The 214,135-nt window shown below is 39.3% G+C and overlaps 1 protein-coding gene and 1 pseudogene across 11 annotated transcripts; one reads left to right on the forward strand and one right to left on the reverse strand.

The window, feature by feature from the left end:
• Nucleotides 1-72,842: 72,842 nt before the first annotated feature.
• Nucleotides 72,843-213,767, reverse strand: Fbxw11 (F-box and WD repeat domain containing 11). Of its 11 annotated transcripts, XM_063230779.1 has the most exons (15): nt 213,544-213,766; nt 203,394-203,555; nt 165,971-166,072; nt 132,598-132,660; nt 128,563-128,788; nt 113,727-113,913; nt 112,532-112,622; nt 105,479-105,616; nt 102,867-102,985; nt 100,782-101,031; nt 97,156-97,274; nt 94,760-94,870; nt 93,633-93,711; nt 91,569-91,755; nt 85,593-88,076 (listed from the first exon to the last, which is right to left on the reverse strand). In XM_063230779.1, exons 3-14 carry the CDS (start codon nt 166,019-166,021, stop codon nt 91,594-91,596), a joined length of 1,596 nt encoding a protein of 531 aa, XP_063086849.1. In that variant the 5' UTR covers nt 166,022-166,072; nt 203,394-203,555; nt 213,544-213,766; the 3' UTR covers nt 85,593-88,076; nt 91,569-91,593. The 11 variants fall into 11 exon arrangements, with proteins under 11 accessions (XP_063086847.1, XP_063086849.1, XP_063086853.1 ...); XM_063230777.1 differs by lacking the exons at nt 85,593-88,076; nt 203,394-203,555 and adding an exon at nt 72,843-73,456 and having other exon boundaries at nt 213,544-213,767; XM_063230783.1 differs by lacking the exons at nt 165,971-166,072; nt 203,394-203,555 and adding an exon at nt 157,011-157,098.
• On the forward strand, nt 125,129-126,491 carry LOC106028387 (serine/threonine-protein kinase 3-like; annotated as a pseudogene).
• Nucleotides 213,768-214,135: the final 368 nt, after the last annotated feature.

A 214,135-nucleotide genomic window follows, 5' to 3' on the forward strand; every position in this document is an offset into this window, starting at 1 on the left:
GGATCTTGATTATTATATGTCCGGATGTGGATTTATTTTGGTTACAATCATGCTCTTGGGTAAAATGGTTTGGACTCATATAGGTGAACATCATATTGTCTCCCTACGATAAAAAACTGGAGGATTCAGTGGATCCAAAATGTGCAACTATCTCTTAGGATGCTGCTTCTCAATCACAGTTTCTTGATTATCTATCTGCTGACCCCTGAAATCACCCATAGGACTCCTTCAAGGCTCACAATCTTAGGTCTCATCTACAGCTCCAACTAGCTAGATTTTAAGAAAGGCTCTGGATTGTCCTTTCCTTTTAAAATAAAAAAAAAAACTGTCTGATTTATGGTTCTCAAAATGCATTCCTCAACACTTCAGTCCCTCAAGATTCTCTATGAGAAAATGTTATCCCATGGTCAAATCCACTGCAGCAACTTTACACAATCAATCTCCCTCATGTGATTGACATTGTAGTTGACCCTCTGAAAAACTTAGCAGTAGGAATCTGACTGGTATGGTTTGTGTCTGGATGTCCTCCCAAAGCTTCATGGGGTCATGGAGGGCAGGCTCTTCAGAGGCAGCTGAATCTAGAGTTTGTGATTGGTTCATTGTGTAGTGCTGGGATTGGCAGTGTGAGTGCTGCACCCACCCAGGGGAAAGTAGCCTTCACATAATGTAAGAGTGAGAAAAAGGCTTCCTCCTACTTTCTTCCTCTTTTGCACTCACTGCTTTGGCTGTCTTTCCCCACCATAAACTGTTGCCTCTGTGCCATACCACACTGCCATAGAGCCAACTAATTTTGGACTGAAACTTCTACAAACCAATAGATTAATAAGCCTTTCTTTCCTTCATTTTGGGCATCAGGTATTTTGTCTCAGCAAAGAAAAAAAGTGTAACCAAGACACTGACCTCACATAGTCTGCCAGCTTCCATACCTATTTGACTGTGGAATCACTTTGGTGTGCAGTTCCTAAGATCATCCCAGGAAACACACGTTTCAAGGCATATACTTTGAGAAGCACTAGACCTGAGCAATCAATTCCTGACTGCTACCTTCCATATACCACACTGAGCTTGAGAAAAAAAGTTTACATGGTCAAGATAAAGGGATCTTGCTCTCAAAGATTGCTACCCAGAATAGTGTCACTTTTGGTGTGGGACAAGTGGCAAGATCTTGTTGGATGAGGAAGGGCTCAAATGAAGTAGATCTCTGAAATGACCTAGTAGAAGAAGCAGTACCTCTTGTATAGATGGAAAGATATGAGGGGCCGGAGAAAATCAGACAGAAGACATTATGTGGGGAGTTAAAGGAAAAACCAAAAAGAGGAGTGGAAAAAGATGATGAAAACTTTGAAAGAAAGAAGATGATTTAGCCAAGGCAAAGAAATGGTGAATAATTTCACAAAGCTGAATGGGAACCCAGGAAAGGAGAGATAGGAATCCCATGCTAAAAGGACATCCTTCCCTAAAAGTTTATGAGTTTATAACACATGTGCCCTTGCCACCATTTCTTTTTTTCTTGTCTGTGACACACCTCGACTTCCTGATGCAGGCTTTCTGATCACACTAATATCAATGCAGGATCACTGAACCAAGCTATAACCTAGAATAGAGACACTATGGAAAGAAAATCCAGCTCAGAATTTACTCCTCAGGTTTTTTTTCATTTTGTTTTGTTTTTACTGACTTTCCAAAGGTCATGTGGCACTCTGCTTTTTGATTAGAAATACCTTAGGCAGCACATAATGAAAAAAATTCCATTATAGGAATCAACACAAATGGCATAGAGACTCTTTACAGAAGTAATAGCAGAAAACTTCCCAAGCATGAGAAAAGGACCTGAGGTACAGATAAGTGAGGCATATAGAACATCAACTAGCCATACCAAAATAAATCTACATCCAGACATATAATCAATATCCTAGAAATTTAACACAAGAACAGAATATTAAAGGATGTTAGAGAAAAGAAAAAAATCACCCATAAAGGAAAACCCATCAGAATCATGACAGATTTCTCAATGCAAACCATCAAGTTCAGAAGAGCTTGGAATAAAATATTTCAAGTCCTTCAGAAAAAAACTTCCAACCACATTGATGTAGGTTGCAAAACTGTCTTTCCAAATTAATAAACAAATAAGATACTTCCTTGACAAAGAACAGAGGGAATTCACCCTCTGAATCCACCCTCTTTGGGAGGACACCAAATCAACCTTACAAAAAATATAAAAGAATATGCTAGAGAGAGATAAAAATTACCATGGTCCCAGGAACAACAGCAGAGTGGGATCACCAAGTGGGGCAGAAATTTGAATGGAGGGGAAAAGTAGGTTGCCAAAAGCAGGAAAAAAGCATGGCAGAGATGAGCCAGTGCATGTTGGTCATAACTATTAATGTAGATGGCCTCAGTTCACCAATGAAAAGAAACACAGGGAGAGTAGGATCAAGAAACAAGATCCATCAGTATGTGGTACACAAGAAACACATTAACTTAAAAGGAAATTCATAGATTGAAAGTCAAAAGATAGAAAGAATTCTCGATTCTCCATGCAATAGGGAGCCAGAAAAAAATCAGAGATAGCTTGTCCATCAATGGCAGAACAGATAAGAAAGATATGGCATTTTCATACAATGAAAAGCTACTCGGCTGTAAAGAAGGCTAATCACATTTGTAGGTAAATGGATACAACTTGTGATCATGATCTTGGGTGAAATGGTTTGGACTTACATAGGTGAATATCATGTCTCCCTAGTATAAAAACTGAAGGGATAGTGGGATCCAGAATGTACAATAGCGAGGTCTCTGGAAGATGGTGGACCAGTAAGCAGCAAAATAGGAAGCCACTCTGAGAGAAACAGTTCAGATGTTGGAATAAAACATCATGGAGAAGACCAGATGAAGGGAGATGGATCCCCTTGACCAGGAAGAAGAAACTAAAAGGAAAGGAAAAAAAGAAGAAACAAAAATCATAGACAGAAGGCTGTAGCCAGACTCATTCTCACCAGAGTGGGTCCCATCCTATGTGAAATGCCACTGGGATCCAGAGAGGCACAGTTGTGGTGAGGTCAGAGGTTGGTAAGCCTGAGTGCCTTGCGGGAGGAAGTGGTTACAGAGGGGAGCAGTGAAATGGAGAGCAGCACTGCATGGAGATCTGCCTCCCAGATCCATACCAGGTTGCAGTGAGTGCATGGAAATCAGTTCTCCCATGGGTGTGGGCAAGGGACCAGGCAGCATTTTGAAGTCGGGCAGGGTAAAACTGGAACCAGAACCACAGTGGCTTGAGTCAGCTACTCCTAGTGCAGAGCAGATTGGTGAGAATTGCTTGAACTGAGTCCCATCCCTGTGCACAATAGCCAAGGATGAGGCCTCCCTGAGACTGTACCTGACAGCCCATCAGCATGGCACACCCTAACATGGTGAAGACTCCCAGAGTTTGACCAGCTTAGAAGGGAGGGGTCAGCCTACCTTGCCCCTGCTTGTACTTAAGTGGCCATCAGCAGACTGGGGAGGGCAGAAATCCCTAGCCAGCACACTTCAGAGTAATCACAGCCAATACAGGAAGTGCCAGGGACCACCATTGTCCACTCATCTGGAGGAAACTAGAAACATGACAAGAGGAGGAAACAAAAGGAAATCTCCAGCTCCCAACACAAAGACTACTGGCCTGGGAGAGGTAATCACAGAAGAGAGCAGGGCTTGTACACCTGTAATGTCTGAAAAAGCAGCATCTAACATAAAGAATTATCTTCATGACATTATACAAAAACTAAAAACAATTCTAATACAAGTAAAGGAAGATATAAGAAAAATAATTAAAGAAATACTAAGTACCTCTCAAGAAGACATAGATAGAAGAATGGAGGGACACAGAAAAAAGGAGAGAAACTTTCAATAAAGAATATTTTTAAAATCTAGAATATATGAAATAGATTCAAAGAGACTACCAGGATATTAAAAACTCCATTGAAAGCTGGCAAAACTGCTTGAAAGAAACTAAAGACAGACAATCAAATGTTGAATGCAGGTTTGCAACATATGATCATGAAAGGAAAGATCTCATAAAAATAACAAGGAACCAGAAAGTAACAATACAAAGGCTAGAAGATGACAAGAGGATCTATAACTTAAGAATAAAAAATGTGAGTGAAGAAGCAGGGGTAAACACAAATGAAATACAAAGCGTATTTATAGAAATAATTAAGCACAGGAAACTTCTGAAGCATAGGAAAAGGAAATAATATTCAGATAAATGAGGTATATAGAACCCCAGCCAGCTATAACCAAAATAGGTCTATACCCAGACATATAATAATCAAGATCCCAGAAATTCAAACAAGAACAAAATATTAAAAGCTGTCAGAGAAAAGAAACAGGACACCTATAAAGGAAAACCCATCAGAATCACAACAGACTTCTTGACACAAACCATCAAATCAAGAAGAGCTGGGGTCCAGTCTCACTGTTTGAAAGTCCACTTTATATGCTTTAATTTTGTAACTTGAACAACTATTTCTAAGATAACAATATGTAATGTATTAACTAGTGATTTCCTACTGTTTATTTTTTCTGTATAACTTGTACCCTTTTTCTGTTTTTTTTTTTTTTTCTTTTTCTCCTTAAATAAAAAGAAGAAGAGCTTGGAGTGAAGTATTCCAAGCCTTGAAAGAAAATAACCTCCAACCCAGATTGATGTACTCTGAAAAACTATCTCCCAAAATTAATGGAGAAACAAGATGCTTCCATGACAAAGAGGAACTGGAGGAGTTCATGACCACCAATCCAATCCTACAAAAAATACTGAACATTCTAGAGAGAGAAAAAAGACCATGGTTTCAAGAACAGTGAGAGAGGAGGCTCACTGAATGGAGCAGACAGTGGAATGAAGGGGAAAAGTAGACAACCAATGGCAGAAAAAGAGCATGGCAGAGATGAGGCAGAGAAGATTGGCCATAATCACTAACATGGATAGCCTCAATACACTAATAAAAAGAAACACAGAGTGGATCAGGAGATAGGGTCCATCAAGATGCTCTATATAAGAAAAACATTTAACCTGAAAGAAGGTTCATGGACTGAAAGTCAAATATGAGAAAACAATGCTCTATGTGACAGGGAACCAGAAAAAAAGCCCATCAGCTACAGATTACTTGGAAAGACATGACACTTTTATACAATGGAGAACTACTCAGCTATAAGGAAGAAAAACCTTGTGGCTCTGGTAGGTAAATGGACATAACTTGAGACCAACTTCAGGGGTAAAAAGGTTCAGAACCACTTAGGTAAATAGTGGGCTGCCTCCCTAATCTAAAAACTAAGGAATTGGTGGGATACAAAATGTACAATGCACCCTGGGAAAGAGAAAGGGAAGGAATTGTCTAAATAGGGAAGGCAGAGGACATTGTGAATCTTGTATCTTAATTTGAAGCTCATATTGCTTTCATCACTCTGTTTAGTTTGGTTTTATTCTGTTCCAGCTTGTCTACTTGTACTAGATTTGAGGGCATAGACAGTTATTCCAAAGACAGCAGCATATACTACAGTAACCATTTTTAATTTCCTACTAACTTAATGTGAAACCCGGTATTGCTCTCACTGCCTTGTTTTTACTGATTTTATTTGAATCTGTCTTGTTTGATTGTTGTCATGTCTTGACTGATTTTATTCCAATCTGTTATATTTGATAGTATCAAATCTGATGTATAGGCAACTACTCTGAAGACAATAAGATTCACTATGATAGTCATTCTGGCTTGACTATTACTCTCTTTTGGGCTGGGGATTTAGCTCAGCAGCATAAGCACCTCCCTTGCAAGCGTGTGGTCGTGAGTTTGATCCCTGGTACCGGTAAAAAAAAAAAAAAAAGATAAAATGGACTATTACTCTCTTCTGAAGTCCTATAATGTCTACAATGTTTTGTTTTTATTGATTTTGTTCTGTACTGCTATGTTCAATTTTATTGTATCTGATGATATGGGCAATTCTATTGAAGATAACAAGAGACATCATGGTAACCATTATAGATTACCTTGTATAGTGGTTTTAAATTAAGTACTATGTCCATTCTTTTGTTTTGAATGACTCCATTTTTTTGTTATTGTTTTGTTTGTTTTGCTTTATTTTCTCATTTGGTTTTATTCTTTCCAAAAAAATTTTTTTAAATGTACAACAGATATTGTGAATGTGAAATGGGAGGAGACATCTGAAAAAGTAAAGTGGTAGTCATCGTTAATTCCCTATTAGTTTGTTTTAAAGTCCTGTATCATTTCCATTGTTTTGTTTTGATTTACCTTATTCTGTTTTGTTTGGTTTGATTTTATTATATCTGATGGAATGGGCAGATATTTTGAAGATAACAAAATAAATTATGGTAGCCATTGTTGATTGCCTATTATCTTGTTGTCAAGTCCTGGATCATTTTCACTGTCTTGATTGGTTTTCTTCTATTTTCTTTGGTTTAATCTTAATATGTCTGATGGTATAGACTGTCGTCTGGAAGATAACAAGAGGCATTATGGCAGCCATTGTTGATTTTCTACAATCTTGTTTTGAAGTCTTTTTTAAAATTGTATTTAAAGAAAGACTAAATAAAACAGAAAATGGGTAGACATAATACATACATTCAAAGAAAAAAATGAACAGTGAGAAATCACTAGTTGATGTTTACATACTGTCCCACAAATAGTTGTTCAAGATACAAAAAGTGGAACATATAAAGTGGGAATTCAAACAGCGACACTGCAGAGTTCTGTTCAACTATCCAACAAAAACTTAGTAATATGTTTATCAATCCTATACACTTAAACACACATGCAGTTATCCATATCTTCATTTATGTTGAGATTAAACAAACTAAAGCAGGCTAAAATCATTCTGAACAAAGAATAATAGTATTGCTGGATTTCATATCATGACACTCCAGAATCAGCACTGGGTACTGTAGTGTCTTTTTTTAAATTTTATTTAAAGAAAGACTAAACAATACATAAAATGGGTAGAAATAATACATACTTTCAAAGAAAAAACTAAACAGTAAGAAATCACTAGTTGATAATTACAGATTGTCCTCTTACAAATAGTTATTCAAGATATTAAAGTGAGTATATAAAGTGGGGATTCAAACAGTGAGACTGCAACCAGTTCTGTTCAACTATCCAACAAAAACTTAGAAATAATGGTTATCAATCCTATACACTTAAACATACATGCAGGTATGCATATATTCAATTATGTTGAGATTTAACAAACCCAAGCAGGCTAATATCATTCTGAACAAAGAATAATACTATTGCTGGGTTTCACATTATGACACTCCAGGATCAGCACTGGGTACTTTAGTGTCTCTTTCTTCAAAGTATTTGTTCATTTCATCATGTATCATAAGATCAGTTCTCATAAACTGTTTATAGGTTCTACACATGCATGAGTCTTAACATGTATTTCTATCCTTTTTATATTAAACATAAAAACAAAACAAAGCAAGACAAAACAAAACATATTCCTATAAACACATGAAATGAAATAAACATATAAGACCATTGTACAAAGAGTTTTACCATGATTCCTGTGTTGTGTCTTGTTATCTTCAGTAGGATTGGCTATATCATCAGACATAGTATAACTGAATATATCGGCACATAATAGTATTAATAAAAGCACAACTTTGCATATAGTAAAAAACTTCAAAAACAGGCAGCAATCAAACCAGAATGTGTATCGTCATGAGTCTTACCATCTTCACTGTAGTTGCCTATATATACTCTCAGACTTGATACTATCAATCATATCAGTTTTGAATAAAATCTGTAGGTACCAAACAGCAATCAAACAAACCAGATTTAACTAAGATCAGTCATGATAAAACAGTATAAGACAAACAGGACTCCAGATTAAGTTAATAGGAAATTAAAGATGATTACTGTGTTATATCCTGATGTTTTGGGGATAGATGTCTGTGCCCTCAAATCTAATGCAAGTAGACAAACTGGAACAGAATAAAATCTATCTAAGCAGAGTGGTGCGATAATGTGGGTTTTAAATCCTGATACACTATTGACAATATCTTCTGCCATCTTTTTTAAGATTCTCCCTCCCCTTTCACTTCCCCAGGGTACACTGTGCATTTTTGGGTCTGACCAAAACCCTTGGTTTTAAACTGGGGGAGAGGGGCAACCTGCTATTTACCTAAGTGGTTCCAAACCTTCTCTCTCCTGGACTTGATCTCTAATTGTATTCCTTTACCTATTAAAGCCTGTCTTTCCAACCTATCCACAAATAATAGTCTAGTTGCCCCTATTACTCTCTGGTTCTCTGTCACATAGAACATTGTTTTCTCATATTTGATTTTCAGTTCATGTACTCTTTTTCATGTTAATTATATTTCCTATAAATAGCATCTTGGTGGACCCTACCTCCTGATCTACTCTACGTGTGGTTCTTTATGTATCAAGGCCATCTATCTTAGAGATTATAACCAACCTTCTCTGCCTCATTTCTGTTATGCTCTTTTTTGCCATCAGTTGTCTGCTTGTCTTCTTCATTCTGTTTTCTGCACCATTCATTGAGGCCTCTCTACCACTATTCCTAGAACCCTAGTACTTTTCTCTCTCTACAGAGTGCCCTGCAGTAGAGTAGAATTGGATTGGTGGTCACAAATTTCCCAAGTTCCTCTTTGTCTTAGAAGCATCTTGTTTCTCCATTAATTTCTAGAGACAGTTTTTCAGGGTATATCAATCTGGGCTGGAAGTTATTTTCTTTCAGGGCTTGGAATATTTTGCTTCAAGCCTTTCGTGACTTCATGGTTTGTGTCGAGAAGTCTGCCATTATTCTGCTGGGCCTTCCTTTATAGGTTATCTGTTTCTTGTCTCTAAAAGGTTTTAATATTCTGTTCTTATATTGAATTTCTGGGATCTTGATTATTATATGCTTGGGTGTAGCTCTGTTTTTGGTTGTAGGTGACTGGAGTTCTGTATGCCTCATACATCTGCATATCATTTCCTTTTCCTATGTTTGGGAAGTTTTCCTTAATTATTTCTGTGAATAGCCTTTGCAGTTCCTTTGTTTGTAACCCTGCTTCTTCATTAATATGGTTTTTTCTCAAGTTATAAATCCTCTTGTCATCTTCTAGCCTTTGTATTGTTACTGCTTGTTTCCTTGTTATTTTTAAAAAGCTTTTCCTTTCATAATCCCACATTGCAAACCTGTACTCCAGTTTGGATAATCTATCCTTAACTTCTTTCAAACAGTTTTGCCATGTTTTCATAGAGTTTTTAATTTCCTGGTAATCTCTTAGATAAATCTGCTTCATGTATTCTATATTTTCTTTATATTCTTCATCAAATGGTTCCCTCCTTTATTTAAGTTTCTCCATTCTGCCATCTGCATCTTCTTGAGGGGTGCTTAGCATCTCTTTTATTAATATTCTTATATCTTGCTTTACTTGGCTAAATACTTCCCTTTTGAACTCATCTATGAGGTCCCAAAGATATCTCTTTATGTCCACTGGTGCCGTGTCTGATATTGCATGTTTGCTGTCCTTATTCTCCTTTGTATTTACCTGTCCTGGGTCAATGTTCTCAGGGTTGGGACCTGGGGACTTTTTCTTGTTGCTTCCTCTTCCTATCTTTTTTGTTTCTTCCAGGAGGCCCCAGTTTCTTTCTTTGTTGATTACAATTCTCCTGAAGCACAGCTAGGTGACCCTTCTTACTGCAGTGTGCTAGTGAGTTGCAAACAGGGACAATGAATGCTGGCCCCTCCCCTACAGATCAGTCAAGCTGCTGAGGCCTGCACTGTATTACTGTGCGCCACCTCTCCTCTGGGTCAGTCAACCTGCTGAGGCCTTCACTGCGTGTGCGCTGTTGCCATAGGGAATTGATTTTGGATAACCTATTGGTTCTCAGCCAAGATGTGTGACCCAGGCCAAGCTCACTCCACCAATCTCATTCAGGAAGGGAACAATTTACTGAAGTCACTGCTGCCCCTTGTTCTTGCCAGTCCTGCCTGATCCCAGAATGTCATCTGTTGGAGTCCCTTTTTCTGTGGAATGGTTTTATTCCCATCACAACACCACAGGTCAATGCAGGTTCCCTGCTAGCTCAGCTTTCCATTTGGCTCACCAACCCCCAACCTCAGTGTGACTGCGTTTCTGGTGGTTCCAAGAGGTGGGATTTTGGACAGCCTGGTAAGTAGCTGCCGCACGAGTTCGGGTGCTGCAGTGGGAGCACTGAACCTTTGGCTTTTCCAATAGTAGCCCTGGGACTGCATGTTTGATTGGTTCTTCTCACCTTAGTTTCTTCTTGGGATGAGAGAATTCATCTCCCTCTTCTCGGGACTTCCCACACTGTATTATGTTGAATTCTAGTTGACTATCTCAGGGAGCCTCGGTAGCCTGCTGTTATCTAGCCGCCATCTTTGCTCCAACCTTGTTTTGAAGTCTTATATCGCTTTTGCTTTTGTTTTGTTTTGATTAACTTTATTCTGTTTTGTTTTATTCTCTTAAAAAATTAAAAATTTAAAATTTAAAAAATTTAAAAGTAAAAAGACATAGCCAGAGTGAGTTACCATGTAGCTATGAACAAGAATGAGGAAGGTTTCTGCTGTAGTCCTAATACTGGTGTTTCCCAAAAACTCGTATGTTGGAAACTAACAGCTAGTGTTACTGTAGTAAGATTCAGGACTGGACATACAGGAAGTGACCAGGTCTTAATGGCTCCACTTTCAAGAACTGGATTAGCATCCTTATAAAAGAGGCTTGAGGGAGATGGTTGCCCTTCTGTCATAGAAGATAGGTATCATCCACAAGGAATAGAGCCTCTTCAGACACTGAATGTACTGGTGCAGAGATCTTGGACTTTTCAGCCTCCAGACCCATGAACAGGACATTTCTGTTTATAAAGTATCAGACTAGGTGATACATTATTGCAACTGAAATGAAGTAACATACTTCTTTTCTACTGATACTAAAAAACTTGAAAGGTGTAATTTGAAAATGAAGAAAATCAAGGTTAGAAAAAGCAAATGGAAAATAAGCACTGATATTTTATTGTTCTTGATGACGATATTGCTGAATATGTACTAAAACTCTAGAAGAATACAAGAATGGGAGTATTTTGCTTGTAGACAAGGACTAGAATATAGTATATGCAAACAAAAGTATCAAGATAGCTATGATGAAATTATGAATGACAGTGTTTAAACAGTGCTGAGAGACAACATTTCCCTTTCACTAATTTAGATGATGAAACAATTACCATTTTTTCCAGGAACTTCTCTCTTTACCTATAGGAAACTTAAGAATTTAGCATGTTCATTATCAGAATTATGTCATCCTCACTTATTGTCCCCTTTTTATGAGTTTTGTTTCTTACTTTAATGGAGTTATTATATATGTCCCTGTTATCAAAACTACTGAACTCTTTGGAAAACCATGAGGGCTCAAATTAAACTAATCCAGGGGATATGTCTTACAGGGAATAGCATAGTGATTTGTTTTCCTGGAAGAATTATTCAATTGCCATTTGGGATGGAGAAGTCTCACAAATTATGATCAAGTTTTCCATTTTGAATATTTGGCAAGGAATGGTAAACAATCTGTACTTTGTCATCTGCACCTACTTAGCAAGAGTTTTATGGGAAGGGATTGATATTTCTTTGCATTGGTAGCTGTGTATTACTAAACAGGCTTGCAGTGATACTGAATCAAACCATGTATATGTGTTCTACAGGTACTTTAAAGGGTTCTCAAGTGTAATTGTGATTATATACAATTGTACACTAACACATCTAAGTAGAAATTCTATTATATCTGCAATATACACCTGTATGTATACATTTATATTTTATAATATAGTTTTATATTTTATAGATTGAGCATTCTTAAACCAAAAATATGAAATCTACAATGCTTCAAAATCTGAAACTTTTGAGCACCAACATCATGTCACAAGTATAAAATTCCATACTTGAGCCTGTAAGAGTCAAAACTCAGGAACCATCAAAATATTACATAAAATTACACTCAAGCTTTATGTATGAGGTATGTATGAAACACAAGCGAATTTCATGTGTAGACTTGAGTCCCACTCCCAAAACAGCTAATTTTGTGTATGAAAATATTCCAAAATTTTAAAAAATCCAAAATTTCATACACTTCTGGTACCAGGCATCTCAGAGAAGGGACACTTCACCTGCATATAAAATATAAAACATACTTCATATGTGTATATAAATTTAAAGATGCATTTTTATAAAAGGAAACAGGCTAGATCTTTGAGGAACTGAACAACCACTGTGCACACAAAGCCTATGAGCAGAGGCATTAGCTTCTGGACACAGCCCCAGGCAGCCAGCAACACTCACAAGACCTAACAGTAGCCCATGCTGGCATGGAACATGATCGTTGTATTAGAGCAGCAAGCTAAATAAGGTAATTCAAGTGATGAGAATTTATTGTGATGCAACAAGGAAGCCACAGTTTCTCCAAATCCACGACCAGCCCATGCCCTGAGTCATGGAGCCTGGAACAGGAACGTCTTCAAGGATTCAAGATGGTTATAGTGTCACAGTTGCAAGAGTACCTGGAGTTTTCTGTTAACATGGCACCTTCACTTTGACTTGGCCACACTCCTTTCTGTGTCTCCCCTCAGCATTTCCTATTTCTGGGCCTTCTATTGCTTCTTAAATTTGGTGCTTCTGTTCTTAAATCCTCATAAACTTTGATTTGGGTCATCCCTTTCTCATAACCTTCCAGTTTTTCATGTGATTCTGTCCACATTTCCCAGGTCAAATTCTAGGAGGGCTGAATGTGATGTAATTTACCTATCTCATTGACTAGAGCTTCCTGTGCCACATTAGCCAGTTGACACACACTAGCTTGCCTTTAGGATGATTCTGGTATGACTGCTCTTGGCCCAATAAACTGTAGCAGTAGGAAGAAACGGGAGGATCAAGTAGTTTGTCTTTCATATTAACAAAAACTATGGCCCATGCATCAAAAATATTCAGGAAAATAGATGGTGTCTGTATGAATGTATATAGACTTTTCCCCCTTGTCATTCTTCCTTAAACAATATAGTATAAGAGCTATCTATCCACATTTACATTGTACCTGTAGTAAGCATCATTAAGAGTCAAGAGATGATTTAAAATATATGGTAAGATGTGCATAGGTTATGTGCAAATGCTGTGGCATTTTATACAAAGGACTTGAGCATCCTCAGGTTTGGGTATTGGTGGGGTTCCTTGCACCAATCCCCTGTAGATGCTAAAGGATGGCTATATAGTACCCTTGAAAAGAGTTAATTTAGACAAGAAAAGATCTGGGGCTATTTCTCTTCTAAAGGCCCTTGGACTACGCCATGACACTCCAACTCACATTACCAGAAGTGGTTAGGGATATAGCAAAGTAACAGCAAACCACATATGTGGGCACCAAGAGTCAAAACCAGGGTGGCAGACTTACACGAGACAAACATTTAGAAGATATTCAGATAGAGCCCAGGCAGATTCCAACCCGAGCCTGTGGAAAGGGAGACAGCTGGAAACAAGCACCAGGAATGAGGTAGAAGGTGTTTTTTCCACCAGTGTCACCACAGAGAAGTAGATCAGTGGCCTTAACAGCACAACTTTACCACAGCAATAATGGGGAACTATTTCAGTCACTGCCTTCTATTTTTGGATGTGAAAAATACAAACTACACCTTAAAACACAGCATATGACTACATAACTCCAAAACCAAAGTTTAAATGAGTTTAGCATGATGTTGCCCAGAGGATCTATTAAGGAGCTCACTTCCATAGTGACCCTTTGGGGAAAGGAAATGACTTTTGCTTGACAAAGTCACAATTTACATCTCTTCCTATTCAATTAAGGCACATTTACTGTGCCAGCCACTGGTGAACAAGAAGATGATAGACTGATAGGGGAAATTCACAAAAACTAAATAGAAAAGACAAGATAATTTCAGAGGGTAACAAACACAAAGACCACCCAGTAATCCACTGCAGTTTCCAGGTGGGAAAACCAAGGCCAGCCAGTGGTGTGTGGCTGGAGAAAAAGGCGGAGAGTCAGGATTAAGTATGAAGGTATCATCAACAAGATATGCTAATGCAGGAGTCTGAGGCAGATGACTCTGTGCAGCTGTTTGACAGCCCTTGGGACTTCCCCTTTTCTGCAGAGAACGATCTGCTAAATCACGATCTCAAGTCACGACCAGGTACCCACAAGGGCATAATGGAAGGTACAAGCTTGGTCTTGTTAAGGTGAAAGTGATCAGTGGGGGGAAATACCATGACTACTCAATTACCCACATTTCTGCTCTTTGTTTCAGGCACCTTGAGCATGAGGGTCATAAATAACTAAATATTTAATTAACTTTAATTGATGATATTCTTCTCTAGCTCTCTCAATAGATACATGATGCAACCCTTACACTCTTTTATTTGGATAAAATTAGTTTATTTCAGGTTTTTCTATTGTTTGCATTCTTAACTGTAGTCAGATTCTGTTTTATTCTTTTAATGTGTATGATAAGGACAAAAGATTCAGATAATTTTCATTTCAAAAACAAGAGCCCACTACTCTAGACAAAAATTGAGTAGGATAAAGTTTATTTTTATTAATTTTATTTAAGGAGAAAAAGAAAAAACAGAAAAAGGGTACAAGTTATACAGTATTTCAAAAAAACAGTAGGAAATCACTAGTTAATAGATTACATATTGTCATCTTATAAATAGTTGTTCAAGTTACAAAATTAAAGCATATAAAGTGGACATTCAAACAGTAAGACTGCAAACAGTTCTGTTCAATGATCCAACAAAAAACTCAGTAATATGGTTATCCATACTATATGCTTAAACATACATGCAGTTATATCCTTTAGTGTACTTTCTTTTCCTTTCTTTTTTACAATGACAATTACACATTTTTTGGTTTTATTACTCCCACAGTTCTTATTACTTTTTTTTGAAGAGAATAAAACTAAATGTGACAAAACAAAACAGAGTCAGTCAAAACAAAAGGACGGACATAGTACATGATGTAAAAACAGAATACCAGGTGATCAACAATGGTTACCATAATGCCTCTTGCTATATCTTAAAAAGAATTGCCTATACCCTCAGTTATAATAAAATTGAACAAAATAGTAAAGAGCAAAACCAGTAAAACCAAAACATTGGAAACATTATAGGACTTCAAAAGAAGATTATAGTCAAACCAGAATTGGCTTCATAGTGAATCTTATTGTCTCCACAGTTGTTGCCTATACTCTCAAACTTGGTACTATCAAGCAAAACACAATGAAGTAAAATCAGTCAAAACAAGATGGTGAGAGCAATACAAGGTTTCAAATCAAGTTAGTAGGAAATCAAAGTGGGTTATTATACCCTGCTATTTTTTTATTTTTCCCTTAATTAAAAAGATAAAAATAAAAAAATAAATAATAAAATAGGAGATTGAGATAAAAGAGGACATAACAACAAAACAGCACAGGTCAGAACATAACCATTTAAGCAAAATAGTGTTTCACCACAAGATATCCCAACATAAAAGTAGTTAGCATAGTGTCTCTCTCCTTGAAATCTTTTACAGATAATTTAGTATACTGTAGCATCAAACATATCAAAACAATGTAAAACCATTCAAGAGAATGACATTATTACAGGGTATTTAGAACCAACTAACAGAAAATGAATGATAGTTTCTGTATTATCTCCTTGTCTATAAAAGTTTTTGTTTATATTATCACATATAATAAAATCCAATAAGATACAACATGTTAAGACTGATGGAGACAGAAGAACAAAAGCTTGATGGGACTTCAAAACAAGATGATATTAAATTAGCACTAGCTATTATGATGTCTTGTTTTTTCCAAAATAGCTGTTCATATCATCCAACCTTCTCTGCCTCATTTCTGTTGAGCTCTTTTTCTGTCATTAGTTGTCAGTTTGTCTTCTTCATTTCACTTTCTCCTCCATTCATTGTGGCCTCTCTCTGCCACTGTTTCTGGAATGTTGGTATTTTTCTCCTTTAGAATGTCCTGCAGTATTCTCTGTAGAGTTGAATTGGTGGTTGCAAATTCCCCTAGTTCCTCTTTATCCTGGAAGCACCTTGCTTTTCCATTGATTTCTATGGACAGTTGTGCAGGATATATCAATCTTGGCTGGAGGTTATTGTCTTTCAAAGCTTGAATTATTTCCCCCCACGCTCTCGTGATTTCATGGTTTGTGCTGAGAAGTCTGCTGTAATTCTGATGGGTGTTCTCTTGTAAGTGATCTCTTTCTTGTCTCTCACAGCTTTTAATATTCTGTTCTTATATTGGATTTCTGGAATCTTGATTATTATATGCCTGGATGTAGTTCTGTTTGGGTTGTAGGTGGCTTGGGTCCTGTATGCCTTATAGATCTGAGTATCTTTACCTTTTCCCATATTAGGGAAGTTCTCCTTGATTATTTCTGTGAATAGCCTTTGCAGTTCATTTGTTTGTATTCCTGCTTCTTCTTTTACATTCTTAAGTTATAGATCCTCTTATTATCTTCTAGCCTTTGTATTGTTACTGCTTGTTTCCTTGCTATTTTTAAGAAGTTTTTCCTTTCATGCTCCCACATTGCAAATCTGTCCTCCAGTTCTGATAATCTATCCTTAGTTTCTTTCAAGCTGTTATGCCAGCTTTCAATAGAGTTTTTAGTTTCCTAGTAATCTCTTTGAACCTGCTCCATGTGTTCTATGTTTTCTCTATTTTCTCCATCAAGCAATTCTCCCCTTTTTTTCTGTTCTTCTATTCCACCATCTGGTTTTTTCTTGGGAGGTGCTTAGCATTTCTCTAACTATTCTACTTATATCTTGCTTTACTTGGTTAAATACTTCACTTTTGAACTTGTCTATGAGGTCCCGGAGATATCACTTTATATCTATTGGTGCCGTGCCTGATACTGCATGTTTTTTGTCCTCATTGTCCTTTGCATTTACCTTTCCTGGATCAGTGTTCTCAGGATTGGGGACTGAGGACCCTTTCTTGTTGCTCCCTCTTCACATACTTTTTGTTCCTTCTATACAAGCGTATATAGGAGGCCCAGTTTCTTTCTTTGTCAGTTACAGTTTGTTCCAATCATGCTGGCTAGGTGGTCCCTCCCACTGCAATGTACTAGGGAGACACAGACCAGGGCAGCCTATGCTAGGCCTGCCCCTCCAGGTCAGTCAACCTGCTGAAGGTTTCACTGCTTTAGGGTATACTGCCAGGCACAGGAACCTGGTTTTGGCTAGTCTACTGGGTCTTAGTCCGTGGCATCTCCCATGTCAAGCAGTCCCCACCAAACTCACTTGAGAGGGGAATATGTGACTGAAGTCACTGCAGCGTCCTGTTCCAGCTAGTCTGCCCAGTCCCAGAATGTCCTCTGTTGGAGCCTCCTACTCTATGGACCCCCTGTTCTTCTCACTCATTGCAGGTCGATGCAGGGCTCCCCACCAGTTCTGCTCTCAATTCGGTTCACCAATTCCCACACTCAGAGTTTTCCTGTCTCTATCCCTGCTGTGCTGATTCAGATGCAGTAGCAGCAGCAGGAAATTCAAGTTGCAGTTTCCAGAGGCGCAGGTTCCTGTAGCGACACTGAGACTTTAGCTGTTCCAGTTGTAGCACCAGGATTGCATTTCCAGTTGGTTTCTCTCAGCTTAGTTCATTCCTGGGTCAGCAGGGTATATCTCCCCCTGCTTAGGACTCCCCACACTGCACCATTCCTGGAATCTAAGCTGGCTATCTCAGAGAGCCTCCATAGCTGCTGTTATCTATCTACCATGTTCTCCCGGAAGATGATAAAGTTTGTTTAAGTATCAGCATGTACACTTCTCAAGATTGTAAGGCTTATTGGGAAGAAACAAATAAATTGTGGGTGCTTTTAGGAGGATGTTTTCTGTATTTCACCACAATATAAGGTCTATTGCTATTGCTATTGCTATTTCCAGTTTATGAAGTAGAAACTGAAGCACAGAGAGATGACATCATTGTTAACCTCTTCTATTCAGTAAAGGAAGTCAGGATTCAAACTTGTTGGGCATCAAAGCTTTCAAGACTAAATCAGTGTTCTTAACTGTCTCCCTTCCATTAACCTCAACCAAGACAATCTCTCTTTTCTCCTAAAAAGCTTTTTATTGTTGAGAATCACATGCCAATTAAATTTATAAGGGCATAAGCATTCATTGCATGCTACTACATGTATGGCACATATATAAAAAAGGAGAAATCATGTCCCCTGTCCACTAATAGCTTCTCTTTCTACAGAGAAGCCAAAAACCAAGACAGGGAATTGAAATGTCTACACGGATATACAAGTTAGTGGACAAAGTGTGAAAGGTGGCTAATGAAATAACCAATGAGCTATGTAAATACTTATTGGCCTAAGAATTCAGAAAGGGGGTGGGATGTTGGAGGTGGCACTAATTTGCCAAACCTGTTAGCCCAGCTATAGAAAAGTACTGGAACATGAGCCAGGTGTTGGCCAATGAGAAACTGTAGGAAAGCCAGAGATAAAACTGTCAGGGTGGGCCAGTCACTTCTCTAGTGAGAAAATACCCGGCACCTGCAACTTAAAGGAAGAGAAGTTGATTTTGGTTCACAGTTTTTAGAAGTTTTGGTCCATGTTTGACAGGCACAAATACAAAGCATGGTGGAAGGGCCCACCACAGAGTAAGGTACACACATCATGATGGCCAGGAAGCAGAGAGAGAAAGGAAGAGACAGGGAGGGAGATGTACCCTTCCACATCACACCCCATTGACCCTCCTGTAACCAGGCTCTACTTCCTAACAGCAAAGCAGTGGTATTCCCCCTGTAATCTTATCACCCTCCAAACATACGCAGCTTTAGGGGCTATTTTAGATCTCCGCTATGGATGCTGTAAATCACCCTTGACCTGAGGTCCAGACTCTAGATCTCAGATAATATTTGGAGTCAGACTTTGCAGAGGTCTTTGTGAGAATCTTCTTGGAAAAAAAATTCTGGGAAACAAGGACATGAGATTCACTGAGTCTATTCCAAGACCAGGAATGTCCATTTCCAGTCTACATGTCATATTTTTTGATGGTGCCAAATAAAAAATGTGGATTTAATTTGTTCCCTTAATCCACACATTTGTTCAACAAAATTGTGAAATGCACTAAATCCAATTTGGTTCCATTCTGGCTGTCAGGAAGACAATTGGGTGTGATGAGGGATGGAGCCAAAGAAGTCGCTTTCCTGGGGCACGGAATCCCTTCTGTTGTGACATTTCCATGAGGAAATGCATCCCCTGCCTGAAGACAGGAAAAGACAGAAGACAAGAGCATCATTCAGACACTGAGGCTAGCCTTCTCAGAATGCTTTGCCTCAGCAAAAAGAACCTAGACTCACCTGTGTTTTGGCCAAGTCACTTGAGACCTCAGAACCTTAAGTTTCTCTCTCTGTCATACAGGACTACTGCCACCTCCTTTGAGCAGCTGTTGGAACATTAAAAAGATGTAATATCTGTAATGCACAGCACTAGACATCTAGCAGGTGCTTAGTAAAAAGGAACATAATCAAAAAGCCCAGGTAGACTGAATTCCAGGAATAGTTAGATTCAAAGGACATGGAACTTTGTCTTTCTCTTCTGTCAACTTTCCTTTTCCTGACCAGCTACTTGCTGCAGGCAAGTTATCTCCACTGCCTGAGACCTATATTTACATGGTGGCAAGAGGACTTCAGGACCTCTAGGCTGTCCCGTAGCTTTGAGCCTTCCCAGAAGAAAGGACCTGTCTCTTCCCTAATCCGCATGACCCACAGCCCTCTCCCTCTGCATCACACATCCATTGCTGGGCTAATCCTCAGGACAAGCTGCACAAGGGCTCTGATGGGCCACACCTGTATACCACACCATCAGCTCTGCCTAATCACTGAAGGGAGGAGCTGTAGCTCCCCTACGGAAGAGGGTTTACCAGAGGGCAGCAGGGAGTGAGTGCTAATAAAACAATTTTAAATACACTCATAGGCTGTATTATGCTGTTTAGATTAATAATGAACCATATATATGATAGTGTGTGCACAAGATTATAATGGAGATTTTAAAAATTCCTGTCCTTAGTGACCTGTAGTGTCTGTAAATTCTTAGTGCCATGTGTTACTCACCTGTTTGTGATCATGCTGGTGGAAACAAACCTACTTCCTTGTCATTGTGTAAAAGTATAGCACCTATGACAATGTACAGGACATTGGTGATAATGACAACAAACAACTCCACTATGTTACTGGCTTATATGTTTGTGATAGACTTGTCATTGTCACTTTAGAGTGTACTTTTTCTGATTATAATAAAAATAATTTACTGCAAAACATTATACTAACTCATTCATCTCACTAAAAGGCCATATGAAGTGACTGACCTCAACTTAAGGTATGCACGAGTGCACACTATGTTCACACAAATACGAGATCCACTAAAAATGCATTTCTCAAAACATATCTGTCATTAAGCAATGTGGCCATTCCTTACCTTTCCATCATATTCCAGTGGGATATAAAGTGTTTCTCAGCTATATTACTCATCAAAATTTAAACTTTCCTACCTCTGAACCTGCGCCAAGTGCACATCAGAGGATGCAGTATGAAGAGCTCAAAAAGGACAGGGCTGTGGGGTCAAACAGGCTTTCGGGTCTTGCCCCTCCATTCCCACTTCCCTACTGTGTGACCTTGAGCAGGTCACACCATTCTTCTGAGCCCTGCTCTGCTTGCTCATAAAATAGGGTATGTCTATGTGTCTCCTGGGCCTATTGAGAGGATTAAGTAATAAGAGCCAACTTTTATTTAGTGTTTACTATACTCCAGGCACTATTCTAAGTGCTTTACAGGCATTACCTTATTTTATCATCACAGCAAATCTCTGCAACAGTTACTATCAGTACCTTCATTGTACACATCAGGAAATTGGAACATGGGTGCATAAATATTTCAGGGTCACACAGTAAGTGGTGGAGTCAGGATGCAAACTCAGACAGGCAAACTCTGGGGTCACGTGCTTAAGCCCCACCCAACACTCCTTCCGGATTAAATGAGGTAATGCACATGCAAGAGCTGTGTAAACTATAACACACTGTATAAATGTCACTCGTTATTACTTCTCTCTTCCCACCCTGGTCATTAAAGCTATGAGAGAGTTAATGAATCTATCATTCAGTATTTTTTCACAGCTCTAGATTGGGACCTTGGACTCACACTTCCACCTAGCCTGGCTTTGACTCCCAGGCTACACTGAGAGACTCATCTGATTCTCTGATTCTTTTTTGTTCTAGAGTGCTACCAAGGTCATGTCTTAAGTGATGCCAGTTGCACTTGACAGAGCAACTCCACAAAGCAGTGAGTAGGAAGCAATGATGAGGTATCCACTAGGAATTGTGGCTAAGGGGCTTTTTATCACACGTGTTCATTTATTCACTCATAACTCTTAATGACCACAACAATGAGATAGAGCCATACTGGAAGGTGGAAAATATTTTGGAGACTGACATCAGCATGGTCTCTCCCCTCATGGAGCTGTCCCAGTATGGCGGGGATGTCACACAGAAACAGCTTCACCAAAATATAGGGAAGAGACTTGATATCATTTGTCACACTAGGCACGACACTGAACCTTCTTGCCAGAGTGATTGTGAGGTACACGCAAGGAGTCATGCTAGCTAGCATCACAGCATGGAATGTCCTGGCTCACTCCGCCAACATGGAGACCAGCACCCAGTGCCCTGCCCCTTCCTTGCTTTCTCTTTACCCAACATTCTTCGCTGCTCTTGGTTTCTGCTTTATTTGGCTTATCAAGTCACATTAGCAAAATCCAGGCAAAGTATAACAAAAGAAGTTTATTTTTAATAAATAGCAAAATAATAGAATCAAAAAGCATAGCTTGGTTGTCAGGGGCTTGTGAGGTGAGGGAATGGAGAGATTCTTCGATGGCTACAGGGTTTCCATTTGGGGGAAATGAGAAAATTCTAGAATTAGACAATGGTGATGTTCATACAAATTTAATATGCACTTAATGTTGCTACATTTTACACAAAACAAAAATAGTAGATTTCAAGTTATCTATATTTTGCCACAATAAAAACATTGCAGGAAAGCATGACCTCACTGACCAAAGTTAATCAAAGCAAGATTTTGTAAGTTTCTTTCCAGGGTTCTTTCACTGCATATTTAAAAATAGCTACACTCATAGCTACAAATACAATTTCATATTTGTTGAATCCAACAATATGTCATGAGCTTACTCTTAAGATTAGTGTTTTCTTGGGTTTGTTTGTTTGTATATACCAGGAATTGAACTCAGGACCTGGCACTTGCCAGGCAAGCTCTACATCGCTGAGCTATATTTCTGGCTCATAAAGTTTCTCCTCTACACTGTTGGCTATTTCAAGGGTAATTTTCTTGAAAGAGCTATTCATTAATACCATCATGCAGTGAAAAATGAAAGGCAAATCACAGACTGGGAGAAATTATTCATAATAAATATATCTAACTAAAGATTTATAATCTAGAATATATAATTTATACAAATCAATTAGAAAAATAAAGACCACCCCTCTTGCAAAAAAAAAAACAAAATACCCAAAGTTTGAAAAAGACACTTCACAAAGCATATATGCAAATAGATAATAAACTTGAGAAATATGCTCAACCTCATTGTTCATCAGAGTCACACAAATTACAATCACAATGAGATCTTCAGATACATTGCCACACACTGGCAAAGGAGGCTGGGGCACTTAAAAGGTCATAGATTGCTGCAGCTGTGTAAAATTGTACAAACCACTTCAGAAATCAGATTGTTGCTTATTATAAATACACACTTGTACCATGTCTTAGTGATTCCCCATCTAAGTATTTACCCAAGAGAAATAATAACCAATGACCACATAAAGTATTCAAAACCTTGTATTCATCATTCATGAAAGACAACAAATGGAAATAAATGCTCATAAATAATTTATATATTCACATGGTAAAACAATATCCTTAAAATTTTTTAAGAAAGCACTGAGGAACAGCTATTTTGGAGAAAACAAGACATCATAATAGCTAGTACTAATTTAGTATCATCTTGTTTTGAAGGCCCATCAGCTTTTATTCTTCTGTCTCCATCGGTCTTAACAGGTTGTATCTTACTGGATTTTATTATATGTGATAATATAAGCAAAAACTTTTATAGACAAGGAGATTATACAGAAACCATTGTTTATTTTCTGTTAGTTGGTTCTAAATACCCTGTAATACTGTCATTCTCTTGAATGGTTTTACATTGTCTGGATATGTTTGGTGCTACAGTATATGAAGTTATACTCAAAGATTTCAAGGAAAGAGACAATATGGTAACTACTTTTATGTTAAGATATGTTGTGGTGAAACACTATTTTGCTTAAATGGTTATGTTTTGACCTGCACAGTTATGCTGTTATGCCCTCTTTTATCTCAATCTCCTTTTTTTAATTATTTGCTTTTTATTTTTATCTTTTTAATTAAGGTAAAAATAAATTAAAAATAGCAGAATACATTATAGTAACCTGCTTTGATTTCCTACTAACTGGATTTGAAACCCTGTATTGCCCTCACCATCTTGTTTTGACTGATTTTCCCCTATTCTGCTTAGCTTGATAGTACCAAGTTCGAAAGTATAGACAATAACTGTGAAGACAATAAGATTCATTATGACGCCCATTCCGGTTGACTATTATCTTCTTTTAAAGTCCTGTAATGTCTCCAATGCTTTGGTTTTATTCTTTACTGTTTTGTTCAATTTTATTATAACTGATGATATAGGCAATTCTTCTTAAGATAGCAAGAGGCAGTATGATAACCAATGTTGATCACCTTGTATTTTGTTTTTACATTATCTATTATGTCCATCCTTTTGATTTGACTGACTCTGTTCTGTTATGTCACATCTGGTTTTACTCTCTTCAAAAAAAGTAATAAGAACTGTGGGAGTAATAAAACCCAAAATGTGTAATTGTCATTGTACAAAAAAAAAAAGAAAAGAAAGTGCTCTAAAGGTTATAATTGCATATATGCTTAAGTGTATAAGATATATAACCATATTACTGAGTTTTGCTGGATCATTGAACAAAACTGTTTGCAGTCTCACTGTTTGAAAGTCCACTTTACATGCTTTAATTTTGTAACTTGAACAACTATTTCTAAGATGAGAATATGTAATCTATTAACTAGTGATTTCTTACTATTTATTTTTTAAATTTTGTATTACTTGTACTCTTTTTCTGTTTTTTTATTTTTCTCCTTACATAAAATTTTTTAAAAATATATTTAAAAAAGCACTGAGAGGTACAAGAGCATGAATGCCTCTCAAAAGCATTGTGTTGCATAAAATAAGCAAAACAGAAGATTATCTATTGTCTGATTTCAACTAAAACTAGAGTGATAAAAATCAAGTCAATGTCTCTAAGAGGTGTGTATAGGAGAATTTTCAGGGTAATAGAAACATTCTACATCTTGATTAGGGCTAATGATTACATGGATCTATACATGAAATTCATGAAGCTACTCATTTCCAATGTCTTTTTGCTACTGCACAAAAATATCAGTTCAATAATACTGATTAAAAATAATAAAATTATACACCAACTCTATCATCCAAAATTTTCATTCCTAGATATCTACCGTAGAGAAATATATACTCTAAAAAGTTTTATATAATGATATACTTAGAAACTTTATTCATAAGAGTCAAAACCTGGAAACAGACTAATAAAACACACAGATTTTTAATTTGCATTCTTTTAATGTTTGTTGCTTACAAGAGACAGAAATCAAAAAATCCAGAATGGTTGAAAGTAAAGGAAAAAGAAAATATATCTACAAAAACAGTAAAAAGGAAATAGAAATAGATGATGATTTTGAAAAGCAAGAATACCTCTATAAGTATCAAATCAAATAGACATTAAAACAAAAGTATTAATGGACATAAAGAAAAACAAGTCATAATCATAGAGGGGCCAATTTAATAGATACACATAGAATCCTAAATTAAAATGAGTTTAATTATGTGAATTCACTGTAAAAACCAAAAGGAGAAATAACCAGCTCCATAATCACACAGGAATATTTTCAAGCACATCTCTCAGTAGCTAGTAACACCAACACAGTATCTGACATCCACAATTTAAAGAAAGAGTGATCTATTTGGTTTGTGAATTCAGAGAGTTCAGTTCATGAACACGAGTCTGATTCCCAGTCAGAAATATCGTGACAGAAGACTGTGGTGAAAGAAAACTGATCACTTTATAGGAGCGGGAAAGCACAACACGGGAACAGTACCAAAGAGGAAGGGGTCAGGGGTCATGCATAATACTGCAAGTCACAGCACCCTGATCACCCTGACACATTCAGATACATGCTTTACTCATCCCCTGGGCATTTCTTAAACCAATCAAGTTGACATAATTAAGGTCAGCTGTCACAAAGGGGACCTAATAGTATGGTCCCCTTTGTGCTAGGGCATAAGTCAAAGGTTTTGGTCTTAGCCCAGCTCTACCTCACAGTTCACTGCCTCACAGTGATCTTAAGCAAATCTTTCTGGGCATCTGTTCACATACCTGTAGAGTGAAGGGTCAGATGAGTGCGTCTCCAAGGCCTTTTTCAGTGTGAAAAAGACTTGATCACATGTGATTCAGTGCATCCATATAGCCTGTTTAAACACTGTGAGGCACATACGTGTACATTCACATGTGAGTTGAACGTTTTATTCACCTACGTGCTCCTTGGTAAGGCAAGCGTACTAGTTGGGGGAAGTGAGCCCCCACAGGCACCTGAATAAGATTCTTAAAGAAAAAATATAAAGTAAAAATAAAAAGCAACTTTCTTCGTTTCTCTAAAAAGGAAGAAGAAAGCCAAAAGAAAGAGAAAGCCAAGTGGATCTACAAGGTGGTAGAAGGTTGACGGGCCTGGAACACAACTGCTGCTTATGCTCTTGCCAATCATCAATAATGTCGTTAAATTCACAACACGCTTAGGGGCAGATTTTCTTCTGAGAATTGGTGAAGAGGCCAAGTTTCCGGCATAGACAGATGTGAGCCTGCCCTGAGGCAGCTCGTGGGAACACAAGGATGAGGGGGCAGAGGGATGTGTGTAGACTCATCCAGGACCCAGCAGAGGATGAAACAATTATTAGACTTGCTCATATCAGCCAAAGAGCTAGGCCTTAGGCTTCAATGAACCCAATCTCCAGGGCACACAGAGGGAAGCCTGGATGCCAAATAGATCATATTTTCTATGCTAGGTTGTCTACCCACTGCCTCAGCCTGGATAACAATGAGGGTGCTAGAAAAGCCTGATGCTCCAGCCACCTTGGCCCTCTCCCAGATCCCTCCTCTCACTCCACATAGTTCCCGTTAGAAGACACCCACGGCCCACAGGCCCAGCCACAGAGGGCCAGCAGTGGGTGCTCTGCTTGTGTACCAGAGGACAAAGCTGGGCACTTTCCACCCATCACCTGGGCTTTGCACGCTGGAAGCCATTGCTCCTTTTCTTGATTGAAAACAAAGTAAAATTCATAATTCTCCAATTTTTCAAAACTGCCTAACACCAAAGGGGGAAAAGGGAGCTTTCGGTAACCCCAATTCGGTAGCCAAGAATTAGCAAGGAAAACCCTGCTTCCCGCTCTCTAATTGATGCCTCTGCCAAGGGCTCCAGGTTTGTAGGATCCTGAACATGCATCTTTGGGGAATTAGTCTCAGGAAACATATCCTCCTAGGCCATGTGTGCTTCCTGTCCCCAGCAGGCCTCCTATGACACGCTCAAGGCTAATTTTCTTCATGCAAACCCATCTCTCTTTTTGAAATGAAAAATGACTTGTTAAACCCCTCCTTGGTCACTTTTAAAAAAACACACATTAAAGTAAACAAAAGTGAGATGTAAAATGAAAACAGCGCACGCCCCCCCCCCCAGCTCCCCTTAACACCTGCAGGGTTTTACCAGCTCACATTACAAAGCTCCATCTGAAGTGGCCCGAAAACTGTTTCCATTACAAATAGCCAGTTCTCTTGAAAGTCAGGCAAAAGCCAAATTAGTCAGATTACATCAGGATATATTTTCCTGTAGCATAAGGTCTTTGGAAACACCTGCCTGACATATTTCAGACTTACGCCGAGGCAAGCGGGCCCTCAGTGGTTTCCAGGGCTCGTCAAAGTCTCAACAAAAATGGGTGTTTGGGTTTTACGGAGGAAAACTGAGTGAGATGCCTTTCTGGAATGTGAGTTGCTACAGACTGACTTTCTGGCACCTCTCAGTTGACCAGGTTGAGCCAACTCTTGTCTTGGTGCCAACAGGGTCCTGGAACTCAAGCAACTTGCAGCTGTACCTCCCTCACGTGGCAGGGAGAGACGTAGGGACAATGTGGCCTGAGGTCTTGGAAGGCCTGCATGGAAATGTAAGATTATGGAAGAGAACAGAGTTAATAGCCAGGTGAGGGCAGGAAACCAACAACTCACACCCAGCAGACATCCGGGGGCAGGTGGCTCTGTGAATTAAAGCCAAGGGAGATGCCTTGAACTCGCTCTCTTTTTCTATAATCTAATTAATATCTTGCCCTTAACAACCTTTCCCAATTTAGACTTTAATATTTATTTTATAGTCACTTAGTAACCATGGGTAATTTACTCTTTTAAAAGATCTGTGTTGCTGAGAAAGTACCCAATCGAATGGATTAAAATAAATGAGATCCATTGTAATGAGACAGAACACGAGTCTCATTCAGAAAGACTTCTAAAATATACTGAGTGGAAAAAAATCAAGTTGCAAAGCAGTACAAATGAGATGAGCTTGCTTATCAAAAAGAGAAGGGAGACTAAAAGTGAGTACATAAATACACATGCACACATGTCAGAAAATGGCTGGGAGAATGGATGGCAAACGGTCAACACCGACTGCCGCTGGGGAGGGAGGGTAGATCAGGAGGAATGAGAAGAGGTTTCCCTGTTCTTACTTGAAATGTGTTAAAATGGTTATAGTGACAATGAAGTCACATATGACCATAATAACAGAATGTAAGGTGTATGCTAGAAGATGGCACTTTCTAGTTGAGCTCCTATATTCTGAAACGTATAGAATCCCCAACTCCAAGAGTGTGATCTTGGATTTCGCTGGGTTCTAAGTTGCTGGATTTTCTAGCACCTTGATTGTTCTAACTACTGGTCAGCAATGTACAGTGGCAAGAGCACATGCTATTCAAGAAACTGAGGCAGGAGATCTTCCTGAGTTTGAGGCCAGCCTGGGCTTCACAGTGAGACTCTGCTTTAAAAAATTTTTTTTAATTTTTAAAAAGCTCATGTCATGGAGACGGTTCATCAGCAATGATATTAGCATAGCTCATGGAGCAGTGGAGAGTACAAGGTCTGGAATCTACCCGCCTGGATTTAGATTCTGGCTCAGCCAGTCACAAGCAGTGGGACATAAGACCTCCAGTGACCTTTGTGTGTCTATAATAGAAGTCACCTCTACCTAACAGGAATTATCTTTTGCATATGGGAGAGGGACCATGAGATGAACAGAGGGTGGTACAGGGAGGGGAAGGGAATGAAAAAAGAATTAAGATGTGTTAAATACATGTACCAATTCCCCAAGAGGAATGTAATCATTGTGAACTGAAAGCAAGTACTGATAAAAAAAATAAAAATTAAAAGCCACAACAGATAAGTAAAAAAAAATTAGTTAAATCAGGTAAAAGCACTTAGCACAGAGCCTGACACAAGGCGGGTATACTAAAATGTGAATTATTATTAACATAGGATACTTAGTAAGGGTTGTCATTTTAAATTTATATGTTCTAAACAAACATGTATCTCATAGGATCTAGTTCAATGAATTTTGCAGATAAACACTCCTCCCTAAAGTAAGGCTGCAGATTTTGTCCACTGGCAAAGGAATGCCACACATTAATGCCCCATATGTAAAGAGAACAGGACTAAGTTCCCAGGCACCAGTAAGAGTATTCTTTATTTTATAGGGCGAGCCAAAACATGTAAACACAAGACCTCAGTCGTCCTCAGGTGAGGCATTCCAGTGGTCCCCCAAAGGCCAAGAGCAAACCACAAAGCCAAAAGACAGGGAGCAGAAACAGAGCTTTCAAGCCAAGGAAAAGAAGGCATCTGGAGGCCTCAAGATTTGCAGGTAAGAGGGAGGGAACGTGTGTTAGTGTTTCACCCCAGCTGCAGCACCTTGCCAGGACATGCCAGCTGTACTCGAAGGCCAGGGTTGAACCAAACAGCCAGATCTGCTTAAAGCCAGGAAATGATTGACCTGGAAAGCACCGGAGGCAGGCGTCACATGCTTGTGCGCCCAGTCCAGCCTGCCTCCCTGCCCCACTGGCAGCCATCGTAACTGTGCAGACGGCAAGTGGCCTCCTGGACGCCTTTGTCTCATACATCACAGCCCAGGTCGTCAGCACAATTCCCCCCGGTGGGGTTTTTATGACTAGTGATGATGTAAGGAGGCAGAGAAAACACAGCTGGTTCTACGAACCATTTACAGAGAGGCACTGGGAGAATGTGTGCCTGTCCCCCACCAGCAGCCCTTTACAGCTGCTCAGCTCCCCTCCAGAGACCACAGGTCCCCACCACCTCTCACAGAAGGAAACATGTGGTGCAGACGAATGAGATATTTCTTAATGAAAAAACCAAGTGTGGACTTCTCAAAGCACTGAGATGTTCAGGGTAATCCTTCCAGGCTCTCATTGTGCAGTCTTCATGCTTTCCAGCTTCAGCTACTACAACCCATACCCGAGTGTTCCTCATCCACAGATTCAACTGAATGTAAACTGAAAATACACAGAAAAAAATTGCATGTGCACTGAACACGCAGATCCTGAGTAGTATACTACAACAATTATGCACACAGCATGTATGTTGTATTAGATATTTATTATAAGCCATCTAAAGATAATTTGAAGTGTACAGGATGATGTGCATGGGTTGTGCTCAAATATTATACCATTTCATGTAAGGGACATCGGCATCCATGGATTTTGGTATCCGCAGGGATCCTGGAGCTAGTTGCCCCACAGATACGAACAGGTGATCCTGTTTCAAATGCATCCTCCTTTCCTCCTCCCCAGATCATTGCCTGAGTTGGGTCTCATTATTCCTCCCTAACAGCTGTGACCATTTCTCACTATTTCCCGGCTTTCAGTCCCAGGTCCTTCCACTCAGCCCCTACCTAGAAGCCAGGGGGACTTTTCTGAACATAAGGCATGGCCATCTCTCTCCTGTGTAAAACCCTTCAATGGCTCCCTATTCTTTCTAGGATAAACTCTTTCCTCATGGTATCGTCCATTCTGGTTATTCACCACAGTCATATTCTAGGAATCATTACAAATACTGATTTAAGAAAAACTAAGCCATTGCTCCTAGGGAGAATACAAGGTTGGGCTCCTGCAAGCATCTGGCCACATTTTCTCTTTTTAAAATTTATTTTTAAATGACAAATAGAAATAAAAATTGTACATATTAACAGGGGACCATGTAATGTTTTGATATATGTGTGTATTATGTGATAGTTAAAACAGATTAAATGTGCTTAACTATCAATTCTTCATGGTGAAAAGTTTTAAAATCTTTCTAGGTGTTTGAAATGGAGAGGACATTATCGTTATCCATAATTACCCAACTTTGCAGTAATGGCACCCTAGAACTTCTTGTTCCTAACTGTAACTTTAGTACCCATTGGTCCACTCTCCCCATACCTCCCCTCTCCCTGTTCTCCCCAGTCTCTGATAACCATCACTCTATGATCAATTTTCATGAGATCAAGGGGTTTTTTTTTTGATGCACATATGGGTGAAATCATTTGGTACTTGCCTTCTATGTCTGGCTTATTTCACTTAACATAATGCTCTCCATCCATGTCGCCACAAATGACAGGATCTCATTCTCTTAATGACTATTTAATATTCCATTATATATGCAGTAAGTACTGTATTTTCTTTATATATTTAGTAGATAATGGACACATAGTTTGTTTCCATTTCTTGGCTGTTACGAATAGGGATGAGGTCACATTTTTATCAATAGAGTCATACATAACTTTGTTGTACATATGTAGACTGCCGACTCATAAACATTGAACATCATGGCTAAGGGGATTATAATTCATGCCTGAACAAAGCTTTTCCAGTACACATTTTCTCTGTAAGGTCTATCTTATCCTTCTTGCCCTTAGGATCACTGAACAGCTCTGCAGTACTGTTCTTCGGTGGGGGTACATTTTAAACAGCAAAATCAACTAGAATTGAATAACATGACTCTAGATAAACCTTGTACAGGTCTCACTTGCCTCTAGAGTGAGAACTGAAATAGAAATGCCCAGCATCTCCTCATTGAACCTCAGCCAAAAACATGTACTGCTACTCTATGGGTCAGGCAACTCGAATTCATCACTGCTCTCCACGTATTGGTGAAGGAACACAAGCTCACGATTCTAATTTCAGCAATAAGTGTTAGTGGCTGAGTGAATTGAGCCATGCAACAAATAAGGATCATCTGTCTAGTTCACCTTTGATCCTAACAGGGGACTGATTTCAGGGCCTCTTTGAAGATGCCAAAAGCCAAGGACACTCAAATCCCTGTTGCAAATGGAGTAGTATTTGCATTTAACTCACATCCTCCTGTCTACTTTATATCATCTCTAGATGAACTGTAGTGTTTAATGTAAATGCTAAGTACACAGTGGATGCACTGTATTATCTAGGGAATGATGATAAAAAGGTGTCCATACCTGCTCAGGACAGATGCATCCATCATAGACCTAACTCCATTTTCAGCCCACAAATGGTTGCACCTGAAGATGTAGAACCCACAGACAGAGGGCTGGCTGTATGCATTACTGCTGCCTGTCCAAAGCCTCTTCCTCCTGTCTTCTTCCACATGCGAACAAAATGAACACAAGGTGGACACACGAGCAGCAGAGCTGATCCTCTCTCCCTAGTGGCAGCAGCAATGTGGGCAGTGACGCACCTAGTGACTGGCACACACCCTCCTGCCCTCTCCTCTTGCTGTAGTGATGGTGTGGAGACTACATGTGCCCCATGCAGTCAACCTGATGCCTCTTGGCATTTGTCTACTAGAATGAGGAGGGAAGATTGGTGAATTTGCGGGATAAACTGGGAAAGCATGACTCGGGGCCTCTGAAGACCATGTCCCTGGCCATGTTGATCGCCTATGGCAAGGAAGAATGTAACAGGATGGGAAGGAGTGAGGGCATGACAGGGACAAGAGGCCATCACACATGCACTCCCTGCCCTCAGTTCTCTGAGCCGCTTCAGGACCTTCTACAAACCCCTCTTAAGCCCCATGTCATGTGGTTGCCTCTCACACCTGAAAGGGTCCAGGTGCTTTGGTTTGGCTATGTTTATCACTGCCAAAACTCATATTATAATTTCCAATGGAAGGAGGTCTCTTTCTCAAGGGAAGGAGGTCACTTTAGCAAGAGCTGGTTTTTACGTAGCAGTTCTGCCCCTCACACTTTGCCTTTTCCACAGGAACCTCACGCCTTTTCCCTTTCTGCCACGAGTTGAGGCATTACCAAGCCCTTAGCAGGTCCAGCCAACTCCGTCTTACACATGCTAATCACCAAGAACCATGAGACAAGATAACCTCCTTACTTTTTAAATTCCCCAGGCCCAGGTATTCTGCTGTAGCAACAGAAAACAGACTGAGACATGAGACTAACACAGCATCTGAGGCCTCACAAGATTGGATTCCCATCTACCCCATGCTTTATCATAGTCTTACTTCAAAAGTTATGTCCCATGGCACAGTAACACTGAGAGTTCCCTGTATAGCTGCTCCTCACCACCACATCTGTGCATGCTGTGCCTACTGCCTAGAACCTGCTCTTTCACCCTCAGCTAAGCTCTTCTCCAGCCCTTCAGGCTTAACAAGATGCCCAGACCAGAGTCCTCTCCTCAGGGTTTGCTAGGCATTCACATCAGCTACGCTTGTGTCTCACTTCATGATATAAAATTTGCCTGTAATAGACCCTGATCCCCAAAAGGGCAGAGCTGGCTCAGACACTGCATCACAGTGCCATCACTACACAAATTCTGTTCATGTCTAACCTGAAACCCGAAGTCCAGGTCTTTAAAGCCATTCCCTTTCTGAGGCAAAGGAATCTGGCCCTTATTAAAATACGTCACAGTATAGTGGCTCATGCCTGTAATCCCAGCACCCAGGAAGCTGAGGCAGAAAGATTATGGCAAGTTTGAGACCAGCTTGGGCTACAAAGTAAGTTCAAGACCAGTGTGAACTGCATAGAAAGACCCTGCCTCAAGAAGACAATAAAATAAAGTAAAATAAAATACATCGTAGATGAAACCACCAAAACCCTTTTACGCCCACGCTTTCTCTGAAGGTTCACAAGAGCCCCATTAAGCAGATATCACATTTTCTCCCAAAAGCAAACTGAGTCACACGGAAATAAAGTGCTACTGTCCCAGTCATATAACTTTTTGGTGACAGAGCAGGATACATAATGCAGGCTTCCTTAAGGCGAGCAGAACCTGAGAAGCCTGTCAGCTTCATCTGACGTGACTGGAGAATCAGGGTAGAAAGTGCCACATGTGGGAGAGGCAGGTGATCTGTCCAGTGCTACAGGGAACCTAGGCTATCTTGCAGGAAGGAGTATCTCATTTATGTATTAGTCCCAGGCACTTAGGGTACTTGGTCACAAACTAGATAGTAAAACATATGTTCAAGCTTTGTAAAATTTTTTCCACGTGTCTCAGATTCCCTATAGGCCTCGTCTCACCCTACAACAAGGTGACCAACTTATCGCTGTTTTCCTGGAAATGTCTCAATTTTAAAACTGAAATTGTCATACCCCAGGAACTCTCTCAGTCCTAGAAAGACCCAAATGATTGGTTCCCACACCTTGCACCAGTGATGTGAGACGAGTATTGGAATTGTTCCCATCTTACAGATGAGGCAACTAAGGCTCAGAAAGAGAAAACTGACTGCCAAACATTGCAAAAGTAATTAGTGACCAAGCCAAAATGCAAACAGTGTTTCTCTGACTCACGAGCTCCTAACACTCATTAACCCCCTCTATCAACCACCCTATCTAGTCAGACATCCAGAAAGTGCCAACAAATTGAAGTCTCGTGCATAGAGAGTAAGAGTTGGGTCACAAACATGATTCAGCCATGAGAAAGGGAAACAGTGCATCAGTCACCAGGTCCATTGGATCAATATTTCTCATTAGCGCTTAATTACCATTGTATCTCCATGAAGCTTTGGATCAGATAGTGGAACAACAAGCTTGACAGATGTTTTCCCCACTGAATTGACCAATGATTTGACTGTAACTCTGTCTGTACCCAGTGCCAAAACAACAGGCCAGTTAATCCAATTCCACTGGCCAATACAATGGAAACAAAAAATAAACAAAGCCAGTGATGACCCAGTTGAGGACTGAATCTGGCTGGTTATTTCACTAGCATGGGCAGTAAATTTGGTTGTGTAGGTTCCTGGTAGACTTAGGCTAACCTATTTCTTGAAATAACTAGTTGCCTAGTTGGCAAGGTCTACATGTAGTCCCTATCTCCTCAATTTTAAAAGACTACATCAAATTAATGATGGGAGTTGTGTATTTTCCATGTTATGTAATGATTGCCCTGTTAAACGCTTGCTGGGAATCATTATTTTCAAAGGCCTCTGAGTTTCATTATGTAAGAGGTACTGGTTCCTGCCTTAGGAACAGATTAGGGCAAAAATGACATTTAAGATATTGCACAAGTTCTTAAACAAGTGGCTCTACAAATAAACAGTGATTTTTAAAAGAAAGGGGAAAAACTTTATAAGCCCAATAAAGATGTGACAGGGTCATGCAAGATGAAAAGAAGTTCAAAGTTGTGGTGAGCCACCTTCTGAGCCCTTCAGTACACTTAAGTCCAGAACAATTCCTCACACAGAAAGAAGGGGCATAGTCTCAAAAATAACAACCAATGATTTGCCCCACCCCAGTGCCCCCACTAAGTTGTTTGGATCTACTATAGAAAGTAAGAAGAAGCCAGCAAAGTATTTCATCAAGAAGTTACGACCTGTCCATAGCTCAGGCCAAGAACCTCGCCCAGTTCACTTGCGAAGAGGCAAGATAAGGACACCTCTGGAGGGTCAGCACTCTGATCACAGTAACTCTCCTATTAGCTAACAGTGGATAACATTTATTAAGCACAGACTGTGTAACAGCTCAGTTTAAGCCACTTACATAGCCCTCTGTATACCTGTAGATTCTGTAACTGTGGATTCCATTGACTTCGGATCAAAATATTCAAGAAAAAAATTACATCTGTACTGAATGTATACAGGCTTTTGCTTTGTCATTATCCCCTAAACAATATAATCTCACAACTGCTTGCACAGCATTTACATTAGTTGTATGTGTTTGCTTTGGTTTTTTGAGACAGGACCTCCCTGTGTAGTACAGGCTGGCCTCAAACTTGCAGCAGTCCTCCTGCCTCAGCCTCCCAAGTGCTGGAATTACAGGTGTCTACAATTTGTATTGGATTTTATAAACAATTTAAAGATTATCTACAGTACACAGGAGAAATGTGCAGGTTCTACACAAAAACTGCCCCATTTTAAATCATGGACTTCAGCAGGTGTGAGATTTGGTATCCTCAAGGATCCTGGTACCAATTCTCCATAATACTGAGGGAGGATTTTATGCATGATTTCACATGATTCTCAAAAAAAGCAAACAAACAAACAAATAACTGCAATAAATTCAATTATCAAGCCCTTATTAATCAAGGCACACAGAAGTAAAATACTTGCCCCCCCATCTTACATTGGAGGAGTTAGGATTTGAACTCAGAGGCCCGTTTCTAGGACAGAGGCAATGCTTGTGTCTGAGTACCTGTTCTCAAGCTCTGTACTCTCCAGCCAGTCATATTGTACTCTTGCCTCGAGGTCCTTGCCTTGACTCTCCTAATTTAGAGGGAACTCCAGAACTAAGACTGAGCTGAGGCTGAGCATACAAGGAGGGCCACTGGAGGCAGATTTGTAGATGATTTTGGTAAGAGGAGAGAGGTGATGTTTGTAAACAAACAAACGAAAAAAAAAAAAACCAGACTTGAGAATTTGCACATGAATCATTTCCAAAGAAGAGCTAAACACAGAAATTAAAAGAAGTATATCAAAATGCTTCAAAACCCAATTGAAGCTGGCTTAAGATAGTCTATTCTTAAAGAATAGATCTATGGAAACTGATGGGGAGCACTTTACATTCACTTGATCGGGGGCCTCACAATGTCATCAATAACTTGAGGTTCACTGTGCCAGCTTCATCCTTAAGTCGGTTCTCCCTGTGTCTGTAGTATGGCTGTCACTAGCATTCATGAGAGCCTTCAAAGCAGTAGAAAAGTTTGTTTCTTCTCAGAAGGCATCTCTTCATTCTGTCTGGGGGCAGTGTACGGCTCAAAAGACATTAATGCAATGGTTGCTGGAGGGCTTGTGCGATCGGAGCGATCAGGACAGTACATCTTGATCCATCCACACATCTTCATTTTACGGAACATCTGCACTTTACGGAGGTTATACTGGCTTGAAACTGGTCATGCACTACCCGCAAGTAATGCTTTGGGTAGCAAATATGATTAAGGAAATTATAGAATCTTCTAAAAGGACTGTTTAATGGTTCATATGAGGCACCCCTAAGGGCTTTCAGAAATCACCAGAGACATTAGGGACCCCAAAATCCTACATTGTGTAAACTGGGGTAAAAGGTCTATGAGCGTTGAACATGCATGCCTGACTGGCATATTTGGAGAGCTCTGTGCCTTAATGTCCCTTTGGGAACCACTTGTACTTGTGCCTCACTAACCATCTTCTCCCAGACATGTCTGACCCATCTGGCTCTTCCAGTGAGTAAGAGACACCATTTAGCAGGCACAACCTGTTCCAGATGGTCAATTATCTTTGCTTCCTGTTGGGAGAGGCTCAGACACCAATCAACTTAATTTATTCATTAACTTGCACAGCTCAAATGGTATAAAAGGATATTGGCTTAAGTAATCAAGTTTCCAGTCTGGCTCCAATCATTTCAATAACCCCATTTCTTCTTCCTTCAGCCTCACCGTCTTCTGCTTAACTCTACCAAGATAGTTTTGATTAACGAAATGCAAAGTTCAGAAAATAACCACTCAGTCACAGCCAGTCAACAAGCCAAAAGAATCTTAACATCAAACATTGGTGATGTGAGCCACCTGCACGAGCAAGAAAGTCATGCCCCACATCCAATGATGACTTACGGCAGAGATCCACCCTGGAAGGACCCTCAACAAAAATTTCCTTCCTGATCATACTTTATTTGGGGTCTTCTGAGCCCTTTTCCCTATGGAGAATCAACTCTAACCTTCCAGGTAGATCCTTGCCAAGTCCAAATTTATAAAAGCCTGTTGGTCCTGCATGATGGCATAGCTGGGTAAGCAATGTACTGCTGGGTATGCTGCCTCTGGCTTTTGAGAGTTGGGAGAAGTAGTAATTATAAGGACAGTGGAAGACAGTTGTTACTAGAGTCTGTTGATGCCATCAAGAATGGCAAAGAATGATTGAGAGTAATAATCATCACAGGTCTCCTTTGGAAAAAATAGATAACCTCCTATTTCCTGCAAGCAAGGTCAGAATTAAGTTGAGGATTGGGCCCAAAATAACACATGGATATCAAAGTTCCAGGAAAGATAGAATTCTTGGTGCCAGATACAATTCTAAGGTCAACACTCTGATTGGGGAGACATAGGACCTTTAGTCTTAGGATAAGAGACATCTACATATAGCTAAAAATCTTAACTCCCTAGAGTCCCCTGAAAGTTTGGGGCCTCTAGAAATGGCATATTCCTCTCTGGTGGAGGTTACAATTCTGCCTTTGCTTGAAGATGATGCAGAAGCTCTGCCTTGCAAGACAACCTTGCAAGAATCACCCTAAAGAATCACCCTTCTGGCTACCATTACCCCTTCTGGCTTCCAGACAGAGGAAGAGAATAAGACACAACATATTCTGGTCAGAGAGTTGTTAGAACTGCTGAGAACAGAAAGAAACCATCCTCTGAAGGAACATCAGGACCACACTGGCATGCACCAGCAGGATAAAGAGGCACACTCTCTTATAATACAAGATATAACACAGGTTCCTGAAAGATAGCACTTAATACCCTGCTTGATGGCTTTTGGAATAACTGGCATTAAATGAAACAGAAATGTCAGCCCTGCTTAGACAGATGATTGAAGAAGAAATCAAATGACTTAGGACATGAATGTGCTAAAGTATTATTCTCCAACCATGTTCTCCTGCTCTCTTCTGCAGGTGGTTCCAGAGAGGGCTCCATGTAATGATACAATAAACATGTGCTGGTGAAAGGGACAGAGGCATCGCTGAAGTTCAGGAACAGGATCTCTGATGGCACCAAGGTCACCAAATAATTAAGGCAGGCAGTAGTGTTCGACCATCTGGAGCAAGGCCAGTAGCAAGATGGAATAGTACCAAGGAGACTGGCCCACAAAGATCTATAAAAATGGTGAAGAGAACATAATGCTCTGGGGGCAAAATTGAAGGAAGCCATAAGGGAATCATTTCTCAAACTATACATTTAAAATAAAATAGGGATGCTGTTGCATCCTCTGCAGTTCTCAGAGTTTGGTGTTGGGGGAATGGCACAAGAGGATGGCGAAATAAAGTTAAGAGACGATAGACAGAAAGCTGAGGTCAGGTGGAGCCTTTCGGTGGGAGGAAAGGAACTGCTCAACCACTGCAGTGTGCTTATTTATACATTTAGAAAGTTGGTGTCAGCTGAAATCCCTTTGCCTAACAACTAGATCAGCTTTCATGCCCCTTATCGTAGGGGCTGGAACACCTGTTCACCTGTGGGGTTTCATGCTCTTAGCGCATTTCTTGTGTGTTTCATGCTCTTGGTCCAATCACTACTAGCTCAGCAGCACTAACATCTCTCTCTTTGCTGTTTTTAAGTTTCTGGTTATTCAGTTGAATTTGGAGGAGCTGTGTTTGGAGGACTCTGCAGACAATTTTCTTTCTTGTGGTTATACTTTTCTGTTTAAGACTAAGTCAAAGTGAGACCTGCATTAATTAAAATTAATTTCTTGCTATCTATCAAGATCAGTTAAGTCTCCACAGGGATTACCTTGGAACCCTGCACAGCACCTCTTAGTACTCCCATCAGTGTCAGGCATCTGGATAAATCACAGCTGTTGCTTGACCAAATTGCTTTCTGTGAAAGCTTGGGGGATTTTTCTCTCCTAGTGACTCTCCTTAGGCACAAAAATTGTTGATCACTTTCCTCTGCAGTCCCACAATCTCCTTAGTCAGAAGACCAGGGATTCTCTGAGTTATAGGGTGTCCCAGCAGCGGTCCTCTTATATCCGGGTCCTCACTGACCTCAAAGGGCTGGGGCCAAAATATTGGTTATCCTCTTTGCCTGTCTATCTTTCTAGATTTTTGTTCTTCAACTCTCAATTGTTAAACATTCAGAAGAGAAGGATAATGACATTACATTGTAATGGGTGCAGTGAGCTTAATATTACACAAAATAGAACCACTATCTTAGGGGAAAAGAGAAAGGATAGAAGGGAAAAAAAAAAAAAAGAACCACTATCTTCTACCAATCATGGATGTCCTGGTACTTAAATCCCTATGGAATATTAACAGATAACAGTCACATGTTTTACACATAATACTGTAGCATGACAATCACAATGACATTTTGGCATACATTTAAATTTTCATTTTGATATAGTGTAACTTTTTAATCAATAATCTCTGACACATAAGAAGATTTTTACCTAACTTGCTGTCCTTTAATTGGATGTACATCACTTAAGTTTTGTTAAAGGTAGATGTCTGAATCTGAAAGAAAGATCTATCATCATAAACAGTCCTTATTCCACACTTCAGAAGACCCACACATCTGCAGGCATGAAAACATTCAATATATTAGGAAAACAATAACATTCAATTGTCTTAGCCATATGCATTAATTAAAATTAATTATGAAAACCTTTGTATCAGTACATCTTTCGATCAAAAACCTTATTGTCTAGAAAACTTAATCCTTCAATGAATGATCAACATAAACATTTATAATATATTTTAACTTTTTATCGGTACCAGGGATCGAACTCATGACCACCTGCTTGCAAGGCAGGTGCTTATGCCACTGAGCTAAATCCCCAGCCCCTAATAATATATTTTAATAACATTTTGGGGTGTATCCTGCTATGAAGATCACTGAGGCTTCCAATCAATGAACAAAGGCTAGAATAAAAGCTGCTCTTTTAGTCGTCAAAGGGAACCTTAGCCAGTAATTCTCCAAGCCTTATATTTTCCTCTGGTTACCTTAATGAATTTCTAGTGATGTCTGAAGAAACTCATTTTGATATCTAATTGACTAGTTAACTACTCAGGGGAAAGCATGCTTTTAAACCTATAATCCAAATTAAATTTTAAACAAATGATCCAAAACTGCAAAAGAAAAAGAGGAAAAAATTGTTGAACTCAAATAAAAATGGTTGTTCATGAATATGAGAAAGAAACCAGTACACAGTTTAACAGATTAAACAAACATATTATAAAATCAGAGTGCACTCAAACACATTTTTTATCAGATTGAATTATAGTTACTCTTTTACAGTTTTAGGAATTTACAACTATAAGTAGCCTAGTCATATTTTTGTCATATTTTATAGGTCAATTAGCAGAGATCTCTTATAAGAAAATTTGGAAGGAACAAAATCTTTTATGCATAATCCATATATATATATATACATACATAAACACATATATATTTGTATTTCATTTTGTCTTAAGAATACTAGTAACTTTCATGTCCCTTTCTTTCACATAGTTTTGGCTCAGTTATCTCTATACACCCTGTCACCTACTCAGACTTTTGATTCTTATTTTTGGTTAACATTTCCTGGAGCCTGGATCAATTCCTTCAACTGGCCCCAGGCCAGGTTTAGCCCCAACCTTGTCTGTCGGTTATGGCGTAGTCTCTGAGGCATCACTATCGTAGAACTGAGCATCTGCTTCTTGAAAAGTGGAATCAATTCCGTCTCCAAATCTGGATCTATTGTACAGTTGGACAGCATGCTCTGGCACCCAGATAGGCCACTCAGTATTCTCTAGCAAAACAAAAGCATACCCTCTACCCCAAATGAGAGTGGGCTGGGTCCCTCCATTGTCCAGTATGAAGATGTTTCCAAAGGATCCTTCCTAACTTTTCTTCTTTATCTGATTGAATCGTCTTTCTGCTGCTATAGTTTTCTCCCTACTAGGACTTATATCTGTTGTTTTTGAGAACCAACTTGCTCATGTTTAACACCTGATAAAATCAATACATTTTTCTCTCACTTGTTTCTTATGAGTCTGTTTTGTTCTTTTGGCTCTAATGAGTCCATCTCTCTTTTTGAGTCCAGTGAGCCCACTTTTCTCCTTAGCTTTGCTTGTCCCAAGTTTACACCTTATGATATCAATATCAATATACCTCTGTGATCAATATCAATACTATCAATGCATTTCTCCCCCTTTTGTGCACACAGTGAGAAGTGTCCCCACACCCATTATTTGTCTTATCCTGGTCCCATGTTCAGGAACTAATATGCCACATCCTCACAGCTTTCAAAGTTCCTAGGGAAGGGGAGGATGGAGAGAGGATTTTTTTTTCTTTTTTTTTTTTTTTTTTTTTTGGTACGGGGATAGAGCTCATGACTTCTCACGTGCCAGGCAGGTGCTTGTGCTGCTGAGCTAAACCCCCAGCCCTAAAAGCCCCAGATCCCTGTACAGAGTCATGCACGGAGTCCACCCTTCTTTATGTTTTTGGTACTGGGGGTCAAACTCACGACCCTATGCTTACCAGGCAAGCACTTGAGCCTCTGAGCTAAATCCCCAGCCCAGCAAGAGGATCTTTATAAGATATAGTATACATACAGCTGAGATTAGGTAGAGCCCTCTCTCCAGATGAAAGAAAAAGAACTGCTCATTACTGCACTGCATTTATTTCTACATTTAGAAAGTTGATATCAGGTGAAACCCCTTTGTCTAACAACTAGCTCACCTCTCACACCCTGCATTCTCAGGGCTGAAACATCCGTTGGCCTGGGAGTCTCCATGCCACCAGGCATTTCTTGGGTGCTCCACGCTCTTGGCTTGATCACTGGCTCAGTGGCCCCTGACAGGAAACTGAGGGCAGGTACCTCAACAAATACCATGACCCCTTGCTGAAAACTGTCATCTGAAAGAGTCGAGGTCCCATGAGAGGAACTCTGGAACACCACAGTGAACATGTACAGTAATGCTCCCCTCGATCATCCCCCTCTAAGGGATCTTGAGCCAGATAAAATACCCAGAAAGTGCAAGGACTATTGGATACCCAGTCAGAATTGCAGCAGCAACAAGACCCCTGCTACCCTCAGGATGGGAGGGAACCAGGAAGTAAAAGGAGACTTGCCTCTCTGTGGGCACACCTACTGGTCACTTCCCAGATTATCAAATGTGTAACTGGAATGAACATCTACTATAGTTAGGAGAATCCCACAGTGGTTCCTTGAGAAGTAAAAACATGTTAGTGGAGAAAGCCAAGAAGAAGAGTTTAAAGCTCTCCCCATCTCTCATCCAAGATATTAAATTAAAAACAATATCATCCCAAGAACAATGATACAGATTAATGCCACCTAAAGAAGCAAGAGTGGTGATCATATTGTATCTCCTTGTAATTCATCCATCTGCATCCTCCAAAACTCAATGGCTTCTAGAGGCTAGTAGGATACCAGCAGGGATGCTAGCTGAAGGTCAGCTTAGGTGAATGGTGAGTAAAATTTGTAAGGACAAAAGGAGATGCAGTGGTGCAGACTGCAATTTACAATTCCTTTAAGTTTCAGTTATCCCAGTGCGGTGGATTAAAAACTGATTAAACACTAGCTGAATTGAATCAGCGTGGTGCTGAGCGTAGATCACCCACTTGAGGACTGTTGCCAGCATAAAAAGGGGACCTGGGGAAGAAGAGTAGCATTGTGGGTTCTCCTAAGCGTTGTTTTGTTTAGAGCTGTTGGTTCTTTTGGAACTGTCGGTTCTCCTGGAAGACTGAGTTTTGCTGGCCTCCCTGATATGAACTCAGCTATGTTGGAGGAGCTCAGGACCTTGTGGCTGAGAATGGCTGCAGTTCACTTTGGAGGAGCTCTGGTCTTTTCTTTGAGCATTGCTTCCTGGCTCTGGAGGGGAAGATGTGTTCTGTTCAGTCTCCATGAGAAGTATATCAGGCTGGATTCCTGATATGAACTTTGCTGTTCTCATCATTGGTGAAGCTCGGGACCTCATTGTCACTGAGAAGGGTTGTAGTGCTTTTTGGGGGAACCCTGGTTCTTATTTTGAGCATTGCTTTTTGGCTCCAGTGCAGAATTCCTTCACCACACTGGCACACTTTCTAGCTTCCACCACTGACCTTTGGGCCTTCCCAGAGCAGATCCATGAAACAGACTTGTATGAGTCATTGTCATGGCCTACAGGTCTTCAGTTGAACTCATGCAGGATATTGCCATGGGATCCAGGCCTTCGACTGGATTTTCTGTCTTTAGTATGCAAAGATTTCCTGCACTTTCTTTGTATTTGACTCTTGGGATGACCATCAAAAATAATACTATAAATTATGAGTCTAGTATTGTCTTATAATTGTTCTATTACAACACCTGACTACCACACCCAGGAAAAGAGATCCAAAAAATCCTAGAGTAACTGATCCCAAATGGTGTAAACTTGCTAAATGAAACAAATGAACCAGCGAAATGGAATTTGGTGGATGTTAATACAGTACTGGGAACCACCATTAGGATCATATCACTCATCTCCAGGTACTATGAATGCTCCTCGCAGGTGGCACATCTGAGGCCTTCCTCTATAGCTCTGCCCCCACCCCAGTGGCATCCTATCATTGGGTCATTGTGGAGATTCAAAGACCCAGCCTCTTGCCTCAAGCCCAGATAATTCTCAAGGACCATCCCATTTGAGTTCCATCGTGTTTGCTGAGGGCTCCATCCCCACAGAATAGAGCCTAGGCTTCTACCTCAGCCCGGTCTGCCTGCCTCATTCCCTCACAAGCAGGTCCCCAGGAACCCTCAGGTGCACATCTTCATCTCAGAGCCTGCTTCCTAGAGAAAGCAGCCCAAGGCCAGAAAATGCCTTCAAGCAAAGCCCAAGTTCATCTGATGTACAGGAGACCAAAGGCTGGAAATTGGGAAAGGCATTTCCCATGAGACAGAAGGAAAGAGAAAGCAGCTTCAGTTGAAGACCTGTCATGGCCAAGCCTTGTGTGAGGTGACGCACATGTTTAAAAGATCTCATTGGAGCCTTGTGACTCCCTCGTGCCTATGAGCTAGCTGTGATTAAATTCAGTCTTCAGAAAGAGAAACTCAGGGTCAGAGAAAATTGGCAGCTGAGCGAGGTAAGGTCAAATCAAGAACCCAAAACAATATATTAGCTCCAAAGTTGAATATTCTTTCTGCTATATCGTAGCCTGTACAAAAAACAAAAATTCATCCAGCATGAAGGTAAAAACACAATGGTTAGAGAATACTTAGAGAATAATCTGTGGAAGTCTAGACAGAGAAAAAAGCCAATCAGGAGCCTAAATTCAACATCGATACTTTTCTCACCTCCTAAAATGTTCTACACCACCAACAATACTATTTCTCAAACTATCCAATTAAAAGAAATCAAGACAGGTTGATCAGGAAACCAAGGAATGAATTAGGATTCATTTCAGGCACAGACTTTAAGAAGTCACTAAACTGAGAAATCAAGAAAAAATTGTATTTTAATGCAATATTTTTAAAAATAAAAAGTAATCCCAAGTCTACATGGTGAACAAAACATCAGGATTTCCCATATAGACAGGGTGTAACACACTACAATTCCATGACACCTGCTCATCCTGGCTTGACCCACACCCCCAAGATGTACCTGAATAGAACCCACTGGACCCTGTGGACGGCATGGCCACTTACCACTTACCAAGGTGTTCTCCATTTACTGAGGTAACAACATGAAGAAGCGATCAAAATGAATGTTTTAGAGATGACTTTTGGAAAGGTCGGGATTGGGATCCAAACCCAAGCTCCAGCACTGTGAGGCATCACAGACCCATGGCTTCTCCTGTGCAGTCAGGATGACACTATGGCTTGAGTGGCCCTTATCTGAACTGCTGGGATAAGAACTATTTCAAATTTTTAATTGTTTTTTGGGTTTTGGATTATCTGCATATACCAAATGAGATATCTCAGAGATAGGATCCAAGTCTAACCATGAAATTAATGTGTTGCATGTAGATTACACACAGAGCCTGAAGGAGGTTTTATATATTATATTTTCATTGCACCTACATTTTAATCACAACCAGTCACATGAGGCAGGTGTGGCATTTTCCACTTTTGGTGTCATTCAGTGTTCAAAGTGTTTTGATGACGGAACATTTCAGATTTCAGATTTGAGGGTTAGGGATGTCCAACCTGCCCCCTACCCAGGTGACCCAAGGTCTGTGCTGGTCTGAGGAAATGGCATGCTGAGCACAGATAGCACAGGCATGGTCATGCATGGCTCGTCCCCCCAGCCCCTTCCCTTACTTCTCAATTCCTGCCAGACAAAAGTTGAGTTGTTCAGTCTGGGAACTAGAGTCATGCCATGAGACTGGAACAGACAGACCCAGCCTCTCCCTGTGAGTTGAGTCAGCACCATTTTTGGACCAGGGGTAGAGAGAACCAAGCCACACCAGCAAGCAAGCCCAGTCTGGGAATCAGCACCATGAGTGCGCTGCTGCCAGCTGGAGCAGACAGAGCCCGGCCCCTTGTGGTACACAGGCTGGCAAACGAGAAGTACCAACCCTCACTCCTGCCCTGCCATAAGCAACAGGCTTATCCAGAGAAACACAGGCTGTGATGATAGCTATGGAGGTGAAATGCAGTTGGATGCCTGTGGTGCTTTGGTGTTTCACTCACATTGCCGGTCTAGGGCCATCTGATTTAGGCCCTAGGGCCCTGTGATCTGATCATAGGTTCAGAGGATATCGGTACACAGTGTGACATCTGGAGGGGGCTCTCCTTCTGAGGGCTGCAGCCATCTTGATTCCCTATGGTCTTGTTTTGAAGCCCTATATTGTTTCCATTGTTTTATTGGATTGGGTTTTATTCTCTTTTGTTTTGTTTGATTATATCAAATCCAATGGCAGGAGCAGCTATTTCAAAAATATATTTTATATATATATATATATATATATATATATATATATATATTATGATAGTAATTTTGGCTTTACTATAGACTTGTTTTGAAGTTCTTTATTGCATTCATTATTTTGTTTTATTGTTTCTATTCTATTGTGTTCTGTTTGATTTTTACTATGTCCAAAGTTATCTGCAGGTATTTTGAAGACATCAAAAAGCATTATGGTAACTACTGTTGATTTCATAATGTTTTGAAGTCCTGTATCTTTTACAAAAAAAAAAAGTTGAGTTGTCTTCTCTCTTAGAAAGTCTATCCAAGAACACATGAACACTCAATAAAAATTCAGACTGTCCTAAAGAAAGCGGGTTTCCTCAAGGGGTTGCATGTATTAATCAGGAGAGCTTAGGAAGTCAGATTGGATCTTCCTTTCCCTAACTGTGGCTATTTGTGAAGCTGGTGTGCAGTGTGCACACACCCCTTCTTTGCAGAGTGCCTGGCCTCTGGGGGCTCCTCACCCTCCCCAGAGTCCTGCTCCACAGGCACTGAAACAACAAACGTCCCTCCACTCATGCACATCTGCACACTGAGCCCAACTCAATGCTTCCAAGATTACCCAGCAAGCTCACTGGTGCTGGTTCTCTTGATTCCAGGCTTTAGTGGGAGGAGGAGCTGAAAACTGGCCTCTTGAAGCACTCTTGGCTGAACTGAGTAAATTCAGGGAAAAAAAATTATGGAATGACAGCTCCAAAAACCCACTGAGCTGCAGTGGCGGCATGCCTTCAGATCCTTTCCAAAGTAGGGCCACCTTCTTTACAGGATAAGACATCCAAAGCAAGTCTCTGTGTGGTGTCATGAGATATACAGAGCTATGCTATCAAAAGAAGCCAGACTTGAATCCTAATTCAGCCTCTGTGTGGCTTTAAGATATCCACGGAGCCTCTCAGAACCTCAGTTGCCACATCTGCAAAGTGGAGCTACTGACTGATCCTCCATGGATCAGAGAGACGGTAAGGAACCTGGCCATTTGGAGTCCCTGTGCCACAACCAGAGTGGCCTTCACAGAACCACAGCTTGACAGATTTAGAAAGGGCCAGAGAGTATGCTGTTCAACTTTTAGTTAAATATGCAATGCTTACGACCCCCAAGGCTTCTGTCTTATGGCTGACCTCATCCAAAAAGGGTAGAGAGGTCTCAAGAAATAAAATGAAGATAATATTTTATAAAAAGAAAAACATTTGAAAGTGTATTCTCCCCACCCAGTCTGAGATTTCCCCGTCATCAAGGCTGTTGGGTGGGACTGATATATGGGCCATGACAGGGGAGTGGGATGGAGGGAGAAGAGAGGCTAGTCACTGGCAGTCATGCAGGAATCCGTGACCTCCTCCACATGTCCCCTGAGTCCAGGGCAGGGGCATAACTCAGAGACTGCATCTGCAAGAGGACCTGGAAACGCTTCCAAAGAGAAGAGTACGGCAGAGGCAGCAGCTCTCTAAATCACTTTCGGAACAGCTCATTCTCAAGTAACACATAACTAATGAATTAAGAGAACTTACTGGTTTCCGCAACTGAGAAGTCTAGAGGCACGGTGGGTTTCAGCAAAGCTGAACTCTACTGATGGAGTCAGTAGAGACTTCCATCTCTGCACTCTGATTTCTGCCTTTCCTCTTGGCCACAAAATGGTTGCCAGTAACAATGAGGGTTTTCTAGTTCAGTGGGGAGAGAGGAGGGAAGAACTCCTCCAAGATAGCATCTGTGAAAGAATAACAAAAAAAAACAGACTTTCTTCTCAGAAATTCCCAAAAACTTCTTCTCCAGGACACTTGCCCATCATTGAGGCCAGGGCATAGAGCTGTAAGCACAAACTCAGGCCAACCAGGCTCTGCTTCCTGGAGCCAGGACTTGGGACAGTTTCCTCCTGAAGCAAGAAGGCAAGGTGGCTGAATGAAAATTGGGGTGCTGATGTCAAGACACAGGGAAGCAGATGCTGCATCTGAGTAGGTGCAGGACACCATCAGCACTTCGTCCATCCTAAATACAGCTCTTCTTCAAATTCTCCTGCTCCACCCTCTGTCTTCAAGTTTCATGGAGGTAGACAAGTAGATTTCACAAGTTCATCTCTTTCTAGGGTACAAGTGGCTCCTTGATTGATTGTATCTTAGTGGAAGGCACCCAGGGCTGCCCAATACCTTTAACTCACTGCTTTTAAAACTTTCTTCCAAGAAGCCCTTTTTCCACGAAGTGGTCTCAAGTACTGTTGTAACTGCAACTGAAAGGGGCTGTTTGGAAATAGAGGAAACCAAACAGACTGGGCTCTGGACCCCTGCCTTCCACTTGAGGCTCACATAGCCGCCCTTAAAACTGCAATTTCATAGTCATTTTTCACGGCCTTGACCCTGAACTTTGAGCCCCATCCTGCATCCTATGCCAACACAAATCCTCCCAGCCTCTGCCTTCAAGAGTTCACTTTCTGCTTGGGAGTGATCTCAGTCAACACATCACTTCCTTGAGATTTGTTTCTGTCATGTCCTGAGCTGTCCCCAGACCTTCCTTCTTTATCATAATGGCACTACCACACACAGCTGGTCAGCTCTGCCACTGGGCCAACTGGGAACTCTCCAGTGTCAGCCACTTTCTACCTGAGTGAACTTTGGGAGATCACGTCACCTCTCTGTCTGTTTCTTTCTGGGTAAATTGCCAGAATGAGCCAGAGTTTAGACCAACAAAATGCTGTTTATTGCCTATTGGGCCATCGGTTGACTGTTACATTTGCAGAATTTATTTAGTATCAATAATGGCTGGAACTCCTTTGACCTGCTCAACATTAATGTGAACAGTATCCAGGCTCCATTTAGAAAAGGAGGGGCTCTATATAAAGGGAATTGGAGGCCCCTAAACACAACACTTGCACTAAGTGGGCCATGAGTGGCCCCAGGCTGATTCCCCAGAGCTCTATAACTTTCTAAAGCCTCTGCATATAGAATGCTCAGAGCTAAGTCCCTACCCCAAAGCTGGGCCTGCTTTACAAATAGCATTCCAGCCCTGCAGAACTGCTTTCTGTCGCTTTTGGAGAATGGAACTTTAAAAGCTGAGTAAGATGTACAGATCTGTGCCTTGCTATTGCTGCTCCATCCTTCCTGCCTTTAAATGTCCAAATGCTAAGTTCATGCAAAGTCCTTCTAATGAGAAGAAAGCTGCATGGAGGAAAGGTATCCATTCTTGCTTACTCATTCATGCATTTTCCCAAACTTTCTGGCAGCTACTCTATGAACCCAATGTATGCCTGCAGTAGAGGCAGAGTGCACAGCACACTACATGATGGTGTCACCAAGTCATGCCTTTCATGACTGGCACCAGGTTGAGGGAAACCAGAGGAGCTATTTTAGAAACAGGATCCCAGAAAACCCTGGTAAATGCAGAACAACCCATGCCAAGGTCAAAGCCAAAGCAAGGCCAGTACTCTCTACTGAGAGAGAGAGAGAGAGAGAGAGAGAGAGAGAGAGAGAGAGAGAGAGAGACCATAAGAAAGAAACAGGAGCCAAGAGGGGCTCAGAATTCACTTTACCCACCCATAGGCATGGAAAGAAAAGTAAGAACGTGTTGCTGATCTTTCAAACTAGTCTTAGGAATGATGTGATGTGGTTGACCAGATGGATGGGGAAAAAAAAGAATATTCTGGGTCCATGGACAATGTGTAAATTGTGGAGCATGACAGATCATGGCACATCCAAGGGACACCAGTGGTCTCCGATGGCTATCGAGGGGTTTCCAGAAGGACAGGGTGAGGGAGGCAAGGTTTGTGGAGCCAGGTTGGCAGGGGATCTGGACTTAGGGTATAGCCACATGTCTCGGGTTGACCCATGGGTACTAGCAGATATAAGGAGAGCAAAGGGAAGGGCATGCTTCCATGGTAAGGACCCACCTCTCACACGCCTGCACTTAGCCATGAGAAAAACATGCATTAAGCAACCACTCTTCCATGACGGGGAGGGACATGCAGGACTCGGCCCACAGCTCGCAGGAGTCCAGCCCAGTGAGCCCAGCCAGGATCAGCCACATCATAGCCAGACTATATATGCATGAGCAAGATAGCAAATGCCTGTTGTGGTGTGCCACTGCTATTTTGTGGTTATTTGTCACACAGAAAACACTAACTAATTCAGCCTCAGATGCCTACGATAGACATTTGAAAAGTATCTTGGAAACAAAAGAAAACTATTCAAGAACTTTTTGTAGACAGTCCTCTCACAACCTTCCCAGTTGACATCTGAGCCATGAAATTCACTCTGTCTATCCAGGCCCTGGAAGAGTGTTAGGCATGCGGAACATACACATGAGATCCTTGCTGGTGGACTGACAGAATCATGTGACTTCACGCAAGCTATTTTCTCTATCTTTAAAAAAAAAATCTCACACCTCAGCCACCTAATGGACACCTTTTCCTGTCTCAAGTACAGCATCCCAAACCTTCACAGAACTTTTCACAAGCCGAACTAGGAGCACCAACATGGAACTTAGCTTCTCACCTATTAGGTGTAAATTTCTTAAGAGTAGGAACAAGGTGTCTTTTCTCTTAGCCCCTATGCCTAGGACAGTGCCTGGTATAGAGGAGGTGCTGGTGAGTGAATGGGTGCATGAATGGATGTCTCAGAGCTCTCAGCACAAAGCTAGCTAAGTGGTCCTCATGCCACAAATACTTGGCTGCCTGGCCACAAATATTTGTCCTAATTAATTCTCAAGCCTGTTGTTTCTTTCTTCTTTCATTTAGAATCACAAACTCTCCCAGTGCTATTCAGTCTCTGCCACAGTAACCTCTTTATTCCATTCTAATAACACCTAGACTATGGACAGAGTGACATAAAGGAAACAGGTGAGTCCAAACATCTATGGTAGGAAAAGTTTACAGGTGAACTAAAGAACTCCAGCAGCTTTTCTGAAGACTCAGGCTTAGACCTTGTAAATCACAGGCACCCGTTCTGTGTGGACTGGCCCAGCCATGCTGCAGCAAGCTGCCCGTCTCACAGAGGCCCTGTTACATAAGGGCTTGTTGAGGCAGGGTATTTATACAGAATTTCCCATATCCATCTTGCTTTTAAAAGGAAGATGATGTCACTAAGCAGTGAAACAAGTATCATCTGTAGAAAATCCTAAGCAGGAATGGAGTGAGCTTATTTGTTCAAGGGTGTACGGATTGTAAGATGAACCCTGACACTATACAACAAAGACCAGGAGTTGTAAAAATGACCATGCCCTCTGGTCAAGAAACCATTCCCCTTGTAGGGATCATTCCCAATCAAAGCATCTGGGAGGGGCACAGGGAGGTGCACAAATATTCACCTTCACAGTTCACTTCCTGGAAGGGCATCTGGAAAAGGAACAAAATACAATTTCTCCTCAATATAGCTGGGAGGTGGTTAAGCAAACTAGATGACACAATGTTTTGTGGCCATTTAAAAGCTATCACTTAGGTCCTTTTCCCTTCTTCCTTCCCAAAGAACCCAGTATAAAAGCCACTGGATGTGGCTGAGCAAGGGCATCTCCAGAAGGTGGGGGTAGGATTCCAGAGCCCAAGGGGTGCTAAGCCTGTCTACACAGGCCAGTGGCTGAAGGAAGGTGATGAATAGGGCCATGCAGGGGGTGACCTGACACAGGGTGTCTCAGCAGGCAAAGTGACAAGCATAGGCTGTATTCACAGTAGGGAGCATGGGGATTCAGAGCCTAAGTGGGTAAGGAGGGTGTCCTCAGAGAGGTGGCAGATGCAACACGCCACTACACATGTCCGAGCCTTGCTTTGAGGACACCTCCAGCTGGAGGAAGGGAGATGCACCACAGCATCTCAAATCAGGACTCCAGTGGGTAGGAGATCACTCATTTTCATGACTGGAAAGCGGTATAGCGGTGGCGTGGAATGAGATTGGTTACTTGAAGCATTAAGCAAATTAGTGAAACTACTCCGGGTTTTTCATAATCTGAGAAGCATTACAGATATAGAACGGCAGAAAATCCAAATGAGCCAGTCCAGTGTTTTACATTGGGGAAATCAGTGCGAGTGCATGGTGGGGGAAACAGCTGGCAAGTCCACAGACAGGGTCATAGTTTGGATATGGAGTAACTCCCAAATTTGCAAGTGTCAAATCTTGTTCACCAGCCAATGGTTCTACTAGAACCACTAGGAGGCAGGGCCTAGCGGAAGAGTGAAGTCACTGGGGGTGTTCCCTGGAAGGCGTCAGGGCACCCTGATCCCTGTATCTTTGCCTCTCAGCTGCCATGAGGTGACTTTCCTCTACCACTTGTTCCTGCCACAGCGATTCTAGCACATGAAACTGGGACACATATCACATCCAAACAATAGCAAAGATTAACCTTTTTATTACAGAAATATCAAAAGTACTTAATACAGAGGTGAAATCTCCTTTGACTACCGTGCAGCCGCAGCCTCTTACTCTACCCTCATCACCCATTGTTGGTGTAATAATTGAGCTAGATTGTCAGCTTTACCGATCTGAGAGCCACATAGGGGATTACTGAAGTACACTTCCGGCTGTGTCTATGTGGCTGATGGAGCCATGACCTTGGGGACTTCACTGGTCTCTGGCTTCTTGCTCTCTAGAATGGTTTTCTTACTCTGCTTCCTGCTTGCCATTAAGTGAATATAGGTGAGTTTCGTCTGTCACACCCTTCTGCCAATATGTCCTGGCCTCTGAGCCAGCCAACAGTGGATTGAATGCCCTGAAACATAAGCCAGGTTAAACTTCTCCTTCTAATTGTGGGTGTCATGTAGTTTGTTCTAGCAATGAAAAAGCTGACCAATACAGAAAACTGGTGCCAGAGAAATGGGATCAAATTTCTGTGACTGTCCACATAGTCCAGAAGTCTTTGGAACTGGTTTATGGGAGGAGGTTGGAAAGGTTTGGAGATATAGGCTAGAGGATCCCTAGAATGCTGTAAGCACAGCTTCATATGTGTTTCTGCTCAGAGCTCAGAGGACCAGAATTCTGATGGGAATGTGAAAAGTAAAGACTTACTGAATTTCCACTGGGAATGAAAACTCTATTGGGAATTGGACAAGGGCTGGATGTGTTTCACTGTAACAAAAAAAAATACATTTTGTCCCTGTCCTAAGGCTTTGTGTGAGGTTGAATTTAAAGGTAACAAACTAAAAATTAAATAAATAAGTAAATAAAGATGACAGATTAATGAATGTACAAAAGAAATGCCAAGGAAGTCCAGTGTTCAGACTGTGATACACATACCGGTAGTTGCTTTTAAGATCTACAGTGAAAACTGAGAGCAAAGGGCAAAGTAGAAAGATTTGAAAAACTTAATTTTTTCTAGAAAACTAGCATTATGTAAAGTTGAAACCAAAGGAGATGTGGTTGCCAACGAGACTAGCATGTTCAAAAGACACCAAGTACTTAGAACTAGGACAAGAAGATGTTATGAGGGCATCTCAGAAATCAGTAAGACCCTACCCATTGCAGGCACGAGGATGCAAATGTTGTAAAGCTTTCATTTGAGAAGAGAGCTCCTGGATCCGCTGATCAAGGGGGTACCTAACAAATTATCTCCCTGGGATTTTCCTTGGCACACTCAAACATCTGGGTACTCAGAGACTGTTGCAGCCGTGGTTCAAAAGGGCCTAGCCACTGCTCAATCTGGCATCAGTCCTTGGCACCCTCCATGTGATGCTGGTTTTTCAGGCACATAGAATGCAGGAGTTGTGGAGTCATAGAGGCTTCAACCGACATTTCAAAGGAAAGCCTGGGAGGCTAGGTAATGTGTCCTTCAGAGGAGGGTGCATGAAGCTGTGGAAGTGAGGCTGTGTTGTGGGGACCCAAGAAGTATTAGATGCCAGAAACACAGAATGATTGCTGAAGGAAGCTTCAGACAGCAAGCAGAGTCAAGTAAAGAGAGAGACCACGTGGTCTGCCACCAGCACAGCCATAGGCCCTCCTTGACATCTGACCACCATATGCCCCGATGCCAGACATGGAACTGCAGGACCTAAAGCTTGCGCTGGTGGGTTTCAGTCTTACTTTAATCATATCCTTTTCTATTTACCTATTCTTTCGCTTTTGGAATGGTATACAATATAACATTGCATACTGGGATTATATAATTCATTTTTTAAATTATCAGCAGATTATAGCTAAAAGTTTGCCTTGAATCTCAAAGACTTTATTCTTTCTTGCATTCTTCTTTCTTTCTTCTATCCTTCCTTCCTTTTTTTTTTTTTTTTCAGAGCTTGAGAATGAACATGGGGCCTTCATGCTGAACTATACCCCCAGTAGTTTTATTTTTTTATTCTGAGACAGGGTCTTGCTAAATTGCTCATACTGAGCTTGAATTTATAATCATTCTGCTTCAACTTTCCAGAGTACTGGGATTACAGGTATGTGCCACCACAACCAGATGAACTTAGGCTTTTGAGCAATGTTGGAACTGTTGAGACTTTTGAAGAGGACATTAGTATATTTTTTTAAAGTGTAAGAAAGATAATTATATTAGGTAGAATTATGGCTTTGTGTTTATTTGGAGATTATGGTTTAAGGAGATATGTTTAAGTGTCAGATAAGGAGTGTAATGTGACAGTTAAGCTGGTTTGTCAACTTGATTGGCAGAACTCGCCTAGGGATTAGTAATTCATACTTCTAGGTGTGTCTGGGCAGAGCATGGAAACTGACCTTGGGTACTGTCTGTGGTTCCTTTCTTTCTGGCTGTATTTCTCTGCTCTGTTTCACAGCTGCTATGAAGTGAGCAGCTTTACTTCACTATGCCCTTCCACCATGATGTTCTGTCTCAGAACCAGACTCTTTCTCATGGACTGAACTCCCTGAAATCAGGAACCAAATAAACCTCTCATGCTCTAAACTGTAGGCATTTGCTACTTGGTTCCAGCAGCAGGAAAGCTGACCAGTAGGTTTAAGTTTTGTATGTACCCTTAAAAACCTTTCCTGTGCATTTAAACACACACACAATATTTGCGAACTATATAAATTGTATTCTATAGAAGGTATCATTCTGCAGCTTACTCTTTAGTTCAACGTGCTTTGAATTACATGTGCTTTGGGGATATTTCCATGTTATACTTACAGATCTACCTCTTTCTCTTTGCTTGTTGTATAGTTTTTCATATTATGGATCCTCCACAGTGTGGATAACCATTCTTTAAATTAGCATGCACTTAGATTTTTGTCCAGTTTTACCTCGTACTCTTAGAAACAGTGCTGTAGTGAAAATTCTTGTATACAGCTCTTCACACACACATGTGAGTATTTCTCTTGGGTAGACACTCAACAGGGTAATTTCTGGGTCATTTTTTATTTTTATATCCTTTTAAATTTTTTAATAGATCCTGCCAAATTTCCTTCTAAAGTGGTAGTACAAATTTATAGTCTCTCCATAGAGCATGAGAATTCCCCACACTCTCAACAGCCCTTTTCCAGTGTGATAGGTAAGAAACGCCTTCTGCTTGTGCTCCCTTGCAATTTTCTAATGGTTATGAATTTGATTTTATTTAACTCCTCCTTCAGAGGAGATTTCCTTCTCAGCCTCCTCACCCTCCTCCGCTGTCCCAGTCTTTGCCCTCCTTTTCCTCCTGCTCCTGCCCCTTCTCATCCTTTCCCTTCTTTTTAGTCACAGCACCTCAGAAGGTTCAGGTCAAGCATCAGCATATCAGCATTATGGAGAGGGACAATCTCTGGAGTGGGAATCTCCAAGGGTAGGTTGTAATCCTTTTGCTGATGTAATTCAGAGAAATTAAGTGACGTGGGGATTGAGTGAGACAGCCATAAAAGCCTCATCTCCAACCAAGTGTGATAGCACATGCCTGCAATCTCAGTACTCTGAGAGATTGAGGCAGGAAGCTCACAAGTTCAAGCCCAGCTCGAGCAATTTAGCAAGACACAGTCTCAAAATTTAAAGGGCTTGCTTGCTTGCTTGCTCGCTCTCTGAGACAGGGTCTCCCTGTGTAATTTAAGCTGGCCTTGAACTCACTATGTACAAACTTGAGACAATCTTCCTGCCTTGACCTCCCAAGTGCTGGAATCACAAGTGTATTCTACCATGCTCAGTAAAACTTACATTTTTAAAGGATTAAGGTGATAGCTCAGTGTGAAGACCCTGGGATTCTCCACAAAGGAAGATTTTTGCATCATCGATGAGGGGATGAGGAATTTAATCCAGTGCCTGACACATCACAGGAGGAAGTATTCAATAAATGCCAGATATCCTTAATAACCTCCTGTGATTATCACTGTCATCATCTCCATGTATCTGCTGTGTAACAGGCAACCTGTTCCCAAACTCCTATACTCAAGTCTTTGTATCATCCTTCTCCTAACTGTGAGCTGAATCCAGTGCCTTCTTTCAATGAACAGAATACAGTACAAGTGACGGGATGTCGCCTCCATAGTTAGCTTACAAGGATGTGGCTTCCATCTTGCTGGTATATACCTATTGCATAACAGGCTTACTTTTTGATATAAGTTGACCTTTGTAGACTTTAGTAAAACAAGCAGCCATGTTGAAGAGGTCCACAAGACAAGGAGCTGAGGGCAACCTCTGGCCATGACCTAACAAAGAACTAAATCCTGCTAATAACCATGTGAGTGAGCATGGAGGCTGATCCTTCCTCAATCCAGATTTCGGATGATGATGACTCAGGAAGACACTCTGAGTGCAGACTGTGAGAGTCTGAAGCAGACGACCTGACTAACCCATGGGCAGATTCCGTGCCCATAGAACTTTGTGAAATGATACTATCTCAAGATACTAAGTTTTGGGGTGACTTGCTTATAGCAACAGCTGACTAATACATAGTTTAAATGTCCCCAGGAAACAGATCCCATTGATCATCTTTCCTAATCAGGAGCATGAAACTCAGAATCTCCCCCTAAGACACAGCAATAAGGGATATTTTACTGAAAGTGAACCTGTTAAGTAGTTTCCAAAGACAGGATGATGTAGTGAGTTCTTGTGAGCAAATAATTCCAAGTATTTTCTTGGCCCTTAGCTTGATTTGTCATGCCATGTTCACAAGTGAGCAGCAAGGTCACATGCCAACAAGAATGAGGGCCTGGTATTCAGACATGTGTGGCTCATCTCTGCTCCTCCCTAGTTTTTCACCATGGCCTGTCACTTCTCTCTGAGTTTCCTTCTTCTTAACAATGCACAGAGGTTTAAAAAACAAATGACCTTAAATGGTTTTATTGTGAAGATGCAGAGACACCTGACTCATCCAAGCACTTGGCTCACAACAGATACAAAAATATTTCTGAGAACTTTTTGGCCTTGAAATTTCCCACCTTTGTGGCTTTCTATATATTCTCAACAAGCAGGGACAATTTTACTTTCTCTTTTGCATTCTAAATGTCCTGAATTTCTTTCTCTTGCCTGGTTGTTAAGATTAGGAATTCCAGAATTATACTGGTGTGGAAAAAATGGCAAAAGGAAGCATCCTTGGACTGGGGATAGAAGTCAGCAGCTCAAGCACCTGGCTGGCAACCACAAGGTCCTGGGTTTGATTCCCAAGACCAAAAAAAGTAATCATCTTTCTTGTTCCAGATTTTAGAGAAAGTTTCAAACTTTCCCTGTTCAGTAAAATGTTATCTGTGGGTTTACCATATATGTCCTTTATTATATTAGGGTTATGCTCCTTCTACACCTAATTTGTTTTGAGTTTTGGTCATGAAGGGATCTTGATTTGTTTTCAGTACTGGGGATCAAACCCAGGGCCTTTGCACTGAGCTACCTCTCCAGCCCTTTTTATTTTTCTACTTTGAGACATGATTGTGCCAAGTCACCACACTGCGCAGGCTAAGTTCAAACTTGCCATCTTCCTGCCTCAGCCTCCCAGAGCACTCAGATTACAGGTGTGTGCCCCCAAGCCTGACTTGGGCGTTGAATTTTATCAGATGCTTTTTCTCCATCTATTAATGTGATTATGTGGATTTTGTCCATTCTACTGATGTTCGTCTATGGTATATGCTGAACCACCCTTGCATTCTGCAATGAATCCCGTGTGACTGTGGTCAATAATCTTTCTGATGTGCTGTTAGATTCCATTTGCTACATCACATCATACTCCATAAATCGGTACAATTATTATGTATCCACTAAAAATAAAATAAAAACAAATATCTACCACCCCCATGACCAGATTAAACACTACAAACCACACCACTGAATGCGAAGGGGAAATTCAGTTGTTTTGAAAAGGGAAAGGGGCCCAGTTTCTCCTCCCAGGATTAAGAATAAAAGCAGATGTGGTGTGGCAATCTACTAGAAACGGTCAGCATGGTAGGCAATGTTATGAAAATCACAGTAAACATTTTTTCCCTCTTCAACTTATGGAAGAGAGAGAGAGAGACAGAGAGAGAGAGAGAGAGAAACTGGAAAGACTTATTTGGAGCTTTACCTAGAAGGGCAGGGTTTGGTTTTTCTTTTGTTTCTCAGTTAATCTTTTCAGTCACCTCCTAAGGAATTAAGGGCTAAAAAGTAAAGTTTTGCTGACTTTGGAGGAACCTTATCTGGGGGATTTTTCCTACTTTTATCCAAAAGAAATACTCCTTCTAAAACCGCAGACCTGCACCTGTTTCCTTTGATTTAAAGCCCCCAAAATGATGTTTTCAATTAGTAGATGTCTTACTCTCTAAAACTGATCTCAAGACAAAGTTTTATAGCTAATGTACTAACTTTTTCTCACTGCCTTTTCCCAAACAAGGGCTAAAAAAGAGAAACAAGCATCCTGTGGTTCTTTTAAATTTTTCACTGAGCAAATCCAAACTTTTCCTTTAGTAGAAGCACGAATCCTTGAAAAATGGAGGAGGAAAGAGCCCCAGGTCGATTCTGGCTGTAGCCCAGGCAGCCAGGGCTTGTCTGAGGATGGCGCGGGATGTCTTAGGTTTCAGCCTTGGCCAGCGCTCTGCCTTCCTCCCCATCCCGTGGGTAGAGCCCTGTCTAGACATCAACCCCATAGCTTATTTCCATTTCAGCTCCGCTCCTTCCTTCACCTGCTGGTGATGGGTGATCACTCACTGCTAAGAAAATTCTGAATTTTCTGCCTCCTCTGTGGGTGGAGAGGAAGCATTTCATGTTGTGGAAAGTGAGTACAAAAAACCAGCGACCTCTCCCCCAGATCCTCTTTCTGTAAGGCAGCTTTAAAAACTCAATCAAGCTCGGCATGATTCCTGTAATCCCAAACATTCAGGATGCTGAGACAGAAGGATTTCAAGTCCAAAGTCAGTCTGGACAACTTGTAAGACCCTACCTTAAAATAAAAGATAAAAAGGGCTGGGGATATGGCTCAGTGCTAGAGCACTCTGGGGTTCTATCCTAGTAGCACAAAAACAAAAAACAAAAAACCATTGGGGCTGGGGATTTAGCTCAGCAGCATAAGCACCTGCCTTGCAAGCAGGCGGTCGTGAGTTCGATCCCTGTTCCCGATAAAAAAGAAAGGAAAAAAAACATGAAAGACAACAATCGGGCAGGTTGCTTTTTAAAAAGGAGGCAGGAGGGGTTTAAGGAATTGCATTTGGATTGTTCAACATAGGAATTTTTGACTTTCCCAATGCTGCAAAAACAGCATATATTCAGTATAAGTGATACTGTTTGGATTATTTCTTTAGTAAAAGTATATGATGCCTGATTTGAATTTTAGATGTCTTCTCAAGGAGGTCCATAGATTAAAGGTATAGGCAAGCAGTGGAAACTTTAAGTGGGGCCAAGTGGGAGATCTTTGAGGCATGCCTTTGAAGGGAATATTGGAACCCCAAGACCTTGTTCCCCCCTCACTTTGCCTCTTGCCTGCCATGATATGAGCTGTCTCCTCTGCCATGCACTCCCCACCTTGATGTGTTTCCATCTTCACAGGCCCAAAAGCAATGGGCCAACTTATTATGAGCTGAAATCTCCAAACTCATGAGCCAAGATAAACCTTTCCTCTTTTTAAGTTGATTATCTCAGGCATTCTGTAACAGAAAGTTGACTAGCACATGTGGCTCTATCTTCTCTTCCAGCCCTGGACAGCCACACTGAGCCACAACTCCCAGTCAGCCATGTGATCACAGGGAAAGCAATAGATATTCTACAGTGTACTATGCTGTTAGCCCAGGATGTTCATCTTATTGGAACACAACCCTGTCTTAAGTCCAGGAATATCCATAGTTGCTTTTCTGACTATTCTACCTCTAAAAATGAAATCCAGCTAATCCCCCAAGATTGGCATTCTTACCACCGAAGTGGAAGGGTCAGAGGTTTCCTCTCACCAGTCACTAAAGCAGAACCCAGTCCTCTGCATAGAGTGGCTCGAGTTAACAAATAAAAATATAAGATGTTCAATTAAGTTTACATTTCAGGTAAATAACTTTTTTCTACTACTTTTTTGCTGTTATCTACAACTCAAACTCATCTAGGTCACTTATATTTTATCCAGTAACCCTGCCCATGAAGCCAGAGGGCACAGAGTGAGAAGTGGCCTCCACGGGGTTGGGAGTCCAGGTGACAGAGCAAGACCCAGAGCGGTGGGAGCCTTGACAGGAGCGTGAGCCCCACGCAAGGGTGCTGGACGGGGCATCTGAATAAACTGTTGTGGGACAGAGGCTTTGCAGAACCTGAGTTTTCTTCTTCCTGACTAAGCTTAATCCTCTGCCCTGCCCCCTGTTGCTTCTGAGAGCTGCTTGATTATCTTCCAAGAAAGTTCTGTCCTGCAATGCCCTGGTCAGTGCAGTTTTCCCAAGGTATCACCTTTCCCAGTCCCTTGGGCAGTCCCAACATTCCAGCAGGGGTCAGAGCCCATCCACACCCAGTCCCTGAGAAAGGGTTGGTGAATGCTGGGATGTCACGCTTTGGGTGGACAAGAGGCTACTCTGCTTGCTCTTGACCTTGGAGAACTGGCTTCAGGGCAAAAAGACTTAAACTTGGCCTCAGCCCCCTTCTTCTCTCCCTTTTGTGGGTTCACAAGGAAAAGAGCCACTTACTGGGTGCTGCTGTCCTGATGCCAGCTGCATTTTTTTTTTTTTTTGTCAGCTGCATTTTATTTGCCCTAACAGGCTAACACTAGCAGGGGAGGGGAAGGCCAGGTCTGCACTCCATTCCCTGATATAAAGCTCCTAGGTCCTCTTTCAGCTCAGTTGAGTGGGTCAAGCAAGTCCCTTTCTAAAGAATTCAGCTGGGCACCAAACAGCAAAGGACAGCGCCAGCCAAGTGTGTAGGGTCTCAGCTCGTGCAGCCCAGGCCTGGAGGCAGGACCGGACCTCCAACTGCTGACTCGGACCCTCCACCTTTTCTCCAACCACTTCTTTCATACAATGCTGGGTTTAAAAACCAGGGCTTTGGAGCAGAAAAAATTAAGGCTGTCCCACTCCCAGGCAGATGACCTCAGTTGCTATCCCTCTCTGATCCCCAATTTCCCATCTGTAAAATGGATTTGGTTTACAGGGTGTGGGGAAGGATGAAGTGAGATGATGAAATAAGGCTCTTAAATCATGTAGAGGGTGTCTCGTGAGCTCCAGCATGCCCTCTACTGCGGGGCAGGAGTCTCATCCCAGCTCAGAGCAGCATTTGCAAAGTGTGAAGCATCCACAAGCTGGTGTCCCACACAGGATGCCACACAGAACTATCTCAGCCTACAATAATTGCTCCCATTTATTTAGTGACCTTATGTCCCAGGAACTACAATGAGAATAAAAATGAAATAAAATGACAAAAATAAAATTCTGCTCTCATAAAGTGTATTTGCTTTATCTCGGGCAATCCTCACGTTTGCCCTACAAGCAAGTACCATTGCTATTTCCACTTTATAGGAAGGAAACTGAAGCACAGAAGGTAAGCAACACGCCCAAAATTACCCCACTTAGTAAGTAAGCAAACAGATTCAAACCCAGAGACTCCAGAACCAATCCCCTAAAGCTGTGAGGCTGGTAGCATTTCACCAGTGCTGAGGGAGAAAGAGGTTCTGTCAGGTGAAGTCATTTGCCCTAGGTCACCGGTTAATCTGGCCCAAAGCTCTAAATGACCACTCATAGCTCTGACTCTACAATGCCATGATGCCCCCACCTTTCTGCCTGAAAGGCCACCTCTGAGCAGGCCTAATAGAAGCCAGTAGAGCACTAGGGTGAGAGCCTGACACACAGTAGGATCCTATACAACCCTGTTTTATTGAAAGAGATCCCAAGTTCAAACTGGCTGCACTGTGCAAAGTCATCTGCCCTGGCACGTGTCACCAGCTGTGAGGAGGTCACCTGGAGAGAAGAGGCCAGGGGTAGAAGCCCATGCACTTGCTCAAGACCAAAGAAACTGAGTATGAAACTCCTTGCTTACCCCACTTCTGATTCTTTCTCTCCATTTAGGATGGATGGCCAATGGGCACCATCTCAGTCTGGCCCCACCTTGCCCAGCTCCCAGCCTGAGGTCTCAGCTGAGTGCTTGCTGACGGCTTTAGCTCCCCTCTCAGCACCTGCCAGCTCATGAGGCCATACACTGAGCTCAGCTTATGTCATAGCCCCATTGGCAGCTTCTCACGATGATTCCATCCCCTCCCGAATGAAGGCTTTTTTACACATACCTTCTCACACCTAGTCTACTCCATACAACAGTCATAGAGCAGTGGTGAAGGGCTTTTTCCAGCCCTTGACTGAATGGTTTCAGAAACAAAGGTGGGGAATCTTTCTCTCATGGGAAGGGGCTTGGCCAACTGGGCTCATTTGCTCCTGTATCTGCTACCTTTGGTGGTGTAGTCAGGTGTTGTGCAGAGAACAATTAGAAACAGGACATGGAGTTTATAATATTATTTTTATGATGTTCACCCAGAGTTAGCACAAGAAATTGCAGGAAATCTTTCTACAATACTAAACATATAGAATATTTAGTCAAGGGCCTAAATCCCACAGCAATGTCCCACATGAGTCCAGATGAAAACCCAGAGCTCAAGACAATGCTTCCCACGAGTCCAACTGGAGGTCCAGAGCCCACAAGAAGGACTCATGCTAGTCTCTATTACGGATTCATGCCGGGAAGGCCCAAAGGTCAGCAGTGGAAGTCAGACAGTCCAGGCCAGTGGGGTGAAGGAGCTTGCTGGTGGGTTGAGGGTTCTATGCTGGAGCCGAGAAGTCACACTCACAACAAAGACCAGGACTGTCCTGAAAAGCACCACAGCCATCCTCAGGGACATGGAGACCCCGAGCTCCTCCGATGGCAAGCACAGTCAAGTACATGCCAGGAAACCAGTGTGACAAGTTCATCCTGGAGACCAAGCAGCACACGTCTTTCTTTCTGAAGCCAGGAAGCAATGCTTGATGTGAGGACCAGAGCTTCTCCAGGAGAACCAATGGCTCAAACAGCAGTGCATAGGAGAACCCACAATGCCTCAACACCGCAATGCAATAGCTTCTCCTTCTCCACGTCTCTATTTATGCTGGCAACTTTCCTCAGGTGGGACATTGCTGTGGAATTTAGGCCTTTAACTAAATATTCTGTGTCTTTGGTGTTGTGGAAAGATTTCCTGCAGTTTCTTGTGTTAACTTTGTGCAACCATCATAAAAATAATATTATAAGCTCCAATGCCTGATTCTAATTGTTCTTTGCACAACACCTGACTACAACATAAATTGGTACCGAGAGAGTGGGGTTATTGCTGTTATGTTGCTCGGTCGTGTGACTTAAGAGCATTGGAAATTAATCTGGAACATTTTTGAGAGACTGTCCAAAAGACAGCTCCTATACACTGTGTATTATATTGGAGACTCTGATTGGAACCTGGAGAATCAGAGTGCTGATAGGAATGCTGCCTGTTTTAGATGAAGCTTGGAAGGCTTCTGTGGAGAAGTACTGCTACGTCTGCTGGGGTCCAGGTAGTATACTGTGCGTTAGCTGAAAGCTGGTCTTCATTTTGCTTGTCTTTAGAAATATTAAAAAAAAAATAAAATAAAATAAAAAAGAAAAGAAATATTACCTGGTGGCAGAAAAATTTAAGTGCAGTCTACTGTTCAGATGGTAGCATAGTTACTTTTGACCAGATCAATGTTGGAAATTTAGAGCAAAGAGCCAGTAGGGTAATTTAAAACATTTGGCCAGAGAGAAGGCTCCATTGGAACTGTGGGTTGCAAAGATGAAACAGAGAACATGGCTGTTTAGAAGAATAGGACAATGAAAAAATCAAGAGCACATTTGAATTGCAGAAGATCCTCATATTTTAGTCTTGCCATGCCACGTTAAAAGTTAATGGGAAGTGGGGCTGGGGATTTAGCTCAGTGGCATAAGCACCTGCCTTGCAAGCAGGTGGTCACGAGTTCGATCCCCGGTACCAATAAAAAGGAAAAAGACAAAAAAAAAAAAAAAAAAACACACACACACACACACAAAAGTTAATGGGAAGCAAGGACTGTGATTGTAATAGTTCTTTTAGTGAGATTTTAATGTTTCTATATGTTTGTAACCAGGTTAATTTATCTAAGTACTGTGTTTTAATGTTGAACCTTGGTCACCCTTTAAATGTTTAGCTTTTGGTGCAGGAATAAGTGTAAAAAGAATTGTATATATGTAAATGTTGTCTTAACGTAAATCTAAATAGATCAAGACGTGTTAACTTTCACAACTCTATCACTAAGGACTATATCTTAAGAAAATGCATGTGAGGGGCTGGGGATTTAGCTCAGCAGCATAAGCGCCTGCCTTGCAAGTAGGCAGTCATGAGTTCGATCCCTGGTACCGATAAAAAGACAAAAAGAAAAAGAAAATGCATGTGGTTATTAAGTTGACCAGAGGTGGTTTGTTATGGATTAAGAACTAGTGGTCAACTTAACACCAACTGGATTACATCAGCATGACGCTGAGCACAGATGGTCCACTGAGGAAAGTTGCCAGCATAAATAGAGACGTGGAGAAGAAGATGCTATTGCGTTGAGGTGTTGAGGCATTGTGGGTTCTCCTATGCATTGCTGTTTGAGCCACTGGTTCTCCTAGAGAAGCTCTGGTCCTCACACCGAGCATTGCTTCCTGGCTCTGGAGAGGAAGACGTGTGCCACTTGGTCTCCAGGATAAACTCCTCATGCTGGTTTCCTGGCATGTACTTGACTGTGCTTGTCATCGGAGGAGCTCGGGGCCTCCATGTCAATGAGGACGGCTATGGCTCCTTTCAGGACAGTCCTGGTCTTTGTTGTGAGTGTGACTTCTTGGCTCCAGCACAGAACCTTCAACCCACCAGCAAGCTCCTTCACCCCGCTGGCATGGACTTTCTGGCTTCCACTGCTGACCTTTGGGCCTTCCCAGCATGAATTCGTAATAGAGACTGGCATGAGTCCTTCTTGTGGGCTCTTGATCTCCAGTTGGACTCGTGGGAAGCATTGTCATGAGCTCTGGGTCTTCATCTGGATTCATGTGGAACATTGCTGTGGGATTCAAGCCCTTCGCTAAATATTCTGTCTTTAGTGTTATGGAAAGATTTCCTGCATTTTCTTGTGTTAACTCTGCATGACCACTATAAAAATATTATAAACTCCATGTCCTGATTCTAATTGTTCTCTGCACAACCTCTGACTACAACATTTGTCTGTAGAAATTGGACAGACCTGACTGCAAATACAAGTACTGTCCTTGAAAGTGGTCGTTGTTTAATTAGGGGCAGACTATCTCAGTCATATACTATCTCCCCTGTGTATTAGTTAAGGATAAAAAGGAAGTGGGGAAGTGGTTAGGTACTTGTTGACTCGAAACTCAAGAGTCAAGGATAGCGGTACAGTCAGCTTTCGGGGTCAGGACTTTGCCTCTCACCTAGGCCTCTCGCGTGATGCCTAGGTGTAAATCTCTTTACTGTGTGCCCTTGGGTGTCTTACATCTCTGCACTCCAGTTTTCTCAGTCTCTAGTTCTTTGTATTTTTTGTTTGGCTTTAATCATAAGTTGAATTTTACCCTCCCCTATATCCATTTATATGTGGAAGTCCTACTCACCACAGTACTTCAGATATGACTCTATTTTGTGATCAGGTCTTTAGAGCTAAGATTAGGTCATTAGAGTAGATCCAAATCCAATATGATTGGTATCATTATAGGAAGAAGAAGTTAGACACACACAAAGGGAAAACCACATGAAGACACTTGTAAGCTAAAGGAAAAGGTCTGTCAAGAAACCAACTTTAGAAGCTGGCATTGTAGCTCATGCCTATAATCCCAGCACTCACAAGGCTGAGGCAGGAGAATCATCAAGAGTTTGAGACCAGCTGGGCTACAAAATGAGCTCAAGGCCAGTCTGAACTGCATAGTGAGATCCTGTCTCACAAAGACAAAAAAGAAAAAAAAATCTTTATTGACACCTTAAACTTAGATTCCAGCCTTCAGAACTGTAGGAAAGTTACCATTCTATTGTTTAAGCCAAGGAAGCAAATACAGCTTCATTCTGAAGCAGCCTGTTCTCCCTTGTAATACAGTGGCCTCTTGCCCATTCTGGTGGATGACTTCAGCTCAGCAACCTCAATAGTGTCTTTTCTCTCAATAAACCTAGCAAAAATCTCAAAATTGAATCTCACTGGCCAGCTCTGAGTCACATGTACACTTTCAAACCCATCCCTATGGCCAGGGGGATGGATGGAAGAGCCTGATTGGCCAGACAGGAGTCACATGCCAGCCCTTTTGTCCAGGGTGAAGTCAGCACCAGACAGACCACAGGGTTCCCTGGAGAAGATCAAGCAAAAGGCCCAGCAAGTGTCAGATGGCTGAGGCAGCAATGTGCTCTTTCTTGCCTCTCCTCCGTACCGTCTCACAACTGTCCCCCACCACGCTGCCTCAGACCCCTCCTTCTTCATCAGCCAGACCACCTCCCCCATTCAGCAAAAAGTCTCCTAATCTAGCCCTGCCACTTCTCCTTCATTCCCCTCTCAACACACCCTGACCCCTTGCAGCTCTTAACACGCATGTCAGTCTGTTTCTGCTGTATAACAGACTCCTTCAGACTAAATTATAAGCAGTAGAGGTTTATTTAGCTCATGTTTCTGGATGCTGGGAAGTCCAAGGGAATGGTGCCAGCATCTGGCAAGGGCCTTCATGCTGTGTCATAACGTGGTAGAAGGGCAAGCAAGCACATGCAAGACAGAAAGAAGACATCAAGCCAAATTCTTCTTTTTTTCCAACAAGAACCCACTCCCGAGATAACTAAACCACTCCCACAGTAACAGCATTAATTCATTTATGAGGGCAAACACCTAACCCAATCACCCCTTTTAGGTCCCTCCTTTTAATACTGCCACAATGGCAATTAAATTTCAACATGAGTTTGGGGGCGGCCACTCACATTGCAGCAACATGAACAGACACCTCCAGCTACTGGGCCCGCTGCCTCAAAAACCTCTCTACTGCCTCCTCAAGGCCAGATTCAGCCTTCTTTTCTCAGGGAACCCTTCCTTACTGTGGAAGCTCCATCTGATTTCCCAAGTGGAGCTGGACAGCTCGTAGGTACAAAGTTGAGCATGCTGCCTAGGTTCAGATCTGTTTGCTGGGTGCTCTTGGGTATGGATCTTACATCTCTGTGCCTCCATTTTCTCAGTCTCTGCCTCCCAAAGCTGTTGGCAGAAGTGAGCATGCTCTACCCTAGAACAGTGTCTGGGACATGGACAATGCCTAGTAAGTGTCACCTCAACAGTGTTGCCTATAATCACCACCTGCTGTTTGAATGCACCTCCACTGAGAGTTATCTATTGGCCCATCTGTTTCCTTGGGAAGTCTGGGATCTCCTCTGAAGTAGGGTTTCTGCACCAGCATGTTGGTTTTCTAAAACACCATTAACTGAGTAGCTTATAGGTAACAGAAATGTAGTTCTCACAGTTCTGGGGGCTGAAGGTCTGAGGTCAGGGTTACAGGATGGTGGATTCTGACAAGGGTCCTATTCTGGGTGAGTGTTGACTTCTCCTTGTATCCTCACATGAGAAAGAGAGCAGGGAGCATTGTTTCTTCCAAAAAAGGACTAATGCCATTCCTGGGGGCTTCATCCTCATGGCCTAATTATCATGGCCAAAGAACCCACCTCCAAGGACCATCACTCTGAGTATTTAATTTCAGCGTATGAATGGGGGCACAGATGCTTAGTCCTCAACAAAGGGAACGGCCCCTTTGTCTCTAGCACTTGACGAGCCTGTTACATCTCCCAGCACTGGGTGCTGGCAATTTCACAGCCACATGCAGCAGTGCATGAAGGAAGGAGCAATCCAGGAAGCAAAGGAGTGAGTGAACACAGAGCAAGCATCTCAGACAATAGCTGGAACCCATTTCCCCTCCATCTATACACACACCCCTCTGTCCTGGACACAGCCCTGCACCATCAGCCAACTCCACTCTTTTCTCCTTGAAACCATTTTCCTCCTACCTCACAGCCGAAGTTCAAGTGCAAACCACCAGGAAACCCCAAAGAATGTTCACCAGATAAATCACCAGATCACTAATCAGGTCCATCCCTCCTCACCATTAAAACCACTATTTTCCCTGTGAAAAGTCAACATGCCTCTTCCCCACTGCCTGCCCGGTGCCGAGGCCATTAAACCTAGGAAGGCTGTGTCTCCAGGCAGCCCAGAACTTGACAGTGGAAAAATACCACGCATTCGGTGACTCAGTGGTCACCAGAATACCAGAGTGTTTGGTTTCAGCCTTAACGAACCCATTGCTCTCTTGTTTGCCTCCTCCTCTAAGATCAGACAGGGTGGTGGCTGATAAGACACCTGGACAGGTTGAATGACCTTGAGCTCCCCCAGATCAGTTTGTCAAGCCTTTGGATTTCTTTTGCACTGTCTCCTGCCAGGGACACTGCACGTGCCTGGAGGTTCTGCTAGCACTGCCCCATCCCCAAAGGAGTTCAGGAAGCATTTCAGAAACTGGGGAGCAGCAACCCCCAGCACTTGAGCAACACATTTGGCTCTGTCTCCTGGGAGCTGAGGCAGAAAGAGAAACACGTGGCTTGCATAGTTTTCATTTTCTGACAACAGGAAGCATGTTCAGACCTCGGCAGAGACAACATTTGTACTGGAACTGGGCTATAGGAGGAATGTATGGGGCACTGCAGGGTAAAGTACACCAAGTGACCACCGATGCTTCCTGCAGCTACAGCTTCTTATGCTCCATGTCTTCATTTATTCATGCAGCAGCCACCTGCTGGATCTGGGCTGGACCAGGGCACATGCCACGGTCCCTCCTGCTGTGGGTTTTCAGTTCTCCCTCTTCCTCCACATTTGCTGTTCCCATGCCTCAGCTCACCCTTTCCATCTGCCCATCAGTAGTGACCTCAATCTGGGTCAGAACCATACTCCTCTGCGTGAGTTTAACAGTGTGGAGAAGGAATGGAACGCTCTTCCTGCATTAGCCAACCTCCCACTTGTTAACAGAATCCTAATCTTGATAGCACATGCCCAGCCCTGAGGGACTCATCACTGTTCTAAGAAAGACAGGGCATGCCTATTTCCCTTTCTTGGATATTCCTTTTCCCTTTCCTGCATCCCAGTTAGCTAGACCTGGTCAAAAACTCAGTTGTGATCAAAGAAATCCCTGCAAAGACTCCTGGAAAATTTCATTCCTTAATAAATGGAAAATCTCTACTTTCTACCTTGAACAAGGTAAGTGAAAACATGAAGCTCTCAGTGGTAGCAGCCATCCGGAGGACTGTGTGGTGAGAAGTCTGAACTCTCAACTCTGAGTTACTAAGCCAACCTAGGACTACCTGCATGGGGATACCTAACACAAGATGTCCTGACTGCTTATGCTATAATTAGTTGGTTATCCTATTACTTGCAACTAAATAAATCCTAAACAATACAATAATGACATGCAAAATATGAAAATTCAGTGCTGGGGTGAGCACAAGGAAAAGAAAAGCACTGCTTTGGAGTACTGTAAATGAGTCTGGCTTTCCTCATGGGCACTAACAGGTATTTGCTACATGTTCTTGGACATTGGTGTTTACCTTCTTTTCACCTTCCAAGCCTCTTTTATTGCAGACTTTTGTAAAGAGGCAGGAAAGAGGATATAAAAGTACTGGACACACTTTCTGGCTGCTTGGCCATCTCTCTCGTTCACTGCACTTTTCCCATCCTCTCTATTGGCAAGACTGGTACTCAAGTTCTGCTGAATGAAAGGCTAAATTCTCATGCCTGCCATCCCAGGGGGAGGCAAAAGAATCACACATTCAAGCCTAGGTTGAACAATTTAATAAATTAGTAAGACTCCCATCTCAAAAAAAAAAAAAAAAAAAAAAAAAAAAACCTGGGGATGCAGGTCAGTTTAATCCCTAATCCTGAAAAAACCAAAAAAACAAAAAGAAAACTAAATTATTTTCCTTCCCACCTATACAGCAAAGATTCTATGGCTATTACCCAGTATGCCCGGCCGGCTAACTCAGATCCTTCCTCCTTCTCTCCACGTCTACTGACCATCTGGGCTGCCCTCCTAACAGGTCTAATGGAGACGGTCTTCATAAACACTCATCTAACACTGGTTTGGAAGGGCAGGGGGCTTTTGCCTTCCCAAAGCCCTCTTACATTCTGTAGTCCCACTGCAGAATGTGCTTGCACCACACCTGAGAAAACACAGAAGCTTAGAGGGGCTAGCTGACCCACAAGTATCACTAGATGTCTGAGCCAGAGCCCCAGTGTCTCCCCACTGCCTGGAATGGAAGACCTCAGGCCTTAGGAAGCTTTTCTCTCTTTGACATGCTCCCACCATCTCCCATCCAGCCTTATCTTTCACTTCATGATCACTTGAGCTTTGTGGTACTTGGATTAGCTGTGCCTGTTTGCTGGAATGCAATCCCCCAGCTTCTCCAAGTCATCCCCCTTTTCTCTGTGATTCCACCCCGAATGCCAGCACTACCTCCACCTATAGTATCCACGCACAGTTCTGACCTCAGCAAGTTTGAACTGTCCCTGATGGTGACCTCAACTGGCTACTCTGGCCGGAAGCCATTTGCCTGGGTCCACATCCTATGCCTGTGTCCGTATCCCACGCCTGGCAGGCAGCCTGGGACTTGGCAGAGCACTGCTGCTCAGTGACTGTCACTCTGCACTGACTCCAAGCTGGACAAGAGTGATGGCAGCTGGCCTCCAGTGTGGAGGGACAAATGGGGAAGAATATTTGTTCCTGAGAGAGTGATCTGGAGAAGACGGGGGTGTTTGGTGGTTAACTGAGGTGATATAACACTCTGCCTGGTAAAGGATTGGGGCAATCTAGAGAGGAGGGGTCATGAGGGCCACAGTGGTCACTAGAGTCCAGGAGAGAGGGGACTCAGCCTGTGTGCAGACCTTCCCCACCCTAGGAAAAACATGAAGCAGGCTTTACCTCCTGTCTCTGAGCCAGAAGGAAAAGGAGCCAACACCTGAGCATCCTACTTTCCTGCCAAGGAAAAGGCTAAGCTAGGTTCTCGTGGAGGAAGAATGACATCCAGTGGACATCTGTGTCATCCTCATACTTAGGCAATGGCTTCTCCAGCCAAAAGGCCTTCCAGAACTGTAACAGCAGGGAGCAAAGACTGAGCACTGGACATCTGGCTTCCAGTCTTGATTCTAAATCTCAGCTGTATGACCCTGGGTAACCACTTTCCCTCCTTCGGTCCCTGTGTTTCTTCACTTATGGAGAGGAACCCTGAAAGTGTTTTTGTGTGTGTATGTGTATATGAATAATTCTGCTTCTAAACAAGCATTCTTCTAGTGTCAGAACTGGGATATTTTTGCTGAAACAGCTGTGAGACAGGCTGTGAAGGAGACAGAAGGTGAGTTTGCAGATGAGAAGGAGCTGGGTTCAAATAGTGCTTCCAGCTGGTTATGACTGAAGTACACAGTCATCCTCCAGCCCTGAGTTCTGCAGAACAGGTTTGTGGCTGTCTCTGACCTTGATGCTATTGCCAGTGTAGCATGAGCTCTATGCTGGGTGCACAAGCCACAGTGTTTTTGGAACATGGGGAGACACACAAGACCCCAGGCTGGGAGCACAGGAACGGCCACATGGATGTCCATACGAGGAAAACTGAAGCCTCAACCTCATACCAGCCCCTTCCCCTTACTTCCCAAGTGAGTCAAGCAGGCCCTCTGCCACATCAGTGATCTCTCGGGCTCCAGGGCCTGTGCTAGACAGAAGTCAAGGGCACTATTGTTGGAGCAGTCATCCAGGCCCAGGTAGCCAGGGTGGAGAGAAGTTTGGACAGGATAGGTGTACCCCCACCACCATCTGGTACCCCAACAGCTGCCTGAGAGGAAGACAGGAGCCTGAAAGGGAAGGTCAAACCCAAATATGACTGAACTGTGAACCCAGATTGACTGAGCTTAAATCCCTGAATTCAAGCCAGAAAGTGGCTGCAGTAAGCCATCTGTTATGAGGAGCACAGCAGAGCTCAGAAAGTAGCTTTATCCCGTGTTGTAGAAACCAAAGTTGCTTTCTTGCACACCTGAGTTGGTGGCTGAGAAATTAACAGTCTTGATGGAGACAAAACATTTGGACATAGTAGGCCCTCAGGGGGGCTGACCTGCCTTTCTGTTTCCCCTTCTTTTTCTGAAATTGGCTCCAGACTCTGTGGGGCCCCACCAGTGTCATGGGTCTGCATGTCAGAACACAATGAGACATTAGTCACCTCATCCTGATTTCCTGGAAGAAAGGAAATACACACACCTGAGCCCTCAGAGGTGAGCCCTGGGCACGAGACAAGTTCTCAGCACAAAGAATGCCCTGGTTGTGCACCTACTGTGTCCTGAGCACTGCACAGGCAGCGTCTCTGATGCCCCAACACGTAGAGCCATTTTCTCCACCTCGGCCACTTTACAAATGATGACCCAGAGGCCTTCAAGGAGGGTGTGGTGTTCCCTCAAGTCACACGGGCAGGAAGCTGAGGGACAGGAGTTCGAGCGTGGCTTTGGCTCACTGCCTCTAAGGCCTCTGGGTTCAGTGGTGTTCACTGGCTCCACTGTGCACCAAGGCCCTGTGCAGAGGCTTTGCGCTGTCATCAGAAACGTTGGGGCTTACATGCCAGACACCAGGCTCCGCACTTCCGATGTGACGTTTCATTTATTTCTCACAAAATGTCTCTGAACTGCTCTTCCCGCCTTGTTTTGGAGATGAGGAAATTGAGGCTTGTGAAAGGCGTGTGACTGATCTAAGGCGATGCAGCTGCTCTGTCACAGAGCCAGGAGACAGTCTCACGTCCTTGCTGGCGTTGATGTCGTCACTCAGACCCGTCTGCAGTTCTAGGTGAGAAAGTCAGGTGTTGTCTTGATGAATTACAAGGCCCAGACTCACTGTGCCTTTCAGTTCTTATCACTGTGAGATCCTAACCCCCTTAGGAGACAAAAACACTCATGTCTGGGCCTTACATCCTTTCAAGGACCAGGCCAGTGACTTCCTTCCCCCCAGGTAACAGACCCCAGTGACTTAACCCTAGCATCCTCAGCCTACATACAGAGCTGGAAAACCCACCGTTCAAGCCAAGCAGCTGTGGCCTTACAAGACTGAAAGAGCTTAGATATGTTACCTGCCCAGAGAAGAGGCCTCTATTTATTCCTACAGAATAGTGCTACTTTTTCACCAAATTAAAAGTTATCTTCCCAAGCTAGTGTGACCTTGAGAAGTCGAGAATATGAGAGAATGCAGCACCTCCTTTCAGACAGACAGGTCATATCATATCTGGGCGAGAAAAGCCTAACTTAGGAAAGTAGCATTTAACTCAATCTTGAACACTGATACCATTTCAGAGAAACAGAAACTTAACTTAGAAAAACAGAATTTAGCTCAACCCATCAGGCAATCATACCTTGTCCCTTTCTGCCCAACCCACATTTCCTAAAGCCAGAGCACTTTATTTAGCCCTGATCATCCTGATACGGTGTGGCTCCTGGAGTCGTCACCAAGTGTGTGATCACTAATAATAAAACCTCCACTTTAAGTTTTCTCACGGCTGCTTATCTTGTTGGTTTTGCTAGAGGTCTCTGACTTAACAGTCATCATCACCATCATCACTACTAGCATCACCACCATCACACCACCATCGCCATCATCATGATGATCATCTCATCATTGTCACTCCCATCAGCACTATCATCCGTCATCCTCTGCATGGCTGAAATCTGGTACATGCTTATGCTACAAACTAGAAAACATTACGTTTATCTTCTCTATCTTGTTTTGTGACCTTAGACAAGGGAACCCACATCCCTCAGCTTTAGTGTTCTCAAGCGTGAAATGGAGCCTGTAAGTCCCATTTGCAAAAAGTCCAGTGAGCTGTTGTTTCCATCCCCAATCCCTCTCCTCCCTGAGCACATCATGAATACCTTCCACCCCCACATCCTGGAATCTGGCCACCAGCTCTCCTGTCTTGGCTTTTAGCATGGGTCCCTGCAACAGGCCAGAACATCTGCCTGAGAATACCATGGAACTCTGCCTGAGCCGGGGTCCTGCCAGCAAAGAGTTTAAACAAACAGAACCAGGCAGAAACACAGTGGTCATGGGGTTGTAAAGGGCCGTGCTTGGGTTCCATGAAGATCCAAGTGACAGTTCTCCTGAGGAGGATTAGGACAAAAATGGTAAGGGATTCCTGGCAGAGCAAGAAAACATGGCCATGTACTCAAGACAAACACTACCAATAAAGTGGCCTCCAGTGGCCAATAAACCAAAAGTTGGTGGTGGGAGGGGTGGAACTGGGCACTTGGAGGAAGAAAAATTGGGACTTTTTCCAGTCCCTGTAATGCCTAAGTGAGACCTTCATCAGAAGAGATGGTTTCACTGAATTTGTACAATCCCAAACCACTGTGGACAGAACTGCCAAGGAGATTGCTGGACAGGTAGGGCGGCAAGCGCAAAGGCCTCGGCAGCCAGGCCTGAAAATCACAGTGATGTAGCAGAACACATGCTGAGCTGTGGCAAATGCCACCTGGCCTTGGGAAGCAAATGTAATAGGGAGTGGTGGGGACTACATCAGACGGGGGCACATGTGCCCCTCCCAGGGGGCCAGCTGGGACCAACCTGTCAGCTCCAGCCAATCTCTGCCAGGCAAGAATGTGGGCCCAGTGTTGCCAAACTTCTGATTTTTTTTTTTTCAAGAGAGGCAGGGAAGAACGAACTTTGTTTTTCAGTGTGCAGGTTCGCAATTTTTAAACATTGGCAACTAGTTTAAATGTTTTCTGAAATACTGAGAGGGCCAAACAAAACATATGTGCAAGCCAGATTTGACGCACAGACCACCAGTTTGCAATTTCCGGTATTTCTGTACAATGGTAAAGACAACAGGGTCTGCTTGGATGCAACCCCAGCACCCCTATCTGCTGGCCAGATGACCCTAGGGCAGTCACCAAGCCCCTCCCAGACTCAGATGCTCCATCTGGAAAAATGGGGACAATAGCAGCATCTATTTGATTCAATACTTGAGAAAATGTAATGAAGTCATGTCATGGAAATTCCTTGACACAATGCCCAGCAGCAGTAAGCTTTCTAGAGTTGTTAGTTATTATTCATAATGTACCTCCCAGGGAGCCCCCCAGGTCTATGGAAAACAGAGCAGCAGCAGCAGCAGAAGCAGGGAAAGGAGGAGTCCAGAAGACAGAACCAAGGCTGAAAATGCCAAGTAAGCATCCCCTGCTAGCTGGATCGGATCCCAATGATCCTAAAGGGATCATTGTCACGAGCTGGTCTCAGATTGACAAAGTAACCTTGAAAAGGCATGGACAGCGGCCTGAGGGGTAGCCCTCTACTGTCCCTCCACCCCTTTCTAGACTATCACACCAAAAAGTCCTTGTGAACCTCCTGGGTTGTGGTGGAAGGGAAAAAAAGGGTAGCTGGGAGGCAAAATAGTGCCCCAAGCCTGTGACTCAGCTGCTGCTTTGCTATGGAACTTTGGCCAAATCATTTCACGGACCTCTTAAACTCCACTTGCCCATCTGTAAAATGGATTGGCAGTGGTAGCTTCTGAAGATACTGGTGGACACTAGGAATAATGCAGTGGAGGATCTGGTGTGGTGCCCATGACCATAAGCAGGACCCACCATCACTGGTGATTGTCATGGCCATCATTATCAAAGAGGCAGCAGGGGTACACACCTGACCAGTGTGCATTGACCACTCTTCACTTCCCATGCTTCCTTCATTCCCAACTCAATGGCTTGGTTGATATAGGCGCCATGTCAACTGTATGAAGCAGAGCTAATGAGAGTAGTGTAGGCCTCTGTGCCAGAGGGAAATCCAATCAGGACCCTCATTTAAAGCATAAGGGATCGGTTGTAGGCCAGAGCTGCTGGCTCTCTCACTGATGCACAGGAGCCTTAAGAATGGAACTGATCGGCATAAGCGCCTGCCTTGTAATCAGGCAGTCGTGAGTTCAATCCCTGGTACCGATAAAAAGGAAAAGGACAAAAAAAAAAAAAAAAAAGAAGAATGGAGCTGATATTGAGAAAACCAAAGCAGAGATCTGGGGAAGGTTCTTAATTCTCGATAACATTGCTTAAGCACCTGGAGCCAGCCATTCCTGAAGTTAGCGCGGTGCTGGATTATCCATTTACATGAGTCAAAATACAAAGGTATGCATCCTCCCTTCCCAGGTCTATGGCTCCCTCTCATCATTAGCACCTGCAGCTCAGAACGGGAAGCACAAGCAATATCTCGGAAGATGAACAGTTTCAGCCAGTAACACACTCACAGAAATAATGATCAGAAAAATAAGCAAATTTAACAAATCCCATTTTGCCAATTAAAGAGGAAAGACAACATCACCTTCCTGTCTCGAGTAGCATTTCTCAGTGTGTAGCTCCTCCAAAACTAAGCCTGTGTGATAGTCATAGGAAAAAAGATAGAGGAAAATCTTAAGGTCTACCAAGTAGGAGAAACCCAAAGCCTTCACCACCACCTTCATGGAAGGAACAATAACAATATATTAAAGGTACTGATAAACACCAAATAAAACTGTTTGCTTGCCTTCTCTTTTTTTTTTTTTTTTTTGACAGGTTTTGCTATGTTGCCCAAGCCAGCCTCAAACTTGTGATCCTTCTACTTCATCCTGAATCACGCAGCCTGTTTAACTGAGCATTTCTCAAAGTCACATGATTTCAGAATATTTTTTTCACTTATGAAAATAGTATTCTATGGAACTATTGCCCCATACAACACACACTGGGAAAAACTACAAAGGAACAACAGAGAAAATGAAATATATGATATTAATGGGATGTAAAAACTGATCCAGGGAAAAGTGATGATGGAAACAGACCTCTCTCTGAAACTTCTCCATTATGGTCACTTAAACTTTTTCTGAGCAACCCTACATATTTATGGCTACTCCAAAAATAAAGTATGGCAAAGATCAACTTACCATAAGGCATTATGCTGAATCCTGGGACTTGGTAGTCAGGCTCTAGGAGACTGCAGTGACAGATTGGGTTTTGAGAAATTACTGCAGAATCAAGGATATCGCTGCTGGAATGGGAACCCTCCTGACAAGCCTTCTCACTGTTGGAGCCATGTGGAGGAGGGAAATGTGGCCTTGGAATCTTAAGACCTCCTAAATATTTCAGGAACATACCATTCCTATATGTCAGTCAATCCTATTGGCCTTGTCAAAGAATATCAAGGAACTAGGGGCTGAGTAAAGCCCTGCTGGTGGAGTTTATGCCCTGATTTGTGTCTGCCACACCTAACTGCCCTCATGAGGGGAGCCATCCCTTTAGAAGGCCCTTAGGAAAATGGCTATAGGTTATGCTTAAACAAAGAATAACCACCGATTGGCCAAAAATGTGCACCTGACTCAAAGGCAATCCATCCATTGGCTGGTTGGTGACCTATCAGGAGGCTGGAACTCGTCTCCTTATTCTAGCCAATATTTTTTTTTTGTCTTTTTCATTTTTTTTATCAGTACCAGGATCGAACTCATGACTGCCTGCTTCCAAGGCAGGCGCTTATGCCGCTGAGCTAAATCCCCAGCCCCTTCTAGCCAATGTTTTAACAGTGGAATCATTTGAATCACTGTGTGCATATGGAATTTTCTTTTTCCCTCAGTCAGTAAAAATCAAACTCAAAATGCACATGAAAAAGACAAGACTTGAACCCAAACCCCGCTGGCTCCAGGGGCAGACTCTTTGTCCCTCTCTGTCTGCATTTAAAACTACAGGAACATTTAAAACTACAACACTAGGCTGAAAGTGCTAAAGACTTAAGAGAAGTTCATGAGCTGGGAGATATATCTCTGGTTCCATGGAGGAAGTTAACACTTAAACTTCAAAGAACAGGCAAAACTTGCCATTTTCTTTGGGGGAAGATATGCTCAGTGGCAGAATAATGGTCACTGGGTTTTATTTGTCCTGCATTCACTCGCTTGCTTTTGGAAAGTACTGCAATCTTTTTGGAGGGATCTCCCTCCCTTCCTTTCTTAGTCCATGAGTTTGTGTAGGAAGTAAGCTGAGCTCCAACCCCTGACTCCAGACCTGGCCAATCATAGCACAATATTCCTTTGACTACAATCATGAGTTTTAAAGGTGGACCCAATCTGAGCCAAGGAGATTTAACCCCAAGATTCTTTAGGCCTGCTGGGAAGAGAAATTTTGCTCCACTACAGATACACAGAAGATAGAATTGTGTTTGGCACTGCTGGCAACCACCTGGCTACCATGTAAAAATGAGAGTCTACCCTAGACTGAGATCATGAGAGAGGAGAGTGAGGGAGAGGGACTGAGAGAGACTCAAGTGCTGATATAATTAGAATGTCCAGATCTAACACTGCCAGAAGCCACTCAACTCCTGGGTTTACTTGTAATATGAGCCAATGATACCCTTCTTTGCACTGCTAGTTTGAACTGGCCTTCTACTATCCCTAGTCAGTACAGTGAGCAGTGTGGTGGGCTAGAAATATCCATCTTAGACAAGTTAGCCACTGAAACTACATCCTATTCAGCTAGGGAAGTAGACATCAAAATTATTGAATGAAGTTTACAGATTGGTTGATCAGAAGGCAGGTAATCAAATCTTAAGAGCTTTAGTGGATCTGCAGTAATTCAAATTCTCATTTGATGGAAAACTGGGCTGAGAGAGCCAGAGGTTGTCATACAATGTTCCACAGACAGCTAGTGACCCACAGAGCAGGGCACTCAAAGAGGAGTATTGGGAAAGGGCAGCTCAGATGTAGGGAAAAGGGAGGACTCAGATATTGGACTGGGGAGGAGGAAGCAATGGGCAAGGCATCCAATCAGAGGCCTGGGCCGGTCGGCAACATGGACCACCAGCTCCTGAGTTAGACAGCACTAGGCTCAGGTCCTCCCTGTGAATAGCTCTACCATGTGAGTAGAGCACAGGTTTAAAAGCCACTTCCTGACTGCCTCAGTGCCTTCTCCATTGTGGGTACAGTCCTTCACCTCCCTGCAGTTCCTTGAGCTCTGTAATTACCATATCCTAAAGTGGCCTCCAAATAAAACAAAGAAGTTCCTGCCCTCAGGATGCTATATTTCTGGCAAAAGATGTCAGAACACATAAATAGCCAACCCTCCACATCCAAGGTTCCACATCCATGAATTCAACCAACCATGGTTTGGAAAACACTGGGAGGAAATGGTGTCTGTGCTGAACCTGTGCAGAACTTTCTCTTTGTTCCCTAAATAATATAGTGTAACAACTCTTTGTATAGTGTATACATTGGGTTAGACAGTTTAGGCTCAGTTTAGGCTATATAAATATGATTTAAAGTACACAGGAAAATGTGTGCAGGCAATGTGCAAATACTACATTGTTTTATATAAGGGACCTGAACTTTCAAGGACTTTAGTTATCAGTGGGGAGTCTTAAAATCCATGCCTACAAATCCCAAGGCATGACTATGATGTGCTTATCACCTGTCCTCCTGTGTCATAATGCAGGCTTCACGAAGGCAGCAATATCTGTCTGTTTTGTCACTGCCTAGCTCAATACTTAGCACATAGTAGGCCTTCAATAAATGTCACATAAACAACTATAATTGATGTAATGGTAAGTACCACTGAGCGAATGGAACACAGGATGCAATGGTGACATAAAATCATCTAGATTACCTACTCAGAGAAGTCTTCTATAAGCTGAGACATGAATATGGAGGAAGCAGCCATGCATAGCTGAGAGAAACTGATGTTAGGCAGAGAAGTCACACGCAAATGCCCTGAAGCAGAAATAAAGAATGGAAAGACAGCTCCTATAGCTGGAGTCAAGGGATGGAGAGTGACATGATCCAAAACCACACTAGAAAGGTAGGCAGAGGGTCGGCTCTCTGCAGAGCATAGCAAGGAGTTTGCACCTGATTCTGAGGACAATGTGGAGTGTCAAGCAGGGCAGAGACATGATCTGTCTTGTACCTTAGAAATAGTTCTTCCCACTGTGTGCTAGGTAGACTGCACACAACATCCAGCACACTGTAAGCGCTCAATGAGCAAGGCATCACCACTACCCCCCAGGTCACACCCACAAGGGTTGCAAATATCCAGTTGTGTTCTCTAGCTTCCAAATCCAGGCTCTCTCTGGCTCCGCTCTGTGGACTGTGGAGGTCTAGCAGAGCTAACAGACTAAGCTTGGGGAGGCTAAGCTTGCCTGGTCAGGGAAATAATCTAGGAAAGGGGATGGGGAGGCATGGGGGGCACAGGGTGTGGGAGCTTTCTGCTCCCAACATGCTTTTCAAACATTCGTTTGCTTTTGCCTAGTCTCCTCCATAAGAGACATGCTTTCGGATGTGTTTTGAAAAATATTCCATATGCTAATGGAATGTCACCATCTGCCAAAGAAGGCAGAGCTGTTTTTAAAGGAAAAACTATTACAGAAATGAGGTATTCACAGAGGGGCACTAAAGAGCCCAAACGTCGCTGACCTGAGCCTGACCTGGCCGCCTTATGTTCTCAACTTGAGAAGGGGTGAGAAAGTCTGAGGCCAATTAACTTCTCTCTCTCCCCCCCTTTATTTCCCCCTTGTCCATCCCTCTTCCTACCCCTCCCCCTCCCTTTCCCCCTGTTCCCCCTCCCCATCTTGGAGACATGATGAAATTTCCTGAAACAAAACCTCACAGCCCGTTCTATAAAATGCTTTTGCCTTGGTGGAAAAAGTCCCGATGGTCCCTTTTATCTCCTCATTCCTGAGGCGCAGACCTGGCCCCCGTCTGTTTGTGCAGATGGGCTGCAGGGAACATTCCCAAGGCAGAGTGAGCAAGGCAGGGGCTTGAGGACTCTGTTCCCGGGCGCCTGTTTGTTCTTGCGGCCAGAGTCCTGGCCCTTTGGAGAGAGTGGTGTTGTCTGGGAAGAAGTGTGAAGCGGGATTAGGTGTCCTGTGGTGTGATTAGTGGACAGGCATTGTTCCCCAGGAGGCGGGCAGCTCGGAGGAAAGTGTTTGGAAAGAGGGCTCCCAAGCACTGGAAGCATTCAAAGGGCCCTGTGAAGGACCCTGCTCTCCAGTTTATCTCCTGGACTCTGTTCCTAAGTGTCAGTGTTCCTATGGTCACGCCCTTTGGAAGCTGCCACTAGTCTCTCTTCTGTGTAGCCCTGGTCAGGTTCTCACTGGGTCAACTCCATTATCAAATCAAAAGCATCATCTCCCCTCTTTCAAACCAACCCCTTTCCCTAACCTAACAGACTGGATGCCCTCTGAGCCAGGTACTCACTCCAAGGGATTCCCACCCCAGAGAGCCTTTGTGTGTCTGTCCCTCATCTGGCGTCTTTTCTGGCTCTCTGTATGGCTGGCTCCTGCTCATCATTGAGGTCTTGGCTCAATGTCCCATTTCCAAGCCAAACTCTACCCAGTGTTTTCTCTTCACAGCTCTTATCAGAACTTATTTTGTTAATCCATGTGTTTTGGGGCCACTGCAGCAATCACTGGGTGTTGAATGCTGCTGAGACTTAAGCTTCCCAGGGGCCGGACTCCTGTGTATCATTTCCTCTACTGTCCCAAAGAGCGGTGCACAGATCACACTAAACCTGAGTGCCCTTGGCAGGACCTCTGATTCCCTCCGCAGTCAAGTTCCACGGCTCCTGCAGTGGATGAACTAATGGTCAACTTGGAACACCCAGCTGAATTGAATCAGCGAGGCGCTGGGCGTGGAAGGCCAACCTGAGGATTGCTGCCAACTGCATAAAGAGAACCAAGGGGAAGATGGCATGCTGTTGCTGGAGAAGCTTGTCACATTGAGCTTCCTGATAAAGACCCAGCTGTACTCATTATTGGAGGAGCTCTGGACCCCACTCTGAGAATGGCTGCAGATGTATTCCAGGGAGCACAGGTTCTTACTTGAGTGTTGCTTCCTGGCTCCAGGGCAGATCCCTGAGCTAGCACAGACCCTTCATCCTGCTGGCAGACTTTCTAGCTTCCACCACTGACCTTTGGGCCTTCCCAGTGTAGATCCTTGATACAGATTTGCATGTGACACTGTGAGTTCTAGGCCTCCATCTGAGCTCACAGAGGACACTGGGCTCTAGGTCTTCAGCTGAACTCACAGGAGTGGGATCCAGGCTGTCAGCTGGATTCTTAGGGTTTTTAGCACATGGACAGAACTCTTGCACTCCTCTGCATTTGACTTCTTTGGGTATTATAAAATAATTCTATGGATTACATGTCCTGCAGTAAACTTATTCCTTTGCAAGGCCTGACTACAACAGCCACAATCTCCTTAATACCAGTCAGACTACCTTCTTCCATCTTCTAGGTCCTGCCTTCCAGCTCAGTGTGCCCAGCAAAAGGCCCGGATTCTTCAGTCCAGCCCACGTCCTGCAGTCATGCTGGCCAGCTTCTAGCACTTGACACACATTATAGACAGGTGGGCAGAGGTGTCTTTTGGTGTAGACTGCGTAATTGGGACCTGGCACCTTGGGGGGGGGGGGCTCTGCTGGCATTAGGGTACCCAGAGAACATGAAGAGGGCAGGTCTATGAAGAGGTTCAGGTGTGGTCACCAAGAATGTCCACAAGCAAAGCTAAGCCCAGCTGCTCAAGAGCAAGAGAGACCTGAGCTTCTATGTCTTCAACCATAAGATGGTCACAATACAAACCATGCAGGGATTCTATGAGGGGCTGAGGGTGTGTAAAACCCTTCCCCTGGACTGGTGGAAGTGATAATTGTTTTTCTTCTTGCTGTAGCTGATGTTATCCATCTTCTTATCTTCCTCACAACCCCACCACTACTGACTCCACATACACTGAAGACTTGAGTTCGCTCCTCTCCATTGTAGAGATAACTATTTTCTGAAGATAGTGGCATGTTTAGGTTTCATTCTCTTTCCAGGTACACTCCATGGGGAAATGACAGCTTTACTATCTTTAAGGGTGAATCACCCTTAACAAAATTAGCCAAATTAGCTGACTGGAATACTAGTCTGCTCATCTGGTCCACTACCCTCTCAGAGAACAGCATGTAGTAACATACTCTGGCGCTCAGTGTAAACTGTCAGCATTCTTCCCAGGAGGCAGCTCCTCTTGCTCGACATCAAGCTGACTTCAGGCCTAAATCCTACCTTGCTTCAATCCTACCAGGTCAACAGCTGGAAGCTTTTCCGAATATTTGCCACGTAACTAGCTAACGACAATGGCCACCAGCTCTTGGGTTCTTCCTCCTTTTTTCAAACACCATTCTTTTTTGAGTCACTATTCAACTATAAACATGTGTCACTCAATCACTATGTCACATTCACTGTCGTAAGATGTATCATGTACTTTGTCTCTTTTCTACAGAACCTCTTTAGTTCTTCAAACAATACTTCAACTGGTCACTAATAAAAATGCTCAAAAATCACACAAGTTCAGGGATGGCAAACTAGTGTTATGGATACTATTTAAAAATCAGTTGCTTTTGTAAGTTGGGCATTCACATGGTTGAGGTTTCCAGCTTTCCTGAAAACAATTAGAGTTAGCATCACTGGGTCTGCACTCTTACAAAATTACGCATCCTGGGGAATGTACTCCATAAAACTTGAGCTAGTGAAACAGCAAAGCAAAGATCCAAACTGCCAAGAGGCTAGATAGTAAGGATTATCGCCAGATGGGCCTTCCTTTCTATCTTATTAACTGGAAAACAGGTGAAATGGCAAAGCACCCACCTCAGTCTCTGATTAGATATCGAAGACCCACAAGACCTAAGTCTCTATCATTATGGGACACATTTGTGGCTGTGAATTTCTTAAAACAGATGACCTTTCAAGAAATAAAAATACTAGCATCTACAAGAACAACAGGTTAGAAGCCGGTCCTACACTCAAACTCCTACTCTGCCACTCTGTGATAATGCATGGACACCTAATAATCCTCTTCCTGATGATCCACCTGAATCAATGAGGAATAGCTTATGGTTAGCACAGCCAGGGATAGAAAGACCTGTGAAAAAGGATAGTCACTATTGGAAAAGGCAAGAAGCTAAATCTCCACTCTCAACTGCAACTGACTATATAAATTATGGCCCATCCTCATGCAGACATTAACAAGAATGAGGCACAATTACATATACAGACATGCAATAATCTCCAAAGAAAAGAGCAGATTAAGCATGGTGCAGTGCAGCCTTCACCGCTTACTGGGCTGGGCTGCAGCTTGGTGGCAGAGAATGCACTCAGAATGCATAAGGTCCTGGGCTATGTCCCTAGTAGAAAAAAAAAAAGATGAGCTATATATGTGTGCATATAAATATATCCTATACACAGTATATCTGTCAAAGGATATGCAAGAAGCTGGTTAAGAAACTGGAGTGCAGATGTAAAGAAATCACTACAGTTTAATTTTTTGATTTACAGACTGCTTTTCTTAACTGTTAAGTATGTGGCACATTTTAAAACTTTTTTCACAAGAAAAAATGGAGATAATTACATCAATGTACTCGAATTTTATCCAAAAAGTCCACATTATCAGTATGTTGGACTAGAAGGGAACAGTCAGCTACTACTCAGGAGGACTGCTGAGCAGAATGGGGGCCAGCTGTGCCTTCTGCCTTAGTCTTCGACCAGTGATGCACATACCTGCAAATGTGGGGAATGACACAATCTCATTTCAGATGTCTGTGACGCCATCTCTGACACTTCCGTAACTCTTCTTCAAGGAGTGGAGGATCCACTCATCTGAAGGCCACTTGGGACATCTCAGAGGCCACTTTCCTATCTTTCCAGTAACTTGTGAATTAACTAAGGATGTATGTGAAGCATATTTGCAGAACACCTTCGAATTCATTCCCAACTCCTGGGTTTAAAGTTAGCTTTTTAAAAAAAAAAAAAACCCCAAGACAAGGAATTATGTCACCCTTTACAAAGTTCTCACAGGCCAAACATACTTTACCTTCAACTTCATTTTACAAAGCAGATGATTTTCAAAATCTATAAACTTCAATAAGTCACTGAACTCCTGACAATACATAACAGTTTCTTAACAGAACATCAGAGTATTTCAACACTTTTATTAAGAGTATTGACTCGAATTAGTAGCTGAAGTAACAATTGCAAGAAGCCAGATTAGGTGTACTGGATAATATTCATACTTGATTTATTGACATTACTTAGCAATTTATTGGACAAAAGTCAAACTTTTTGTTTTTTATTAAGCACATTCCACAGTACAAAGCTGTCATGAATAATATCTGTACAATTTAACAGTTTCAATAGCTGTTCAGACACAAATTTATTTCAAACAGATAATTGGCAAACATAATTAATTACAAGTTAGAATTAGACTATCCCAGTGCTTTAAAACATTAATATAGCAGTAATTTACAGTTGCTCAATTATGGTTAGCAAAATAAAGTCCAGAGTACAGCCAGGAATTACTACTGTAATCCCAGAAAGTCAGAATTCCTTGGGTGCCAAAGTCCCCTGTGATAATTTAGTAGGCACAATTCAAAGGTTGTGTGCATGGTTTCCCAAGGAACAAGAGGAACTTCTATATTAAACATGCAAAAAAAAAAAAAAATCCATTCATTCAGAAATATCACCTCCGTCCCTCCCCCATTCCCTCTGGGCTTTCCTAGCCAGTTTGACAGAAAAGCTGTAACAAGAAGAGCGGTCAAAGTCAAATCACTTTCACAACCACTATCGCGCTTACAGCATCCACTTTATGGAGGTTTATTTTTATACTTTTGAGACTCAACCTCTCAAACACAGAAATTAGTAGGATGTGAGCAAGAAGGATATATTTAAGAAAAATTAAAAAGGCAAGAGAAAAATCAAAAAGCAAAGCCAACTCAACAAACAAACCACATACTCACACATTGATCCCCACACTCTTCTCAATCCAAAGGACAGAGTTCAGAGGCCTTTCCTAGGAGTAGAGTGTGCTTCTTCTGGAAGAGGGTGCATTCACAGGAGGTGACTTATTGGTCCTTTAAAATGGGATTGACATTTCTTGATCTTTGGAAACAATGGCAAGGGGCAAATCAAAACCTAGTACTGAAGGAGGAAAAAGGAATGCTGACCAAAGGCCAACATCCTTTCCATGCATGATTGAAGCAACAGTGCCATTCTAGGCTCAGGCTGCAGAGCACTTGAGAGCTTCGAGAATCTGCGGGGGCCACAGCAACAGGTAACAGCAGAGCTGACTGAGACAGGACTCCTGGGCCTGAGGCTTCACCCTGCTTGGGAGTTCCCTGCCCTTCACACCGACCTCTGGAGGAGCCTGACCCGCTCGATAGCTGCTCTGTAGCAGAGCAGGAGGTCCTGTCTACAGGGCCTTCTTATTCTTTCCTTCTCAGCGTTACAACTGCACAGAATGATAGCTTTTGACAAACAAGCTGAACGAATACTATGGGAAGTGACCACTGGTACTCAGGAGTACTTACGAGGAAAATAACAAAAAAATTTTAAGTACCTCTCTATTGCATATCTACACAACAAATAAAACATTTGTGTTAAAACTTTAGAAGTTAAGATTTTAAAACAAGATTCCCATTAAAAATACACCACACACACACACACACACACACACACACACACACACACACACACAGTGACCAAATAAAAACACCATATGAATACTGCAGGAAGGGCTCTAGGTCATCCACATCAACCCTGGTATCAGGTTCTCGAGTCTAGCCCATGGCTAAGTGCGAACACTCTCTGCATTAGTGTCTCAGGCACAGGGGGCCTGACTCCAGCAACCTTGAGGTTAAACTGTTATGTACATTATATCTACATGCGGATACAGTATTTTAAATTAGGAGGCAAGCACATGGATAAAGGTGTTACTCTACCAAATATCAGGAGATGGTTGGGAGCAGAGAACAGTTAATAAAGGAAAAGAGCTATATTACCTGTGGAGAGATAATATAACTGGCTTATAGTTCTTTAAATTAAAAGAAAGTGATACAGAAAGAAAATGTAATCCAAAAAATATTACTAAAGCAATCCAGAGAGATTTTTCCATTGTCCACCATGTATATTCCTAATACAAGTCAAAATTCATAATGACTTGGACAGTAAAAAGGAGAATGCTAACTTCTGAAAGAAAGCCCTGGACATTCTGGGTAGGTGTTTGGCACCCAAAATTTCACTGAAGAAGAATGCTGCTTCTTAGTATCAGACCAAAGTGCAAAGCATTATAGAGGCCAAGTCTTCTCTTGACGGTCGATTTACTTCCATAAAACAGACTGTTATGTTCCTGTATATGAACAATTTACATTTGAAGCATTAGATTTTTTTTCACTGAGGGGGTAGGAAGTGGGCTTCTGTTCTACTGGAAGTCGGTGAAGCTAAAGTATCCTTCTCAAAGTAGAGCCGGGATCAGAGGTGAGAAATGTCGGTACTTGAAGAGTGAGGCTGCTTTGCATCTACCCAGCGTCTAGAACCAATTCCAGCTTCATAACTCAGCTGTGAACGAACTCCCTTAGGCATTTGGTAGCCATGTAGCCAGTAGTTCAAGACTAGGAAACCCTGGGGGAGGGGGAGAGAGCATGGACGTTTATTCTCCTTAAACAAGGGCACAGCGAGTATGTCACAGTGCAACCATCTGCAGTCACACATCACAGACGCACGCACTCCTAATAGATGACTGCTTCTTAAATAACCAGCATTAAAAAAGCAGAAACTGCCAAGTTGTTTTAATGCACCACATTTATTTAAACTTCACAACAACCTTAAGAGGTAGAAACTACCAGTATACTCACTTCACAAATAAGAAAAATAAGGGTCAAAAAAATCTGTTTTTAATTCAGCGAATTACCCATTAAGTGACAGGGATTCAAAGAGAGGGATCCAATAAGTTGGCACCTTTTACTGCTTTACTAAAAATATGTATCAGATATGCTCAATGCTAGGTTTCATATTTAGTACAATCTTTATGACAAGCAGGGCATGTAACAGGACCACTGCATATCCTCAGAAGAGCCCTATCACTGTGGAACTAAAGTATGCAAAAGAAACAAACTATCCCTTCTAAATAAAATGTGAATATTGTAATCAGAAATTACTTTTTAAAATCACTTTTAAAAGAACAAATGTTGAGGCTACAGGGAAGACTATGGAATGTTCCATATTCTGAATATGGCCTGGATCAAAAACACATTTTAATCACCATCTCTCTACATTCACCCATGTATGCCACTATGTACACATACAGAGACACATATACACCCCTGCAACAGAACAGTCATCAGACAATGTTTACCATGACTATGAACAACGCTAGCTGATATTTCTGCTGTAAATCAAAACAAAGTCAAAACCCATTCAAATTATTTCACAATCACTGATGGGTCACAACCCTTTCCATACTCTGCACAAAGCTGTTTGCTGAGAAATCTAGTCACCTGAAGTATAAATTAAGACGGGGGAAAAAACTTTTAAAAATTATGTATGATTTTTATTTTACTTATTTGCTTGTTTAGTGTTGGTTTATTTTTGGTTTTTTTGAGACCGGGTCTTGCTGTGTAGTTTAGGCTGGCCTTAGTTCACTGTGTAGCCAGACTGGCCTCCAACTTGGAGCAGTCCTCCTAAATCAACCTCCTGAGTACTCAGATTATAGGTGTGCAACACCACACTTAACTTAATATTCTGTATGATTTTTAAAAGATAACTTTCCCAAAGGTTGTCATTTACATAAAGAACAAGAATCCTAACACGTTCACTTAATAAATTCAAGAAAAATTAAGTTTCATTCCTTACTGCTTTCCCATTAACTATATTTAAGATTACTTGAATTCTTTTGAAAATGCCAATACCCAGAGGTAAGAACTGTGTACTCCCAATACTGCTGATGGGAGTGAATGGAGCTGTATACTCTTCTGGACAGCAACTTAAGGTTGGGGCAAATACCAAGTAAGACAAATGAACATTAAAAGATAAGAAGAGGGAAACCATAAATATATAACAACAGGGCTTAGTCCAAACAACTGAACAATATTTGGCAATTAGGAACTATAATTTAGAAAAATACTGACATTGCTAACATGTAACAATTTTCTAATATGGAGGGGATGCATTTTTTAAAAGTAGTTATAAACCACGATATTAAAGGAGCTGGCATGATATACACTAAAGGAGTTAACAATGGTGAACCACAAGTAGGAGTTTACTTTCTTCTCTTGGCTTATATACTGTTCTCATTCATCATCATTTTATACTAAGAAAGAGCAGGATAAATTCTGTGCTACTATATATACAACTCTTCAGGGTTAATAAATTTTTGTAAAATCTATTGCTACATTTCCTAACACAGAAATAGTCTTCCCTGATAATTTTAGGGGTCAATATTTTACTACAAGGTTAAATCATCATTAAGGAAGTGCTTCTTATTAGGCAATTGGTGATAACTGTTTCATGTTTCAATCAAAGAAAAGAATTTGGCAAACAACAAAATCTGTAAGGCTGACTGCTGAGATTCTCTAACTCACTTTGAAGAGACAAACACATTTGTAGTTTCGTTGCTTGTTCTGGTTTATAGGAAATGATTACATTATAAAGCATGTAAACTTTAAAAACTTCTTAAGGCTTACTTGTAACTGTGGATCATAACAAGGTACTTATTCTTAGGTTCCAAAAAAAGAGATGGGAGAAGCATCTGAAACAAGTAACTTAAGTTTCCTTTCTATCACAGCCACAACTACTGCCTCATCCCTCAACCCTAAGAACACTGCTCGTAATACGCAAATGTCAATTTGTGAAAGTTTACTATGTTTATAAATTTTCTGTTAAGTATAACTGAAATGTGTATAGATGTTTTGGATATCACCACATGCCGCTTTAATAAACTGAGTACAAAGACACAAACATAATACAAATACAAATTAAATTTCAAAGGTACAATTAAATCGTTTCATGACACACCTACTTCCAAGACTATTCATTTCAGAAGTCCAACTACAGCTGTTCATGTACTATCATACATGCTTCTTTTATAATCTATATTCTTATGTTCTATTTTATGTGCAAAAATAAAAGGATTAAGATGCATTCTGAAGAAATGCACAGACGGAAATGTATAGTTTTAAGTTCCCATTAGAAAAGAAAAAGCAGAATCAATATAACAGTGTCCAAGACTTCTAAAAACTGCAAAACAATGCTTTAGTGAAGGTAAAGGTATAAATTAGAAATATAACTATGTTTATGGATTGTAAGACTCAACACCTGCTGAGACACAAATTATCCCCAAAATAATCCTTATATTGTTTGGTCCAGATTATAATCCAACCAACATCTTCCTAGAATATGATGACATTTAAAAAAATAATTTAAAAACCTAGAACAATCAAATTTTAAGAGCAGCAATCAAATCATCGCATCCCCAGTGGTTCTAGTGACTTAGAGCCAAGGACTGGCTTCTCAGGCTATACTGGACTGAGCCTCATGTATGGGGGGGCGTTAGGGACCCTCTGAGCAAACTGCTGTTTGATTCATCCTTGAGGGAATAGAGGTGACAGGAAGACTTGGCAGTCAGAGGAAGAGAGATCTTGAGTATTTTGTTGGTGGTGGGATGGTAGTTTTTGTTTTTTAACTTTAAAAAAAACTGAAAGACAGGAAAGAAAGAAAAAATGAAGAGATTCTTATGCCTCAAAATAAAATTCAAGAGACTTTACTGGTACCAAACTGGTATGACTGGGAAAATCGTTTAGGAAACTATTTTTTAAAAAACAGGAACCACATTCACCAGTGGTCAACACAGAAATCTGTAATATCCAGGACTCCAATTTTAGACCGTCTGATGATGTGACTATAAAGACTTAGCTTTAGGGCTGAGGATTTAGCTCAGTGGCGTAAGTGCCTGCCATGAGTTCTGGTTAAACCCCCCCTCACCCCCCAAAAAAGATCTAGCTTTTTATTAGAGACCTGGCTCTAACAGAGAGCTTGGTTCATGTCATAGGGGAACCCAAATCATGAAATTTGCCCGAAGGAAAGGAGAATACAGTTAGAAAAATTAAGAATACTCACCTGGAAAGGGTGAAAGTGCAGACTGTTATCTGGAGATGTAAGTGTATGTTCTGGAGGGAGAACGTGTCTCATTCTGGGCACTCGGAGGCACATTTAAGAAATCCCAAATCAAAATAGTGTCATCATGGGAGCTGCTGATGATCTGAAACTCATCAAACTGTAGCCGAAACACACGACCAGAATGTTCCTACAAAATATAACAACTCAATGAATAAAATAACATCTTTACAATTTCTCACAGCTCACAATGAAAATTCAGCACAAGCTGAAAATACAGCGACTCATCCAGGTTTCCCAAATAATTTTCCAAGGCTTACTAAGCATTGGCCTTTACCCTAAGAATAAATTCTTTTATTTTCCTTCTAGATTTTTCTTTCATTAAATTTTGTATCCTAGTTCCTGGCCCATTAACATGTCAAAGAAGAAAAATGACACTGTAACAGGCCTCAGAATTCTAAAGTAAACAGTATTTAACACCATTTTTATGCCATAAATACTAGAACCAGAAAAAACAGGTTTGTTTTTTAACATGACTACAAATATCTGCCTCAAACAACAGCTGATACCAAAATTCATGGTAAAACATTAATATTAAAATCATGAAAAAAAAAAAAAACAAGAATGGCCCTAACCATAATTCTGCATGTCCTGGCTAAAGCAAGAAATAAAGAAACAGAAACAAAAGATAAAACTACAAAAAATAAAGAAAATCTATCATTATGTTCAGATGTCTATTTCCTACAAAATACAACAGAATCAACTTGACTACTTGAAGTAATTACACTAGTAAAGTTGCTCAAATATCCTTAGCATGTAAAAACTAAATATTTACTCAGCCTTAAACAAGAAATCCTGTCATTTGCACTGACAATGGATCTGAAGGACATTATACTAAGTGAAATAAGCCAGGAACAGAAAGGTAAATACTGACCTCAATTATAAGTCAAAATCTAAAAAAGTCAGTCTCATACAAATAGGAAGTAGACAGCAAGGTGGTTGGGGTGCTAGGAGATGATGTTAATCAAATAGTATAACATGTGAGTGAGACTTCAGGAATGATCTCTTACACTGCACAAGAAGCTCAGTTAATAATAATAAAAATGTTTTAAAATTGCTAAAAGAACACACTTTTAATGTTCTTACCACCACCACCAAAAAAAAAAAAAAAAAAGATAAACTGGTCAAGTGATATATATGTTAATTTGCATGGCTAACTCTAACTCTTTTTTTTTTTCCGTCTTTTTCCTTTTTATCGGTACCAGGGATTGAACTCAAAGCTAACTCTAACTCTATCATGTGTATATTTTACCTCATAAAATACACTTTAACTCAACATAAAATTTAGAAATTAAAAATAAAGCATTCCTAATGGCAAAGCAATAATTCACAGAGTAAAGATTGGCAGCTGGGGTGGTAGCACAAGCATGTAATCCCAGCTACTTGGGAAACTCACTCAGAAAGACTGCAAGTTCAAGACCAGACTGAACAACATAGTGAGATCCTGTCTCAAAATCTAAAAAGGGGTAGAAATGTAGCTGAGTGGTACAGAACCTGCCCAAAATGTGGCAAGGCTCTGGGTTCAATCCCCAGTACTGTTTGGAGAGAAAGAGGAAAAAAAAAAAAAAAGATTTGAGGGAAAATACTACCTTAACAATACATAAATATGCTATTGTTAAAAATGTAACAGTGCAATGGTGGTAAACCTATGGCACACATGACACAATAGACTGTCTGAATCACCAGAAGCTCTAAATAGTTTGCCATCACTGACACAGTCACTGACAATAATATTAAGAAATCTCCTAAGGAAGGAAGGAAAGAACCGCATGTTCTATTAGTACACCAGTTCACCTACAAAAGAGGAAGCCTGCACTCACATCTAACAGCTCATGGTAATGTAAATGTCAGATATTTTCTGGATTTGGCTAACTAAAATTAACAGTCAATTTCTCTGAAGGCATATCGTGAGATCTGCAAGCTTTTTTATGATACACCTAGGCAGGGCTCTTTGCAGATGGTCACCCTACAGCACAGGCAACCAACCCGTTTTAATGGATCACATACCACCAATGTGCGCAAACACAATGTGCTGGCTGGGGCTCGAGGGTCAAGAGCAGCTTGCAAGTCCCAAACTTTAATTTTCCTAGAAAGGAATATGAGACTGTGATTAGTGGAAAAGTTAATATTTTATGTATTGTCAAGCATTTCTGTACCCTTGAACTGCCTATTATTAAACCATAGGGCAATGACTGTTTTGTTGTTGTTGTTGTTGTTTGTTTTATTTTGTTTTTTGAGACATGATCTCACTCTGTAGTACAAACTGGCCTTGAACTCACTGTGTAGCCTAGCTGGCCTTCAATTCATGACCATCCTCATGCCTCCACTTCTGCAGTGCAGGGATTACAGGCATGTGCCACCATACCCAGCTCAACAAATTCATGTTTTTTTATTTTTAGAACCAATTATATTTGATTTTGGAAAAATAAGAACCTGAACATTCTCCAAATTGCTAAAAACTAAAGAAACATTTTTTAAAGTAGGTAAGAAAACTTTAGATTTTATCTAAATTTATTTCCTGAAATAATAATCTATGTCTCTAAATTTATTAATCAAGAGGCTCTCTGGAACTAAGCTAGTGCTCCTAACAGAAGAAGCTAGTGCTCTGTGTGCAATCCCAAGGCTATCTTTCTCCAGAGGAAGCAAGTGCTAATAGTAATAAAGTATAACAGACCAACTGACCTATTCATATATTCATATATAACCTAAGGTCACTGTGAAAGATCTACAACTGCCATTTGCTCATTTTAAAAGATATAAGGTGTTTTTAGAAGATTTGTTCAATTGACCAAAAGGGGAAAAGAAGAAATCTGTTATTTAACATCTGGTTTATTTAGAGCTAAATAAAGGCAAAGAACTAAAGCCAAAGTTACTCCACAACTTGATGATGATGATTAAAACCTAAACTTAAAAACAACAGAGGCTCTGCTACTGTGTGACTTGGGGGAAGATTTACTTCATCTTTCTGGGGGTGTCCTCACTTGATCAACTGTATAACAATATCTACCATCCACCTTTCCATAGAGTAAGCACATAGTGTGGGATCTGGAATACACAGAGCTGCTTAAAATACAGCAGTTCTTTTTCTTCTTAAAATGATTATAGTGGTGCATCTGAAAATATGAAACACATACCCATCATAGGCACCGCTGACAATTCTCTTGTTATCAAACCGGATACATCGGACCAATTCTTCATGTCCCTCCAGGACTCTTAAGCAGGCACCACATTCGATATCCCAAAGCCTTGAATGAAAAAAGACACCCTTGCAACAGATTCCCACACAATTCACACAATCCTGAAGTGTTTTCTCTCTGTTCTCTACAGACAGGACTTTTCACTACTTATGAGTTCTTCACTTCTCACTTACACACATGAAGACACATAAGGACACTTATATCTCTTGTGCCCATTTTTTAAGCACTAATTAGAAGGAAATTTCACTTTCTATTGTATTTTCTTTTATACATTTTAAAACTTTTAAATCATAGGCATTTACTTTTTAAAATCAAATCAATAAGAAACTTCAATTATATGTAGTTCCTAGGCATTCCCTTGATATCTGAGTTAACAAAACCATGCAGCCAAACGATCTTAGAAGTACTTTTCAGGAAGAGATGGTAATTGCAGGTAGGAAAGGGAAAAAAAGCATGTTCAGGAAAGGAGACACAGAAAATACACACAGCCACGGACTGTGGCACACAGTCCGTGAGGCCTCCTGAGGTTATGACTGGTAGGCTAATATGTGGTCTCCCAATCCTGATGATGCTTTTCTCCCTGCATACATACTGTATTAGAGCTGTTTTGTTCATAAGGTCTGAGTAGGAGATTCACCATGTATGAACAGTACCTTGGAAATATAAGCCTAAAGACTACATTAAACCTTTTTTTCTATGTATATGATTAACATAACAATGATGTAGTTATGAGATTTTTTTTCTGTTGCAATTGATCTTTATACATTATTTACACGAACGAATCACTACAAACTACCATGTACAAAACAAAGAGAACATATTAAAGTTGTCATTCACTTTGTGAACGCTTCTCCACCAGGAACTCCTATCATACATACAATGAACATTTTCATACCACTGCCCTCAGCAAATATACTTTAAAAGATGATCACAGTAATTCAAACTTGTTATGCAGAGCCATTCAGCACTGTCACTATGACGCCAAAGCAGTTCCCCTCTATAAACTGCAGGGCAATGTACATTATTTATCTTGTAAAACCTCAGACACTGATATGAGGAAGTTAAGGACTGTTTACTCAGCAACCATCTACCTGCAGTGACACTCAGTGCAACGCACTTATGTACTAACTTATCTGGAGCATCACTGAGGCAGGTGTCCATTCAACTAGTTGATTCTTGTATTGAATAAATTTGATAAAATTGTCATTCTTATATTTCCTGTTATATTATCTTATAAAAATTAATGGGAAAATATGCAATTTTGGTCAATTTGTATTTAAATAATCGAACTGATAAGTGGTTAAACATTAAGCAGTACCATGAAGCATGATGAATATGATAAAACTTGTATGTATCTTAAAACTTAAAGAAAATCTACAATTTTGTATCACACTATATAAATACTAATTATTATATAAAACAAAAATATCAGTATAGCATTTTTTATTTTAAAATTAAAATGATGGTACAGAATTTCAAAACAAAATAATACGAGATGAACAATGGTTAATATATTACACATTGTTATCTTGGAAGTAGTTGCTCAGATCATACAATACCAGGATACCAGCATGAAACAATGATCAAACAACGAAAAGCACAAACTGTTCTGTTGAATGAGCTAACAGAGATTAGTAGTATAATTATCTATCATATATATATAATATCTTTTTTTTGCTTGCTTGCCTTAAAAAAAAATCTTGAACGTAATCTTTATTCTACACAGATTTTAGGAAATATAGTTATAAGTGCCAAAATTAGTCACAACTGTAAGGCTACTAGCATGTTCCAGTATAGTGAAAAACATGATAATTAAAAAGATATTTAAGGGATATTCTTAATAAGATATAAACTGTCTGTTTCTAGTCGTATTTTCAAAAAGCAAAGAGACTGAGTGTTATAAAGAGAAAGAGGCATTTGTAAAACAAATAACCAGCCAGAGAGGGTGATTTTGTAGTGCATGTCTCTCTTGGGAGAGACAGATCATGTACACACACTGCTGTTAGGGGGCAGCTGGGGCTCACAGGTAAGGGAAAGCAGAATGTGTTAGGCTGTAATACTCTCAACTATTCTGAGGTGTGCTGGTACTAAGTAATCCTGAGTAGAGTTGAGGATATAAAACTCCATGTGTTGAGAGAACCTTGAAAGAACATTTAGGGCGTACACAGCTCTCCACTTGAGTATGCAGAACTAAACAGATTTGTAAGGGATCCTAAGCTTTTCTTACCTGAAGCATCCCATTTACTCTGAGTTGTTTGAGCCTTACCACTACGAAATGAATGAACACTATGGCAAAAGTAACCTGCCCTATCAGCACATCAACTTGTACTCACCTGATGGTATTATCTGATGATCCACTGACCACCAGACGGTCCCTGTACTGGAGACAGGCAATGCCTCGCTTGTGCCCATTGAGAGTGCGCACAAATTCACAGGTGCTCGTGCTCCAGACCTACAGGACAAGCAGCAATGTTCTTGTGAATGAATGCAGGAAAGTCTTCCCACAACTCACCTTTTAAAAAGAATACAATTTCTAACAATGACTCAAGTACATGATTATGAACTATGGCCTCTTCTAACTCAAAATTGGAGCTGGGGTACTGACTATATAGTATAAAATTTTCTTGACTGCTGAGTGATAAAATCAGACTGAAATACAGAAAGCAACCGTGAAATCAGGTTTTAAGGTCTTCACAAAGGGAGTATTTCTTTAACGGTTCAGATATTCACTTACCTACAGGAATTTGCAACACATTTTGTGTTTTTACGCCAACTGACAAGTCAAATCCAATGTAACTGATATTTTAAAAATCTCCACCTTTCACACCCTCTTTTCAAGCAATTTCTTGAACAGTTTCATTTATTTTGACAAATCACACCTAATACTACATATATAAAATAATCTCCTCTCTTATAAAATCATCTACTAGACTTTAGATGTTCATTGGCTCAATATATGATAAACTAGCTAAGGACATACAAAGCAACTGCAGTGCTGTGAATTATTATGCCAGCTACATTTTTAGTTGAATGGACTGTTACAAGAAAACACTGAAGTAAGTCATTTTAACTTGGAATCAGACAATGGTTTCTTAGATATTACAACATCATCAACAACAACAGAAATTCTCTGGGAGGCTGAAGCAGCAAGTTTCCAAGTCTGAGCCCAGCCTGAGCATCTTTGTAAGATGCTTTTCTTGAAAATAAAATAAAACAAAATAAAATAAAATAAAATAGGTTGGTGATGTAGCCCAGTATGAAGGCCCTAGGTTCAAGCCTCAGTAAGAAGTAAATAAACAAACTAGATAGCATAATTAAAATTGTTAGCCAGGCATGATGATATGAGCCTGCAATTCCAGCACTCAGGAGGCTGAGGCAGGAGGACAGTTGCCAGTTTGAGACCAGCCTGAGCTCAAGACTACCTGAACTATATAGTGAGACCCTGTCTCAAAAGACCCCCCAAAAAAACCTTAAAATTAAAATCATTTATGCTTCAAAGGACACCATAAAGAAAATGAAAAGATATTCCTAAATTATGAAAGAAAATACTTGCAAAGCAACTTATGTATCTGATCAAGAACTTGTACTCAAAATGTTTTTTAAAACTTTACAACTCACAATAAAAACACAAATTAAGAGCTGGGGATTTAGCTCAGTGGCTTAAGCACCTGCCTGGCAAGCACAAGGTTGTGAGTTCAAGCCCCAGTACCAAAAATAAAAATAAAAAAACAAATTAGTCAATTTTTCAAATGGGTCAAAGATTTCAATAGACATTTCTCCAAAGAAGGTATATAAATGACCAACAAGCATCTGAAAAGATGTTCAATACCATTAGTCATTAGAGAATGCAAAGCAAAAACACAAAGAGGACTCCTACACACACTTTAAGATAATGGTAATTTTAAAAGATAATGACAAGTGTCGGCAATAAAACAGAAAAATTTGTCAGGCTGATATTAAGGAAGAGGTGTTTTAACTTTTAAGTACTGGTCTTATACCAACTGATATGAGTGTGAGGTAAATTAATACATACAAATGATTAGCTTCCAGGTTACCCAATCTAAAGTCTGATGCAAAATGGTCAGTGATTTGTAGAGCGAGGCATCAGAACACCGTACAGTGCCAGTACTTAAAAAAATGGTTCTTCGAGCAAGTTCAAGCATTCATACCCTACTGGTAGGATTATAAAATGGTTCAGCCACTTTGGAAAACAGTTTGGCAACTTCTCAAATTATTAAAAACACAGTTACCGTCCAAAGGGAACTGAAAATAAACAAACATACAAAAACTTATGCATAAATGTTTACAGCAGCATTATTCATAATAGCCAAAAATTGACAATTATCAAAATGTACACTGAAAAATGCATAAACAAAATATAGCACATCAACATAATGGCTTTTATTTGGTCATCAGAAAGAATAAAAAAATAAAAGGAATGAAACACTAATATGTGCTACACTAATACGGTATGAGCCTTGAATACACTATGCTAAGTAAAAAAATCCAGACACAAAAGACCACATGTTGTATAATTCTTTTTACATATAAAATTTCTAGAATAGGCAATTCGTAAAGATATTAGGTAGATTAGTGATTGCCACGGGATAGGGGAAGAGGGAGGAGACTGGTTGCTAATGGGTATGTTAAGGTTTTGGTTTAGATGTTCCCCTGAGGCTCATGCACTCATCGGTGAGGCTTTTCAGAGCTGGCTGGATCTAGCGTGTGACACTGGGACTGAGGATGTGTGGTTCTAAATTCCATGAATTGGAATAGCATAGTTCCGGGTATGGATGGCACCACCCAAAAAGTTTGTAGTTTAGGATGAAAGGGAGGCAAGCTCATTTCTGCTGCTGCTCACTGCTGCCTTCTGTTTGCTCTACCATGACATGAGCTGCTTCTCCTCTGCCGTGCCAACCTTCCTTAGAGCCAGCTGAATTCAGACTGACACTTTTACAGACTATGAACTGAAATAAACTCTTCCTCCTTTAATTTTGGGTGGCCACCATTTTGTCTCAGCAACTAGAGAAAGTAAGAAAGTGTACGAGATAGTTTAGACAAAAATGTGGTAAAAAGTTTTAAAACTATGTAGTGGCAGTGGGTTTTACATAACACTTTGAATGTACCAATGACTACTGAACTGTATACTTGAAAATGCTGGATCTTATGGTAAGGAACGTGTATCTTAGTAAAACTGTTATAAAACTATAAGAAAGCTAAAATTTACAAAAAGTACTAGGCATGATGGTATATTCCTATAATCCCAGCACTCAGAAGGCTGACGCAGAAAGGATCACTGTGAGTTCAAGGACAACCTGGGGTAGACAGTGAGTTCACGGCCAGTCTGAGCTACACAATAGAACCCTATTTCAAAAATAAGTAAACTAAGTAATTAATTAATTTTTACAAGTGGTAACATGGACACTAGAATCAGAATAGTATTTACCAATTCTGAGGTGATCTTAAATTACAACTCTTGTTGCCTAAATGAAGCTCACCACACGCTAAATGAAGTTCGCTCCATGAGTCTATGACACAGTACACCCTCAAATTAAGTGAATATTTCAAATCTAAGCTCTGTCACAACCTACCTGTGCAATCTCCAGTACAGTTCTTCACTCTCTGAACCACATCAATATAACAGGCAATACCATTCTCAAAAGGGAGATGATTATATGACGCTAACAGCCCACAGAACACATTTGACGGGTAAATTTTCTCCCCGCAACAAGGTTACTAGCAGTGTCACTTCACACCAACTGAGGACTGTTTTGTATTATTCCAGACCCGTAACTCTTCCCCCATCTCTGCTATAAAACTCCAGAAGCATGTTGAGTGAGAGGTACTTCAGGGCTCATGAGCACAAATGGAAAAGAATGGATATCTTGCTAAGTAACAGGCTGGTATAAACCTGTTGCAAAGGAAGAATAGGGAAGGTAAGGACTGCAGACACACTTACTTTGATGGTCCTGTCGCCAGAGGCAGACACAATGTACTTATCGTCAAAGTCTACTACATTGACAGCAGCACGGTGGCCAACCAGGACTCGGCGTAGAGTGATATCGGTGGCAGAAGCCATATCCCATACAGCAATGGAGCGGTCCTTGGAACAAGTGACCATCAGTCCATTGCTGAAGCGTAAGTGTAGCACAGCCTCATTGTGATGGATCAATGTGTTCAGAACTTCACCTGTGTTCACATCCCAGACTCTAGAGGAGGAAAAAAATACCCAACATTTACTCATAGGGACAGCCAGGGAAAGACTGATGTCTGAGCTTGAGGTCTATTATTAATATGCCTAAGTACACAGTTAATATGCCTAGGCACATGCTACAAGGAGGACCCCAGCAGCACTTTTCTTGCTGAAGAGGTTGCAGAGAAGGCACCTAGTTTAAGCTCTGCTCAGGTGTCTTTGGTACTCATGCATGCAAGCATATGCTGATGGCAAAAATGATTTCCTCAAGAAAGCAGGCTGTCAATGAGTCTGAGATTCCAGATGGAAGGAGGTTTTACAGCTGAGGAACTGAAGATGATCTCAAGTTGGAAGCTCCTGTTGACCTCTGGCAGACCATGAGTCTATCAGTTACTGCCTGCAAACGTAAGTCACGATACCTCATCACATCCATTATTTTACTCAATTGTGCTGTGGACAAAGCTAGGGTCTCCCGATGCTTCATGCTTGAGATATGGGATTACTAGGTAAGGCATCCCAGAGAAGTCAAGAATTTTTCTATAGTCCAATCTCTCTTTAAGGACAAAACCTCACAGAGCAAAGAGAAAATTCTATCTATAAAGCTGAAATGTGATCTATGGCTGAATTTAACTATTTGATGGCACTGAGGCAGGGAAGGGGTAGTAGGTGTGCTGTGGGCAAGGGTGGAGAAAGAGTCTAGGACTATGGCAAGACTGGTAACCAAAACTAACTTGAGAGGAATGCAAAGGGGGGAAACACCAGATCTCAAGGACAGACTGAGCTCTTACTATTCCAGCACTGTAAGCATACCAGTCAAATGACCCTTTCCAAGCATCAGGTCGGCACAGAAGAGGTACTTTCTTCTACTCCCCATGCCCTCCTGTACACCAGTAGTGTAGCTGAGGCTTTGCTTCATGACCTAAGATCCTGGACTCACCACTTCCCTGTTTCAAACCCTATGGAGACGAGAACTATGTAGGCCCCTAGGGATGTAAGAGTGGATATCAATTCTACTCTCTCAACTCCCTGCTAGCAATCACTGCTCCCCTTCCCTATAGAACAACAGTATTTTCAACTTTATCACTATGCTCCTGATGTGGCTACTAAAAACTAGTTTCCACTACTAGAAAGAGTACTAAAAGAGTATTTTCCTCCTTGAAAAACCACTTTATTTCAAAGAGAAAATTAAAAAATAACAAAACTTCAAAACTCATCGACCAGGGGTCAACAATGGTACATACACTTCACAACTGTCTTCCCCAAATCATTCACCCAGAGCACAAGACATCTACATTGAACTGCTAAAACACGAACACAAATCTTTCTCTTCAATGAACTCAGTAGTACAATTATCTTAGCTATTATATATATATATGTATATATGTATACATACAGACATATATACATTATATGTCTATATATGTCTAACAGAGTTCTGACGCAAATTCAAGATTCAAAATCTATTGTATGATTCTGAATATATTATCTGTCTAACAGAGTTATATATGTCTAACAGAGTTTTGACTCATACAAATTCAAGGTTCAAAATCTACTGTGTGATTCCAAATATATTATCTGAAAATTAATTCTCTGGTCTTAGTTTCTTAATAAACCTGTATAAAGAAAATAGCATCTACCTAAGGCAAAGACTGTTGTGAGAAACGGGACAAACTTAAAAATTAGTTTATCTGTCTACTCTGCTCAAATGCCTCTACATCAAAAATGATTTTTGAAATATAGCAAGTAACAACATTCACAAAGTATAGGCATGCTGATCCCAGAGGACAGTGTGCATCTCTGTCTCTCAGTGGAAGGGTTACAAAGTTATACTGGTGAAGCCAGACCACTCACCTCACTGTGGAATCTGAAGAGCCAGTTACAATGACACGTTCATCATACTGCAGACAGAGGACAGAGCCTGTGTGCCCTGTTAACACCTTCAAACACTCCAGGCTAGTTTTATCCCAGATCTATTGAGACAAGATCAACCACAAATAATGACTTAATGTAACACATTTTTCTGTCACCCCTTATGTTCTGAAACATAAAACATACCTGTGTTAAGAGTAGGTAAGAAAAAAAAAAAAGAGTAAATAAGGAAAATCAAATATTAAAATGGTGGGAAATTAAAAGGAATAGGGTAATACCAATTAACTTCCAGAACCAAATGTACCATTTTGCTTAATTTGTACACTTAGCTATTGCACTCACTACACTTGTCAACAGCCTTATCAGGAAATTTTTAAATAAAATCTGTGAAAAGTCAGCTCCTCCTCTGAAAATCCACATGACAGGGGCTGAGGGTTTAGCTCAGCAGCACAAGCACCTGCCTGGCAGGCATGAGGTCATGAGTTCAAACCCCCGTACCAAGAAGGAAGGGAGGAAGAGAGAGAAGGAAGGGAGGGAGGAAGGGAGGGAGGGAGGGAGGAAATCAACATGACAACTTTGGTAAACTATTAAAGAGTCCTATATGAGAAATACGTTTTATTAGAGTTAAATATTTAAGAATTATAATAAACTGTATTTAGTGGCATAATAACTATGTTTTTAAAAGATTAAATGCTCTTTTTCTCTCTTCTTTTACTGTCTTGTCTTTTCTAGAATGTCATATAGTTGGAAACTACACCATGTTGCCTTTTCAGATTGGCTGCTACTTAAATTTGGAAGCATGCATTTAAGGTTCTTCTGTACCTTTCATGGCTTGCTAATCTAATTTCCTTTTGTGATAAGAATCGTTGCATTATGTAGAATATATATATATATATATATATATGCACATAATGTATACACACATTTACACTCATTTATTAAGGGCACTTTAGCTTTTTACAACTAAGAATAAAGCTGTCATAATGTGCAGGTTTTAGAGTAGACATTAGTTTTCAACTCCTCTGAAAGTAGCGCAACTGCTGGATCATATGGTAAGAGTATGTTTAGTTATGTAATAACTGCCAAACTGTCTTCCAAAGTAGCTGTACCATTTTACATTTCTATGAGCAATAAATGAAGAGTTCCTGTTGCTCCATGCCAGCATTTGGTGCTGTCAGTGTTCTGGATTTTAGCCATACTAATAGATATGTAGTGGCAGCTCATTGTTGTTTTGATTTGCATTTTCCTGGTGCCATATGCTGTGGAGTGTCTTTACACATGCTGACTTGCCATCTGTATATCTCTTTTGGTAAGGTGTCTATTAAGCTCTTTGCCCATTATGGTTGTTTCTTATTGTTGAGTTTTAAAGGTTTTGAAAAATATCTGCTACAAATATTTTTCCAATCTGCAACTTATTTTCTTACGCTAAGCTGTATCTCACAGAGCAGTTTCTAATTTCAGTGAACCCTTATTTTTTTCTTTCATTGTGCTTTTTGGTGGTGCACCTAAAATGTCACCACAAAACCCAAGATCATCTCACCAGGTAAGTGGGTAACCTACTCACAGGTTTTTACTCAAGTGAACTAAAAACTATGTTCTCACAGAAACCTACATGCAGATTTACGACAGCTTGAGTCATAATTGTGAGAAATTATAAACAATTCAAATGTCTTTGAAATACAATAGATAAGCACAGTGCAGTGTACCCAATAAATGAAGTACTAGTCAGCAAAAAAGAAGAATGAACAACATAAATGTGTCTCCAGTGCACTATACTAAATATAAAAGGCCAGACTCAAAAGGTTACAAATTACACAAACCCACTAATAAAAACATTCTGAAAAAGGCAAAAAAAATATAGAGATGGAAAAAAGATTGTTGGTTTCCAGAGTGTGGGTAGAAGTGGGTGAGAAGAAGTGACTACAAAGGAAGAGGACAAGGGGATTTGATGGAACAGCGGAACTGTTGTGTGCCTTGTTATTACAGCTGTATGCCTCTACGTGCCTCCTTTACATCAAACAGCAAACTTTCTTCTATGTAAATTATAACTAGAATAAACCTTCTTTAAAAACCTTTAATGTTTTCTTAAACGTAAGGAAATAAACTACAAACAATGTAAAATTTTATCAGGTCAGCCATCAAACATTAAAATAAACACGGAAAAATCATGCAGAATATCAGCTACTTAAAAATGAAAACAATTCAAGTAATTTTATTATTTTTCATATTATCATCTGAGCCTTTCTCAAAAGCCATAATAGGCAATGAATTGGACTTACAGGCAAACTAGTAATATTCTCACCAGTCAGCAAAGTATTCAAAGGCCGTGGGAGACGGATAGTTTCTACTTCACCTCTACAGAGACTACAGAACATGAAGGCACTTAGAGGAGGGTAAGAAGTGAGACAAGCCAGGGCCTTTATTAGTTACAGGGAAATGCTCTGGCTCTAGTTTTTCAGAACCACCCTGGGAGCTGCCATAGTTGAGTGGAAGAGATAAAAACCAGTCTGTAGTAAATGGAAAGACTGTCACATCTAGTGTCTGGCACATAGCCATAATTCTAAAAATAACACGTACAAAATGTAGTCATTCACCTTAATAGAGTTATCTCGTAAGCCACTGATAATTTTTTCATCATCATATTGTAAACAGTAGACACCTTTACTATTTTCAGAGCGGCACTGAATCCTCTGCAAGTTGTGTCGTCCACACCGCCAGTTAGATTCTATAGTCTGGGGAGAAAAAGGAGACAAGAGATGAGTTTTTGTGAATCAACTCTTCTATTAGGCTTCAGAATTTGGGGTCGCTTCCAGAAGCAGCATACCACTGATATCCCAGTCTTGGTTTGCATAACTGTCTGTGGAAAGGAATCATGCTCTTTTCCAAGTAAGACATTAGCCCAACAATGTTTTTTCTCAAACTCTCCCTGCCCATCTGGCAACTATCACAGGATTTCCAATGAGTTTTGGGTTAGGTCTGAAATGGCCTAGACAGAATTCAATATGTATAAAGAATTTCATTTGCACCCAAAACATACAAATAAATAGTAACTCACTGGGTCACCAACTAATGCCAATTAAAATATTTGGCAAAAGTCTGCAGCCACCATTAACTATATACTCAAAATCTATGTATCCAACCAAAGTACCTGATCACTGAAAAAAGATACTGTAACTAGTACAGTATATGCCAAGGAGATAAAAAAAATTTTTGTTATCATTTTTAATCTCCCATTAGGATGGCACATTTCAGCCTTGGATTCTCATTCTTTCCTCACTCATGAAACAACTGAGATGTTAGTATATTTCAGGTTCTACACTAGACATTAGAAATTTTTAAAAGTAAATGAAAAACATCTTACATTGAAAAGTGGCATTTCTCTGGTACTGAGGGACAGTATCTAGAACTAGATCCCCAGACAGACTCTGAATTACAAAGGTTCAACTTAAAATTATTTCAGTTTCATAGTGTGAAAGCAGTACATGTTCAGCAGAAGCTGTGCCTTCTTTAACCTGGCTAGCCCTCTGCAATGCTGGGCAGCGGCAGTGAGCCACAGCTCCCAGTTAGTCACTCGATCAAAAAGTGAAATAACTGAAACTCTGTGGTGCGCTGCGCTGCTAAGATAGGCTGTTATTAAGGTTTGGTGAATTCAATGCATTTTCAACTTAGGATATTTTCACATAACAATGTAATCTCTCATAAATCAAAAAGCACCTAAACTTCAAACTAAATTTAGTTGGTTAGAAGATCAACACAATATATTTGAAAGGATTTTCATTATTGCCTTTTAATAAACAAGGGCAGAGTCTAACTTGCCTATGACCACAGGACTAATCATTGGAATGCCTGGAAATTACATCCAGTTCTTCTCACTTAGTCCATGCTTTTGCTATAATCCTACCTCTTGAGGCAGTGACCACAGAACATAAAATCTGGAACAATTCAGATAAAATATCAGTACCAAATGAGTGATAAAATGTCTATGTGCTGCAGGACTTGAAGGAGGTCAAGAGAATCTAGCCTGAGATCACTAGGCCAAGGTGAATGAGGAGGTAGGCCACGTCCAGAGCACTAGGACACCTAGCCTTGGGTACTAGACATGAGGGATTTTTCAGAACTCAAAAATATAATGTCTCTACAAAAAGCAATCTGTCTGAATTCCTGGTTCTTGAAATCAGGGGATAATAAGGGACTACAATAACTGGTTATACTCAGTTTAGGACACAGTTTAATAGATTATCTCTGAGTAACTAAAAGCTCATCTTTACTCACAGTAAGACCCTAATTACTAGCTCTGTTGATATCTAACAAATCATATTTATTCCTTTTGAAGGCAGTATGCTTCTATACTCTAAAAATTTACTGAATACTATTATAATTTAGAGAAGTAATACATATGAGGTAGTAATTCTCCCATCTCAGCATGCTATGCATTCCAGGAAAATGCTGACTTAGGAGGCAAGGTGTACTGGTAACTGTGACTCTAGGCAATAGTTCCCCATGTGCATCTTTTGTAAGTTACAAGAGTCAATAGACGATTGTATGACGCCAAATGGACTCAAAGTATTACAAAGATTAATATATAACCTGTCTTATATATATTATGTGTTGTTTTTAAATTCATGTAACTTCTCTTTGGTTTAAAACACAAAACTGCTTTTAAAATGCTATTAAACTAGTAAGTAGTTTTATTATATGCTCCTCAATTAACAGAAAAGCATATCAATTATCATATGAGTTTAAAAAATATTTTTTAATTCAAAAAGAGGAATAGGGGAGATTTCCCATGTTCCCCCATTCTGCTTTTTAGAGCTCGGTGAGTTGATCATGATCTTTTACTCCATCCTAAGTTCTAAAGATATAAAAAAAGATTAAAGAGAATAGCCAGGGTAAGGCCAAACTTTTAGCTTGTGATATATCAGTCCCTGAGACACTTGTACTGAATCTCCTGACATCATATGTAACATCTACTTCTAACCCTCAATCAAGAGCTACAGGATAGGACTTCATTAAATATCACACTGTGATTTTAAGTTGCATGGAAGTCAAGAAATGAAATAGCTTCTCAGGGCCAGAGATTTAGCTCAGTGTCGTAAGCAAATGCCTGGCAAGCACAAGGTCATGAGTTCTATCCCCAGTACCAAAAAAATGAAAAAAAAAAGAAATAACTTCTTAGTGTTTATAAAAATCTTACTTTCTAAAATGCACCTCTGAGGGGCTGGGGATTTAGCTCAGCGGCATAAGCACCTGCCTTGCAAGCAGGCGGTCGTGAGTTCGATCCCCGGTACCGATAAAAATGAAAAAGACAAAAAATAAAAAAAAATAAAATAAAATGCACCTCTGAATTAAAAAAAAATTTTTTTTGCAAATGATTCTTGTTGGCTGGATGAGGAAGTCTCCTGTTACTGAAAAAAAATCAGGGCTACAGCACTTGCTTAGCAGGCATAATGCCCTGGGTTGACTTTCCAGTACTATAATTTAAATTATTTTTACTTAAAAAATTTTTTTAGAAATCATTAGGTTCCTGAATCCTATGACAAGTGTAAGTTGTCAGAGCCAGATCCCAGCTAGTTGAGCAGCCGTCCAGGGACTCCTCAGATTGCCTTCTTCTTAACTCCCAAGGCCACCCACACGAGAAAGCAGCCCTTCCTGCTGACTGTGCCTGCCCAAAACACTACCACCATGTGTGACCACCTCAACCTTTCCTTGAATACTCCTTAGCCAGATCTTTTTTTTTTTTTTTTGGGGGGGGGGGCAGATCTGTAAGCATGGCAGGCAGCCCATTGTGGCAGAAAATACCCAGGACAAGTAGCAGTCTTGGCAAGTGACTCAGACCATCTGAGCAGCAGTTTCCTCCTCTATAAAAATGGGAATAGTACCATCTACACCCTCAAACTACTGCACAGATCATGTGAAGTGCTCCTCATAGTGTCCACTGAGAATACTGACAGAAACAGTGGCTGGGACCAAAAACACCAAACAAAAAGCAACAGCAATGATGACAATAACCAAAAACCCAATTCCCACCCCAAAAGAAAACACTACCAACACCATCATCAAATTGCCAGGAATCACTGTCTAAGTGGATACTTAATGCCAATCACCTGAGCAACTTGAAGTGTGCCACTGGAAGGCAGAGCACCTTCCTGGGAATTCCACTATTCTATTAGTGTCAGCAGCAGGAACACAAGTCATACACAGGTGCACTTCTTTAATTACGTGAGTACCTGCCATTTCACTTAGCCATCATGCAATACAGCTACTGTTGAGGAAAATTTCATGTTTTTGAGAACTTGTAAAATCCCCTTACCCGGCGCAAATTTTCAAAATCCTGGGAAAGTAGCCATGATACACAGAGTATACAGCAGCATTTAAATTGGCAATAGAGTGAAAACAGATGTCTGAGTATGGAGGAATAACATTATTTTTAGAAGCCTAAACACAACTGGGTGGGTGGGCAAGTTTCAGCATTTTCTCATCCGGACAATGTTAATATCAAGTTTTCAAACCACAAAAAAGCTCCCTACTTTTTCTGAATATAATGTGGCTTATTAAAAGGTGTGATACAATACACCATCATTTTCCCAATGGTCTGTTCCAAGGAGAATGCTTCAAAGCCTTTATTCTAGTGAGTAAAGCAAGAGAAAGAGGTATATCATATGAAGGACTTTGTCACTACACTGAAACGGGAAAAGAGAAAATCCAATTCAGGACATCAGTCTGTTGTAACAATGCTCACCTCTGAAGCTGTAAATGGGCAACTGGGGAGGGGGGCAGCACATAAAAATCCACTTGACATTCCGGGTGTTAATTTATCTTTTGGCAATGTACTTAAAATGCTTTAAAGTGGCACCTTTCCCATATCTGGACTAAAATGAAGCCAATTAATCTTATCTTAACTCACAGCCTTTTATCAACTAACAGTCAAGGTCACTGAGTACTTTTACACTTAAAAGATGAGAAGACCAAACTGAAATTTTGTAGGCATAAAATAACATTCTTTTTTCTTCCTCACCTCTTAAATTTTCCACTCTGAAAATAAAAAACAAGATGGGGGTATAGCTCAGTGTTGCAGTACCTGTCTGGCAAGCATCAAGGTCCTGAGTTTGATTCCCAGTACCCACTGAATCCAAAAAAGAAAAGAAAAAAATAACAACTATAAGCCTAGAGCTATATAGACCTTAGTTAAAAATCTCATCTCATCCATTTATCTATATAGCAAGTTCTAAACCTTTAATCTGTTTCCTCTTATAACAATAAAGGTAATAGTATGTACACTGCTATAAAACTTAAGTGCAATAACCTATGCAAATCACCCAACGTAGTTCCTGGTATACCATAATGGCTCAAAATAGGGTGCCTATTATTATATTCTGCTTATAAGAATCTCATACCAGCCACATGAGCAGAGCCAAGTTCATGACAATTCCTCATTTATTTGATCCATGGATCACAGAAAGAACTTGCTACATACATGTATGTGCCCCTGACAGAATAAAGCATACTCTCACAGCAGAAGTAAAGAACTGTGTTTTGGGGTGGTACAAGTGATCTGTAAGAAAGCTATCAGGTTGACACCAGACTCCATTCCTCACTAGCTATGGGATCCAGAGCAAGCCATTTAATCTTCTTCAGTCCATGTTTTAATTTTAAATAAGGACTTGACCTACTTTGCAGGTTTTGGCCAGAATGTTCATTGAAAAAATGTATTATAAAATGCTAAACAAAGTATCTGGCACAAGTAAATGCTCTATTAGTGGTACATTATTTTTGTCATTATTACTATTACTGAATATACTAAAGTATAAACATCATTCCTTATACTACAAAATTTAGCCCACAAAAATCTGGAGGAGATGCTTGTGGCCAACCAATGGGTTTTCCTAAACCACATTTTAAGAACCACTAGGAAGACCACCATGATGCAGAAGTTTTGTATCAAACAGGACTCTGTCCCCCACCCCCATAGTCCTTTTTCCCCTCACATCTGCCTCCTCCACTAAAAAATATTATTTTAGCCTACGAAAACAGTTACAGTAGGTGGTGTCACACACTGTCGTATGACAGGATACTGAGTTCACACTGTCAATTATAACAAAAGTCAAAAGGATTACATAAAATAAGCCATTGTCACCAAATCTTCAACTTGATCAAAGTTCTTACAGAGTTCCTGCTTATTGCTGACCGAATTCAAGCATTTTCCTTTTCTTCACTCTTTTTTTTTTTTTGGTACCAGGGATCGAACTCACAACCTCACGCTTACGAGGCAGACACTTATGCCGCTGAGCTAAATCCCCTGCCCGCATTTTCCTTTTCAAATAAGCAAACTGATAAAATCATTCAAGGAAACTTGAAGATACTTTGAAATTATTGCAAAACAACAGGACGTAAAATACATCTAAGACCCCTATACAAGCATTTTTCTTAGTACAGTTGTCTAAAGGTAAGACTCGGACCCCTCCTACAAAATACACATAAACTGATCTAAGACTAAACAACACTAAATTTCACCTACTAATAATCAACCTACTAACTGCAAGGACAATGTATTCTAAGTTTTGCATGCCAATGGATCCACTAGGCCCTAAACTTTACGATTTTCTATTATTTAACCTTTCCTAAAAGGTTACATTCTGAGAGCAGACTACTCAAAACAAACAAACAACAACAACAACAACAAAAAAAAAAAACGTGTTTCAAATCATAATATTCTGGTCACAATCTGATTTACTGCTAAAAGAATGATTCCATTAGTCCACATCTGACTGAACAGGTAAGGGAGAGGGGAGCTGAGGAGACAGGATCTAAAAAAACACATGTTTCTCCATTAATGAATTCTGGCACAATGACTTTTATGTCTATCACCTGGGGGAGACGATTACTTTACATTTGGGAAACTGCGTGTAACTTTATGGGAGACACAGCATTGCCTAGTGAAGGCTGAACTTTTCTGCCAAGGAGGAAATAGTGAAGTAACCAAGACCAGCCAGGAACACGTGTGAAAGAGTTAATGAGAAATGCCTGTGCATGTCTTTCCTGGTTCAAGGGAAAGGGCTCAATAATAAAACCAAACTAATTAGAACACATGACCAATATCAAACATCTCTAATGTTTCTCATCAAGTTTACAGAGTTTTACTGGTCTGGGAAACTTACAATCAAAGCCAAAATGGTCCTGGAGCATAATTTGTTCTATAAAACCACTTAACTAATATTTAGAATAATTTCTGAACCATTTTGATGAAAATTATGGATAACTTAGAGAAACATAATTTACAGAGAAACATACAAATGTGTCTTCTCCAGAGATGACTCAAAAATTTAAAACTTCAATTACCTTTTTAAAAAAGTAGGTCTTGAGTTTTAGAAAAGGTATCAAATTAGAATAAAAAGCTATTTTGGGGTTAGTGATTCACTGGTAGCCTTTCAGAAGGGTTTCATGTTTTAGAAACATTAGGTTTTACAGAAGACAAGACTTACTCTGAAGAGCTGCAGATGATATATTATGACATTTACCAGAAAAACTCAACTTAAAAAAAAAAAAAAGGCCAGCTCCATGATTTTAAAACAAAAGAACACTCTAAGGCAACATAAAAGATTGAGAACAAGACACAAAAAGCCCATAAAACAGATAAATCATAAAGTTACCTCTATGTCCTGAATAATCTTTGGGTATAACGATCTATAAAATGAATTGGGAGGGCCATCTGTGGGTCTGTTTTTAAACAGGTACTGGTCCCTGGCAAATAAAAGCAAACAGATGTTACATTTTTGCATATAAAAAGGTACATTTTATTTAAACATAGTGCTTACAAAGATACCTATCTTTTATGTTTTTTAACTTGCATTGAGTTTTAATGGTTCAAAAGCAAAATTTCTAACAAAATTTTCTTGTCAGAGACAAGTTTAGTCCAATTACAGCTATCTGACATGATGCTGGCCTTTTGTTTCTGAGTGCCAACATGAAACAATGTAGACTTTCACTCTAGAGAGGTTTATTTAAAAGTGCTAACATAGCTCTATGAAAAAATCTAACTTAGTCCACATCAAACTTTTTTCCATAAAGAAAATATAGCTCAGCCAGACATGGTGCCACATGTCTATTAATCCCAACCCTCTGGAGCCAGGAAGACCCTAAGTTTGAGCCCAGCCTAGGCAACTTAGTAATTCAGCAAGACCTTATCTTAAATAAAAATAAAAAGAGCTGAGAATAAAGCTTAGTGTGAAGGTTCTAGGCCAACGAAAAGGGATAGCAAGATAGGAAGGGAGGGAAGATAGAGAACAGGAGAAAGAGAATGAGGAGTGAGAGGAGAAGGAAGGAAAGAAGGAAATAGAGCCCCAACCTTCGCTCTCATCATCCCTGTATGTCTGTTCATAGCTCGCACCCCCTACCCCGCCCGTCTCTCTCGATTAATTGGACCAGGCCACTGTCATGCATAGAGCTACAAGGTTTAAGTACATAGGTTTCCTCTGAAAAATCTTGTCATTGTACCTCTTACATCCTTAACCAGGAATAATAACAAATAGTAAAATGGTATTACTTGACTCATATTTTTCTTTTGTCTTATGTATCTTTTGATGATAGTATCATTGCCTAAGGAAAAAGCATAAATTTAAAGCTTTGAAAAGCTGAATCACTCAAACTAAACAAAATCCTGTAACAGTTAATAGAGGAAATTTTGTTTCAAAAAAACTTTTAAGAGCTGTAAATTTCCCCCCAATCCTTGACCTTCTTGTTTAAAATAAGCCAACACACTTCCAAGTATAATTGCTTTCTTAAATAATGAGACTGACTCTATGTCAGACTTTTTTTTCCAAAGGAATAAGCAATCCGCGTACTTACCACCCTCTTCTTTCTGAAAGTCCTTTCCAGAGAGGATCAGTGCGTACCATTCGTTCAATCAGCTTCTTCCAAAGCATGCCTTCTGAGATCACTCGCTGCCATTCTTTACAGACCAGCTCTGCTGCACACAGAGATCTGGCGTCCAGGTAGGAAAGAATGTTTTCTGCTATGTGATCTAAGCCTTGCTCTACAAAACATAAAAAGTAATGAAGGGATGGACAGGAAGGTACAAACACAACTATGATATACAAATGTACAAGTGCTATATATAGACGTATGCACATTTTATTATAAAACAACTGATGGCAAACTGTTCCGTGTAAAAGCTAACTCTGGAAAGTTCTGTATTTGTCATATTATAATAAAAAGTTATTTTCACCTTCTTTTACATAATTCTTACAAAACACCTATGGGGTAATGTCTCCCCAGATTTTACAGATGAGATACAGAGAAGTGCAAACACTCAAGGCTGTGCTGAGTGGTAAAGCCAAGACAAGAACTCAGGTTTCCTGCTACGAAATTTGTGCTCATTCCCTTTATTTACAACATCCACCAGTCCAGCCCTCTGAGACACCCTATGAACTAAGAAAATCAAAAAGGTAAAAGTGACTCATCTTTAAAAGCTTACAAAGTTAAATGCAAGCCAAATGTTCAAATCAGTTGTGTTTAGATCTATCTTTGTCAAACATTTTATCTTCTTCTTGTGCATAGCTACTTTATGTTCCTGAACAGATGGTAAGAATCCTCAAAAGCAACAGCCACATGTTTATAAGTTTTGGAACATTGGAAATTATTGGGTTCAACAGCCCACACAATTCAAGTGTCCTCACATGGATAATCATTCAAGATTCAGCGTCCATCTGACCTTTACAAAGAAAGAAGATAGCAATTGGCAATACTGTGCTATCTGTCAATTTCCTTTCAGTAGTTCTGGTAGTGTCCAATATAATGACATGAAATGAAGCACCTCTGCAATTCTGTTCTGTTTAATTCTGTTCTGTTCACTATCTACTAGTTCTTACCATTTCTACAACATGTATCAACATGGTAAAACAAGTATCAAAATATCCCTTTGTCTTGATTTTCTACCATACAAAATGGTAATGATTAGTAACAACTGCCCTTTCTCACACTAAGAATCAAATAAACACTTATACAAAAGATTGTAAAGATAATAAAGCACTTTACTAGATTAATGTTCGTTCTTTTTCAAAATAAAGAGTCAGAATAACTTTAAGCTTAGTGTTAAAGATCAGGATGTAAGTAAATCACTAAATTTTCAGAACCTGTTTCCTCATCCTTATTAAATAGGGGCAATAGGGGCTGGGGATTTAGCTCAGCGGCATAAGCGCTTGCCTTGCAAGCAGGCAGTCATGAGTTCGATCCCTGGTACCAATAAAAAGGAAAAAGACAAAAAAAATAGGGGCAACCATCTCTGCTTAATTTTGAAAATATCAAAATGAAATGATACCTAACAACTGCTTTACAGCCAAGCACAATAGCACACACCTGTCATGAGAGGTTCTCAGGAAGCTGAGAGTAGAGAACGGTAAGTTTGAGGTTAATCTGAGCAACTTAAACCAGATCCTTTCAAATAGACAGACAAGCAGGCAGGCAGGCAGGCTGGCTCAGTAGCACAGCATTTGTTTAGTATGTGAGACTTTGGGTTTTATTCCCGGCACTCCTACTCTGGATTAGATCTAATAGTTAACAATAACAAAGACTTCATTGGGACCACTATCCTTTCTTATACTCATTATTATATTATAGCTAATACGGTCAAAGACTGAACTGCCTTCATCTAACAGTCACAGTAGACTCCTACAGTGGCAAAAGAGTTAATCCAAAGTGTCTCTTTCAGAAATATCATTAAAACATTTTCCCCAAATGTGCAAGTGTACAGCCAGTTGAAAAGGTAGGGGGCAGCTTCTTGCAGGAGTTTATATTTATCCTTACTATAATTCACCTCCAAAGTTCTATCTGACTCAATCATTTCCGACTTTAGAATTCTGATTTTCATCATGTAACAGATCTGATGATGGGTAATCGAATGTCTTTATTCCAAGTTGTGGACATGTTAAATGGGTCAGAACCAAGGACAGCACCCTTGGAGCTAGCTATCTCCCTCCAGGCTATCTATCACTGATGCATTCACGAAAGACACCAACACTCAGCCCTGAAGCTCAGTGACCTTCTTGGATGTTAAGTGTTCAGCTTTCCTCTCTCTAGACCTCAAGAACATCTGGGAAAACTGTTCCATGAAGGTATTACCATCTTTATATCATTCATTCTTCTTTGGCCTATGCTACTACTACTTCTATCTTGTATGGTAACTTTATCCAAAAATGAAATGTGTATATGGTTTAATAATCCTCTGTGTTCCCTTGCTGGTGTTTATTACACTTACAATATTTTATTTACATGTTGGCACCAGCTGCTTTGTGTCCTTTTTTAATATATAAAATTCACGGTCACTTTAGAAAAACTGAAAAAAATGCATATAAGCAAAATGAAAAAAAAAATTCGAAGTCCTAAACCCTACCTCTAAGACATAACAGCTTTATATAATACCCTATACAATACCCTTCTCGGTTTATACAATCCTACATGATCTTTTCAGATACTGATCAACCTTTGAAATTGAGAATTCTGTTAGGATATAACATCACATTTAACAGCTAATATCTCCCTAAACATATCTTCTACAGTTCTTAAAACAAGGAAATATGTTTACTTATCACCTCCAATTATCATGCAGAACACCAAATGCAGCTGTATATGCTGTACTGTGGACACTTGTGCCCAACAGCTCTGCACACTAGTTTTTAATTCTCAGTGTTTCACAATTCTAACAATCACAACCACAGGAATTACTATTTTCACAGCAAACATGTTTTCAGGCCTATTTATTTGCTGGATTTCTAAACAAATGCACAACTTTCTTGACTATATTTTCTTGTTTTAAGATCATTATGTTTAGTGGAGAAAAAAAGTCAAATGAGAGTTAAGCTAAATCAAAATACTATACACTGTTTCCTTCTGTGGTCACTACACTATCTATTCCGAGCATATTATCCCTTCGTTTTTGTAATTTTCCTCCAAATAATTGATTACTGTGTCTTCCACCCTCTTGGATTAAACATCTTGATCAATTTTACATTTTGTTTGGTCTTCATACTATGCTCAAAATTCACCTTCTGTGAATTTTCATGATCACGTGCCCTTTTCTATGCTTAATTAAAATCTATAAATTACATATATGTCTCTCCATCACTATGGCTGAGAAAATAATTGTATCATAATTTCAAATTACAGGATATCTCGACCCTGTTTAAATCACAGTTTCTCATTACATAGGTAAAATAAATAAATAAATAAATAAATCGCAGTTTCTTTTAGAATCTTTCCACCAACTAAAAGACTCAGATCTCCTATGAATTTTTCTAGTTCTGTGATATCTATCTGACATCCTTTTGAAGTTTTTACGCATGATATTTAAAGTCACTTTTTAAAAGTCTGCATTACTGTCTCAACTTCCAGGAAGATGGTGCAACAGTAAGCAGCAGAATAAACAGCCTCTCTAAGACAAACAGTCCAGATGCTGGAATACAGCATTGTGGGGAAGACAAGAAGGAAGCAAGTGGGTATCCTGGACCAGGAAAAACCTAAAGTGAGAACTGAAGCCCACAGAGAGAGTAAAAAAGAAAAAGAAGGTGGTAGCTGGCAGCACCTTCACCCACAGCCAGACCTGCTGTGTGAGAGGAGCTGCCGGATCTGGGGATGCAGGGTCACGGTGGTGGTGGTAGCTGGCAAGCCTGGAAGCTCCTGCAAAGAGACGCAGCAGTGCAGAGGAGCGGCGGATGCAGAGGACTGCACTTGCTGGTGGTTAGTGCAGAGGTTTCAGTTCTCCTGCAGCACAGAGCGACTGACCGGGAGCCATTTTTGGTGTTGGGCAGGTTACGTCTGGAACCAGAACTGCAGCCCGCTCCCTCCAGCAGCTCCCAGCTGGAGCAGACTGATAGAAATAGCTTGGACTGAGCCCTGCCCTTGTGCGCATTCCAACTGCCATCAGGGAGGTCCCTACAGGTAACCAGCTTGGCCTGGAGATGGAGGCCAGCCCCGCCGTGCAGCTGCAGTAGGTGCTCCCTGCCATTAACCAGCTCAGTAGGGAGGTGGCAGCTGGCCCACATCCCAACCCCCTCAGCACACACTCTGGCAACCACCATTGTAGATCTAGATCCCAGATCCTGCAGGTAACCAGCTAGGAAGCAGCGGGCCAGCCCCGCCCTGCATGTATGCCCACAACCACCTGCAGGCTGGGAAAAGCAGCGAACAATCCTGCACCTGCGCACCGAATGGTCATCATCAGACATTGGCAGCCAGCACTGACTGAAAGAACCAAACAGTCTCGCTTCACAAAAATTATAGCCAGTATGGTAAGTGCCTGGGACCCAACTACCCACTTGTCCAGAAAAACCCAGGAATATGTCAAGAGGAAGGAGCAAAAGGCAGTCTCTGGCCTCTAACCCAAGCAGATCTGGTCCAGGAGATGTAAACACGGAAGAGATCCAGGAGTTACACACCTGAAATTTCTGAAGTAATGGCAACCAAAGTAAAGAAACAACTTCATGAGGCTATAAAAATAATAAAAGAATTGCTAAGTACCTCTAAAGAAGACACAGATTAAAAAATAGAGGAGCACAGGAAAACTTTGAATGAATATAAAAAAGACTAAGAAGACATGAAACAGATTCAAAGAGAATTCCAGGAAATTAAAAACTCCACTGAAAGCTGGCAAAACTGCCTAAAAGAAACTAAAGAAAGACTTTCAAACCTTGAAGACTGGGTTGCAGCTTGCTATCACAAAAGGAAAGATCTAAAAATAACAAGGAACCAGGAAGTAACAATTTAACGGCTGCAAGACAACCCAAAAGAAACATAACTTAAGAATAATAAATGTGAGTAAAAAAGCAGGAGTCCACACAAACGACACTAAAAGTCTATTTACAGAAATAATTTCAGAAAATTTCCCAAGCAGAAGAAAAGGAAATGATAGATAAGTGAGGCATACAGAACTCCAGCTAGCCATAACCAACATAAATCTACACCCAGACATAATCAGCATCCCAGAAATTAAATGCAAGAACAGAATATTAAAAGCTGTTAGAGAAAAGAAACAGGTCACCTATAAAGGAAAACCATCAGAATCACAACAGACTTCTCAACACAAACCATCAAATCAAGAAAAGCTTGGAGTGAAGTATTTCAAGCCCTGAAAGAAAACAACTTCCAACCCAGATTGATGTACCCTACAAAACTATCTTTCAAAACTAATGGAGAAACAAGATACTTCCATGACAACAACTGAAATAATTCATGACTACCAACCAACCCTACAAAACACACTGAAGGATATTCTAGAGTGAGTTTAAAAAAAGACCACAGTTCCAGCAACAGTGGCAGAGGGGGATCACTGAGCTGGACAGACAAAGGAATGGAAGAGAAACAGACAAAGGAATGGAAGAGAAAAGTGGGCCGCCAAGGGCAGGAAAATAGCATGGCAGAGATGAGGCAGTGCATGTTGACCGTAATCACTAATATAGGTGGTCTCCATTCACCAATAAAAAGAAACACAGGCAGAGGGATCAGGAGACAGGGTCCATCATTATGCTTTATTCAAGAAACATATTTAACTGAAAAGGGGGTTCACAGACTAAATATCAAAGAGAGAACAATGCTCTGTGTAACAAAGAACCAGAAAGAAGTGAGGGTAGCTTGCCCATCAGCTGCAGAGAGGACAAGAAAGTCATGGCATTTTTACACAATAGAAAAACACGCAGCTATAAAGAAAGATAACCTTGAGGCTCTTGCAAGTAAATGGATACAACGTGAAATCATGCTCATGGATGAAATGGTTCAGTCACATGGGTGAATAGGATATTGTCTCCCTCGTATAAAAACTAAAGGAGTTGCGTGTGGGATCCAAAATGCACAATACATCCTGTGAAAGTGAAAGGAGAGGAAGTGTCTAAAAAGAGAAGGTAGTGGCCATTTAATCTATTATCGTGATTTGAGACCCATATTGTTTTCATTGTTCTGTTTAGTTTGGTTTTATCCTGTTTCAGTTTGTCTAATTTTATTATACTTGATGACACAGACAGCTATTTCAACTATAACAAAATATATCATGGTAGCCATTTTTATTTCCTATTAGCTTGTTTTAAAGCGCTGTATAGCTTTCATTATTTTGTTTTGACTGATTTTAGTCTATTTGGTTTTGTTTGATTGTATTATATCTGGTGATAGAGGCAACTACTTTGAAGATAACAAGATGCATTATGGCACTCATTGTGGTTTCACTATTACTTTGTTTTGAAGTCCTGTTCTGTTTCCACTATTTTATTTTTATTGATTTTATGCTGTACTATTTTGTTTGACTTTATTATATCTGACGGTATGGGCAATTCTTTTGAAGATAGCAAATGACATTATGATAGCCATTACTGACTCCTTTGTATTTTGTTTTAAAGTCATGTACCATTTTCACTGTTTTGTTTTGACTCTATTCTGTTTTATTTCATTTGGTTTTATTCCCTTCAAAATAAAAAAATAATAAAAGTAAAAAGTTTGCATTACTTCCACATCACTAGCAGATCTTCCTGCCTGGTTATAAGCACACACCTAAACAGTCTCTTGAATCTGCTGCTCTGAGAGATGAAACAAACAGCAAGTCAAGAATGCATCAGAAATTTGCCTTTTCAGATTTCAAGGGCTACAACAATCCTAACTTCTGTGCGTGAACGGGGAAAGCAACATCCTGGGGGAATCTATGCGGCTGGATTCTCATAGCCTAGACCATAAACAGAAAAGGCCTGTGTGACTGTAACTGAAATCATTTGAGGCTCCTGCTGTTCAAAACAACAGCCACAAAAGCAGATTCTCCTGACTTGCTGAATTATAGTGTCTAGATGATGAGGACTAGGCGTGTTAGGAACTGCTGATTTAGAGCAATGACATCCCTTCTAGTCCTTTTAGGTCTCTCTGCCTTGTGCTCCAAATAATCACAACTAAGCTATCCTCTTGCAAAAGTAAATCCCTTACTAACACATACTTACTAACACACATTTCAAATGCCGTCAGTCCAATTAAACATCTCTGTGGCATCTACAGGTTAATTTGTTTCCTTCGGTTACCACTTTACATTCACGTCACCCCTCAAGGAAGCAGCATGTTTCAGACAATCTGGTTTGAATGCTCCCTTTGTCAACTGCTATTTGAGTGACCTTTAAACATATGTTTTCCTTTTTTTAATTTCAGTCTTTTTTAACACAGAAATGATATTAAATGCTTAAAATGAGTTATCTTATATAATATGCACAATAATCCTTCAAGATAGATATTTTCAACATACTCACTTTACAGGGAAGGAATTTCCTCACCTTGCTGGGAAGGTTGGTAAGAGATCTGAGGAGCTACATACATAACATGTACTCAGTAAATATCACTCTTTGTTCTCACACACCTAAACAACCTTGGCTATTATCAGTGGTCAAAGAGACTAAGCAGCATTCTTCTTTGTTGTTGTTTATAGAGTAAATATTGTACATTTCTTCCAACAAAAAGCTAAACTTTATTATCTTGACATAAACCTCATATCCTATTAAATGTTTTAAGAAGAACTGCGCACCTTAGAGTAGATACCCCCAGGAACCATGCAGACCTTGGAACTTTCGGGTTACAAGCCTAGTCAAGACAACAAGGTTACTGCATAAGGTGATCTATTTGCCTGAAATGAGAAGTGCTTTGAGGTACTAAAACTAAGCACTTTCCTAAGTACCCATGTCTGGCTCTCATTATTCTATCATGCTGAGATTCGCCCAGCCTGTACATACCCCCTTCCCAAGGCAACAGGAGGCTATATTACAGCCTGAGAGAAATGAGGCCATAATGCTGCGCACACAATGCTGAGGAAATGCTGCTGGTGCTAATTAGGGCCACCACATGAAAATCTGGGGAAATTTCAATAATAAATTAAAACAATTAAAAGTCACAGATTTCAAAGCTCAATATGTAAACATATTTTATCACAATAAAACTCAAAATGTATGCTGTCAGTTCAATGCCCTTGACTATAGCCAGTTTTAAACCAATGGCTTAGATTGTGTAATTATAGAAACTTTGATTATTTTAGAAACACATTTCAAAAAGCAGCTCAAAGAAACTTTCTCAAAACCCACCTCTGCTGTCCCTTCCCCCAACCTTTAGTCACACATCTAGTTAAAAAATCTGAAGTCAGAAACTTTTTAAAAGAAAACAATGCAACTATGTGCAGTAACAGTGTAACAATGAACTACTTTTACTTGGAGTGTATCGGCCTACAGATTTAGACAGAAATGAAATGAAAAGTCCATAGAGTCACAAAGGTCACAAAGCCCAACATCTTTTTTCATAAACTATCCAGGAAACAACAAAGTAAAACACACATCTATAAGGCAGGATGAATCAATTAAGAAATTAGTGGTTGAATAATTAAAACTTTTCAGCAATAAATCTTACTACCTCCATAGAAGCAGGTACACTTCCTGCCTGTCTGGACTTTTTAAATTTTTAAAACTTGTGCCTTCAGAGCCACATGGTTTTTAATGCTGACAGTATCCCAGGAAATAGTACTATTCCCACAAAGTAAAGAAACTGAGGCTTCAAAAAGTAAGGTTATACAGCTCTCAAGTGCAGGGTCCTGGACTTCAACACAAAGGAGCTATCCAAATCCAACACTTGCTCCCTCCACTTTGCCACGCTGGGTCTTTGGCCTTGTATCCAGCCTACCAGCTGCTGAAGTTCTCTGATCTTCCTTCTCCTCCAAGACTTCTTCTGATCTAGTCTCTATCACAGTTACATCTCATAATGGTTTCTCAACCTTTCTTGAAAAGAAGACAGTGGGCTGGTCCGATGGCAGTGGGTTATCAGAACTTATTAACATTAGGGTCACTGAAGTTGGTATACCACCCTCCCCACTGCTAAATTTGACTGGCTTTAAAAAAAAGAAGACAGTGAATTTAAAGTTACTAGCATGTTAAGTGCTTCCAAATTCTTAATTGCTTAGACACCTCACCAAATGCATCACCAATGCATACTATCCTTTTGAAGCATAACCTGCCTCTATTTTAAATTGTGTAAGTTTTCTCTTTAACAACAGTTCTTATAAACCACAAACTTAGCCTGCAGAAATTGACATTGCAGACTAAACATTTACTATGATTTTTTGAAAAGTGTATCATAATTATCACTTTTTCCATTGAGCCAAAAGGAGCCAAAGACCACAAACATTTTCCATATTTCTTATACTAACAGGTATGATGTTCATAATAAGCATTAAAATGCCAAAGCTTTAGACAATTTTTATAGAACTATTGGTTTTTACAATCAAAGGAAGTTTAAGTTGACTATCAATTTTAGTAGAGTAAAAATCCAAACTCAAGATCATCTACAGAAAAAAATTAAACATGAATTAGCATAATGGTAAGTTTCTCTACACATTATTAAATCTAAGTACAAACATGAACATAGACCTGTTTCTCCTATAATGCTACTAAGGCAGGTCTGTGTTAAGGAACTAATGCCAGTTTGAATCCAAGTCTACTAGACACTAACACAATCAACGTGGCCAGCTTGTCCCAAGCTATTACAGTCATACGTATGAAATATACTGACATATGTATATATGTTCAGATCAAATCCTGTTAAAACAAATAGCATTTTAACAAAAATATTTCCATATCCTAGCCAACAGTCCATTCATTTCATGTAATATTCAGTACCACAAAATTCTACTTTAACAGAGATATGGACAATGCCTTAAAATTCTCTGTAATGAAAACTGAATTGTATGCAATTATACTAACCATATTTATATACATAACACATGTTCATCTGTTCTGCCTCTTCTCCAAGGCTGCACACTCCTCAAGAGAAAGAAGGGGTTGCCTGGAAGGAGCCAGTAGTACTCCGCAAATCAAGAGAACTTCAACAGCGCCACCTCGTGGCTACCCTGCAAACAAAGGGAGTTCCCTGGCACACTAAACCACTCAGAAAGCAAATTACAGCGAAGAAAATAAAACCAAACCATTAAGAGAACAAACAATAGGGGACTAGGGATTTAGCTCAGCGGCAAAAGCGCCTGCCTTGCAAGCAGGCAGTTGTGAGTTCAATCCCCGGTACCGATAAAAAGGAAAAAGACCAAAAAAAGAACAAACAATAAACAATTTTCTAGGGGAAATGGAGTCAGATCCATTTAGTAAAAGTACTTACGATGAAAAGAAAAATCATTCACTTCTAAAATTCACAAGTCTTTTCTTGCGGTAAGATGCAGCCTGATCCAGAGGGTTCTGAGTCCAGACATTGCAAATGCCAAGACCGTGCATATACAGCTGGCTTCCATTTACCTGTAACTCTTTCATACATTCAAAAACATGTCTCTTTCTTTCTCTCCCTGCCTCCTCCATTTCTCCTTGTTCCCAAAAATATAAAGTGAATTTAACTGAACAGGATTATAATCCACACAGTCAATTTAAAGGGCCAATTTAAGGAATTTTCCAGAATAATCTTACTCTTCTTTGAACTAATGGCCTACCATCACCTACACTATATCACACAGTAACCAAAACTCATGTTCCTGGGCATTTCGCATTATTCTTCTGGTAGTCTTCTCATTCAGAGATACAACGGAAGTAGACAAGTCATGCTACATTTCAGCGATTTAAAAAAAAAAAAAAAAAAAAAAAGCCGAGTGAAAATTTGTCTTAAATCACAAATGTATTTACTTAACACTCCCATCACTGAAAGTAAACTTAAAAATTTAGGGAACCAGATTAAAACTTAGAAGTGGCCTGTTAATTTGCAGCCCTTAGGTCTCACTTAGCCCGAGGCCCAGGTCTGAGTCCCGTGTGTTGTGGAAGTACTGAGCACATGCAGTAAATCACAAAACAGCCTAAAGAAGCCAGCAGTAACTCTCATGGGTCTCATGGGAGACAGGGCCCATGCCATCGCACTGGTTTATCTCTGGCTATTTCTAGGTATAACCTGGCATGGCAGTAGTAACCAGCATGGTACACCAACCATGTCAAAAGAAAATATTCTCATCAGCATTTTCATGTCTTACCTACTCAAATTTAACATAAAGAAATGAATGCTTAAACACCAAAAGGGACTAAAACTACTCTGTATGATGCTATAATGATTGATACATCTGTTACATTGATACATCCATAAAATAATCCCAGGAGTGAACCCCAACATGAACTATGTATTTGGGGGAACAAAGATGTATTGATACAGGTTCACAGAAAGTAACAAAACACTCTGCCCAGGATCTTGACAGTGGAACAAGCTGTGCATGTGAAAAAATGTGGGAAATCTCACCTAGACGTAAGCTAATTTCAAAGCTGAGCGAAGACAGTTTAACCAAGAAGCCTAAAGAAGTTTCTGATGTCTTATAGAAGCTTGGAGAAAGGTAATAAGGAAATGTTTTTAAAGCAAGTGTTTTAAAGAATCTGGACAAGTTGTTGCAATTAAGCAAGTACCTGTTGAGTCAGATCTTCAGGAAACAATATGACAACCCATATATTGTGCAGTACTATGGCAGTTACTTTAAGAACACATACCTCTAGACTGGTGGAGCTGGCTCTGTCTCAGACATAATTAGAAGATGAAACTGCGACCACTCTAAAATCTACACTGAGAGGACTAGATTATTTGCACTACACAGAGATATAAAAACTAGAAATATTCTCCTCGATACAGGACATGCAAAACTGGAATATTTTGGAGTGACTGGTCAGTTACTAGATACAATGGCAAAATGCAGTACTGTCATAGGAACTCCATTTAGGATGGCTCCTGAACTAATTCAAGAAACAGGTTATCACTGTGTGACTGACATATAGTTGCTTGGCATTACTTCTACAGAAACGGCTAAAGAAAAATCTCTCTATGCTGATATACATCTAATGAGGGCTATTTTTATGATTTCCACAAATCTACCACCAACATTCAGGAAGCCCAAACTTTGGTCTGATGATTTCACTGATTTTGATTTTGTTAAAAATCAGTGAAATGCTTAGTGAGGAATCCTGAACAGAGAGCTATCACAACACAGCTTTTCCATCATTCTTTCATCAAGAATGCAAAACCTATATCAATATTAAGAGACCTAGTCACAGAAGCCATGGATATCAAACCTAAATGACCTGAAGAACAGTAGTAAGAACTGCATGAAGAAAACTCTGATGAAGATGAGCCACGAAGTATGAGCACGATGCAGGCCACAAGCACAATGAGAGAAGGGGCCCATGACTGACCACAACAGCACAAGGCTAGAATCTGACCTGAGGACCAGGGTTATAAACAGTGAGGATAAGGAAAAAGACAGAACTATGAAGGGAAATGCAACTTCACCACAAGTACAAAGGCCACCCTTTATGGACTACTTTGACAAGCAGGACTTCAAGAATAAGAGCCAAGAAAACTGTAATTAGAATGCACGTGAGGTCTTCCCTACGACCAAATATGTTTTTCCTAATAACTAGAAAAATCCTCAAGATAGAGATTTGAACTTTAAAAAAAAAAATCTAAGTTAAGAAGAACTATACAAGTGGTTAAAAGCACTGGATTCCATGGTGGGATGTGAAACAGAACTTTGTCAAAGATACACTGTGAAAAAACAGCTCATTCTTGGATACGAAGAAGAGAAGGCAGCAAAACTTTTGAGTCTTATTTCTTCTTTTGATACCTACTCTGGAGACCAAGAAACCACTAAAAATTAATGGGATATTTTGATTTTATTTAAATTCCTAGGATTTACATTCTGCAACTAGGCGCAAGTCAAAAACTAATGATGGTACAAACCGAGGTAAATTTCCAAAAGGTAGAATTTACATACCCACTATATTTTCATTTTTAACTGAGAAAATTAAAAATGTGTCTCTTTGCCAGCTGAAAATCATTCTAAAATGAAGGCTATAGTTAGAGACCTCAAAGATCCAAAGCTATTATTTAATTGTACAGCACGGATGGGCTTTTTGTCACACGATTCTTTTGTCCTATCTGGAAGCCTATCTACTGTAATCCCTTAGGCGGACTTACTTATTTTTGCAATTTCATGTTTTGTTTTTTAAAAGACAAAATCGAGTAACTTTGAACAAACTAACAGATAATAAACAGATAACAAAGTAACAGATAATAATGTACAACCAAGTTATACTTCAAGGAGGGAGCTCTGGGGTACATTCCTTGATTTCCAGGATAGTTTTCCTACAGAAGAAAAGCAGTAATAGCAGTAGCACTCATATGGGCTACACATTTTTTGTACTGAAGCAATAACTCTATTTTTACCTTTTGAAACTTTGATTTTTGGTATCTGCTAAAAATAGAACTATATATAGTTAGGTCAAACAGAGCTATGTTTAAAACCAAAAGAATCAATAGAACACCTGTGTACACACACACACACACACACACACACAATATGATAAATATTTAAAAGAAATAAAACCTTAATACAAATCTAATTTGTTAATACTGCTTCATGCTTCATGTGTAGATCCATTAGCTAAACTGAATCAAACTTGCAATGAGCTCAACAAATTTATTTCTGTGAACTTGTGCTCTACTGTTACAGGACTTTGCATTGATTTCATTAATTTCCTGATAATTGGTAAACATCACGAACCTAAGAACTAAAAAATGACAATTTTACTGAACTATGCAAACCTTGGGGATTGAAAAAATTACAAACATTAAAAACAAATTTATTGCTAAACTAAATGAACATTTGTGTAACTGAACTGGGACCAGCTGTTTCCTAAGCCACATATGACCATCTTGACAGTATTTGTTCTTTTATATATTTAATTACTACGTGGAGTCATAAAGAAGTTAGTTTTACTGTGCCCTCGCCAAATGATAAACCTGAGTCACATGTAGGAAAATCGATATACCTTGAGACCATAATGCTAAGTGAACTAAATCTGAGACCCAACCGTGAATACTTGCATGGTTTCTCTTACATGAGAATCTTAATACATAAATAAAGCACAAAATCAAAGACAGGTAATAGGAAAAATGAGAGGAAAAAATTGTTATTCAGCATGGACGATGTATCTAAAAGTGTACCTTGATTTAATATAATTGTCTTATGTGTCTTTTATGTTTTTTGGTCTGCTTATATATATGATAATTAACTTTATAATGACTTATAAGATAAACATATGACTCTGATGCTGGCAAAATAAGTGCTAAAGGGAAGAGAAAAAAAAAATTGAGATGTGCTATGTCCATGGACCAATTCCTTATAATGAATGTAACTATTACATTCTGCAAGCATGTATAACAACAAGATTTGCTTTAAATGGAACAAAGACACATTACCAGTTTTCTCAATGTGTTTTGGTTTTTGTTTGCAGTAATGAAGTCTGAAAGCAGAACTATGTGCATGCCCCAGTGTAATTTTAAATTTCACATAAAGGCAAAGTACAGAAAGATTATATGTAAATTACATCAAAATGAAAAGTAACATTTAAAGAAAAAGCAAACATTAAGTAACAGTACTGACCAATAATTAATACTTAATCATATGAACAGCCTACATTTCCTAGGTAGGTGCTAAATTCTAATTCCTTATGTGCTATACTGTACATTGACATTATAGTGTATGTCCCAAAGAAATACTGTTTTGTACAGTATTCATTCATACATTTCATAAAGATCCCATTCAGCCCAACCTAGATCCTTGGGCTGGGTACTTCTCCACTGCTCAGCTGTGTAGGACAAGAGCAGTTACCTGGTAACGCAGTGATAAAGTCCCGCTGCAACATGGGCTTCAGGTAAGAGTTAATATGTCCATGCTGGTAATGACACATTCGTGAAATAAGATGCTCCACAAATTCCACTTGATCTGATTCAGACCACTGGTCAAAATATTTAATACACAAGTCCTTTTCTTTTTGATAGTTTCCTTCTGATGGCCTCTTTCTGGAGACAATCACAGATGACGTTCCATTACTTATCTGTATTAGGAAAACAAAATAATAGTAATAATTAGTTTGACAAAAGAAAGAAATCTCTTATTTCATTAGAAATATTTCACGCGGGGTGGGGAAAAAAATTTTAAAAAAAGAAATATTTCACACCTTGTATATTTAATCTTAAAATGACAATTTTAACCATAAAGCCAAACTCATTTATTAATTCACTGTAAAATAACTAAAAATGTATTCATGGTCCATCTCCTCAAACTAGTCATTACAGTAAATGCTAGAGCTATAGCTATTTCTGAAGCTAAATAGTGTCTTAAATCGTCATTCTCTAATGCTTAAATCAAAGTCAATTGTTACTAGATTAACTAATTTTAGAGATAATTGTGTTATGGGAACTGCTTAACTTGGTCAATAGCAACTGACTATTAACAATATGGTTTACTTCCTCAAAGTTAAAAGTTAAGGCTATATACAGTAGACCCCTTAGGGATATATTCCAAATCCCCTAATGGATGCCTGAAACCATGAATAGTACCAAATTATACATAAACTGTGCTTTTCCCACACATTGGTAATAGCGATAAGGTTTAATCTACAAATGAGACATGGCAAGAGATCAATAACAATCTAGTAATAAGACAAAACAATATACTGTAATAAAAAGTATGGTCTTTCCCCCTCTCTCTGAAATTTTCCAAATAATGTTTTCTAACCCAGGTAACTGAAACTGTGGCACTACTGTATACCCACACTAGTGGTTTTCATTTGAGCTTGCATCAGGGTAACAGAGAGCTTGTAACACACAGATTGCTGGTCCCACCCCAGAAGTTCTGATTCTAAGCATCAGCTGTAAAGCTTGAGAATCTGCATCTCCAAGAAGTTCCAGACAATATGACAACACTGGTCGACACTGCACATTAGAGACAGCACTTTGAGAACTCCAGGTCTATCTAACAAAGAAGATAAGTAGTTTTATATTTAAACTTAAAGTGATTGGATTTAAAATAAAAAATAAAAAAACCTCCATTTTGCCTGGCAGTTTTGATCCCTTCCATATTTTTCCCAGGGTTATTAAATAAACTTCTGGCAAAACATTTCAGACTTGCCCTTCTTTCAATCATCTTCTCAGAAAATGGCCCAGTCAATCATGTATACCTACATTCACCTCATCAAATCTACTTACATGCCCTTGCATCACAGCAGTACTAAAAACAAACAAACAAAAAAAACTACAGGACTAGAAGAAGTTCATTTGTGCCTGGCAGTGTGAGGCCCTAGGTTTGATTTCCAGAAGAGAGGAAGAGAGGGGAGTAAAGGAGATGGGGAAGGAGAGAGAGACTAAGAAAGAAAAAGGAAGGAAAGAATAAAGAAAAGAGGAAAAGGAAAGGAAAGAAAAGGAGGGAAGCAAGCAAGCAATAAGCAGGCTTGGTGGCACAGACCTGTAATTTCAGCACCTAGGAGGCTGAGGAAGGAGGATCATTGCCAAGTTTGAGGCCAGCCTGGGCTACATAGCAAGACAGGGCTGAGAGAGAATGAGAGACAAATAGGGGGAGAGAGAAAAGAGAAAAGAAAGAGACAGAGAAGAAGGGAGGAAGGTAGAGGGGTGGGGAGGGGAGGGGAGGGGAGGGGAAGGGATAAAGAGAGAAAGTGAGCAAGCTAGCTACACACATACACTACAGCTGGACAACAGCATGCATAGATAATCTGAATCCCTAGCCTCAAACCACAGTTACTGTACTGCTGATGCTATGAAGCTCAGTAACTTCCCTGTTTTAAAACAAAATAACCTCAATACTGTACTTCTGTCAAATACTTGCCATCACTTCTCTGATAACCTGTGTATAATACCAAAAGGAATAACATGCAGTATAAGAAAATTTTAAGAAGCAAAGAGCTGCATGACAAATGTCTAATAGTTCCATTAGGAATTTAGCAGCCACAGAACCAACTTTTGTTATCAGTGTGTTCCCTAATTTAAAGTAGATTGAATTTATCAATATCCTTTGTAAATACCAAAGAATCTTTGACCTTCCTTGATGAAATCTTATTATAGGTTTCATTTCAGAAGTAAGTATTTAAGTTCACATTTAGAGGTAAAGTCAGAAGGCATTTGTCTCGCAACCAATTACTCAAGAATGTTTTTCCCCTTTTAACTTATAAGGCATTAGATAGGGTACCACCAGGGGGCAGTATTCAACAGGGATTTTTTTTTTAAGTATGTATTTTACTTGCCTAACAGACCCAAAAACCAGAGTTCAAAAACATAAGACAGAAAGCAAAATTCTTTGTTATGATGAACACCAAAGGGATTAAAACAAAGGCTACTGCACTGCTTTTAAACATAACGATATCTACCACAATGTTATAACTAAGAAAAATCAAAATAATTACAGCTGGTTGGCTGAAGCAAATTATAACACATCTACATAGAAGAACTATAATGTAACCACTAAAATTTGGTTTATAAAGTAGCACTGTAATAAGAGAACATGCTTAACACATAGCATTAAGGAACAAAAGGCAAGAGTCACAATTTTATATAACACTATGATCATCATAATACTTTGTGAAGAAAGCAAATCAAGACAAAGTAAAGGATAAACCCCACATGGTGGCACACATCTATCATCACAGAACCTAGGAGGCTGAGGAGGAGGATCATGAGTTTAAGACTAGCCTGGGCTACATAGTGAGACCCTATTTTAAAAAAAAGCAAAGGATATACATCAAAATGCCAAACGTGCCTAATCTTGAGAAAGAAAAACTTTTATGTTTTCCCCTTTATTCCCAATTTTTTTAGTTTGCTATAACTTTCCATAATAAGTTAAATATAATGACAGTAATAACTATGGTAGCATTTATGCACTGCTTTATAATTTACAAAGTGTTTTCATACCATTATCTCATTCAATCAGTGAAAGGGTTATTTCACTTATAGAGGGGTTCCTAACCATCTAGTCTTCCTAGGGAATTTTGTACCATTAACTAGCTGGCTGGAAAGCAGAGGAAAAACTGAAGGCTAAAGTGTTAAGAACCACTGTGAATCGAAAAATCAATACTAAATGAAGAAATTCTATTGCAAAATAATAAACATAAAGGACAGTACAGAATTCAGTTTGCATTCAATGTTCAACAAAGAAAATACTCAATTTCCAATCTACTGAGCTCAGCAAAATGTTCCTAGCATTGTTTCATTGTATCTTAAATTTGTTGGGTACATGCTACTTTTGTTAACTAATCTTCCTTTTTAATTTCAAATAAAATGAAATTTATTTTTTATATCATTCTCTAGAGATTTAAAAATGTTTTGCCTTTACTCATGTCCTCACAAAGGGGGAAATAATGTACACCATAATGGTTGTGAAAACGTCAAATTATGAAATTTTATATGCTCCTCTCACCCAGATTGGGAGATTGGGAGGAAACCGGCGAACTACAATAGAGTCAGGAGAAAAGTTTGAGATTAACAGGAAAAGGCAAAGCAATAGAGAATGCAAGCAAATGGTGGGAATAGGAAACAAATGAAGGAAAAAATATCAGTGCATACATACAACAGTGTGTGGCACGGTGCCACTTTAAATGACACCATTCTCTACCTTTGACCACAGATAGAAAGAACATTTTAGGCTACAGCCACCTGAGAATCTTTGTGAAAACTGAAATTCTTTATTTGTAATACCTATTCCCTAAGGAAAAGATAATAAACTATGGCAGTTTCCAAAACTAGCAAAACTAAACAAAAGAAAACTTTTAAAAGCTTGGCTCTTGATTTCATCCAGGGCATTCAGTGAGGGAGAATCTTATCTACAGCAAGTTAATTGCTATCTTATTTTTCCTACCTGCCAAAGAGTATTTTTCTTGGGGGACTCATCTTCATTTTGATCTTCCATAACTGAAGTGTTCTAAGGGGGGAAAAACAGGTTATTTGAATTATGCCGACTTTTGCAGATCCTAAATTACTACAAGACATAATTTTGAAAACCCAAACTAGACTGTATCAACACAACCCCAAGAACTCTTTGGCTTGTGGCTAACATGCCATTTGGGTCAAGGGAACTATGCTTGTCTTTCACATATCAATAGTTAGTGGCTGGACAAAAGTAAGCATAAAGTCTTCATTTATGAAGGCTAGCCAGGCTCAGAAAACAGGCTACATTATGGGAATAGGGATGCAGCTCAACCTCAGTCATCACTGTTATTTACTTGCGGTAAGAAACCCCAGACATCCACAAAGTTCCCAATGATTGCATGAAACATTTTCTAGAATGTCTGCTATTCAGTAATTCAACCCAACAATCAGTAATTATAAGTGACAAAGCCTTGGAAGTGCCCCTGCCTTTCTGCTTCTCCCGCCTTGATAGGCTTGTTTTTTGAGAATGGCTTTGCAATCTCCCCTCACAAGTATGGTGGGTGCCTCAATCTTTTCCCTGGAGACAAGGATGCTGTTAGCCACTAACAACCTGGCTTGCTTTGGGAATGCATTATCTTTTGATTTTTGTGTTTACTGCACAAAGAGGCACTGTGTAATTATTCTTTATAGTGACCTAGTCGCTCAATAGATGCCCATTAGCTGGAGATTATACATGATTGGATTTTCCCTTCTGAAGCTCCTACCTAATGGCTAAATGGCAACTTAATGAGAAGGGGAAGTGAGAGAGTTGTGCTTTAGAAGTACTCACAGCTCATTTATGGGTAACAGCCTCTCTAAAATTCCTCCCCAAATCTAAAATTCTAAAACTAGGGCACAAAATTTAAACTACATTTGTTGCACGGCATTATTCAAAAAGGATACTGTAATCTATTCAAATTACCAAAGCTTACAAGATTCTGTTTACTGTCATCAGAGAATACACCTATCTTTCAAATTTTCCCTTTTGTGTTCTTTAAAGTCTTAAAATGTTTGGCCCGGTATAGTACTTCCAGACAATCTATTTGAAAATACCGAACGTAAGCCAAGACAGGAGCCATCACTGAGTACTAGTCTCTCTAAGAACACCCAACCAGCTCTGATTAGGAATGAAGTGTGACGTAGTACAAAAACCAAAGTTTTAAAACCAAAGAGAGGAGGGCTGGGAGTTTAGCTCAGCAGCATAAGCGCCTGCCTTGTAAGCTGGCAGTCGTGAGTTCAATCTCTAGTACCAATAAAAAGGAAAAAGACAAAAAAAAAAAAAAAAAAAAAAAAAGCCAAAGAGAGGAGCTTAGAATCTTGATTTACACCTGTAACCCCAGCACTTGGGAGGCTGAGGTGGGAGGCTGAGGCCAGAGGATCACCGCGAATTCAAGGCCAGTTGGGGCTAACAAAGTGAGTTCAAGACCAGCCTAAACCATACAGTGAAACCTTGCCTCAGAAAAGACAAAAAAAATCAGAATCCTGATTTAGTCACTCATTCAGTATGTGTGTAGGGGCTTGAATGAGTTAATTTATTGACAAATATAAGTTAATTTATTGACAAATATAAGTCACATAGAGGGGACTGAAACTAGACAGCCTCGTGCTTACTGCTGAATGAATAGTCAGAAAGTATTGCGTGCTCTGGGTTTTCAAGTTCCACTCCCCCCACATGTTATCTTCTAATACTTCTCTTAACTTCAGAAACCTTCACAGAATGGCTCCAGATGGCTGCCTTGGGGAAAACTCACTGGCCTCCGCAATAAAACTGTGTAAGCTCTAGGATGGGAAGTGGGCAAGGAGGAGGGCTCTGGACCCCAAAACCAACCGTGATCTACAGAAAAAGCCAGTGTGCCCTAGGCCTGAAACAGAGCTGCAGTGGTGGCAGCAATGAATAATCCTGAGTGGACAGAAAAGAAGGAAACAAGGTTTCTATGTAATCTTCCTTCTACTGTTATTTTCAAGGAACCTGGAGATGAATAAAACTAGGGAGATTCCTTAGCGGAACAAGCAGAGACTCCTTGCAGCCAATCCCGAGCTTGGTAATTTCAAGCTCATCTTGGATACTGCAATGTCCACGAGTAGTAAAGAGAAAGAAACACACCTGGAAACATGAAAAGATAAGCATGTAAAGGAGTGGCGAAGGATTTAAGTTGAAGAAAGACTGGTAGTGGGCCCCTCTCTCTCTACTTCCAGGTACCCTGAGAAAATGTATAAAGTTAAAAACTTAGAATACATTCTCACAAGATTTGATTTTGAAAAGATAAAGGTATACTATTTAATAAAAATTGCATTTAATAAAACCTGTGTGGACGAAAATAGTGGCTCCATTCTAAACTTTTTTCCAACTTCTCTTATAAAAGCACCAGGAGGAAAATGCTACTCTCAAGCTGCACTGATCAGAGGATCATATTCAAAAAGAGTATGCCAGGGATCCAAGAGATATTCACAGAAAAAAAGGGTCTCAGGGTCTAATTACATTTGAGGTATACTGTACTTATGTCTGTTCCCTCCCCCCCCCGCTACAATACATTCCATTAATATATATTAAAGGCTCTGCAATGTACTATATTTACAAATCATGCTATTAGTTTAATACCACTTCCCAAGTTTGCTGGACATGAACTTGTATATTAATATCTCTTAATAGTAGTTCAGCACATTTGGCAAACAGTGAACTAGAACAACAGCACAAGCAGTTTGTCCTTCCTTCCTCCTACTCCACCAAATGTGTTTCCTGGGAGACACAGGCAACACATCCACTTTGGAAAACACAATACAGACCTTTCCTGTTTCCCGTCACCTTTCTCAGTCTGCTATATGGGGCTGTGGGGACAAGTGGTAACAGTAAGAATAGAAAGGCCTCTTATGAGATAGAGATATAGAGACAGACAGACAATTTTATTCTTTACAAGCAAAAAACAAAATGACACAAAAGGTGAGGTAGGAAAAACCCAATGAGCCTCGAAAGAAACAAGAAGGTAGTTTCCCACATCCAACCTCCCAGATGAGATTTGAAAAGTAAATCCTCTTTTAAGACTCCAACACTTCTGGGAAAGGAAAGCCCTTTGACATACTCACCGAGTTTATTCATATCCTGCCCTGCTCAGTCATCATTTCTTGCCTCCTACATCTACCAAGAAGAATTATATATAAATAGATAAAAATGCAAATACCCCCATTTTGATCCCACTACCAAGACAGATTCCATCCAATACTAACTAGGTCAGTCTTCATATTTCTGACATTTATGGACAAATAGCTCTCTGTTGTGGGGACTGTCGTGCATCACAGGATGCTGGCGGCATTTCTGCCCTCTAACTGCTAACAGCACCCACAATGTAATAATCAAAATTGTCTCCATATTACCAATTGCCCGAGTGGAAGAGGAGCATCTCATATACTTGAGACTGGCGTATTTTCATGCTGCCCATCTATCTACCTATCCATTGATTTATTTAATTGTAGTGCCAGAGAAGTAAACCCAAGGTTTTATACATGCTAGGCAAATTCTCAACACTGCGCAAAATCCCAGCCCACTCCATCCACTTGAAAGCTAGTGCTTAGGAAGTATAGATTACATTTGTTTCAACTTCAAATTGATGAGAAAGAGATTAATTCAGTAAAGTCAGTATTAAAAATAAAAGTTAAATGCAATTTTGTATCACATACCAAAATACATTACAGATAAAAAAGAAGTGTGGAAAAATAAAACCAAACACAAAATTCATCAAATCAAAGAAAGGATAAGCATGATAGCAAACAGACTCAGATTTGACTAGATGAAAAAAATTTAAACTTCAGAATACTCAAAACTGGTTAAGTTTTAAAGACAAATATGGGAACAATAAATAGTTGACTTATATAGACAGATATCTTGTGCATCAGTTAGAAAACCAAATTAACACCCTCACAGGCAAATAAGCAAAAAGTATGGCTATTTTAAAAAAGGAATCTAAGTGGACACCAAAACTGAGTAACTGAAACAGTGACCTATCCAATTAGTGCCTTTTTATATTTACTATTTAGAAACTGGACTAAAAGATTATAAATTTTTGGAGAATGTTTACTAACACGTAACTTCAAAGAATAGTATGTAACAGTGGACATAATGTAAATTATAGCAATTTACCTTTAAAAAGTATAAACCCAAACAAAATTTGCACAAAAAGAAACAATATAAAAGTCCAATGACAATTTTCTAGAAAAATATAATGCATGGAGCACAGATGACTTTTAGGGCTATAAAACTACAAGCATGTATAAAAACAGCAATTATGAGATTCTGAATATGAGATATCTCTGTATTGTTCTCTCAATTCTGCTGTGAATTAAATTCCCCTTAAAAAATAGTAAATAGTAAAAGTATGGATAAAACTTCTGTTTGGTGCTGGGATTGAATCCCCCAGACCCAATGTTCACTCGTTCATGAGTGGAATCAAGCGATAGTTTTTCTTCTGGGACTGGCTTACTTCACTTGGCATAATGTCCCCAAGGATCATTACTGTTGCATACAACAGCTATATCCCAAGCTCTTTTTAATTTTTCTTTTATTTTCAGACAAAGTCTCACTAAATTGCCCAGATTGGGCTCAAACTTGTGATCTTCCTGCCTCAGCATCTCAGAGTACTGGGATTACAACATGCACCACCACAACTTCACTTTGGGACTTCCTTCTTTTTAAAAGTCAAATAATACTCCCCTATTTGTATAGACTGTACTAGATTTTCTTTTCTCGTCCATTCTCTGTTACTTGTCATTCTGGTTATTTCCACATCTTGACTACCATAAATAATGTCGCAATAACCATGGAGGGTGAATATTCCTTCAAAATTCTCATTCTGAATTTTTTAATATATATTCAAAGTATTGGACCTTACAGTAATTCTACTTTTAATATTTTAGGGCCTTCCATATGATTTCACTTGTGTGTGTTATTTTGTTTTGGTACTAGAGATTGAATCCAGAACCTTCATAATGAGCTCAGCCTTTTTTATCTTATTGTTTTTTAACTCTGCATGAGTTTTCAATTGTTTTACTGTTCTTTAATTCTAACATTCTACTTGGTATATATAATAGTATTGCTCTGTGGCTTTAATCTGCACATTCCTGATAACAAAAGATATCAAGCACCTTTTATTAACTTTAGTCATCTGTATACCAAAACACTGTTTAATCTTTTATTGACCAATTCTTAATTAACTTTTAAAAGCTGATTGAGAAATGGCCCAAGGGAACAAGAGTAAAGGGTGAGGAAAAAGGGAAGGAGAAATAAAAATACAGCTATGCCATTGCCGCAACCTAATAACATCAATTAACATAAACATTATATGCCATTAAATGAACTAAGATTAGTAATATCAATTAGAATGAAAAATAGGATACAGGAACTGAAGGAGAGAGAGAGGGGATGGAAGGGGAATGGGATAAAAAAAAAAAAAAAAAAAAAAAGAAATAAGCTGTAGTATGTATATGTAACCACTCCCCAAGATGATTTAAAGACTGCATGAACTGAAAACATATATTAAAAATTCTTTTAAATATTTTTAAAAATTGAGAGATTCTTTTATATATTCTAGAACAGGGTTCTTTTTGAAATATTTATTTCAAAGGTCTTCTTGCAACCTGTGGCTTACCTTTTCATTACCTTAATGTACCTTGGGATAAACAAAAGTGAGTGTTTTTTTGTTTCTGATTTGTTTTTGTGTTACTGATACTTGAACCCACGGCCTCTACACGCTACACAAACAATGTAACACTGAGGTACATTCTAGTCCTCATTTATTTTGAAACAGGATCTCACTAAATTACCCAGGCTGGCCTTGAAATTGTGATTCTCCTACCTCAGCATCCAGAGTAGCTGGGATTATAAGCATGTGCTATCACATTTGGCCAGAATTAATAATTTTAATCAAGTTTATCAAATGTTTCCTTTATTATTTATGCTTTCTGTGTCTTGTTCAAGATTTTTTTCTCCTAAGATCATAAAGTTGTACTCCCATGTAATAACATTAAGATTTAATTGTAGTTTGCTGGGTATGGTAGCACACATCTACAGTTCCAATATGTGGGAAGCAGAGACAGGAGGATCACCCAAGTTTAAGGCCATCCTGAGCTACACAGTAAGTGATGCCAGCCTGACCTACAATGCAAGACCCTGTCTCAAAAAACAAAAGATTTTATTTTACTTTGTCCATTTACATCTAAAATTCACCCACACTGATTCTTTTTGTAAAGGAGGAGGATTCGTATTTTCAAATTTATACTCCATGTTTTTAAACTTAAAGCTTGCAGTTAATTATAGTTCAAGATATTAAACTTAAGGATTTACAGCTGTTTGTTAAAATAGAATAAATGGAAATAGAAAATAGAACCCAGCATGTCTATTTCACCAGTTCTAAAATGCATTTTAACTTTTTAAAGTAGATGTTTCTTAAAATACCTTACAATTTAAAAAATGCAATTTTTTAAAATCAATATATATATAACATAAATGCATAAAAATAAATTACAAACAAATAAATGCATGTGCTTGTCTAGATGTAAATTTTATTTCGTACTTTGGGAACACCTAAAAAGCGCTGGTTAATGTATCAAAATACAATGAATCCTACAGTGCAGAAGTTATTGCCTTCTTAGCTTTCAGTTCTTCTATCAAAAGGTATTTTCACATCTCTAACATTTCCAAATGTCTGTTTTCAACAAAACAGAATCCCCTCCCTTTCTGTTTTCTGGGCAAAGTAACAATTTCATACGGGTTTTGTTTCCATATTTATTTTTACAATAACGTATACCAGCCAGCACCACTGATTTTTTTCATTCATGAATTAATATAGTTCTCTTATATATTTAAGAAAGTATATTTGTAAAATATGTGAAATAGGTAAAGAACAAACAGTATGCAAATACCCTCAGGACTCACAAGGGATCAGTCTCAGATACCAAAACCTTAGGATGCTCAAGTCCCTAACTATACAAAATGACAGAGCATTTGCATATAACCTACTGTCATCCTCTACTTTATTAATATCACGTCTAGACTTCTAACACTTAATACAACATAAATGCTATGTAAAGCGCTATCATGCTATACTACCTTGTTTAGGGGAAAACGATAAGAGAAAAGGTCTATATCTGTTCTCCTTACAGATGTATTTTCAATCAGAGGTTGGTTAAATCTATGGGTGCTGTGGGAAAACTGCCTGTATATAAAAAATTTATAAAGGCTGTGCTCAACAGTTTAAACTCAGAGAAACATTTAAAATTACTGAAACTATAAATGGATAAAAGCAGGTCTGTATGCACTCACTTTTACAAATAAAAGTGGGCTTTGTTTGGGGGTTTTTTGGGTTTTTTTTGTTTTTCTTTGAGACAAGATCTTGCTCTGTAGTCCAGACTGGCCTTCAACTTGTGGTGATCCTCTTGTCTCTGCGTCCTGAGTGCTGGGATTACCTGGCTTAATTGTTTCATTATTATTTTCATTTTCTTTCTGTGGATGAATTCTATATAAATTTTCCTTAAAGTAGACATATCTCTCTCAGTTTTCTGAGGATTGAACACTGGGCCTCACACATGCTACCCAAGTACTCCATTACACAGCTACATGCCAAGTCCGTGACATATATCTTTTTAATAATGAGGGAAAGTGACTGCTCAATTCAAACTTTAAAAGGTGGAAGTTCACCCAAGACCCCAGGTATACATGGAACCAGTTACTCAAAGTTCCAGCAATGGATGCACTACAAGTCATTTGACATTATGCACCTATGTCTTCACAACCATAAAACTGAGGTTAAAGGCAAAGGAACCTCAGTAATAAGAGTGAGATTTCAAAAGCTAACCCTGGCATTCTACGCTGGCTCCATTAGTCAATTTAACCAAGATGCTTGGCTGATTTACTCATCTACTGCCTTAGCACTTAGGATAATTCTTAAAACATTATTGACAAAAAAAAAAAAAGTAAAATAAGTATTTGTTGATAATGTCAGCTACAGCTATACTCTTCCTATTAATTACAGAGCCAAAATTACTAACTTTGTTTCTCCTTACTCCTTTCTCTTATCTTCCAGATTGTTAACAATAAGCAAGGATTAAAAATGTAGGGGAAGAAAAATATCCAACACCATTTCTGCTCCTCACAAAACATGGCAAGAAAAAAGTCTGCTTTCAGATAGGCAGACACCGTTTTCTCCTTGAAGTATTGGATTACCTACATAAAAGAAGCAAAGCTCATTAATTATTTGAATGTCAAAAGTTCCAAAAGGAGGACAGAGATAAGAATGTGCTACAGTCTCCCCTGAGAAAGCAGACAGGGCAGAATGTGCATATAATATGCTTCCTTTACACTTCACACTTGGATAATAGCATTAAAAGCAAAACTTCCAGAACTTTCTATATTATGAAAAGAAGCTTGGGGAAGGGGGTTATCTTGAAAGTAGTTCATAAAAAAATGGCCAAGAGATACCTGGTCATGAAGAATGGTACCACAGAGGAAGTCTGCTTAAAAAATGTTTAGGCTGGGCATCCCTAGTACAAATCTTGAGCCCTGCCAATTAAAAATTCTGTGACTCTGGGTAATTTACTGGACTGCTCTCTTAGCTTCTTTTTCTTTTTATAAAACAGAAATGATACTGCTATGTTTTTAGAGCAGAAATAGCATATGCAAAGCACCTATAGCCATAACATTGCTTAGAGGGGAAAATAATTTTAATAAGAGAAAGAACATTTTCAAACGGGGCATGGTGACACAAGCCTGTAATCTCCACATTCAGGAGCTGAGGCAAGAGAACTGCTGTGAGTTTGAGGCCAACCTGAACTAGAGAGAGAGATCCTGTTTCAAAAAGGAAGGAAAAAAATCATACTTCTGCTTCTCTTTTAAACCACCTTAAAAGGAATAGTGAAAGCATTTATCACTGATATCGGCCAAAGCTAGAGAAACACCATATCAAATCACAATCTTTTTTTTATTATTGTGCATATCTTGGGAGATTCATCTAAAATTCAAATATATTCAAATATAATTCACCTAAGATTCAATATAAATATAAGACATTAATTACAGTGCATATAATGCAATATTTATAATAGCAGCAGCTACTACTAAGTACCTGTTAAGTCATATTATTTAATAAAAACTAAGAACCAGACATGGTGGTTCACATCTGAAATCCCAGCACTCAAGAGGCCGACGCAGAAGGATTGCCACAAGTTCAAGATTAGTCTGGATTAAATAGTGAGTTCAAAACCAGCCTGAACTCACAAAGCGAGGACCTGTCTTTAAAAAATAAAACAAAACTGAGAAATTAAAAATTACCACAAGCTTAAACAGTTAAGAGATGATGAATTCAACAGTACTAATAAAATGCCAATGACTCCAAGAAAAAATTGAGAATCTAGGGGCTGGGGATTTAGCTCAGTGGCATAAGCACCTGCCTTGCAAGCGTGCAGTCATGAGTTTGACTGCTGGTACCAATAAAAATTTTTTTAAAAAATTTTCAGAATCTACAGCATGACACAAAAAGAACCATTCTGTAGCTAGTCACTAAGCAGTTATACAGTCATAAATGTAGACAAAACTGATCAGCAAAAAATAACAGCATCCGAACACAGATACACATAATTTTACCTGATTAAACAACAAACAGTGGGAAACAAACAGCAGTGGGAAAAGACAGGTCTTTATATTCTCTCTCACTCGCTCGCTCTCTTGCATGCACACACGTTCTCCCTCTTGCTCTCCCCCCCCACATATATATATGTATATCACATCACATAATCTATTCTACCTAGAGCAGAAATCTAAATGGAAATGGTAAAATATAAAGCTATTAGAAGACTCATTAAACTATTCATGACCTTGAACAGTCTTCTTAAATAGTACACAAGAACTACTAACCATTAAGATAAATTTGATAATTTAAACTAAATTAAAATAATTTCTATTCACTGAAAGCATTAATAAGGGAGTGAAAAGATAACCTACATTATTAAGGCAACAGAAATGTCCTAAATTTGGTATATGACAATGAGTCATCATTGCACTGCATACATAAAACATTAACTTTTGAATATACAAATTACATCTCCATTGGTTTAAAAGAATCAAATTTAAACAAAAAAGAAACTCAGTTAAGGAAAATCCATTACAAACAGTCTATTTTTAAAAAATGGACATAAGATTTACACAGTAAATCCCCTGGATTTACAAACAAATTCCAATCCAGGAGAACCTTCATAATTCAGGTTTGTTCATAATCCAACAAAGTCTTATACACCTCTGACGTAAACAAACAACATAAAGCACAAAAAACCTCACATGCTCCATGATCTTGTTCTTGCTCTTTAGAATCATGCCAATGGTTGAGCAACTCATGTTATAAGAACAAGCAATGTCTACCATCTTTTTGCCTCATTCCCTTTTCTCAATTATTTTCACTTTTGATTCCACGGTTCCTGTGCTGAGCTTTTAGCCGTCCCCTCCTCATCACCTCTGCCTTCCTCTTGCTTCCGGACACCTTGGACCCTTACTGAGCACTGCACTGCCATGCACTATCACACTGTACAGTAAACACACAGCTGCACAACTGTGACAAGTCCGGGAGACACACGAGCTACTTCCACGATTTGTTCGCATCTTCAAATGTTCATAATGCAAGGTCTGTTCATATGTGTGAAAGTTAATTTAAAGCACAAGCCAACATTTCTTCATGTTTCTCTAGTCCCCTTTCCCATACTGGGGCCTTCACACTGAGCTATATCCCAAGTTCGTTTTTTGTTTTTATTTTAAGATATGGTCTTACTAAATTATTTCAGGCTGGGCTCCAGCCTGAGATTCTCTTGTCTTAGTCACACAGAGTGCTAGGATTATAGGCATGCACCGTCATGCCCAAATGACAAAAATTTTATTTAAAAGAAAAAAAAAAATACTTCTACCCTGATCTAAACACTACATGACTTTGGTACAAAGACTGAAAGCTGCATACATACATAAATGAAAATTGTTTAAAATACGCTTTTCTGTAACTGCTTTTTCCATGTGTTAGGCATATTGTTTTAAGCCACTGTAGACCCACATTTTCATTGTTAATGGCTACAGTTTACTTTAAACTGTAACTTGCTTTAACCAAAACAGGTAGTAAAAGCATAAAACACAACATGACAATAAAACTTGATGTCTATTATTATCTCATCAGGTTCCTAGATATGCAAAAAATCCAAAAGAATGTGCATATAATAAAAAGATGACTAGACTGCTTGATTTCCTTTGATTAATCTTTTCACCAGAACAGGTATCATACTACAAGTTATTAAGTCTAAAAGGTCCATTCACATTCCTCATATTTCTTGACCTATGAACAAAGTTCAGTACTTCCTCCTTCCTGATATGCTTCATTCAGTTGACTTCCTGGACTCTACTTGAACCTAATTCCCAGAGCTCCACTAGAAGAAATGTTAAAAGTTGTCAGATGGAAAATGACACCAGCTGGAAACTTGAGTTTATGAAGCAGTGAAAAAATAAATGACAAAAATATATAATGTTAATTTTAACTCAAAAGTACAAAATATTATTGAAAGAAATTAAGGAAATACATAGTAAGACATTCCATGGCCATAGATTACAAGACTTAAGCTGTCAATACTCCCCCCAACATTAAATCCACAGATTTAATGCAATCCCTGTCAAAATCCTAAGTATTTCTACAGAAAGAAAAACATCCGGGGCTGGGGATTTAGCTCAGCAGCATAATTGCCTGTCTTGCAAGCAAGCGCGCAGGCGTGAGTTCGATTCCCGGTACAAAAAAAAAAAAAAAAAAAAAAATCCATCCTAACAAAAAACAAGACAAGTTTTTTAAAAAGACAAAAATGTAACAGTAATATATATAAATTTCAAGGAACTCTGAATAGCCAAACTACCATAACCTGAAAAACAAGAAAAAAGGGTTTCAAAGAGCTTTGCAATCAAAACTAATCTTAAAACTTACTACAAAGCTATATGTAAACAAACTGGTAGTGGCTTAACATCTGAAAATACTGAAAACTTACTCATAATTTAAAAATGTCAAGTTTCCCAGTATGATAAAGGTCATACTTCAAAGCTGGACATGCACACACCTATCATCCCAGCACTCAGGACAGACACTAAGGCAAAAAGGATCATTTTGAGGTCCTGGCCAATCTAGGCTACATTATGAGTTCAAGGCCAGCTTGAACTATTTAGTGAGATCTTATCTCAAAAAATACACACATACACACACACACACACACACACACACACACACACACACAGTCCCCACACAGTCCCATTTCAAAAAGACCTATCAACCAACCAAGCATGTTAGCACTAACCTGTAATTCCAGCACTATAGCAGGCTGAAACAAGAGAATCACAAGTTCCGGCCCGGTCTAAGCAATTTAGTGAGATACAGCTCAGTATGATGACCCTGGTTGCAATCCCCAATAACCTCCCCCTACCACAGGAAAAAAAAAAAGAAAAAGTAGTATTTTGAAAACTATACAACTAAAGAAAAAAGAAATGGCAGGCAAAGGATTTTAGCAACCTAAAAGAGAAAAAAAATCCTAAAAACATTCAGGACCAGGTAAAAGATCTCACACACCTGCAATCTCAGCTACTCAGAAGACTGAGGAAGGAAGATCCCAAGTTTCCAGGCAGCCAGGGCAATTTAGGAAGTGTGTGTGTGTCTGTGTCTGTGTGTATGTGTGTGTCTGTCTGTCTGTCTGTCTGTCCGTCTGTCTGTCTGTCTCTCTCTCTCTCTCTCTCTCTCAATAACAAAAACTTTTGCAGAGCCAAGAATGTAGCTCAGTGGTACAGTGCTTGCCTAGCACACACAAGACCCTGGATTCAATTCCCAATGCCAAGTAAAAGTAAAGGACACAAAGCTGTATTTCCCACAATCTGCTTTCCCCACATCACCCAGTAAAGAAACTAGGAGTCTTGTCTTTTCTGTTTTTCAGTTTGTTTTGGTTTGTTGTGGTCTGGCTTGATTTTTTTTTTTTTTTTTTTTTGAACAGCCTTGGTATTTGAATTGATTTTGTTTTTGTTGTTTTGAGACAGGGTCTGGCTTTGTATTCTAGGCTGACCTTGAACTTATTATGTAGCCCAGGCTGGCTTAGAACTCACAGTGATCCCCCCATCCGCCTGTCTTAGAATCCCCAGTGCTAGGTAAACTAGGAGTCTTACAAACTACCTCAAACTGTCAACACTTCCAAAAACTGTCATAATGCAAACAATCTTCACTTAAGAAATGAGAGAAAGGCTGAAAATATACTACACATACTATTCTCAGTACAGGACATATCAAGAGAATAACAATAACAACAACAACAAAGAAAATTCAGAAGACTAAACATTAATTGACAAAGTGAGTTAACCTTAGAAATAGTTATTTAACTTTATATAGCCTATTGAAAGACTAAAATCTGCTTTTCAAACCTGCTTTTGATTATATAATAACAAAGAAGTTAGTACTATAAAGGACAAAAATTAGAAAATAATTCTCTCTGATCAAAACACAATAAAATTGGGGCTGGGGATTTAGCTCAGCGGCATAAGCGCCTGCCTTGCAAGCAAGCAGGCAGTCGTGAGTTCAATCCCTGGTACCGATAAAAAGACCAAAAAAAAACACAATAAAATTAGAGGTAATTCCCACAAAAAGAAGAACATTTCTTCTAAAATCAATACAATGGAGCAACTTATGGTTCTTTTGGTCTATATACTCTTTGAAGTCTTGGCAGAAATGTGTGAAATCATGGTGGCCAGAGGCATTTTTGTGGACTAATTCTTTGATAAGTTCTCTATTTCATAACTCACTGGAAAAGACAACTCAATATTACAAAGATGACACTTCTTCCCAAAATTTGTAAGTTTAACATTCTTCCAATAATCACATAAAGTGGTTCTTTATGGAGCTAGACAAATTGATATTGAAGTTCAAATAGAAAAATAACTTTGTAACAAAAGTCAGTTTTTTAAAAAGTAGAAAACACAAAGCTACAACAGAGTAGTCTTATCAGATATTAAAATACATAAGCCTCTCTAAATAAAAATGAGGTACTGCATGCATCTGAATTAGTCTACTGACACAGTAGAAAAAATGTTTATAACAACCTTTTCCTGAAAGGACCAGGCAGTGAATATTTTAACCTTTGTGTGCCTCCATCTCTGTCACAACAACTCAACTCCTCTTCTGCATCATGAAAGCAACCTCAGACAGTGGCTGTGCTCCACTGACACTGTCAGGCTGGATTTACCCTGCAAGTTATTGCCCAGTTCTGTCTCACAGACTACAAAGTCCAGAAACAGGCCCAGGTACATAGAAAAATATAGCACACGTTAATGGTACCATCTCAAATGATTGGTGAACTTTCAAGAGGTAGTGACAACTGGTTAGCAATTTGAAAGAGAAAAAAATTAGATCCATATTTCACAAATAGATATACATAAAAACTCCAAACAGATCAGAAATTTAAAGAATGAAACTATAAGCACTAGAAAAATTGTAAGTAAATTCCTTTAAAACTTGGGCATAGGGAAAGATTATTTAACTGACTCAAAATCCTGATGCTAGCAAATAACAGAAGTGGGGATTTCACTCAGTGACAGAGCACTTGCCTAGCAAGCATGAGACCTAGGTTCAGTACTCAGCACCAAAGAGAAAAAGAAAAAAAAATTAAGGTAAGGCAACAAAAAAAGGACAGAGTATCTGGCTACATAAAACTTTTAAACTTTTACATACCACTTTTAAAGTTATAAATCAAATCAACTGACAAAGTAGAAAAAATGTTTATAACATATGTCAAAAATATAAGGCCTGATATCCCTTAAAAATTTGGGTTTTAAAAAATCCCAACAGAAAAATAGGGGAAAAACTTGAACAGATGTTTTTAATAATAAAAACGAACCAGGCATGGTGGTGCAGGCCTGTAATCCTAACACACTGGAAAGGCTGAGGCAGAAAGATCAAAAGTTCAAGCCCACTATGGAGAACTTAGTTGCTCAGCAAGACTTTTCTCAAAATAAAAATTTAAAAAGCGTTGGAAATGTAGCTCAGTAGGAAAGCCCTAGCTTCAATCCCCAGTGCCTACCTCAAAAGAAAACCATGATCCATTAGACAGAAAATGATCTTAAGGTTCATAATTAAAGAAATCAAAATTAAAGCTACATATTTGTCATCTAACTTATTGACAAATATTCAGAAATATAACAACAAATTTTGTAGGCACTCTCATCTATTTCTGGTAGGAAGGCAAATGTGTACAACCCTTTTGGAGGAAACTTTGGCAATATTTAACAGAAAGGAATTATGTATGTCTTTTGAACTAGCAATCCTAATTCTAGGAATTGTCATTGAAGATACTTTAATTCAATAATAATATGAAAATACATATGTATAGTTATTTAAAGGAGAGCTGTCTGTAACTTCAAAAAGATGAAAACAATCTACACAAATAAGGGATTGAGTATACCATATGAATGTAATGGAGTATTACATGGTAGTAAAGCAAAAAAAGAGGAAGGCTTCGGTGGATTGACAGTAATTTTCAAGACATACTTTTAGAGGGAAAAGCAAAGTGCAAACGAGTATGTATACCGTACAATTCCTTTCGTGTTAAGAAGCCAAAGCAATAAAATATACATATACATACATATATCTGTTCATTAGTGCACAAAGAAACCCAACTGGATAAAGCTGAAAAACTGAGATTATCCACTAAGACCAGGATGGAAGGAACAGGGAATGAGAAGGCAGAAAGGATGAGAAGTACACTGCTCTAACTAAGCATACTTTTTCTGTTGTTTTTAGTCTCTGAATTATGTTAAATGCTTTATACACTCAAAAAATAAAATGAATAATGAATAGGAAAAGCAAAAATGGACTATTGGCAGAAACAAATGTTCTTAAAGATGTTTTAAGTGTCTAGCACAATCACAATTAATGCTGGGAGCAAAAATACTAACATATATGATGCCAACTCAGTAGCTGACCTATACAGACACACACCAAAACGTTTTCTTAACTATAAGGAAATATTAAGTACAATTACCATATTTATTTTTTAGTAATATGAGTAATTCTGAAACTACATACTATGAATCCTAGAAGTAAACAAGTGAATTGGGTATATGGGTTCCTTACTGCTAGAGAAAGGAGTTGATTATCCAAAGTTCCTTGAAGAAATATGGCTGGTTCCAGGGTTGAGGATGGGAAAATACAAGATGAGCCTGAACATGTTGCCACAGAGTGTAAAAAGCAGTTAAACAATTATGAAGACACATCAAAAGGATACAGAACAATAAAACAGGCACTGCTAAACGGAAAAATCTGATAATAAAAATGAGTAGTGATAATAACAGGCTATAACCTACAGATAAAACAAGAAGCAGTCTTTATTGACAAAATAAATAAAACTTTGAAATTCTGAAGAAAATAGACATTTATATACTTTCAAAGTTGCTCCTCACAAAATAATTACAAAGGGAAGAAAAAGATAGCTTTATAGTAAAGAAGGCTTATTAATTACACCATATCAAGTAATCTCTATTCATATTGACATAAATCCTAGAGGATGGCACAGAGAACACTGCTATCACTTCTGTACTTCTATCAAAAATGTTTAACCTAAATTTAGTCATAATGAAGCAACAGATAAATGTAAGTTAACATATGTACTACAAAACAACTGACCTTAAAGTGTAAGACACAAAAATTCAAAAAGACTGAGAAACTGTTCCAGACTGAAAGAGGTATGACAATTAAAGACAATGTACCTCTCTGAACCGAGGATTAGATGGTAGTAATATATCAATGTTAGGTAAAGATCAGACTCTTACATTATGTTTATATATAGAGATTCATCCACCATTACAGAAAGTAGATGCTAAAATATCACAGTGTCAACATTCAGTCAGCTTTACTTTCAAGTTTTAGAGGAAAAGAATCGTTCTTTGTATTGTATTTGCAACTGTTCTATAGGCCTGAGACTACCTCAGAGAGATAAAAGGCAATCTTCCAATCTCTTACTCATATTAATTAATATCCAATTCTTCAATTATGGTATAATATATGTAAAAATAAACATGTCATCCTCCCTCTTTTTTTAATCACTGCTGTCAGATAACCATCATAAATATCTCAAACCAATACTGCCTGAGGACACTATAGGTTCATGTGTCATCCCCAAGCCTTTCCTGCTAGCCAGCAATACCGAGAGATATGTGTTAAGGTCTTTCCTGAGAATTCTACAGGATCCTCCTGGCAATGTATGTTTTGGCAAAAGCTTTTTCCTTAAAATTAATTGTACGATAGCGGCTTAATTCCTTAGATCACAACACTACCATTACTTCAACCTTTAATTTTTATTTCCTGTTGCCTTAAAGATGAAGGACTTTAAATTTACCTTTTATTACAAGTTTAGTAAATAAGAAGCAAACATAACATAAGAGACTTTGTGTACTCCAATAAATGATTCTGATTTCCTACGGCCAGGGATTTAGCTCAGCGGTATAAGCACCTGCCTGGCATGGACGAGGTTGTGAGTTCAATCCCTGTACAAAAAAAAGAATTTTCCTCATATTAGGTTGCAAGTGTTTACATGTAATCTGTCCATGAAGATCTTTGCATGACTGGAGCATAGTATAGTGTATAATGTATAGTACATGGGACATAGCAGGTCCTCAATAAATATGTACAAGATGTGCCAGTGATTCTATATTTTGTTAAATATTTTGCAACTAACCCCATCCTAACTTAATGGTCTCGATGCTCAACTCCACACGTTGCCCAGACTGAAGGACATTATGGGCTGGCACTAGCATAGCCATGCATTTGAAAATATCTCTGGAATTTTTTCCTGGCCAAGCACATCCAGTTGTTAAATCTCCTTTTAGTAAGGCATGCTTTAACTGACTCACCATATATTCAGCTTGCTCAGAGTGAAGAGCTGCCACTTGTAATGAGGTTTATCAACTTAAAATATGCTCATACAAACATACAGAGCCACAGGCTTGCTAAAACTTCTCAATAATGTTTAATCCTAGTGAGGGTGTAATGAGAGGTAAACTCTAAAAACCAATGTGACAAGATACACACATGGAGTACACAAGATATATGCTAAATGTTTAAATTTTTTAAAATATGTTATAGTAAAAGACATCGCCATTAATCCCCCACAAAATACTACCCCTTGCTTTGAACACAGCTATCTCATCATTCTTGCCACTTTCTGAAGTAGTTCTAGAAGCCCTCTCTCCTGAGTGTCTTTATGAGATATGATCAAAAGTATGGTGAATGCTACTGCTGCATGCCATTAAACAGAAAATACTACAGTGTATCCTCATCTACCTTATTCACTGGATCTGGCACCATGCAACTTCTGATTCTTCTCCAAATTTAAAATGACCATAAAAAGTAAATTTTTTCATCAAGAACATCAAGGCAGCCATGATGGTACAACTAAAATCATGAAGAGGACTTGGTGGTAACAGTGGGTTCAAAGTGAGGAGGGAGTATTGTATGAGTAATTCACAGCCATGTCTTTTATTGTAATAAAAATTTTTACTTAAAGTTACCATTTGATGATCTACTATAGTAGAGCTCTCTTAGAAATGTATACTAAATTCAAAATGAAAGCAAAAATTTATGTACAAAGATGATGACATTTTTAGTAATTCAAAATAAGGATTCTAATCATCCAGAGAAATAACAAATTATGGGATGTTTATGAAAGATAGTATAGTCATTTCAAAATTCCTTTAATTTCAAAAGAAATTAAAGGAAAAATTATCCTAAGTACACAAAGCATAAAAAGTAAAATCAAGCATATAAAACTAACATACAAAGTACTTCCAATTACATAAAACATGTATAGATTTAAAACTAAAATATATATCAAAATATTAAAAATGACCAGGCATGGTGGCAAATGCCTGTATCCCAGCACTAAAGAGGCTAAGGAGGAGTGCTGCAAGTTCAAGATTGAGGCCCGCCTGCATTCAAGGCCAGCCTGAACTACACACACACAAATTTAAAAATATTAAGAATGGTACTTCCTTAATTGAGGATTACTTTTCTTTCCATTTTTACCTCAACATTCTGTAATACATATAATGTATTATTTTTACAGTCAGAAAATGTATTTTAAAGCAAAAGAAAAATTATAAGCTGATTTTAAAAGCAAAATTAAAATTTTTCCAAGATAATCTTTCAACTTAAAAAATACTGGGAATCAAGTATTTGAATTAGAGAACTAAGTCTAAAGAAGTCATGCTTATAGAAGCAAGAAATGCTATACTCTAAGATCCCTAAGCAAGCTTGGAGAAAGTCTTTCCTTCTTGCTCCAGTTCCTTACGCCTGTTCCCTATTCAATAAAAAAGTTCTGAGTATATAGTACCTGGCAGGAACTATTGCAGAAACCGGTATGTTTACCAAGCAGTAAACAGGAAGACATGACCTTTTTCTCATGGAATTCGGTTTTGCTAAGGGAAAAATGACAACAAACAGTAGAGGAAGAGTAAACATGGAATATAATTTGAGACAGTGAAGAAAAAATAAATCAGGATGAGAGAACAGAGTGAAAAGTACGAAGCTATTTTAGACTGGGTGGTCAGAAAAGGCCTCTCTAAAGAGAAGATATTTGATCACATAAGCTACACATATAATATCATAAATAGCACTCCTATTACATAACAGTCCTAAGATTTAGAAAAGTTTGTTTACATCTAAAATACACATAGTCAGCTCATAAAAATTGTTTCTTAAGAAGCTGTAACATATATCAGAACTACGAAGACTAAAAAAAGAACCTCAGGGACTAAGTTTGAACCCTATCCTGTCTTCCTTACTCCCTTGCTCTGCATTAATTTTCTTAACATATAAAAGACATACTAGGCCTAGCTTACAGAGTTGTTTAGAGGATTAATACAGATAAAGTATGGAAAAGCAGTTAGTAACATGTCTAGGCAGATAAGCAGTCATCAACTGTGAGTTCCCTATCTGAGTTCCTGAATAAACTGTTTCATTAGGGCAAGCAGACATATATTTTTATCTTCCAACCAAACCACCTCTGGCTAAATTCTTGTTAGATGTTACTGCTATAAATGACACTGACTTGACAAAATTGATACCATTTATATTTCATCGTGAATTGCTTCTATTTTTATTTTGAAACCCTCAATCCAAAGTTTGGGCTCCTCTCAGTCTGGTTGTGATGGCTAATTTTGTGTGTCAACTTGGCTAAGCTACAGTGGCTACTTGTTCGTTAAAATACTACTCTAGATTTAGCTACTTGCTCGTTAAAACATCACTCTAGATTTAGATGTAATTAGCAATCAGTAGACACAGAGTAAAGTGATATATTAACTTTCATAGCATTAAATAAACCTCGCCCAATCAATGGAAAGCCTTTTAAGACCACATAGGCTAAGGTTTTAAGAAGGGGATTTTTTTCTCCTTAACAGTTCAACAGTGGCCAAACAGAGTAGTACATGCCTGTAAACGCTCTGAGAGGCTGAGGCAGAAGGGTCACTTACATGAACCCAGCCTGGGCAGCTTAAAAACCCTGCTTCAACAAAAACAAAGAGCTGGCAATGTACTCAGTATGGCTTTGGGTTCAATCTCCAGTACCAGGGGGGAATAAAGAATGTAACAGGGGAGCTAGGTGAGGTGGCACACACCTGTAATCTAAGCACTCTGGGACAGTGAGACAGGAAAATGGTGGCTGAGGCAACTGAACTGCCAAGCTCAAAGCCAGCCTGGATCACATAGCAAGACCCTGTCTTAAAAACCAAAAATCAAACAAAACAAAAGCAACACAAAAACTTGCCTAAGTCTGCAGCCTACCAGCCTGCCATACAAACGTCAAATCTACCCGTCCCCTCAATCACACAATCCAGTTCTCTAAACTCTCTTCTCTATTTTCTGGAAAAACCATGACTGAATTGTTTGTCTGTCCACCTTTTATGCTTTGATTTTATAATTTGAACAACTATTTCTGGTTTTTGTTTTTTTGGTTTTTTTGGTTTGGTTTTTTGTTACCAGGGTTCAAACTCAGGACCTCACGCTTGCCACGGAGGTGCTTATGCCACTGAGCTAAATCTCCAGCCTTGAACAACTACTTCTAAGATAACAATATGTAATTTGTCAACTAGTGATTTCTTACTGTTATTTTTTTTTAATTCTGTATTATTTCTACCTTTTTTTTTCTGTTTTGCTTTTTTTCCTCTAAATCAAAAAAAAACCAACCCATGACTGGTAACACTGGTCAACCCTAGAACTGGTCTCCCTGCTTCTATCTTTTTATGCTGTCTGTATACTCAGCAATCACAGTGATCCTGCTAAAGTGTTAGCTCTTCTGGTACAAATTCTTCAGTAACTTCTCATCTCATGCAGATCTGAAAGGCCACTAAGGTCTTGAAACCTTATAGAATCTGTTCTGCTTTCTCTCTTTTTATCTCTGAATTCACCTTCTACTCTCTTCCCTCATTCCACTCTCCAGTCAAACTCAGCCTTCTGGCTGTTCTAAGGCCACAAATACTCCAGCTCTAGGCCAGTACACTTGCTCTCCTTCCATCTGAGCTTATCTTTCCACAAGGCTTGTACAGCTCGCTCCCTCATTTCCTTCAGATCTTTGCTCAGTGAGACATTCCCTCCTCACTCTGCTTAGAACTGAAGTGCTAGCCAGGCACAGTGGCACACACCCGTTACCCCAAACTACAGTACTCAGGGGGCTGAGGAAGAAGGATCACGAGTTCAAGGCCAGAGGCCAGACTGGGCAACTTAGCATGATCCTACCTCAAAATAAAAATTTCAAAAGGGTTGAGAAGCTCCAGGCTACAGCATTTGCCTAGCATGTTTGAGGCTGATCCAATGCCCAACTGCCCCATACTTACAACACACACACACACACACACACACACACACACACACACTATAGCACTTCCCTAAACTTTGGGGTCCCCTGTCCTCCTTTTTCCTTTTAGGTCTAAAATATAGGTTCTAACATGCACAAAGCCCTGAGTTGCATCCTAAACTCCCACCACAGAAACACATACATAAATAAAATGCAGATTCCCAGACAACGGGGGTTATTGCTGATTTGTGTTTTCCAATATTCTCCGACTCTACAATAATACCTGACATACTGTAAGAACATCATCAATATTTGTTGCTGGTAGAAAAACCAAAAACGAACAAATAATGATTTCTAATTTATTATTTGAACTTTTCTCATTTTTCACCTTTTTACCTTGGGCACTTATTTCTATTACAGATATTGCTGACGATATTGAACTTCCTAGTGAAAGCTTAAAAACGAAAGTTCATATTCTTCTGACTCAAAATTTCTCTAATGAATAAAGCATCCTAAGGAATTAATCATGAATATGTACTTCACATACAAACTTTAATGACTTTAATGTCCATCCATCCGTAAAAGTTAATAATAATTGTATACACAGAGAATGAAACTTTAGTTATTAAACATGTAAGCCTAAGTTCATTAATATGAAGCATATTACTCAGTTAACAACTTTAAAACTTAAATTCTAACTAGTACAGTAGAGCATGAGTAAGAGTACAAGAGAAAAAACAGAATGGTTTCTAAAATAAAATAAAATTACAGCTAAATGGCTAATTTCTTTACTGTCTACTGTTAAAATTTTGCAATAAAGAGCACCAGTTTCATCAATAAATAATAAAGATTTTTTGTGATCTGAATCTCATTCATCAATACCTTACCCCCAAATTACACTGTGAAAACTTATCCATTATGCCGATTGTTTTGGAAACGATGTTATAATTGTTAGTAAAGCAAGGTGCAGTCCTAATGTTCCAGGAGCAAAGAAAGGCTCCATTCCACAGGAAACGTGTGATTTTTTGAATGCTAGTACTATACACCAGGCTTTACGTTAGCTTTCAAATTTTCTCCAAAATATTAATACTTGCCTTTTCTGTTGCTTCAGATTTTCAATCAGCTAGTCAAAGTTTTCAGAAAATATGATATGGTAATGATAGAAAACAATTTAATTCATAGCAAGAACAGAGTGAATTACTCTTTTAGGAAAAAAGGTAAATTCAAAGTAATAAGAACTGTGGGAGTAATAAAACCCAAAATGTATAATTGTCATTGTAAAAAAGAGAGGGAAAGAAAGTGCTCTAAAGGATATAACTGCATGTATATTTAAGTGTATTAGACAGATAACCATATTACTGAATTTTTGTTGGATCATTGAACAGAACTGGTTGCAGTCTCAGTGTTTGAATGTCCACTTTGTATGCTTTAATTTTGTAACTTGAACAACTATTTCTAAGATGACAACATGTAACGTGTTAAGTAGTGATTTCCTACTGTTTATTTTTTTTAATTCTGTATTACTTGTACTCTTTTTCTGTTTTTTTTTCCTCCTTAAAATTAAAAAAAAAAAAGGTAAATTCAATCTTCTGTTTCACAATAACTTGCAAAGACTCTATAATCATTAACAACATATTTTCAAACTGGCGCTGCATATGCCATCTGATAGCTGGGCCAGGTGCCTGCAGAGGCTAATGACTATAATAGGAAAGGGAAGAACAGAATTTAAAAGAATCTTCTGTAACCAAACATAAATAGATACAAGGAAATAAAATGTGGATGACTTCAAATTAAGCCCAAAACACTCAATCAGCAAGTAGTATACCCAAAAAAAGCTATTTTTAAAAAAGCTGTGGATCTCTAACACACAGCATATAATGAGACTAACAGATTTAAATGCAAAGTATAATGCCATAAGCCACAGCAAAAACATTGGACAAAATAACTATTTAAAAAGTAAATACGTCCAACAAAACTTTCATCATGACCAAAAGTTTTATGAACAAATCTCTGAGGATAAAACTGCAAATTGGGAGAAACATTTGCAATAAATGACAATTAGTATATTTAGTTGCTAAAGAGTTCCTCCAAATTAAATTTAAAAAATAAATCCATCAACCAAAAAATGGAAAAAGGACTTAAAGAGTTAAGTAATAGAATAATAGAAAAGGTCATAACTAAATATTTATTATATACATTCCATCTCATTAGCAATCAAATACATTACATTACAGGTATGTTACATTAACAGGTATCTTTTTCTTTCTAATCCCTCAAAAATGGCAGAGCTGAATGTAACAGTACATGCTTATAATCCCAGCCTCAGAAGACTGAGGCAGGACGACTGCCTTAACTTCAAAGCCAATTTGGACTACAAAGTGAATTCAAGGCCAACCAAAATTAAAACATCGAATACCAACAAAACTATTTCTTTTACAAATATAAAGTGATCCTACTTCTCAAAAGTATAATTTAACAGTAACACATGGTGGCACATACATGTCATCTCAGGATGTGGGAGGCGGAAGCAAGTAGATCATGAGTTCAAGGCCAGCCTCAGCTACATAGTAAGACCCTGTCTGAAATTCTGTATCAAAAAATAAAAACAAATAAACAAAAAGTTTTAATTTAGCAACCTAAAACTTTTTAATGTGTATACTTTCACCTAAAGAAATAATCACAAAAGCATATAAAGCTTTATAATGTTCTATTCAAACATTGCTTAAAATGTCAAACTGGAATCAATTTTAATATAGAAGTGTTTCTTAACCACCCGTACCAAAAATTTAAAAATCAGTAATATAGCTATTAAAAACAGACTTCACACACACGTGTAATCCCAGCATTTGGGAGGGTGAGGCAGGAGGATCACCCTGAAGTTTGAAGCCAGCCTGGGCTACAAAGTAAGGTCAAGATCAGCCTGAACTACGCAGTGAGACTCTGTCTCAAAAAACTAAAATAATAATAATGAACACACACACACACACATACACAAAGAATTTTGTGTAGTGATTTAAAATGATCATGAAAAGCCTTAATCCATCTTGCTACTATATGTCACTGTTTACTTAAGGGTTTAATTTTTGTAAGCAGTGAGGATTGAACCAGGGCTTCATGCATGCATGTTAAGTACATGCTCTGTCACTAGGCTTTATCTCCAGCCTTTTCTGGTTTAATTTTGAAAAGTGTAAGTTATTTTTAATAAACTTTAAATTTTAAAGAAAGCATTAAACATGTTTAAATATCGAGAGCATATGACAATGGCTAGAAAATAAACTAGTACTCTCTCTATGAAAACAACTGGCTCATACCTAAAAGTGCTTTCTATATTGTGATAAATCACTAGACTATCTACTTAAAATCTGTGTAGCAGCTGGGTATAGTGGTGCTGGGTATGGTGGTGCCTATCTGTAATCTCAGCACTCCAGAGGCTGAGGCAGGAGGATTGCCATGAGTTCAAACTAGCCTAGGCTACATAGTGAGTGCAAGGCCTGCCTGAACTATATGGTAAGACACTGCCTCAAAAAAAAAAAAGCCACTGTGTAGGAGTTGTAGGAGTTATATGTGTAGCTAACTCAGTGGTAGAGTTCATGCTTAGCATACGCAAGGCCCTTGGTTCAATCCTTAGCATCACAGAGATGGGGAGGGAAGATGGGGGGAAAAGAAAGGGGGCATAGGGAATAGGAAGTAAAGAAGGGAAGAAAAGGGAGACTGCATTTTTCTAAAAGTACTTGAGAAAAGAAAATAACATATATACTTTTATTACCACCTGTCAACATCTAGGTACAATAAAGTACAAGTTAGATTCATTAATCTGGAAACATGTCGATAAAACAATGGTAAGTATGTAAAGCAAACAATAGAAGCTGAAGTGTGGTTTTCTAGGGAGAGTCCATTTTTACCACTACAAAAAAAATAGGGGAAACCCCATTATAGGATTGCATATTCCCCTATGAAAAAAAGACTATGTGGTAATAGAAAACAAATTGCTAACATTGTTTCTTGGGGTAAGAGGAACGGGAGATAATCAAACTCTTTATACAGCTTATTTAACTAGTATTATAATACTGATAATCTTTGATCAAGTAATTGTATTTCAAAGAATTTATTGTACAGTTGGGGCTGGGGATTTAGCTCAGCGGCATTAAGTGCCTGCCTTGCAAGCAGGCAGTCATGAGTTCGATCTCCGGTACCAGTAAAAAGGAAAAAGACAAAAAAAAAGAATTTATTGTACAGATATAATCATACAATATTAAAGACACATGTGTAATTAAAATATTAAAGGGATTTTGATACCAAAAAAAAAGAACAAAACAGAACTACAACCTCTAGATTCTTCTTTAGGAAACAATTTTTTAAAACATTATAAATCCAAGACTAAATAGGGTGGCATGCATCTGTAATCCCAACACTTGGGAAACTGGCAGGAGGATCACAAGTTCAAGATCAGCCAGGACTACATATAAGACCCTCTCAAACAAAACAAGACAAAATTACAAATCCACTGCCAGATGTAGTGGCCCAGGCCTGGATGTCAGCACTAGGAACAGCTAAGGCAAGAGGATTACCGTGGGCTAAAGCCAGCCTGAAATGCACAGCAAAACGGTCTCAAAAATCCAAAACAAGTTCTTTTGCCCTTTCGCTCTTGTCATTTGCAGCTGCCATGACTCCATGAACAGCTGCCCCTCAGCCATGCTATCCTGCCTTGGAACCAGCTGAGTATGGACTGAAACCTCCAAAAACTTACGGGAATTAAACACAAGACCTTTGCACTGAGCTACATCACCAGCCCTTTTGTATTCTGAGACAGGTCTTAATGTGGAGTTTCCAGACAAACAGATTTCGAGACAACAGATTCCAGACAATAGACAACAGATTTCCAGACAAACAGAAACAGATTTGTCCATTGCCTTTTATAAGCACAAAGTCAGAAGTAGCCATTGAGGAGGCACAGCAAACAGTGCCAACCAGGCCAAAGAGCTATCAATCTTAAGAAAAGGGAATAAAGAACTAAAGAAACATACAGCCTTCCTGAAGGAATCCAAGGTACCAAGCTGGTACCAAGGAAGCAGGCTGACTACACCTCGACCAATGGGTATTACTTCTCATCATAGTCATTACACTGAGACTCAGTTCCCAGCACAGCGGCCAGGTGGTCAGTCAGTCCTTCTCTGTGGAATCTACGCTTCATACAATGCCTGGCTTTGGTACTGTGGGACAAGAAGGCAGAGTCCTTCAGGAAGGAGCACTCCCAGAGCCTCTTAATACTGAAACTCCCTCACCAGCTTCAACTCACAATCCACCTTACAGAACTTCATCTGCCTCCTCAGACCAGGGGACTTTTTGGTTCAGACTGGGGGTGTCCTCACCCCTAACAATTCCAGTCAAAGGAGAAAAGAAACCCTCTGGAGTTTCTCTGGCTTCAACTACCAGTCATGCAGACTCTTTACCAACAGGGGCAGATGGGATCAGCCAGGGAAAGAAGCCTACACCATCTCCAGAGATCATCGTCAAGGTCTAATCTATACGTGCTGGAAGCTGGACTATACTGATCCAGGAAGATCGCCTTGGAAAATGGACCTCTATTTCATCTGCTGGTTTTACTCTGTACCTTACTCATTCTGTAGCTTTACCCTATCCATCTTGTATTCCCTCCCAGGAAAGTAGTGAGGTCTTACATAAGGTCAGAGCTTCAGGAAGATGTTTCTCTCTCCCTGGACATGTGTAGTTCCTTTCATTTACTAAAATATGAAACTAAAGTTGTAAAAATAACTCTTGGCATCATGTTTAGGAGACTGGATAATATACTCATCAATTTGTTTCATTGAAAAAAAATCTAAAACAAAAATTTAAAATCCATATATTGGAATATCACTGCAACTATAATAGTGGGCTTTATTTTGTTTATATGAAGACAAGGAAAATGGCCAATGTATGTCAATTAAACAAATTTTTACTTAAAAACTAATCTGTATGAAAATCATTAACTGGAAACTGATACTATTTTGAGAAGGCTTGGAGTCAAACTTTACATGTCTTTTTATAACCTTCAATACCAACAAGTGTGTATTTTTAAATTTTTAAACTTCAAAAACTTTTTAAAGCTGATAGCAAGGAGATCTATAAAACTTTCAATTAAGCCATCTTTTTTGTCTTCAAATAGCCCACACACACAAAACAAATGGAAAACATTTGAAATAATGGCCTGATTTTAAGAACTATTCAAGGTTCAACTGAACAACAGTCCTTATTTTTTACATACTGAGAAATCTCCACAGTAGAAAGTTTTTCAAATAAAATTTTATAGACTACAAACTATATAGGTACCACCACTGAGCAATACAAAAGGTTATTCCAAATCTTCACATTTTCTGGCCCAGAGCACAATCGTATAGTCTCCCATCCAAGTACTAACCAGGCCCGACCCTGCTTAGCTTCCGAGATCACACAAGATCTGGCGCGTTCGGGGTGGTATGGCCATAGACAACAATCGTACAGTCAACAAGAAATGGCAAAAAAAAAAACCCCGTGCTTATTGGAACACAAAGGCAGAGAGCTGGAAAGGCTGTTTGATCTATGGCAGCAGGTCTTGAATAAGAGAACACCACACAGTAGAATTTATACGATATGTGTGGGCTCTCAGCTTATGCTTAACCTTCTCTGTATCTAATACAGTACTTTTAATGCTGGAACTTCCTCTTCTTGAATAAAGACACTACAGCAAGCAAAGACAGGAATGGATTTTCCTTCCCCTAAAAAGTAGGCCATCAGTATGGATAGTTATTACTATTACCTTTCTCTACTTTACAAAAACCCTGTAAAGTGGATATAACTACCTTCATCTTCAAAGACAAGGCAACTGGAATCCGGGGAAGGAAGGTAACTTTCCCAGCATCACAGGAACATGACTAGAATATAGGTGTTTTGGCTCCAAAGCCAGGATTCTTCCTACTCAGTTCACTCTCTTTTCTGAATAATCATCTTAGGTCAGCAGCTCTGATAAGTTCTGACTATAGTGTTCGTTGACCTCTGTGGCTTATATGAATAGACAGTTTAAAAAAAAAAAAATCACAGGAGCTAGGAAGGAGGAACTAAAACCTAATTCACATGATCCGATTCACATAATCTTCACTATCAGCCCAAGGAATCAGTTCCCCATGGACTTGTCACTGGCACTCTCCCCCAGCTAGGAGGTGCAAACACCATTCCCAAGAAAACATGTCAGTCTACTACCTTAAATCTCTATACTCCTGGTGTGCCAGCTTTAAACTTTTGATACTAAAAATTAAAAGAAATTTGTTTCAACCTAAAAATGACAGTTGCCAAGTTAAGGTGGCAGCTGTCACTGCAGTCTGGTGACTAAAGCACTGATTTTGTAGTTACACAGATCTGGATTCAAAATCAAGTTCTGCACTCAAATAATTGTGTAAGCCATGTAAATCAATTCCCTTCTGTAACTTCATATACAGCGTACGGCATCATAGATAGCTAACTTCTCTAAAAAGAATCAAACGAGGTAATCGAGGGTTGAAGGTCCAATACACAGAAAATAAAAGACACATTAACATCATTGCTAATTTCATGCCATAGTCTTGGCAAACCAAAACGCTACCTGCTCTGAACTCGATCATCTGATGTAACCACCTAACAAGCCAAATCTGGATATACAAGGAAATGAAATACTGACTCAGTTTGGGTTAGCTCAGCGACACCCAGACATTCCAGTTCAACTGTTCTAAAATATGCAGAGTGCACAGTCTATTTTAAAATGACTCAAATTGTTGTACAAGCACTTGTTTGTCTAACTTCAGTCTGACTTGACACACATATACACACATCAGATTTACTTGTGATTCAGTCTATACTTTTATCCACAGGTTTGTTTACTATAACGGGCACATGGAGTGCAGGGAATAAGTCTGTTTTGTTCCCTTTTATATGCCTACCACTGGTAAAAGTCCTGGCACACACCAAATGCTCAGTAAATATGAATAAAATTAAATTTGTAGAACAACTACTTAGAACCCTCTAGAGCTCTAACATTTACGAATGAACCGGCATGGTAGTACATGCCTTTAATTCCAGCACTCTGGGAGGTTGAAGCAAGAGACTGCAAATTAGAGCCAGCTTGAGTAACTAGTAAGACAATAAATAAATAAATTTTTATTATTATTATAAGTAAATAAATAAGGCTGGGAGTACAGCTCAGTGCAAAAGCCCTCATTACTCCATCCCCCCCCAATAAAATTTAAGAGTGCTCATTTAGCAAAGAAAATGTCAATTATTTTCCTTACATAATTTGGTAAGATTTTTTCTAATTTCCAAATAAATAACAGTTTAACAAACCACACACCAGATATCAATAGTAAAGTTCACACATATATATACAAGCACATGTACACACACACACACACACACACACACACACACACACACATTATACTATAATATTCTTTAAAAGTAGCATTCTAATGTAGAGTAAAAAAAAATCAGTTTGGGGGATCAGGCAAACAGAGGGGATTCAAATGCCCAGCCTATCATCTCAGAGTTTTGCCATTTTTTTGTGTAACTATGCAGTCCAAGTTAGCCATGAACTCACTGTGTACCCCAGGCTGGCCTCAACCTCATGGTGATCCTCCTGTCGGAGCCTCCTAAGTGCTGGGCTTACAGGTATGCACCATCACATCTGTCACAGTTATGTAAATATTAACTCAAGTCAAACAACATACAATATCTCAGTTCCAGTTTCCACATCAGAAAAAATGGAAACAAGTAACTCCTACCTCACAAGGTTGTCATAAACCTACTATGTGCGAAGCACCAAATACAATCAGCAGCAAATGAATTTTACATCTTTGCTACCCCTTTTCTCACAAATGGCAAAACTGTGTGGCCAAATTATGCTTAAAGGCAACCATTCCCTTTATTTCTGCTTTTCCAAAACGTACACTATCAGCCATACCAACAAGCCAGTTGGCTCCACTTGAAAGGATCAGTGGGGCTAGTGTAACCATTTTCAGGTGGACCCTTTCAAACAGCACCACAGCCCACTACATCAACCAGGCTGTGTCTTTTTCAGGAATACTGTCCCTTCTTTCTTTAACCCTGCTTAAAAGGACTCTGTCAAGAGGCGTACAATGTCAAGGAAGACATTGTGATCAACCAGAAATATAGCACACAAGCAAAAGGCTTTGTTTGAAAGCTCAAACTAAACTTTAAGCTGCTGGGAGACTAGAAGGCGACATGCTGGTGTTATTTTAAAGGTATTAAAAAATAAAAACGATAAAAGGACAAGGTGTAGCTCATCAGTAGAGTGTTTGCCTAACATGTATGAGGCCCTGTGTTCAATCACCAGCACCCCAAAATAATAATCTTTTTTAAAATGTAAGAATTTTAAAATCCATGCACATACTTTTATTTAAAATAATGATGACATAAAATTAATGGAAAGGAAGAAAAGCTTCTGGATTCATTAATACCTGGGCACAGTCTATTCATACATGGAACAATACAGTAATAATTTGTCAACTGCAATTAACTAAGTACTTAATTCATTTTACTGGCTGAATACTCTCATTTACATACCAGTGAAAATAAAAACCTAAGTAAACAAAATTCCCTACACACTTCTAAAAGTAATTGCTTCATTCTCTGAAATAAGAAGGCAATGTTTCAACTTTTTTCTCTTAAACAACTTATTCACTGGGAGAGATGAGTCAAAGAACTTTTTTTCCCCCTAAGACTTTGTTTTTCCATTTGTAATAAGGTAGGAACCTGTACTTCCTCCTACTCACCTACTCAACCACTCACAGAGAATTCACAGCACTGCTACTAAAATACACTGAATGATGCCTTCCACTGGTCAATTTTTTAACTGAATGCAATAAAAGGAACCTGCATTTCAAGACCTTACTAACAACTGTTAATTCTTTCCTTACTTGAATTTCCAGTTTCAGAGAAAACTGGGTCAGCTCACTAAAAAGCAACTGTAACATTCAACTAACCATTTTCAAAACACACACACACACACACACACACAGATGCAAGATAAGTACAATGCAAATACCCATTAGACAGCACCCACAAGGCATGCAAAATTGTCTGCCCTTTCAACATTTTTGTTAAAAGTTGTATTACATGTAAACAAGCCGCTTTTCCAAAGCTAAACACATTATACTGGAGCCTCACTGAAACAGCCAATTCCTGTATTGTAAGGCTAATTCTATAGAATCTAAAGACAACCAGGCCTTGTATTGAATTAACTCTTCAGCAAAGTGATTTTAAGGTTTCAGTTGTTTTCTAAAGAAAGCAATTTGAATCAGTAAGCATACCAATGCTATTCAGAATGTCTGCCAATAAGTAAATAAAATCCCCAACCCAAAACGAAGGAATTTGTCTTCCTTCCTAGTCCTAGCTTCATTTAAAGATTGCAAACATGAATATAAAAAGATAACCTTGAGAACAGTAATAAACCCATGTCATCAATCATATTCCTCTAACTTATTTACTAATTTTACACTCTTTTTCTAACACAAGACAGTCTCAACAAGACACCAGGAATTTAATACTACTTTTCAAAGAAAAGATACATCAAACTGCTTGAAATATGCAGTGATGAAAATTGAATACTGCTGCTGACACCATATTTACTTAAACACATGCTTTCTCTAAACCAAACTTCACAAATAAAGCCACAGTATTTTTGGCCTTGGCTCTCTTAGAAACCATCTCAACAAGACAGATCATCAGCTGCACTTGAGCTAAGAGTTTTATCCTAAGCAACCCCATTCCACCCTCCCACCCCCGTCAAAAGAAAAAAAAAGTATTACTTTTATCTGTGGAATTCTCTGCCAGCCTCGGCCTGGAAAACTGTTGTGGACCCTGAAGACAGGTGTCAGATCTGGCCTTTGGGAAATGGCCCAACCTGACAATTACTGGCAGCATAAAGCTGTGATCTTTATAAACTTCCACTGGAGGCTTTATAACATTAGTGACTCCCTCCCTCCTCCTTTTTTCAAGGAGGAGAGAAAGAAACCAAAAGGATCAGTTTCAAAATAGAAAAATCACTACTTTAATTATGACACCCTCCCAACTCAACAAAGAACCTTAAAGATAGCCAAATAATTGTCAGGGTTTGTTTTTTGTTCTTGTTTTTGTTTTTGTTTTGGCACATGCACAACTATTAAACATGAGAATACAACTTCAAGGTAAAGGGAAAAGAATAAAAAGCAGGAGTAGAAAAAGGGAGCAGGACAGGGCCCAGCTGAAGACCCACTTGGCTCTGAAGGGCCCCTCTTGGTACTAACTCCTCCATGTGGGGCACCCAGGCTGGAGGAAAGCAGAGGGTTACACAGAACATTAAGCAGACTTAACATTGGATTAAACACACTACTGCAAGTTTCAACAAATGTTCATGGCATACGTAAAAACACATTTACAACAAGAAAGAAGAGAGGCACCTGGAGACATCTGACACTGGGCATGCTCTGCAGGCAACTCAGTGCGCACATGCTCTCTACCAGGTTGGCGCAGCCTAGCCACAAAGACCTTGGCACAGAACACTGCAGGATGACAAAAAGGAAGGAAGAGAAGAAGCAGTTAGAGGCCGCAACAAATCACTCCTTCACACAGGCAACTTGAATGTTAGTTGGGGCAGGGGTGCACCGGTGGCGGTCTGGAGGTCAGGGATGGTCCTAGGCAGCTTAATGAACCCTTGGGAGAGGGCCCACTTTCTGTGCTATAAACAGGTTTCTGCTAACAACCACAAATTTCTCAGGATGCAGTGGACAGAACCAAGTGGGAGAGAGAAATAATATTTAAACAAAAACCCACTAAAGGAAACTATGAGTTTAAGTGCAAAACAAGATTAGTGGTAAGACAGTGACTGTAATTTCATAAAAGGTTTCCCATCTTCTATGTCATATACTCATCATTGCCATCATTGCTTAAGAACCTAGTACGTGACGGGCACTTTTAAATGTGTTCCCTAATCCTCACTACAGTGTACAGAAACTGAGGCTCTGGGGCTACGTGATTTACATAAGAACACACAGTAAAGGAGAGAGCCAGAATTTCAAACTCTAGTTTGTCTGTAGCTAACTCCCATATTCCTTCCACAAGACCAAGATGCCTTTTTATTAAAAAAAAGAAAAATAATTCTGTTATCCCAACTTTTATCATGAGTACAGTTTTATACTTCCCTGAAGTAAAATCGCATGAGACCTAGACCGGGGTAAAAGGAACAAGACGAGTAACAGGCCAGCGATGGCAAACCTTTTAGAACTTTGACTGATACAAACTTCCCGGTGCAGGATGCATGCCATAAGTTCACCACCACTGATATAATAGGCAATATGAGACCTGCTTAAAATATGTCTGATTCAGGGGCTGGGGATTTAGTTCAGCAGCATAAGCGCCTGCCTTGCAAGCAGGTAGTCGTGAGTTAGATCCCCGGTACCGATAAAAAAGAAAAAGACCAAAAAAAATACATCTGATTTTCACTGGCATCTTTATCTCTAATTTCTCAAAGATAAAACTTTGGAAGATCACAATTCTCATTTTTTTTAAGTATTTATTTTTTTATTTTTTTTATTTTTTTTGTCTTTTTCCTTTTTATCAGTACCGGGGATCGAACTCACAACTGCCTGCTTGCAAGGCAGGCGTTTATGCCGCTGAGCTAAATCCCCAGCCCTACAATTCTCATTTTTGACAGCTTTGTTTACAAAGTTCATCTGACATGACTAAGAAAAACTTAATTCTTTTACCCTGTTCCTTTTTAAAAGCTTGCTAATTTTAGGAATTAAGAAAAAAAGTAAAATATAAAAATGGCATATATATCATGGTTCCTATTTAACAGCTGTCAAAACTATTCATGATATTCAGTATTTTTCCAGATCTAAAATTAATTTACTGTTACCCCAAAAATTAGTAATTATGCCAAAACCAAAAAGCTGAAGGTGCTTGAGTTTAATGAAAATACTCCACAAATCTTAGCCCTCATAAACTGGCTTATCCTAGCTGTACTTAGGATGGCCAAACATTCTCATTGGCCTAAGGCACTCCTGGTTTCTATTTACTGTCCCAAGATAACTCTTACTTTCAATGAGTTCAAGTTTGGGGCTAACTTCTATGATCACTCCAGCTATAACACAAAGATAAGTTTTGTTTCCAATCTAATAAACCTGAGTTCATACAAGCATCTGTCACTTGGTACTTACAACTGTCATAAGATATAGAATGCTGAAATTATTTAGAAAAGACATTTTAAAAATACAAAATCAGAGAAGTAAAATATTGAGCAGCTCTCTGGTAACAATAAATACATCACACATTTCCAACGTAAGTATTTATCCCAAAGGTTACCATAATCTATAGAGTAGCAGTGTATCACTGGTAACTCGATACACAGACTTCGTTGCCCCACATTTCATATTTGAAGTACCAAGTGCAAGAAAGATGCTGAATACATTTTACATGCAGCACAACAAAAGTAGCTGCCATTTATTGAGCTCTTGTTGTTTGCTCGACAGCTGATACAGTTAACTCTCACAATAACAGTTTGAAAGATTTCATAAAGCATGGCAGCACACACCCATAATTCTAGCATTCTGGGAGGCTGAGACAGTAGGATTAAATTCAAGCGCTGCCTGGGAAACTTACGAGACACTGTCTCAAAATTTAAAAATTAATTTTTTTAAAGGGTTAGAGATATATCTCAGTATGAATGCCCTGGCTTCAATCTCAAGTATGAAAGAAAGAGGGGAGAGGAGAGGAGAGTTTATTTTTCATTTTATACATGAGGACAATCAGGAAAAAAGTGAATGACTTATTAAAGCAACAACTTGCCTGAGGTGCAAGGGAACAAGAGATATCTGATGATCAGAGTTAGGAAAAAAGTTAACATTGCCTGATTAGCTACAAGTTCTCTATCCAGATGTATTCTAGCACAAACTATTAAAGGAACATTTGTATCAGAATGCATCAGAAGTGTTGGCACAGAAGTTACATGTTTATATTACATGATTATTTATATTAAATAAACTCTCAATATCCCTGACATTCAAATTAGAAGTGTTTTGTTTGTTTTGTTTTTACAATTTTTATAGTTACACAAATCAAAGAATCATTCAGATCCCATGACACAGTTTAAGGACGATTCCTGTATTCAGTAACTGACATCAAATTAATAACATAGCTCACTTACATATCAAATTGCACTTATTTGGTAAAGATAGTCCAGTTCTCCCTGCAAAGTTTAATATGTATTTGTCTCCAAGTGCAATCCTGGTTATCCTGTTGTTAATTTTTTTTTAAGGGCAATTTTTGACATTCAATAAATCAAAAAATTATAGACTGAGAGCTGAAAGAAACTCTTAAAGACCCTTTGATCTAACCTCCTATCCCTGATTTTTAGAAGTGAAAAAAACTAAAGCCCAAAAACAGGAAAACTCATCTTCCCAGGGTTTTCCATACTTTAAAAACTACTTTCAATACTTTAAAAACATGGAAAACAATAAAAAGTTTCTGACAATTTGATTTCAAAATATTAGACATTTATTACAAATTTGATGTTTTCAAACCTACTCAAAGCTTGATAATTAATTTGTAAATTCAGGGAAAAGATTTTTAAGGGAATACTTGAGGGTCTAACTGCCAAGAATTCACCTTTGTAATATCCATGGTAGATAGTATGGAGTATTGAGAACCATGTCAGTGTTTACTGAGCATCTGTTAAGTGTCAGCACCATACTAAATACCTCCTAAAGACTATCTCAGCTCATTCTCATCATAACCCTACACAATAGATATTACTTTTCCCAACACTCAGAAGAAAAAACACAGGTGCAAAGAGATAAATTCCTTTCTCGTCCAAAATCAGTGGTGCTGGGTTGAAGCTGTAACTGACTTAAATCAACTTTTGCATGATTCACACTATTTGTGTTAGAATATAATAAACAAAAAGATACTTTGATCCTAGGTATCATCCAAGTTGGTACAGTGATATAACAGTCAAAATCTATTAACTAATCTGTTATTTTACTGTAATCTTCTCAACTCATCATCCTAGGGCTATTATCCATCTGGTGAAAGTAAAGTTAATGATGGTTGAAAGTGTTAGGTTTGAGAAGAGTAGAGGAAGAGGGGAAGGAAGGGAAAGGTCCGTGGAAGGAATGGAGTGGACGGCCGTGAAAGGAGTGGGCGGCAGTGGCTGCAAAGATAAGAAATATAAAATATAAGTAACCTTTATTTTGGGAATGTGGGGAGAGACCCCCCCGGCCCCGGGGCGCAGCATCTCTACCCCGGGGCCGGCGGTCTCTCTCTGGAACACACTCTCCCTTCTTCTTCTTCTTCTTCCTCTCGAACACGTGGAGTGAGGCCCATAAGTAGCCTCTGTCTGGGGTGGACCCCAAGGGGCATTAGGGATGCACAGGTTTTTATTGGCACACGTTTGGTGCGCCAGGGACAGGTTCTTAGGGATGGGGGTATGGGGTTACAGGTAAATCTATAGGGGCGGGGGAGGCAGGAGCCCCCTAACTTGGCTGAGGCTTTTCCTGGTTAAAGTGTCCGGTCTCTTTGTGTCCGGCCAGCAACTCTTTCAGAAAGGTATTCTACTCCCCTACTTTCATACTCAGTTACTAAGGAACTACAACTACACTGCTTAAAAAAAAAGTGTATACTCAACATAAAGTGTCACTTTAAGAAGTTATATCATTTTTTAAATAAGGAAGTACATACATGCTAACCTAAACAAGTTTCCTTTTGCCTAAATGACCAGGGAGACAATGATCAAAATGAAAACAAATTCCATATTCATCAACCTAAGCATTAAAATGCAGCTAGAACCATGATAGTTGATTCTTAAAGCTTCCAACTTTAAATTTAGAGATTTGTTTTGGAAATCCCTGGAGCAAACAATTATCCACTATTCCTTACCTAAGTAATGAAAAAATGTCTTCACATTAGCTATTCTCACAATGTAGATCGAATCCCCCCCCCCCCTCTGCTAACAGTGGTGTATCTTTAAGCTTCTCTGGACTACTATCTTACTGTTAAAATATGTCTGTTTACCTTGCTACTGTGGGTATTTACCAACTTTAACAAATATGTAGTGACCTAATTATTAAGCGAACAATATAAACCAAGTCTCTTTCCTTGATGCTTTAACCTGGAGCTCACGAGAAAGAGAAGGATCATTACAGTGGGTAGAAAACTTCTAAGAAATGTTTGTTATAGTTTCATATTTAGCTACTTTTGATGATCAGTACTCTTATTTTAGGGTTGTTCATAGAAAACAAGAAATGATTCACACTAGTTTCTGGTATTAACAGCAAGTACCCAATCAAATTGATTATGTTTGCAGATTCTACAGCCTAAGAAAGTATTATTAGCCAAGGAACCTAATAGTTTTTATCAGTTCTGCCACATCAACCAGATAATCAAAAACCAAATTCAGGGCCAACCTGATGCAGAAACACTTGAAGTCAGTTAAAGACAAGAATAACAGCTTTTGGCATTTTTCAAAAGCTAAAAGTTTATTAAAAGAGGTAGGGAAAAATGTCCTAGGCTCTCTTTCTATTGCCATAGGAACAGCTAAATCAAAAGGAGAAAGTGGTTGCAGGCACCTTGTCTTCTGATTGGCTGGCTGGAAGCTCTCACAAAAGCTTAACTTGAGTCTGTTTCTAGATGGGACTATTTTGAATCTCCTGCCCTGATTCTTTCTCAAAGAGGCAATTCTTTTAAAAGCTACCCATGGAGGTATTTTATGTGAATCATTTCTGTTATTCTGATTTAGAAGTTTGCGTTATTACAAATTTTCTATTATCGCCTCCCAAATGTTCTCATTAAATTGCTTCCCACAGAATTATTACCAACTTCTTCTAACTGCTAACCAAACTGAGTAGTTATACTGTTCCATTCAACAAAAAACTTACTTGATCTTGTATCTAGCTGCACAAAGAAAAGCAATTAAGACATTATGTCTCTCCTTTAGAAGCTCATAGAAGGGAAAGTTGAAAATGTAAACATATACACAGAGAATGGGAGAAAGAGAAAAGAGACCGACAGGGGAAGAGAGGCACACACAGAAAGGAAGAGAAAGGGGGGAAGAGAAGGGGAGAGAGAGAAAGGGGAGAGAAAAAGAGGAGACAGAGACAGCAACGGAGTGAGAGGAAAAAAGACGGAAAGGAGGGAGGGAGAGAGGGAGAGACTGACTGACTGACTGACTGCAGGAATAAACAAAGCCGAAGAACTAAAACATGCAAGGATCTGCAGTCAGGTTGGCACTAGAATATAATACTGTAAGATGTGAGGAAAGCTTAAGAGACCTAGAAGAAGGCTGAATCACCAAATTTTCTTCCAAATCTTTCAATCCAAAGTGGGACATCATCCTGTAACACAGCAACTCTTAAATTGTGTGCTGCAGCCCAGATACAGTCTCATTTTTATATCGGTGTATACATAATACTTTTTCAACTCAACATATGTATTGTTTCAACAGTATTTGTCAGAGTAATAGAAGTGGGTCATGCAACATAAGAGCTGGGGAGGAGAACTAGAGGTGAGATTCCTAGACCAAGAAACATAGTATGAAGCATGGTATCAAGCCAAAGCCAAGCCACTGCAAACCAAAACAAAGAAAATCCCTATGTTTTCTAGAATATATGGGAAACAAACAAGTCCATTCAACAGCAACTCAATGACAAAGAATGGAAGTGCAAAAAAAGGGGGGGGTGATTTTATAGATCTGTGAATTGTGTCAAAGACTAATAATACTCTGAATCTTTTAAGTCCTTCAGGTGAAACAGCAAAAAATGTAAATATTTAAACACTGTCAGAGATAATGATGAGACAGATCTTAAACTGTTTTCAGCAGAAGAATGAGCCTTGGCAACTTGAGAAAAGCAGTATTTGAAGAAAAATAAAAAAGGATAAGTTATCTTCGTGAATCAACCAATGAGATAGTGTTTCATTTCAGTTTACAACCAATGCGTACTTCGTTCAGCTAGGCTCCAAAGAATAAATACAAGGGCCAGTACTTATCAACTTTCACACTCAAACTCCTTTTCTGCCCATAAAACCTCCACCACGCCCCCTTTATGTAAAACAAAAAGTGCATTGTAATCAAATAGAGGCTACAGGGAAAAAATTAAAGATTCATTTCATGTCAGCCATTTGGTGTAACACACTCTTCACTGAAAATCTCCAGCCAGGAATGGGGGGATTGGATCCTAAAGAGTCACCCAGAAAGAATGTGGGTTCAAGGGGCATAAACAATGCCAGCTCTCTAAAACTGGTTAAGAGCCAGAGTCCCTATTCAGTTTCAAGCTTGTCTTGCTCATCAAGACAAAAAGCACAAGCATTAAAGTTAATCCAAATTAGGAACTGTCCTACTGTCTCATTTCTTCAACTGTTGCTTTTCAGGGAACAACATTATCTGCAGTGAAACACTGAGGACCTAGGGTTCTGCTGCTAAATATCTGATGGTGACCTATCAAGAAAACGCAAACTCGCACCAATATAAATGTTCTGATTTAAAATCAAGAATTAAGATGAGAGTATTTAAGTGGCATAATAAAAATTCACAATTTCATGGCATTTTTCATTGCCTTTTAAAGAACTGAATTTTAGTCTACAGCCTTCATGTGTAACACACTTTTTGCAAAGAATCACATTTTATTTTAACAGATTTCACAGCAAATATGACCTATAACTAAAAGACAGTTAACATTTTAATTCTTATCAACTGTTATTCTAGAATTACATAATTTTTTGTCATCCATACTATACTACAGTGTATTCTTAGCCAGGATACATAGTAAGAGAAGAAAATGGTACAGGAAAAAGGGGAAAGAAAAAGTATGAAAAGAATGAGAAAAACTGAAATTTGTATCTCCTAAGTTTTAATGAATTACACACGTCAAGGGCCAGGGACTTAGTTCAGTGTCTCAAGCACTTGCATGGTAAGCACATGGTCATGAGTTCAATCTCCGGTACAGCCCCCCCCCCCCGCAAAAACAAAACAAAACAAAAAACTTACCATACACACAGTCAAAGAGTAATGCTATCAGGACTCAAAGTCACTAATATGCTTAAATTACTTCTCATGTTCAACCAACTGCCTCATCTTGAGTGGTTATTGAAGATAAAACACACAAACCCAAAAGCTAACAAAACTACAATAGCCAGCTGTAGCAGCACACACCTGTAATCTCAGCACTCAAGAGGGTGAGTCAAGAGAATCACAATGAGCTCAAGGCCAGCCTGAACTACATGGCAGGACCCTGTCTCACAACAAACAAACAAACAAAGGAACAAACAAAAAAACACTATAATGAATCTTTATGGCATTCTTTGGTAGAAGGAAGAGCAAATTTTTTTCTTACTTATTTTTAATTGATTTTTTATTTATATAATAAATGTATTTATTTATTTTGTGGTGCTGGGTATCAAACCCAGGTCCTCGCAAGATAAGAGCTCTACCACTGAGTCCCAACCCCTCTTTCTAAATTTTTATTTGGCCACATTTTCTGATTTTTCTCCAGTGCCACGGAGCATTTAAGTACCATTTTAAACTACCTTGTAAAAAAACTGGGGGAAATGGGGATTTGCCTCAGTAGTATAAGTGCCTACCTGGCAAGTGCAAGGTCTGAGTTCAATCCCCCTACTACCAAAAAAAAACCACAAAACTTTGTTTCGCTTTGGAGTTTGGGGGTTTTGTTTTTAGTTTTTCCTATTTTTGTGGTCCTGGGGATAGAACCTATGGCAGGCAAGCACTCACTCTATCACCAAGTTACATCTCTAGCCTACACTGTATAATTTTAGTGTAACCTTTTTTAATTATTAAGGGTAACTTGAAGATTTAACTAAAAACAAATAATTTCCCCATGAAGTAATTTTGAGTCCATACTAAGTATCTGTCATTTAAAATGTGTAAAACCACCTAGTGACCCCTGAAAGGGGCAATGAACATCAAAATTATAATGGCTTATTTCTGCAGAAATCCCAAGGAAACAAATTATCTTTTGTCCACTTCACAAGTATCACCCATAACTCAAAAATATCACTAGGTTTTTCAGAGCTCTTACAGAAGCTGGAGAGGAGAATTAAATGTTTGAGGGGGGAAGTAGAATCTCTATTCTAAGCAGCATGACAGAGAACAGGATGTAACAAAATAAGCTATTTCCGGCATAGCCGCATGGGTCCTAAATTGTACTAAGACCAGTATGAGATTCAGCTGCCAAGGAGGAAGAGCATCCACCAGCAAGTTCCAGGTCTGATCAGTGTGAATCCCCAGTCCCTAAGGGGTTTATCCAAAATCCATAAATCCTTAAGACTGAAAAGAATTTAACAACAGTTAAATTAAGGATATTTGGATTTTTGTCAATGAATATCTATAGTCCAATCAGGAATGTGGTTCAGGACGAGGGGAGACCACCAAACTGTAAGTTTAGCCTCATTTTCAAAAAAAAGATAAATGATATTAAAGTTCACCCAATTAGGAGAGGAGAATGTACAGTTACATTAATTCTCATAGCACCTCTGACCAGACAGATACTTGAGTCTTACAGAGGAAGAAATGTAACACCAAAGACATTTAATAACTTGTTAGAGGTCAAAAGTAGCAGAACTGCAATTCTGATTCCAAAATTCCTATTTGCTTTCCTAATCTAGACTTCTTGTCACTTCCTTTACCTGATATTAAACTCCCTAAAGCAGCAAGTTCCCCTGGTTTATTTTCAAAATTTATCTATTTGTCACTAATCTATACTGCTGATGGAATTGTAACTGTGAAACTGGCACAATCTGAGAGGCAACTCTGCAATACATAGTGAATACTTACAAAATTTGTGTCATCTGACTCAGCAATTTCACACGTAAGAAATTATATTAAGGGGAAAAAAACAACAGAGAAGTCCAGAAATATAGCTAAGATGTTTGTCATAGCACTGTTCATCAAAACAAAGGAAAAATGCAACACTAGGGATCAGTTCAATAAATTAGAGATTACACGGGAGACAGAATGTCTCCAGCAAATAAAAACTCTGCTATAAAAGCATATTGTACTGTAATTCCAGCATTTGCAGCAGGCTGCAGCAGGAGGATCATTGCAAGTTCAAGACCAGCCTGGGCTACAAAGTGAGCCCAAGGTCAGCCTGAACTGCATAGTGAGACACTGTCTCCAAAAGAAAGACGAAGAAGACGACAAAGAAGATGAAGAAGAAGCATATTGTAGACCCAGAAGGAAGTATACAATATGTATGAAGAAAATTCCAAAAAGCAATAAATTAGGGGGCTGGAGATTTGGCTCAGCGGCATAAGCACCTGCCTTGCAAGCAGGCAGTCCTGAGTTCAATCCCTGGTACCGATAAAAAGGAAAAAAGACAAAAAAAAAAAAAAAAGCAATAAATTAGGGCTGGTATTATGATCTCATTTTTATTTAACAAATATTAAATGCAAATAGCTACGTAGAGTGGTGCACAGGAGACTTAATGCAAGATCACCAAGAGTTTGAGGCTAGCCAAGGCTCCACAGTAAGTTTAAGGTTAGTCTGAACTACGAAGCAAAATCCTGTCCCAAAAAAACAGGAAGATTTTGTCTACAATATTTTTTCAGATACAATCAATATACAATTGGCAATATCAGGCCATCTCAAACAATACTGACATTTTCACTATTATCTGGGCATCAGTCACAGCAACTTGTCCCATAATCCTACACCACTGTCCTTCAATGGAGATGGAAAATAGGTAGGATAAAGACAGCTATCAGAGTTTAGCTGTACTGAATTGACAAAGACACTACTCTATGTTCATTTTAATTCCATGGCTTTCACATAGTCCAGTAAGAGTAGGCTGACAGAAAACTCCTGAGTACTGATGTTTTATCCTATGAAAGTGCTACAAATGTGACAATCCATGCTTCATACTACATGACACCTGAGAGGAATTCAAAGTGTGAGGAACTAAAAACCTACCTCATTGAACCCTCTACAGTGCTAGTAGAAAAGTAAATTAGTAAAACCACTATGGGATCAGCATGGTAATCTTTTAAAAAACTAACAATGGAAATACCATTTGATCCAGCTATACTACTCCTTTGTATATGCCCCCCAAAATTAAAGATAGCACACCATAGTGATACACACACACTGCATGAGTCTTTGAGGGGCCAGGACAGAACGTTATGGCTTGTGTTCAGATGTCTTTCTAAAGCCTCCTATGGTTGGTTATAGGTGGGGCTTTCTCAAAGGCTGCTAGAGATAGACTGTGTGTCTACGGCCATACCACCCTGAACGCGCCCGATCTTGTCTGATCCCGGAAGCTAAGCAGGGTCGGGCCTGGTTAGTACTTGGACGGGAGGGAGACTGTGTGACACTGGAATTGATTCATTGTGTAATGCTAGGATCAAGGCACTAGAACAAATGGGTGAGTGCTACCTGCCCTAAATATCCTGGATAACAAGTGAAGCACAGAAAAAGCTGTGGTCATCCCTTGCTACTCTGCTACCTGACATATACTATGAACTTTTTCTCCTCTGTGATGCCTGCCTGCCATGCCACTCTGCCTTGAAACCTCTATACACTCTGAGCTAAATAAAATAACATCTTTCCTCCTTTTTTAAGTTTAACTTTGGATATTTTAACACTTTATGCAAAAGACATTTAGTCCATTTCCAAGAGTTGTTAAAGTCCTAACAGTTTCAGCACTGCAGAAGTCCAAGTCAAAAGTCTCCTCCAAGATTTAAAGCAAACTCTAAGCTCCAAGCCTCTGTACAAATGAAAACAAAATTAAACACTACCAACATTCAATGGCACGACAGACATTTCCATTCCAAAAAGTTATAAACAGGGTGATAGCAAGAAATGCGAACAAAGCAAGACGAAACAAAATCTGCCAGGGCAAACATTAAAACCTACAGTTCCACTTTCAGCATCCCCAGCAATCTGTGGCAAATTATTAAGTCCAAAGGGCTTGAGTGGCTCTACCCAAATGGCTGGAGCTCCCATGGCTTCCCTCTGGGGCTTCTACAAATTTCTGGCATCTCCACTACCCCTCTGGCTTCACACTCACAGCGTCACACACTTCCCTCTCAAGAGCACACTGTCTGGCCTCCCAAGCCTTCTTCTGAAATCTGGGTGGAAGCCTTCCTGACTCCGTAACTCTTGCATTTGGCGTGTGCTAAAACAAGTACAATATGGATGATGCCAAGTCCACTGCCAACTGGAGCAGTAGTCAGGTTTCCTTCTATCCTTCTATCTATCCCTACCCCTACCCCTAATATCGGTAGGAGTCCAGAGCCCATGAACTAAATTCCAAGGAAAAACTTCCCAAGCCACCACCATTTTGGAACATGGTGCTCTGGGCTATCTTCTCAAAGCAAAGTCCTTTGCAATTTTGATTCTTTTACAAACAATGCTGCTCCTTCCTGTGATGCTCTCAGGCCATCTTTTGTGTCATCTTCTTCTAAAATACTTGATTTTTCTTGCTTGTCTTTTCAGCAACCAATTTCTCCACTGGAATCATCTTTGTAGGCCACAACTTTATTGGAGTTTCCTTTCTGACAAACTCAGAAAGTTTTGAGTCATTCTGCTAGGCTTTTGCTCTTAGTTCCCAACATAAATCTGGCTAAATGCCAACAGCAGCCATGCCACCTCTTCAACATCAAACTTGAAATTTCTTCTGCAAGATTAGTCTGTGGCCCTTAATCTCAGCCTCAGGCAAAATGCAGACAAATTTCCTGCAAAGGCATAACTCATATCATGTGGAGTATAATACACAATGCAGTTCTTCTCAGCAAAAACCTCCTGTGCCTGATCTTTACCTACAGAATTTCTATCAGCCTTCTGGTATTCTGATCTCTGACCAGAATCTCCTATACAACACAGCCTCAAAAATTCCAGCTCTATTTTTTCAGTAGGCACCTCCAAATCTTTCCTAACTCTTCCCTTTCCCATAAGCCAGTTCCAAAGGTTCCTGAACCACATGGTCAGATATAGCAACAGCAACAACCTCACTTCTCTGGTACCATATTCTGTCTTAGTTATTTTCTCATTGCTGAAACAAAATATCTGACACTTAAGAGTTAAAGGAGGAAAGGTTTATTTAGCACACAATTTATAGAGGTTTCAGTACATAATTAGCTGGCTCCAAGACAGGGTGGCATGGCAGACAGGCATCACAGAGGACAAAAAGTTCATAGTGGGCAGAAAGCAGCAAAGGACGACCACAGCTCTTTCTATCCGTACCCTTAATCCTAGTGCCCTTGATCCTAGCATTGTACCATAAATCAATTCCAGCATCACAGACTCTGGATCCAGCTATCTCTGAAAAAGCCCCACTTATATGATCTCATGTGGCTTTAGGGAGACATCTAAACACAAGCCATAAAACCCACCCACATGTACCATGCAATTCACAATAGCTAAGCTGTGGTACTAACTTAGATGTCATCAGATACGAGAAAATGTGGCACATATACACAATAGATTATTGTCATAGACAAAATCACATAATTTGCAGGAAAATGGATAGAAATGGCAGTCTCATAACATCACATGTTTTCTCTTGGCAGGGGAGGGACAAGAATCTAGAATGTAGACTTCTGGAGATGAAGATGGAGATCGATGAAAAGAATAAAAAGGAGAGGGCAAAAATATGGGTATGAAAATAGTTAAAATATTATATGTATGTGCCAATATACCAAAATGAATTTCATTACATTAAGTCCTTGACTTATGAACATTTGAGTTACAAACTTTCACAAATGTACTATACAAGACTCACTTTGTCAGATATAAATGAATGTGACTTATAAACATTCTCTGGGAACAAACTCATAAATCAGAGACTTACTATGTACTACATTACTAGTATGCACTGATTTTTTAAGTACACATCTCCAGGCATTTTGTCATAGCAACAAAAAAGTGACTAACATACCACCCCACACATAGGAGCTGGCTATATACCTTTCAGGATCTTCTACTTATCCTCATATAAACCAAAACATTTCAATCAGAGAGTTTCTGGAAATGTCTGTACAGGGTCCAACATACCAAGCTAAAATCTTTACCTTACTTTCACATAAAGAATAAAAAGGTTTAACATGTTTTCAAAAGCACATTAGAACATATGAAAAGTCAAAACTTTTTCTTCCTGATGTAAGAAATACTCTCATTGTATCTAGGAAGAGATATCAGTTTCAAGAAGATAACTGAAGCCAGGCCTGGCAGCATAGGCCAGCCCACAAAATAAGCAGACCCTGACTCAAAGTACAATAAAAGGGCTGTGGATATGGCTCAGAGTTAGAACATTTGCCCAGCATGCATATAACCCTGCATGCAAATCATTAGTATGGGAGGATCAGGATTCCTACAATATAAAATATTTTAAAGAAATGCAGTTTTACTGTCTTCAATAATATTAAAACAAGTGGTATTCCCCAAATCTTTGTTAGATTTATCCCTTCCGAAGACTTGCAAAGTTTCTACCATCTGACATGATCCCTGTCTTTACTGTGAGCTCTGAATAACCACCTGTAGAAGGAAAACTGGTCCTAAGAAACCTGTGAATTCAAACTTTATACAAATTAAACCTGTACCCTTAACACTGTTCATTTTCCAAAAACATATCATACTTCTTTTCAGAGACCTAACCAGTCCCTACCTCAAATAAGAACATATTCCAAGTTGGTTGTCTTGATGTATAAACTTTTATAGACATACAAGGATTTCAAATAACGGTGGTGATCAAAATTGTCCTTCTTTACTTAGAATAATGGCACGAAAAGTGAACTGGCAAAGCTAATACGTATAAAGGGGCCCAGTTTATCATCCCGTAATTGATTTCATAGAAACTTCATACTTGCTCTACTTTCTCATTAGCCCATTGTTCCTGTACCCTAAGTTGACCTTGGTTTCAAATAAGAAGGAAGTTGTGTGCTTTACAGTCCAATGGGCAACTAAGAACAAATAATTTGTCTTTCAGCTGGAGCAAAGGACAGCCTTAGTAAAGGATTCCTGTTGCTTGCAACACAGCAAGGATGTCTTTGATTTCCTTCACATTTTCTGTTTTCTGAAGGCAACTGAGTAAGGGGAGTTTTCACTGCCTGAAGCCAAAAATTTCACTGAATTCTGGAGCTGAAAGGGATTTTATAACCGTTCTCTTTATGTCCTCAAAATATTTTTCTAGCCCACGTCCTCTAAATCTCTCACCATGTCCTGTTGGTACATACCCCTCTGAAAGCACTAGATTGCAACAGCAGCTGATTACGGCCCTTTTTAAACTTCAGTTTCAATAGCTTTATAAATGACTTGGCTGTCAGTAATCAGTCAAAATATTCTAAAAAGCACACAACACAGATGTCATGATCAAAACACATTTTTCAATAACACTGAGAAATACAGAATTAAGAGGAGAATAAGAAGACAAATCTTACGGAGACATTTTCAGTTCCATTTAAGAGAAAAAAAACAATCTATAATCCATACATCTTTTAAATAATGACTTAAAAATTTATAAACAACAGAAACCATTACCAAGATTGGAAAATAAAAGACATTAGGGCATAGAGGGTTAAATTAACTCTTAAAACTTTTTTCAAAAATTAATTAAATTTGTTTTCATTTTTACTACTACATGTTTATTACTAATAATTACATCAATTGTGGGGAGTTGGTATTTAATCTTAACACATCCTAATTCTTTTTACTTCCCCCTCCCTCCATTTTTTGTCCCTTCCCATTGTAAAAGATCTATGGCCTTGTTTTCCATTCTAAAAATGACTTAGAAATAACCAGGCATGGTGGCACACACCTGTAATTCCAGCACTTGGGAGGCTGAGGCAGGAGGATTGCTACAAGTTTGAGGCCAGCCTGGGCTATAAAGTAAGTTCAAGACCAGCCTGAACTGCATAGTGAGACCTGTCTCAAAAAAACAGAAAATGAAAAACCTATATATAAGTAATAGAAAAATAAAGTAATAAATTTCCTTATAAAAACTATATTTATTGTCATAAGTGGGTGTTCTAATTCCAAAATGATTAAGTAAAAGTAAAATCACTTATAAGCCGTGTATGAGACAATTTATCAATATGCCCTTAATGTTTTTAGGTCTGTACAGTGCCTTTGCACAATACAAGTTCAAGAACTATTTGTTGGGGGGCTGGAGGTTTAGCTCAGTGGCATAAGCACCTGCCTTGCAAGCAGGCAGTCATGAGTTCTATCCCCGGTACTGATAAAAAGGAAAAAGACAAAAAAAAAAAAAAAAAAGAACTATTTGTTGGATTATCAAATGACACACAAAGTCCAGAAAAGTTCACAAGTAAAATAAAAACAGCCATAATGTTAAAATCTTAAGGGGCTGAGAGAGGACATGCTTTTTGGCCGTAACACCTAATCACAATGATTGATTCAGTGATGGGAGTCAGAAGAATCCACCATTGTCACATCCCCCCCACAAACACACACACATACAGCTTAACAACAAGAATGAAAGCCAGGTGCTGGTGCTGATACTGTGAAGTACCACATCTGAGGAAGAACTCAAATTCACATACCTCTACCCTTCTTTTGTGATTTAAACTGGTTTTGAGTTGCACAGCTTTCAACTAGATTATCATAACAAACAAATATATAATTCAGACAACGTGTAAGAAAAATCTGAAAGAAGTGACATGGTCACAATCATAAGGAAACTGTATTTTTCAGCTGAAATATTCTTAAACTTATATTAGTTTCTTATGCAGTCATTTTATTCTACTCATAAACAAAGGTGTTCAAATCTAAATGTCCCGAGAATATCCCAATTCATGCCAGAACCAAAATGCTAGAGAGAAATAATAGTAAGAGAATAAATCAAAATTCTAAGAAAACTGCTGAAGGAAAACTCAACACAAAAAATAAGTCTAGATTTTTCCAAGGAGTTCTGAAACCCTATACTAAGAAACCTGGCCCACATCTTTATAGGCACTCCACTCTAAGCAATGAGGCTACCAAGTATGAAACACCAAATAAGTCAATGACCATAGAGAAAGAAGTATATTTATCATCTAAGATTACCAAAATCCTCCAACCTACTGCAGATAGAACACTATTATTGTGAACAGGGCCTAACCTGTGCCCTTACCTCTAAAAAGCCCAGTTCTGTGTCTTATATCTAACTTTCCTCCAGACATTATCTTATTATTCTAATTTATATCTAACTTTCCTCCAGACATTATCTTATTATTCTAATTTACTTTCACTCTCAATCCCCTCTTATTTTATCTTTATTATACTGTGTCACTGTAGTCATATAAACCTTTTTCTTTTTCATTTTTTTTCTTTTGGTATAAAGTAAAGCTTGCAACAGTAACGTATGACATTAAGTTTCTAAACTGGGAAAAAGGAATGTTTAAAATTTAAAAATAGGGGGCTGGGGATTTAGCTCAGTGGCATAAGCGCCTGCCTCGCAAGGAGGCAGTCGTGAGTTCGATCCCTGGTACCGATAAAAAACGAAAAAGACAAAAAAAATAAAAAATAAAATAAATAAAATTTAAAAATAAAACTATAGGACTAATACTGTACTACTGATTGTGAGTAATATAAAATATGCCATCAGACTTCAGTAAAAGTAATTACAACATATGGACAACCCCCCACCTCCAGTCGTGGGGGTTGAATTCAGGATCTCGTCATATGTAGTAGACACACATTCTATCACTAAGCTACACCCAAGGCCCATATGTAGACGTTTCTGTAGCTAGGACACTGCCACCAATAAACTGTAGTGGTTTTAACTCAGAAAAGATGCACATGCACACAAGGTCTATGTTTCTTTAGGGATCACTTACTTGGAAAAAACAGAATATCATAATTAAGAAAGCATCATGCCAAAATGGTAAAAGCACAGGTATTGTGTGTTTCTTTTGTTCTGGCTTTTTATTGTTATTCTAGTTTTTAACTGAGGCAAAAACTGAACCTTACTCCAATAAGCTTTTGGTCTAGCTAACCAATTTACAAGAAATACAGAGGAACAGAATACATACTAGACCTAGTCAAAACATTATCAGGAAAACCCCAAATGGGAGAAATTATATAGAACAAATAAGCAATCCAGTCTCAATTAATAAGCAGCAAGAAAAAATGAGAGACAATTTTTATAGATTCAAAGAGATTTAAGAGACTTAATTACATTACAATGTGTAAATCTGGATCCTGAGAGCAAGGAAAAAACTATAAAAAGCATTTATGAGAAAAACAGCAGACAAATTCCAACAGAGGGCATGCTAAAGGTACTAACCAGTACTCTTCAAAATTGGCAAGGTTAGCTGGGTGTGGTAATGCACACCTCTAACCCCAGCACTTGGTAGACTGAGACAGTAGTATCCCTGCAAGTCTGAGACCAGCATGGGCTATGTAGTAAGCTTCAGGTCACCCTAAACTACACACCAAGACCATATTTTAAAAAAAAAAAAAAAAAACTAACAAAGTTATCACAGTTATCAAAGTTATGAAAAATGAGTAACGTCAACCTCGCATAGTGCACATGTATAATCTCAGCACTCCAGTTGGTTGAGGCAGTAATCATTAGTTCCAGCCCAGCCTATACAATTTAGCAACTTAGGGAAATCCTATTTCAGATTAAAAAATAAAAAAGAGGCTGAAGATGTAGCTCAGTGCAACAGCCCTGGGTTCAATAGCCAATAACATAAAAACTATTTAATGTTAAATTCAAAATACAATTTAAAACTGCAAAAATCAAAAGAGGGAGCAGGACAGGACAGTCTTGAGAAACTATCACAGTTTCTATCACAGAGAACCCTGAGGACACATGAGAGTTAAACTGAAGAACACACGGAATTCTCAAACAATAAAAACAGATTAGGCCAGGCATGGTGGTACATGCGTATGTTCCTAGCACTCTGCGAGGCTGAGGCAGAAGGATCACAATCCAAGCCTATGCAACCTAGTGAGTGAGACTCTGTTTCAAAACAAAAAACAGACAGGTGCTAGAATGTAGCTCAGGGCAAAAGGCCTGAGTTTAATTTCCAACACTACCCCCCAAAAAAAGTAAAACTAACGAAATTTGAATAAACTTTTGACTCTGGTTAAGAATAATTGGTTTGTTAACTGTAACAAATATACCACAGTGACATGACTACTATGAAAACAGATGAGTATGAAGGGAAAATATGGAAACTGTATACCACAGACTCAGTCTTTCTATAAAACTAAAACTATTCTATAAATGACCCACTAATTTAAAAAACACGAGATAAGAGGCAAATATGGGGGCTGAGGATTTAGCTCAGCGGCATAAGCACCTGCCTTGCAAGCAGGCAGTCAATCCCTGGTACCGATAAAAAACGAAAAAGACCCCCCAAAAAAAAGAGAGGCAAATATGAATGGGCATACAATATTGAGAAACTCTTACAATGTTTTAGGTACAAATGGAATTGGGTTTTTACTCTTGTTTTTGAGTCCTTATCTTTTGCATACTGAATTATTCATGAACAGATGGATGAATAGATGAAGGAGTAGATTACAGCTATGTTTCCCAAGATTTGGTATAGTAGTCAGGGTGACTTCTGTTGGCATGTTAAGATTTTTTTCCTAATATTTGTTCATTATACATTTCATTTAAATCTAATCTACATTACAAAAAATACTCAACTAGCAAAGTAAAACCAAGATTTCATAGATTTTAAATGCTTGTGGTAAGTTTTCCTCATAAATACATTTACTAAAGCTTAAAAAAAAAAAAAAGCAGAGATAGTTTAAGATCCTAGGTCCAACACTCAAGCAAGGGCACTCAAGCCCTTGTTACATAACCTAAAAGTCAGTTACCACCATAACAAGTACCCAGTCAACATCAGCAACTATATTACTGATAAAACCCAACCCAAAACTCCAACAAAGTAGCTGTGTACCACAAGAAAGGTCTAGACCTGAGGAGAACGAGAGAAAGAAGAAACATGAGATCTCACAGTAGGGGTATGGGCAGAGGCAGTTACTCCAAATTCTGGGAACCTGGGCACCCTGCTGCTCCAGACCTCTGGCTCTCTTCAGAGTCCCACACTGCCACTTAATTCTCCTCTTCCTACGGTGATGACTACAGATGTGGTCTCTAAAATAACCAACAGTTTTTCTTACCCCAGAGATGGCAGCAAAAGAAAACTTTATATAAAAGAAGTAAAATACTAAAATAAATAAATAAAATGTTTTGCTAGCAATGTGACCTTGAGCAAAAAATAATTCCCCTTCTCAATCCACAATTCCCCACATGCTACAATGTGCCTACCCTTAAAGGTTTACACTAAAGGTTAAAAGGAAGAGTAGATATAAGTCTGACAAACAGTAAGGACTTAACAAAGAGATCTTTCTCTCCTTCCTTGGCAAGGTGATGCAGAAACTCTTGATGAGCAAAGCAGTTTGCATGAAATGCACAAAAATTATGAAGAACATCATTTGCTAAAGTGTGACCCTCGAATTATTAAGTTTTTGAAACAAAGGATTTCTAGGGTCAGGAAGCTTGGAAAACATTAATGTGACAATTATAAAGTTAATTTTCAAGAGAAGGACATCATATGCAGCATTTACTAAATCTGCTTGTCCTTGGCAAGTGACTCATAGAAATAATGATCTTATTAATTACTTATCCATACACAGAGAAAGGAGGGAGGCAAGCGAGAGAGGAGGAAAGCAGAGAGTAAGGGTAGAAAGAAGAATAAACATCAGTTAAAGTCACTGATAATTCCTTCAGAATGACAGCTGAAAACTACCTGGACAATTTAAAAATTAATGAAAGTCTAGAACAATCTGGTTTGGAGGCAAAAAGAGAGAGGGAGAAAGATCTTTGATCTTTCAAAGTAGGTATCTGATGTCAACTCTTTAATTTTCGGGACCAAGTCAGTTCAGACAAAATTAAGAAACAGTTATCGAAACACAAAATACCAAGAGTTTAAGGAATAAATGTACTCACTATAAAGGCACAAACAGACCTTAAGTATGAAAGGTTTGTCCCAGATAGGACACTGTAGCCAGGAAAGCCACAACCGGAAGCAGGAAGCCCCATCTCCCCGCCCCTAGGAAGTTACCTGTGACGCCATCTTCCCGCCCCTGGGAATTTACATATGGCGCCAAACCTAGGACCAATGGGCTACCTGTGTATCCCTAATGCCCGCCTTAGGTTCCACCCCAAACCGAGGTTATTTACAGGCCCCCACGCCGCGTGTCCGCCGGAGAGATCGCCGGACGCCAGCGGTGGGGGTTGCCGGTCATCTCTCTCCGTGTTCTCAGAATAAAGGCTGCTTTTTATTTTATATTTCTCATCTTTTGTTAATATTTTTCATCTTTTGGAAATAACTCTATCAAAGTATACAATAGTTACCCTCAATTGCCTTCCCAAATTTATTCTTTCATTCCACTAGGCAACTGTTTGGTATAAGATGCTGGAAATGAATGGAAAATTACATGACAGACATGATCCTTGTCCCAACAGAGATTACTTTCTAGTAAAATAGTTTACTCTTTAGCAGGGGATTATGCAATATATTTATCAGCTGAAGTTACATTAACAGCTGTAAAGAAAAACAACTGAAGAGTCCATAAGGATAACAAGGGGACCCAGACACATTCCCTGGGGAGTTGAGCTCAATCCTAAGGGGCAAGAGTGGGTGGGGGCATAGCTCTGTAGCAGAATGCCTGCCTAGCATGCACGACACTCTGGGTTCCATCCTGAGCACAGCAAAAAATTAAATTTAAATTAAAAGTTAGAAAAATAAAGGACAAGCAAACACTAACTGGGCAAGAAGAAAGAGTGAGGCCTCCCTAATAATGACAGTAACAAATGATGCTTGCTCAAGCAGAAGCTGGTATACTAGTGAACAACACAAGTACGAAAGGAAAAAAAACTGACCTAACTGTAGAAAGCCAGAAGGAAAAAGGAAAGAGAGACAAGACATGGGAGGAAAATAGGTGTCAAAGTTAGAGAGTTTAATTAAACTTACTGGACCACAACTGAAAACGCTGAAGGAATATCAAAATAAACAATAACCTACATCAGCACTGGAAACCTAGCTAGGCATCTCCACATATTAGGACATTTCAAGAAATTTCTTTAAATGTACCTGGGGGAGGGGTGGATTGGAAATAGTGTTCGCAGAAAGAAAAAGGAAGGATGGAAGGCAGGCAGGTAGGAGAGCAGCTCTGAGAAATGGAAGAAATTCCCAGGAAAACCTCGCCTGCTGACTCATGGCAAAGGCGAGAACAGCGGCCCTAGAGGCGCTCACTGAGGCCAGTGATGCTTCAGAGAAAGTGTTCAGCCCCAGGGTCTACCTCCAGCATGGTCTCAGTTTACACCGCTGGGGACAGCGTGTGGAGGAGTAAACACTTGTGCAGCTCACCTCAAAACAAAACTGGCCATTTCAATCACAAAAGGGTGGCACTCCTACAACCACACCAGACTCACAAGTTCCCCACCCTGGGGCTTCCTTCCGCCCCACCCACCCAGCTTTGCACCTGGATCAACTCAGCAGAGCAGAACTGTATCTAACCTGAACATTTCCTTTTCTTCATAAAAAAAAAAGTACAAATAGCCACAAATGAGAGGAAATATGTCCAGCACTAGTAATTTTAAAACAAATTTTAATTATTTAATCAAATTATATTTTTTAAATTATTAAAATTCTAAAATAGACTGAAATGAATAGTTTAACAATATACTGCAGGCCTAGCATGCACAAGGCCCTGGATTCAATTCCCAATGCCATCCCCCAAAAGAAATTTTTTAAAGCCTCTAAAATAGCATAAACATGTAGAAAACATTTTTTTCATATTATAAACATTAAGAACAGGGCCTGGGGTATAGCTCAGAGGCAAGTACTTGCCTAGCAAGCGCGAGGCAATGAGTTAGATTCCCAGTACCAAGAAAGACAGACAGACAGACAGACAGACAGACGAACAGAAGCCATGAGTGATGACATAGGCTTATAATCCCAGAGCTGGAGAAGGCTGAGGCAGCTGGGCAAATTAGTGACTTAGTGAGACCCTGTCTCAAAGTAAAAATATTTTAAAAGGGTTGGGGCTGTACTGTAGCCCAGTGCAAAGGCACTGGGTTCAGTCCTTAGAAGTACACCCAAAAAATTAAATAAATAAATAAATAAATAAGATTAAGAATAGAAAGTAGGTAAAATCTCTAGCTAAATAAAATACCATAAAATACATATGCTCTTAAAAAATCTTTTGATCCAGCAATTCTACCTCTTACCTCCCAGAATGTAAGCAATACTCAGAATTGTGTTAAAAGATTACCCTTAAAAGAAAGAACAATCCAGCTTTGTTTAAATTGTTGTAAATTAGGATAACTTAAGGGTCTAAGAAGGGAGTTTAGACTGAGCACAGTGGCACTCACCTGTACTCCGAGCATTCTGGAGGCTGATATGGGACTACCCCAAGTTTGAGGCCAGTCTGGGCTACACAGTGAGTTTAAGGCCAGCCTGAACTCACAGCAAAATCCTGTCTCAAAAAAGGTTTTGGAAGGGTGCCTTAGTTCATACATAACAGGAACTCCAGTTAAAATATTGTGAAGAAATATATTGGATGAGAAAGATATCACAACTGAGTTTTAAACCAACTATATGCATGAAAAACAAATATACACAAAACATACATAAAAAAGATACTGCCATGTCCTGTACTCTGGGTGAATGATTTGGGGATGACAATGTGCAGTGTCTGTTACCCAGAATTGATGTACTTTAAAATTTTCTTGTAGCTTTTTTTTCTTTCTTATGTTTGAATAAAATGGATATGAAAAAAAAATACTGCCTCAAAATAAAAATAAAAGGGCTGGTGATACACAGTAGCCCTAGATATGCAGAATATCTATTATTATTCATAATAAAACTCCTTGACCAGGCCTGAGTTTATGCTAATGAGATGACTCTAGGAGGATGGGTGCTGGGTGTCCCGAGAACCAAGCTCTGTACCTCTTAATCTGATTATTCACTTGTATCACCTTTATAATATCCTTTAATAAAACCAGTAAAACTTTTTCTGAGTCCTGTGAAATATTACAACAAATACTACACATTTGGAACCCCCAAATTACAGCCAGTCAAAAATATAGATGGCAATCTTTTTTGTTGGTTTTGGTTCTGAGTTTGGGTTTGGGCTTTGTTCTGTTTTTCACACAGGATCTTACTTTGTAGTGCAGGCTGACCTTGAACTCCACAGCAATGCCTCCCAAGTGCTGGAATTACAGGCACTTGCCACCACACCCAGCCTAAATGGCAATCATCTTTTGCAAATGATGTGGGAAGGAGTGGTTCTCCTGCAATCTGACTTCAGGATCTAACACTAACTCTGGACAGCATCAAAAGTAAATTGAGGGCCAGGGATTTAGCTCAGTGGTGTAAGCACTTGCCTGGCAAGTGTAAGGTCGTGAGTTCGATCCTTGGTACCAAAAAAAAAAAGTAAATTGAGCCAGGCTTGATGACAAACTCCTATAATCCCTGTATCCAAGAGGCTGAGGCAGGAGGACTGCCATAAATTCAACGCCAGCCTGGACTATACAGCAAGACACTGTCTCAAAACAAACAAAGGGGGCTGGGGATTTAGCTCGGCGGGATAAGCACCTGCCTTGCAAGTGTGTGGTCATGAGTTCAATCCCCGGTACCAATAAAAAAAGAAAGAGACCAAAAAAAAAACAAAAAAAAACAAAGGGCCGGGAACTCAGCTCAGTAGCATAAGTGCTTGCCTGGCAAACGCAAGGCCGTGAGTTCGATCCTGAGACCCAAAAAAAAAAAAAAAAACAACTCCATAGAGGCAAAACAATAAACAATAATAACAAAAAGAATCTGAATTATAGAACATTCGTATGTACAAAGAATTGGAGATGTGGTGTGGGAAAACCCTAAACCATTTGGTATCAGGACTATTGTCAGAGTATAGAACAAATTCTTTTATATCTAGCTATGCTATCTCAGCAGGTCCACTCCCAAGTATACCCAAGAGAAAATATAAACACAGACATTCACTAAGTTTTATTCACAACAGGCAAGCACTGGAAACAAATACCCATCAGGAGACTGGATACCCTGTCACATACTCATCCAGTGTAATACTACTAGGCAATAAAGGAATGAACAACTGATATAACAAGCAGGAATCTCACAAACATGCTGAGCAAAATAAAACAAACACTACAGAGTACATGCAGTATCTGTGCACTACGTAATTCTATATGAAATTCCAGAACACAATAAACTAATATATAGTTATTGATTAGTAAAGGCAAGAATATAGGAATGATTACAAAGGAAAATACGGCAAGTTATCAGAAGGGATGAAAATGTTGTGTACTTTGATTGTGATGGGGCTATATGAATGTATATATTTCTTAAAATTCAACACAGTACATATAAAATGAATATATTTCACTGAATATCAACTATGATAAAGCTGATTAAACAAAAAGGAAACAAAAACTACAATATAGATACCACTATACACCCATAAGCCCCATAAGCATGGCTAAAATTAAAAGGATTAACAATATCAAGTGATAACTGGAAATCTACATTAGAGATAACATTATAAATTGATGCAAACACTTGGAAAAACAATTCAGCAGTACTTATTAAAAGCTAAATATATGGGGCTGGGCTCAGCGGCATAAGCGCCTGCCTTCAAGCAGGCAGTCGTTGAGTTCGATCCCCAGTACCGATAAAAAGGAAAAGGACAAAAAAAAAAGCTAAATATATGTATCTTATGTCCCAGTAATTCTACTCTTGGGTCTTTGCACAATAAAAATAAGTCCTTATGTACACCTTATAAGTGTTATCCATAACAGAAGCCAAAATTTGGGAGCAACCCAAGTATTTGTCAATAGCAATTCAATTACTCAAGCAACCAAGTAAGAATAACAAACCATGGACTATATGCACTGAAAGGGTTTTGGCCCAGACAGGACACTGTAGCCAGGAAAGCCACAACTGGAAGCAGGAAGCCCCATCTCCCCCGCCCCTAGGAAGTTACCTGTGACGCCATCTTCCCGCCCCTGGGAATTTACATATGGCGCCAAACCTAGGACCAATGGGCTACCTGTGTATCCCTAATGCGCGCCTTAGGTTCCACCCCAAACCGAGGCTATTTACAGGCCCCCACGCCACGTGTCCGCTGGAGAGATCACCTGATGCCAGCGGTGGGGGTGCCGGTCATCTCTCTCCGTGTTCTCAGAAGGCCACTTTTTATTTTATATTTCTCATCTTTTGTTAATATTTTTCATCTTTTGGAAATAACTCTATCATGCACAATGGAATAATACACAGGAGAGGGAAACCAACAGCTACACAAAACAAAATGGATGAATTTCACAGATGTAATAATGAGCAGGGCTGGAGATGTAGCTCAGTGGTAACATGCTTCCCTAGAATGCACAAAGTCGTGAATTCAATCTCCAGTACTACAAAAAAAACAACAAAACACAGTAATAATAATGAACGGGCAGGGACATAGTGGTACATGCCTATAATCCGAGCTATTCAGGAGTTTGAGGCATGAAGAGGACAAGCTCAAGGTCAGCCTTACAAAACATAGCACGACATGTTACAGAATAAAATTTTAAGAGTTCAGTAGCAGAGCACTTGCCTAGCATGTACAAGGCTCTGAGCTCAATTCCTAGTACCACAAAAAGAAAATAATATTGAGCACAGAGAGCAAAAACACAAGAGGTTAAGCTATATGATTTAAAAAGAGACAGACCTCACCTACAGCAAAGGAGGTCAACAGACCTTTGACAGAGCTTATTGAGGGACAAGGTATAAGCAATAAGACTTCAAGGGTTCTAGAAATGGTCTGAATCTTGATCTAGGTATGTATAAAAACTCACAGTGCATTCCCTTTTTTTTTTTTTTTTTTTTTTGTCTTTTTCGTTTTTATCGGTACCAGGGATCGAACTCACGACTGCCTGTTTGCAAGGCAGGCGCTTATGCCACTGAGCTAAATCCCAGCCCCCACAGTGCATTCTTTAATATATATAGGTTATATGCAAAAAAAAAAAAAAAACCTGTACATGCAACTGCACTTTTAAACAATCTTTGTCAGTTAGAGAAACTGCTTCAAACTACCTCCTTCAGCATCTGGGCTGGAAGTGACACCAAATCCCTGGAATAATGGCACTGGCAATGGGACTGTATCAAGTCATGTGCAAACCACACAGGAAGATTTTCAAGATATTACTAACAATATAGACAGTATTGTTATGGCATAGTTTCAAGAATACAGAGCAAGATCCTGTGGATTCACTATCCTTTTGGTTAACTTCTTGGAGACACTGTGAGAAAACTAAATACACAAAAGTTTATAATTACATAGCATTGGCAATATTTTTGTTTGAAAATTTAGCTCCATAAATGTGATTGAAAAAGAATAACATAATTTTCATACAACTTTCAGAAATATAGCCAGTGTTAGGTTATATTTTTGTCAAAATATGTTATTTGCATATTCCAAAACTCAACTTTTTAAATAGTGACAATGCATGAAACTATTACTACTATCTTCCAAAATCAACCAATAGAGAAATTGATTTATAAGTGCAAAGCTTTTCAGAAATAAGATTTCATATTTTGGTCTTGTTTTGCAGTGCAGAGAACCGAATCCACAGCCTTCAAATGCTACCAGCTAGCACCAGGACAAGCGTTTTAAGACTATGTATGATTTCACAGGCTTGGGGGCACACATGGTGGTGCAGACTGTAATCCCAGCAGTCAAAAGGCTTACAGAGGATCACAAATTCAAAACCAGCCTAGATAATCTAAACATGGTGATACATCCCTTTAATTTCAGTACTTGGAAGGCTGAGGTAGGAGGATCAATCCAGTTCAAACCCAACTTGTCAGCACAGCAAGTTCAAGACTAGACTAAACTCTATAACAAGAACCTGCCTCAAAAAAACGCAGGGTGGGAGGAGGGTCCAGGTTGGGCAATTTAGGGAGAAAGTCTTAAAACAAAAAAGGGCTGGGGATTTATCTCAGCTCAGTATAAAAGCCCTCAAGTCTCCGTGCCACACACAAAAAATGTAATTTACATTCTTGTGACTATATACATAGTATACTCACATCTATCAATACACTGTACATTCAATATCAAAAGTCTTATTTTCTTCTCCTCATACTGTCTGTCACCACCCCTCTCACTTCTTCACTGAACAATTCCAACAGACTGTTCTCCCTGCTCCAGCTTTCCTCCTCCAATGTGGCTTCCACTGCCTGCCAGAGTGATCTTCCTAAAGCACAGCACTTGCTTTAACTTTCACAACCAATTGTCTCTCAAATCATACTCACCAGTCTCACATGTCCTTCACCCCACCCTGGGAAAAAGCTCAAAAGCTTAAATGACCAAGCGGATGAAGTAACGACAGCCTTGAAGCAGATCAAGTAAAGACAGCCTCGTAGGAGTGATGGCACACCAAAAAGTACAAGCTCCAACTCAAAATGGCAGCTACTACTGAACGCCAGTTAGCATGCAAAAGCAGAAATAGGAGCCGGGGATTTAGCTCAGCGGCATAAGTGCCTGCCTTGCTCGTGCACAGTTGTGAGTTCGATCCCCAGTACCGACAAAAAAAAAAAGCAGAAATAAGTACTCTGACATGAAACACCCCAATTTTTAATATCTATGTAAATAAAATATGTCTGTGGATTTCTATCTACGCATAGGCTACCAGTATATAACTTAGACCCTAAAGGCTAAAATCCAAGATTTGGTTATAATCTACCTTTCCAACTGTATCTACCTCAAACCCTTTACACAAGCTATACTCCAACCATTTGTAGAACTACCTATCCATAACTCCTGATAGAAAACATACACTCCATTGCCTGCTAGCCATTGTCCACCTGGTTATCTTTATGTTTTGTTTTTCTTATTTTCAGTACTGGGGACTAAACTCAGCAGTGCTCTATCCTCAGCCCTTCTTATTTTTTATGTTAAGAAAACATCTAAATTGCCAGGGCTGGTTCAAACGTGTAATCCTCCTGCCTCAGCCTCCCAAGTAGTCGCCTAGTTATCTTTGTCATGACAGCTCCTTCTGGCTGAGTATAGTGGCAAGCTCCTATAATCCCAATACTCCAGAGGCTGAGGCCAAAGTTTGCCGCAAGTTCAGGGCTCGCCTGAACTGCATACGGAGACTCTATCACCAAAAAAAAAAAAAAAAAAAAAAAAAAAAACCAGCCAGCAGCCCCCTTAGTCCCAACACCTCCATGTCCCTATAAGTTCTGCCCAGGCCTCAAAGGATAACTTTATTTTTTAAAGTCTTTTATGAAATTTCCTTTTCTAACTCCCATAACACTGTTTAACCTACTACTCATGGTCCTTACCAGTTTTCACATTATGCTGTACTTTTTTACATAAAAGTCCACAAACTACTGAAAGCAGGGTATGTATGTTACTCTATTTCATATTCTCCATATTAAAGGGTGCCTACTAAATATTGCCATATTAAAGAGTGACTAAAACGCAACACATCCTCAAAAAATAAATAAAATTATTTATCTAAATAATAACATATACGTCAACCTGATAGCCCTGATACCAAACAAGTTCCTTAGATTTCTTTTTTGTTTTTTCCTTTTTTCTTTTTTATTTAAAGAGAGAAAAAAAGAAATAAAATTTTAAAAAAGCAGTAAAAGGGTACAAATAATACAGAATTTCAAGGAAAAAATACAGTAAGATATCACTAGTTAATAGGTTACATATTGTCATCTTTGAAATAGCTGTCCAAATTATAAAATTAAAGCATGTAAAGTGAACATTCATACAATGAGATTGCAGACAGTGCCGATCAATGATCCATCAAAAGTTCAGTAATATGGATTTCCATCCTACATACTCAAACATGCATGCAGTTATATCCCTTAACCACCTTCCTTTCCTCTCTTTTTAATAACAATTACACTTCGGGGGTTTTTTTACTTCCACAATTCTTATTATTTTTTTGGAGAGAATAAAACCTAACATGGCTAAACAAAACAGAGTCAGTTAGAACAAAAGGATGGGCATAGTACATGATGTAAAAATAGAATTATCAGGTGATCTAAAATGGTTACCATTGTGTCTCTTGCTATTTTTTTTAAAAAGTTGCCTATATCATCGGGTATAATAGAATTGATCAAAACAGTACAGAACAAGACCAATAAAACCTACACTGGAGACCTTACAGGACTTCAAAAGAAGATAATAGTTCAACCATAATGGGCATCATAGTAAATCTTATTGCCTTCAAAGTGGTTGGCTATAACCTCAAACTTGATACTATCAAACAAAATAGAATATAGTAAAATCTGACAGAACAAGATGGGAAGAGCAATACTGGTGATCATATCAGGTTAACAGGAAAACAAAAAGGTTACTATAATATATCCCACTATTTTTTAATTTAGTTTTCCCTTAATTGAAAAAAAAGTAAGAAAAAAATAGATTAATTTTTAAAAAGGGTGGGATTGAGGTAAAAGAGGACACTGTATTAGAACAACACAGGTCAGAACCGAACAATTTAAGCATCACTATGTTTCACCCCTAGATATCTAACATAATAGTAGTCACCACAGTGCCTCCTTCCTTGAATTATTTGAGTATAATTTCATATACGATAGCATCAAGCATATCAAGTCAGTCTGAAGCTATTCAAGAGATTGAAGAAATTACAGGGTATTTAGAACCAGTTAATGGAAAACAAACAATGGTTTCTATATTATCTCTTTGCCTATAAAAAATTTTGTTTATACTACCGCATATAGTAAAATATAGTAAGATACCACATGTTAAAATCAGTGGAAACAGATGTATAACAGCTTGATGGGACTTCAAAACAAGATATTAAATCAGCACTAGCTTTTATGATGTGTTGTTTTCTTCAGAATAGCTATTCGTACTATCAGCGATACTAAAATCAAACAACCCAGGTTAAAATCATTGCAATTAATGAGTGATAACATTATATGGATTCAAACCAATATGATTGGGAATCATGATTACCACATACTTTTATGTATTCTTATCATTTCTTACACTAGGGAAACTATTCGGTATTTATACATGTGAGTTTGATTTACATTCATTCATAAGAACCTTACAGAAAATTGGAATAGATGGCCTTTACCTCAATATAATTAAGACCATCTATGACAAACCAACAGCCAATATCATACTAAATGGCCAAAAATTGAAGGCCTTTACTTTAAAATCAGGCACAAGACAAGGATGTCCCTTATCACCACTCCTATTTAATATAGTACTGGAAATACTGGTCAGAGCAATTACACAAAAGAGAGAAATAAAAGGCATAAAGATAGGAAAAGAAGAAGTTAAATTATCATTATTTGCAGATGACATGATACTCTATATAGAATATCCCCAAAACTCCATTAAAAGACTCTTAGATATAATAAATAAATTCAGTAATGTAACTGGATACAGAATCAATACTCAAAAATCAATAGCATTCCTATACACTAACAAAGTCACAGAGAGAGAAATAAGAGAGGCAACACCCTTCACACTAGCAACCAAAAAAATGAAATATTTAGGAATTTCTCACACGAAAGAAGTGAAAGACCTAGGGGCTGGGGGTTTAGCTCAGTGGCGTAAGCACCTGCCTTGCAAGCAGGCAGTCGTGAGTTCGATCCCTGGTACCAATAAAAAGGAAAAAGACAAAAAAAAAAAGAAGTGAAAGACCTATACAGGGAAGATTATAATACACTGAAAAATGAAATTGAAGATGATCTCAGAAAATGGAAAAACATCCCTTGCTCATGGATAGGAAGAATAAATATTGTGAAAATGGCCATTCTCCCAAAACTTTTCTACAGATTCAATGCAATCCCGATAAAAATACCATCAACATACCTCATAGAACTCGAGAAATCACTCCTAAAATTCATCTGGAGCTAGAAGAGACCTAGAATAGTAAGGACAGTTCTAAGCAGCAAAGGCAAGGCAGGAGGTATCACAATCCCTGACTTGAAGTTATACTACAAGGCAACTGTAATAAAATCAACATGGTACTGGAACTAAAACAGAGCCAAAGATCATGGAATAGATTAGAAGATACAACCACAACTTACAAACACACTCAACCACTTTATCTTTGATAAAGGGGCCAAACATGTTCACTGGAAGAATGACAGTCTCTTTAATAAATGGTGTTGGAGGGCTGGGGATTTAGCTCAGCAGCATAAGCACCTGCCTTGCAAGCAGGCGATCCTCGGTATCAATTAATAAATAAATAAATAAATAAATAAATAAATAAATAAATGGTGTTGGAAAAACTGGCTCTCCATATGCCGAAAACTAAAACTAGACCCATGCCTATCACCATGTACTAAAATAAAATCTAAATGGATCAAAGATCTTAATATTAAAACAGAAACACTGAATCTATTAGAAGACAAATTGGGTAAAAACCTTGAAGACATAGGAGTAGGCAAAGAATTCATGAACAGGACTCAAACCGCACAGGAAATATTTCCCAAAGTCAGTAACTGGGATCACCTCTTATTAAAAAAGTTTCTGCATGTCAAAAGAAATCTCCAGCATAGTGAAAAGAAAACCCACAAACTGGGAAAAAATCTTAGTGAATTGCCCCTCAGACAAAGGACTTCTGTCTAAAACATATAAAGAATTAAAAAAAAAAATCAGACCCCCAAAATTCAAAGTTCCTTAGATTTCAAAATTGAAAGGTTAACAGGCTCAGGAGGGAAAAAAAAAAGTCCTGTAATCTTAAATTTGAATCAAAAATAACATAAACCCATAATCCTTCTTATAGATATTTCTTATCTCTACCAGAAGTAGTAACAACCCACAACAATGATTTTGGTTCATAAACAGCACTTCCCACTAGAAAGAACCAGAGCTTCTTGGAGAAATGGCTGATTCCTGTTGTGTACGGGAATACCCCAAGATGAACCTGGGACATCTTGTGCCAAAAAAAGTCAGTAAGAACACTAAGACTGATTCAATCATGTCAAAAAAGCAGCCGAAGCCAAATATAGTACAATCTGAGTACCAGTAAACACTTAAAATTGACCATTAAAACACTGAATAAATAAAAACTCATGAGAAAATGATGACAAAGAGAAGGAAGTTGGAACAAAGGGGTAGCCTCTGGGAACGCCAGCTAGTAATTGTGGAAAGAATGACAACTAGACAAACTACAATTTTGTAACACCTATTGTAATAAAGAATTTCAAGAGTAGGATGCTGAAATCACTGGGAGAAAAGTCCTAAATGAGAAAGATATTTACAAGTTCTCAGAAAGTGTCCACACAGTCCTCTTTTAACAGTGGAGGAAAAACTACATTCTTTACAGAGATCTGGCAATCACCACCTTAGCCAAGGGATCAAATTTCACACAGCTCCAAATGGAATAGCCCAGGATTAAATGCCTCCGGACCGGATTCCATGTGAGACACACACCACCTATGAAGAAATTTTCCTGCCAGAATGCCTAACTTGGGTGTACCTCACCAATCTTCCAGTTTACCAGAAACATAGGAGCTGAAGAAACAAGTTAAATGACACTATGAAGAAATACTCAAATATAAAGTATTGCACATCCTATAAGAGGACAATTCAAAAACTTGAAAGTGTAGCTGTAATAAACTTCAGTCTCCATTACAGTCTGAAGTACATAAGACGAAAATAGTTTATAGTAAAAATTTGACTTAAAAATCCCTTTTGGACATATTACATTAGAGACCAGAACAAGCATCCCATTAATCCCAACATAGCTAATTCTCACCCCAACATTGAATCGGTTCACTGTTTCTTTACTAAGTAGATAAAAAGACTGGCAGTTCAGGTTGTGATGTAAAAATGTATCTTTACTACAGCTAGATAAGCATTTGGAAACTGAGACAGGCTGAGAGAAGGGCACATTTCTATGTTTCATCTCTGTTTAAGTTCTTTTTCTCATGTTTTTGTAAGCAGATGCACAGAAATGAGTTTGTGTAAAGGCACACAAGATGTGCAATGACAACACTGAGCTTTTTAAAAGCAAATTTCGGGTATGGGAGCATAGGCCTGTAATCCCAGATATTTCAGAGACTGAGGCAGGAGGACTGCAAGTTTAAGGCCTGCTTGGGCAACTAAGCAAGACCCAGTCTGAAAATAAAACTAAAGAAGGGCTAAGGACCGCAGCTGGATTCAACCCCCAAGTTTCAAAAACTATGCCTTTATTAATTAACCAATTAATGAGAGAGAAAAATCACAACCCAAATGCAATGAACCAATCTTCTAAAGGGAGTACGTTTCATCTACCTGTAACAGAATTCCCAGTCCAGAATGAAATGTAGAGAACCTGGGCCAGAGATATAGTTCAGCAGCACAGCACCTGCTTGGCAAGCATGAGGTACTGAGTTCGATCCCCAATACAAAACATGAATGAAAGAGAAAGAAAGAAAGAAAAAAATGAAAGAAGAATAAAAAAAAAAAAGGAAGAGAATGGTAATTACACATCTTAGTGAACATCATGTATATCACAGGTTCTAACCTATAGCTATATCCCATTTCCTTTTTTTTTTTTTTTTTTTTTTTTTGGTCTTTTTCGTTTTTATCAGTACCAGGGATCGAACTCACGACTGCCTGCTTGCAAGGCAGGCGCTTATGCCACTGAGCTAAATTCCCAGCCCCTATATCCCATTTCTTTATGTTGACATTCCTATACACTGGCAGAGAGATTCTTCCAATCTATATCTGAGTAATCTTCTAAATGTATGAAGTAAAAGTCAGGTACCACTGAGGCTAAAAACTATTTCTCTCTAACCATGCCCTCTCTAATGTACTCCAAACTAGTATTCCCATTACTGTACGTATTTCTCCCCTTAACTCCATTCACCCCATTAAGACTCAAGGGCGGGGGTTTAGCTCAGTGGCATTAAGTGCTTGCTTGGCAAACACGAGGCTGTGAGTTCGATCCCTGGCACCAAAAACAAGAAAAAAGAAAAAAGACTATTCACCCACAGGGAAGTCAAATTCATATAATCCAAAGTGAGCTCATTTTTTTTCTCCCCAGTATCCTCTTTCTAGTAGCCCCTCTCCTGAAGAAAAAAACAGGTATTTACCCAGGTGCCCAAAGCAAAAACTTAAAGAATCATACTATTATTCCTTTTCACTCCTAGTACTAAAGCCAATCCCTGAGTTCTACAGATTCTACCACTTACATCTTTTTTTATATCCCACCCATCCCTACCATTATCCACACCACAAATGCTTTGGCTCCTGCCTTCTGTCCCTTCAATCCTTCCTACACATACCTGTCAAACCTAACTTCGTAAAATACAAACTTAGTCATACACTCTGTTACTTCAAAAACATAAGAGTTTAAGTCCCAAAATAATGATAAAGTAAAAACAAGCTCCATTTAATATGATGTAATCCAAAGAGAATGCAACACGAGGAACAGTGTTCTGAATATGCTCCTATTCAACATACTATACAACCAAATCAAGTAAGCTAAGAGACATGTTTTAGTAGAAAGAGGCCACAGGGAATTAAGAAAAATTCAACTGCTTCCCTAGAGCTGCAAAAGGACACAAGATGGATCATACTAGTGAAGAAGGAACCATAAAGAAAACAAAGAACCCCACACACACATGTGAAACTGAAGAACTGAAATCAAAGTACTATCTGAAAAGAAATGCTTCAGTCACAAAATTTGGGAAGCAAAAGAAAGATGAAGGAAGAGGTTTTCCAATCAAGAAAAACCAGCCATTCCTATCAAAAACTCTTTTCAGTCCCATGCAGAAGACATCTCACTTCTGTAGCTGACCTGGTAGGTAAAAACCTACTAAAAAAAAAAAAAAAAAAGAGTGCTGCAGTCATTTGCCTTGAGTCTGCAGGACCCTCTGAATTAAAACAGCACACAAAAAACGAGGTGCAGTGGCACGTGTCTGTAATCCCAGCACTCAGAAAGCTGAGGCAGGAGGATTGGCACAAGTTAGAGGCCAGCCTGGGCTACACAGTGAGTTCAAGGCCAACCTGAATTACTAAGCAAGATTCTGTCTCAAAAAAAAAAGACAAAATTCTAAAAACAGTACATAAAATAGAAACACACAAATCTGTCTTTCAAAAAGAGATATACTATCATGCCAAAATTTACATATATGTATACACACATATCATTATCAACTCATAAATTAGAATTCTGCTTTTACACATAAAGCTGATTATTATTGGTCCAACCCTAGTATAAGGAGCTGCTCTAAACACACAGATCAGGTTATATTTCTGGGGATACTAAAACAAGACCACACCTAGGAAAACAGTAAACCCTAAAATTGCACATGTGGTTATTTAAATGTAAATTTAATTAAAATTAAGTTAAATTTATAATTCAGTTAAGACTGCAGAGGTCTAAACATTTCAATCTTCACAGCAAGTACTGTCTCACAGCACTATTCTTTTTTTTTTTTTTTTTTTGGTACCAGGGATCAAACTCAGGACCTTGTGCTTGCTAGGCAGGCACTTATGCTGCTGAGCTAAACCCCCAGCCCATCACAGCACTATTCTGAAAGACAATCTCAAACTAACCAGTTGTGAGTTCTCCTGGGAAAATCTGATAAACATTCTTGGAGGGCTAAGATAAAACCTGAGAACTAGGCTGCTTCAGGATTTCTGTTCCTCCCTTTACTACTGGATGCCACTGTAAACTAGTTGGAATAGCACAGAGGTTAGAAGCACATTCTGACATTCTCTGAAGCAAACTACTTCAGTTCTTATCTTTTTGTTCATCTGTTTGTTTTTGGTGGTAACAGGAGAGAAAGAGAGAAAGAGAATCAAACTGAAAATCCAGACATTAAAGCACAAACTTCAGCTGGGTGTGGTGGCACTATGCCTGTAATCCCAGCACTTGGAAGCATAAGGTAGCAGCGCTGCCAGCATTCGAGGCCAGCCTTGGCTACATAATGTATTCAAAGCCTGCCTCACAAAACAAAACAATAACAAACAACAAACAAAAAGATCTTCAGCAAATGCAGTAAGAGAAAAGAGTCCACATTTTGGGCACACGAAGACCTAACCTTAAAGCTTGGCCCTGCCACTTATCAGTGATATGACCCTGAGCAACTTGCACTTACTTAATACTTATGAGCTTCATTTCACTACCTATAAAATGCAGTAGCTGGGCTTGATGGTACACACTCGTAACCCTAGCATTTGGGCAAGTAAGGCAGGAAGATCACTGTGAGTTCAAGACCAGCCTTAACTACACAGTGAGACCCTGTTTCAAAAAGAAAGCAAGCAAAGCACTATGTCAATTAAACAATACATGTAAAGTGCTTACAACAGTGCCTTAGCAGATGTTCTCAATAGACATTTGCTATAATTAGTAAACTTTCCTAGAGTCCTAAGGATATAAGACCGCTACTTAACATTGTGACTACAAAGTGTATTTTGACCAAGTATTAATTATAAATCACATGAAGTAATACCGAAAAATGACAATTTGTCTTCCGTATTTTACAAGCTATCTATCATCTCAAAAAGTTTCCCCATTTTACTGTACTCCCTGTTAAGGTTATGATTAAAAATTAGGGGCTGGGGATTTAGCTCAGCGGCATAAGCACCTGCCTTGCAAGCAGGCGGTCGTGAGTTTGATCCCCGGTACCCATAAAAATGAAAAAGACCAAAAAAAAAAATTAGACCTATAATTGCACTCCCACACTCAAACCAAGTTTTTACTAACAATTCTGCCACATATACCATCACCGATCCACATCCAAACATAATTCTGAGGACACTTATCCAACATTCATCCCTTCCCCTAATAATAGAAAAAAGAAATAAAAAATTTTTTCAAGTTTCTTTCAGTGAGTTTCACAAAACAAAACAAGGTAATTGCTTACCTGGAAAATATTTTGTATTTCAGATCCACCAATCCAGAATGAATGGGGGTATTCCCTTTCAGACTAGTCTGAGAAAAGACAGCAGTCAAGCATCTTCCAAGATTCTTTCCGTTTACTGTATCCAGCTTTCTTCAACAAAATCCCAAACATGCACTTCGGTAACTGTTGAAAGACAGAAAGCAATCCATACACCTACCATGGCACCTGCGCCAAATGACAGCCACCAAGAAATCCAAGGAAGGGTCAGTGGAATGGTGGATCTGAGGCACAGAAAAAGTTAAAACCCCTAAGTCAGCTATTTGGCCTCAAAGGTCTTTGGCAGTATTCTCTGCCTCTGTGTTAAGAGAAGAATACAAAATTCTATGTGGAAAATAATGAAGCATCCCTAATCATAATATTTACTCATGATAAATAGCATGCAATTTCCAAAGGACAGCAGCTTAAAACTTACCCTATCATCCATATAACTGTCCCAGGCTATTCAGCTACAAAACACTCTTATCCATTTTCCTCCTCCATCATAGTTTGTCAACCAAAATGAATCGCAAGAGAAGGTTCAAATAACTGAAGGAAAATATTTATTTAAGCACCTAATGAAATCTGTTGGTGTGCTACATAGAAAACATCAAGTCTACATGTATTACTCAAATCCTCATCCCTCAAGTGGAATCCCTTTAAAACACATGACAATTTAAGATGAACCTCTGATTCATTAAAGGCTAATACCCCACAATAGCCAGTTATTCAGTAAACTACAGAAAATAATAACACTAATAAACAATTTACTAGGTGATATCTTTACGCATTAAGCCCAGCCATCTTACATCAACATTCTTCTTTACCATACCAACTTATCCATTAGACTGGAATTGTAAAACACTATATAAGGGAAAGAGCTTTAAGAGAAAAAGCATTCAACAGGGTAACCCAGATAAACCTAAAAGACTGAACTTAACTTGCACATACATTTGCTACTTCCTTGACTGCCAAACTACTGCCAAATGCTCCTTCAGAACAGTAATTACATTACCTACCTTTATTGAAGGGTCACTAATGGGTCAGTCCTTTATAATACTTATATTTCATATTAAAAAAGGAAAAGCAAAAAGAAGTAACTTGCCCAATGTCTCATGTCTATTACAGGATAAAGCCCATGCTATTTTCACAGAGGCCTGGTGTTTTCCAAAAGCAAAGGTCAGAAAGGCCAGGACTCCCAGGACAGAAGAAACTAAGGTTTACTCGCAAAGGTCCTGAGTCAATGAACATGGAAATAGAGAATTATAAAAATACAGACTAAAAACTTGATCTTCGCTGAGTCCAAATCCACCAGCCATGAAAAGACAAAACCCCTAGATCTTGCCACTAAAAAGCAGCACTTTATTAACCAAAGAGCCAGGCATTTCTAAAGCCCATAATATCAACATTAAACCAAACACATTATCATAGTTACTATTTGTCATGAACCCAAGAAATTTTAAAATTCTGTGGTTTTCTAAGATTTGCTATTAGTCCACAAGCAATGAGCAAAGATATTCTGATTTTTCACACCGTAGGCAAAACTACTGAAGTGACTGAAACACCAGTTTATAATTAACCTAGCCATAAAAATTAGATTAAAATATCTTAATACTTCTAATTTAAAAGATCATGTAAGTAAACTCCCCCCAGGGAGGTGAGGATTCGAGTTTTTCCATTAAGTGATAATACTCTTGAATAAAGTATAAACTGGGAATTCAATTTTGATAAAAGTAGCAAATGAGCCATGGTTAGTAGCTAATGGGTAAAACATACTAAGCTTTTCAAAATATAATTTACTGGGGCTGGGGATTTAGCTCAGCGGCATAAGCGCCTGCCTTACAAGTGTGCGGTAGTGAGTTCGATCCCTGGTACAGATAAAGACTTACTATTATGTTCAAAACGTAGAACAAGTGACGCAAAACATAAGTACAATAATTTGACTAACAGACTCTTTTGGGGGGGTTGCCGGAGATGGAACTCACAACCTTGTGCTTGCCAGGCAGACACTTAGGCCACTGAGCTAAATCCCTGGCCCATAGACTCTTTTCTGAACATTTTGAATCCTCAAACCTTTTCCTTGAGTAGTGAGTTAATTTTTTCCTCTTCCTTCAGAAAAAGAAAAACTGTCTTCAATGCCTAAATGGTGGCAAGCCTAATGCTAGAGATACAAAGATTAACAGTGAAGACTCAAAGTGTTAGAATTAAGTTCCTGTCCTTTGTAGCACTCCTCCTCCCTTTTTTCCTCTCTCAAGAAGTAACTTCAGGGGCTGGGGATTTAGCTCAGCGGCATAAGCGCCTGCCTTGCAAGCAGGCAGTCGTGAGTTCGATCCCTGGTACCGATAAAAAGGAAAAAGACAAAAAAAAAATTAAATAAAAAAAAAAAAAGAAGTAACTTCAAAGCATAGATTTTTATTTATTTATTTTTAATGATATGGAGTCTCACTATGCAGTTCAGGCTGGCCTTGAACCTCATTATGTAGGGTAGGTTGGCCTCAAACAGCAATCCTCCAGCCTCAGCCTCCCTGAATGCTGGGATTATACAAGTGTATGCCACCATATCTGACCTCAAGTAGTAATTTCAGAGTCAACAAATACTTTATTAATGCTCAAAACTAGTTTTTTAAAAAAGTTCTCGGGGCTGGGGATTTAGCTCAGCGGCATAAGCGCCTGCCTTGCAAGCAGGCAGTCGTGAGTTAGATCCCTGGTACCAATAAAAAAACGAAAAAGACAAAAAAAAAAAGTCCTCAATTTAGCAGTTTAAAAAATTAAAATTGGGGGCTGGGGATTTAGCTCAGCAGCATAAGTGCCTGCCTTGAAAGCAGGCAGTCGTGAGTTCGATCCCTGGTAATGATAAAAACGAAAAAGACAAAAAAAAAATTAAAATTAAGCTGGGCATAGAGGGACACACCTGTAACCTCAGCTACTAGGAAGGCTGAGGCAGAAGAATCTCAAATTCAATGACAGTCTGCCCAACTTAGGAAGACCCTATCTCAAAATAAAATTTCAAAAGGGCTGGGCTGGAATTATAGCTCAGCATTCTCTAGTTTCAGTCCCTGCACCAAAAAAAAAAAAAAAAAAAAACAACTCTATACGTACTCAAGTTCCTTTTTCTTTTTTTTTTTTTTTTTTTTTTTGGACCAGGGATCGAATTCACAACTGCACCCTTGCAAGGCAGGCACTTATGCCACTGAGCTAAATCCCCAGCCCTCCTTTTTCTTAATAGTGGAACTCTCGTTTGATTTTCCACATTCATTATTCTTATGTGAATGTCTGCCTACAGATACTTTCCTTGTTTTCATTTTCTGTTAATATCCCTATTATCCTCTACTTCACAACTCTTCACCCAGTGAAGACCTTTACTGCTGACTAATCATGAGGGAATTTCCTAAAAATGCTGCCTGCTGCCATCACAGAATTTTACAATCTTTGAGTTGTATTAAAACAGTAAGATCAAGGTTAGAGATACCCTACTGGATTGTCAGGTCTTCCTGGTCTGTCTCTCATTTGCCTACAAAGACAAACTTCCTGTTAAGCAATTGTGATCAAGCAGAAACTTAAAGGATAACAAGCTCTTTCCTGATCAACAGGTTTTTTCCCTCCCATATTGTCAACTTACTTCACTGAACAACAATGCAAACCCAGAAGAAAATCTTGCTTGCTCTGTTAAAGGCCTAAATCACCCACTTTGTGAAGAATAAGATAAAAAACCAGTTTAAACTCTCTCAGTTTAAACTAAACTGGACAATCATTAAATCAGAATGTTCAATGTTCCAGCAAAGTAATCATTTGTCTCTTTCTACTACAACACCTAAAACAGGGCCAGGTGGATTCTCTGTTATAGCACACCTCTATTAAGGTCACAATGATAGCTCTCAGTAACTGTAACTAACAGTACCTCCAAGTATTGACACTGTATGATTTAATTATCTTCCCTTAAAAATGGTTCATTAAATGAATGGGACTAAAAGCATCTGAATGTTAAACCTCTATAAAGCTTTACAAATTAATCCATGCACAACCAAAGGGGGAGGGTTAAAACTTTCCACACCATCTGTCTTGATTTTGCTTTATGAAACATGGTCCCAGTTTGGTAAAGTTAGTAAGGCCAGCACTTGCTGAAAAGCAAGGCTCTGCAAAGTTCTTTCATATACATCTCTCTTATAATCCTCCCAACAACTCAGTAATACCTAGTTTTCTTATTTTTGCAGACAGTTAAATTATACCACAAAAAGGTTTCCTTTACATAATGCCAGAGTTGGGAGACAAACTCAGGTGGTTCCACTCAATGGCCTCAATGGCAGGCCATGTCTTCTCTGTTGGCTAAATCATGTTTTTAAAAAACAAATGACTCAAAAAAAAAAGACTCTGCTTAGAGCTTATGAACTGTTTAGCAAATACGCAACACATATTAAAAGAACTTGGTTTGCTAAAAACCAGTGCGGGATGTATGCAAATCAATCCAGTGTGTAAGTGTAAATGATGGTTAAAGTATCTAGGGATGTCCCCGTGTAAAGCGCACTACCCTCACCAGGCATTCACCTATATTCATCTCCATCTTTATCTTAAGGTTATCAAAAGTAATCTTAAAAGGTTTCACTGCATGGGGAGGGGAGAGAACCCTAACATTAAATTTAATCAAATACTGAGCATTCACATGCTGTGCATTGTGAAGGAGTAAAAGGATCTTTTTTTTTTTTTTTTTTTTTGTCTTTTTCATTTTTATCGCTACCAGGGATCGAACTCAGGACCTTGTGCTTGCAAGGCAGGCTGTGCTTATGCCGCTGAGCTAAATCCTCAGCCCCAAAAGGATCAGTTAAATTCAACCTCTGGAAAGGAAGTTTAGATACAAGTTTCTGCAATACTCAGCAGGATGTAAGTCTCATTAAAATTATCAACATTATTTTACAAATAATTAGATGAAATTTTCCAGAAAGATAGTTAAGATAAAGGCAGAAGGCAATAATGTATGAAAACAATTACCTAGGAAACTCAATGTAACATTTACTGAACACCTATAAGAAATCAATGTGTGTAAGAGAGTTTTGTGCCCAATGAAGATAAAGTAAGATCCCATCCCCTTCCTTAATGGGGAACACAATCAGGCAACTACAATAAATGCACAGAATATATTAAGTACCTCCATGTCCCAGAATTCATTCATTTAACAATGATTATCATGCAGGCAGTGCTACAGATAAAAAAAAAACAAGATGGTATCTACTACCACAGTATAAAATGACATCAAAAGATGTGGTATCTATTGTTTTTGTGAGTTGACAGAATATTATCAGTATAAGCAGAAAAGAAGATTATTGAGATGTCACCTAAGCCAATTTGGCTAGAGAGCAAACCATTAAGTCCTTTCAGTAAGTATCAGCAGCCTTCAACAAATAGCCTCACCAGTTCATTGCACTGCTGACAAAGCAAAGTGTAAGCAGTGTGGCTCAAAGAAGTAACTTTAGAAAAGTGGGAAGAAAAGCCAGATGAGAGACTAGAGACATAATCAATGGAATCTTCAGAAATGCTTTCCTTCCCATAAACTGGAAATAACACAAAGTGGAACTCTGGAACCCAGAGAGCCCACAAAGCAAAAAACTGTTTCTAGAATTTATAGGCCTAACAGCCCTATTCAGCAGGATATACATGCTTCTGTACTATGAATCTATGCAATGCTCTCATAATTTCCCTGGCTATTTCTCTCAGTTTGCAGGACCGAGATTATTGCAGTCAGAGACCAGGAGTGCCAAGACACACATGCAGGAACATGTTTATCCTTGTCAACATTGGAAGGAAATCTACTCCAAAATCACGGGTAAAGACATATATTTAAGCAACAGTCTCTTTAGGCAGGTCAGTGAGGTCCAGAAATACAAATGTGGTCTATTTATGTAGGCCCCTCTGAAACCAGCATCTCTTTAATCTACAGTTGGTAAATTAGCATACCACCAGAGGGATGAGTGATGGTAGCAAAACTCCAACTTCTTAATGGAATCACCAAACATTACCATTTCACCACTTAGTCAACAACAGGAAAGGAAAAAAAAAAAAAAAAAAAAAAACTCATTAAAAGAAAAAGGAGAAAACTGTGCAATAATATCAGTTTCTTTCATCTCTTTGGTCTTATGCTTGCCTATACTTCAACAGCTCTAAAAATAGCACAGCACACCTTTTAATGAAGGTTCTTTTAATGACTTATTTTTAATGAAAATAAATATATGTTAACCTATATTACTTCATTCAACAAGTAATACAGCCATATAAGACAGGAAAGGAAATGACTCATTCAAGGTCATTTAGCAGAGAAAAATTATTCAGCAATTAGTAACAGTATAAACTGTTCATTGTATAAAGGGGAAAGAGCAGTTGCTTACACCTCTAGAAGAAGCAGGATTACTGTTTCTAAACTTTTAAAATCAATTGCTCCTTTCCAATCAGCATCTTTTATAATGAGGCTAGTGATGAGTGACTAAACATGAACTCAAATTTCCAACTCAACAGTTAATAAATATTAATACACAATACAGTTAACATTCTTCCTAGTGAAGCTCACTGAACTAGATATAGCCTGATACTTTCTGCATATGTCCAAAATAAACTACTACTCTTCATTCATAATAAAGCTGGTATTACCAAAGAAAAAAGTCTGAAAAACAGGCCCACGGGTTAGGCACAGTACTGGGCTAACATACAGCCATGAAAGTCATGTAGTGACGAAATTATTCTCTCACACTAACTGTAAATTCAGCTGTCATAATCAAGTTTATAGTTTTGGCCTGATAAGCTGGCACACACCTACAGTCTCAAGATACTCTCCAGCCTGTACAAGTAGCAAGATCCTGTCTCAAAAAATAAGAGAGCTGAGAATATACAGAGCACCTACCTAGTACACTTGAGGCCCTGGCTTCAATTCTCATTATTGAAAAGAAAAGACCTCACAGTCTTAATCCTATGCAGGTCAGAGGGACACATACTTTTATGGATGCAGGTATAAAGTAAGAATAAAAGTCAGAAGGGTAATTTTGGAGATTTAATTATTCTCCAGGGTTTTTTTTTATTTTTTCATGTTTTTTTCCCCTCGCTGTTTTTGTTTGCTGTGGTATTTGGTACTGAGGATTAAACCTAAGGCCTCAGGCATGTAAATTATACACTCTACATTAAGCTATACTGCCCCCCATCTCAACTGTAACTACTTTTTATTTCCTACCAATCAAAAGTGCAAGATACAGAAAAAGGTACAGCACACCACTAAAGCTTTTTTTTTTTTTACCGATACCGGGAATCGAACTCACGACTGCCTGCTTGCAAGGCAGGTGCTTATGCTGCTGAGCTAAATCCCCAGCCCAGCACTAAAGCACTTGCCCAGTGTTTGAGAGACCCTAAGGCCAGCACTGAGAAAGAAAAAAAAATCTTCTAAAAAGATAGTATCATAGAAAGTGGAGATAAATATTAAGAAATTGAGATACCAAGAAGTCTATTTCCTCTTTTAATACAGTACACTCTGAAATATCACATGAAAGTAATCCTGTTAACCATTAAGTACCAAACTAGTAGAGGCAGCACAATCACAAATACTTGAGTACTGAAGCTGACTCATAAAAATCTAAAGTATTTCATGCTGTAGGCTTTCAAGATAACTATCAGTTTAACTCCTTCCTCTGCTTCAATCATGTTATTTTGAAACCAATATTAAAAATATTTTTACCTACTTTTGCAAAGTGTGATTTAGACGTCAGTGAATACAGAAAATCATAAGCAGTTGTATTTTAAGGGATCATTATTCCTGCACTTGATCCTGGATTTACTCTGTTACTGGTTAAGCACCTGTCCTAACCTACTATACTAAAAATAAATATATATTATATATGTTTATGAGAAGAGTTGTCTAAAAATCTTAACTATCCCTTTTCAGGAAATATAAAAATCCTTAAATGAAAAGCCATTTCAAAATTGAACAGAACTACAAAACTCTTTATTAAATTTTCTAGGAATTTTAGCTTAAATCCTAGTTTGTACTATCCTTAAATAATTAAAATTTCTTTTTGGACCAGAGACAAGTACTATCATATAAAATCAAAACTTATATTTTGGTGGTAGTGGTATTGGGGATTGAACTTAGGGCCTCACCCATGCTGAGAATGTAGAGCTGCACCCCAGGCCTAAAATCAAAACTTTTTAACTTATGAGAACAGAAAGTCAGTAAATTTTAGGCCAAAAATTTTACATTTACATTCACAGACACTAATTTGAGTTACATTGTACTTCTAATTCGTTTAGAAGAAATAAAGATATTTTAATTATTCTTAAAGACATTTTATTCTTTTTAAATGAATGGAAATGGAAGAAGCAAAGAACAGCCTATCTCATAGAGATATCAGTTTACAATTTTTCAACAGGAAATACTGTTTTAAGTAATGTAGTGTACATCTCTAAGAATATACATCATTCCGATTACCATATATTACCAAAATAATCACTACAAAAGTGCAAAATTCTTGACCACAGTTTGACAATACTGAAAAAAATAAATGAAAACAATCACACAAGCATTCACACAGAAACAAAAATCAGAAAGTACATCAAACCACCCTCCACCCCCAGTTTTCAAGAACACTAGAAAGGTCCCATCCTGTGAATTATAGAAAGGACAGCAAATATGGAGCTACCTAAGTATTTTTTGCTACTGTACCTCCAGTTTTAGAACATGCATCTCAACTCCCCAGATACCATCGTCCACAGAAACCATGCAGCTATCCGACAGACTTTCAGTGTCACCATTTATTATTTATAGTGTTAAATGGGGGAAGTGGCTCTGATGTCACCATCCCTACCCAGTGGAATCACTGACTCAATAAACATTTTCACACTGGAGAAAATCTGGCTAGGAAAACATTCCGCTAGGTTAAGTAAATTCTTTCACCTTTCCTCTCCACTTTGGAGTAAAGTTGTTACTGTGTTTGCAGAGATACAAAGAAACTGTCAAGGTTTCCACAGGAAGAAACCTGTGAATGTCCATTTGCTGAGGCAAAGACTTCCTCTCAACTCTCTGGAGCCCAGTCTGATTTCCCTAATGTTCAAACTGGCAGATAATACCTACCATATTTTATTTATTCTACCAAATCATCCACCAATTAGCAAATCCTTCACTTGTACTAGCCACTCTCTCACAGATTCAATGCCGTTTCTAAAAATTCCTCCTGGCTACAAATCATAAGGAGGAAAGGTATTGAGAGGCGTCTGTGGACCAGGAGTGCTAGCTTGGTTATTAAAGGTTTCTACCAGAAAACGGATGGGGGGGGAGGAGGCTTCATTTTTATTTTTCTTTTATCTTTTTCTTTTCTTTCTTTCTTTAAAGAAAGTACTGGTGGCAGTGATGAGGACGACTTTCTCTTTCTCCTCCCTCATTTCTCAAAGCAGCTCTAGAAAATGTAATTATGGTCTCCCTGTCCTGGGGGATGGAATCCAGAATACCTGGATCCTTGCTATGCAAACGTCCCTCACCGCCGGGTAGGAAACTCCTTTGTCCGAGAAGCCTGACACCACAGGGCCCGGGAAAGAGGCTCCTTTTCCGTCACAGCTTCAAAACCGAGAGCTCCCCCAAATCGGAGCCCTGTAGGGCCTCCCTTGGCATCCACACAGTCAAAGGTTGGGGAGAAGGTGCCGAGGACCCCCCCCCCAAAGCGGAGGCCCAGGAAGCCCTAGCCAATCTCCTCCGCACGCCCTCCCACCACGTCTTTGGCCTGAGTGGGGCTTGGAAGCGCGGTGAGGGCCTGGGCCGGAGAAATACAGGGGGGAGGGGGTCCCCCCTCCTAGAAGGAGGAGGATTAGATGCTGAAGTGAGGTTGACCTAAAGCTGCTGAACAACCGTGCGAGGATCATCCGAAGAATGGGCCGGGAGACGGGAAGGGAGGGGGCGATCCGAGGGCATGGAGGGGGCCGGGCCGAAGCCGGCCTAAGATCTCGAGGGATCAAGAGGAATAGCGCCGGGCCCAAGGCCAAGGAAGGCGGGGGGCGCGAGCCTGGGCCGAAGCGGCCAGGAAGGGACGGGGCTGGCCTCGCGCGGGACGCTGAGGTAGGCAGGCCCGGCCTGGGCCGGGCGGACGGAAGAACGGACGGTCCAGAGGGCCACACTCACCATAAGCTCGATGGTCTTGTCCTCAATCACCGAGTCGGGCTCCATGGCGGACCCGGCGGACCCGCCTCGCTCTCCCCACGCAGCAGCGAACGGCCCGGGCGGAGGAGGCGACGGCGGAGGCGGCAGAGGCGGAGGCGGCTCTCGCACCCACTCTAGCTGCCAGCCCGCCCGGGCCGCCGGCAGCTCCGCCCTCCCCCTCGGCTAACGCAGTACGGAGAGCAAGGACTACAACTCCCAGCAGGCGCCGCGAGCCCCGCAGGGCGTTGTGGGAACACGAAGCGGATCCGGGACCTCTCTTAGTTGGCAGCCCGAGACTGAATTCTGAGCTGAATGGAACGCTGGACTGTAAATCTTGCAAGGCCAGACCTGAAGAATTAAGGACTTGCTCACAGTAAGGCCTCGAAAGCACCACGACTACAGGTCCCAGAAATCCCTGCGCGCTGGTTCTTTTTCCGGCTCGTTTTTCCTGACTTCCTGACTGCCCACGGCTGCCTAAACCGGGACAGAAACTAAGGCAACTCCTCATTTGTCGGAGATCTTGCGGCTGCGACCAGTTTTTGCACATGCGCTGTCTGTGTCTGCAGTGCCCACT

This window comes from Cavia porcellus, unplaced genomic scaffold (genome assembly GCF_034190915.1).
Source record: "Cavia porcellus strain 051 isolate PalLab524CR breed Dunkin Hartley unplaced genomic scaffold, mCavPor4.1 scaffold_19, whole genome shotgun sequence".
NCBI classification, from domain to species: domain Eukaryota; kingdom Metazoa; phylum Chordata; class Mammalia; order Rodentia; family Caviidae; genus Cavia; species Cavia porcellus.

What these genes read in the sequence shown, in the direction of transcription:
- Fbxw11 (XM_063230777.1), bottom strand. Translation starts at nt 213,588, where the DNA reads ATGGAGCCCGACTCGGTGATTGAGGACAAGACCATCGAGCTTATG. An exon ending in CTTTATCACTGCGTTACCAG is followed by an intron (nt 113,914 to 128,562) that starts GTAACTGCTCTT and finishes TATGTTTTGTAG; the next exon opens with AGCAAGGCTTAGATCACATA. An exon ending in TGTGTTTGCGCACATTGGTG is followed by an intron (nt 91,756 to 93,632) that starts GTATGTGATCCA and finishes TATATTTTGTAG; the next exon opens with GAACATTCTGGTCGTGTGTT.